General features: G+C 44.5%; 9 protein-coding genes, 1 long non-coding RNA gene and 1 pseudogene across 51 annotated transcripts in view; 6 read left to right on the top strand and 5 right to left on the bottom strand.

Annotated features, from left to right (window-relative positions):
* LOC116810916 (cytochrome P450 3A7) overlaps positions 1-16,993 on the top strand; it is a 104,694-nt gene extending 87,701 nt beyond the window's left edge. The window contains exons 7-13 of the mRNA XM_032756001.2: positions 6,225-6,373; positions 7,467-7,594; positions 8,613-8,679; positions 11,275-11,435; positions 12,911-13,137; positions 14,187-14,349; positions 16,584-16,993. Of these exons, the coding sequence (XP_032611892.2) occupies positions 6,225-6,373; positions 7,467-7,594; positions 8,613-8,679; positions 11,275-11,435; positions 12,911-13,137; positions 14,187-14,349; positions 16,584-16,679 (991 nt within the window). The 3' untranslated portion in view covers positions 16,680-16,993. The remainder of the gene's footprint in view (positions 1-6,224; positions 6,374-7,466; positions 7,595-8,612; positions 8,680-11,274; positions 11,436-12,910; positions 13,138-14,186; positions 14,350-16,583) is intronic.
* Positions 16,994-36,817: 19,824 nt separating this feature from the next.
* LOC116810915 (cytochrome P450 3A5) lies at positions 36,818-69,044 on the top strand. Its single transcript, XM_032755999.2, has 13 exons — positions 36,818-36,907; positions 40,563-40,656; positions 42,350-42,402; positions 44,227-44,326; positions 49,800-49,913; positions 50,176-50,264; positions 51,556-51,704; positions 52,768-52,895; positions 53,994-54,060; positions 56,203-56,363; positions 64,072-64,298; positions 66,723-66,882; positions 68,562-69,044. Exons 1-13 carry the CDS (start codon positions 36,837-36,839, stop codon positions 68,655-68,657), a joined length of 1,509 nt encoding a protein of 502 aa, XP_032611890.1. The 5' UTR covers positions 36,818-36,836; the 3' UTR covers positions 68,658-69,044.
* Positions 69,045-69,293: 249 nt separating this feature from the next.
* ZSCAN25 (zinc finger and SCAN domain containing 25) lies at positions 69,294-100,931 on the bottom strand. Of its 6 annotated transcripts, XM_032755990.2 has the most exons (8): positions 100,861-100,927; positions 99,227-99,353; positions 97,872-98,304; positions 96,302-96,503; positions 95,239-95,330; positions 93,633-93,756; positions 86,144-86,981; positions 80,963-84,726 (listed from the first exon to the last, which is right to left on the bottom strand). In XM_032755990.2, the coding sequence occupies exons 3-7, from the start codon at positions 98,256-98,258 to the stop codon at positions 86,149-86,151; spliced, it is 1,638 nt and encodes a 545-aa protein (XP_032611881.1). In that variant the 5' UTR covers positions 98,259-98,304; positions 99,227-99,353; positions 100,861-100,927; the 3' UTR covers positions 80,963-84,726; positions 86,144-86,148. The 6 variants fall into 6 exon arrangements, with proteins under 6 accessions (XP_058299163.1, XP_032611881.1, XP_058299145.1 ...); XM_058443180.1 differs by lacking the exons at positions 80,963-84,726; positions 86,144-86,981 and adding an exon at positions 69,294-69,491; XM_058443162.1 differs by having other exon boundaries at positions 80,963-86,981.
* Positions 77,827-79,052, top strand: LOC131384100 (ADP-ribosylation factor 6-like; annotated as a pseudogene).
* A 6,856-nt stretch (positions 100,932-107,787) lies between the features above and the next one.
* Positions 107,788-157,121, bottom strand: TMEM225B (transmembrane protein 225B). 4 transcript variants are annotated; one of them, XM_032755992.2, is made up of 7 exons: positions 156,993-157,121; positions 120,327-120,537; positions 118,193-118,273; positions 113,863-114,073; positions 111,581-111,727; positions 110,660-110,797; positions 107,788-108,160 (listed from the first exon to the last, which is right to left on the bottom strand). In XM_032755992.2, the coding sequence occupies exons 3-7, from the start codon at positions 118,202-118,204 to the stop codon at positions 107,988-107,990; spliced, it is 681 nt and encodes a 226-aa protein (XP_032611883.1). In that variant the 5' UTR covers positions 118,205-118,273; positions 120,327-120,537; positions 156,993-157,121; the 3' UTR covers positions 107,788-107,987. The 4 variants fall into 4 exon arrangements, with proteins under 4 accessions (XP_032611883.1, XP_058299119.1, XP_058299116.1 ...); XM_058443136.1 differs by lacking the exon at positions 156,993-157,121 and adding an exon at positions 146,089-146,133; XM_058443133.1 differs by lacking the exons at positions 120,327-120,537; positions 156,993-157,121 and adding an exon at positions 120,076-120,206.
* Positions 120,270-138,583, top strand: LOC131384099 (uncharacterized). Its single transcript, XR_009214618.1, has 4 exons — positions 120,270-120,413; positions 136,260-136,342; positions 137,122-137,323; positions 137,405-138,583. It is a non-coding gene; the product is annotated as an uncharacterized LOC131384099 (long non-coding RNA).
* On the bottom strand, positions 141,443-159,048 carry ZNF655 (zinc finger protein 655). Of its 10 annotated transcripts, none has more exons than XM_032755980.2 (5): positions 158,881-159,048; positions 156,993-157,155; positions 155,718-155,803; positions 155,146-155,272; positions 152,937-153,779 (listed from the first exon to the last, which is right to left on the bottom strand). In XM_032755980.2, exons 2-5 carry the CDS (start codon positions 157,126-157,128, stop codon positions 153,583-153,585), a joined length of 546 nt encoding a protein of 181 aa, XP_032611871.1. In that variant the 5' UTR covers positions 157,129-157,155; positions 158,881-159,048; the 3' UTR covers positions 152,937-153,582. The 10 variants fall into 10 exon arrangements, with proteins under 10 accessions (XP_032611866.1, XP_032611867.1, XP_032611868.1 ...); XM_032755981.2 differs by lacking the exon at positions 158,881-159,048 and adding an exon at positions 158,651-158,864; XM_032755975.2 differs by lacking the exons at positions 152,937-153,779; positions 155,146-155,272; positions 155,718-155,803 and adding exons at positions 141,443-145,632; positions 146,089-146,193.
* On the top strand, positions 159,000-193,592 carry FAM200A (family with sequence similarity 200 member A). Of its 8 annotated transcripts, none has more exons than XM_032755967.2 (3): positions 159,000-159,415; positions 160,194-160,268; positions 193,232-193,592. In XM_032755967.2, the coding sequence occupies exons 1-3, from the start codon at positions 159,230-159,232 to the stop codon at positions 193,295-193,297; spliced, it is 327 nt and encodes a 108-aa protein (XP_032611858.1). In that variant the 5' UTR covers positions 159,000-159,229; the 3' UTR covers positions 193,298-193,592. The 8 variants fall into 8 exon arrangements, with proteins under 8 accessions (XP_032611858.1, XP_032611861.1, XP_058299055.1 ...); XM_032755970.2 differs by lacking the exon at positions 193,232-193,592 and adding an exon at positions 177,199-177,824; XM_058443072.1 differs by lacking the exon at positions 193,232-193,592 and adding an exon at positions 170,404-173,886.
* Positions 181,281-216,885, bottom strand: ZKSCAN5 (zinc finger with KRAB and SCAN domains 5). Of its 8 annotated transcripts, none has more exons than XM_058443041.1 (8): positions 216,741-216,881; positions 215,020-216,228; positions 208,775-208,913; positions 200,101-200,183; positions 199,708-199,843; positions 193,264-193,869; positions 187,002-188,012; positions 181,281-181,530 (listed from the first exon to the last, which is right to left on the bottom strand). In XM_058443041.1, exons 2-8 carry the CDS (start codon positions 215,431-215,433, stop codon positions 181,421-181,423), a joined length of 2,499 nt encoding a protein of 832 aa, XP_058299024.1. In that variant the 5' UTR covers positions 215,434-216,228; positions 216,741-216,881; the 3' UTR covers positions 181,281-181,420. The 8 variants fall into 8 exon arrangements, 7 of the variants coding, with proteins under 7 accessions (XP_058299024.1, XP_032611851.1, XP_058299015.1 ...); XR_004370416.2 differs by having other exon boundaries at positions 181,447-181,530; positions 186,520-188,012; positions 216,741-216,885; XM_032755960.2 differs by lacking the exon at positions 181,281-181,530 and having other exon boundaries at positions 184,443-188,012; positions 216,741-216,885.
* A 4,648-nt stretch (positions 216,886-221,533) lies between these two features.
* ZNF394 (zinc finger protein 394) lies at positions 221,534-228,980 on the top strand. Its single transcript, XM_032755973.2, has 3 exons — positions 221,534-222,180; positions 222,991-223,117; positions 227,027-228,980. Exons 1-3 carry the CDS (start codon positions 221,725-221,727, stop codon positions 228,127-228,129), a joined length of 1,686 nt encoding a protein of 561 aa, XP_032611864.1. The 5' UTR covers positions 221,534-221,724; the 3' UTR covers positions 228,130-228,980.
* A 4,597-nt stretch (positions 228,981-233,577) lies between these two features.
* ZNF789 (zinc finger protein 789) lies at positions 233,578-249,119 on the bottom strand. Of its 11 annotated transcripts, none has more exons than XM_058442993.1 (6): positions 248,398-248,822; positions 245,918-246,058; positions 245,389-245,466; positions 242,103-242,229; positions 237,667-237,780; positions 233,578-235,338 (listed from the first exon to the last, which is right to left on the bottom strand). In XM_058442993.1, the coding sequence occupies exons 1-6, from the start codon at positions 248,455-248,457 to the stop codon at positions 234,326-234,328; spliced, it is 1,533 nt and encodes a 510-aa protein (XP_058298976.1). In that variant the 5' UTR covers positions 248,458-248,822; the 3' UTR covers positions 233,578-234,325. The 11 variants fall into 11 exon arrangements, 9 of the variants coding, with proteins under 9 accessions (XP_058298976.1, XP_032611846.1, XP_058298987.1 ...); XR_009214605.1 differs by lacking the exon at positions 237,667-237,780 and adding an exon at positions 237,957-238,071 and having other exon boundaries at positions 235,197-235,338; positions 248,398-248,824; XR_009214606.1 differs by lacking the exon at positions 233,578-235,338 and adding an exon at positions 237,957-238,071 and having other exon boundaries at positions 237,740-237,780; positions 248,398-248,824.
* Between the last annotated feature and the right edge of the window lie 863 nt (positions 249,120-249,982).

Raw genomic sequence — 249,982 nt, 5'->3', positions numbered from 1 at the left:
AAATATTTTTGTGTAAGGTTGGGTTGGGCTTTCTGCAAGCTTGTGGTTTCGCCAAGTATTTTGTGATAGTTTTGTTATCAGGCACACAAGCATGAGAATCCACTCATCATAGCCTTCTTTATTTATCAAAGTTTTTAACCACACACATAGGCACACAGACACACTGACACACACACACACACACACACACGTTTGCCATAATTTTGGTTCTCACAATGTTCACACTGGCTATTGTAGAATTTTTGAGACTTGTCCTACCAAGGATCCCATACGTCACCAGGTGTTGAGGTCTTCGGTCTAAACTAGGCTGGGAGCATTGTGGTTACCACTTTTCTCCAGGCTTTGGTGGCCCAGGGACTCCCAGCATCACTTTCTTTCCAGTGTCTGCCTATTCCCCTCTTCTTTTTTTCTTCCCTTGGTGCCCTTTTATCACATGCATTGTCTCAGACCCTTCGAATATGTGCTCATAAATGCATGGCATCATCTCCTTCCCACATCGATTCACTTTAAATTAAAAGCCAAAACTCTTTCATTTAAACTTTGGATTTAACATGCTTTTGAAAGAAGGGTTGAGAGATATAGAGAAACAGATTGGGAAACCATGCTCTGCTGTTTCTTTTTTTTTAACTTTCTGTGTAAGTGTGGAATTTTTCATTCTGTTTTATTATTAACTTTAAGCCAAGACTTTTTAATTGTTCAATTCCCACCTATAGAAGTATAATAAAAAATATATAAAGACTTTTTAATAGAAGGATATATGAGTATATCTTTGTCTATACCTTTCTGCTGAATTTGAAGAAATGCTGAATATTCTTAAATCATTGTGTTTCCTGGTGGGGTGATGGACTGTGATTTTATAAGGTGGCCTCAGCCAACTGCAGCAGCTGTTCCCTGTCAGAGGGGCTAGAGGTTTGGCGAGAGTGGTGGAAGAGGTGCAGTGGTGTGCTCATTCACTAGAAGCATCAGGGAGAAGGTTTTGCCTCTTTGTAGTTCATCTTGTCTCATCAAGTCCTCAGAAACCACAGTGCTGCCTGAGGGTGCTGTGGAGCTGGCATGACTCATACAGGCAACCCGACTGAGTAGAAAGAACACACAGCTCTGGATGTCCATGGGCCCCACAACAACTGCCCTTGACACATTTAGTCCTTGTGAGCATTCGACGACTTACTTGTCTTCAATTTTTCACGGACCTAATATTCTTTTTAAAAGTGAAATATTTTAAACATATGAAACATTGTGGAGAATGGCATGGGAAATACCCATGTATGCACCACCCAGCTTAACGAATGCTCTCCTGTCATTTCTAACCATGATCTCTTTGAAGAGCTCTTTTGTCTTTCAATGTCTCTTCCCTGTTTGGCCCACATTACCCTTCATCGTATGAAGACATGGGTGGCTCCTGTGTCAGACTCTTGCTGTGTCTTATACCTAATGAACTAGAACCTAAGATTACTGTGTATTGTACATCTAGGGGATTATGTAATGTCAGGATCAAAGTCTGGCTTCCTGGGTTTGGCTCCAGCTGTAGTATAAGGCTGTTGATGTTTGGTCAACTCTGTTTTTTCCACACAGTTTTTATGATGGTCTACAGCCTGTGCTGGCTATCACAGATCCCGACATGATCAAAACAGTGCTAGTGAAAGAATGTTATTCTGTCTTCACAAACCGGAGGGTAAGCATCCATTTTTTGAAATTAAAATATTGATTGATTGATTAAATTTTTATTTTACAATTCTTATATGATCATAGAAAGTTGTCTAAAAAATGTGCAGGAAGGTTCCATGTACACTTCATCCTGTCCCCCCTAGTGGTAACATCTTGCAATCTTGCATAACTATAAATACAGTATACTCATGTTACTATAGTACAAGAAATTGACATTGATACAGTTCACAGAGCTTATACAGATTTCACCAGTTTTATGTGCCCTCATTTGTGTGTGTAGTTTTTTTTGTTTTTTGTTTATTTTTTGAGATGGAGTCTCGCTCTGTCACCCAGACTGGAGTGCAGTGGCGCAGTCTTGGCTCACTGCAAAATCCGCCTCCAGGTTCAAGTGATTCTTCTGCCTCTACCTCCCGAGTAGCTGGGACTACAGGTGTGCACCAGCATGCCCTGCTAATTTTTGTATTTTTAGTAGAGATGAGGTTTCACCATATTGGCCAGGCTGGTCTTGAGTGTGTGGGTAGTTCTACGCAAATTTATCACATTTGTAGATTTGTGCAATGGCCAGCACGATCAAGATGCAGACCCATTCCATCTCCATATGGCTCCCTGCTGCTATCCTACAGTCACAAGTCTTTTTCTCTGAGAGGGTCTTTATCAGAGCTTTTCTTAATCAAACATTTTTTGAGGATGCTAATGTATTAATTTTTATCTATGGATTGCACTTTTGGTGTCAAGTCTGAAAGTTCTTTGCCTAGCCCTCCTTCCTATATTGCCAATTTTTCTAAAAGTCATAAAGTTTAATGCTCTACTAAATGTAACTCTATTATCTATTTTGTGTTATTTTTTGTATAAGGTATGAGATTTAGATCAACGTTCATTTTTTGTGGCTTATGGCTGTCCAATTTTTCCAAAGCCATTTTTGGAAAGGTGGGCATATTGTTAAAAAACAATTGGGCATATTTCTTTGCATATCTCATTTGCTATTCTGTCCCATTGATCACTGTGTTTATTCCTCCACCAATAACAAACTGGTGACTCTAATAGCTGTACAGTAACTCTTAACATCATGTAGAGTGATTCTTCCCACTTTTATGGACTTATTTTTTCAGATTTGTTTTAGCTCTTCCTGGTCCTCTGCTTTTCCATAAAAATTCAGAATGAGTTTCTCAGTGTCTACAAATAAACATGCTGCTACTTTGACAAGAATCAAATTAAATATATAGATCAATTTAGGGAAAGTCTTTATCTTTACTATGTTTGGTCTTTCAATTCATGAACATAGTATGCCTCTCCATTTCCTTAGATTTTCTCTGATTGCTTTTAACAATTTTTAGTTTTCAGCATAGAGATCCTGTATATGTTTTGTTGGATTTACAGCTAAAGTATTTCATTTTTGTTGGAGTGACTGTAAATGATATTATGTTTTTCTTGTATTTTCAGATATTGATTGTTGGTACATAGAAACGTGCTTGGTTTTTGTTTGTTGATCTTGTATCATAGAACCTTGCAGAACTGACTTAGTATTTCTAGAAGTCTTTTTGTATATTCCTTGAGATTTTATACCTTGACAATTATGTCACTTGAAAAATAGAGACAATTCTTTTATTTCCTTTCCAATCTGTATGCCTTTTTAATTCTTTTACCTTGTCTATTGCACTAGGACTTCCAATATAATGTCAAGTAAATGTGGTGAATTTTTGAATTGTTCCTAATATCAGGAGGGAGGCATTCAGTCTTTCATCAGTAAGGATGATTTAGATGAAGTGGGGTTTTTTTGTAGAGTCTCTTTATCAAATTGAGGAACTTTCTCTCCCTAGTTTGCTGAATTTTTTTTTTTTTTTTTGAGACGGAGTCTCGCTCTGTCACCCAGGCTGGAGTGCAGTGGCGCGATCTCGGCTCACTGCAACCTCCGCCTCCCAGGTTCACGCCATTCTCCTGCCTCAGCCTCTCCGAGTAGCTGGGACTACAGGCGCCCGCCACCACGCCCGGCTAATTTTTTGTATTTTTAGTAGAGACGGGGTTTCACCGTGGTCTCGATCTCCTGACCTCGTGATCCACCCGCCTCGGCCTCCCAAAGTGCTGGGATTACAAGCGTGAGCCACTGCGCCCGGCCAGTTTGCTGAATTTTTAACATAAAAGAGTGCTGTAAGTACTCATTATAAAACAAAATATGGTTATGGAAGATGAAAGAAAGGTGCAAGCATGCTGGCTTGATAGCCAAGTTGGCAAAAATAATTATCTCTTTCTTTTTCTTTCTATCTATGGAATAAAAAATTAAGAGAAAGAATGTTCATAGAATCATAGTATTTCTTCAAAATATGTTCCTAGTTTTAAAAGTATTACCTACCATTTTTTTAAAAACCACTACATTGAAGCACCTCTTTTTCACGTTGCCCATGCTGTAGGAGAACATAAAGACAGCTCGTTTGAGGCAACATACAGTCCACCAAAGTCACCTGCTTGTCTGTCTCCACTCCCTCTCTACACTGCAGAAGTACTAATCTTGATTCTGTCTACTCTACTGGAAGAACACGTTGCCTACCATGTGGATAATTTGCATGTAAAAGGAGACTGGGATATACAGGCTGGAGACCACATCAGGTGGCTGGGTCTCCTGAATACTGCCCCCACACACAAATACATCCCAGGACACTGGGTATCTGGGATAAATCTCTACTGAGCATCTAGCATAGGGCCCGTCACCTAGTAGACAGTCACTAAATAATTGTTGAATACGTGATGACTGTTTAACACATTTTCTACAACCATGGAGAGCTCCACAACTGACACAGGACAAAATGTTTCTGCTTTGAACTCTAGCCTTTAGGTCCAGTGGGATTTATGAAGAGTGCCATCTCTAGAGCTGAGGATGAAGAATGGAAGAGAATACGATCGTTGCTGTCTCCAACCTTCACCAGTGGAAAACTCAAGGAGGTATGAAAATAACATGAGTTTTAATTAGAAACTTAAAGAATAAATCTGGTGGGGACAGGCAGAAAGTAAGATCACTGTCCCTTTCCAAGGGGTAGTCTGCTGAATTTGAGCTTCCTAAAAATGGTCTTTTATCTTTATGTACCTAAAAGATATCACAAAATTCATTATAAAATGTCACTTACTGTTCCATGCCAGGGAAAGTCATGTCCTTCTGGGACTTGTGTCTGCACATTTAACAATGGGTGGTATTGTGTTTTGTGCTTAGATGGTCCCTATCATTGCCCAGTATGGAGATGTGTTGGTGAGAAATCTGAGGCGGGAAGCAGACACAGGCATGCCTGTCACCTTGAAAGAGTAAGTAGAAGCGCAGCCATGGGGTTCTGAGCTGTCATGAAACCCTCCAGCTGCCTGCCATGGAGCTGATATTCCCACTGCTGGGTTATTCCAGTGGCCAGACAAAAGGATGGCTGTGGTATTGCAACTTCAATGGATCTCCCAAGATGGGGCAGCTCCCAAGAGGAGGTGGGGCAGCTGGAGGAAAAAGGTCTTCTCCCGTATGCACATGGGCAAGGATTTACTTATCCATTAAATTGTCAGCCTGAATGTTCTGGAAGACTAAATGCATACTTTGGGGGGAAAATGTGTGATTGTACCAAAGTTTTAAGCATGGCGTGTATGGGATGGTAGAAGGGGAAGGCACTTGGTATCTGTTGGTCGGCAGTGAGTAGAGTGGGAAAGTTATAATGGAGAACTTTGAATAACTTTGACCCTTTCGTGGTTTTTCTGAGGATATCAGTAGAATACTAAATATTAAACATTCCCACCACTGCTTTTTCCTCTAGTCTTAAAGAGACAGGGTACTATAAATGCTATAGGTAGGGTAAACCTATTATTTGCTGTCTACACTGGTATGTGCTTCAATTATGCAGGAACAGCAGGTGTAATCTGAGCCTGTCCTAGGCAGACATGGTCACCATCTATAGGAATTTCCAAATCAATTTTTAGTGACTTTTTTTTTAACCAGGACATTGTTGGTCATTATATTTTACTAAAATGATTCTGCCGTCGGGGCAATCTCAGCTCACAAGAGCTGGGGATAGTGAAACTTTCCAAAGCTTGAGCAGGGAGTGTAGAGAATATGGATGATATTTCTAGGAGCTCAGAACAGGGTGTTGCTGTTCTGTAAAGTGCTGAAGAGGAATCAGCTCTGGGCATAGAGTCTGTAGTCAGTCAATGTCACCTGTCTTGAGCCCCTTAGGAAGAGTTAATTATTCTACTCTTGTTCTGCTGAAGCACAGTGCTTACCCATCTTGTATCATCCACAATCAACACATGCTACTGTAGTTGTATGATAGTGGGTCTCTGTCTTCCTGTGATGGGCTCCTTGATCTCAGAGGTAAGTCTAATTCAGTTCAGTGTCTCCATCACACCCAGCGTAGGGCCAGCTGCATCACTGGCACCCGATAACACCTTCTGATGGAGTGTGATGGGAGGTGATCCAGTAGATCTGAAAGTCTGTGGCTCTTTGTCTGTCTTGACTGGACATGTGGGTTTCCTGTTGCACATATAGTGGAAGGATGGTAAAGAGGTGCTGATTTAAATTTTCCACATCTTTCTCCACTTAGCATCTTTGGGGCCTACAGCATGGATGTGATCACTAGCACATCATTTGGAGTGAACATCGACTCTCTCAACAATCCACAAGACCCCTTTGTGGAAAACACCAAGAAGCTTTTAAGATTTAATTCATTAGATCCATTCACTCTCTCAATAAGTATGTGGACTACTATTTCCTTTTTTCTCTCTCTCTCTTAAAAATAACTCCCTTATTGAGATGTAAATCACCATGTAATTCATCCACTTAAAATGTACAGTTTAATGGTTTGTAGTACATTTGAAGATATGTATGACCATCACCATTGTAAATTTTAAAACATTTCTGTCATTCTAGAGACCTCATACAAGCTTAGCTATCAACCCCCTGCCACAAACCCTGTCGTCATATGCAACCACTAGTCAACTTTCTGCATCTATAGATTTGCCTATTCTGGTCACTTCATAGAAATGATATTAATTTGTCAGGGTTTTTTTTAATTCTCTAGTTCATGAATTTGTACTTTAGTCTGTATTATTTTCTTTCTTCTGCTGGCTTCAGGCTTAGTTTGCCCTTCTTCATTTACTGTGTTGTGGCATGAATGTAGATTATTGATTTGTGGTTTTTTGTTCCTCTAAATTTAGACATTACAACTATAAATTTCCCTCTGGGCACTTCTTTGCTAAATACCATGAGATTCTGGCCTATCACATCTTAATTTTTGTTCAGCTCAAAACAGTTTCTATTTGCCCTTTTAATTTCTATTTTGACTCATTGGTTACTTAAAAGTTCATTATTTAACTTCCACATATGTGTGAGTTTCCCAATTTTCGTTACCTTATTGATTTTAGCTTTATCCCATGATGGGTGACAGAGATACACTGTGTTATTTCTACCTTGACTACCTGCTATTTCTTGAACAGCATGATTAATTTAAGCAGCAAAATATGATTTGGGTTATCTTAAGAGACCCTAGTCCAATACATAAAGGCAAAGAGATTAGGGCATTGAATTTTGTTCCTTTCATCATTCGAAAGATGCACAAGGGGCTGCTGATCTCACTGCTGTAGTGGTGGTCCCTATGCACAGACCTGCCCTTGCTCAACCACTGGCCTGGAAGAGGGGCAAAAGTCACAGAAGGAATGGCTTCCAGTTGAGAACAGTGATGTATTTTACTCTTCTGATTGGTAGAGAAAAGTAGAATTGCTCCAGGTAAATTTTGCACATTCACAATGGTTTGATTTACTGTTGGTTTTTTTTTTTTTTCCTACAGAAATCTTTCCATTCCTTACCCCAATTCTTGAAGCATTAAATATCACTGTGTTTCCAAGAAAAGTTACAAGTTTTCTAACAAAATCTGTAAAACGGATAAAAGAAGTTCGCCTCAAAGAGACACAAAAGGTAAAATGTGGTTGTAGTTATAGGAGGATGTTTAGTTTTCATAATTGTTTAGATAATACACATATGATTAGTGCACTTCCCTGTATGTTTTTAGAGAAAGATTTTAACATAAAGAGTACTCTATGTTTAGAGCAAGATAATTTATTTGGTAGGAATGCAGAAATTGGAGTTTGGGGAAGGAGATATGAGAATGAGTCAGAGAGAGCACTTAAAATTTGATATGAGGCACAATTAGTATGCCATGGCATAAATATTATTCAGGTAAAACTTTATCACATCACTTCCCTTCAATAAATTGTCAAAGGATAAACATTACTGTTTGGAAATACATTTTATTGGTATTATGCTTTCTGTACATCATAGATTGGTAAAGAGTCATTTCAAGTACAAGCCTGTTATTTTACACATTCTCCAATGAAAGGCCCTATCAGGCCACCTGCTGAAGTGTAGTGTGTGTTACATCTGAGCCCTCTGACAGCCTTGAGTGATCAGAGGTCTTCTCTGGGAATTGAGGCTGCAAGGCTGGCTAACTCAGCTTTGCCTTCATGAGCCCTAGAGTCCAGCTGAAAGATATCTGCAGGTCAGAGAGGCAAGAAGGGGTAACCCAGGTGTCACTGAAGATTGTATAGATTTGCGGAATGTTGCAGTATTTGAAGGTGCCCCCACCAAAGCTGCTGATAAGTTCTAGAAATGTCAGGAGAATAATCTGTGTGGACATTGATGAAGAAGAAGACAGAAGAATAAAAGGTCCAGGACTTCTTCACGGGTATGCAGTTAGGACCAGGGAAAAGACCAAACAGCAATTGAACATTTTAGCCAGATTTGTTTCAGGAAAACATCCTGCTTTCCAAGGATTTAGATGGATATTCTTTCTCACTGGTGACTCAGGCAACACCCGTCAGATTTCTGGTCTCCAAGGGGCCATATTCTCAGAAGGGAGGTTGAGGACTGCACTTCTGATTAACTTCTGACTTCATGAGTCACTTTCTGTCAATAAAATTTCTCTTTTTGCTTCTAGCACCGAGTGGATTTCCTTCAGCTGTTGATTGACTCTCAGAATTTGAAAGACACTGAGTCCCACAAAGGTAACCAAAGAGTGCTTCTGAGGGCTACTGGTGGGGCACTCAGAGGGAGGGTTTTGTTTTGAAAATGTGCATGAAGTATTCCAGGAAGATGATAATTTCTGCCACATAGCAGAACGACACAGGTTTGGATGTTATAAATGGAAGCTGGAGGCACTTTCTAGAGGCATGCAGGCATAGATGGCCATGTTCTAAGCTTAAAGGGCAACCCTAAGGAAAACTGGAATGCCAGGAAGAGTCAGCGGTCTGTGGATCACCTAAATAAGATCAAATGCCAGTTCTCAGCCTCCTCCAGATCCACAGAATTAAAATTTCTTCCTGGAAATTTATTAGGTTTCTGCAAAAATAATTGCGATTTTTGTGATTACTTTCAATGGCAAAAACCGCAATTACTTTTGCAGCAACTTAATGCATCTAACATCTAATCAGGAGGCATGCTGTCCAAATAAGGGTGATTTTAACTGGCAATTTTTGGTGAAAGTGTGTTCACCAGGTTAATCAACTGTGAAGTTATTTTTTCCTTTGCAATGGATAGGTAACTTTCGGGAAAACTTCTGAGATTTGCAATATTGTAAATATCCTCTTTGTCTTCAATCTTTACCTACTAGTTTTACAACCCATGTACGATTTTTACGGAATTCATTGTTACTATGACAGTGGCAAAATGATGGCCATGTTCAATTTCAAGCCACCAAGATTTGGCAGTCATCTCACAAAATTCCTGAATATTTAATCATTGGTTCTAGAGAGCAGGAGTAGGCTGACTTTAGCATACAGCTTTAAATATGTTCATGTCTACATCTATTTCTGTCTGTCTATCTATCTATCTATCTATCTATCTATCTATCTATCTATCCATCTATCATCTATTTATCTACTTATTGATTATCTAGCTATCATCTCTCTGTCTATCCCAATACAACTTGCTGTGATAAAGGAAATAGCCTATTGTTTTAGTGTTTCATCTAGAAATCACTAGACACATATAGCTATTGAGCACTGCACATGTGGCTAGTGCCACTGATGAAAAATTTTAAATTGTATTTAAGTTTAACTGAATAAAATTTGATTTTAAATAGCCACTAGTGGATAGTGGCTACCATATTGGACAGCAGAGCTCTAAACTTTGAGATTATAGTTCAGTTTCACATCAGTATCATCAGGTTCATGGTAACAGAATACAATTATTAGATAGTTGAATTTACCCACAACTGCATCACAGAAATCTTCACTGGTAAATCACAGCTCTGTTGTCATTTCTCACACTCCCTTCATATTGGTTTTGGTGGTGAATTGCATGGTTGGAACAGGCACTATATTTATTTCTGTGTTCCAGGTCTCTAAATGTCCTAATCCAGTCCTGATCAAACAGACCAGTGATGGACGATCCTGAGCTGCTCTCAGGAGAAAAATCAAGAAGGGGCAAACTTGTAATCATAGAAGCTTTTACTATTTTAATGCTATTCATCAGACTACAGTCAATCACCACTCATTTAGCTTTTTGTCCATCTTCAGTTGCTGTACATCCTGAGATAGTCAATTCTGAGACCTATAGCCTAGGTCTATCACCTGGTGCATCTGAAAGATATAATCCATACTTCTCAACCTGGGCTATGCACACAAATTATCGCATCTTGTGAAATTCAGATTTTAAATCAGCAGTTCAATGGTGGGGTTTGAGATTTTGCATTTCTGTTTTTGTTGTTCTTGTTGTTTCATTTTGAGATGGCGTTTTTGCTCTTGTTGCCCAGGCTGGAGTGCAAGGGCATGATCTTGGCTCACCACAACCTCAGCCTCCCAGATTCAAGTGATTATTCTGCCTCAGCCTCCTGAGTAGCTGGGATTACAGGCATGCGCCACCATGCCTGGGTAATTTTGTATTTTTAGTAGAGAAGGGGTTTCTCCGTGTTGGTTAGGCTGGTCTTGAACTCCTGACCTCGGGTGATCCACCCGCCTTGGCCTCCCAAAGTGCTGGGATTACAGGTGTGTACCACCATGCCCAGCCTTTGCATTTCTAATAAGGTCACAGATGCTTATGACCCCACGGACCACACTTTGAGTAGCAAGAGGTGGTCTGTATTCCAATATTGGTCTCTTAACTTCCCTCAAACATATCTAAAGGAAAGGTCCTTTAATTTTCCCTACATCTAACCATTAATGTTGCAAATTCTCTCAAAGTTTGTCAAGGTATATTGTAGCTAAAATGAATTACATTTTTCTTGAGAGAGAAGACTACCCCATATTAATTTACAATAAAGTACTTTTAGGATCATTCAAGGAGCACACAATGATACTGAGTATGTTATGCAGAAATGCTCTCTCTGGAAATTACCCAGCTGTGAAGGTGGCAGGGATGGCACGAGGAGGAGTGGATGGCCTACATTCTTGAAGACCTTGGGGAAAACTGGATTAAAATGATTTGCCTTGTTCTGGCTCTGTAAGACACACATCAGAGTGAAACCACCCCCAGTGTGCCTCTGAATTGCTGTTCTATTTTTTCCCTGGGGATTTGAAAGTTTCACTTCGATTTCTCTTCATATAAACTGTGATGCCCTACATTGATCTGATTTACCTAAAATGTCTTTCTTCTCCTTTCAGCTCTGTCTGAACTGGAGCTCGTGGCCCAATCAATTATCTTTATTTTTGCTGGCTATGAAACCACGAGCAGTGTTCTCTCCTTCATTGTGTACGAACTGGCCACTCACCCTGATGTCCAGCAGCAGCTGCAGAAGGAAATTGATACAGTTTTACCCAATAAGGTGAGTGGACAGTACATGGACAAGGAGGGAGGAGGTGAAGGCTTAGCAAAGATGCCTCCTCACCACTTCCCAGGAGAATTTTTATAAAAAGCACAATCATGATTGTTTCACTCACAATATGTAGTAAGGCTCTAAAAATAAAAAGGAGGAAGCATAGGGAATGGTTGCTATTGACAGAAGTATAAGATCTTTGCAAAGCAGTCCTCTCCCTGGTTCATCTGCTTTCTGTTACCACAATAATGCTAAGTAAAAAAAAATCCAAAAACCTCCATGGCATTTAACAATATGCATATTGCTCACACATATTGATAGTGAGCTCTGCTGATATTGGCAGGACTTCCTCTGGTCTGGCTGTGGTCTGACGGAGCCTGGCCCTGGGTGCGCTGTGCAGGTTGACTCAGCTCTGCCCCACATGTGTCTCATGTTTCAGTCAGGTAACCACTGATGAAGAAGCCAAGCTAGGAACCAGGGTATCTGACTTCTGAGCTAAACTCTTAAACTCTATAATATTGCCTTCCAAATATAACACCAAGTACTAGGTGCATATCAACCACACTGTTTTCAGACCTCTGCCAAAACTCGGATTCTTTGTGGTATAAAGAGACACGGCTTTGGGGCTGGTCTTCGTGTGGCAGTGAGGTGAACACAAAGGGATGTTCTTCAGAGATTACAGTCCAGTCCTGAAGCAACAACTAGGAGACTGTTTCAGCAAGTGAGGACAGGGCTGTGTGGGGTTCTATCCTCTTCATAACTTTGCCTGGCACTGAAATTGCATGCTCTGGTAACATCCAACCAGAACCTTCTTTTGTCATATTTGGGATAGAAAGGGACTAGTTTTTCCTCAAATTATTGATAGAGATTTTATATAATATAGTGTTTCTCTCCACATTTTATGTATATAACAAAAGCCCTGCTTTTGTGTGTATATGTATATATATACACACACACACACACACAAACACACATATATAATACAAATCCTGCTTTGTAACTGTTTTTGTTTGTATATAAAATAAAAAAAGTTATGAACCAGAACTTTGGCCAATAATCCTTGTCGCACACAGAATTTGCTTTTTCTATCTGTTTTCACTTTCTTGGTTACAGACGTGTAACCTCTTTTTTGAATGGTGAAAATCACTTTGTCATATTTTATTTGGTGCTAGTGGTCATAGCCTATTAGTCATGTTTGCTTCCATGAGAGAGAAAAACCACTACATGGTTATGCTAAGGATTTCAGTCCTTGGGGTGAGAGCCATCCCAAATGTCTCCCGCTTTCATAACTCCTCCACACATCTTAGTGGGCCATTGAGCACATCAATGGGCATGACAGTTATTAAAACACTTTATGAATGCTACAATCCTTTGCCAGTATGAGTTGTTCTCTGGAGCTTCTAACAGTTCAACAGTACTACATGGACTGAGTTAAAAGTTAATTCAAAATCTCAATTTATCCAAATCTGTTTCTTTCTTTCCAGACACCACCCACCTATGATACTGTGCTACAGATGGAGTATCTTGACATGGTGGTGAATGAAACGCTCAGATTATTCCCAATTGCTATGAGACTTGAGAGGGTCTGCAAAAAAGATGTTGAAATCAATGGGATGTTCATTCCCAAAGGGGTGGTGGTGATGATTCCAAGCTATGTTCTCCATCATGACCCAAAGTACTGGACAGAGCCTGAGAAGTTCCTCCCTGAAAGGTACAAGGGCCCTGGGAAAGGAGCCCTCCCTGAACCAGCCTGGTTCAAGCATATTTTGCCTCTCTACAGGACAGTCATGTACTTGTACAATCATTTGCTTGTCTTTTTATGTTTAAGTTTTTTTTATCATGAAATTGATCATTGTCACACTTTACAAACCACAGACTAGATAAAACTATAGCCAGCCACAGTGCCAGCAACTTAAGATGAAGGTCCTCAATTATGTCCTTATGGGTCATAAGTGTCAAAAATATAAGGACTCTTTTAAAAACACATGATCACAATGCTATTATGTCCACAAATGAATATTTTTTCCTTAATATAATCAAATCTTCAGGAATCAAATTTGAATAAAAAACATGGGTCTAATCTTCAAAGAATTTATAGGTTAGTGGAACAGATAGACAAAGAAAGCAGTGATGATACTGCTTTGCATCAATACAGTAGCATCATATGCCTGTGTAAATTATCTGACTTAAACTATTCTATGGAGGTGTGGGGGAGAAAGAGGGAGAGATGGGAGATTAGAAGAAGGAGGAGAAGGAGGAGAGGAGGGGTAAGACAAGGTAGGGAGGAGAAGGAGGAGAATTAGAAAAATAAGAGAGGAGAGGAGAAGGAAAGTACAAAATAACAATTTTGAAGTAGTGCAAGACAATTTCTTCTTCTCCTTCCTCATGACCAACATAAGTGTGACTTGAAGCAGGAATCTACTTTTCTGTCAGTCAGTCTCATCACTTATGTGCCTTTTGTAGTGTGAACACATCGCCACCCTGAATATAATTTGAGTGTTTAGAAATAAATATTCTTTGCAACACTATTTATCTCATCTCAACAAGACTGAAAGCTCCTATAGTGTAAGCAGAGTAGAAAGGATCTGTACCTTACAATTCTTATAGTAAAATAGGCATAGCAGGATTTCAATGACTAGCCCACAAAAGCATCCTGTGTACTACTAGTAGAGGGGTGGGCCCTAAGTAAGAAACCCTAACATGTAACTCTTAGAGGTATTATGTCTTTAACTTTTAAAATATCTACCAATATGGAACCAGGTTCAGTAAGAAGAACAAGGACAACATAGATCCTTACATATACACACCCTTTGGAACTGGACCCAGAAACTGCATTGGCATGAGGTTTGCTCTCGTGAACATGAAACTTGCTCTAGTCAGAGTCCTTCAGAACTTCTCCTTCAAACCTTGTAAAGAAACACAGGTCAGTCAATTTTCTGCATTAATAATGTTTTATTAAGAATTATTTTAACTGAAGGGTATATATATTTAAAAAAGAATACACTTGCTCAATCTTTTAATAATTTGTTCTATGGGCCAAGGAATCTATTTGGACCCATCTATGATCTTTAAGGGTGCTTCAGTTCTGGAGTTCAGAAGCTGTAGCATTAAAAACATCATGCAATGTCAATGTAGATTAGCATGACATGATTATCTGCAGTCTCCTTGAACTTGAGCAAAGTTAAATTCAGTTTCAAGTCAATTGGAAAGATGGGGAAGTATTTCACAGAATCATGAGGTGCAATTATTATCTTGTTTTGACTTTTGAATGATGCTTTTCCTTCCCAGAACTTGTAGAAGCTTTCTCATGACAGTGGCTCCCAACCACTAGCTGTACATTGGAATCACCAGGGAGCTTTAAAAATTCATGATGCCTGGGACACCTCAGAAATTCTAAACTAATTTGCCCAGAGTGTGGCTTTAAAAGCTCCCCAATTGCTTCTCATGTGAAGCCAAGGTGGAAAATGACTAATTTAAGGTAGTTCTATTGGATATGAAGGACTACCACAGTCCAAGGCCATCCTTACTGGCCTCACCTTCCAGGTGCCTAGCTCCATCCAACTGGGCTCCTTTTCAACTCAATCATAACTCTACTAATTTTCTTTCCTTTCTTCTCCTCATTCTGTTCTTATCTTTCAAGTCCTAGTTCAATTCCCAAGCCCCTCCAAGGTGTCTTCTTGACCTAGTCCAGGGCTCATTTACTCCTCTGCTCTGTTATTAGTTACTGGAGGCTATTATCATATAATTTCATAATTTGCCATTAAATCATTGAGTTTTGTTTTCTATATTTTCTATTTATCAAGCATGTCTTCCCCCCTCCATTAACAATATCCTCTCATTTTATTCCATTTAAAATATCCCAGTGGTGCCTTGCAAGTGACCTCATCTAACTCAAGCGTTTGGTCATTTGGTAAATGTTTAAGGAGTGATATGCCATCGATTGGCTTGCATACAAATATTAAGTTTTTAAATGTGAACATTTAGCAAATGACATTCATGTATTTGCATGGGTGTGTGCTTGAACATGTGCACATGCATGTCTGTCTGTCTGCAGGGAAAATATATTCATGCCTTTTGAAAACTTTTAAATAATAAGGTGTTATATTTATAGAAAGATTTGGAAACTTTTCTCTGAAGAAGTTAAAGAACAGATGTCATTGATTCATATTAAGCAAGACCCTATAAATCTTATTTCTAGGTCTCATGTATTTATTAAGCAACTCCACACCTTAAGCAGGCTTTCTAGATAGAAGAGGAAGAAGATAGAGATGGTTTCCATATTATTTTCATATTCCACATTATTTGTGGCTTTAGGCCAGCTATGTAGCTATCCTGTATGTGTGCTCAGATAGGAGACTCAGCCCTGAGAGAAGGCGGTCCTCTGGCACAGCTAGGATGGGGAAGGTACTCCCTTGGAAGTCCCAAGCTGGCACTTCTGGATCTCCATGGCAATTTTCTTGCCCATCACTCCATGGAGATCAGAATATCACTCTGTTGTGTTCCCTCAACACTGAAGCAGTGTCTCAATAACAGTGGGTCTAAATGTTGAGTCAAAACACTGTAGGAATTGAGAGGTTCCCCACTTGCCCTACCCTTGGAAACCAAGAGAAGATGTTAAAAAATAAAACGATAATGCTTCCTGAAGATGTCTTCCCATCTTTACACTACAGGGGTTCAACTGTGAGGAATTACTGGTCTCTAGAAGTTGAAGACTGTCCATATAACTAAAATATATAATAGGTACTCAGGATTACATTGCAAGTTTCAACATACACAGAATTAACTTTATATAACTCTTCAAAAATAGTTTGCAATCATACCTAATAATCTGGTTTAAATTTTTAAAACTCATCCATTTTACTTAAAATTCAAATCAAAAAGGACACAGGTTCCCACGAATTTGTCTCAGGTCAGGCCTGGCACAGAATAGGGGCTCCATAAATATTTTGTTAAATGATAGATGATGAATGCTCTCACTATCCAATCTTCACACATCTTATAGAGTAAGCATAAAGAATCCAGGATTTATAATGCTGAAAGTAGTTTTTATATGTTTACAAAGCATTATTGTCATTAATGCATTTTTTTACTTTGATGCTATACTTTCTACTTTTGCTTTATTTAACGCTTCTCAATATGCTTGTTTAACTGTTGCAGATCCCCCTGAAATTACGCTTTGGAGGACTTCTTCAACCAGAAAAACCCATTGTTCTAACGGCTGAGTCAAGGGATGAGACCGTAAGTGGAGCCTGATTTCCCTAAGGACTTCTGCTTTGGTCTTCAAGAAAGCTGTGCCCCAGAACACCAGAGACTTCAAATTACTTTGTGAATAGAACCCTGAAATGAAGATGGTTGTACTGCATAAATAACTGGGGATTCTGTACATGTATTGAGCTCTCTCACAGTCTATATAGAGTGTTATACTCAGTAATATAAAGGAGATGAACAAATCAGTTCATCTGGGGAGGTAGATTTGGCTTTTCTGTGTCTCATAGGACTATCTGCACTACCCCCAGTTAGCACCATTAATGCCTCCTGAGCTCTGATAACAGAAAAAACATTTCTCAATAACTTCATCCACAATCATTAATGAAAATAAGAATTATTTTCATGACTCGAACAGTGACATTTATATCACGTTATAGCTGGAGTATTCTATAGTAAGTTTTATATTAAGCAAATCAATAAAAACCTCTTTATAAAAGTATTATTGGATACTTTCCCGCACATTAATGAGAAATCTATAGAACCGATGACTGAGAACCAACAACTAAATATTTTGATCATTGTAATCACTGTTGATGTGGGGCCTTTGTCAGAACTTCAATTTGATTATTAACATAGGTGAGAGTTCATCCACTATGACTTTGCCCATTGCTTAGAAAGAATATTCATAGTTTAACTATGACATTTTTGACCAGGCATAGTGGCTCATGTGTGTAATCCCTGCATTTTGGAAGGCCAATGCGGGCAGATCACCTGAGACCAGGAGCTTGAGACCAGCCTGATCAACATGGTGAAGCACAATTTCTACTAAAAATACAAAAATTAACTAGGTGTGGTGGCACGCACCTGTAATCTAAGCTACCCAGGAGGCTGAGGCAGGGGAATTGCTTGAACCTGCAGTGAGCCGAGATCACGCCACTGCTCTCCAGCCAGGGCGACAGAATGAGACTGCATCTCAAAAAATATATATATGCCTTTTTGTTGCACATATATTTAGTAACATACAACTGAAGCCATTATTATATTATTAGTTTTGATTTAATGTTGTCAGCCCATCTCCCCTGATATTTCTGGGAGACAGGAAATGTTTTCTTACATCTCTTGCATTCTATCCTCAACTCTCAACTGTCTGAATGCAATGAACACTTAATAAAAAACAGTTGATTGGTCAATTGATTGGGCAACAAGGCTAAAAGTACTCATTCCTTTTCTTTCCCTATTTCTTCCTTTATTTTCCCTTTCTGAATAATCTAGTCCTAGAGCCATTAGGTGGGTGGCAGCCAGATGGTGGCCACACATTAAGGTAGAGAAAAGAGTCATGGTGGTTCCAAGTCAGAGACCAAGTAGGATGAGGACCAAGTGGGTGTTCATATGGAAAAAGCCTGCCTGGGTGTGGCAGTCCAAGCAAGCAGAGAAGGGGTCCACAGAGAGGGGTGGCCTGCAAGAGCAGCCATAGCCTAAATATGGCATGGAGAACCCACACAAGGTCAGGAGGGCATCCAGGAGTGGGAAGGGATGGGCGAGATTTGGCTACATAAAAGGGATTGATCAAAGAGGTAAATATATTAAGGATGATAGAAGCCAGGCTTCTCACCTTTGCAGAAGGGAGTCATGGATTCAGACAGGGAGAAAACTAGCATGAATCCTATGAAATTAGATTGGAGTGGATGTATTGGTATATATTCATACCCTTCTAGATAGATACATGGGTAGATAGGTAATAGATAGATAACAGATCAATGACAGATAGGTAGATAGACGTAAATGTATATATGTGTTTGTGTGTACAAAAAAAAAAACATATATTTCCTAGTTCTCTCCGTTGATAGGGCTAGGTAACAATGACATTTCAATAGCAATGAGCACACTTAGTGCCAAGATCTTGGCTTATGAATACCATATTCCACGGAAAGGAACCAGAGCTATTTAGAGAAATGCCTGATTCCAGGACCAGGGTTAAGAATGTTCAAGGCAAGCCTAGGAAACATTTTGTGCCAGGAAGCAAGAAAATGTTCAAATGATTTCCAAGTAATGTTTGGAAATGGTATTTGAAAAAGACTTTCAAATGATAACTCCAAATTATTTCCAAATGATATTTGCAAAAACCTAAAGACTCCACCAAAGAACTATTAGAACAGATAAACATATTCAGTAAAGTTGCAGGATACAAAATCAACATACAAAAATCAGCAGCATTTCTATATGCCAATAGTGAACAATCTGGCAAAAATAAAAAAGTAATCCCATTTACAATAGCCACAAATAAAACTAAATACCTAGGAATTAACTTAATCAAAGAAGAGAGAGATCTCTATAATGAATACTGTAAAACACTGATGAAGGAAATTGAAGAAGACACAAAAACAGAAGGATATTCCATGTTCACATATTGTAAGAATCAATATTGTTAAAACTGTCCACATTACCCAAAGCAATGTACAGATTCAATGCAATCCCTCAAAATACCAATGACATTCTTCAAAGAAATAGAAGAAAAAATCCTAAAATTTCTATAGAACCACAAAAGACCCAGAATAGCCAAAGCTATCTTTAGCAAAAAGAAGAAAACTGGAGGAATCATATTACCTGACTTCAAATTATACTACAGAGGTATAATAACCAAAACAGTGTGGTACTTGTATAAAAACAGACACATTGACCAATGAAATAGAATACAGCACCCAGAAACAAATCCACACACCTACAGTGAACTCATTTTCGACAATGTTGTCAAGAACATACACTGGGGAAAAGATGGTATCCTCTGGTGCCAGGAAAGCTGGATATCAATATGCAGAAGAATGAAACTAGACCCCTATATCTCACCAGACACAAAAATCAAATCGAGGTGGATGAAAGACTGAAATCTGGCCAAGTGCAGTGGCTCATGTCTGTGATCCCAGCACTTTGAGAGGCCGAGGCAGACAGATCACTTGAGGTCAGGAGTTCAAGACCAGCCTGGCCAACAAGGTGAAACCCCACCTCTACCTAAAAATACAAAAGTTAGCCGGGCATGGTGGTGCATGCCTGTAGTCCCAGCTACTCAGGAGGCTGAGGTGGGAGAATCACTTGGACCCATGAGGCAGAGATGGCAGTGAGCCAACATCATGCCAATGCACCCCAGCCTGGGCAACAGAGTGAGACCCTGGCTTAAAAAAAAAAAAAAAAAAAAAGACTGAAATCTAAGACCTCAAACAATGAAACTGCTACAGGAAACATTGTGGAAACTCTTCAGGACATTGGTCTGAACAAAAAATGCTGAAGTAATACCCCACAAGCACAGGCAACCAATGCAAAAATGGACAAATGGAATCACATCAAGTTAAAAAGTTTCTGTGCTGCAAAGAAAGCAATCAACAAAGGGAAGACACAAACCACAGAATGGGAGAAAGTATTGTCAAACACTCCAACAACAGATTAACATTCAGAATATACACAGAGCACAAACAACTCTTTGGAAAAAACTTAATAATCCTAATAATCAAAAAATGGGCAAAAGATTTATACAGGCATTTCTCAAAAGAAGAAATACAAATGCCACATAGGCAAATGAAAATGTGCTCAACATCATTGATCATTAGAGAAATGCAATCAAAACTACAATATCATCTCTCCCCAGCTAAAATGGTTTTAATCCAAAAGACAGGCAATAACAAACGCCAGCGAGAATGTGGAGAAAAGGGAATTCTTGTACACTGTTGGTGTAAATTATTAAAACCACTACAGAGAACAGTTTGGAGATTCCTCAAAACATTAAAATGGAGCTTTCATAAGATCCAGAAATCCCTGTGCTCGGTATAAACCTGGAAGAAAGGAAATCCATATATTGAAGCGATATCTTCATTCCCATGTTCACAATAGCCCCTATTCACAAATGCCAAGATTTGGAAGCAACCTACGTGTCCATCAACAGATGAATGGATAAAGAGAGTACTCCACTTATACAAATGGAGTACAATTCAGCCATGAAAAAAGCATGAGATCCTGTTCTTTGTAATAACGTGGCTGGAACTGGAGGTCATTATGTTAGGTGAAATAAGCCAGGCACAGAAGGACAGACATTGCATGTTCTCACTTATCTGTGGGATCTACAAATCAAAACAATTGAGCTAATGTCTGGGTCTCAGTCAATTTTGTTCCCTAAGTACTGGGAGCACAGCTGTTAAAATACATGATGAATGCTTTAATACAGGAATGAATAGGTTAGAGGCACAGGGTGGTTGGGTGTTCTTCTGATACACAGTATCTTCCTTGACACATTCAGTACAACTCTCAACAGGTAAGTCTCTTCACGTATGTTACCTTCTGAGGAATTAAGTGGCAGAATATGTCTTCTATTATTTTCCTTTGCAGCACAAGACCAATTGCATTAGTTGGAAAACAGTGCTGGCTGCATTTGAGTCCCAAGCAACCATTAGTCTACTGCTATCACCACAGACTCAGAGGGGATGACACACAGGGGCCCAGCAATCTCATCTAAGTCAACTCCACCAACATTTCTGGTCACCCACCATGCGTACAGTACCCTGCTAGGGTCCAGGGTCATGAAAGTAAATAATACCAAACTGTGCCCTTGAGGAGCTCACCTATTCTACGGGAAACAGGCACAGAAACCCACAAGGGTGGTAGAGAGGAAATAGGACTGTGTGAGGGGGATAGGAGGCACCCAGAGGAGGAAATGGTTACATCTGTGTGAGGAGGTTGGTAAGGAAAGACTTTAACAGAAGAGGTCTGTCTGGCTGGGCTTGGAAGGTTGTGTAGGAGTCATCTAGGGGGCACAGGCACACTCCAGGGAGAGAGAATTGCATGGATAAAGATCTGTAGGTGTGGCTTGTGGGGATGGATTTCAAGTATTCTGGAATGAGGACAGCCATGGAAACAAGGGCAGGTGAGAGGAGATTTAATAGATTTCATGCCAACATGGCACATGTATACATATGTAACAAACCTGCACGTTGTGCACATGTACACTAAAACTTAAAGTATAATAATAATAAAATTAGAAAAAGGAAAAAAAAAGATTTCATGCCAATGGCTCCACTTCAGTTTCTGATAAGAACTCAGATTCCGTGGACTCCCTGATAACACTCATTAAGTTGTTTATGATTCCTCATAGAATATGAACTCAAAGGAGGTCAAGAAAGGGGTGTGTGCGATTCTTTGCTACTGGCTGCAACTGCAGCCCCGCCTCCTTCTCCAGCACATAACATTTCAGCAGCTTGGCCTAAGACTGCTGTGCAGGGCAGGGAAGCTCCAGGCAGACAGCCCAGCAAACAGCAGCACGCAGATGAAAGTGAGACTCAGAGGAGACAGTTGAGGAAGGAAAGTGGTGACGGACCTCATCCCAAATTTGGCGGTGGAAACCTGGCTTCTCCTGGCTGTCAGCCTGTGCTCCTCTGTCAGTAACTGTCCAGATTCCTCTCCTCTGTTAACTTGGACTTGGGGTGCTACTCAGGCCCCTGCTCCCTTATCTGTTTTGAAGATCAAAAGAGATGTTTAAGGAGGAGTAGATTAATTGTTGGATGCTACAAACACATAGAGGTTATTATTGATCTTATGCAGATTTATGAAGACATAAATAAGGATTTGTCCCAGCCACCTTCTAATTTGGTGACTAGGAGGGTTTAGGGACAGCATTTGGTAGTGGGAATGACCTAATTAGGTTAGATTTGACCTATACTAGTCAATGAAAACTCAGCAAAGGCAGATTACAAACTGCTGAACAAGATGGGGCGTGTGATCCTCATCCCCTTCCCAGGTTCTGGGGATTCTGGGTGCAGGAGGGAGCAGCTTGGGTTTTTGTCTCATTACCTTCGTTTTCTGGGTTCTCTGTCTGCTGGAAGGGATGTGTAGAAGTTTGTCCCCTGTGGACCTGGTGGTTCCTGCTCCCCTAACTTCTACCCCAGGATATCATTTACATAACGCACCAGGAACACCAAGACTTCAGGGGAAGCTGTCCCCTGGCTCTTCCCTCTTTCCTGTGCCATGCCCCTGAAAATCCCCTCCCTCCTATGACTCACTCCTCCACCCTGTCATACACAGAACTGTTTATCTTGCAATCTCTAGAGCAAAGGAGACCTGGAGGAAGTTCTGAAGATTTATTCTTTGCTTTAATCTTTTTCCTCCAGTCTCTGGGAGGCTAGGATTAATACAGAGCTTTGTTTCTCACCTAATGGGAATCTACTAGCAGCCTGAAAAGGCAGGAGCCATGAAAGCCAATTTGGATTTTACACATTTTTTTCCCCTTTATGTTATAGTACAGGAGGGCGAACCCTCTCACTGGTGGGATTCCTGGCATCCTAGAGCAGGTGGAGAGAAGAGTTACTTTCCACTGTGGGTAGTGGAGGCTCCACCTGTCACATTTGTCTTCTACCTCAATTTGACTTTTATTAAGAGTAGGGAACCACAATGACATGAAAATAGAAAATGTAAACCTCATGTTCTTTCATAGAAAGCTTAGGAATTAAGTGAGTTGTGGCAACATGATTTCCATTGTCTAACATTTTAAAATGAATTGATATGGTTTACATTCATTCATTTTTAAACCAGAATTTTTTGGAGATAGACTATTTCCAGCATGTTCCTTCCGGATGATAAAAGAGGGCTGTTAGTTCAGTATTTGTGACAATAAATGTGTGTAAAATAACGTCACCTTTCCAGAATAATGTCAGGAATATGAGTCTAATGCACGAATGTATATCTCTAAGACAAGACTGCATATGTCTTTTTAAATATACATGCCTGAAAGTTTATTTTAATAACTCCTTTTTGAATATACCTGCTTAGCAGGTTATCTTAAACTGTCAGGCAGGGGAGTAAGCAATACTGTGAGCCAGTGATAATAGCAAAGTCATCCAGGTAGGATCCGTATGAAGTGAGAAAATATTCCTCAGCTCTCAGGGTAGAACTCCAAAGAGATATTCATGGGTCCTGGCCCCCTAGTGGAGATCACTCAAAGGGTAAACAGGTTGGCATCTCATCTGCTTCAAGCCTGGACACAGGGACATCAAATGTGTCATTCTGTGTGGTCTGCCATGTTGTTGGGTGGTCACTACAGACTCAGGCAGCCAGGTAGACAATACCTTAAACTTAGACAATGCTGGTGCAGCCCAGGAGTCAAAAACTGTAGTGTAGACCATGCCCTCCTTAAGCCAACACAATTATATGCAATAGATGACTGGCTTTTCTGTTAGCCTCTTCACTGGAACCGAAAGCAGCATTATTCTACCAAGCAGAGGGGAGCTGGAAAGAAACTAAACAGTTTGCCCAGCACAGCCTCTGCCTTGACATGGAACCATGTGAGTCCAGACACTCACCCAGATCCTTCCTTGGGGGCCAATGCTGCTGACACATTAACTCATTAGTTTGTCCTGGCCTGAGAGATCATGTAACATATAGAAAGTTTAGAAGCAGAGATTAGTGTCATGGATTTGCCATGGCTGTGACAACAAAAGAAGGAACAGGAGTGGGAAAACCCAAGGCCACCGTAATTTCAGTAGACGGTGCACACACTTCCACTAACTGTTCTGGGGCAAAGATCCAAATTCACTACATGCTGCCTCTGCTGGGTCCTCCAAACACAACCCTCCAGGCCATTTCTCAGTTGTATTTTGCCACATATAATCAGAGTCACTGGATTTGTACAGAATGTTTGGAACCTATACTGCCTTAAGTGCTACCCATTATAGAAGAGAAAACAAGGTCTTAATTCAACTGTCTGGAACATTTTATGTTTACGTACGTGGAATACTGTACCTTTTGCTATCAACAGGAAGGTACCTGGACATTAGAAGGTGCCTGCCTTTCAGCTGAAAGCACATATGAGGCATATGGATCCATTTATACACACCATACTTTTCAGCTGCATTTTCCTAATTTGCCTCTGTGGGACCAACCTTGCGGGACTAGCAGATTCACGGTTGAATTGATGGCTGGCGACCTCTGCCATCAGCCTTTCTTCTTCCTCCAGTTACACCCCTCAGTAACATCAGACTGGGAAGGTCTTCAGAGATCCAGAACCCTCAGTTGGGGGAGTCCATACACGACCCATCAAAGATGAGTTGCAAGCAGGCCTGCCATAGGAGCAGCAGCCTTAATGGGTTTTCCTACAGAGATACTTGATGTGCAGAGGCAATAAACTGACTGTTTTGTGATTGATCACCTTGAAAAAAGTGAGCATGTCTGGGTGTATTAGTCCTTTCTTACATTGCTGTAAAGAAATACCTGAGGCTGGGTAATTTATGAAGAAAAGAGATTTAATTGGCTCATGGTTCTGTAGGCTGTACAGGAAGCATAGCGACTTCTGCCCCTAGGGAGCCCTCAAGAAATTTACAATCATGGCAGAGAGTGAAGGAGAAGCAGGCAGATATTACATGGCTGGAGCAGAAGCAAGAGAGGGTGGGGAGGAGGTGCCACACACTTTTAAGCCACCAGATCTCATAAAATCTCATTGTCACAAGGACAATACCCAAAGGGGATTGGTGTGAAACCATGAGAAACTGCCCCTAAGATACAATCACCTTCCATCAGGCCCCACCGCCAGCATTGGGGATTACATTTCAACATGAGATTTGGGTAGGGGCACAGATTCAGACCATATCACTGGCACTACGCTTATCAGGTCAATATCACCAGTTGGAAGGCTAGATTCCACAAGAGGAGGAATGTCCTGGAAATTGGTTCTTTAAGTTGTGGTTCTTCTGCACACTGTCATTCAGGGAAATATGAGTCAATCATCCTCCCCAATAGCGCAAATCAACCAGATCATCTGGCCACAGAGACTGAGGTGTAGCTGAAAGGTACTCGCATTTCTACGTGGCCAATGGAAGCCTCCAGCACAGTTGTCAGTCTGTAGAAATAAGGACTCTGTGACTCCTCCGACACCTCTCTATGAATGACGGTTTAAGGAGGGCCAGATCCTAAAATAGGGTCAGAGCTTAGAGGGAAAGGAAAGCATAAAAGACTCTTCGCAAATTCTAAAGACAGGGTCACCACAGGCTCTCAGTGACCCTCTGTGATGGAGTGGATGCAGTGATGCAAAATCTCATCATCACTGCAGAAGACAAAAAAAAAAAAAAAAAAAAGTCACCCTTTCTACCTAGGATGAGAATCCCCAAATCAGGGAAGGGTCCACTTACTAAATAGATGTAAGGAAATGAAGTGCCCTGGAAGAATTCCTGCCTGAACCTCTGAGGAGCACTCACGTTTGAGGACATTTATCAAGTATTCATTCCAGGATTGGGACCATAAAGACTTCTGCTGCTTTCAGCTAATCATTGTGACTTTTTGGGGTCTGATGGTGGAGGCAGGAAAGGACCTGATGAACAAATATAATCATTGCCATCGGAGTTACTGTTATTATTTATTGCCTTAATGTTACCTCCTTCTCTTGAGCATTCCAGTTCCTCAGTCAGTGACTCACCAGCCCCTATATCTATAAAGTCACAATCCCTGAGACCTGATTTCTGTTTCAGTTTGTAGATATGGAGGCCATTCACATGGACTTTTTAAGAAGCTTGGAATTCCAGGGCCCACACCTCTGCCTTTGTTGGGAACTACTTTGTCCTACCATCAGGTGAGTGTTTTTGATCTCACTCTTCTGCTTCTTATGATTGGAGAGAGCAGCTTAGTTCCATCAGTAAAAATGCTTCTCCTCAGGAGGAAGGTCTGAGGTTTTACACTTTCAGAAACAGTGTGTAGGCATCACCCAGAGCATGGCAAGGTTTACCCGGGACTCTCTTGCTAACTCTCAGGAACCTCAGGTTTGCCTCAGTTGAATAGCCCAAATCTCAGGTATGTCAGCAACCTGATGCTCACAACTTGATGTGCAAACTTTGTGAACACCATAAAGAACATTTTCCTTTTGCCCCATGTAGGTTTCCAGGAAGGTACAGTCATATTTAGTTAGTATTAAGAGTAGGAAAAGGCGCCCCCCGTTGTGGCTTGCTATCTGTGTACATGAGAGTCAAACTTTCCTCTCTATAGCAAGAGCTCAGGAGTAGCCTTTTTTCCCTCCTAGACAGCTTTGAAACTCACTTTATTAGGGAGATCAAGTATTTACCGTTGGGTCATTTGCACTTGCTTGAATCCTCTCCAAAAAATGCTAAATCCTCTGTAGGTGTTTCCATGGCTCTACCCCAGCTCTTACTCCCCATGACATCTTTTGCAGCTTTGGGAGTCAGAACAAAGGGGTTCTGCTTTACTTCTTTTATTTCAAAGGCTGCACCTTATGGGTGAGTCTGAGCAGGGAGTGGATATAACTGAGATGAGATAGTGGTTCTCTATCAAACTCAGATATTTAAGCATAAAATGAATTTGTGGGTTTTTTTTTTTTACACAAAGGCAGAATCACTAGAAAGGTGATAATTTGATGAAATTGTTAAATATTTAATTTTGCTGAATAAAATGTCATATGTGCCACATGGACTGTGAACTTTGGCCAAGCCTTTGTGCCTAACCTGGTCTGATGCTCTGTCTAGGGCCTGGTCCCTGGATGGAAAATTATGAGCTCATCTCCACAGGGCCAGCAGCAGCAGTCAGCTCTCTGGCTTAGATCATCTTTCCTGCACACCTGAGGCTTGTTCTCTGATTCCAATTCTTCCAAGTGAGGGCTTTGTTGTCTAATTACTGCCCAGGAATTTCATATTTTTTCCCTTTGCAAAAGCAATAATTTCCCCATCACTTTTTCTAGGTCAGTTCTTTAGTAGATGTACCCCCAAGATAAACATTCCTGGGACCTTTGTTTGCATACCTAAAACATCAACCCTGAAATGTAGAAACAAGAAAGTTGGTTTTTCAGTTTCAGTGAAAACGCTGAGCAAGTGTTGTAATTTGCCCTGTCCAATGTGTAGAGGGGACATTTTCTCAGAACTTCCATGTTAAGCTGGAAAACTGGAAAGCAAGTCCACTTTGTCATGCTGTCACTCACTCCTTTTCTCACTCAACAACATGCCTCAGACTTACCTAAATCTACTAGGCTAAAAGAGGTCCCTGATGTCTGTAACTTTCTAATTCTGCTAGAATTCTAGAGTGAGCTCATGAAATAAATGAAAAGGATGATGAACAGAGATAAAAGACTGTGCATTCCCTTCTGACACTCACTCTCTTTCCCTCAGCCTCAGTTTCCCCACGTGCCCCTGGAAGTGATCATTCAAGGACTTATGAGATTTTAGAGACAATACATGAAAAAGCAACAAGGCATCAGAAAGACAAGGAGGTACTTAGTTTACACACAACGATAAGTCATTCAGTATCTACAACACTTTGAGAAAATTCAAGAGTGATTTTAAATTTCCCATTTCAAATACCTCCTCTATTTTCTCTCCTTTCCCTTATGATGTCTCCAAATAAGCTTTCTCTAACTGCCAGCAAGTCTGATTTCATTGGATTCGACTGTTTTCAGCCCCAATTAGAGGCAGGGTTAAGTACATTTGAAATATTAATCAAGGGAAGCACTTCCAAGATGGCCGAATAGGAACAGCTCCAGTCTGCAGCTCCCAGCAAGATCGAGGCAGAAGATAGGTGATTTCTGCATTTCCAACTGAGTCTTAGCAACAGGCAGACCAGGAGATACCCTCCCGTGCCTGGCTCAGCAGGTGCCACACCCACGGAGCCTTGCTCACTGCTAGTGCAGCGGTCTGAGATCCACCTGCGATGCTGCAGCTTGATAGACGAGGGGTGTCAGCCATTGCTGAGGCTTGAGTAGCTTACTGTGTAAACAAAGAGGCCTGGAAGCACGAACTGGGTGGAGCCCACGGCAGCTCAGCAAGGCATACTGCCTCTGTAGATTCCACCTCTGGGGGCAGGGCACAGTAGAACAAAACACAGGAGACAGCCTCTGCAGACTTAAATGTCCCTGTCTGACAGCTCTGAAGAGAGCAGTGGTTCTCTCAGCACGGTATTTGAGTTCTGAGAACGGACAGACTGCCTCCTCAAATGTGTTCCTGACCCCCCTGTAGCCTGACTGGGAAACACTTTCCAGTAGAGCCCGACAGATGCTTCAAACATGCGGGTGCCCCTCTGGGACGAAGCTTCCAGAGGAAGGATGAGGCAGAAATATTTGCTGTTCTGCAGCCTCTGCAGGTAATACCTAGGCAAACAGCGTCTGGAGAGGACCTCCAGCAAACTCCAAAAGACCTGCAGCTGAGAGGTCTGACTGTTAGAAGAAAAACTAACAGACAGAAATAGCATCAACATCAACAAAAAGGACATCCACACCAAAACCCCATTTGTAGGTCACCAACATCAGAGACCAAAGAAAGATAAAACCATAAAGATGGGAAGAAACCAGAGCAAAAAAGCTGAAAATTCCAAAAAACAGAGCATCTCTTCTCCTCCAGCTCCTCGCCAGCAAGGGAACAAAACTGAACAGAGAATGAGTTTGACGAGTTGACAGAAGTAGGCTTCAGAAGGTCGGTATTAGCAAACTTCTCCGAGCTAAAGGATCATGTTCTAACCCATCACAAGGTAGCTAAAAACCTTGGGAAAAGGTTAGATGAATGGCTAACTAAAATAAACAGTGTCAAGACCTTAAACGACCTGATGGAGCTCAAAACCATGGTACGAGAACTTCATGATGCATGCACAAGCTTCAATAGCCGATTTGATCAAGTGTAAGAAAGGATATCAGTGATCGAAGATCAAACTAATGAAATAAAGTGAGAAGACAAGATTAGAGAAAAAAAGTGAAAAGAAACGAACAAAGCCTCCAAGAAATATGGGACTATATGAAAAGACCAAATCTACATTTGACTGGTGTATCAGAAAGTGACGGGGAGAATGGAACCAAGTCAGAAAACACTTCAGGATATTATCCAAGAGAACTTCCCCAAACTAGCAAAGCAGGCCAACATTCAAATTCAGGAAATACAGAGAACACCACAAAGATATTCCTCAAAAAGAGCAACCCCAAGACACATAATTGTCAATTCACCAAGGTTGAAATGAGGAAAAAATGTTAAGGGCAGCCAGAGAGAAAGGTCGGCTTCCCCACAAAGGGAAGTCCACCAGACTAACAGCAGATCTCTCGGCAGAAACCCTACAAGCCAGAAGAGATTGGGGGTCAATATTCAACATACTTAGAGAAAAGAATTTTCAACCCAGAATCTCATATCCAGCCAAACTAAGCTTCATAAGTGAAGGAGAAATAAAATCCTTTACAGACAAGCAAATGCTGAGAGATTTTGTCACCACCAGGCCTACCTTACAAGAGCTCCTGAAGGAAGCACTAAACATGGAAAGAAACAACTGCTACCAGCCACTGCAAAAACATGCCAAATGGTAAAGACCATCCATGCTATGAAGAAACTGCATCAATTAATGGGCAAAATAACCAGCTAACATCATAATTGCAGGATCAAATTCACACATAACAATATTAACCTTAAATGTAAATGGGCTAAATGCCCCAATTAAAAGACACAGACTGACAAACTGGATAAAGAGTGAAGACCCATTGGTGTGCTGTATTCAGGAGACCCACTTCACATGCAAAGACACACATAGGCTCAAAATAAGAGGATGGAGGAAGATCTACCAAGCAAATGGAAAGCAAAAAAAAAGTAGGGGTTGCAATCCTAGTCTCTGATAAAAGAGACTTTAAACCAACAAAGATCAAAAAAGACAAAGAAGGCCATTACATAATGATAAAGGGATCAATTCAACAAGAAGAGCTAACTATCCTAAATATATATGCACCCAATACAGGAGCACCCAGATTCATAAAGCAAGTCCTTAGAGACCTATAAAGAGACTTAGACTACTACACAATAATAATGGGAGGCTTTAACACCCCACTGTCAATATTAAATCAATGAGACAGAAGGTTAACAAGGATATCCAGGACTTGAACTCAGCTCTGGACCAAACAGACCTAATAGACATCTACAGAACTCTCCACCCCAAATCAACAGAATATACATTCTTCTCAGCACCACATCACACGTATTCTAAAATTTACCACATAATTGGTAGTAAAACACTCTTCAGCAAATGTAAAAGAACAGAAATCACAACAAACTCTCTCTCAGACCACAGTGCAATCAAATAAGAACTCAGGATTAAGAAACTCACTCACAACTACATGGAAATTGAACAACCTGCCCTGTATGACTACTGGGTAAATAACGAAATGAAGGCAGAAATAAAGATGTTCTTTGAAACCATGAGAACAAAGACACAATGTACCAGAGTCTCTGGGACACATTCAAAGCAGTGTGTAGAGGGAAATTTATAGCATTTATAAATGCCCACAAGAGAAAGCAGGAAAGATCTAAAACCAACACCCTAACATCACAATTAAAAGAACTAGAGAAGCAAGAGCAAACAAATTAAAAAGCTAGCAGAAGGCAAGAAATAACTAAGATCAGAGCAGAACTGAAGGAGATAGAGACATAAAAACTCTTTTAAAAAATCAATGAATCCATGAGCTGGTTTTTTGAAAAGATCAACAAAACAGACTGCTAGCAAGACTAATAAAGAAGAAAAGAGAGAAGAATCAAATAGATGCAATAAAAAACGATAAAGGGGATATTACCACCTATCCCACAGAAATACAAAATACCATCAGAGAATACTATAAACACGTCTATGCAAATAAATTAGAAAATCTAGAAGGAATGGATAAATTCCTGGATGCATACATTCTTCCAAGAATAAACCAGGAAGAAGCTGAATCTCTGAATAGACCAATAACAGGTTCTGATATTGAGGCAATAATTAATAGCTGGCCAACCAAAAAAAGTCAAGGACCAGATGGATTCACAGCCAAATTCTACCAGAGGTACAAAGAGGAGCTGGTACCATTCCTTCTGAAACTATTTCAATCAATAGAAAATGAGGGAATCCTCCCTAACTCATTTTATAAGGCCAGCATCATCCTGATACCACAGCCTGACAGAGACACAACAAAAGAAGAGAATTTTAGGCCAATATCCCTGATGAATGTCGATGCAAACATCCTCAATAAAATACTGACAAACCAAATCCAGCAGCACATCAAAAAGCTTATTCACCATGATCAAGTCGGCTTCATCCCTGGGATGCAAGGCTGGTTCAACATATGCAAATCAATAAACGTAATCCATCACATAAACAGAACCAATGACAAAAACCACATGATTATCTCAATAGATGTAGAAAAGGCCTTTGACAAAATTCAACAGCCTTCATGCTAAAAACTCTCAATAAACTAGGTATGAGAACACTTGGACACAGGGTGGGGAACATCACACCCTGGGGAATGTTGGGGGGTGTGGGGCTGGGGGAGGGATAACATTAGGAGAAATATCTAATGTAAATGGCGAGTTGATGGGTGCAGCAAACCAACATGGCACATGTATACCTATGTAACAAACCTGCACATTGTGCACATGTACCCTAGAACTTAAAGTATAATTAAAAAAAAATAAAGAAAAAGAAAAAAAACAACAATATAGGAAGGAGGGCAAGGTAAAGAACTTTCAGACTTGACACCAAAAGTAAAATCCAGAAATGGAAATATTAATTCATTGGCCTCCTTAAAATAAAAAAAAAAAAGTTTGCTCTGATATAGACCTTGTCAGAGAAAAAGACTTGTGACTGTAGACTAGCAGGAGAGAGTCACATGGTGATGGAATGGGTCTGCATCTTGATCATGCTGGTCATTGCACAAATCTATGAATGGGATAAATTTGTATAGAACTACACACACACATACACACAAAGGAGGGCACATAAAACTGGTGAAATCTGAATAAGTTTTGTGAACTGTATCAATATCAATTTCCTGTACTATCTTAACATGAATATACTATATTTATAGTTAAGCAAGATTGCAAGATGTTACCATTAGGTGGGACAGTATGAAGTGTACATGGAACCTTCCTGTCATTTTTTAGGTAACTGTCTATGGATACATAAGAATTTCTAGGTACAAATTTAATCAATCAATCAGTACTTAAATTTCAAAAAATGCATGCTTACCCTCTGGTTTGTGAAGACAGAATAACATTATTTCACTAGCACTGTTTTGGTCATGTTGGGATCTGTGATGGCCAGCACAGGCTGTTGACCTTCATAAAACCTTTGTGGAAAAAACAGAGTTGATTAAACATCAACAGCCTTATTCTACAGCTGGAGCCAAACCCAGGAAGCCAGACTTTGATCCTGATGTTACATAATCCCCCGGTTATACAATACATAGCAACCTTAGGTTCTAGTTCATCAGGGTGTGACACAGAGCAAGAGTCTGACATAAGAGTCATTCAAGTCTTCATACAATGAAGGGTAATGTGGGCCAAACAGGGAAGAGACATTGAAAGACCAAAGAGCTCCTCAAAGAGATCAATGTTAGAAATGAAGGGAGAGAGTTTGTTAAGCACGGTGGTGCATACGTGGGTATTTCCTATGCTATTCTCCATAATGTTTTGTATGTTTAAAATACTTCATTATCAAAAAGAATATTAGGTCCCTGAAAAATTGAAGGCAGGTAAATCATCAAATGCTCACAAGGACTAAATGTTGCAAGGGCAGTTGTTGTGGGGCCCATGGACATCCAGAACTGTGTGTTGTTTCTACTCAGTTGTGTTGCCTGTATAGGCTGTGCCAGCTCCACAGCACCCCGCAGCCAACACTGCAGTTGCTGAGGACTTGAGAGATGATGAAGAAGTACAAAGAGGCAAAACCTTCTCCCTCTTGCTTCTACTGAATGAACACACCACTGCACCTCCTCCACTGCTCTCACCAAACCTCTAGCCCCTCTGACAGGGAACAGCTGCTGCAGTTAGCTGAGGACACCTTACAAAATCACAGTCCATCAGCCCACCAGGGAACACAATGGTTTAAGAATATTCAGCATTTCTTCAAATACAGCAGAAAAGTATAGACAACGAAATACTTATATACCCTTGCATTAAAAAGTCTTAATTTAATAACAAAACAGAAAGAAAAATTCCACGCTTGCAGAGAAAGTTAAAAAAAAAAAAAAAAGAACAGCAGAGCATAAATAGCTTCCCATTCTGTTTCTCTATATTTCTCAACCCTTCTTTCAAAAGCACGTTAAATCCAAAGTCTATATGAAAGAGTTTTGGCTTTTAATTGAAAGTGTATTGATGTGGGAAGGAGATAATGCCATGCATTTATGAGCACATATTAGAGGGTCTGAGAAAATGCATGTGATAAAAGGTCACCTAAGGAAGAAAAAAAGAACAAGGGAAGACACTGGGAAGAACGTGATGCTGGGAGTCCCTGGGCCACCAAAGCCTGGAGCAAAGTGGTAACCACAATGGTCCCAGCCTAGTTTAGACTGAAGACCTTGACACCGAATGACATGTGGCATCCTTGGTAGGACAAGCCTTGAAAACTTTTACAATAGCGAATGTGGACGTTGTCAGAACCAAAATGATGTCACGTATGTGTTTCTGTGTGTGTGTGTGTGTGTGTGTGTGTGTGTGTGTGTGTGTGTGAGTGTGTGTGTTTAAAAATCCTGACAAATAAATCAAAGCAGGCTATGAAGAGGGGATTCCCATGCTTGTGTGCCTGATAACACAACTATCACAAACGCTTTGCGAAACCACAAGCTTGCACAAAGGCAGTCCCAACCTTACACAAAAATACTTCTGCAAGGGCACCTGCCCAGTAACTGCCTGTCCAAACTTGGTGTGGCATCACCCTTGTTATTGATCTTTGCAGCGAAGGAGAATTATTTCAAAACCGATATGAAGTCCTCCTCAGATTTTCCTTGGAATATCTTTGTCTTGCTTTACCTCCCTGAATTTCCACATAGTTTGTAACGGTCACAAACTATGTGCATAGTCAGCAATACATTTTTTGTTTACTTTGATGCTATACTTTCTACTTTTGCTTTATGTAATGCTTCTCAATATGCTTGTTTAACTGTTGCAAATCTCGCTGAAATTATGCTTAGGAGGATTTCTTCAACCAGAAAAACCCATTGTTCTAAAGGTTGAGTCAAGGGATGGCACCGTTTAAGTGGAGCCTGAATTTTCCTAAGGACTTCTGCTTTGCTCTTCAAGAAATCTGTGCCTGAGAACACAAGAGACCTCAAATTACTTTGTGAATAGAACTCTGAAATGAAGATGGGCTTCATCCAATGGACTGCATAAATAACGGGGGATTCTGTATATGCATTGAGCTCTCTCACTGTCTGTGTAGAGTGTTATACCTGGGAATATAAAGGAGGTGACCAAATCAGTGCGAGGAGGTAGATTTGGCTCCTCTGCTTCTCATGGGACTATTTCCACCACCCCCAGTTAGCACCGTTAACTCCTCCTGAGCTCTGATAAGAGAATCAACATTTCTCAATAATTTCATCCACAATTATTAATGAAAATAAGAATTATTTTAATGGCTCTAACAGTGACATTTATATCACCTGTTTTATCTGGAGTATTCTATAATAAGTTTTATATTAAGCAAATCAATAAAAACCTCTTACAAAAGTATCATCAGATACTTTCCTGAACATTAAGGAGAAATCTATAGAACTGAATGACTGAGAACCAACAAGTAAATATTTGTGATCATTGTAACCACTGTTGGTGTGGGGCATTGGTCAGAACTCCAATGTGATTATTAACATAGGTGAGAATTAATCCACTGTGACTTTGCCCATTGCTTAAAAAGAATATTCATAGTTTAATTATGCCTTTTTTGACCAAGCACAGTGGCTCATGCCTGTAATCCCAGCACTTTGGGACGCCGAGGCGGGCAGATCACCTGAGGTCAGTTCGAGACCAGTCTGACCAACATGGTGAAACCCCATCTCTACTAAAAATACAAAAATTAGCTAGGTGTGGTGGTATGCACCTGTAATCTCAGCTACCCAGGAGGCTGAGGCAGGAGAATCACTTGAACCTGGGAGGCAGAGGTTGCAGTGAGCCGAGATCACACCATTACACTCCAGCCTGGGTGACAGAGTGAGAGTCCATCTCAACAACAACAAAAAAAATTATGCCTTTTTGAAGCACATATATTTTGTAACATACAACTGAATCCCTTATTATATTATTAGTTTTGATTTAATGTTTTCAAACCATCTCCCCTGATATTTCTGGGAGACAGGAAACATGTTTTCTTACACCTCTTGCATTCCATCCTCAACTCCCAACTGTCTTAATGCAATGAACACTTAATAAAAAACAGTCGATTGGTCAATTGATTGGGCAACAGGCTAAACGCACTCATTCCTTTTCTGTTCCTACTTCTTTCTTTACTTTCCCTTCCTGAGTAATTTAATCCTAAAGTCATTAGGTGGGTGGCAGCCAGATGGTGGCCACACATTAAGGTAGAGAAGAGAGTGTCATGATGGTTTCAAGTCAGAGACCTAGTAGGGTGAGGACTAAGTAGGTGTTCACGTGGAGAAACAGCCTGGGGTCAGGAGTTCGAGAGCAGCCTGACCAACATGGTGAAACCCCACTTCTACTAAAAATACAAAAATTAGCTGTTTTGTATTTTTACAAATACAAAATTGTGGAAGTCCAAGCAAACAGAGAAAGTGTCAACACAGAGGGGTGGCCTGCAAAAGCAGCCAGAGCCTAAATAGGGCACGGAGAACCTATTTAGGGCATGAGGTGAGGAGGGCATCCATGATTGGGAAGGGATGGGGGAGGTTTCACTACATAAAGGGGATTGATCAAATAAGTAAATAAAGTATACTGGAAGCCAGGTGTGTCACTTTTGCAGAAAAGAGTCATGGATTCAGAAAGGGAGAAAACTAGCAGGAATCCTATGAAATTAGATTAAAATGGATGTATCCGTGTATATTCATACCCTTCTAGATAGATAAATGGTTAGATAGGTGATAAAAAGATAACAGATGACAAGATAATTAGACAGACATAAATCTATGTTATGTGTTTGTGTACAAAAAAATATACTCCCTACTTCTCTCCACTGATAGAGCTAGGTAACAACGGCATTTCAATAGCGATGAGCACACCTAGAAATTAAGTTGTTTATGATTCCTCATAGAACATGAACTCAAAAGAGGTCAGCAAAGGAGTGTGTGCAATTCTTTGCTATTGGCTGCAGCTACAGCCCGCCTCCTTCTCCAGCACATAAACATTTCAGCAGCTTGGCTGAAGACTGCTGTGCAGGGCAGGGAAGCTCCAGGCACACAGCCCAGCAAACAGCAGCACACAGCTGAAGGGAAGACTCACAGAAGACAGTTGAAGAAGGAAAGTGGCAATGGACCTCATCCCAAATTTGGCGGTAGAAACCTGGCTTCTCCTGGCTGTCAGCCTGGTGCTCCTCTATCTGTGAGTAACTGTCCAAGCTCCTCTCTTTGTTTCCTTGGACTTGGGGTGCTAATCGGGCCCCTTTTCCCTTATCTGTTTTGAAGATCAAAAGAGATGTTCAAAGAGAAGTAGCTGAAGTGTTGGACGCTACAAATGCATAGAGGTTATTATTGATCTTATGCAGATCTATGAATGAATAAATAAGCATTTCTCCCATCCACCTTCTAATTTTGGTGACTAGGAGGGTTTAGGGACAGCGTTTGGTAGTGGGAATGATCGGATTAGCTTAGATTTGATGAAGACTAATCAATGAAAACATGGCAGAGGCAGATTACAAACTACTGATCACAACGGACAGTGTGATCCTCATCCCCTTCCCAGGCTCTGGGGATTCTGGGGACAGGAAGGAGTGGCTTGCATTTTTGTCTCATTAATTCGTTTTCTGGGTTCTGTGTCTGCTGGAAGGGATATGTAGATGTATTGCCCCTGTAGACCTGGTTCCTGCTCCCCTGCCTTCCACCACAGGATATCATTTACATAACGCACCAGGAACACCAAGACTTCAGGGGAAGCTGTCCCCTGGCTCTTCCCTCTTTCCTGTGTCATGCCCCTGAAAATCCCCTCCCTCCTATGACTCACTCCTCCACCCTGTCATACACAGAACTGTTTATCTTGCAATCTCTAGAGCAAAGGAGACCTGGAGGAAGTTCTGAAGATTTATTCTTTGCTTTAATCTTTTTCCTCCAGTCTCTGGGAGGCTAGGATTAATACAGAGCTTTGTTTCTCACCTGATGGGAATCTACTAGCAGCCTGAAAAGGCAGGAGCCATGAAAGCCAATTTGGATTTTACACATTTTTTTCCCCTTTATGTTATAGTACAGGAGGGCGAACCCTCTCACTGGTGGGATTCCTGGCATCCTAGAGCAGGTGGAGAGAAGAGTTACTTTCCACTGTGGGTAGTGGAGGCTCCACCTGTCACATTAACTTCTACCTCAATTTGACTTTTATTAAGAGTAGGGAACCACAATGACATGAAAATAGAAAATGTAAACCTCATTTTCTTTCATAGAAAGCTTAGGAATTAAGTGAGTTGTGGCAACATGGTTTCCATTGTCTAACATTTTAAAATGAATTGATATGGTTTAAATTCATTCGTTTTTAAACCAGAATTTTTTGGAGATAGACTATTTCCAGCATGTTCCTTCTGGATGATAAAACAGGGCTGTTAGTTCAGTATTTGTGACAATAAATGTGTGTAAAATAATGTCACCTTTCCTGAATGTCAGGAATATGAGTCTAATGCAAAAATGTATACCTCTAAGACAAGACTGCACGTCTTTTTAAATATACCTGCCCGGCCATTTATTTTAATAACTCCTTTTTGAATATACCTGCTTAGCAGGTTATCTTAAACTGTCAGGCAGGGGAGTAAGCAAGACTGTGAGCCAGTGACGATAGCAAAGTCATCCAGGTAGGATCCGTATGAAGTGAGAAAATATTCCTCAGCTCTCAGGGTAGAACTCCAAAGAGATATACATGGGTCCTGGCCCCACAGTGGAGGTCACTCAAAGGGTAAACAAGTTGGCATCTCATCTGCTTCAGGCCTGGACACAGGGGCACCATCTGTGTCACTCTGTGTGTGGTCTGCCATGTTGTGGGGCTGTCACTACAGACTCGGGCAGCCGGGCAGACAATGCCTTAGCCTTAGACGATGCTGGTGCAGCCCAGGAGTCAGAAAATGCAGTGTAGACCAGGTCCTCCTTAGGCCAACACAATTATGTGCAATAGATGACTGGCTTTTCTGTTAGTCTCTTCATTGGAACCAAAGGCAGCATTATTCTACCAAACAGAAGGGAGCTGGAAAGAAACTAAAGAGTTCGCCCAGCACAGCATCTGCCTTGACATGGTACCATGTGAGTCTAGACACTCACCAGGATCTTTCCTTGGGGGCCAATGCTGCTGACACATTAACTCAATAGCTTGTCCTCACCTGAGAGGTCAGGTAATGTGTTTAAAGTTCAGGAGCAGAGATTAGTGTCATTGATTTGACATGGCTGTGACAACAAAGGAGGGAACTGAAGTGGGAATACCCAAGGCCACCCTGGCTTTGGCAGGTGGTGCACGCACTTCCACTAACTGTTCTGGGGCAGGGAACCAAATGTGTGACTGGGCCTGCTCGTGCTGCCCCTGCTGAGTCCTCCAAACCCTGCCCTTCATGTAATTTCTCAGTTTTATTTTATCACATTTTATAAGTCGCTGGATGTTTACAAAATGTTTGGAACCTATACTGCCTTGAAGGCTAACCTCTAAAGAGGAGTAAACAAGGTCTTAATACAACTCTCTGGGACGTTTTACACTTGATCTTAGCCAAAAGGCCGAGAAGCGATTCTGGGACGTTTTATCATTACTTATCTTATATGCCATACTGCATCTTTTGCTATCAACAGGAAAGTACCTGGACTTTGGAAGGTCCCTCCCTGTCTTTTAGCTGAAAGTACATATGAGGCATGTGGATTCTTTTATGCACATCATCTTTTTCAGCCACATTTTTGTAGTTTGCCTCTCTGGAGCCAACTGTTTGGGGCTAGCAGCTTCACAGCTGAATCAGTGTCTGGCAACCTCTTCCTTCAGCCTCTCTTCTTCCTCCAGTTTTCCATCCCTCAGTCACACCAGAGGGGGAAGGTCTGCAAGGATCCAGAACCATCAGTTGGAGGAGTCTGCGCATGACTCATGAAAGATGAGTTCCAGGCAGGCCTGCCATAGTGAACACCAGGCTTAATGGGTTTTTCCTCAGAGATACTTCATGTACAGAGGCAGTGAACTGACTGCTCTCTGGTTGACCACCTTGAAAAAGATGAGTGTGCCTGGCACTGTGCTTCTCAAGTGAGTATTACCTGAGAAGTATTAGTTGCTGGTTCTTCTGCACACCATCATTCAAGGACATATGGGTCAACCATCCTCCTCAATAGTTCAAATCAACCAGATCATCTGACCACAGAGACTGAGGTATACCTGAAAGCTGCCCACATTTCTGTAAGGCCAATAGAAGCCATGAACACAGTTGTCAATCTGTAGAAATAAGGACTCCATGACTCCTCCAAGGTCTCTCTGTGAATGAACGTTTAAGAAGGGCTAGATCCTAAAATAGGGTCAGAGCTTAGAGGGAAGAAAAAGCATAAACATTTCTGAGCAAATTGTAAGGGCAGTGTCACCATAGGTTCTCAGTGACCCTCTGTGATTGAGTGCATACAGTGATGCAAAATCTCATCATCAGTGCAGAAGACAAAAAAAATCTTACCCTTTCTACCTAGGATGAGAATCCCCAAATCAGAGAAGAGTCCACTTACTAAACAGACATAAGTGTCCTGGAAGAATTCCTGCCTGAACCTCTCAGGAGCATTTGAGGACATTTATCAAGTATTCACTCCAGGATTGGGACTGTGAAGACTTCAGCTGCTTTCAGCTAATCATTGAGACTTTTCAGGGGTCTCAGAGTAGAGTCAGGAAAGGACCTGATGAGTGAATGCAATTACTGACGTTGGAGTTGCTGTTATTATTTATCGTGTACATACTACCTCCCTCTCTTGACCATTCCAGTTCCTGAGTCGGTAACTCACCAGCCCTCTGATCTATAAAGTCACAATCCCTGTGACCTGATTTCTGTTTCACTTCGTAGATATGGGACCCGTACACATGGACTTTTTAAGAGACTGGGAATTCCAGGGCCCACACCTCTGCCTTTGTTGGGAAATGTTTTGTCCTATCGTCAGGTGAGTTGCTTGAGCTTCCTCTTTTGCTTCTTATGGTTGCAAACATCAGCTTAGTTCCATCAGTAAAAATGCCCCCTCCTTGGGAGGGAGTTCTGAGGTTTCACATTTTCAGAAATGGTGGGACTGGGCACAGTGGATCATGCCTGTAATCTCAGCCTCTGTGAGGCCAAGGCTGGCAAATTGCTTGAGCCCAGGAGTTTGAGACCAGCCTGGGCAACACAGTGAGACACCCGTCTCTAGAAAGAAAAAATTACCTGTGCATGATATGGTAGCCGATGCCTGTAGTCCCAGCTACTCTGAATGCTAAGGTGGGAGGATTGCATGAACCCAGGAAGTCAAGGCTGTATTGAGCTGTGATCGCACCACTGCACTCCAGCTTGGGCAACAGAGCAAGACAGAAAGGAAGAAAGAAAGAGAGAAAGAGAGAAAAAGAAAGAGAGAGGAAGGAGAGGAGAGGGGAGGGGAGGGGGGGGGGATGGGAGGGGAGGGGAGGTAAGCGAAGGGGAGGGGAGGGGAGCGGAGGGGAGGGGAGAGGGGAGCGGAGGGGAGGGGAGAGGGGAGGGGAGAGGGGAGGGGAGGGGAGGGGAGGGAAGGGGAGAGGAGAGAGGAGAGGAGAGGAGAGGAGAGGAGAGGAGAGGAGAGGAGAGGAGAGGAGAGGAGAGGAGAGGAGCGGAGCGAGAGGAGAGGAGAGGAGAAGATGTGTAGGCTCCATCCAGAGCATGGCCAGGTGTACCCCTGGAGGGAAAGTCACAAGTTCATGTCCAGAAGGCCAGCAGCAGCAAGCTGCTCTCTGGCCCAGATTTCCTATCCTGTGTACCTGAAGCTTGTTTCTCAGACTCTAACTCTCACAACTGAAGCCTCTGTTGTCTGATTACTATCTGAGAATTCTACACAATTTTACCCTCGATAAAAGCAGTAATTTCTTCTTCATCTTTCCCAGATCAACTCTTGTAGTAGATCAACATTCCTGGGACCTTCTTTTGCATGGTTAAAACATCACAGCTGAATCTTAGCAACAGGAAGGTTTGTTTTTACGTTTGAGAAGTGAAAGCTCAGAGCATGCATTGTAATTTGCTGGGTGTGATGTGTAGAGGTGGCATTTCTCCATCTTTTCTGTGTTAAGCTAGAAAACTGGAAAGGAAGTCTACTTTCTCATTCACTCACTTTCTCACTCAACAACATGCCTTAGACTTAGCTAAATCTGCAAGACTAAAAGAGGTCCCTGGTTTAACTTTCTAATTCTACTAGAATTCTAGAGAGAGCACATGAGATAAATAAAAAGGATACTGATGGAGGAGATTAAAAAATTATGCATTCCCTGCAGACACTCACTTTTCCTCACCTCAGTTTCACCCCTGCCCTTGCAGGTGATCATTCAGGGGGTTAGGAGACTTTAGAGAGAAGAAAAAGCAAAAATACATCAGAAAGACAAGGAATTACTTACTGGTCATAGACAAGGGTGAGGCCTTCAGTACTTAAGAGAAAATTCAAGAGTGACTTTAAATTCCCCACTTCAAATATATTCTCTATTTTCTTGCCTTTCCCTTAAGACATCTCTGAATAGCTTCCTTCAACTGCCAGTGAAAGATAGCAGGCCTGATTTCATTGGACGCAACTGTTTTCAGCCCCAATTAGAGGTAGGGTTCATTCTATTTAAAATAATGATCAAATTGTATTTTGTTTCTTCTCCCAGGGTCTCTGGAAATTTGACACAGAATGTTATAAAAAGTATGGAAAAATGTGGGGGTGAGTATTCTGGAAACCTCCATTGGACAGACCTGCTGCTGTGATGAGGTTACCCGATTGCAGGATAGTCTCTGCCCAGGGCTTCATGGGATGAAGCTCTTGTCAACTTAAACACAGAGAGAGGTTCTCTGAAAGAAGAGGATAATTACTTGGGAGTAGAATATTGCAATGGGAATCTGCTTGCCATTATAGACTATGTGCAAATTCAGGGAGGTAAACAAGACAAAGATGCTCCAAGGAAAATATGAGAAGAATCTCATAACTGTTTTGAGATAATGATGGTTAGCTACAAAGATCAATAACAAGCGTGACGGCACACCAAGGTTGGACAGACAGTTGCTGGGCAGGTGTCCTTGCAGAAATATTTTTGTGTAAAGTTGAAATGGCCTTTGTGCAGTTTTGTAATAGTTTTGTTTCCAGGAACACAAGCATGAGAATCCTCTCTTCATAGCCTTCTTGGGATTTATTTGTCAGGGTTAAAAACAATTAGTGATGTCACTTTGGTTCTGATAAAGTTCACACTCGCTATTGTAAAACTTTTCGAGGCTTGTCCTACCAAGGATCTCATATGTCACCAGGTGTTGAGGTCTTCAGTCTGAACTAGGCTGGGAGCATTGTGGTTATGTTTCTGCAGGCTTTGGTGGCCCAGGGACTCCCAGCATCGCCTTCTGTCCAATGTCTGCCTATTCCCCTCTTCTTTCTTTCTTCCTTAGGTGCCCTTTTATCATATGCATTGTCTCAGACCCTTCTAATATGTGCTCATAAATGCATGGCATCATCTCCTTCTCACATCGATTCACTTTCAATTAAAAGCCAAAACTCCTTCATTTAGACTGAATTTAACACGTGCTTTTGAAAGAAGGCTTGAGAGATAATAGAGAAACAGATTGGGAAACAACTTATGCTCCACTTTTTTAAACTTTCTCTGCAAGTATGGAATTTTTTGTTCTGCTTTGTTGTTTAAATTTAAGGCAACACTTTTTAATAGAAGGATATACAAGTATTTATTGGTTTATACCATTTCGCTTACTTTGAAGAAGAGATGCTGAATATTATTAAACCATTGTGTTCCCTGGTGGGCTGATGGACTGTGATTTTATAAGGTGGTCTCAGCCAATTGCAGCAGCTGTTCCCCGTCAGAGGGGCTAGAGGTTTGGTGAGAGCAGTGGAAGAGGTGCAGTGGTGTGTTTGTTCACTAGAAGCAAGTGAGAGAAAGCTTTGCCTCTTTGTACTTCTTCATCTTCTCTCCTCAAGTCCTCAGAATCCACAGTGCTGGCTGTGGAGTGCTGTGGAGCTGGCATGGCCCATACAGGCAACATGACTTACTAGACAGCTGACACAGCTCTGGATGTCCATGGGCCCCACACCAACTGCCCTTGCAACATTTAGTCCTTGTGAGCATTTGATGATTTACCTGCCTTCAATTTTTCACTGACCTAATATTCTTTTTGATAATGAAGTATTTTAAACATATAAAACATTATGGAGAGTGGCATAGGAGATACCCACGTATGCACCACCCAGCTTAACAAATGCTCTACTGTCATTTCTAACCACAATCTCTTTAAAGAGCTCTTTTGTCTTTCAATGTCCCTTCCCTGTTTGGACCACATTACCCTTCATCATATGAAGACTTGGGTGGCTCCTGTGTCAGACTCTTGCTGTGTGTCACACCCCAATGAACTAGAACCTAAGGTTGCTGTGTGTTGTACAACTAGGGGTATGGATTACATAACATCACGATCAAAGTCTGGCTTCCTGGGTGTGGCTCCAGCTGCAGAATCGGGCTAGTGAAGTTTAATCAGCTCCATTATCCCCACGCAGAACGTATGATGGTCAACTCCCTGTGCTGGCCATCACAGATCCCGACATGATCAAAACAGTGCTAGTGAAAGAATGTCACTCTGTCTTCACAAATCGAAGGGTAAGCATCCATTTTTTGAAATTTAAATAATGATCCATTGATTAAATTTTTATTTTGAAAAAAATATACTCACAGAAAGTTACCTAAAAAATGTACAGGAAGGTTCCATGTACTCTTCATCCTGTCTCCCCCAATGGTAACATCTTGCAATCTTGTATATTGCAATATATATATAGTATATTCATATTATTAGGTTGGCGCAAAAGTTAAAATGGCAAACTGCAGGCCGGGCGCAGTGGCTCATGCCTGTAATCACAGCACTTTGGGAGGCTGAGGCGGGTGGATCACGAGGTCAGGAGTTCGAGACCAGCCTGACCAACATGGTGAAACCCGATCTCTACTAAAAATACAAAAATTAGCTGGGCATGGTGGCATGTGCCTGTAGTCCCAGCTACTCAGTAGTCTGAGACAGGAGAATCGCTTGAACCTGGGAGGCGGAGGTTGCAGTCAGCCGAGATCACACCATTATGCTCCAGTCTGGGCAACAGAATGAGACTCCATCTCAAACAAAAAACAAAAAAAAAAACCGGCAAACTGCAATAACTTTTGCACCAACCTAATGCTATAGTACAGGAAATTGACTTTGATATAGTTTACAGAGATTTTCAGATTTCACCAGTTTTACATGCCCTTGTTTGTGTGTGTTTATGTGTGTGTGTAGTTCTAAGCAATTTTTCACATTTGTGCAATGACCAGCACAATCAAGATGCAGACCCATTCCGTCACCATGTGGCTCCCTCCAGCTATCCTACAGTCACAACATGGAGTTTGTCTTTTTCTCTGACAGGTTCTATATCAGAGCAAACTTTTATTTATTTGAGGAGGCCAAGGTATTAATATTTCCTTTTATGGATTGTTCTTTTGGTGTCAAGTCTGAAAATCCTTTGCCTAGCCCTCCTTCCTACATTGCTTTTTTTAAGAGTTATACAGTTTAACACTTTACAAAATGTAACTCTATTACCCATTTTGTGTTAATATTTGCGTAAGTTATGAGATTTAGCTCAAGGTTCATTTTCTGCAGACTATGGCTGTCCAAATGTTCCAACACCATTTTGGAAAGGTGGGCATATTGTCAAAACTCAGCTGAGTATATTTTGTGAATCTATTTCTTATTGTTTACTCCTCCACCAATACCACACTGTGGTGACTATAGTAGCTGTACAGTAACTCTTAACATCATATAGGGCAATTCTTTCCACTTTATTGATTTATATTTTCAGAATAGTTTTAGCTTTTCTTGTCCCTTGCCTTTCCATAAAAATTCAGAATAAGCTTGTAAGTGTCTACAAACAAACCTGCCATAATTTTGATAAGAATTAAATTAAAGCAGAGGTGTCCAATCTTTTGGCTTCCCTGGGCCACAGTGGAAGACGTGTCTTGGGCCACACATAAAATACACTAACACACACACACACACACACAAATGGTCTGTGTATAGTTTTCATTATATATCTACCACCACAGATAAGCAAAAATGTCCTTGCATAATAATCCTAATTATGCACTGCCCCATTCAGAGGGTCTTTCAAAATCGTTGAACAGGTCCCAAGTTTGCAATCACTGATACAGAAAATGTACATATCTAGCTAAACTTTACTACTTTTTTGATATTTTTTATTATAAAAGAGAACAACATAAAACTAGTGGGGTACTTGACATTGATTTTGAGAAACTAATGCATCAGTATCTGGCTTGATGGAAGTAGCTGCAATTCTCAGTGAGTTCTCAAGGTGCTCATCAGATATTTTGGTTCTAATTTTACTCTTCGTGTTCTTCATCCTTGAAAATAGTAGCTCACAAATGTAAGTGCTGCCAAAAAGCAATGACACGAACAAGGTGTGATTGTGAAGCAAGGGATATTTGTCATTGGGAAGATGGGTCTTACAAAAGTCCAGTAAAGAGGCATAATCAAATTTTTCTTTAAGTTGAACGTCAGATTGCAGCTCTAGGCATTCCATTTGAAAATTGCCAGGTAACATTATATGTCGACTGAAAATGGAGTCGCAAATATATCAAAATATTGATGATTTTTTCAGAAATCTTGAAATACCTGTTTACAAATTCCTGTATCAAATTGAAAAGCAAGGCTGCATATTTTTGGCTGTTCACAGGACCGTGTTTAGCCAACATGTCGAAATGCATAAAATTGTTTGCCTTAATTTGAGCTTGCCATAATTTCAGTTTCATATGGAATGCTGTTATGGTGTGAAACATTGTATTGTTAAGTTGGTTTTCACCTTGAAGACACAGGTTTAACTCACTTAAATGGGCCGTCAAACCCACTAAAAATGCTAAATCTGTAAGCCAGTTTTCATTGTCAAGTTCTGGCACAAATTTTGTGTTTGATACCATAAACGGCTTGCTTTCACATCACAAAGCATAAAATCTTTATATTTTGCCTTGACTTAACCATCTTACTTCTAAAAAGTGAATGACTTGCTAGAGTCAGCATCCATACTTTTAAGGAATTCCTGGAACTAGCGATGATTCAATTCCTGGGCCCTTGGGAAATTTACAGCCTTGATGACAATTTGCATGACATTATCTACTTTTAAAGCTTGTGCACATGGATTTTCTTGATGTATTATGCAATAATACTTCATCAAATGTGAGTTTTGTGCAGCATTTGCATCATCTATTAATTGTACAAGTCCCTTTTACCTACCATCGCCAGGGCACCATATGTAGCTATATCACATATGTTTACAATGGACAAAGAAAATCGCTTTAACATATTATTCACTGATTCAAATAAATCTCTTGATTTAGTTGTGTCTTTTAATGGCATGGTGACATTTCTATTTCTTCAGTGACATTATATTCATCATCAATACCTCTAATAAAAATAGCAAGTTGTGCCACATCTGTAGTGTCAGTGCCTTCATCCATCACCAAAGCATAAAATTTTAAATTAGCAATTTTATTCTCCAAACGTCTTTCAATAGATTTCCCAATTTCTCCAATTCTCCTGGCTATAGTCTGGTGAGACAAACTGATTTTAGAAATATCAGTTTCTCAAGGCAAATAATATCTACCACATCTTCCAGACATTGCTTAATAAACTCACCATCAGTAAATGGTTTTGATTTTTTTGCTATTAAATTTGCTACCACATAGCTAGCTTTTACCTTACGATAGAGTTCGTTTCAGTTGTAACTTTTTAAAAAATCTTTTTTGTTGAAAAGACAGACTTTTTTTCTGTTCTGCTATTTTGTCCTTACAACACATACACACCAAATTTGTCCGCATGTTTTTGCATATAATGCCTCTTCAAATTGTAGTCTTTGAAAACTGGCACAAATTCCGTAGAAATTAAGCAGAGTGCTTCGCTATTTGCCTCAACAAGAAAAAGTCATTTGTCCACTTTTCATTGAACAATCTTCCTTCATCCATAATTTTTCTTTTTTAGGGTTTTCTTTTTAAGACATCATGGAAGCCATTCTGGAGTTAAAAGCATTATAATAGATAAGCAACTATATTTACTTTTATTATGGAAATTAACAGGAAAATAGAAAGAATAGAAAGCAAGGTTTAATAATCAAATAAGAATACTTGCATGTCTTCTAAATAATATTAAACACCTATCATTTACAAAGGTAGGTTGAAATATCATTGATAATCGTTGTGTCTTACTTGCCAAGTCGCCACAAACACACCTAATATCTGATGGTGTCAATTCAACTGTCCGTGATTAGAAGATAACACACCGGAAGTCGCACACCACCATAAAACTGAAGCCACACATGTGTACAAATGGCGAGAGTGTCTGGTGTACAGCAGCACTCTGCCTTGTCCAGAATACACACTTGAATTCTTTGTCACAATTCACTTCACGTGGCATTGCAATAGCGTCCTCTCGCTCTTTATTTTGTTAGTTAATTTTAACGGCTTTTCATTTCTTCTGGTTGAACTGTTTGCAATTATAATGCAAATTATGGATACCAGTCCATTATTTGTGGATGTGACATACTCTGATTGTCCCTTTCCATTCCATTGTCGTCTACAGAGTTCACACTTGAGAATCGCATAGTCAAATTACAATATTACAAAAAAAATTGCAAAAAAACTCAAAATGTTTTAAGAAAGTTTCCAAATTTGTATTGGGCTACATTCAAAGCCATCCTGGACTGCATGAGGCCTGCAGGCCACAAGTTGGACAAGCTTGAATTAAACCAATAGAACAATTTGGGTATAATCTGTATCTTTACTATGTTCAGCCTTTCATTCCGTGAATATAGTATGCCTCTCCATTTCTTTAGCTTTTATTTCTTTCCTCAACATTTTATAGTTTTCAGCATAGAGGTCCTGTACATCTTTTGTTAGATTTACACCAGAAATATTTCATTTTCGTTGGAGTAACTGTAAATGATATTGCTTTTCTTGTATTTTCAGATATTGATTGTTGTTACATAGAAATGTGAATTATTTTGTGTATTGATCTTGTATCCTATAGCCTTGCAGAACTTACCTATTTATTCTAGAAATTTTTTTGTATATTCCTTGACATTTTATACATTGACAATTATGTCACCTGAAAGTAGAGACAATTCTATTATTTCCTTTCCAATCTGTATGCCTTTTATTTCTTTTTCTTGTCTAGTGTATTAAGACATCAGGTATGCTCTTTAGTAAGAATGTTGAGAGTGGGCATTTTTGAATTCTTCTTGATCTTGGAAAAACCATTCAGTCCTTCATCATTAAATGTGATTTAACTGAATGATTTTTTTATAGATTGTCTTTATCAAGTGAAGGAACTGTCTCTCTCTTCCTAGTTTATTGAGATTTTATCATGACAGCTGGAATTACACATTTTAAAACAAAACATAGTTGTGGAAGATAAGAGAAAGTTCCAAGCATGCTGGCTTGATAGTACAGCCCCAAGTTGGGAAAAATAATTATCCCTTTCTTTTTCCTTCTATTTATGGAATAAAAAATTAAGAGAAAAGAATTTTCAAGGAAATTGCATTATTCCTTCAAAACAGGTTTCCAGTCTTAAGTATTACCTACTTTTTAAAAAAAATCACCACATCATGGCATCCCTTTTTCAAGTTGCCCATGCTGTAGGTATATTAAAGACAGCTGGTCTGAGGCAACATACAGTCTGCCCATCTGTCACCAATCCTTTTCTACTCTGCACACTCCTGGGGAAGGGCTAGGTCTTGTTCCTGCCTATTCCACTGGAAGAACAGTTCCCTACCACGTGGAGCATTTGCAATTAAAAGGAGACTGAGATATAGAGGCAGGAGACCACACCAGATGGCTGGGTCTCCCCACTCCCACCCCTGCCCCACATACACTCAGAAGAGGCTAGGCATCTAAGGTCTCTATTGAGCATCTTGAATATGGCTTGCCATAATATCATATACAGTCAATAAATATTTGTTAAATAAGTGATGCCTCTTCAATATATTTTGTGCAACCATGAAGATCACCACAACTAATGTGAGACAAAATGTTTCTGCTTGAACTCTAGTCTTTAGGCCCAGTGGGATTTATGAAAAGTGCCATCTCTTTAGCTGAGGATGAAGAATGGAAGAGAATACGGTCATTGCTGTCTCCAACCTTCACCAGTGGAAAACTCAAGGAGGTATGAAAATAAGATGAGTTTTAATTAGAAATGTAAAGAATGAATCTGGGGACAGGTAGAAAGTAAGATCACAGTCCGTTTCCAAGGGGTAGTCCACTGAGTTTGAGCTTCCTAAAAATGGTCTTTTATCTTTACGTACAGAAAAGACATCACAAAATTCATTACAAAATGTCACTTACTGCTCCATGCTGGAGAAAGCCATGTCCTTCTGGGACTTGAGTCTGCACATTTAACTACAGGTAGTGATCTGTTTTGTGCTTAGATGTTCCCCATCATTGCCCAGTATGGAGATGTATTGGTGAGAAACTTGAGGCGGGAAGCGGAGAAAGGCAAGCCTGTCACCCTGAAAGAGTAAGTAGGAGCACAGCCATGGGGTTCTGAGCTGTCATGAGCCCTTCCAGCTGCCTGTCATGGAGTCGACAGTCGCACTGTTGGGTTAGTCCAGTGACCAGACAAAAGCAGGGCAGTGCTGCAACTCCAAAGAGCCACCTAAGAGGGAGTGGCTCCCATGAAGAGGCAAGTCAGCAAGGGAAAAGGGCCTTCTCTCCTGTACACAGGAGCCAGGATTTACTTATCTGTTAACTTGTCACCATAAATATTCTGGGAGATTAAATACATGCTTTAGAAATAAAAAAAAAAAACATGATCATATCAAAGTTTTGAGTGTAGTGGATATGGAACTGTGGGTAAGCAAGCATTTGGTACTTGTTGCCTTGCATTGGGTAAGATGGGAAAGTTACAATGGGGAACTTGGAACAATTTCAATCCCTTCATGGTTTTTCTGAGAATATCAGCAAACTATGGACTATTAAGCCTTCCCACTACTTCCTTTTCCTCTAATCTCAAAAAAGAAAGGGTGCTAGAAATGCTATGTGTAGAGCAAGCCTATTATTTGCTGTCTACACTGGTATGTGCTTCAATTATGCAGGAACGACAGGTGTAATCTGAGCCTGTCCTGTTCAGACTTGGGACATGTGGTCACTCAGCTATAGGATTCTCCAAATCAATGTTGGAGAGACCTATTTTTTTTAACCAGAACATTCTTGATTGTCACATCTTACAAAAATGACTCTGCTCTCAGGGCAACTTCAGGTCAGAGGAGCTGGGGATAGTGGGGTTTTCCAGAGCATTAGCAGGGAGTGTAGAGAATAAAGGATGATATTTCTAGGAACTCAGAACAGGGTGTTACTGTTTTGTAAAGTGCTGAATAGGAATCGGCTCTGGGCATAGAGTCTGTAGTCAGACAACGCCACCTTTCTTGAATCCACTAGGAAGAGTTAATTATTCTACTCTTGTTCTGCTGAAGCACAGAGCTTACACATCTTATATCATCCACACTCAACACATGCTACTGTAGTTGTCTGATAATGGGTCTCTGTCTTCCTATGACTGGGCTCCTTGACCTCAGAGGTGAGTCTAACTCAGCTTGGTGTCTCCATCACCCACAGCATAGGGCCAGCTGCATCACTGGCACAGGATAACCACCTTCTGAGGGAGTAGATGGGAGAAGATTCAGCAGATAGTTCTGAAAGTCTGTGGCTCTTTATCTGTCTTGACTGGACATGTGGGTTTCTTGCTGCATGTATAGTGGAAGGACGGTAAGAGGTGCTGATTTTAATTTTCCATATCTTTCTCCACTCAGCATCTTTGGGGCCTACAGCATGGATGTGATCACTGGCACATCATTTGGAGTGAACATCGACTCTCTCAACAATCCACAAGACCCCTTTGTGGAAAGCATTAAGAAGTTCCTAAAGTTTGATTTCTTAGATCCGTTATTTCTCTCAATAAGTATGTGGACTATTATTTCTTTCTCTCTTTTTAAAGATAACTGCTTTCTTGACATATAATTCACATATCATATAATTCATCCACTTAAAATGTACAATTTCATTGTTTGTAAGATAATCAAAAATATGTATGACCATTACTATTGTAAACTAAAATGTTTTTGTCAATCTAGAGCCCTCATACACTTTAGCTATCAACCCCCCACCACAAACCCCATTGGCCTAAGCACCCAATAATCAACTTTCTGCCTCTATAGATTTGCCTATTCTGGACACTTCATAGAAATAATATCATTGATTTTTCTGTTGTTTTTTATTCTCTATTTCATGAGTTTATTTTAGTCTTTGTTATTTTCTTTCTTTTGCTGGCTTTAGGTTTCATTTGCTCTTCTTCTTTTAGTGTTTTGTGGTGTAAATGGTTATTATCAATTTGAGATATTTTCTTCTTTTAAATTTAGACATTACAGCTATAAATTTCCCTCTGAGCACTGGTTTGGCTACATCCTGTGTTTTGGTATATCATGTCTTTTTTTTGTTCATCTCAAAACAATTTCTTGTTGCCCTTTTGATTTCTGCTTTGACTCGCTGGTCACTTAAAACTCTATTGTTTAACTTCCACAAATGTATGAGTTTCCCAAATTTATTTCCCTTATTGATTTCTAGTTTTATTCCATGGAAGTTGATGTATATATGCTGTGTTATTTCTATCTTGACTATCATTTCCTGAACAGCATGATTAAGTTAAGCAGCAGATTATGGTCTACATTAATCCAAAAACTCTAGTCCAGTAGATAAAGGCTAAGAGGTCAGGGAATTTAATTCTATTCCTTTGATCACTCCAAAGACGCAGAAGGTGCCATTGATCTCACTGCTGTAGTGGTGTTTCCTGTGTATAGACCTGCCCTTACTCAGTCGCCGGCCTGAAAGAGGGGCAAACATGATCAAAGGAATGGGTTCCAGTTGAGAATCATGATGTTCTTATTCTTATTACTGATAGAGAAAATTATAATTGCTCCAGGTATAGTTTGCATTTTCACTATGATTTCCTTTTGTTTTTCCCACAGTACTCTTTCCATTCCTTACCCCAGTTTTTGAAGCATTAAATGTCTCTCTGTTTCCAAAAGATGCTATAAATTTTTTAAATAAATCTGTAAACAGAATGAAGAAAAGTCGCCTCAACGACAAACAAAAGGTAAAATCTGATGATGGTTAAACGACGATGTTTAGTTTTTGATAAATTTAGATTTTATACACATGATAGAGCATGTATCTGTATTTTTAAAAATAAAGACAGAGAACTTATGTCTAGAACAAGAGAAGTCATTTGGTAGAAATAAAGAAGGAGATTGGGGAAGGAGATGAGAATGAGTCAGAGAGATAGCATTTAAAACTTGTTATCAGGCACAACAATTAGTATGTCATGATATAAACAGTATTGAGATAAAATTTTACCACTTCTCTTCCCTTCAATAAATTGTCAAAGGATAAAGTTTTCTGTTTGAAAATATATTTTACTGGTATTGTGCTTTCCTCATATCACAGATTGGTAAAGAATCATTTTAAGTCCAAGACTCTTATTTTACATATTCTGCAATGAAAGGTCCTATGAGGCTACCTGCCGACTGCTGACATGTAGTGTGTGGTAAATGTGAGTGCTTCACAGCCTGGAGTGAACAGGGGTCTTCTCTGAGAATTGAGGTTGCAAGGCTGGCTAACTCAGCTTTGCCTTCATGAGCCCTAGAGGCCAGCCGAAGGATGTCTGCAGGTCAGGGAGACAGGACCAGGTAACCCAGCTGTCACTGAAGATTATATAGAGTTTGAGAATGTTGGAGTATTTGAAAATGCTCCCCCAGAAAAGCTGCTGATGAGTTCTGGAAATGTCAGGAGATTAATCTATATGGACACTGCTGAAGAAAAACATAGAAGAATAAAAGATCCAGTACTTCTTCCTGGGTAAGCAGTTATGACCAGAGATGGAACAGGAAACTCTTTGGCCAGAAAGCTGTATCCAAAAGACAGAGAAGATGAGGAACAGGGAGGGCAAAGGCCAAAAAGCAATTGGACATGATAGCTAGATTCATTTCAGGAAAACATCCTGCTTTCCAAGGATTTAGATGAATGTTTTTTTCATTGGTGACTCAGGCAACACCCATCAGACTTCTGGTCTTCAAGAAGCCATAGGGAGGTTGAGGGAGGGAAGTCAAGAAGGGAGGTTGAGGACTGCACTTTTGATTTGCTTCTGACTTCACGAGTCACTTTCTGCCAAAGAAATCTCTCCTTTTCCCTCTAGCACCGACCGGATTTCCTTCAGCTGATGATTGACTCCCAGAATTTGAAAGAAACTGAGTCCCACAAAGGTAACCAAGGAGTGCTTCTGAGGGCTACTGGCAGGGACACTAAGAGGGAGGGCCTTGTTCTGAAAATGTGCAGGAAGTATTCCAGGAAGATGAGAATTTTTGCCACATAGCAGAACAACACACATTTAGATGTTATAAATGGTGGCTGAAGGCACCTTCCAGAAGCCCACAGGTACAGCCATGTTCCAGGCTGAAAGGGCAACCCTAAGCAAACACAGAATGCTTGGAGGACAGTCAGTGGTTTGTGGATCAGCTACATGAGATCAAATGCCAGTTCTCAGCCTCCTCCAGATCCACCAAGTGAGAACCTCTACTTGGAAATTTATATCAAACATACCGATCAGGAGGCGCACTATCCCAGTAAGGGTGATTTTAACTGGTGGTACATGATGAAAGTGTGTTCGCAAGGTTAATCTACTGCAAAGTCTTATTTTTCCCTTTGAAATGGATAAGTAATGGGGGTGTGACACCTCTGATACCATGTAAATCTACTTCAATCTTCAATCTTTTATCTACTAGTTTTATGACCCATGGATGGTTTTGACCAAAACCATTATTACTAAGACAGTGGCAAAATGATAACCATGGTCAATTTCAAGCTACCAAGATTTGGCAACCATCTCACAAAATTTTCGAATATTTAATAATTGGTTCTAGAGAGCAGGGCTCAGCAGACTCCAGTATACCACTTTAAACATGTCCATGTCTGCATCTACTTCTGTCTGTCTATCATCTGTCTATAATTTATCAATTAATCATCTATCTCAATAAAGCTTCCTGTGATAAAGAAAATAGTCTATCATTTCACTGTTTCATATAGAAATCACTAGACACATATGGCTACTGAGTACTGGACATGTGGCCAATGCCACTGAAGAACCATTTTTAAGAGTATTTAATTTTAATTGAATAAAATTTGAAGTTAAATAGCCACGTGTGGATAGTGGCTACCAGACTGGACAGCAGAGTTCCCAACTTTAAAATTACAGTTCAATTTCAACTCAGAATAATGGGGTTCAATGTAACCGAATAAAATAATTGGATGGTTGAATTTACCCACAGCAGCATACAGAAATATTCACTGGTAAATCCAAACTCTGTAGACCTTTCTCACACTCATTTTATATTGTGTTTGGTTGTGAGTTACATGATTGCAACAGGCACCATATTTATTTCTGTGCCCCAGGTCTCTAAATGTCCTAATCCAGCCCTGACCAAACAGACTAGTGATGGACCATCATGAGCTTCTCTCAGGAGAAATATCAAGAGGGAGGCCAACCTGTAATCATAAGAACTTCTGCTATTTTAATGCCATTCATCAGACTACACAGTCAATCACCAGGCTTCTGGCTTTTTGTCAATCTCTGCTGTCTTGTACAGCCTGAGATAGTCCATTCTGAGAACTGTACCCTAGATCTTGTATTGCCTGATGCCTGTCAAAGATGTAATCCATGCTGCTTAAGTGAGGTTGTGCAAACAAATCACCATATCTCCTGCAAGTTTGGATTTTGATTCAGTAGTTCGATGGTGCAGTTTGAGATTCTGCATTTCTAATAAGCTCCCAGATGCGGCTGGTGCTGCTGGTCCATGAAACACACCTTGAGTAGCAAGAGGTGATCTGTAGCTCAATATTGGTCCTTTAAGTTCCCTCAAACATATATAGAGAAAAGGTCCTAAATATTGCAAATTCTCTCAAAGTTTGTCAAGCTATATTGGAATTCTCTCAAAGTTTGTCAAGCTCTATTGTAGAAAATCACATTTTTCTTGGGGAAAAGCCTACCCCGTATTTACTTACAGATAAAGTACTTTTAGGATCATTCAACGCACACACCCATAACACTGAGTATGTAAGACAGAAATGCTCTCTCTGGAAATTACAGCAGTGCTGGTGCTGGGATGCCATGATGAGGAGTGTATGGCCCACAATCATGTAGACCTTGGGAAAACCTGGATTAAAATGATTTTGCGTCATTCTGGCCCTGTGTAAGATACATATCAGAATGAAAACCACCCCCAGTGTGACTCTGAATTGCTTTTCCATTTTTTTCTTCTTGGGATTGGAGAGCTTCACTTAGATTTCATCTAAGCTGTGATGTTGTACATTGACCTGATTTACCTAAAATGTCTTTCCTCTCCTTTCAGCTCTGTCTGATCTGGAGCTTGTGGCCCAGTCAATAATCTTCATTTTTGCTGGCTATGAAACCACCAGCAGTGTTCTTTCCTTCACTTTATATGAACTGGCCACTCACCCTGATGTCCAGCAGAAACTGCAGAAGGAGATTGATGCAGTTTTGCCCAATAAGGTGAGGAGATGACCCCTGGAGATGAAGGGAAGAGGTAAAGCCTTAGCAAAAATGCCTCCTCACCACTCCCCAGGAGAATTTTTATAAAAGGTATAATCACTGATTCTTTCACTGACACAATGTAGGAAGCCTCTGAGGAGAAAAACAAAGCGAGAAACATAGAGAATGGTTGCTACTGGCAGAAGCATAAGATGTTTGTAAAATATTGCTGGCCCTACTGGTTCATCTGCTTTCTGTTACCACAATAATGCTAAGTTAAAAAAAAAAAAAAAAAAAAAAAAGAGTGTGGAGCCAAGATGGCCAAATAGGAACAGCTCCAGTCTACAGCTCCCAGTGTGAGCGACACAGAAGACGAGTGATGTCTGCATTTCCAACTGAGGTACTGGGTGGATCTCACTGGGGATTGTGGGACAGTGGGTGCAGGACAGTGGGTGCAGTGCACCAAGCCTGAGCCAAAGCAGGGCGAGGCATCATCTCACCCGAGAAGCACAAGGGGTTGGGGAATTCCCTTTCCTAGGGGTGACAGACAGCACCTGGAAAATCGGGTCACTCCCACACCCTAATACTGTGCTTTTCAGATGGTCTTAGCAAACAGCACACCAGGAGATGATATCCCGCACCTGGCTCGGAGGGTCCTACGCCCATGGAGCCTCGCTCATTGCTAGCACAGCAGTCTGAGATCGAACTGCAAGGCGGCAGCGAGGCTAGGGGAGGGGTGCCCACCATTGCTAAGGCTTGAGTAGGTAAACAAAGCGGCCAGGAAGCTAAAACTGGGTGGAGCCCATTGCAGCTCAAGAAGGCCTGCCTGCCTCTGTAGACTCCACCTCTGGGGGCAGAGCATACCCAAACAAAAGGTAGCAGAAACTTCTGCAGACTTAAATATCCCTGTCTGACAGCTCTGAAGAGAGTAGTGGTTCTCCCAGCACACAGCTTGAGATCTGAGAACGGACAGACTGCCTCCTCAAGTGGGTCCCTGACCCCTGAGTAGCCTAACTGGGAGGCATCCCCCAGTAGGGGCAGACTCTCACCTCACACAGCTGGGTACTCCTCTGAGACAAAACTTTCAGAGGAATGATCAGGCAGCAACATTTGCTGTTCACCAATATCCACTGTTCTGCAGCCTCCGCTGCTGATATCCAGGCAAACAGGGTCTGGAGTGGACCTCTCACAAACTCCAACAGACCTGCAGTTGAGGGTCCTGACTGTTAGAAGGAAAACTAACAAACAGAAAGGACATCCACACCAAAACCCCATCTGTACATCACCATTATCAAAGACCAAAGGTAGATAAAACCACAAAGATGGGGAAAAAACAGAGCAGAAAAACTGAAAAATCTAAAAATCAGAGTGCCTCTCCTCCTCCAAAGGAACACAGCTTCTCACCAGCAATGGAACAAAGCTGGATGCAGAATGACTTTAACAAGTTGAGAGAAGAAGGCTTCAGATGATCAAACTACTCCGAGCTAAAGGAGGAAGTTCGAACCCATGGCAAAGAAGTTAAAAACCTTGAAAAAAGATTAGATGAATGGCTAACTAGAATAACCAATGCAGAGAAGTCCTTAAAGGACCTGATGGAGCTGAAGACCACAGCACGAGAACTACATGATGAATGCACAAGCCTCGGTAGCCGATTCAATCAACTGGAAGAAATGTATCAGTGATGGAAGATCAAATGAATGAAATGCAGCAAGAAGAGAATTTTAGAGGAAAAAGAATAAAAAGAAAGGAACAAAGCCTCCAAGAAATATGGGACTATGTGAAAAGACCAAATCTACGTCTGATTGGTGTACCTGAAAGTGACAGGGAGAATGGAACCAAGTTGGAAAACACTCTGCAGGATATTATCCAGGAGAACTTCCCCAATCTAGTACGGCAGGCTAACATTCAAATTCAGGAAATAGAGAGAACGCCACAAAGATACTCCTTGAGAAGAGCAACTCCAAGACACATAATTGTCAGATTCACCAAAGTTGAAATGAAGGAAAAAATGTTAATTGCAGCCAGAGAGAAAGGTCGGGTTACCCACACATGGAAACCCATCAGACTAAGAGCTGATCTCTCGGCAGAAACTCTACAAGCCAGAAGAGAGTAGGGGCCAATATTCAACATTCTTAAAGAAAAGAATTTTCAACCCAGAATTTCATATCCAGCCAAACTAAGCTTCATAAGTGAAGGAGAAATAAAATACTTTACAGACAAGCAAATGCTGAGAGATTTTGTCACCACCAGGCCTGCCCTAAAAGAGCTCCTGAAGGAAGCACTAAACATGGAAAGGAACAACTGGTATCAGTCACTGCAAAAACATGCCAAATTGTAAAGACCATTGAGGCTAGCAAGAAACCGCATCAACTAACAAGCAAAATAACCAGCTAACATCATAATGACAGGATCAAATTCACACATAAAAATATTAACCTTAAATGTAAATGGGCTAAATGCTCCAGTTAAAAGACACAGACTGGCAAATTGGACAAAGAGTCAAGACCCATTGGTGTGCTGTATTCAGGAAACCCATCTCATGTGCAAAGACACATATAGGCTCAAAATAAAGGGATGGAGGAAGATCTACCAAGCAAAAGGAAAACAAAAAAAGGCAGGGGTTGCAATCCTAGTCTCTGATATAACAGACTTTAAACCAACAAAGATCAAAAGAGACAAAGAAGGCCATTATATAAAGGTAAAGGGATCAATTCAAGAAGAAGAGCTAACTATCCTAAATATATATGCACCCAATACAGGAGCACCCAGATTCATAAAGCAAGTCCTTAGAGACATATAAAGAGACTTAGACTCCCACACAATAATAATGGGAGACTTTGACACCCCACTGTCAACATTAGACAGATCAACAGGACAGAAATTTAACAAGGATATCCAGGAACTGAACTCAGCTCTGCACCAAGCGGACCTAATAGACATCTACAGAACTCTCGACCCCAAATCAACAGCATATACATTCTTTTCAGCACCACACCACACCTATTCCAAAACATACTTGGAAGTAAAGCACACCTCAGCAAATATAAAAGAACAGAAATTATAACAAACTGTCTCTCAGACCACAGTGCAACCAAACTAGAACTCAGGATTAAGAAACTCACTCAAAACCGCTCAACTACATGGAAACTGAACAACCTGCTCCTGAATGACTACTGGGTACATAACAAAATGAAGGCAGAAATAAAGATGTTCTTTGAAACCAATGAGAACAAAGACACAACATACCAGAATCTCTGGGATACATTCAAAGCAGTGTGTAGAGGGAAATTTATAGCACTAAATGCCCATAAGAGAAAGCAGGAAAGATCTAAAATTGACGCCCTAACATCACAATTAAAAGAACTAGAGAAGCAAGAGCAAACACATTCAAAAGCTAGCAGAAGGCAAGAAATAACTAAGATCAGAACAGAACTGAAGGAAATAGAGACACAAAAAAACCCTTCAAAAAATCAACGAATCCAGGAGCTGGTTTATTGAAAAGACCAACAAAATTGATAGACCACTAGCAAGCCTAATAAAGAAGAAAAGAGAGAAGAATCAAATAGATGCAATAAGAAATGATAACGGGGATATCACCACCCATCCCACAGAAATACAAACTACCATCAGAGAATACTATAAACACCTTTACGCAAATAAACTAGAAAATCTGGAAGAAATGGATAAATTCCTCGACACATACACTCTCCCAAAACTAAACCAGGAAGAAGTTGAATCTCTGAATAGACCAATAACAGGCTCTGAAATTGAGGCAATAATTAATAGCTTACCAACCAAAAAAAAGTCCAGGACCAGACGGATTCACAGCCTAATTCTACCAGAGGTACAAGGAGGAGCTGGTACCATTCTTTCTGAAACTATTCCAATCAATAGAAAAAGAGGGAATCCTCCCTAATTCATTTTATGAGGCCAGCATCATCCTGATACCAAAGTCTGGCAGAGACACAACAAAAAAAGGGAATTTTAGACCAACGTCCCTAATGAACATCGATGCAAAAATCCTCAATAAAATACTGGCAAACTGAATCCAACAGCACATCAAAAAGCTTATCCACCATGATCAAGTGGGCTTCATCCCTGGGATGCAAGGCTGGTTCAACATATGCAAATCAATACACGTAATCCAGCATATAAACAGAACAAAAGACAAAAACCACATGATTATCTCAATAGATGCAGAAAAGGCCTTTGACAAAATTCAACAACCCTTCATGCTAAAAACTCTCAATAAATTAGGTATTGATGGGACACATCTCAAAATAATAAGAGCTATGTATGACAAACCCACAGCCAATATCATACTGAATGGACAAAAACTAGAAGCATTCCCTTTGAAAACTGGCACAAGACAGGGATGCCCTCTCTCACCACTCCTAGTCAACATAGTGTTGGAAGTTCTGGCCAGGACAATCAGGCAGGAGAAACAAATAAAGGATATTCAATTAGGAAAAGAGGAAATCAAATTGTCCCTGTTTGCAGATGACATGATTGTATATCTAGAAAACCCCACCGTCTCAGCCCAAAATCTCCTTAAGCTGATAAGCAACTTCAGCAAAGTCTCAGGATACAAAATCAATGTGCAAAAATCACAAGCATTCTTATACACCAATAACAGACAAACAGAGAGCCAAGTCATGAGTGAACACCCATTCACAATTGGTTCAAAGAGAATAAAATACCTAGGAATCCAACTTACAAGGGATGTGAAGGACCTCTTCAAGGAGAATTACAAACCACTGCTCAATGAAATAAAAGAGGATACAAACAAATGGAAGAACATTCCATGCTCATGGGTAGGAAGAATCAATATTGTGAAAATGGCCATACTGCCCAAGGTAATTTATAGATCCAGTGCCATCCCCATCAAGCTACCAATGACTTTCTTCACAGAATTGGAAAAAGCTACTTTAAAGTTCATATGGAGCCAAAAAAGAGCCTGCATTGCCAAGTCAATCCTAAGCCAAAAGAACAAAGCTGGAGGCATCACGCTACCTGACTTCAAACTATACTACAAGGCTACAGTAACCAAAACAGCATGGTACTGGTACCAAAACAGAGATATAGACCAATGGAATAGAACAGAGCCCTCGGAAATAATGCCACGTATCTACAACTATCTGATCTTTGACAAACTGGACAAAAACAAACAATGGGGAAAGGATTCCCTATTTAATAAATGGTGCTGGGAAAACTGGCTAGCCATATGTAGAAAGCTGAAACTGGATCCCTTACTTACACCTAAAATTAATTCAAGATAAATTAAACATTTAAATGTTAGACCTAAAACCATAAAAACCCTAGAAGAAAACCTAGGCAATACCATTCAGGACATAGGCATGGGCAAGGACTTCATGTCTAAAATACCAAAAGCAATGGCAACAAAAGCCAAAATTGACAAATAGGATCTAATTAAACTAAAGAGCTTCTGCACAGCAAAAGAAACTACCATCAGAGTGAACAGGCAACCTACAGAATGGGAGAAAATTTTTGCCACCTACTCATCTGACAAAGCGCTAATATCCAGAATCTACAATGAACTCAAACAAATTTACAAGAAAAAAAACAACCCTATCAACAAGTGGGCGAAGGATATGAATAGACACTTCTCAAAAGAAGACATTTATGCAGCCAACAGATATGTGAAAAAATGCTCATCATCACTGGCCATCAGAGAAATGCAAATCAAAACCACAATGAGATACCATCTCACATCAATTAGAATGGTGATCATTAAAAAGTCAGGAAACAACAGGTGCTGGAGAGGATGTGGAGAAACAGGAACACTTTTACACTGTTGGGACTGTAAACTAGTTCAACCGTTGTGGAAGTCGGTGTGGCGATTCCTCAGGGATCTAGACCAAGAAATACCATTTGACCCAGCCTTCCCATTACTGGTTATATACCCAAAGGATTATAAATCATGCTGCTGTAAAGACACATGCACACGTATGTTTATTGCAGCACTATTCACAATAGCAAAGACTTGGAACCAACCCAAATGTCCAACAACGATAGACTGGATTAAGAAAATGTGGCACATATACACCATGGAATACTATGCAGCCACAAAAAATGATGAGTTCATGTCCTTTGTAGGGACATGGACGAAGCTGGAAACCATCATTCTCAGCAAACCATTGCAAGGACAAAAAACCAAACACTGCATGTTCTCACTCATAGGTGGGAATTGAACAATGAGAACACATGGACACAGGAAGGGGAACATCAGACACTGGGGCCTGTTGTGGGGTAGGGGCAGGGGGGAGGGATAGCATTAGGAAATATACCTAATGTTAAATGACGAGTTAATGGGTGCAGCACACCAACACGGCACGTGTATATATATGTAACAAACTTGCATGTTGTGCACATGTACCCTAAAACTTAAAGTATATTAAAAAAAAAAATCCAAAAACCTCAGTGGCATCTAATGATAAGCATTTATTGCTCACAAGACCGGATAGTGAGCTCTGCTGATACTGACTGGACTCACTCTGGTCTGGCTGTGGTCTGATGGAGCCTCGCCCTGGGGGCGCGATGCAGGCTGACTCAGCTCTCCCCACACCTGTCTCATGTTCCAGTCAGGTAGCCACTGGCAAAGAAGCCAAGCTAGGAACCAGGGTATCTGACTCCTGAGCTAAACTCTAACCCTCTACAATATTGCCTCCGAAATATAACACCAAGTGCTAGGTACGTATCATCCACAGTTTTCAGACTTCTGCCCAAACTGGGATTCTTTTTGGTGTGAAGAGAACTGGCCTGTGGGGCTGACCCTGGTGTGGCAGTGAGGCAGACACAAAGGGATGTTTACATCCAGCCCTGAATGTTACAGTCCAGCCCTGAAGCAACAACTAGGAGACTGTTCCGAAAGGAGGGGATGGGGCTGAGTGTGGGGTTCTATTCTCTTCATAACTTTAACTAGAACTCAAATTGTGTACCTTGGTAGCATCCAATCGTAAATTTATTTTGTCGTATTTGTGATAGAAAGGAAAAAGTTTCTCCTCAAATTTATTTATTTATTTGTTTATTTATTTATTTGAGACAGGGTCTGACTCTACAACCCAAGCTGCAGGGCAGTGGTGCAATCTCAGCTCACTGCAAACTCTGCCTGCCAGGCTCAAGCCATCCTCCCGCCTCTGCCTCCTGAGTAGATGGAACTACAGGCGCATGCCACCACACCCAGTTAGTTTTTGTATTTTTTGTATAGATGGGTTTTCACCATGTTGCCCAAGCTGGTCTGAAACTCCTCAAAAGAGTTACCAAGCAGGACTCTGCAACCAATAATCCTTGTGTGAAGAGGATATTTGCTCTTTTCCCTGTTTTTCTTTCTTGGTACAGATGTGTGACCTCTTTTTGAAAGGTGATAGTGACTTTGGTGTATTTTATTTGGTGGTAATGGTCATAGCCCATTAATCACACTTCTTCCCATGAGAAAGAAAAACCACTACATGGTCATGCTAAGGATTTCAGTCCCTGGGGTGAGGATGGTCCTGAATATCTCCTACATTCATAACTCCTCCACACATCTCAGTAGGTCACTGAGCACATCAATGGACATGACAGTTATTAAAATACTTCATGAATACTATGATCATTTACCAGTATGGGTTATTCTCTGGAGCTTCTAATACTTCAGTAGTACTGCATGGACTCAGTTGAGAGTTAATTCAAAATCTCAAATTACCCAAATTTGTTTCTTTCTTTCCAGGCACCACCTACCTATGATGCCGTGGTACAGATGGAGTACCTTGACATGGTGGTGAATGAAACACTCAGATTATTCCCAATTGCTATTAGACTTGAGAGGACCTGCAAGAAAGATGTTGAAATCAATGGGGTATTAATTCCCAAAGGGGCAATGGTGGTGATTCCAACCTATGCTCTTCACCATGACCCAAAGTACTGGACAGAGCCTGAGGAGTTCCGCCCTGAAAGGTACAAGGCTCCAGGGAAATGGAGCTCACCCTGAACCAGGCTGGTTCAAGCATATTCTGCCTCTCTTAATCTACATGACAATCGTGTGGTTGTACAATCATTTGCTTGTAAGTCTTTTTATCACAAAAAAAGTGGTAATTATCAAACTTTACAAGCCACAGACTAGAAAAAATGAAACCACAGCCATCCACAGTCCCAGCACAAGATGAAGGTCATCAATTATGTCCCTGTGGGCATTTTTCTATGCCTGTATAGATTTTTTAAAACTAGAATGGTATCACTTTTTATTTGGTTTGAATTGCTGCTTACTTAACAGGAAACTATCCAATGACATATACTACTATAAATATATATATATGTATATATTGCATATGCCATAAACCATTTAACCATGATGTTATTTCAGGTGTATAGGCTTTTTATTCCTTTCTGTTTTTTCTATGCTGTGCCCTTTAGCTCTCTGAATTTAACAGCAACTTTAAAACATGCTTCCACATTCCATTTGCTTTCAATGTTACTTGCTATTTCCTCTATGGTAATTATAAGAGTGCAGGCTGAGGTCTTGAGAAGTCCTCATCCCTAACAGTTTAAGCCACTTCACTGAAGACACAAGACAGCACAGGTCCTGTCTGTGGCTGCAGTCCTGTGCAGTTCCCTTATACTCTCAGTAGACATCTCACACACTCCTCCTTGGAGGTGTCTTGAGCATGCTCTTCTGGGAATTCAGGGACAAGGTCAGGCCTTAGGCACAGCATATGGTTGGTGTTTTCCCATTATTGTATTATTAAGCAAAATTTAGAATGAAATTTTTAGGGTACTGGCTGGTGATTTAGGATGCTTGGGATCTAGACTTTCATTAGCCCCTACCTGCAAGTTTGCTGATGGGAGGAACCTTGTCTTGTTGGTCATGGTGTCCCTAGTGCTAGCATGGAGTCTGCACATAATACTTGTTCACAGAGTAAGTCAGAGCTGACCAAGTTCTCTGTTTTCTGGAGTAGAGGACTTCTATGTTTCCTGCAAGCTCAGCACTTCCTCCTGTGGCTACACTAATACGAAATCAGAGATCACTCGCTGTACTTCACTTTGAATCACTCGGTCACCAAAAAGATAGTACTTGCCATGTTTCAGGAACTTGGCCAGGCAGGGAGAAATAAATATGATTTATATAAATCTAAATCATATGATTTATATAAATCTAAATCATATGATTTATATAAATCTAAATCATATGATTTATATAAATCTAAATCATATGATTTATATAAATCTAAATCATGATTTATATAAATCTAAATTATAGGATTTATATAAATCCATAAATCCATGATTTATATAAATCCATAAATCCATGATTTATATAAATCCATAAATCCATGATATATATGTATATGTGTGTGTGTATATATATATTAGAGAATGTCTGACATATACACAAGTATATTGTATAGACACCAGCCTACAGAATAGTTTTTGTGCATCTCCATATATCTATCACTGGTTCCAACAGCCATCAATCCATGTTAGCTGCCCCATCCAAATGCCACCACCACCCTCCTCCTGACTATCATGTTATTTTGAAGCAATAGCCTGTAAATATTTCAGAATGCTCTCCAAAATATAAAGACTCTTGTAAAAACATATAACAATGCCATTATTACTTTCCTTGAATCAACGTTTTTTCCTTACTATAATCAAATATTTAGAAATCAAATTTGAATTAAACATGGGTCAATCTTCAAAGAATTTATAGCCTAATGGAACAGATCAAGGAAAGCAGTGATGACACTACAGTAGGGTAGCATCATATGCCCATGTAATTTATTCGACTTAAACTATCCTGTAAGGGTGTGGGGGAGAAAGAGAGGAAGAGATGGAGAGAAGAACAAGGAAGAGAAGGAGGAGAAGGAAGCAGAGGAGAAGGTAGACGGGGAAGGTGGAGAGGAGGAGGGGGGAATTAGAAAAAAAGAGATGACAGGAGAAGGAAAGGGAAAAATAACAACTTGAAATAGCACAAGACATTTTCTCCTTCTCCTTTCTCAATGAGCATGTGACCAACATAAGTGTGAGTTGAGGCAGGAATCTACTTTTCCATCCATCAGTCTTATCACTTATGTGCCTTTTATAGTGTGAACACATCACCACCCTGAATACAATTTTAGTGTTTAGAGATAAATATTATTTGCAACAATATTCATCTCATCTCAAGAAACACTCTTATAGGGTATGGAGAATGGAAAGGACCTGTAGGTTACGATTATTATAACGAAATAACCAAAGCAGGATTTCAATGACCAGCCCACAAAAGTATCCTGTGTACTACTGGTTGGGAGGTGGAGGGGGGTGGTTCTTAAGTAAGAACCCCTAACATGTAACTCTGTGGTTTTCATGTTTCATTAACTTTTTAATCTACCAATATGGAACTAGGTTCAGTAAGAAGAAGGACAGCATAGATCCTTACATATACACACCCTTTGGAACTGGACCCAGAAACTGCATTGGCATGAGGTTTGCTCTCATGAACATGAAACTTGCTCTAATCAGAGTCCTTCAGAACTTCTCCTTCAAACCTTGTAAAGAAACACAGGTCAGTACACTTTCTGACGTTTTATTAAGAATTTTTTTAACTGGAGGGTATATATTTTTTAAAAGAATATGCATGTTTATCTTTTAATAATTCATTCTATGGGCCAAAGAACCTATTTGGATCCATCTTTGATCATTAAGGATGCTTCAGTTCTGGACTTCGAAACCTGTAGCATTAAGAACATCACGTAAAGTCAATGCAGATTAGCATGACATGATTATGTGCAGTCTCTTTGAACCTGAGTAAGTTTAAATTCAGTTTCAAGTCAACTGGAAAGAAGAAGTGTTTTGCACAATCATTAAGTGCAATGATTACCTGGCTGTGACTTAAATGGTGTTCTCCATCACCAGAACCTGCAGAAGCTCTCTCATGACAGTGGTTCTCAACCACTAGCTGTATATTGGAATCACCAGGGAGCTTTAAAAATTCATGATGCCTGTGACATCTCAGAAATTCTTAACTAATTAACCCAAAGCGTGACTGGTTCTGTTACACTGTCAGGTGTACCCCGATCAGTTCTCACGTGAAGCAAAGGTGGAGAATGATTAATTTCAGGCATTTCTGGTGGATATGAAGGACTACCATAGAGCAGGGCTATCCTTACTGCTTGACCTTACATTCCAGGTGATACATTTATAGGAAGATTTAGAATCTTTTCTCTGAAGAAGTTGAAGAACAGATGTCATTGATTCATATTAAGCAACAGCCTATAAGTCTTATTTCCAGGACCGGTGCATTTAATATGCAACTCTACCCCTTAAGTACACTTTGTGCTTGGGAGAGGAGGAGGATGGAGATGGTTGCCATCTTATCTATGGCTTCAGGGCAGCTGTGTAGCTTTCCTATGTGTGTATTCAGGCAGGAGGCTCAGCCCTGAGAGAAAGTGGGCCTCTGGCACACCTGGGACAGGAAAGATATTCCCTGGCAAGCTCTCAGGCATCTCAGGCTGGTGCTTCTTTGTATCCATGGCAACTTGCTTTCCCCTCACTGAACTGAGATCAGAATGTTACTCTGTTGGTGGCTCCCTCAACAGCGAAGGGGCGACTCAGTGACAATAGTGCTAGAAGTATGAATCAAAACACTGTACAACTTGAGAACTTCCCCGTTTGCACTACGCTTGGAAGCCAGAGGAGATGTTAAAAAGCAAAGAATAATTCTTTCTGAAGACCTTTCCCATCATTGCACTTGATGGGTTCAACTGGGAGGGGTTACTAGACTCTGGAAGTTGAAAACTGCCCACATAATTAAACTGTACAACAACTACTCAGGATTACCTTGCAAGTTTTAACCTATAAAAATTTAACTTTATATGGCACTTCCAAAATAGTTTGCCATAATACCTACTAATCTAGATTTAATTTTTAAAACTCATCCTTTTTACTTAAGATTTAAATTAAAAAAAAAAAAAAAACAAGTCCACAAGAATTTGTCTCAGGCCTGGCACAGAGTCGGTGCTCCATAAATATTTTGTTAAATGATGGATGGTGAGTGCTTTTACTATCCAGTCTTTACCCAGCTTATAGATTAAGTATGAAGAATCCAAGATACATGGTGTTGAGAGTCGTTTTTATATGCTTGCAAAGCATTTTTGTCATTCATGTATTTTTTCTACTTTGCTTCCATCTTTTCTTCTCTCACTTCATTTATTAATTCTCCATATGCTTGTTTAACTATTGTAGATCCCCTTGAAATTAGGCATGCAAGGACTTCTTCAACCAGAAAAGCCCATTGTTCTAAAGGTTGATTCAAGAGATGGAACCCTAAGTGGAGAATGAGTTATTCTAAGGACTTCTACTCTGTTCTTCAAGAAAGCTGCACCCCAGAACACCAAAGATTTCAATTTACTTTGTCAATAAAACCTTGAAATAAAGATGGGCTTAATCTAGTGTACTGCATGAGTAGTTGGTGATTTTGTACATTCATTGAGCTCTCCCAGTGTCTGTGTAGAGTGTTGTGCATTATGTAATATAAAGGAGGTGACCAGATAAGTGACAGATAGGTAGACTCAGCTTCTCTGCTTCTCATAGGACTATCTCTACCCACCTCTAGTTAGCATTGTCAACTCCTCCTGAGCTCTCATCAGAGAATAAATATTTCTCAACAATTTGATCCATAATTTTTAAGAAAAATAAGAATTATCATGATGACTCTAATAGTGACATTTATATCACATGTTTTATTTGTAATATTCTATAATAAATTTTATATTAAGCGAAGTGATAAAATCCCCTTTACAAAAATATTACCTGATGCCGTCCTGCACACTAAGAGAAATCTATAGAACTGAATGACTGAATACCAGCAAATAAACATTATTTATCGTTGTAATCACTGTTGGTGTGGGGCCTTTGTCAGAATTCCAATTTGATTATTAACATAGGTGAGAGTTAATCTACTGTGACTTTGCCCATTGTTTGGAGAGAATATTCAGTTTCATTCTGCCTTCTTTGAAGAACATATTTTTTGTAACACTCAACGAAGCACTTATCATATTAGTTATGATTTATTTTTATCTCATCTCCCCTGACATTTCTGGAACACAGGAAACATGTTTTCTTATACGTCTTGCATTCCATCTTCACCTCCCAATTGTCTTAATGCAATGAACACTGAATAAAAAATGGTCAGTTGGTCAGTTGACTGGGCAGCATGTCTAAAAGCACTATTCATTTTCCTTTTTTATTCTTTCCTTTCCCCTCCTTTTCTGAATACTAAAGCCATTAGGTGGGTTGCAGCCATGTGGTAGCCACACATTAAGGTGGAGGAGAGAGTCATGGTGGCTCCAAGTCAAATTCCAAGTGTGCTGGGGAAGGCGTCCACATGGAGGGGCAGCCTGACCTGGAAGCGGGAGCCCAAGCAATCAGAGAAGGGGTCCACATAAAGGTGTGGCCTTCAAGAGCAGCCAGAGCCTAAATAGGGCCTGGAGAACCCATATGAGGTAAGGAGGGCATCCATGAGTGGGAAGGGATGGGTGAGAGTTGGCTACATAAAAGGGATTGATCACATAAGTAAATAAAGTATACTGGAAGCCAGGTGTGTCACTTTTGCAGAAAAGAGTCATAGATTCAGAAAGGGAGGAAGCTAGCATGAATCCTATGGCATTAGATTGGAATGGATGGATCAGTGTACATTCATACTTTTCTAGATAGATGGATAGATAGACAGATGATAGATAGGTAATAGTTGATAATTAGATGTAAATATAAGTGTATGTGTAAACATGCATGCGTGTGTGTGTGTGTGTGTGTGTGTATAAAACATATATTCCCTACTCCTCTCCACTAATAGGGCTAGATAACAATGGCATTTCAATAACAATGAATACACTTAGTGCCTAGATCTTGGCTTATGAATATCATTTTCCACTGAAGGGAACCAGAGCTTGTTAGAGAAATGGCTGATGCCAGGGCTAGGACTAAGAATGTTCAAGATGAGCCCAGGATACTTTTTGTGCCAGGAAGTAAGAAAACGCTCAAATGGTTTCTAAATAGTATTTGGAAATTATTTCTAAATGGTATTTCCATATGACTTCCAAACAATATTTTAAAAACCTGAAGACTCCACCAAAGAACTATTAGAACTGATAAACAAATTCAGTAAAGTTGCAGGATACAAAATCAACGTACAAAATTGGTGGCATTTCTATATGCCAGCAGGGAACAATCTGAAATAAAATCAATAGCCGCAAATAAAATTAAATACCTAGGAATTAAGTTAATCAAAGAAGTGAAAGATCTCTACAATGAAAACTATAAAACACTGATAAAAGAAATTGAAGAGGACACAAAAACACAGAAAGATATTCCATGTTTATATATTTCAAGAATCAATATTGTTAAAAATGTCCACACTACCCAAAGCAATATATGGATTCAATGCAATCCCTATCAAAATACCAATGACATTCTTCACAGAAATATTTTTTTTAATCCTAAAATTTGTGTGGATCCACGAAAGACCAAGAATAGCCAAAGCTATCATCAACAGAAAGAACAAAACTGGAGGAATCACATTTACCTGACTTCAAAGTATACTACAGAGCTACAGTAACCAAAACAGCATGGTACTGGTATAAAAACAGACACATAGACCAGTGGAACAGAATAGAGACCCCAGCAACAAAGCTACACATCTACAGTGAACTCATTTTTGACAAAGGTGCCAAGAACACAGACTGGGGAAAAGAAATGCAAACTATGCATCCAACAAAGGTCTAATAGCCAACATCTATAAAGAACTTAAATTTACAAGAAAAAAACATTTAAAAATGGGCAACAGACATGAACAGACATTTTTCAAAAGAAGACATACATATGGCTGACAATCATATAAAAAAAAAGCTTAACATCACTGATTACTAGAGAAGTGCAAATCAAAACCACAATAAGATACCATCTAACACCAGTCAGAATGGCTATTATTAAAAGTCAAAAAATAACAGGTGTTCGCAAGGTTGTGGAGTAAAATAAACACTTATACACTGTTGGTGGGAGTGTGAATTAGTTCAACCATTATGGAAAATAGTGTGGCAATTCCTCAAAGATCTAAGGACAGAAACACCATTTGGCCCAGCAATCCCATTACTGGGTATATATCCAAAGGAATATAAATCATAAAGACACATGCACACATATGTTCACTGCAGTACTACTCACAATAGCAAAGATATGAAATCAACTAAATACCCATCAATGATGGACTGAATAAAGAAAATGTGGTACATATACACCATGGAATACTATGCAAACTTAAAAAGGAATGAGATCAGCCAAGTGTAGTGGCTCTCGCCTGTAATCCCAGCACTTTCAGAAGCCAAGGTGGGCAGATCACGAGGTCAGGAGATTGAGACTATCCTGGCCAACATGGTGAAACCCTATCTCTACTAAAAATACAAAAATTAGCTGCATGTGGTGGCACGTGCCTGTAATCTCAGCTACTCGGGAGGCTGAGGCATGAGAATCACTTGAACCCAGGAGGCGGAGGTTGCAGTAAGCCAAGATCACGCCATTGCACTCCAGCCTGGCAACAGAGCAAGACCATCCTCACATTCTGAAGTGAACCTAGCTCTGGGGCCAGGCTTGATCGTCCTCCTCAAAGCCGGCCCGCTCCTGGCCTTGGCTCCTGCTGGGTGGGCTTCTGTGGCTCCAGGCACTTGCCTCAGGAATGTCTGCAGTGAAGGTCTCATGTCTGACCCTCCTGACCTCCTGAGCTGAACTCAACCTGTCCCACTATGTGTTCTCTTTTTTCAAATAAAGAAAGGTCTGTTACACACATGGAAAGGAAAGAAAGGAGACCAGACCTGGCATTGCTTCTCTGTGAGTGAAAAACATGCAGGAAATTGGCTATCATAATCCTTAGGAATGTGCTTCTCCACTCATTGACTTGGGAAAGGAGACAAATGAAGAAAGGCCTCATAAAAATGAGTTCATGGTGGGAGAAGTTATATGCAGTTTCCTATCAATTACAGTAATACTCAGGCTACAAAGGGTGTGGAGGAGGAAAAAGAATTACTCAGAGGGTCACAACAACTGCCTTCTAGGCCAAGTCCCTCTCATTTCTAGCCACTGACTCTGCTCCAGTCAGTCTGAAATTCCCCACTCTACCAAATACACCATGCTTTTAGTCCCCCTCATGCTGTTCAGGCAGCCCAACATGCCTATTTCTATCTATAAAATTCTACTTGTCCTTCAAGGCTGAGATCAAATATCATGCTCTTCATGAAGCCTCCAGTGTCCCAGGCCAGAAGAAGGTCTTCCTTCCCCTCCAGAGCTCCCCAGAATGCAAATTCTGTGAGAGCCCTTTTCATGCTCTGCTTGGCATCAGTCAAGTGCACCCCAAATGCTACCCCAAACAGGACTGTTTGTTCTTAAGTTGTATAAAAGATCCTGTTTATCTAAATAACCCCATCCACAGAAGAATCTATCACAGCACCTGGTGTAAAACAATGACTCAGTACAAGTGTGCTGCTATAGCTAATGATGGTGATGGTGACAATGATGACAAGGACAATGACAGCAAACACTGGAGAAAGAACACTGATGACCTTCTCCCAGAGATTTTGCCTTAACCCATTCCCTTTGTCTCCTTGATCCTGATCCCATCCAAAGAAAAAGAATTAAGTGTGTGCTTGGTCAGAGTCCCAGGATCTCACTGGCCCCTATTTTATGAAGGGTAGTGTGCCTCACAGGGTCAGCATCTGAGATGAAGCTTCCTTCCTTCTAGCCTGGCCCTGAACAGTCTTCTGCTCATGCATCCTCTTGGAGTCCGCATTTGGTATCTGGTCTCCAATCTCCCTCCTGCACAGTGTGCCTGAACCCACAGGTCTTCAACTCAGATGTGGGGCTGAGAGCGGGGAACAAGGCAAGCCTACACGATCTCGCAACTCCCTTCCCCAGTGACCTCTATGATGCAGGTTACTGGGTGCAGCTCAGAGACTACTACAGTGGGACTGAGAGCCCCATCTGCTGTTGCTCCTTGGGCCATCGGGGTTGGGATGATTGGCAGGGCAAGATTCAGCCTTTCCTGGGTCTCTGGCCATAAAACCACAAAAAACTCAACAGAATCTCACCTCAAGCCTGTGAAAATCGTATGAAGAGTTGATACCAACATGAAGAAATGTTCAATATGCATTTGCTGTAATGGTGAAGAATATAATGATTTGGTCCCATGGAAAAAAAATGAACAAGAAAAAAAACAAGAAGAAAAACAAAGAGGGGCAGCAATGGGTAAATATGAAAGACCTTCACCTAACCTTGCTCTATGCTGGTTTTTAAGGAGACTTTCTGGCTCACAGTCTTCTAAAGTCCAATGGAGTACATAGCGTAAGATGATCCTTCTCTTATGGCAAACGCCTTTCTAGATGGGCACCGGTCTTGGCCTGCAGGCTGCCTGCTCAGGGATATAGGGAGAGGAACATTCCCTTTCTCATCCTGCACATAATGCAACTATAAAAGGTTCAGAAGCTTAGTCACTCTTACAGACTTGGAAGCATAAACTCCATCCTATAAACACCAGAATTTTTATTTCTACTTCAAAAATAAATTGTTTTGAAAAAAACAAAAAATAACTTCATTACCTACATTAAAAAATCGTTATTAAGGACCACTAATGGGGAAGTAGAAGTATCCTCAAGAATAATGAGAATAATAATAATATCTCCTATGTGGTCCTTTCCAAGTTCCACAATACTTTCATGCCCATACTGTCTCTGTTCAACTTGGATGCCTTCTTCACACCACAGACCACAGGTACATCCATTTAACAAAACAGTCTGAGCTTGAATGACTAGTATGTACCAAGCACCATTCTAGGTAGTGTACCTAGCACCACTCTAGGTACCAAGCACCATTCTAGGTATGTACCAAGCACCATTCCAGCAAAAAAAGCAAAGTTTCTACTTCCACACAGCTGAAGTTCTAGGGCATGTGGTAGAACAGGAAACAAAAACAAATTTATAATATGTCAGATAATGGTAAGGGCTACAAAGAAAAATAAAACTGGGTAAGAAAATAGAGACTGATGGGGAGTGCTACTGTAGAAGGGTTATGTTCCAATTGTCTACTGCTATGTAATTAAACCACTCATACTTAGTGGCTAAAAACAACAGGATGCATTTATTTTCGTTCACATTTCTGGGGGTGACTAGGCTGAGCTTGACAGTTTCCCTGTAGGGTCTCTCACATGGTTCCAGTCAAACAGGGGCTGGAGCTGGAGTCATCTGGAGGGTTCCTTCTCACCTGACTGATGGTCGGTGCTAGGCGTCCACTATGACCACAGTGAGGACTGTTGCTGGAATACCTCTGTACAGCCTGTCAATGTGGTGGGGGCTTCCTCCCAGCATTGCAGCTCTGTTCCAAGGGCAAGCATCCCACCTATCACCTCTTATGACCAAGCATCACTGCCTTCACATTTAATTTATTAGAAGTGAGCCACTTTGGTCAGTTTCAAGAGGAGAGGAACTGGACTCTTAACTCTTGGTGAAAAGAGTGTCAAAGAATTTGCAGACATGTTTTAAAAACATGACAGATAGTTAGAGAAGGTCTCTCAAAATAGGAACTCGCATGAAGAGAAGGAGAAAGTTGTGTAAAGGGCTTGAGAAAGTAGCTTCTAGGCAAGGAGAACAACAGGAACTAAAAACAAAAGTGGGGCCGTGCCTGGCATGATCAGGAAGAACTGTCAGGTATGGAAGGACTTTGTTATTCTGAGAGGAGAAACCTTTGGAAAGCTCCAAACAACATGTAAAACCATCTTAGTTATATTTTTAAAAGATTATCCGGTTCTTGGATAGAGAAGAGAGTATGCAAAGGAAAGAGTAGAAGCAGGGGAACAGCTGACAAGGTCTAGGGAGAAGACAATGGATTGGACCTGAAGCCTTGGAGGGAGTGGGAGTTGTCCGTCTCTGTCTATATTTTGAAAGTAGGGCCAACAGGATTTGCTGATAGCTTAGATGTAGGGTATAAGAGAGTGACATCTAGGCTTTTTGGACTGAGCAGCTAGGGCATTAGAGGGTCCATTCATTAAGATGAGGAAGAATTAGGTTTGGATGGTGGGAGGAGAATGAAGAGTTTGGTTTTGTGGTGGTAAGTTTGAGATGCCTACTTGATCTTTAAGTAAGTAGTTGTGAATATGAGTTAGAACTCAGGGGAGAAATCTACAATCCCCTGGAATCAAATAGCTCCTGGAGGTAGGAGTCAAGGACGGGAGGTGATATGGTTTGGCTGTGTCTTCACCCAAATCTCATCTTGAATTATAGTTTCCATAATCCCCACATGTTGTAGAAAGGACCCGAAGGAAGGTAATTGAATCATGCGGGTGGTTACCCACATGCTGTTCTCATGATAGTGAGTTCTCACAAGGTCTGATTGTTTTGTAAGGGCTTATCCCCCTTTGCTCCGCACTTCTTCCTGCCGCCATATGAAGAAGGACATGTTTGCATCCCCTTCAACCATGATTGTAAGTTTCCTGAGGTCTCCCTATCCTTGAGGAACTGTGTATCAATTAAACCTCTCTCCTTTTTATAAATTACCCAGTCTTAGGCAGCTCTTTATAGCAGCATGAGAACAGACTAATACAGGAGGTAAACGAAGACTTCTACCACCTCTCTCCTCCCAATCTCTATGAAAAAGCTCTCCTACCACCTTCTGAAGAGACTGCACTTTTTGACTAGGAAGAGAAAACATGAAGCTCTTGAGTTTGCTACCATTTCCTGGTCTCTGGCCACTCAGATGATAGAACAGAGCTACGGCTAGTGCATGTGGCAGCAAAACTATTTGCTCTTCCTGAAAGCCAAATTGCTCCTCCCAAGTCGCTCTGCTACTCAGGGCACAACACATATACTACCCAAGCATTTCCATCCTCCCTCTCCCATTAGTTTAAATTCTCAGTGACAAAGAATACTGCCTGTCTTCCCAGCTTCATAGCCAATTTTTATGGAGATTTTTTATCAAAACATATTGATCCTGGGAATGCGCTGGACAAGATGGCTCTCTGGAAGTATATCTTTCCCTGAGGTCTTACACAAAATAGGCAGGACAGGAATTCAAAATTGTGAGAGGCCCAAGTGAATTTATCTGGCTTGGAGAATTTCTGGCAAGTGAATTCAGTATAATTGCAATTGGTGGCTCAACAAACAGCTAGAGATCATTGCCTATGATGAGAGAAACAAGATTTGTTGATGGTTTGGATGTGGGGTATGAGAGCAGGAATCATATCATTCACTAAAATAAGGGAGAGGCCAGGTGCGGTGGCTCACGCCTGTAATTCCAGCACTTTGGGAGGGCAAGGCGGGTGGATCACCTGAGCTCAGGAGTTCAAGACCAGCCTGATCAACATGGTGAAACCCCGTCACTACTAAAAATACCAAAAATTAGGCAGGCTACGGTGGGCGCCTGTAATCCCAGCTACTCTGGAGGCTAAGACAGAAGAATTGCTTGAACCTGGAAGGCAGAGGTTGCAGTAAGCCAAGATCGCACCATTGCACTCCAGCTTGGGCAACAAGAGCAAAACTCCATCTCAATCAATCAATCAATAAAGGAGAAAAAGATTCTGAGGGTGGGAAGAAAACAAAGAGTTTGGTTTAGTGTGTGATGTATGAGATGCCAATTTCACCTTTAAGTAGTTTTTGTTTGAGACAGTGTCTTGCTCTGTCACCCTGGCTGGAGTGTAGTGACACAATCTTGGCTCACTGCAGCCTTGACCTCCTGGGCTCAAGCAATTCTCCCACCTCAACCTCTTGAGTAGCTGGGACTACAGATGCATGCCACTATGCTCAGCTAGTTTTTTAACTTTTTGTAGAGATGGGGGGTCTCATTATGTTGCCCAGGCTGGTCTTGAGCTCCTGGGCTCAAGTGATCCTCCCACCTCAGCCTCCCAAAGGGCTGGTATTACAGGCAGGAGCTACTGCACCCAGCCTAAGTAAGTAGTTATACATGAGTTAGAATTCACAGGAGAAATCTACAACCGACTGGAATCTGGCTTTCCCCCACTATGCCACTGAAACTGCTCTCACCATAAGTGCCTTCTAATTGCTGAAACAAGTAGAAATGCAGGTCTTTCATTCAAATATTTACTGTCTCTTACTATGGAGTAAAGAGCCTGTAATTGGCTGCACTGCCCTTAAGTGGCCCTTGCTAAGGGAAGGTTAGTCTACACCCAAAGAGAGGCTCTTTGTGATGCAGAGGCATTGTGGCAGGGACCTGTCTGACAGGAACCCAAAGCAGCAGTGCTAGACCAGGCTGCCTCCACCGGAACCACCTAGCTTGCTTGCTACAGAATTGCAGGCCCCTGCCCTGAGATTAGACTTCAACAGCTCTTGACTCTGCTTGACAATACTACATTTACCCCCAAGTGATCTCTAGTAAAACTCCTTTGTTTTCTAGGAACTAGGTGGAGACTTTAAACTCTGCAGGAAACAGGTCCAGTCCATGGAGTTCCAGCCCTTCTCTCAATAGCTAAAATATCTAATTGACATACTATCCTGAATGCTAAAAACAATGATTCTCAGCTAAAGTCGATTCTGCCTCCCCCAGGGGACGTCCAACTATTTGCTCTTCCTGAAAGCCAAACTGTTCCTCCAGAAACATCTTTGTTACAGCCGGCAGGTGCTGCTGGCATCTGGTAGGTTGAGGCCAGGACTGCTGCTAAACATCCTGCAATGCATAAAACAACCAGGACAGCCGGGCCGCGCCTCAGCAGGGCGGTGGCTCCCGGCGCAGACTCTGGCCCCGGGTGGCAGCGGCGACTGGAGGAATCAAGTTGTGCGGTCGGTGATGCCCGAGGCAGCGACAGGCCTGGGCCTCTGCCCTTAGGAGGCAACTCCCAGGCAAGCCGAAAAGGCCGGGAGCCTTTGTTTCAGTTTCGCGGCGGCGGCGGCGTTGTTGGCTGAGGGGACCCAGGACACCAGAATGCCCCCGGCCCCGGCTCCTCTGACGCGATGGGGAAAGTGCCATCCAAAATCTTCGGGAACAAGGAAATGCGGATCCTCATGTTGCGCCTGGACGCGGCCGGCAAGACAACAATCCTGTAAAAGTTGAAGCTGGGCCAGTCGGTGACCACAATTCCCACTGTGGGTTTCAATGTGGAGACAGTGACTTACAAAAATGTCAAGTTCAACATATGGGATGTGGGCGGCCAGGACAAGATCCGCCGCTCTGGCAGCATAACTACACTGGGACCCAAGGTCTGATCTTCATAGTGTACTGTGCCAACTGCCACCGCATCGATGAGGCTCACCAGGAGCTGCACCTCATTATCAATGACCGGGAGATGAGGGACGCCATAATCCTCATCTTCGCCAACAAGCAGGACCTGCCCGATGCCATGAAACCCCATGAGATCCAGGAGAAACTGGGCCTGACCCAGATTCAGGACAGGAACTGGTATGGGCAGCCCTCCTGTGCCACCTCAGGGGACGGACTCTATGAGGGGCTCACATGGTTAACCTCTAACTACAAATCTTGATGAGCACTGTCCACCCATCCCCTGGAAGGAGAGAAATCAAAAACCCATTCACAGGATTATTGCCACCATCACCTCTTTCAATTGCCACTTTTCTTTTGAATTTGAACTCTGGAGTTACTGTTCTACAGTTTGGGGGGAGAGGGCTTGAGGGTTTTCTCTTTTGTTTGTTTCCCTTTTTCCATTTTTTTTTTTTTTTTTTTGGCTTTGCGTTAGGATGCTCTGATATTTGACATGAACACAAAGTTGCTAGATGCTCTTGTTGACTTCCAGTAGATGGGATGGGGGAAATACAGCAGTTCTTGGTAAAATCCTTTGTAATAATAGTTTGATTTTTTTTTTATTTCGAGAGAATCTTTCATTTTCCTATGCATGCTTTTTTCCTTTTTTGCCCAGTTTCCTTATCACTTGCTGTAGATGGCTTATTTTGCATTCATGCAGACTATGTTGCAAATCTGTTTCATCTAGTAAACTGAAAATTATTGCTTAATCAAACTGTCATTTGTCTTTTATATTTAAGGCCTTTCCCCCCTTCCTTATGAGTTCTAACTTAGTAATTTCAAATGTGACCTTTTATATCTAAGACCAGTATAGTAAACTTAGCCCACAGGGGCAAATGATGAGTAATATCATTGTAATGTGTTCCAGTTGCACCTCAGCATGTTAAACAGGTAATGTAAGAAGTTCTCTGAAATGTCAGCAAATAAGTTCTGAAACATACATCATGCATGAGTAGGAATAAAACCCAAGTTCCCCATAATGTAGCTAACTTAAAGCTGCATAAAAATATGAAAGTGTAACCCATGAAGGACACACTTCTTTTTTCCACTGCAAAGTTAGTCACTTCGCTGTTTTTCCTCTTTAAACTTTAAAAATAGACTCTTCCCAGAAATTGGAGCAATAATGGTGTATACCACACATAGATTAAATATTTGTAGATATTTTAAGTGACTTTTGGGCAAAACTGGAATGTATACTTTTACCTTGTTACAAACGCCTAAGACCAGTAATTTAAAAATTACTAACAGGTTTACCTTGTTCGTTAATAAAGCGTGTAACCATTCAAATTATATGCACATTTTACCTGGTTGAAAAAAATACACATTCCTGTTTTCACATTATAGCAACTGATTAAGCTGAAGCTATAAGTCATTTTTTATAGATGAGTGATCCACATCTCCATCAATTAGAACACTGGAAAACATGTTTTATAAAAGAGGTATTTAATTTTGTTTGCAGGATTAACTCATGCAAATAAAAAAGATATCCTGTTGGTTCAATAGTACACTGTCTCCTTTAAGGAAGGAAGCATGATGAATGATGTGTAGACTTGAGGGATGACTATTAAAGTGGATGGAGGATGAGGACAAAGAACCTACAGATTACAATGAACGTAAACTTAATTTTTCTTCATGTGTAAGCAGTGTGCTCGCTGGTGATATCTAGATCCTAACAAGATTACTTGGTTAGCTGGCTAGGACCAGTAACTGGATTGCGACCACTATGATAATATTTTGAACCAAATATTAATGCTTGATGCAGAATTGTAAAGCAGCATCTGGTTCCTATATAGCCTTAAGGAATAATTTTAGTGATCCTCAAGGAATTAAATAGGGAATTTCAGAAATGTAGACTGCAAAGGCAGTATACAGGAAAAGGTGCAGTGGGTTTTGTTTATGAGCGTGTCTGAAAACTAAAATTGAGTGGGACATCATGGTATAGTTGGACAGTATTGGTCCTTCATGCTTTGGCCATATTGTATAATGGAGCTTTTATCAAAGATGTATGAGAAGTGTAAGACTATAAAAAAATGAACGATTCAAAGTAAAACTCTTGGCCGGGCGCGGTGGCTCAAGCTTGTAATCCCAGCACTTTGGGAGGCCGAGGCGGGCGGATCACGAGGTCAGGAGATCGAGACCACGGTGAAACCCCGTCTCTACTAAAAATACAAAAAAAATTAGCCGGGCGTGGTGGCGGGCGCCTGTAGTCCCAGCTACTCGGAGAGGCTGAGGAAGGAGAATGGCGTGAACCCGGGAGGCGGAGCTTGCAGTGAGCCGAGATTGCGCCACTGCACTCCAGCCTGGGTGACAGAGCGAGACTCCGTCTCAAAAAAAAAAAACAAAGTAAAACTCTTGACAAACATTTTACTTAAAGCAGATGCAAAGGTTACTCTCATGTAAGCTCCTGATGGTGCAGAGGGATTTTTGATTTCAAGATGCAACTAAAGTACTACGTTCTCAGTTTCACTTTAGTAGAAATAGCTCTAGAAATGAGGCTAATAAACACATCTAAGAACACTGGTTGCTTTCTAAAATTCCCAAAGCTCCACCATAAATGTAATTCTTAGTGTTTTAAATGATTGCATTTTAAGGTATATAAATATGGATTATCCAATATCAATACTATAGTAACATCCTGAAACAAAACAAGCACAAAGGTATAAATGCCTAAACTGGAGGAAACTTGAAACCCTGTTAAATCTTTTTTTTTTTTTTGAGATGGAGTCTCGCTCTGTCACCCAGGCTGGAGTGCATTGGCGCGATATCCGCTCACTGCAAGCTCCGCCTCCCGGGTTCACGCCATTCTCCTGCCCCAGCCTCCCAAGTAGCTAGGACTACAGGTGCCCACCACCACACGTGGCTAATTTTTTTTTATATATATATTTTTAGTAGAGACGGGGTTTCACTGTGTTAACCAGGATGGTCTCAATCTCCTGACCTTGTGATCTACCTGCCTCGGACTCCCAAAGTGCTGGGATTACAGGCGTGAGCCACCGCGCCTGGCCAAATTTTTGCATTTTAATAAAGACAAGGTTTCACCATGTTGTCCAGGCTGGTCTCGAACTCCTGGCTTCAGGTGATTCGCCCGCCTCGGCCTCCCAAAGAGCTGGGATTACAGGTGTGAGCCACCGCACCTGGCTGAAACCAGCTTATTTTTTAAGAAACAAAGGTTCTCCTTGCCTCTCAGCTGGGATAAAAACAGGTACTGAAAGTATTTTAAGCATAATCAGCCTGCAGACAACACCCATAGCACACATTATGACATGGACCAAACTTTCTTGATGAAATATTTCCCCAGGACAGACCTTAGGCAGTTACCTGGTTCTACCACCACCCAGGGGAGAAAACAGAGTTTCTCTTGAAAGGACAACAGCCTCCCTCATTACCCAGCAGCACCGCACATGCAGCCAGACACTGAAGGTGTACAGTATCATCACCATGTGAGGCAACCGCAGATGCCTTGTCATACAAAAGGAGGCCCATCTATGAGTTGACCAAATACCCATTTGACCCGGAGAGTCCCGGTTTACACTACTGTCCCAGCATAATAAATAGCACCCACTTTCACTCTCAAAAGGGGCAGAAAATATGGAACATTCGCCTGGAACATCTTGTCATGCCAGAAAGCAAAGAAGCTGTCAATGAGAATTAGGGTTGTGTCAAAAGGATTCAGGAGCCAAGGTCCAGGGGCCTCCACTGGTCAAAGGTGAAATAATTTGAGCATCAAATTATAACTCCAGCAGACTGATCAATATCAAGTATGTTTAAATCCATGAGTGCAGGCCAGGTGCAGTGGCCCACACCTGTAATCTCAATACTTTGGAAGGCCAAGGAAGGGGGAGCGCCTTAGCCTGGGAGTTTGAGGCTGCAGTGAACTACAATTGCACCACTGCATTCCAGCCTGGGTGACAGGGCAAGACCCTGTCTCAAAAAAACCAATAAAAGCAAAAAGCTATGAATGCATTGATTTCTACAGACTTGACTGCCTTTACAGGAAGCAAAAAGTAACTAGCTCATTATTCTGAAAACAGGCAAATAAAGAGGAGGATCAAGCATTTTCTTGCCTCCCCTGTATGAACTATATCTAAGGGTAACCTAAGTTAATGAAGGGAAATTTCTTACGGAAGTGTTCCAACTACTAAATGATGAGGCATTTACAGAACTAATGAAACAAACAGATCTAGGCTTCTAAAATCATATGAAGAGAAACAGGGCATGTCACAATCTATAACGTGTTCTTGCCAAAATGTGAAATATGAATCTGATTACACCTCTAAACACTTCCATCTACATTTTTATATAATACAGAGGGCAGGGAAATATGTTAAATCATGCCATGGGTATGCAAACAGAAAATGCAGAATGATTAGCTGGGCATGGTGACACATGCCTGTAATCCCAGCTACTCGGGAGGCTGAGGCAGGAGAATCGCTTGAACTCGGGACAGGGAGGTTGCAGTGAGCTGAGACTGTGCCACTGCACTCCAGCCTGGGCAACAGAGTGAGACTCCAGCTCAAAAAAAAAAAAACAAACAAAAAACAAAACAAAACAAAAAAACAAAAAGCAAAAAACAAAAAAAAAAACAGAAAATGCAGAAGGTAAAAAACTCTCCAGGATAAATGATCCAGTTTTTTAAAATGAATACATCTCAAGAAGAAAGGGATAAGTACTATAGATTATAAGTCTTAAGAGACAAAGCAACAAATTATATTGTATTGAAAGATTAGATGGGTTCTTAAAATTCACTGGATATTTTGACATTAAGGAACTGTTGTGTTTTGAGACAGGGTTTTGCTCTGTCTACCAGGCTGGAGTGCAATGGCACAATCATGGCTCACTGCAACCTCAACCTCTTGGGGTCAAGTGATGCCCCGCCTCAGCCTCCTGAATAGCTGGGACCACAGGCGTGCACCACCATGCCCAGTTAATATTTGTTTGTAGATGAGGTCTCACTATGTTGCTCAGGCTGGTCTCGAACTCCTCTCAAGCAATCCCACCTTGGCCTCCCAAAGTGCTGGGATCACAGGTGTGAGCCACCACACCCAGCCGCCCTTACCTTTTACAGGTACACACTGAAATGGTTATAAACAACACTTGGGATATACTTCAAAACTTCAGTGGTGGAGGAAGCTGGGGAGGAAGGAGTGGACAGAGATGAAACAAGATTGATTATGAGTTTATAATAAAGTCAAATGATAAATACATAAGGAATCATTTATATAGGTTTGAAATTATCTATTATAAAAAAAATTCTAAAGAATAGAAAAATACAGAAAACAAAATATTTCTTAACATTTAAATAGATACCACAATCCCATGGGAAAAACTCCCTACTAAGAGGCTTTTCTGAGACACTGTCCTAAGCTCTTGGCCCCACAGGACATAGGGAAGAGGCCAGACAGGAAAGTCAGCAAGGCCCAGCTTCTACTGAAGCTTAAGATATCCCAACTTGCTGAAACCCAGAGGAGTGCTGGCTGTGTATGATAAAAGAGCATTTGCGATTCAGGTAAACAGACTGATGAGTGACAAGCAGCCCCCTGAGGCCTCCCCAGTCCCCACCTGCCTTTGGAAAACCACCCCCTGGGGAAGGCCACGCTCAGGCCAGAAGCCTCCCACTGAGTCTGCCTGGCTGTCAGCCCTGCCTAGCTGCTCTGATAATTGAGGGGGAAAAAAAGCTGATTTTGCACGTGGACCTCAGTATCACAGAGGAGCAGCAGCAGCCCTGTGTGGACATCTCAGATACATTTACAACCCGGTCAGTGCAGCTTCGTGGGCACAGCTAATGAGCCAGGAAGACCAAGGAGGGTCATCTGCTAAGTCAAAATTAAACATCATGCTGCCTGCCAAGAACAGGTGATAAAACCACGTTTCAAAGTGGACTGAGTAATACAACTTTGTATTAGTCATTACCATTTACCTTATTTACAATGGAAAATGAAAAAAAAATCTCAGTAAAAGAATCTGGTATTAAGAGGCATCAGAAGACAAACCACATTTTGCAATTACAGTACACTATCAACAAAAGACAAACTCACTCACTCAGCCAGGGTTCAAAGGCACAGCACAATGACACAGCAGTCAGTCCACGCTAGTTATGCAGCTTCCAGAACTTTAAACAGAAATGAAACCCTTTAGTGATGGCACAATAAGGAAGCTTCAACAGTTTACAAATATTGCATCTTCTCGTTTTTAAAGAAATGCATATTTTTTTAATGCCTACAAACATCTTTATTTTTCCTGACTTGGCACTCATGCAAAACAGGTCGCTACCAGCTCATCATCCCCAGTGGGGGTCCAGGATCCCTAGTGCTGTGGATGACAAGGGTCCAGAGGGCAGAGACCATTTAGTAACAAGAGGTAGGTGGCAAATGCATTTCAGGGCAAGATGCTGACAAAGCCATGAATACAGGCCCAGAGGATTTGCAGGAATATCCACGGGTTCTGGAGATCAGGTACATCCATGAGACGTAAGCTCTAAGAGGTCAACAGCTTCTCCCCCTATTTTATTCATGGATGTGTCTCAAGCACCCAGAAGAGTTCCTGACATGTTACAGGGCCTCAATAAATACTTGGGAAATGGGTCGAATGAGAATGGGGTGAAATTAATTTTATGAACTATAAAGTGCCATCAAATATAGGGCATTAATACTAGTTCATCTTTCAGACTCATTTTAACAGTTCTTTCTAGAGAACTGTTTTTTAAAATACTCTGATGTTTATTCAGTGATCAATAGCAAAATAGTAACTTCCTAATAGTTGGTGTGTTGACAGTTGTTATAGTGCAAGGAATGATGGACGGGGAAGTTTTACAGATGAGGATAGAATGTTATAGCCTGACATAAATGAGGCTCCGAATAATGTAAAATTCACACAGTTACCTGGGAGCAGATCCCAGCTGGGGCGGGAAGATCCAGCACAGGGCAGGAGGGCAGGAGTGGTCATGGGAAGATGTTCTCATGGGCACACAGCACAGATACCCTGAGAATGCCTCGGGTCATGGGCTGTCGCATGCATCCCCAATGCACGACCCCCAGGGGAAACAGGTCTAGTCTCTCATTCACCACTGCATTCCCATGGCCAGGTGGTCAGAGGATGTTCAATAAATGTTTGTTCAATGGAAAAGAGAGGGGGTGGGGGAAAAGTCTGAGCTAATGACCCTGCAGGCAAGACAGAGCCCTCAGGAAGATGAGGTCCCAGCTACCAACACGTCAAGGTTTTGCCTTTACTCCCAGCCTTGTTCGGCAAGGGGACAGAGACAGTCCACTGAAGGAGAAAATCTCAGCCTGAACTGAACCGCAGGAGACTGCTTCCCTCAAACATGGGAAGAAAAATTGTTTAGCACCACTTGGGTAAGAGATGGAAGCAGCTATGCTCTCTGGAAGCTCTAAGTAAGCCAGGCCTTGCCTTTCCCGCGTTTGCAAATGGGTGGGAGGGCGATGGGACCAGTGCTTTCCTGCAGCCATCACCTTGCACCCCACAAGGCCCTGCAGTGAGAAAGATGTATGATGGTGCTGCCTGCCACCTACTGTGCTCACTGCACCAGCGGCTCCTGGCGGTGCTGGGTCTTCTGGTGCCGGTTGAGGATGGACCTCTGGTTGAAGCTTCGCCCGCAGGCAGGACAGTGGTAGGGCTTCTCCCCTGTGTGGATCCTCTGGTGTCGGACCAGCCGCTCCCCTTTGCTGAACCGCTTCCCGCACACCTGGCACCCATATGGCTTCTCGCCAGTGTGGGCACGCCGGTGCACCGCCAGGTTGGCATTCCTGCTGAAGCTCTTGCCACACTCGCAGGTGTAGGGCTTCTCCCCGGTGTGCGTCCTCCGGTGCACCTGCAGGTGCTGCCTGCGGCTGAAGCTCTTCCAGCAGTCCCCGCACTTGTAGGGCTTCTCCCCGGTGTGGCTGCGCTGGTGCACCTCCAGGTGGTGTCTCTGGCTGAAGGTTTTCCAGCACTCGCTGCACACGTAGGGCCTCTTTCCCAGGTGGGTTCTCTGGTGCTTCATCAGGTACTCTCTCAGGGTAAAGCCCTTCCCACACTCCACACAGCCATAGGACTTCTCCTCTTCGTGGGTTCGCTGGTGCCTGACGAGATTGGAGCTCCGACTGAATCCCTTCCCACACTCAGGGCATTGGAAAGGCTTCCAGAAGGAGTTGTGGGTTTTGACTTCGTCAGGCAGGGGGATGGCACCGTGCTGGGGAGGAGGAAGCCCGGGCGCACCGCCCGCAGAGCCACCAGGCTCCTGCTCACAGGCCCTTCCGAGCCCAGGGCCCTGGAGAGAGGCTTCCCCAAACCTCTCTGACGTCAGTGCCACCAGCGCCCCTTTCAGGTCTTCCTGTGGGGGTTTTGCCTCCTTTTCCTTGCTCCCACCGCCTACAGGACAGGAGGAGATAAAGATTGATTCTGTGGTAGCCGCAGGACATTTACATGTTAGAACTCTGCTTCACAGGGGTCCCATTCATGGTTCCTTCTCTTTTTTCCTTTGACCAACAACCTCAACTCAGGCTTTCCTTACTTCTTTTTCCTTATTTCCACATCCATGTCTTTTTACAGAATAGTCTGCCAAATTCCAGTGCCCGCCCACTTATCTTGCTGCTAATCTAGACTTTTATTTCTTTCAAAATGTAGTTCAATAATTTCCTCTAAGACACTCACCATGATTATTCTCTTACTCTGGGCCTCTTCAGCACTGTGCACCTAACTAGCACTTTATGATTCTGTACCTATTTACATGTGACTTTGTTGGAAATGCTGTTTCCATTCATCCAGATGTCCTGCACCTTCCCTATACGATTCTACACCTGCTGTAGCACACGGCAGCACATAGCTCTCCAGACCTTCCAGGTGCCTGCTCAGTCCCCTGTCCTGCCCACATGCTCCCTCTGCCTAACCAGGTTCATTCATCTGGGTCTCCTAGTAGCCTGGCAGGGGAGTGACTCAGGGAAGATGCTTGCTAACTGCTGGCTGAATGAATGAAGCAGGCTTCACTGAGGCTCCTGCAGGAGAATGCCCCTAGGTAGCATATTTATCAGGACTGAGACCATGATGCTGCTGAAATGCTCAGCCTCACCCTTCCTTCATCCTCACTCCAATCCTTCTTATACTCTCTCTAAATTAACAGAACAGGTGTTTATGGAAGAGTAACAGGAAGGGGAAGAGAAAAAAAGAAAAGGTATTGGGGAACAAAGAGGCGAAGAGAAAAAAAGAAAGGGAGAAATAAGTGGTGCTTAAAGCGGAAGAGTCCTTTTAGGCAAGATGACTAGAAGACAAAAAAAACCTGACAGTATACGCCTCCTGGTTTGATAAAATATGAAATACATACTTATCAGCTTGGATTTTGTTAACTTTTCATGAAAGTAAAAGTGTACAAGCCATTTATGTTTTGTACAGGCAAAGATTTTATTTTTATTGTTTTGGATCCACCGCTGGCTAAAAAATGTCACGTTACCCTTTTTTTCCTTTTTGTGGAGATGGGGGCCTCACTATGTTGCCCAGGCTGGTCTCAAATTCCTGGGCTCAAGTGATCCTCCTGCCTCTGCCTCACTGAGTGCTGGGATTACAGGTGTGCATCACCACACACTATGCAAAGAATTTTCTTAACGAACCCAACCACGTAAACAGCATTCAATTCAACAAACAGAACATAACCAGTCCCTAGAAGCCCCTTTTACATCTCCTCCATTACTATACCCTGCCATATATATACTATACATATACACTATATACGATATATGTATACAGCACATACGAGACATACGTATACAGCACATACGAGACATACGTATACAGCACATACGAGACATACGTATACAGCACATGAGACATACGTATACAGCACATACGAGACATACGTATACAGCACATGAGACATACGTATACAGCACATACGAGATATACGTATACAGTATATACGAGATATATGTATACAGTATACATATATACTATACCAAGAGGAACACACTGTCCAGACTTTTTTGCCTGTTCTTGAACTTCAGGTAATTGTCTCACACATTGTTTCTGGCTTCTTCTGCTCAATATCATGTTTGTGACGTTCACCTATATCATGGTGTGAAGCTGTAGTTTATTCTTTATTATTGGTGTATAGTATTCCACTGTGAGTATATATATATATGTGTGTGTGTATATATATAGATAGATACATAGATAGAGATAGATTGCAACCTACTTATTAACTTGACTGATGTTCATTTGGGTACTTTTCAGTTTTGAGGTGTTATGAATAGTAAGATTAAAACTAAATGCAACGCACAAACCACAACTAGATCTTGGGGAAATCTGACTATGCACTGGATGTTACATATATTGAATTTATGTTTATTTTCTTAGATGAAATTATGCCCTTCCTTCCTTCCTTCCTTCCTCTCTCTCTCTCTCTCTCTCTTCTTTCTTCCCTCTGTGGCCCAGGCTGGAGTACACTCGGCTTGCTGCAGACTCCCTGCGTCCAGCTCCCGTGATTCTCCGGCCCCAGACTGCGGGCTGCCTGGGATTGCTGGCGCGCGCCACCACCCCTCCCTGGTTTTTCTCCTTTGGCTGGAGGCGCGGTTTCGCCATGTCGGCCAGGCTGGTCTCCAGCTCCTGACCTCGAGTGGTCTGCCCGCCTCAGCCTCCCGAGGTGCTGGGACTGCAGACGGAGTCTCGCTCACTCGGTGCTCGGTGTTGCCCGGGCTGGATTGCGGTGGTGTGGTCTTGGCTCGCTGCAGCCTCCGCCTCCCAGCCGCCTGCCTTGGCCTCCCAGGGTGCTGGGATTGCAGCCTCTGCCCGGCCGCCGCCCCGTCTGGGAGGTGGGGAGCTCCTCTGCCCGGCCGCCCCGTCTGGGAGGTGAGGAGCGCCTCTGCCCAGCTGCCACCCCGTCTAGGAAGTGAGGAACGTCTCTGCCTGGCCGCCCATCGTCTGGGATGTGAGGAGCGACTCTGCCCGGCCACCCATCGTCTGGGAAGTGAGGAGCGCCTCTGCCCGCCGCCCATCGTCTGGGATGTGGGGGCGCCTCTGCCTGCCGCCCATCGTCTGGGATGTGAGGAGCGCCTCTGCCCGGCCGCCCCGTCTGGGAAGTGAGGAGCGCCTCTGCCTGGCCACCCCGTCTGGGAAGAAGCGAGGAGCGCCTCTGCCCGGTTGCCCCGTCTGGGAAGTGAGGAGCGCCTCTGCCCGGCCGCCCCGTCTGGGAAGTGAGGAGCGCCTCTGCCCGGCCGCCCCGTCTGGGAAGCGCCCGTCCGAAGGGATGGGCCCCTGCCCGGCCACCCATCTGGAAGAAGGAGCCTCTGCCCCCGCCCCGTTCTGCCCGGCCGCCCAGTCTGGGAAGTGAGGAGCGCCTCTGCCCGGCCGCCCAGTCTGGGAAGTGAGGAGCGCCTCTGCCCGGCCACCACCCCATCTAGGAAGTGAGGAGCGTCTCTGCCTGGCCGCCCCGTCTGGGATGTGGGGAGTGCCTCTGCCCGGCCGCCCCGTCTGGGAGGTCTACCACAGAGGCCAGAAACAATGTGGGGGCTGGACGTGGTGGCTCACGCCTGTAGTCCCAGTACTCTGGGAGGCCGAGGCGGGTTGATCACTTGAGGCTAGGAGTTTGAGACCAGCCTGGCCAACATGGCGAAACATATGAAAAATACAACAGACAAACCAACCAATCAACCCAGCGACAACAAAACAGGTCTACCCTGGAGTCATACTCTAATTTTTTCTATTTTCCTCCCTTTCTGATCCTTTATCCCACTTTCTTTTTCTTCCTCTTCCTTCTCCTTCTTCTTTGTCAAATAGAGGATTGAGTTATTATCATTGATCCATACAAAGTCCCTCTCTCATTTATTTTCTTTAATTCCCACCCCCCATTTCTATTCCCCGTCTTCCCATGTGCAACCTTCCTAATATGTTTGATATACGTCTTTTTGTTTGTATGTACTTTTAGAAAATGTTTGTTTTGTGTGCAAAAAAAAAATTTAATTAAAAAAAGAAATTATGCTACTGGGCTATGTTGGGAATGTCATTGTTAGACAAATGCTGAAGTATTTACAAATGAAAGATTGAGATGCCTCCAACTTCCATATCATTCCAAAAAAAAAAAACACACATTATACAGCTAAATATGGCAAATGTTAACAATTGGTGAATCTAGATAAAGACCTAAGTGTGTTCCCTGTACTAGTCTTAGCTTTTCTGTATGTTTGAAAATTTGTATAATAAGAGTTCAAAATATAAAGCTGGGGGGAAAAATAAATACAATGAGATAAATAAGCATAAATAGAGACACTGGGAGAAAGACACAGTAGTGGAAGAGAAGGGACCTAGCAGTGAGAAACCTGTTTTGAGTGCTGCACTGGCTGCTCAATTGCTGTGTGATCATGGGAAAATCAATTAACTTCTCTGAGCCTTACATTCTTCACCTTCAAAATGGATTATACACTCATGAAGTTTACTGCACACATGGAGCAGGAATGCAATGGTTCGTGATATTATTTTAACCCCCAGACCATGTACCTGACTTGCAGCTACTTCCAGGGACCATCCACTTAGATCTCAAAGTCAACAAATGGAACTTTCCATTCTTCCTCCCTCTTAGGAAAACGCTTCCCTCCCTTTCTGACAGTAGTAACATAATTTTTCCAGTCCCTTACCAGGATCCTAAGACACAGACTCCTCTCTGACTTTTCTCTTTCCTCCCCTCTGGCCAATCTGTGGCCCATCCTTGGAAGCATATTTCAGTAAACCCCCTTCTACATGACCACTGGCCTGGTTCCTGCTCTTACCCCAGTGCCTACACTATTTCAACCCTCCAGACTGGCCATACCCTGCCATCAATCCAATTTTCCTCAAGTAAAACCTCCATCACATTACTCTGTGCAGAAAAAATTTTAAAACAAGGACCCGGAGTCCTCATGGACTCCTCAGCGGCCTCACTCTACTCACTCCTACCTCCTCCTTACTCCTCTGAGCACTCATCTTTCACTCCAGGACCCTCACCATCCTGGGAACCAGCCCGCAGAGTCCTGCATTCAGGTTTCTGCACCTGCTACTTTTTGCCTCTGTGATTCCAAATCATGTTGTCAGTTCTTGCTCCAGTCCTTGTGGCCATTACTGCAATTACAACCCAGACGACAAGGTCTGCACCTCACCGTCTGCCAATGAGAACAGATGAACAACTGAAAGTGATCTGGTCAGCCACCCAGCTCAACCCTGCCCTGTGCATCCAGTCTCTTTACAGGCGAAGCAGCTCAGGCCTAGCCCCAAGCAGCTGTCAGTACAAGGACCAGGACAACCCGAGTGTGAATCCCAGGAAGACCTGAAAGCTGGGACAGCAAGTGAATGGTACACTTGGGAAACAGACCTTGGTATCACCTGGCCTCGGCAGAAATGTTCAGGTGTGGGCTTGAGTTGCTCTGAGTTCTGAGACACTGAGCTGGTGAGGGGACAAGGACAGAACCAGTCTCCAGAACAGTCAGAAATGGCCAGGAGGGCATGAAAGCCTTCTGAGAATGGGAGCGAAGGGCTCCTCACCCCACACAGCAGAATCACTGGGAGGGGAACACCCCTGAGGGGGACCCTGGCACCAGGACACTGGCACCTTTGTCTGGGGCTTGTCACTCGAGCCCCTGCTTTGTTCTGTCATCCTCTGCCGTTACAGCAATCACACATCTCCACATAAAGTATGCTGACATCTTTCTGCCACTCGCATCACTGTCACGCTGTGTCAACCGTGCCCTGGACCCAGGTCTCCCAGGAGCCCAGTGCCCCTTACCCTATCCCACTATTACATGCACGTGGCCTCTTCCCCTGAACTCTAAGACCCCACAGGCAAGCGCCTTTATTTTTAACTCTTCATAGTGACCAGAACAGCACTGGCCACAGAGCCAAGTCCACCTCTGTGGTGAATAAATGAGTGAAGCCTGATGGCTCCTACAAGAATCCCTTAGTAATATTTACAGCACTAACTAAACAACCTAACAACACCATGGTCACCACACATTTAGATGTGTCACCTCACTTCATCCTCATGGCACCATGAGGACAGATTCCATGAACAGCCCCATTCCACAACAGAGGAAACTGAGATCTGGAAAGCTCAAGGGAGATGCTCAAGGTCAGGGTCAGCAAGTGGAGGGGCAGGATGGATGCTCTTACATCCTGAAGGAAGCACAGGGATAATCTTGCTCATCCTTCAAGGCATTTCAGGATAAGGAAAGGCTAGGTGGGGTCGGTACAGATGGGTGGTCAGTGCACAACTCACAAAGAAGTTATGAAACAAAAAAGAAGAAAATCAAAGAACAAGGAGAGGCTGCTCCAGCCACAATGTTTCCTCTCCCCGCCGGTGTCCTGATTCCACCCATGCAGACTCTCCATACTGCCCCTCACCCTGGCAGCCCCAAAGCCCTGCAGTGCGCTCTGCTGGCAGCCCCTGTGGGCTCTCTCTCGCTGCTCCTCCTCCCATGAGCTGCTGTCACACACAACGGCCGCATCCACCCAGGCTCTGAGCCCAGGTCAAACCCAGCCACCACCTGAGGCCCAGCGCAGCTCTGCTTCCTCTGTGACTCGGGCCACTCCAACCTCTCCCATCGCGAAGCCCCCTTGTGCCCTCCTACGTGCACACCGTGAGCTTCGATGCTTTTGTGCATGTTAGTCCTGCCCACTTCCTGCCGCAAGAGAAAACCACTAACACAGGGCCCACATGCAGGAAGCACTCAATAAACATCTGAACAAGCTCAGATGCCCCATCTTTTGCTGTTGGTATCTTGCTCTCAAGCCCTCAGTGTCTTTAATCACAGACACAGTGTAGGTGTTTGGGAGTCCTCATGACCGACCTATCTCCATACAGCCAAAATAATGGCCTCATGTTTTCCTGCTCCATCATTCGGCTCCTCTCTTGACACAGGAAAGCAGCTCCTCGTGCCCCATGGTCCATGCTGGACTCATTTACCCATGAAGTCCCCTTCCTTTGCCAGGAGCGCCAGAGCTACGGCAGGACCCCTGACCTGAGCTTTCAGAACTCCCCAGTTCCTCACCTGTGGGTGGAGACAGTCTTACCTGGAGAGACCCTGCAGTCCTGCGGTTCCACATACTCCCCAAAGCAGTCTATCTGGGCTGGGGTCACATGCCTCCACTCCTCCTCAGGGAAGGCCAGGGCCATATCTTTAAATGGCCCCAACCCCTGCAACAATACGAGATTGCTATGAATAAAGAAAGAATCCTAGGCCAGAGACAGTGGCTCATGTCTGTAATCCAACTTCCTCCCAACCAGCTTCCTCCCAACAGTTGAATGGGAGTAATCTACTTGTTTGAGCCACTGCAGTTTTGAGCCTCTGTGGCTGGGGCTCAGCTTGCCCCTAACAACCAAGTCACCTCATTCCCACTCTGCAGCAGCCTCCCACTCACACCTCATGCTTGACAGAGCCTGGCAGCAGCTATTTACCTTCTCATCAAGAATAAAGTTCACATTCGGCCAAGCCCTGTCTTAAGAACAAGGCTGTAATAAAATAAATGCATCCTCAATTTCTCACTCACTGCACCATGAAGAACTATTATGGTACAAGGGAGGTTCCAACCAAATTAAAAAGCACTGATGTCATTCCTCATCCCCTCCAAAGTACATCCTTGGAGAACAGGAAACGGAAATGATGCTGGCATCCAGCCTTGCCCAAATACGGCTTGAGCAGGGCCAGACTTGATCCCCTTCTTTTTTCTGCCAAAAAACACCTTTTCTTCTTCAAAGAACAATTTTAGACTCGCCTCCTTGAGGAATGTGCCCCACTGGAAAGCCCCCACCTCCCTGGTAGTGCTCAGCACCCTGTGGAAGAGAGAGCACCGCATCTATGCTTCAGTTACCCCATTTGTGGCAGATGAGTAATGTTAACGAGGTCCAACTCCTAGTGTGGCCTGTATGGCCACAGAGACCACCCTGCTCAATGCTCCTGGAAGCCCCAACCCTGAGTCAGCCACATTCCTGCTGAGGTTAGGGGACAGGAAAGTTTCCAAAACAGAAAAAGCAGCAGCAGAAGTACCCATAAAGGGCACCCACAAAGGGTTATCTCGGGGCCAACCAGCACGGCCTAGATAGCCCTAGGGGGTTTCTATCTGTAACAGTTATAACGGTCCATCTGTGGCTGGGCGCAGTGGCTCACGCCTGTAATCCCAGCACTTTGGGAGGCCGAAGTGGGTGGATCATGAGATCAGGAGATCGAGACCATCCTGGCTAACATGGTGAAACCCCGTCTCTACTAAAAATATAAAAAATTAGCCAGACGTGGTGGCAGGCGCCTGTAGTCTCAGCTGCTTGGGAGGCTGAGGCAGGAGAATGACGTGAACCCAGGAGGCAGAGCCTGCAGTGAGCCAAGACCGCGCCACTGCACTCCAGCCTGGGCAACAGAGAGAGACTCCATCTCAAAAACAACAACAACAACAACAAAAAACAGTCCATCTGTGCCTCAGGGTCCAGACATAAGGTTCGATGTAAATTAACAACTGCGGCTGATGGTTCAGTGGAGGAAACCACACCATCAGGTCCACCGGGACTAGGAAGGGAGAATGACTCAACTTGGGGGCGGGGAGGGCACATTGTGCAGAGAAACCTTGGGGAAGGTGAACTTCAGTCAAAGCAATGGTCATGATTTCTGGAAAGGGAGTCAGAGCTCACCTGCGATCCAGCAGTAAAGAACCCGGCTGCCATCTCTTGGTCTCTGGGATTCATTGCGGGGAGGCCAGGACCCGCCTGCAGAACAGGTAGTGCTGAGCAGGGACAAAAAGCATGAGAAAGATCAGAGGGATCAGTGATGTCATGCTGTCAGCTCGTTCAACTGTGTCCCCTACCAGATGCACACAACCTCAGGAACCAGAAGACTCCAGACAGAATCACTTTTCACTCTGGTACCACACTTTCCCACGCACAGGGGCCTGGGTGTTCCCTGCCCTATTCTCAGCTGGGGCCTTGGTGTCTCCTGCCCTGTTCTCAGCTGGCAAGATTGTCCCAGCCCTGTCCCTTCAGGGCTACCCATGCTCCCAAGTCACCTCTGGGAATAACCTCCTTTGAGATTCAGTAACAAAATAAAAGCTACGTGGGCTGGGCGCAGTGGCTCACGCCTGTAATCCCAGCACTTTGGGAGGCTGAGGTGGACAGATCACGAGGTCAGGAGATTGAGACCATCCTGGCTAACACAGTGAAACCCCGTCTCTACTAAAAATACAAAAAAATTAACAGGGCATGGTGGTACATGCCTGTAGTCCCAGCTACTTGGGAGGCTGAGGCAGGAGAATTGCTTCAATCCAGGAGGCAAAGGTTGCAGTGAGCCGAGATCGCACCACTGCACTCCAACCTGGGTGACAGAGTGAGACCCCGTCTCAAAAAATAAATAAATAAAGCTACATATTACTTTGGAGGATATGGTTTATCTGCCCACTGAAAAAGTATTCCTGCAAGTCAGCTGCACATTTCCTGGTAGTTTCTAGAAGGGATCTGAGGGAAAGAAAAGAGTAATAATAAGAAAACATGATCCCAGATATCCCCTCCAGACACCAGAGGGTAAAGGGAGAAGAAACAATTTCACTTCATCTATTTCCTAAGGTGGAGGAAGTAGCCAAGAAAATTCACAATTACACCTCGTGGGTAACTTAGTTGCTCCATTGCTGGGTTTCTGAAGAGAGTTGGCTGCACAGCACAGTTTCCTATGCCCTGACATCCCCACTATCTGCGTCTTACTCACCTTGCTCCTGGAAGGCCCGTGTCTCATCTCCAGGGTCCTGACTGAGCTGCTCCTCGGTACCTGGGTCTGGACCTTGAACTCCTTCCCCAGGGGGCATCCCCCATTCAGGCTTGACCTCCACTGGCCCCAGCTGGATGCCTGGCTCCCAAGCACCTCTGCAAAGTGCTGTTTCCTCCTGCTCTCCCTGCCCGTGGCATGGAACCTAAGAACAGTTCCCAACACCAATTAGAATGAGGCCAGGGCAAGGCTGTTATGAAGGGAGTTTAATTAAAATCTAAAAAGAGAACCAAGAAAAGAACCATTCCAGCTTCAGGGGAGAGGAAGAAAAAACCAGCTGAGCTCTTCCCCAGGACATTAGTGAGGAAGTGAAAAGGAAGCTAAACTCCCGCATCAGGCCCTGAGCAACTTTTATCTGTCCATGCCATTTGACAAGGGTCCCTTCTACCTGCCATCACCAAGCCCAAATATTATCCTGCTGAGGATTTTAACACAATATACTCACTACTAGAAAAAAAAAAATTCCTAATTGAAAAAGCTGAAAATAAAAAATGCAAAGCCTAGACCCTGCAGTGAACAGGCTAGTGAGAAATAGTTGCTTTAAAGAGAGCCAGGAAGCCTGGGCAACATGGCGAGACTCCATCTCTACAAAAAATTTAAAAATTAGCCAGGCATGGTGGTACATGCCTGTGTTCTCAGCTACTCAGGAGGCTGAGGTGGGAGGATCAACTAAGCCAGGAGCTCAAGGCTGCAGTAAGCTAAGATTGTGCCACTGCACTCCAGCCTAGCCTGTTGGCTGACCCCGTCTCAAAAACAATAAATTAAAAAGAGCAAGGAAAATCAGGAGGACTCTCGCACTGAGAAGTACTCACAAAAACAAGGCATTTCTGGTCCACTTTTAAGCTCCTGAGTTGAGTAGAAAAAATTCTCTTAGGATTCTGAAGACAGGAAGTCAGGGTGACGAGAGTGTGCATGGGAGGCTGAACTACAGAAGGACGGGGGCTTGTGAGCAAGACAGTGTCATCAGTCCTGCTCTCCTTTCCCAGTCATCACAGAGTGACCGAAATATGGCTGGAACATCAAGGAAGCACATGCGGTGCCAAGTCACTTGGTGTCATTAGAGCAGCACCAGTGAATTGTTACAGGAGCCCTATGAGCCACAGAGAAACAGTACTGCTATGGACAACCCTTTTCCGGAAAAATATTCCCCAGGCGGGATTCTCTACCTTCCCCGAGGCACCTCTGTCCAAAGCAGGGTCAGGTCTATGAGGGACCCCAAAAACAATCACAACTGCCTTCTTTTTGCCTGATGCCCACAAGGGAAATATGGTCGGGCCTCTGCCCTCAAGACCAAACAGAGGCTTCAGGCCCTTCTGCATGGCAGCATCTCCCCTGGGAATGGCCTTTCTTGCTGAAAACTCCACTGCTCTCCAAAAAGGACCTCAGGGAGTCTGAGGGCAGAGGAGGGAGGTTCCACACCTCGTCCACTCCTACTGCTTCCTCAAATCTTTGGATTCTTTAACACTCCCTGCCCACGCCAAGGGCACCAGACCTGGATCCCCTCCTCACCCACCGCCTTGGCCTCCAGGGCTCTTTCTGTCAGGTCCTCCACCATGGCAGCCAGGGCCTTGCCACTCTCTGGGCCATGCTCCCGGATCCAGGCATAGAACTCGCGGGGCAGGATAGTGAGGAACTGCTCCAGCACCAGCAGCTCCAGGATCTGCTCCTTGGTGTGCAACTCGGGCCTCAGCCACCGACGACAGAGTTCCTGGAGCTCCCTAAGAGCTTCCTGGGGTCCAGCTGCCTCCTGGTAGCGGAACTGCCGAAACCTCAGCCGAAAAGTCTCTGGACTAGGGTCTTCCCTTCCTCTGCCCCATGGCAACTCTTTCTCCAGTTTAACCACAGGAACACCCAACTGCTGCTGAGGAGCTTCCGCCATCTCTGGATGCTCTTTAAGCATCTTCACACTCCCTCCGAGGAGACTGAGAATGACTGCATCAATGACCCTTGTGAGAACAAGAGACACGTGAAAGGTCAGCCCATCCCAGTTCTGTCTCTACATCAAGGAATATTCCACTGGAGAACACAGTAATTACCTTTTACGAGGCATTTTCAAGGCATTTTCAAAAGACTGAACACAGATCCCAAAAGTCAGGTCGATTCAACATAGTAATCATTTGCTAAGCAACTATTAGGTACAGAGACTAAACAGAAAATGTCTAAGATTTTGCTTTTATACCCACAAATAACTTAGGATCTCACTGGAGAATAACACTACAATCAGAGAATAATATACAATGGGTTATAACTGGGTTAGTCACCAGGGCCTACTCTTCCAATACTAAAGGAAACATACATGCAACACACAAACACACACATATACACACACAACAGGCAGGCAGAAACAACAAATAAAATAGAGAACAAGACACACTGGGAGCCTGCCCTCTTGAAACTCATATGCTGGTATAGCAGACAGAAAAAGTCAAATGGAAGCAACTTTTTTAAAAACTGCAAGTGGAGACAAGTTCTAGAAAGAAAATAAGTAGGGTGCTCTGTTAACAGGGGGCAACTGACTTGAAGAAGGCTTTTCTAAAGACATGATACCGGGCTGACTCAAGGATGAGAATGAGTCAGTCATTCTAAGAGCATTCCAGGCAAAGGTCCTGAGGCTAAGAAATTACTCTGGGTGTCCAAGAACAAGCTATATTCCAGTGTGGCTTTAGCAGAGTGAGGAGCAGAGCTGCACCAGAAGAGGTGGCAGAGGCAGACAGAAACCAGATCACCCAGAGCCTGCGCCACAGAAAGAATTATGAACTTTATTCTTATTTCTTACTTTAGCGAGGAACTACATGTTTTATAAAAGTCATTCTGCCTGCGTGTTGACAAGGAATAGGCTAGAGGTGGCAAGAGGGAAATGGCACTTACAATGATTCAAGCAGATGATAGGGGCTTAGATCAGGGTGGTGGCAAAGAGTCAGACAAAATCAAGATGTATTTTGGAGATTAAAACCAACAAACCTGCTGATGGCTTAGAAGTGATGGTGCGCTCAACCTGAAAAAGACAATGGAGCAACATATATACCATTATGATAAACGACCAAAAGATTTCTAACTTGTACAGGCTTTACTCTTTAGAAAGCATGTGAACACATATTTAATACTTAAAACACTTCTGTAGGATGAGTGCTACTCCTCCTACTTTTCAGAAAGAAAAAAAAAGAGACTAGATGATAACTGCCTCCCAAAATACATGGTACAGATTGAAAAAAAAAAATGTGAAGTCAAAAAGAGAGAAAACTAATCTAAGTCCAAGTATTCAAGGAAAAGAAGAGGCTTGAAGTAGACTGGAGGATGAGTCCTATTTACCTCCAAGTGGATTATGCGGAAGACCTAGGCTGGGAAGACAGACTTGGAAGTCCAAAGAATCAGGGGAAGGGGATCCTGCTTGTCAGAAAACGGAAAGATCACCTGACTGGAGCAGAGAATGGGCAGCTGGCAGGAGGCACACCCCAAAGCTTCTGCTAAATATTCTATTGGGAGTTTGTGTATTTATCTACCCCCACTTAAACCAAGTTTATATTTTCAGTTTATTCATTGACTCTGCAACATTGAGATTTCTCTTTCATTCCTTTCCAGCTATTGCATCGGTTCACTCCACTAGTGCATTTAATGAACTACAGTGCAAATGTTTACCCATGTGTCTCCCTCTAACAGATTCCCTGGAGGCAAGAAAAATCCTCATTCATCTTTTATCTCTGCCATTTGACAAAGAGAAAGTGCCCCATTGCTATTCTTTATCTCCCCCTACCCATTGTTACTCTTTTGGTTTGTTTCTGAGACACGGTCTCAGGGTTTTGTCACCCCAGCTGGAGACCAGTGGTGCGATCACTGCAGCCTTTGCCTCCTAGAATCAAGCGATCCTCCCACCTCAGCCTCCCGAGTCGCTGGGACTACTGGCGGGTGCCACCATGACCAGCTAATTATTTATTTTTGTAGAGGCAGGGTCTCCCCATGTTGCCCAGGCTGGAGTGCAGTGGCATGAATGTAAGTCACTGCAGCCTTGAACTCCTGGGCTCAGGCGATCCTCCTGCCTCAGCCTCCCGAGTAGCTGGGACCACAGGCGCGTGCCACCACCCCAGGCTACTTTTTAATTTTTGTAGAGACAGGGTCTCGCTATGTTGACCAGGCTGGCTCATCACTATTCTTTAAATGAGTGTCCTAGGTGATTACTTTCACTTTGCACAGAGTTCTGCTTTGGTTCAAGATCTCTTCGGGTTCGTGGCCAGCCCTGCACTAAGCCAAGCCTGGCAGAGCGGGATCAGCCTCGCTCCTACCTGAGCCTACAGCGCGGCGGCCCCTCAGGGTCCAGACCCGCAGGACCTCGGGGCCGCGGAAGGCAGCTCCGGAGAGACTTGCCGCCCACAGCCGAAGCTGAGCGGAGGGAGACAGGCTCTAGTGCAACCCCGCTGCCGCCGAGCCCCGTAAGGGCACCAAAACCCGTCCCCGCGCCCGTTTACCACCTCGCCCGCCACCCGCTGCGGTCCTGAATAGGCTCTCACCCGCCGCGGCCCTGAAGCGGCTCTCACCCGCCACGGTCGCCAGTGCTCTCCGCGGAACGGAAGTGAGCTGCGGACGCTGTCAGACAGGTGCGTAAGGAAAGACCCGCTTCCGTCTCCTCTCTAGGATGCTCGGAGGTCTCGGCGGATGCGTCTCGATGGTCGCTGATCCCAGCCTGCTGTTCATAGCCCGGCGAGGCGAGACCACCAGGGCTTCCCCAGGACTGACTGCCCAGCTCAAGGCGCTCTGTCGCCAGGCCCCTTTCCACCTCCGTGTCATTGCACCTGCTTGCCCTCCGTGAAAGGACTCGGTGCATCGCCAGATACACTACTGGACACAGCAACTGCCCCAAGGGGCTTTAGAGTCCAGTCGGTCAATGCGTGACTATTCTGGCCGCCAGGGCCTTTCGCGAGGCGTAGGGGCAGAGGAGATAGAGGGCACACTGGGTCTTACCGGCTCACTTAAGAGGCGCCTGACTCCGGGTAGTGTGCGTGCGTGTGTGTATGTGTAGTCAGGGAAGGCTTCCTGGAGGAGCCAGCATCGGAGCTGTTTTTTGTGGGGGGGTTTTTGTTTGTTTATTTTTGTGTTTTTGTTTTTGTTTTTTGAGAAAGAGAGAGAGAAGTCTCGTCTGTCTCCCGGGATGGAGCGCAGTGGTGAGATCATAGCTAACTGCAACCTCGAAGCCCTGAGTTCAAGCAGTCCTCCCACCTCAGTCTCCTGGGTAGCTGGGACTTTTTTTCAATTTTTTGCAGAGAGGGAGGTCTCTCTATGTTGCCCAGTCTGGTCTCCAACTTCTGGTCTCAAGCGATCTTCCCCCCTTGGCCTCCCAAAGTGCTGGGATTGCAGGCGTAAGCCACCACCCCCAGCCTGAAGGCAGTCTGTCTCAACTGGGTGGCCCAGGGTTACTCCAGAATCCACTCAGGAAACAGGAAGCCCTCTTGTCTTACTCTTCTCCAGCACTTTGCAAAGTGTCTGGTACAGCATTTGCTAAAAATGTATACTTATAGAATAAATGAATTCCTAGAATATAACATAGGTGTTAGACCATCTCACTTTATCCTCCATGTCTCTGTCCCACTTTCATATTTTTCTTGTCTGCCCATATTTGACTTGGGTTTATTTCTTCACCTTTTTATTAATAACCCACTTTCCAGCTGTTTCTAATGTGCTACAAAATCCACAGTTGTTGTTTTTTGGTTTTGTTTTGTTTTGTTTTTTAAGAGACAAGGTCTTGCTCTGTCACCTAGGCTGGAGTACAGCGGTGCTATCATAGCTCACTACAGCTTCCAACTCCTGGGTTCAAGCAATCCTCCCACCTCAGCTTCCCAAATAGCTGGGACTACAGGCATGAGCCACCACACCCAGCTAATCTTTAAAAAATGTTTTGTAAGGACGGGGTCTCACTATGTTGCCCAGGCCAGTCTTAAACTCCTGGGCTCGAGCAATCCTCCCCACTTGGCTGCCCATATTTTTGTTTTAATTAATATATATTTTTCATTTCTAGAATTTCTATTTGATTTTTTCCAAATATTCTAGATTGATCTTTTAAAAGAATTTACCGATATGTTTAAGCTTTTCTTTATACATAGTAAATATAGTTGAGCCTGATAATTCTGAGATCTGAAGTCCCCTCAGGTATCTTTCTGTTATCTGCTATTTCCACTGTTTTTGATGGTGCCACTTCCACCAGCAGTACCCAACAGCATCCATTTCCCATATCTCATCATCTCTGCCATTATCCAGCTTTAATTTTTGCCAATTGACAGGTGAAGTAAATGTTAGCTCATTTTTTAATTTGCATGTTCTTCATTATAAGTGAGGTCAGTCATTATTCCCACTTTCATTAGCTTCTTGCCTTCCCTTTTCTGTGAACTGACTTTTCTTTGTGTTTCTATTAAGCTGTTTTTCTCTTTCTTATTGATTTATGAGTTCTGGGGACATTATATAATGTCCCTAGAGCATTAAATAATGTCCCCAGAACATTAAATAATGTCTCCAGGACATGAATTGGGGGCATTCCTCAAACATATCTTCCTCGAACATACCATGGTACCTTGTTTCCTTGTGTGACAGGCTGCTCATTTTCCTTGGAAACATTTTTGTGAAATTTCTTTGAGTTCCAGGATAAAGTGAATTTATCTAGAGAGGGTTGATATTTTCTTCTTCCATGTAAATTTTTTTCTCGTCACCATCTCCAGTCCAAGGTCATTGTAAACCCAATTTATAATTTGAGGATTTTTGAACCATGCTATAATAGTAATATGAATTTGGGCTGCAAATATTGAGGGGTGATTTGTGGTTGCAACTTCTCAACCACAAATCTTTGTGGTTTTGTGGTTGTCCAGCGTGGCACTAAGACAAATTGCCTTGCTGGTGCCTGGTGGTAGGGGTATGGGATAGGTGACTTATCTCTCACCCTTACATTGATAACCCAACCCTTGTCTACGGCCATACCACCCTGAATGTACCTGATCTCTTCTGATAATCCACACTTTTGCAGTCCTTGGTTTATGGGGGGAAAGCTCTCCTGTCAGATGCCCTTCCTTGAGTAAACTTTAAGCATAGTTTTAAAAAATCAAATCTCTACAAGACAATTTCTCTAGGTATTATTCTTTTTTTTTTTTTTTTGAGACAGAGTCTCTCTGTTGCCCAGGCTGGAGTGCAATGGCGCGATCTCGGCTCGCTGCAGGCTCCGCCCCCTGGGGTTCACGCCATTCTCCTGCCTCAGCCTCCTGAGTAGCTGGGACTACAGGCGCCCGCCACCTCTCCCGGCTAATTTTTTGTATGTTTAGTAGAGACAGGGTTTCACTGTGTTAGCCAGGATGGTCTCGATCTCCTGACCTCGTGATCCGCCCGCCTCGGCCTCCCAAAGTGCTGGGATTACAGGCGTGAGCCACCGCACCCGGCCTTCTCTAGGTATTATTCTTTACTTTGATGTTATCTTATAATTCATTACTATTTTGTTACCTCTCTGATATCTTTAGATTTTATTATTTATTTTATCATTTCTGTTGTTTTTGGCAGACGAATCAGCCCAACTATTTAGTCTGCCATGTTATCAGATGCAGGATGTCTCCAGGCTTCTTTATTTATATGTTTTTATTTCTTCCAAATAGGACATTTAAAATTACATTTTTACTGCCTGTATAATATTCTGTCCTCTGAATACACTATACTTTTAAAAATTATTTCAACATGGGAGAAATAATCTAGAATATACTCTTTATTTTTGCTATTATAAATAACCTGGAACAAGCATTCTTGTATATAAATACTTGACCTCACCCCTGGTTATTTCCTTAGAATAAATTCCTAAAATTCAACTCCTGGGCCACCAGGTATGAATATTTTTAAACCTATTAATGCATATGCTATTATAAAATGCTTTCCAGAAAGTTCATGCCAATTTACATTCCCATCAAATGTATATGAGAGTGCTCAACTCACCAAAATTGGCTAAGACTGGTTTCTAATCTTTGTGGATTTGATTTTCATTTAAATTTTTTTATTTGACCAGTTTTATAGGGCTTTAGTAAAAATTCTTCCAAAGTTCTGGCAATAAATCCATCATCAATCCTAGCTTTCACTGGTGGCATGAATTTCCATTCTTTGTTTGTTTGTTTGTTTGTTTGTTTGAGACAGAGTCTCGCTCTGTCACCAGGCTAGAGTGCAGTGGCGCGATCTCGGCTCACTGCAACCTCTGCCTCCTGGGTTCAAGCGATTCTCCTGCCTCAGCCTCCCAAGTAGCTGGGACTACAGGTGTGCACCACCATGCCCAGCTAATTTTTGTATTTTTAGTAGAGATGGCATTTCACCATGTTGGCCAGGATGGTCTCGATCTCTTGACCTTGTGATCTGCCTGCCTCAGCCTCCCAAAGTGCTGGGATTACAGGCATGAGCCACCACGCCTGGCCGAATTTCCATTCTTTCCTGGCTATTTATAGGAATTTGGGTGAGAAGATGGGAGAGGTGAGTCATGGACTACTGGCCTATTTTAATTCTAAGCTGAAATAACTAAAATAGTCAGGCTGATTCTTAAATCTTTCCCTCTATAGGCCCCAATGCACTTTCCATGTCTTCCACCCCTCCCCAACACACATCCCACAATGTTTGTTCTCTATTGCATTCATAGCCATTCCCTCTCAGGGTGGGTCCTTCTCAGGCATCTGAGGGTTGATATTTGCTAATGATTTCAAATTTGCTACCCCTGGAATCCCTATATGTTCTCTAATCTGCCCTACTGTGCCCACCAAGCCAGTCCCCCATCTGTGGCTTCCCAAACTGATTCTGCTGGATTGGGGTGGTTTGGGCCACAGATACATAAGTTGGAGTTTGTAGATGTTCTCTATTCCTAGTTTCACTGACAATTACAGTTCCTATGGTTTCTTTTTTAAGATGGAAAAGTGAGACAATTTGGAACTAGGCTGTAATCATATCCCTATAAGAAACTCCCAAGATACCTTTTGGGGAGAAATGTAATAAGAAATTCCAGGCTGGGCACGGTGGCTCATGCCTGTAATCCCAGCACTTTGGGAGGCCAAGGTGGGCGGATCACGAAGTCAAGAGATCAAGATCATCCTGGCCAACATAGTGAAACCCTGTCTCCACTAAAAATACAAAAATTAGCTGGGCATGGTGGCACACGCCTGTAGTCCCAGCTACTTGGGAAGCTGAAGCAGGAGAGTCGCTTGAACCAGGGAGCCGGAGGTTGCAGTGAGCCTAGATCGTGCCACTGCACTTTAGCCTGGTGACAGAGTGAGACTGTCTCCAAAAAAAAAAAAAGAAATTCAAAAAAAAAATTGGTTGTTCAAGTGTGTATGTCTTAGTTCCTCTGCTTGGATGTTTGCCTCTAGGAACAGGGACAAATTCTGAAATCTCTTTGTACCCCAAGGTGTACCTTGAGTTCACCTTCAATGAAGGCTATTTAATCACCATGGAGTCCACATGACTCTAGCCATGTCCGTTGTATCTCTTCTCCCAAAAGACATCCACAGCTCCCTGCACTTGCTTTAGAAATTGCACTGCTCGGCCGGGCGCGGTGGTTCAGGCCTGTAATCCCAGCACTTTGGGAGGCCGAGGCAGGTGGATCACGAGGTCAGGAGATCGAGACCACGGTGAAACCCCGTCTCTACTAAAAATACAAAAAATTAGCCAGGTGCAGTGGTGAGCACCTGTAGTCCCAGCTACTCCAGAGGCTGAGGCAGGAGAATGGCGTGAACCTGGGAGGTGGAGGTTGCAGTGAGCCAAGATCGCACCACTGCACTCCAGCCTGGGCGACAGAGTGAGACTCCGTCTCAAAAAAAATAAAAAATAAAAAATAAGAAGTTGCACTGCTTAAGTGCTAAGAGCTTTTTCTGCACATTTGTTCTTTGGAGAGAGAAGTGGGAAGCCATTGGTAGGTGGTATCTTTGAGATGAAGGATGGAGATTCATATGGTTTGGGTTTGTCCCCACCCAGATCTCATCTTGAATTTGTAGATCTCATAGTTCCCACGTGTTGTAGGAGGGTCCCAGTGGAAGATAATTGGATCATGGGGGCGGTTTCTCCCATATTGTTCTTGTGGTAGTGAATAAGTCTCACGAGATCTGATGGTTTTATAAGAGGTTTCCCTTTTTGCTTGGTTCTCATTATCTCTTGCCTGCCACCATGTAAGACATGCCTTTTGCCTTCCACCATGATTGTGAGCACCGCCCCCCCCACCCTGAGCCACATGGTACTGTGAATCCATTAAACCTCTTTTTCTTTATAAACTACCCAGTCTCAGATAGGTCTTCATCAGCAGCATGAAAACAGACTAATATACAGATGAAGCCAGTGGAGGGCTTGGATCACTGTTCTAGCTGCCCCACTGCCCCATGCATGTGTTCTTCCCAGCTACACCCATTCTTGCTGGGAGGCTGAGTGCTCCCCGTGGTGTAAGCACCATAGGGCTGTGAATGGAGCACACTGGAGGAGCACTCGGGAGGCCTCTGGCTATAGGGAAATGATGGAATGCCAAATATATTGATTGGCTAATGTGCAGTCCTAATTATGGAAAAGGAGTCAGGTTGGTGCAAGGAGGGGAAAGCAAAAAGAAGAAGCAGATAAGCTACAAGTCGGCCTTTCTTCATGGTCCTGGACACGTAGCCCTCCTGTGCAAATAACTCACAACCTTCCTGCGCCCAAGCTATCACCAGACACCTGCGAGTTAGCTCACTGCAATGTTGGCATTATCAGTACTGCACAAAGCCCTCTTCAGCATACAGCATAAACACTATGCCATCAAATCTCCAACAAGTCTTTGTTTCCTTTCAGTCTGCTCCTCTTCTGCTGGTTCTGCCTGTTGCTCCCTGGCAATGTACCTTTTTTTTTTTTTTTTTGAGACAGAGTTTCACTCTTGTTTCCCAGGTTGGAGCGCAATGGTGCGATCTCGGCTCACCAAAACCTCCACCTCCTGGGTTCAAGCGATTCTCCTGCCTCAGCCTCCCGAGTAGCTGGGATTGCAGGCATGCACCACCACACCCAGCTAATTTTGTATTTTTAGTAGAGACGGGGTTTCTCCATGTTGAGCAAGCTGGTCTCGAACTCCTGACGTCAGGTGATCCGCCCGCCTCAGCCTACCAAAGTGCTGGGATTATAGACATGAGCCACCACGCCCAGCCCGGCAATGTACTTTTATACTTCCTTTAATAAATCTGCCTTTCTTTATCTACAACCGTCTTGGTAAATTCTTTTACCCCTGGGCCACCAGCCCAAATAGTTGTCATTCCCCCGAGTATATTCTGTATTCTGTACGGTTTCTGTTTTGCAAAATCCCATTTCACTTGGTTATCTTGTAATATTCCTCCCTCCCCTCCTGCCCTGCAGGCTTGGTTTTTGAGGTATGGATGAACAAAGTAGCCCTTCTTTTTATTGAAAATACCTGCAAAAACGTCACTCAAGAAGCTCAGAAGAGTTGAAAGGACTTTTAGCAAATTTCACATAAAAGCAAGATAGAATCACTGTGAGTATGGGGAGGTGGAGAGTTGATCTGACATGCAAGTAGCTCCTCAAAGGCACAGATACTGGCAGAGAAGGTGGGGAGGACTACAAACAGCTACATGTGTACACTCACATGGCTTGAAGAAGGGTAGAGAAGCCATGTCCTGGGCTAGATGACTGTTTCTCCTGTCACCTGTGTCTCCTTTTGTACTGAGCTCAGTTCTCCTCCCAAACTCTCCAGATTGTCCAGGTACAGGCTCCCATGGTCCTCCTCCATCCTCTGGGAAGTGGACAACAAGTGCCAGAAAGGGCAGGCCATTTCTTGAAGGAGGCAGATGGTACCTAGGGAACAGCCAATGTTTGGGTCAGGTCAGAGAAAGTCCAGAGCTCCACGCCCTAGAGGTCAGGTCCCTCTAGCTCCAGAGCTGCCCTCCCTCATTCTGCCCCCCAATCTAGGGTATTACAGAGAGAGATTACAGACAGGATGCGTCAAAGGACAAGAAGTACAAACACATGTATAAAATCACAGACCCATGGTCAGCACCTAGAAGACATCTCAGCAATCATGTAGCCCATTAATGGGTGAAAAAAAAACTAGGGTTTAGAGAAAGGAAGTTCCAACACAAAACCCAGGCCCAACCCAAGACCTTCAGTGAAGTAAAAGATAGACAACTGACATGAATAAGAACGAATGAGGGATGGACGTGGTGGTTCACGCCTGTAATTCCAGTGCTTTGGGAAGCCGAGACAGGAGGGTCTTTTGAGCCCAGGAGTTCAAGACTCATCATGGGCGACATAGCAAGACCTTGTGTTTACAAAAAAAAATTAAAATTAGCCAGGCATGATGGCATGAGCCTGAAGCCCCACCTACTTGGGAGGCTGAGGCAGTAGGATCACTTGAGCCCAGGAGGTCAAGGGTGCAGTGAGCTATGATCACACCACTGCCCTCCAGCCTGGGCAACAGAGCAAGACCTTGTCCCTTTAAAAAAAGAACAAATGGCCGGGCGCAGTGGCTCACACCTGTAATCCCAGCACTTTGGGAGGCCGAGGTGGGCGGATCACAAGGTCGGGAGTTCGAGACCAGCCTGGCCAACATGGTGAAACCCCGTCTCTACTAAAAATATAAAAATTAGCTAGGCATGGTGGCACGCACCTGTAGTCCCAGCTACTTGAGAGGCTGAGGCAGAATTGCTTGAACCCGGGAGACGGAGGTTGCAGTGAGCCGAGATCACGCCACTGCACTCCAGCCTGGGTGACAGAGCAAGACTCCATCTCGGGAAAAAAAAGAGACAACAAATGGAGATATCTTGAGTGAATGATCAATGCTGTGTTAAGATGAAGCTAAGAAAAAAGACATCTTCTATTTTCAGCATTATAGCAGACTACTCTCCCACTAAAAGCCATAAAAATTTTAAATAAAATGTGAGAGAACTTCAAAGAATTCATGGAAATCACGGAAAATGGAATTAAAAGGTTAAAATATAAAATATTGTAACTCTATTTGGTGAAGGGGAAATTAAGAAATAAAAGCTTAAATATATGTTTTTTTGTTTGTTTGTTTGTTTTTTTGAGATGGAGTCCCACTGTTGCCCAGGCTGGAGTGCAGTGGTGAGATCTCAGCTCACTGCAACCTCCACCTCCTGGGTCCAAGTGATTCTCCTGCTTCAGCCTACTGAGTAGCTGGGATTACAGGCACGCGCCACCATACCCAGCTAATTTTTGTATTTTTAGTAGAGATGGGTTTTCCCCATGTTGGTCAGGCTGGTCTTGAACTCCTAACCTCAGGTGGTCCACCTGCCTCGGCCTCCCAAAGTGCTGGGATGACAGGGGTGAGCCAGTGCACCTGGCCATATATACACATATATACACACATACATACATACATATGTGTGTATATAAATATATGTATGTGTGTGTGTGTGTGTATATATATATATGGTTTTTTTTTTAACTAGCTGGCCATGGTCGCGCATGCCTGTAGTTCCAGTGATTCAAGAGGCTGAGGCAGGAGGATCGCTTGAGCCCCGGAGTTGGAGGCTGCAGTTGTACCACTGCACTTCAACCTGGGCAACAAAGCAAGACCCTGTCTCTTAAAAAAAAAAAAGGTAGAGACAGGAATAGATAGCCTAAGGAACCAGGATGGTGGAAGGGAGACTATAAAAATTTGAAAGAGTTTAGTTCTAAGTCAAGAAGGATAAGAACAGGAAGGCCAAGGATGGGGTTGAAGCTCCAGAGCAGTGCTGTCCAGTAGAACGTTCTGCAGAGAAGGAAATTTCTCTGTCTGCACTGTCCAATATGACAGCATCCAATAGCCACTGGACATATGTGGTTATTGAACACCAGTGATGTGGCTAGTATGGCTGAGGAACTGAATTCATAACTTTTTATTTTATTTTAGAGATGGAGTCTTGCTCTGTCACCCAGGCTGGAGTGCAGTGATGTGATCTCAGCTCACTGCAACCTCTGCCTCCTGGGTTCAAGCGATTCTCCTGCCTCAGCCTCCCGAGTAGCTGGGATTGCAGACATGTGCCACCATGCCCAGCTAATTTTTGTATTTTTAGTACAGATGGGGTTTCACCATGTTGGCCAGGCTGGTCTCAAACTCCTGGCCTCAAGTGATCCGCCCATCTCGGCCTCCCAAAGTGCTGGAATTACAGGTGTGAACCACCACATCTGGCCAATAACTATTTTAATTAACGAAAGTTAAATAGCCACGTCTAGCTGGCAGTTGCGGTTTGGAACAGTGCAATTCTAGAGAATCCAAAGGGAGGGCCTCCACAAGACAGGTTCCTAAATCCAGACCGAGGACAAGAAGCAGGGCACTGTTCCCTGGACACTCACCAGCCACCATGAACAGAAAGATGCCGAAGCCCAGCATATAGTAAGGCCACAGCACGGAGAACTGCAGGGGGCCGAGCTTCATCCTCACAGCCTGGATCTCCAGGGCATGCAGCACCAAAGCCAGGAAGGCACAGGCCCCTGGAGGGTCACAGGGAGGCACCCTCGCTCTCCTCCCATGATACCTGCCTTCCCTCCAAACTTCACCCCCTGTGGCTCCTGCCTGGAGGCTCCTTCATCCTCACCCCCTCTCTGAAAAAAAAACTCCCACCCAGATGCCTGTCCCTCCCCCCTTTCTGACTCATCTTCAAAGCCCATGTGCTTCACCTCCCAGGGAACCATCATCAGAACTCCCTTTCCTAGCACCCTCTGCATCTGCCCTTAGCTCACTTCAGGTCGCACCCTCTGGGTGCAACACTTTGGATTAAATGCAATCCCATTTTCCTACTGCTCTACCTCCACCATTTGCCTAGGAGCCTCTCACGGTGGAGCCTGGGTCACCCTTTATAAATGTCAAAAGAGGCCAGGTGCAGTGGCTCATGCCCGTAATCTCAGCAATTGGGAGGCTGAGGCAGGAGAACCGCTTGACACCAGGAGTTCAAGGCCCGCCTGGGCAACATAGCGAGATCCCCATCTCTACCAAAAAAAAAAAAAAAAGTTTAAATTAGCCAGGCGTGGTGACACATGCCTGGAGTCCCATCTACTTGGGAGGCTGAGGTGGGAAGATCACTTTAGCCCAGGAGGTTGAGGCTGCAGTGAGCTATGATCGCACCACTGCACTCCAGCCTAGGCAACAGAGTGAGACCCTGTCCCTAAAAAGAAAAATTATGCCTCTTTTGATATTACAGGGACTGATCACTCCTCTTTCTCTGGACTCCTCCCCAGGCCCTAGTGAAGGTCAGGGATCACCTAGCTGTTCCACACCTGTGAAGAAGCTGATGCAGGCTAACACAAAGTTTTGCTTCCAGGTCCTCAGGAAGAACTTGGATGCAAAGGGCACCATGATGAAGGTGGTGAGGAAAGCCAGGAAAACTGCAGAGAGCAGGAAAACCCGGCCGAGGATGATGTAAACTGCAGGGGAGGGAGAAGTGGGGCTGAAGCTGGGAACCCTGACCCAGAAAGGTCAGAGTCCTACAGAGCCTGGGCAGGGCTGGCCCCCGGAGCTTCCACCACCCTTGGATCCCAAAGCATGGCCTTGGGACCAAGGTTGTGACCATGCCACTTTGGCCACAATAATGCTCTGGCTCCACAATTTGATTCCCAATGGCATAGAAATATATGAAAAAAAATTAAATTGACAATGTTAGATACTGAAATCACCAGTTCTTAATAAATTTTTTTTTCTTTTTTTGAAACAGGGTCTCACTCTGTCGCCCCAGCTGGAGTGTGGCGGTGCAATCTCAGCTCACTGTAACCGACTTCACAGGCTCAAGCAATCCTCCTGCCTCAGCCTCCAGAGTAGCTGGGACCATAAGCATGCACCACCACACGTGGCTAATTTTTTTATTTTTATGTTTTGTAGAAACAGGATCTTGCTCTGTCGCCCAAGCTAGAGTGCAGTGGCACCATCATAGCTCATTGCAGCTTCAACCTCCTGGGCTCCAGCGATCCTCCCATCTTGGCCTCTCAAAGCGCTGGGATGACAGGCATGAGCCACTGTGCCTGGCCTTAACAAACGTTATTATGTGAATTTGGTTGTACCAAACCATGTATCATCCACTAGGGGAAAATGGTGGTTTTAAAAAGCAACACAAAATCAAACTCTTGTGATAAAATTTGTTGCACATTCAAATGTGAAGAATCACACCTGTATTGGTTACCCTGAAATAACTCGCTGTGGAAAATCAGAACTTTGTGAGGTCAAAATGTTCTGAACTCTGAGGGAATCCCCACACCTTTATTTAATTTTCCTAGTTAATAGGAGTGAGACTGGGTGCAATGGTTCATGCCTGTAATCTCAACACTTTGGGAGGCTGATGTGGGAGGATTGCCTGAGGCCAGGAGTTGGAGACCAGCCTGGGCCACATAGTAGGACCCCATCTCTAAAAGAAATTTTAAAAAGTTGGGCATGGTGGGGCACACCTGTAGTCCCAGCTACTTGGGAGGCTGAGGCAGGAGGATCACTTGAGCTGAGGAGGTGGAGGCTGCAGTGAGCTATGATCACACCAGCCTGGGCAACAGAGCGAGATCCTGTTTTTACAAAACCTAAAATTAAAAAGTTAGCTGGGAGCTGTGGTGTGCACCTGTAGTCCCAACTACTCAGGAGGCTAAGATGGGAGGATCGCTTGAACTCCAGAGTTGGAGGCTGCAGTGAGCTATGATCACACTAGCCTAGGTAACAAAGCGAGATCCTGTTTTTTACAACACAAAAAATTAAAAAATTAGCTGGGAACTATGGTGAGCACATGTAGTCCCAACTACTCAGGAGGTTGAGGCGGGAGGATCGCTTGAACTCAGCAGTTGGAGGCTGCAGGGAGCCATGATCATGCCACTGCACTTCAGCCTGGGCAACAGAGTGAGACTCCATCTCTAAAAGCAACAACAGCAACAGGAGTAGTGAAACAGACCAAAAGTAGCAGAGCCAGAGTCTGATAACAGGGTGATTTGTTCTCTGACTGCTGGCATGATGCAGACCCATGTGAAAATGAGTTTACATACCCTCCTGCGCTGGCAGAGGTGGGCAGATGGCAGTGGGATAAGGAGTCAAAGTTGCTGTTGAAGCCCCAGATATCCCAGAGTCTGCTCTTGGGTTAACCAAGCCTGGTTAATTTTTTGTCTTTTGTTGTTGTTGTTGTTGTTGTTGTTTTGAGACAGGGCCTCACTCTCACTCCCAGGCTGGAATGCAGTGGCACGATCACAGCTCACTGCAGCCTCGAACTCCTGGGCTCAAGCAGGAGCCCTCCAACCTCAGCCTTTTGAGTAGCTGGGACTACAGGCACATGCCACCATGCTCAGCCAATTTTCTCATTTTTGTAGCAACAGGGTTTGGCTATGTTGCCCAGGCTGGTCTTGAACTCCTGGCCTCAAGCAATCCTCTCGCTTCGGCCTCCCAAAGTGCTGGGATTACAAGTGCAAGCCACCGTGTCCAGCCCTGAGCTAATTAGATTTTGTCCTCTCTGCTCCCACCCTGTTCTTTCACCCCCCACCTCTGTCCCGACACTGGCCGCATCTCCCTCTCTCTCCTCCCCGCCTCCGTCCCTCCTTACTGGATAAGGGTCGAGGCTTCCAGCATTTGACATGGAAGCAGTTCTCAAATAGGCCACTGAAAAAGACTTCATGGGACTCCTCGTTCGTCAGTCGCACCCAGAAGGGAAAGATGGAGACCACCAGTATAAGCAGGTAGCCTAGGGAGGTTAAGGCTGGGACTATGGCCCAGGAGAATCCCTTCATGTCCTTGTCCTCTAACGTCAGCATCACCTGTGTAAGAGAAAAGTGATCGTGAAGGTGGGACACCGACCCAAATTCTCCTGCAGCACAGAGGGAAAGAGACAATGGCTGGGGAAATGTCAGTGCTGTGTATGGCGCATATGTGAAGCTCAGTAAATTATGATTTCTTTGCTTAACTTTACAGCCTACACACCTCTGCAGCAGACCAAAAAAAAAAAAAAAATGCATAAAATGTTTTCTGTCACTAAATCACTGGGTGATCTTGGGCATGTCAGGTTCCCTCTCTGAGCCCCAATTTCTTCCTCTGGTAAAGTGGGGAGGTTGAACTGGGCCATTCACAAGGCCTCTTCAGCTTTAAAGTTCTCGACTTTCAGCTGGGTGCGGTGGCTCACACACACCTGCAATCCCACCACTTTGGGAGGCTGAGACAGGCGGATCGCTTGAGTCCAGGAGTTCAAGACCAGCCTGGGCAACATGGCGAAACCCTGTCTCTACCAAAAATTAGCCAGGCATAGTGGTGCACACCTGTAGTCCTAGCTACTCAGGAGCCTGAGGTGAGAGGATCGCCTAAGCCCAGGAAGGTCAAGGCTGCAGTGAACCATGATCACACCACTGCCCTCCAGCCTGGGTGACAGAGCAAGACTTTGTCTCAAAAAAAAAAAAAAAATTAAATAATTTAAAAAATAAAAAAAAAAAAACTAAAGTTCTAAGCTTTCAATTCTTTTTTTTTTTTTTTTTTTTTAAGATGGAGTCTCATTGTTGTCGGCCCAGGCTGGAGTGCAATGGCACCATCTCGGCTCACTGCAACCTCCGCCTCCCAGGTTCCAGCAATTCTCCTGCCTCAGCCTCCTGAGTAGCTGAGATTACAGGCGCCCGCCACCACACCCAGATAATTTTTGTATTTTTAGTAGAGACGGGGTTTCACCATGTTGGCCAGGCTGGTCTCGAACTCCTGACCTCAGGTGATCCACCAGCCTCAGCCTCCCAAAGTGCTGGGATTGCAGGTGTGAGCCACCATGCCCAGCCCTAAGCTTTCAATTCTATCAACAGCCACCTCTACTGGCCATCAGAAGGACAACTCCAGCCATTTTGCAGTCAACTGTCTTCCTTTTGGGATTTCAGACTGAGAACCAAGGGGAGATATTCAGACCAGAGCCTTAGGTGCCCTTATTCAGTGACTGGCCTTCTGACCACAGGAACTGTGGGTTTAGGTGGGGAGGGGTCTATCTGTGCAGGAGGAGCCCCTGCTGAGAAATGAGCAGGTCATGTACATGCAGGAAGTTTTACAAAGAGTTCTGGTGTTTCATAGAGCCTCCTGCAGCTTGGGCCCTTACTGAAGGATCCCTATCACGTGGAGCTCCTCCCCCAAACCCATCTTCTCTTTCATCACCATCTGTCACTAAGATGTCTCCTTTTGTGGCCAGTCACTGGTGGCTCATGCCTATAATCCCAGCATTTTGGAAGGCTGTGGTGGGAGGATCTCATGAACTCAGGAGTTTTGAGACCAGCCTAGGCAACACAGTCAGACCAGTCTCCACAAGAAATTGTTAAAAATTAGCCAGGCATGGGGGCATGTGCCTGTCTGTAGTTCCCAGCTACTTGAGAGGACGAGGCAAGAGGATCTCTTGAGCCCAGGAGTTAGAGACTGCAGTGAGCTACGATCATGCTGCCGTACTCCAGCCTGGGCAACAAACCAAGACCTTGTCTCTAAAAGAAAAAAAAATTTCAAAAGATGTTGTCTTTTGAATGAGTAGTTACACCGTGGTGGGTAAGTGCTAGCTGGTGTCGTCTCAGCTTCATCACTTCCTAGCTGTGTGATCTTGGGGAACCTGCTCAGAGTCTCAGGACCTTGCTTTCCCCATCTGGAAAAGGAAGGATATAACACCTGCCTAATGATAAGGAAGGATATATTATAACACCTGCCCAGTGATAAGAATACAACACCTGCCCACTGAGAGGACCAAATGAAATAACGCATACCAAAGTGTCCAACACAGTGCTGAGCACTCAGGTTAAAGTTGGGAGGGCAGGGATGGAGGGCAGACTTCTAAAATTCAGATATCCTTGTGGGAGAAGGGGCTGGAGTCCACATCCAACTTCAGGACAAATTGTTTCAACGAATCTGCTTTCCCCTCTGTCTGTGCTGAGCCTGGCAGCTCTGAAGAATGAGAGTTATCCAGCAATGGGAAGGAAGGAAGGAGCAGGGACGGTGATTGGAGCTGCAGGGAGGGTGGGCGTGGCCAGAGGCCTCCAGGTGGCACTGTGATGACCCTGGCTACCTGGCAGTGCAGAAAGGGGACATCAGGAGGTGAAAGGAAGATGTGACAAGGGAGGTGCACCCCAAGATGGCAGTCTTTCTTTCCAAGTCCTACCCAAAGCCGGGCCTGGGGACTCTTGCCTGTGCAAGGCTGGGCTTGGCAGCATCACGGTTTTCAAGCTGTGCCTGGGGAGTAGACAGCACAAGGCCCTCAAAGTGAGTGTGCTTTCCTCCCCTGCTCCCACACCCTGTGCAAACCTTGCCCAGTGCAGGCACTGGTGCCTCTACCCAATCCCCATGCAGACCCTCACTGCAGCCAGGGAAGGGGGCATCTTTGCCCAGGCAGACACTTGCTGCAGCCAGGGAAGGGGGCATCTCTGAAAGCTACCAATGGCTATGGCTGAAAAAGCCTAATGGCAGAGGGCAGAGGTGTGGGTCCCTTCCTGTACCCCCCACACCCAAATACCCTGGTTATAAACAGGTAAACACATGTTCATCTTCGACGCTGTCAGAGTGACTTGAAAATGTTTGTACTTTCTCTTCCTTTCTGACATTCTCTAGTTTCTCTTCTTTCCACTTGAAAAATTGAATTATTCCCTTCTTTCCTTATTATTTTTTGTTTTCAGCTACAGGGTCTCACTCTGTCGCCCAGGCTAAACCTCCTGGGCACAAGTGATCCTCCCACCTCAGCCTCCTGAGTAGCTGGCACTACAGGTGCGTGCCACCACGTACAGCTAATTTTTTAATTTTTTGTAGAGACGGGGGTCTAACTATGTTGCCCAGTGTGTCTTAAACTCCTGAGCTTAAGTGATCTTCCTGACTTGGCCTCCCAAAGAGTTGGGATTACAGGTATGAACCACCACACCCGGACCTTCCCTCTCTTTAAATCTCCCCTTTCCATCTCCCATCCACTCTCCAGGTCATACAAGTCATCCCAACCTCAGGGCCTCCATTTCCTTCTCTCTAAAATGATGAAGTCTGTTGGAACAGAGGGCGTTGAGGCATCCTTCTAGTATTAGAACTCAATGGGAAGGAGTCATGGCTGCATCTTGACCCTGTCCTCTGTATAGATGGGAGTACACTGGGCATTCTAATTTGATAGGAGGCACCTCTTCCTGTCTACCCCATCTCCACCTGAATATGTCTAGAAGTGATTTCTGTCTCCTTTATTTCTACCTTTTTTTCTCTCGTTCACCCAAACCCTAGCCTTGAACTCATGCTGGTTCTTCCCTCTCCCCAACCCCACTTCCATCTCATCAGCCTTCCTCATCTTCTCAGTTTTCCCTTCATAAAGTTCCCCAACCTTCCATCCTTCCTGTCCCCATGCCTGCCACGTCTCCCTCCACACCTGGAACATCACCATCGTCCCCAGGCTCCTCTGGCCTCTGTACCTGGTGATTTGGTTTGGCTGTGTCCCCACCCAAATCCCACCTTGCATTGTAATAATCCCCATGTGTCAAGAGCAGGGCCAGGTGGAGATAATTGAATCATGGGGGCAGTTTCCCCCACACTGTTCTCATGGTAGTGAATAAGTCTCATGAGCTCTGGTGGTTTTATAAGTGGAAGTTCCCCTGCTCAAGCTCTCTCTTGCCAGCCACCATGAAAGATGTGACTTTGCTCTTCATTCACCTTCAGCCATGATTGTGAGGCCTCCGCAGCCATGTGGTGCGAGTCAACTAAACCTCTTTCCTTTATAAGGTACCCAGTCTTGGGTATGTCTTTATTAGCAGCATAAGAACAGACTAATACACCTGGGTTCCTTCCTGGGGGGGTGCCCGTTCTGCTCCCCTAAATTTTCCAAACCCCACTCCCCTGAAAAGTGCAGCTTGGTCCTGTCCACTCCACGCAGCCCTCCCAAACACTCCCTCAGCAAAAATTCACGGTGCACTTACAGGTCGCCCCATTCCCAATGTAGGCCAATGGTGGGGATTCAGAGACGAAAAAAGGCAGGAACTCAGAGGCTCTTGGAACTACTAGGGAGAGAGACACAGAAACACATCGTGTGATGCAGTGCTTTCGTCTTCACAGCCCGGGGTTACTTTGGGGCCAGGCATACCCCAGGGCACTACCCCTTATCTGTCCCGTTCCCACTGCCCCCTCCACTCTCCGGTGATGAGGACCTTGTTCTCCTTTCCCTGGGCACCAGGCCAAGGCCCTCCCTGAAGCAGCCCTTAGTGCCAGCACTGGACAAGGTTATATCTTCGCATACACAACTTAAGATCCGCACGGATATAGGCCAAGCTGAAAGATCACAGATATTTGAATATAAGAGGGGATTTGTAGATCCTTTTGTACAGAAGCAGAGATGGAGAGCTGGAGAGAGGGAATGACTGGTGGAGGATTCCACAGCCCATCGGTGCTGGCACAGGGACCAGAGTACTGCATCACTGCCAGGTCAGCCTCACCAGCCACCAATGGCCAGCAGTTCAATTCAGTGATTCCCAAATCTGGAATTCTGTAGATCCAGAGAATGCTTTCTTATAGGCATGTGCATGTGTGAGAAAGAGAGAGAGAATGGGGGAATATAGGACTGCCAACTTTTTATTTTGCCAAGAGCATTCAAAACAAAGCAACTTATCTACTGTCACTGGTTTGGTTTTTATTCAATTTTTTGTTGCTGTTGTTTTTTGAGATAGAGTCTTGTGTCACCCAGGCTGGAGTGCAGTGGTGCATTCATGCCTCCTGGGCACAAGGGATCCTCCTGCCTCAGCCTCCCGAGTAGCTGGGACTACAGGTGTATGCCATTACACCTGGCTAATTTTTTTTTTGAGATGGGGTCTTGCTATGTTGCCCAGGCAACCCCTGGGCTCAAGTGATCCTCCCACCTTTACCTCCCAAAGTGCTGAAATTACAGGCATGAGGCCCCACGTCTGACCAAATTATTATTTTTTAAAGGACCAATGGGCCGGGCGCGGTGGCTCACGCCTGTAATCCAAGCACTTTGGGAGGCCGAGGCAGGTGGATCACAAGGTCGGGATATTGAGACCATCCTGGCTAACACGGTGAAACCCCGTCTCTACTAAAAATACAAAAAAACATTAGCCAGGCGTGGTGGGGGCGCCTGTAGTCCCAGCTACTCAGGAGGCTGAGGCAGGAGAATGGCGTGAACCCAGGAGGCGGAGCTTGCAGTGAGGCGAGATCCTGCCACTGCACTCCAGCCTGGGTGACACAGCGAGACTCTGTCTCAAAAAAAAAAGAACCCATAACACCAGGAGGTAAGAAAAGCTGTGTACTCCATGGTGGTTCCTGGACCAGCATCTGAGGACCACTGGCTTGGCAGGAGATTCCTGGACCCCAGGCCCCCTTCAGCGCCTGAGCTGCAGCCCCAAACCTCCCAGGCCCTGGCACTTCCCGGGAAAGCCCGCAGCTACTCTGGGGATGAAGGAAGTGGGCGACCTGAAGGGCATCCTAGTTTGGAATGGGAAAGAGACCTTCCCTTCGCACTGTTTCCTCCGGTCATTTGTGGCAACTTGGACTGTACATTGACCCAGGGTAGGGTCAGAGGTTCCTTCCCGTTGACAACCCTCCTCGGCCCTTTCCCCTGAATGCCAGGACTCCGCCCTTCCGTGGCCCCAAAGCCATAGGGATATTTTCAAGACCCCAAGCTGGGCCCTAACTAGGCCATCCGCCCCGAGCCCCTGCCCCGGGCGTCCCACAGCCAGTTAGGCGATATTCGGCCTTGGGTGGGTAGGGGGATTTCCCCACATCCTCTCCCAACCTGTGGGGCCACCTTGCTCTCCCCGCCTACTGGCCTCCCCTCTACCCTTCCCTCCACCTGCGGCACCGTCGTAGAGGGTTTCGCGTCCCAGAGCTGGGCTGCCCTCCAGGCGGGTCACGGTGGGACCCTCGCCCGCCCCTCCAGGCTCCACTGCGCTCCTGGAGCTTCCGTTGGCCCCAGAGGCCCCAGAGGCCCCAGAGGCCCCAGCCGGGGGTTGCCCCGACCCGGGGAGGAGCCCACTGAGCCTGGGCCTCTGAGCGGAGCTCCAGCTCCAGCTCTGCGGAGGAGACGCGGGCTCACCTCCTTACCTGCCACCCCGGCCACCGCACACCTGGCGGGTGCAGTGTGGGGAAACCTGGCCCTGGCGTCTGCCCACAGTACTGGCCTCGCTCACGGTGGGTGGGGGCGGAGGAATAGAGACCGGGAGGGATCTGAATTCAAATCCTAGCTCTGCCATTACCAGCGTGGAGACTTTGAATAAATTTCCTGTGTCTCCTTCCTGGGTCCTGGGCTTCTAATCTGTAAAATGGAAATAATAATAGTATTAATAATATAGTGTTAATAGTATTAACACTATTATATTAATGATATACTATTAACACTATTATATTAGTAATATAGTGTTGAGTGTTAACACATATTAATAATATAGCGTTAATAGCATTAACACTATAGTATTAATAATACAGGGTTACTATTAACACTGCTATGTTAATAATACATGATTAACACTATAAATAATGTAATAGTGTTAACACTATAATACAGTGTTAACACTATTATATTAATAATAATTATGTTAATAATATAGTGTTAACAGTATTATAATTATATTACTAACACTAGTATATTAATATTATAATTAATAATAATGTGTTAATAGTATTAACACTATTATATTAATGATAATAGTGTTAACACTATTAATAATGTAATAGCATCTACACTATAATAATAATATAGTGTTTCATAATATAGTGTTAACACCATTTTATATTCATAATACAGTGTTAGGCCAGGGGAGGTGGCTCACGCCTGTAATCCCAGTCCTTTGGGAGGCCAAGGCAGGCGGATCACGAGGTCAGAAGATCGAGACCATCCTGGCTAACACGATGAAACCCTGTCTCTACTAAAAATTACAAAAAATTAGCCAGGCGTGGTGGCGGGCGCCTGTAGTCCCAGTTACTCGGGAGACTGAGGCAGGAGAATGGTGTGAACCTGGGAGGCAGAGCTTGCAGTGAGCAGAGATGGTGCCACTGCACTCCAGCCTGGGCGACAGAGCAAGACTCTGTCTCAATAATAACAATAATATAGTGTTAACACTATTATATTAATGACATAGTGTTAATAATATTAACATTATTATATTAATAATATAGTGTTAACACATATTAGTAATGTAGTGTTAACACTATCATATTAAAAATATAGTGTTAGTAGTATTAACATTCATATTAATAACATAGTGTTAACACTATTATATTAATAATATAGTGTCAATAGTATTAACACTATTATATTAATAGTAGCACACTGTGATAGTACTAATATCTGTAATGTTAATGATATTCAGTGTTAGCACACTGTGTTAACACACTGTGGTATTACTAACATCTATGATATTCATAGTATTCAGTGTTAGCACACTGTGATATTACTAATATTTGTGACATTAATAATATCCAGTGTTAGCACACTGTTAACACACTGTGATATCACTAATATCTATATTATCTATCATATTAGTGATATCCAGTGTTAGCACACTGTGTTAACACACTGTGACATTACTAATATCTGTGATATTAATAATATCCAGTGTTAGCACACTGTGCTATTACCAATATTTGTGACATTAATAATTTCCAATGTTGGCACACTGCAATGTTAATAATATCTATGATACTAAAAATATCCAGTTTTTGCACCCTGTGGTGTGTTAACAATGTCTATGATATTAATAATATCAAGTGTTAGCACCCTGTGATGTGTTAATAATAATATCTATGATATTAATAAAATCTATTATTAGCACTCTGTGACTTGCTAATAATAATATCCAGTGTTTACACCCTGTGTTGTGTTAATATCTATGATATTAATAATATCCAGTGTTAGCACACCATGATAATAATATCCAGTGTTAGCACAGTGTTAGCACATTGTGATATTAATAATTTATATGATATTCATAATATCCAGTGTTAGCACACTGTGTTAGCAAAATGTGATATTAATATCTATGATATTCACAGTGTCCAGTGTTAGCACACTGTGATATTAATATTATCTATGATATTCATAATATCCAGTGTTTGTTAGCACAGTGTTATCATACCATGATATTATTCATAATATCCATGATATTAATGCTATGTTAACACACTGTGATACTATTCATAATATCTGTGATATTACTACTAACACACATTAGATATTAATACTAATATCCAGTGTTAACACACTATGTTAACACACTGTGATATTATTCAGAATATTGATATTACTACTAATGTCCAGTGTTAACACACTGTGATGTTTTTCATGATATCACTAATATCCAGTGTTGACATACTGTGTTAACACACTGTGATATTATTCCTCATATCCACAATATTACTACTGATATCCACTGTTGTTAACACACTGTGATATTATTCATAATATCCAGTGTATTACTATTGATATCCAGGGTGTTAATACAATTAATATCCATGATATTATGAATAATATCACCCTGTGATATCCAGGATTATATCCTGATACTGATCCACTACTGATACCCAAGATGTTAACATATTGTGTTAACACCCTGTGATATTATTCATAATGTCTATGATGTTACTACTGGTATCCAGGATGTGAACACACTGTGTTAGCACCCTGTGATATCATTCATAATATCCATGATATTACTACTGACATCCAGGGCGATAACACAGTGTTAATACACTGTGTTATGTTTGTAACATCATCGATATCACTACTGATATCCAGTTTCACACTGTGATATTAATGAAATATCGCTGTTACATTTATAATATACAGTGTTTCCACACTGCTATGTATGAAATATACTATCGAGTGTTTCCACACTGTGCTATGAATGAAATATTATAATGTCCGATGTTTCCAAACTGTGCAATGAATGAAATATTATACTATGCAGTGTTTCCAAACTGTGCTATGAATGAAATAATATTCAGTGTTTCCACACTGTTCTACGAATCAAATATTATAATATCCAATGTTTCCACACTATGCTACGAATGAAATATTATAATATTCAGTGTTTCCACACAGGGATATGAATGAAATATTATACTATGCAGTGTTTCCACACTGTGCTATGCATGAAATATTAAAATATCCAGTGTTTCCAAACAGGGATATGAATGAAGTATTAAAATATCCAGTGTTTCCACATAGGGGTATGAGTGAAATACTAAAATATCCAGTGTTTCCACAAAGGGATATAAATGAAATATCGCTGTGATATTTTTAATATCTACTGTTCCCACACAGGAATAAAGTTGAAGTCTTTCTGTGATATTTATAATATCCAGTGTTTCCACACAGAGATATAAATGAGATATAGCTGTGATATATATAATATCCAGTGAAATATCAATGATATTTATAATATCCACTGTTTATACATGGAGATACAAATGAAATATCCCTGTGATATTTATAATATCCAGTGTTTCCGCACTGTGATATGAATAAAATATCACTGTAAGATGTATAATATCCAGTGTTTACACACTGTGATATTAATGAAATATCGGTTCTGATATTTCTCAGTTCACACACTGTGATATTAATGAAATATCCCTTCTGATATTTTTCATATCATGGTGTTTACACAGAGTATTTACACACTGTGATATTAATGAAATATCGCTTCTAATATTTTTCATATCACGGTGTTTACACAATGTTTACACACTCTTATTAAAGAAATATCGCTGCTATTTATCATGTCATAGTGTTTACACAGTGTTTACACACTTTGATATTAATGATATATCTCTTCTGATATCATATCACAGTGTTTACACAGAGCATTTACACACAGTGATATTCATGAAATATTGCTGCTGATATATCACAGTGTTTACACAGTGTGATATAAATGAAATATCACTTCTGATATTTTTTATATCATGGCGTTTACACAGAGTGTTCACACACTGTGATATTAATGGTATATCGCTTCTGATATTTATCATATTACAGAGTTTACACACCGTGATATTAATGAAATACCGCTTCTGAAATTTATCATATCGCAGTGTTTACACACTGTGATATTAATGAAATAACGCTTCTGATATTTATCATATCAAAGTGTTTACACAGTGTTTACACAGTGTGATATTAATGAAATATCACTTCTGATATTTATCAAATCACAATGTTTACACAGAGCGTTTACACACTGTGATATTAATGAAATAACACTTCTAATATCATATCACAATGTTCGCACACTGTGATATTAATGAAATATCACTTCTGATATTTATCATATCACAGTGTTTACACACAGTAATATTGATGAAATATCGCTTCTGATAATTATCATATCACAGTGTTTACACAAAGTGTTTACACACTGTGATATTGATGAAATATCATCTCTGATATATGTCATACCAAAGTGTTTACACAGGTTTACATACTGTCATATTGATGAAATGTCGCTTCTGATATTTATCATGTAACAGTGTTTACACAGAGTGTTTACAGTGGGTGTATATCCTGTGATGATATTATTCATAATATCTAAAAGACATTACTCCTAATATCACCATGGGTGTACACCCTGTGATAGTGTTGACAATATCCAAAAGATATTCCGTCTAATAAAACCGTGGATGTACACCCTGTGATATTATTCACAAAATCTAAAAGATATTACTCCTAATATCACCGTGGGTGTACACCCTGTGATATTATTCACAAAATCTAAAAGATATTACTCCTAATATCACAGTGGGTGTACACCCTGTGATGACATTATTCATAGTATCTGAAAGATATGACTCCTAATAACACTGTGGATGTACACCCTGTGTGTACACCCTGTGATATTATTCATAATACCTAAAATATATTACTCCTAATATCATCAAGGGTGTATACCCTGTAATCTAATTCACAGTATCTAAGAGATATTACTCATAATATCACCGTGGATGTGCACCATGTGGGTACACCCTGTGATATTATTCATTATATCTAAAAGACATTCCTGCTAATATTACCCTTGGTGTACAACCTGTGATATTATTCATAATACCTAAAAGATATTACTCCTAATATAAGCGCTGGTGTACACACTGTGATATTATTCATACTATCTGAAAGATATTACTACTAATATGACCATGGGTGTTCACTCAGTGGTGTTATTTATAATATCTAAAAGATATTACTCCTAAAATCATCGTGGGTGTCTACCCTGTGATGTTATTCATAATACATAAAAGATATTACTTATAATATCACCATAGGTGTAGGTGCTGTGTGTACACCCTGTGATATTATTCATAGTATCTAAAAGAAATTACTACTAATATCACCATGGGTATCTACCCTGTGATATTATTTATAATAGGGAAAAGATATTACTCATAATATCACAGTGGGTGAAGACACTGTGTGTACACCCTGTGATATTATTCATAAGATCTAAAAGATATTACTCCTAATATCACCGTGGGCATACACCCTGTGATGTTATTCATAATATATAAAAGATATTACTCCTAATATCACAGTGGGTCAACACCTGGTGATATTATTTGTAATATCTAAGGGAGACATTACTCCTAATATCACACTGGTTGTACAACCTGGGTGTACACCCGGTGATATTATTCATACTACCTAAGAAAGATATTATTCGTAATATCTAAAAAGATATTACTCCATATATCAAAGTGGGTGTACATCCTGTGATATTATTTATAATATCTAAAGAAGATAGTACACCTAATATCTCAGTGGGTATATATCCTGTATGTAAACCCAGTGATATTACTCGTAATATCTAAGGGAGATATTACTCTTAACATCACAGTGGATGTACACCCTTTGTGTACAACCTGTGATATTATTTGTCATATCTAACGGAGCTATTAATCATAATATCACAGTTATTATTTGTAATATCTAAGGAATATATTACCTCTAATATCACAGTGGCTGTACATCCTGTGTGTAAACCCAGTGATATTATTCATAATATCTAAGGGAGACCTTACTCGTAATATCACAGTGGGTGTATACCCTGTGTGTAAACCCTGTAATATTATTCATAAAATCTAAGGAAGATATTACTCCTAATATCACAGTGGGTGTACATCCTGTTATACTATTCATAATACCTAAGGGAGATATTGCCTTTAATATCACAGTGGGTGTACAGGCTGTGATATTACTCGTAATACCTAAGGGAGATATTTCTCCTAATATCACAGTGGATGTACACCCTGTGATATTATTTGTAATATGTAAGGGAGATATTACACCTCATATCACAGTGGGTGTACACCGTGTGATATTATTCATAATGTCTAAAAGATATATTACTTCTAATATCATGGTGGGTGTACACCTTGTGATATTATTTCTAATATCCTAGGGAACTAGTTCTATTAATATCACAGTGGGCGTACACTCTGTGATATTATTCAATTATTTGTAATATCTAAGGGAGATATTACTCTTAATATTGCAGTGGGGCCGGGCGCGGTGGCTCACGCCTGTAATCCCAGCATTTTGGGAGGCTGAGGCGGGTGGATCATGAGGTCAGGAGATCGAGACCATCCTGACTAACACGGTGAAACCCCGTCTCTACTAAAAAATACAAAAAATTAGCTGGGCGTGGTGGCGGGCCCCTGTATTCCCAGCTCCTCGGGAGGCTGAGGCAGGAGAATGGCGTGAACCCGGGAGGCGGAGCTTGCAGTGAGTCGAGATCCCGCCACCGCACTCTAGCCTGGCTGACTGAGCGAGGCTCCGTCTCAAAAAAAAAAAAAAAAAATTGCAGTGGGGATACACCCTCTGTGATATTATTTGTAATATCCAAGGGAGGAGATAATACTACTTTTAATAATGCAGTGGGTGTACACCCTCCGTGATATTATTCATATTATAAAAGAAAAAAGATGATATTACTACTAATATCACAGTGGGTGAACATCCTCTGTGATATTATTTGTAGTATCAGAGGGAGGAGATGATATTACTTCTAAAATCGCAGTGGATGTACATCTCTCTGATATTATTTGTAATATCCAAGGGAGGAGATATTACTCCTAATGTAACAGTGGGTGTACACCCTTTGTGATATTATTCATAATACTAAAGGGAGGAGATACTACCTGTAATATAGCAGTGGGTGTACACCTTCTGTGATATTATTCATAATATCCAAAAGAGGAGATGATATTACCTGTAATATCACAGTGGGTGTACACTCTCTATAATATTATTCATAATCTCCCAGGGAGGAGATGATATTACTCCTAGTATCACTGGAAGTGTAAACCCTCTGTGATATTATTAGTAATATTTAAGGGGAGAGATATTACTCCTAATATCATAAACATCTTGTGTGTACACCATCTGTGATATTATTCGTAATATCCAAGGGGAGAGATGACATTACTTGTAATATTGTAAATAGCCTGTGTGTACACCCTCTGTGATTATATTCGTAATATCCAGGGGGAAAGGTAATATTACTCCTCACATCACAGGGGCTGTACAGCCTCTGTGATCATATACATAATATCCAACCGGGGATTACTCCTCACATCAAAGGGACTGTACACCCTCTGTGATAATATTCATAATATACAAGGAGGGAGGTGACATTACTGCTCACATCGCAGGGGCTGTACACACTCTGTTATAATTCTAGTAATATCCAAAAGGGGAGGTGATATTACTCCTCACTATGCAGGACTGTACACCCTCTATAATAATATTTGTAATATCAAAGGGCAGAGGTCATATTACTGCTCACAATGCAGGCTCTGTACACCTTCTGTGATATTAGGAGTAATATCCAAGGAGAGGTGATATTACTCCTTACATCACAGGGGGTGTACACCCTGTGTGATAGTATTTATGATATCAAAAGGGGGAGGTGACATTACTCCTTACATTGCAGGGGGTGTACAACCTATATGATATTATTCGTAATATCCAAAGAAGGAGGTGATATTACTCCTCACAGAGCAGAAGCTGTTCACCCTCCGTGATATTATTCATAATATCCAAGGAGGGAGGTGATATTACTTTTCACATCGCAGGGGGTGTACATCCGCTGCTATATTACTCATAATATCCAAGGAAGGACGTGATATTACTCCTCACATCGCAGGGGCTGTACACCCTCTCTGATAGTATTCGTAATATCAAAAAGGGGAGGTAATATTCTTCCTAATATCCAGGGATGGAGAAGATGATATTACCCCCAATATTACAGGGTGTGTACAATCCCCCTGTGATATTGTTTTTAATATCAGGAGGGGATGGGATGATATTACTAACAATATCGCAGGGAGTATACAACCCCCATGGGATATTGTTCCTAATATCCACAGGAGGAGAGAATGACATTACTTCCAACAACTCACAGTGTGTACACCCCACTGTGATATTGTTCCTTATATTCAAATTCGGAGAGGATGATATTACTCCAAATATCACAGGGGGGTGTACACCCCTGCTGTGATTTTTTCCTAGTATCTAGGGGGGCAGAGGATGATATTACTCCCAATATTGCAGGAGATGTACACCCCCACTGTGACATTCTTCCTAATATCCAGAGGGGGAGAGGATGATATTGCTTCCAATATCACAGGGGTTGTACACCGCCCTGTGATATTGTTCCTAATATCCAGTGAAATAGAGGCTGATATTAGGGGGGAAGAGGATGATATTTCTTCCAATATCACAGGGGTTGTACACCACCCTGTGATATTGTTCCTAATATCCAGTGAAATAGAGGCTGATATTGGGGGGAAGAGTATGATATTACTGCCAATATTGCAGGGAATGTACACCCCACCTGCGATATTGTTCCTAATAGCCAGTGGAAGAGAGGATGATATTACTCTCAATATCGCACCCCACTGTCATATTGTTACTAATACCCAGCAGAAGAGAGGATGATATTTCTCTTAATATTGCAGGGGATGTACACCTCTCTGTGATATTGTTCCTAATATCCAGGGGGCAGAGGATAATATTATTCCAAATATCGTAGGTGTGTACACCCCCTCCCCATGATTTTGTTTCTAATATCGAGAGGGGCAGAAGATAATATTACTCCCAATATCGCAGGGGATGTACATCCCCCCTGTGACATTGTTCCTAATATCCAGGGGGGTGGAGGATATTATTACTCCCATTATTGCAGGGGGTGTATTCCCTCCTGGTGATATTGCTCCTAATATAATGGAGGGGCGACGACAATATTACTCCCAATGTCGCATGGGGTATACACCCCCCGCTGTGATATTGTTCCTAATATCCAAGGAAGGAGAAGATGATATTACTCCAAATATGTCAGGGGGTGTACACCCCCCTGTGATATTGTTCTTCATATCCAGGGGAGGAGAGAATAATATTATTCCTAATACCGTAGGAAGTGTACAACACACCCCCGTGATATTGCTCCTAATATCGAGGGTGGAGAGGAGGATATTACTCCCTATAAAGCAAGGGGTGTACATCCCCCTTGTGATATTGTTAACAGTATTCAGGGGGAGACGATATAATGTCAATATCTCAGGGGGTGTACACACTCCGTGTGATATTGTTCCTAATATCCAGCGGAACAGAGGATGATATTAATCCCAATATCGAAGGGGGTGTACATCCCCCCTGTGATATTGTTCCTTATATGTAGGTGGGAGAGGATGATATTAATCCCAATATCGCAGCGGGTGTACAACTCCCGTGTGATATTGCTCCTAATATCCAAGAAAGGCAGTATGACATTATCCTCAATATTGCAAGGGGTGTACACCCCCTTTGTGATATTGTTCCTAATACATGCACAGGGAGATAATAATATTACTCTGAGTATCGTAAGGGATGTACACACTCCCTGTGATATTATTCCTAATATTCATGAGGGGAGAGAATATTACTACCGATATCGCAGGTGGGGGGAATAACCCTTTGTGATATTGTTTCTAATATCCATGGAGGAAGAGGATGATATTAATCCCAATACCACAGGGAGTGTACACTCCCCTGTGATGTTGTTCTTAACATCCAGAAGTGGAGAGGATGATATTACTTTCAATGTCGCAGGGAGTGTACACGACCCTGTAATATAGTTCCTAATATCCGGGAGGGGAGAGGATAATATTACTCCCAATATCACAGTCGGTGTACAACCCCCTGTGATATTGTTTCTAATATCCAGGGTGGGGAGAGGATGATATTACACCCAATATCGAAAGGGGTGTAAACCTCCTCTGTGATATTGTTTCTAACATACAGGTGGAGAGAGAATAATATTACTCCAAATATCACAGGGGGTGTACGTCCTCCCTGTGATATTGATCATAATATCCAAGTGGGAAGAGGATGATAGTACCCCCAATATCGCAGGGGGTGTACACCCCCCGTGTGATATTGTTCCTAATATCCAAGGGGGTAGAAGATGATATTACTGTCAATATCGCAGGGGGTGTACACCCCGCTGTGACATTGTTCTTAATATCCAGAAGGGGAGAGAATATTACGCCCAATAGTGTAGGGGGTGTACACCCCCATGAGATATTGTTCCTAATATCAACGGGGGGGGAGAGGATGATATTACTCCCAATATCAGAGAAGGTGTACACCCACCCTGTAATATAGTTCCTAATATCCATGGGGAAAGTGGATGATATTACTTCCAATGTCGCAGAGGTTGTACACCACCCCTGTGATATTGTTTCTTATATCCAGAGGGAGAGAGGATGATATTATTTTCAATATCGCAGGAGATATATACCCTCCTTGTAATATTCTTCCTAATATCCAAAGTGGGTGACAACAATATTACTCCAAATAGGGCAGGGGGTGTACACCCCCCTGTGATATTTTTCCTAATATCCAGAAGAGGAAGATATTATTTCCAATATCACAGGGTGTGTACATCCCCCTGTGATATTGTTTCTAATATCCACAGGGGAGAGGATGATATCACTATATCGCAGGGGGTGTACCTTCCCCTTTTTATATTAATATATCCAAAAGGGGAGACGATTATATTACTGTCAATACCGTAGTAGGTGTACACCACCTGTGTGATATTTTTCCTAATATCCAGTGGAAGAGAGAATATTAATCCCGATATCGAAGGAGGTGTAAACCCCTTCTGTGATATTGTTTCTTTTTTTTTTTTTTTTTGAGACGGAGTCTTGCTCTGTCTCCCAGGCTGGAGTGCAGTGGCGCGATCTCGGCTCACTGCAACCTCCACCTCCCAGGTTCACGCCATTCTCCTGCCTCAGCCTCCCGCGTAGCTGGGACTACAGGCGCCCACCATCACGCCCGGCTAATTTTTTGTATTTTTAGTAGAGATGGGGTTTCACCATGTTAGCCAGGATGGTCTCGATCTCCTGACCTTGTGATCCGCCCGCCTCGGCCTCCCAAAGTGCTGGGATTACAGGCTTGAGCCACCGCGCCTGGCTGTGATATTGTTTCTAATACTCAAGGGAAGAGAGGATAATATTACTTTCAATATTTCAGGGGGTGTACCCCCTCTTTGTGATATTGTTCCTAATATCCAGTGGGGGAGAGGTTGATATTACTGGGGGAGTACACACACCCTGTGGTATTTTTCCTAATATCCAGGGGGAAGAGGATTATATTACTCCCAATATCGCAGGGGGTGTATACCCCCTTTGTGATATTGTTCCTAATATTTAGTGGGGATAGGATGATATTACTCCCAATATGGCAAAGTGTGTACCCACCCCCTGTGATATTGCTTCTAATATCAAAGGAGAAGAGAATGTATTATTCCCAATATCGCAGGAGGTGTACACACCCCTTGTGATACTGTTCCTAATATCCAGTGGGAAAGACAATAATATTACTGTCAATATCGCAGGTGGTGTACACCTTCCCTATGATATTTTTCCTAATGTCCAGAGGGAAAGAGAATGATATTACTTCCAATATCTCAAAGACGGTACACTCCCCCGTGATATTGTTCCTAATATCCAGTAGGGAAGAGGATGGTATTATTCCCAATATCGCAGGGGGTGTAAACCCTCCTTGTGATACTGTTCCTAATATCCAGGGCGGGAGAGGACAATATTAATCCCAACATAGCAAGGGTGTACACCCCAGTGTGATTTTTTTTCAATATCCGGGAGAAAAGAGGATGATATTACTCTTAATATCTCAGGGGTTGTACACCTCCCTGTGATACTGTTCTTAGCACCCAGTGGGAAAGAGGATGATATTATTCCCAATACCACAGGGAGTGTTTGCCCCCTTGTGATATTGTTCGTAATATCCAGGAGAGAGAGGATGATATTACTCCCCATATCACAGAAAGTGTACACCCCATTTGTGATATTGTTAATAATTTCCAGGTGGGGAGACAATTATATTACTGTCAATATCACAGCAGTGTACATTCCCCATGTGACATTCCTTCTAATATCCAGTGGAAGACAGAATGATATTAATCCCAATATCAAAGAAAGTGTACACACACCCTGTGATTTTGTTCATAATATCCAGGGAAGGAGAGGATGACATTACTCCCAATATCGCAGGGGGTGTCCACCCCCTTTGTAGGTGTTCTTCCTTCCTAATACCCAGGAGTAAAGAGTATAATATTACTCTCAATATCGCAAGGGGTGTACACCCCCAGTGTGATATTCTTCCTAATATACAGGGGTGGAGAGGATGATACTACTCCCAATATCGTAGAAGTTGTACACCCCCACTGTGATATTGTTTCTAATACTCAGGTTAGGAGAGGATATTACTCCCAATATCTCAGGGAATGTACACCTTGCCTGTGATATGGTTCTTAATATCCACTGGGAAAGATGATGCTATTACTCCCAATGTCGCAGAGGGTGTACAACACCCCTGCAATATTGTTTCTAATATGTAGGGGGGGAGGAAATGATATTACTCCCAATAGCGCAAGGAGTGTACACCCCCCATGTGATATTGTTCCTAATATCCAGAGGGGGAGAGGATGATATTACTCCCAATATCGCAGGGGGTGTACAACCCCCGGTGATATTGTTCCTAATATCCAGGAAGTAGAGGATATTACTACAAATATCGCAGTTGGTGTAGACCCCCTCTGTACTATTGTTTCTAATTTCCAGTGGGGGAGAAAATATTACTCTTAATATCAAGGGGGTGTACACCCTCCCCGTGATATTGTTCCTAATATCCCGAGAGGGAGAGGATGATATTACTCCCAATATCTCAGAGAGTGTACACCCCCCCACCGTGATATTGTTCCTAATATCCAGGAGGGGGGGAAAAGGTGATATACTCCCAATATTGCTGGGGTGTACATCACCCCTGTGATATTGTTTATAATATCCAGGGGGGAGAGGATGATATTGCTCCCAATATCGCAGAGGGTGTACACACACCCCTGTGATAGTCTTCCTAATATCCAGAAGAGGAGAGGATGATATTACTTTCAACATCGCAGGGCTTGTACACATCCCTGTGATATTGTTTTTAATATCAAGGGAAGGAGAGGATGATATTACTCCAATATTGAAGGGGGTGTACACCCTCCATTGATATTGTTCCTAATATCCAGGGGGAGAGGAAAATATTACTGCCCATATCACAGGGGGTGTATACCTCCCCTGTGATTAGGTTCCTAATATCCAGGTTGGGAGAGGATGATATTTCTTCCAATATCACCTCCCCTGTGATATTGTTTCTAATATCCAGGGAGGGAAAAGATGATATTACTCCCAATATCGCAGGGTGTGTACACCCCCCTTTGATGTTATTCCTAATATCCTGGGTAGGAGAGGATGTTATTATTCCCAGTATCCCAGAGGGTGTACACTCCCACTGTGATATTGTTTGTAATATCCACAGGCGGAGAGAATGACATTATTCCCAGTATCGCAGAGGGTGTACACCCTCACTATGATATTGCTTTTAATATCCAGAAGAGGAGAGGATATTACTCCCAATATTGGAGGGGGTGACCACCCACTCTCTGATATTATTTCTAATACCCACAAAGGGAGAGGATGATATTACTCCCAATATCGCAGGGGGTGTATCACACCCTGTGATATTGTTCCTAATATCCAAGGGGGAAGAGGATGATATTACTCCAAATATGGCAGAAGGTGTTCACCCCCCTGTTATATTTTTACTAAGAGGTGGAGAGGTTGATATTATTCAGAATTTTGCATGAGGGGTACACTTCGAGATATTGTTCCTAATATTTAGGGAGGAGAGGATATTACTGTCAATATCGCAAGGGGTGTACACTTCCCCTGTGATATTGCTCCTAATATTTAAGAGTGGAGACGATGATGTTACTGTCAATATAGCAGGGGGCGTATAGCCCCCTGTGACATTGTTACTAATATCTAGGGGGGAGAGGATGATATTACTCCCAATATCCCAGAGAGGTTATATTTCCCTTGTGATATTGTTTTTAATATCCAAGGGGGAGGCGATGATATTACTGTCAAAATCACAGGGCGTGTACCCCCCACCTCGTGATATTGTTCCTTATATGCAGGGGGAAAGAGGATGATATTACTTGCAATATTGCAGGAGGTGTACATCCCCGCCCGTGATATTGTTCCTAATATTTAGGTGGGGAGAGGATTATATTACTCTCAATATCGAAAGGGATATACACCCTCCCCCGTGATATTGTTCCAAATATCCAGGTGGGGAGAGGATAATATTATTCCCAATATCGCAGAAGGTGTACACCACCCCTGTAATATTGTCCCTAATAATTATGGTGGGAGAAGATGATGTTACTCCCAATATCGGAGAGGGTGTACAACCCCCATGTGATTTTGTTCCTAATATCCAGGAGAAGAGAGGACAATATTACTTCCATTATGGCAGGGGTTGTACGCCCCCACTGTGATATTGTTCTTAATATCCAGGAAAAAAGAGGATGATATTACTCCCAATATCGTAGGGGGTGTACACCCGCACTGTGATATTATAACTAATGTCCAGGGTAGGAGAGGATGATATTACTTCCAATATCACAGGGGGTGTTCACCCCCCCCGTGATACTGTTCCTAATATTAAGGATGGGAGAAGATGATATTACGCCCAATATCGCAGGGAATGTACACCTCGCCTCCCGTGATATTGTTTCTAATATCCAGGGGGAAGAGGACGATATTATTCCCAATATTGCAGGGGGTGTAAAACCCCCTTGAGACATTTCCTAATATCCAGGGGGAGAAAGGATGATATTACTCCCAATAGCGCAGGGGGTGTACACCCCTACTTTGACATTGTGGTTAATATCAGGGAAAGAGAGGATGATATTAACCCCAATATCACAGGGGGTGTACACCGACCCTGTGATATTATTTTTAATATTGAGGGGGGGAGACAATGTTATTCCCAATATTGCAAAAGGTGTACACACATCCAGGGGGGTAGAGGATGATATTACTTCCAATATTGCAGGGTGTGTATACCCTCCTTCTGATATTGTTCCTAATATCCAGAAAGGGAGACGACAATATTATTCACAGTATCGCAGGGGGAGTACACTCCCCTATCATATCCGTGTACTTTTTTTTTGTGGGGCGGGGGGGGGGGGGGGGTGGGCGGGAGATGGAGTCTAACTCTGTCGCCCAGGCTGGAATGCTGTGGCACAATTTCAACTCACTGCAACCTCCACCTCCCAGGTTCAAGCAACTGTCCCACCTCAGCTTCTCCGAGTACCCGGGACCACAGGCACACACCACCAGACCTGGCTAATTTTTTTTCATTTTTAGTAGAGACAGGGTTTCACCATATTGGCCAGGCTGGTCTCAAAATCCTGACCTCAATTGATCTGCATGCCTCAACCTCCCAAAGTGCTGGGATCACAGCCGTGAGCCACCGTGACTGGCCCCAACTTCATTTTCTTTAAATGGCCATACACCTGATGATGGTGGGACAGCAGATTGAAATCAAATTGTTATGAATCGTTTAACTTCCATTTCTCTTAACAGGTGGCTGACCTGTCCATTGTATCCACTCTCAGAGTTTACGCCTTGGGTAGAAAAATGCGCCTTTCCTAACGATGAAGGAGAATGTGAGTAGGACAAGAGTCCACTCTTCTTGTACTTGGCTCATGGGACATACTTGGCTGGGTTCATGCATTTATTCATTCACACATTTACCTAGCTTCTCCAAATGCCAAGCAAGTTAACAGGTGCTGGTATAACAGATCCTCACAATAGAGCTAGACAGCACTGCTGCAGATTTGCTCCACACAGTGAGAGAGGAAACATTAGCTGCAGGCTTTACTGACATGGGCTACAGCTTCAGGTTACAAAGAAGAAAAACACAAAAAAAGTCATGGCCGGGCACAGTGGCTCACATCTGTAATCCTAGCATCTTGGTAGGCCAAGGAGAGAGGATAGCTTCATATCAGGAGTTCGAGACCAGCCTGGGCAACATAGTGAGACCCTGTCTCTTAAAAAAAAAAAAAAAAAAAAAATTAAATTAGCCGGGCGTGGTTGTGTGGGCCTGTAGTCCCAGCTACTTAGGAGGCTGAGGTGAGAGGATCACCTGAGCCCACGAGGTCGAGGCTGCAGTGAGTTATGATCATGCCATTGCACTCCAGCCTGAGCAACAGAGTGAGACCCTGTCTCAAAAAAAAAAAAAAAAAAAGAGAATGGGGTGGAGAAAGGGAAGGAAGAGAGGGAAGGAGGGAGGGAGGGAGGACAGAAGGAAAGGGAAGGAAGGAAGGAAGGAAGGAAAAAAAGTCACTAGTCTTGCAGCACAACGCTTCTAAGTGTAAGGCTAGTCTTGTCCATCTGATTTGAGAGCATGGTCAGAGGGACAAATAAACTCTAAATTTTATCTAAGCCACAAAGATCAGCCGGCTAGATCAGCTCCTCCCCCTTGCTCTTCCGAGGCCCACTGCCCTGGGGACGGACAAATGGAGTCTGGGGACCTCTCCGTGGGCTGGATCCAATCTCCGATGCTGCTGCAGCGCCAAGATCTCGGCACATTCACAACATGATGCAAGAGACGGGCAGTCACTTCAGGAAAGAGAGAGAGAGGGCAGGTACAAGGGCAATGGTAGGCGGAGCTTTCCCAAGAAGGGTGCCCAACCGAGAAGGCGTTAGAAGCTGCGTTCTTTCTTCAGGAGGGGATGGACGAAAGCAAAGACCCCTGACCGTGACTGCAGGAACTCAGCCAGGCCCTTAGAAACCGGCGGCGGGCCCCGCCCCTGCGACCAGGAGCCCCGCAAGCTTTGCCCCGCCACCAACCACGTTTCCAGCCGCTACGGCGCGGACCCCTCCTCCGTTCTCCCCACGGGGGCGCACAGCTAGCCCACCCACCCTAGGGGGCGCATGGAAACCGTGGGGTCCGCTGCGCGCACTTCGGAGTCTATTCTGGGCGGCTCGGAGGCCTCATCTTGATCGCGGGCCCTCCAGGAGCCGCCCCGGTCCAGAGCAGGATAGGATGGGGGCTCCCCAAGGGAGGACTGCAGGAAGATGGAACGGGATTTCTTCACCTTCCCTTCATCGCCTAAGTGGGCCTAGACTCTAACTGGCTGTCCCTTCCGTGTCATCGCCACGGTCCCCATGTGCACCCCGTTTGTCCTCCCCTCTTCCTGCCCTATGTCGCCTCCCCCAACTCCATCTCCTTTCGTGACCGCTGGCCAGGTTGACCCTGCGGGGCCCGCGCACTTAACCCTCAGGCCAGCCTGTCCTCCTCTCCCTGTGTGCACCCCAACACCTCCCAGCTTGGTCTGGAGCATGTATTAGGTTGGTGCAAAAGTAATTGCTGTTTTGCAATTTTTTAAATGGCAAAAGCCGTAATTACTTTTGCACCACTTATAAATAGGCAAGGGAAACGTGCAAGAAAAGCCTTAGAGAAGGGGCCAAGAGCCAACCACCTAGCCGGCCAGGAGTATGGGTTTGCCAGCGGCATGAGATATACTGAAGCAGAAAAGGAAGAAAAAAGATTAAGGAGACAAATTGTTCGTGATAAGGGGTTTCCTGATAAATTCAGAAACAGCAACTACCAGTTATGGGGCACTTAAACTGACACTATCTAATTAATCCTCACAACGGTCCTGTGCAGGTGGTGGTTTTGTTTTTTACCATCTTACATGCCAGAGCTGCAGTTGGTATATAACAAAGGCAGCATTTGAACCCCGGCCTGCTCATACCAGAGCGAGGGCATTTAACTGCACCCACAAAGGACAATGGAGGAAGACTGTGTCATTGTAATATGAGCAAATGGGGAAAAGACAAAACAAATGCTTTTATCATGCCCAGGTTGCAAATTTATAAAGATGAATGAAATACACATACAAGAGGCTAACCGTTTTTGTTTGTTGTATTTTTTTTTTTTAAGACACAGTCTCACTCTGTCGCCCAGGCTGGAGTGCAGTGGCGCAATCTCGACTCACTGCAACCTCTGCTTCCCAGGTTCTAAGCGATTCTCCTGCTTCAGCCTCCAGAGTAGCTGGGATTACAGGTGCGCACCACCACACCTGGTTAATTTTGTATTTTTAGTAGAGACGGGGGTTTCACCACGTTGGCCAGGCTGGTCTTGAACTCCTGACCGCGTGATCCACCCGCTTCGGCCTCCCAAAGTGCTAGGATTACAGGTGTGGGCCACCACACCCAGCCATAGCTAACAGTTTTCTAAAAACAAAGAGAGTAAATAGGAAGTGTCCACAAAATAAAGTTTTAAATGTATGTAGTTTATTTGTAAAGGGTGCCGTTTGTTTGAAATCATTCTTACACTCTTGGATTAAAACACTGGTTCCTTCACACACTTATATTTTGAAGGGAATATAAAATGTGATTCCCTCACACCTGTAATCCCAGCACTTTGGGAGGCCGACGCAGGTGGATCACCTGAGGTCAGAAGTTTGAGACAAGCCTGGCCAACATGGTGAAACTCCGTCTCTACAAAAAATACAAAAATTAGCCAGGTGTGATGGCAGGTGCCTGTAATCCCAGCTACTCAGGAGACTGAGGCAGGAAATCACTTAAACCTGGGAGGCAGAGCTTGCACTGAGCCAAGATCGCATCACTGCACTCCACCCTGGGCGAGAGAGCAAAATTCTGTTTCAAAAAAAAAAAGTGGTTCCATATGATACAAATGTTAGAAAAAGGACAGATGTCAGTTTGCTGACTCCAGCAGGGAGTTACCTTTTGGGTGGTAGTTCCCACCACAGCCCAGGATGCCAATATTTTCTCTAGTTACATGTTAAGATCTCCAAATCCAGGGCATCCCTCCTCAAACAATGCCAGTTCTACACTGCTAAATGTTTACTGAATGAATGGATGAATGAAGGCAACATTTTTAGATGTGGGAATCCCATAGTGCTTGGTTCTCTAATCCCTAGGGGCCTCCTTTGAACTTGGTTCTTCAACCTCCTCAGTTGCCCACATACTACATCCTACAGTGAGGCATTTCTCCAGACCTCACTTATTACCTTGAAAGTGCCATACTCCCACATGTAGGCCTTGACATGCTAGCTCTTTTGCTAAAACTCTCCGTGCTCCTCTCCCCGTGTTTCCCACCTGTCATCTACTTCTATCCACCCTTTTGCTCAGGCCAAAAACATAGGAATTTTCCCATTACCACTTTGCTGCACTGCTATAACCAGAGGTGATAGTGACTCGTAGCAGGGATACATGCCCACCAGCAAGTTCTGGTTATCAGAAAAATATTAAGAGTAAATTTGGTCACTGTGTAATGGAAATGCAAATCTAGTGATGGCAGCAGCGGTATCTTGACAGGAGATATGAAATTTGAGAGCTTTGACCTGTGACCTGCCATTGTCAAAACTGTCCAACCCTGTTTCAGAGCAGGGGTTTGACTAGCTCCCTAAAAAAATCTCAGGATATTCTCTCCTAGTATCCCAGAGAACTCTGGGAGCACTTGAGATTAGTTGCAAACTAATGACAATGAGTCATCAGCGATGGACTAGGGAATGAAGAGCTATCAAACTTCTCTGGGTTTTGAGATCTGTGTAATACCAACATCACTTTGGGGTATATTTTTGTGTGTGTGTGTGTGTTTTCTTCAGACAGAGTCTCACTCTGTCATCCAGGCTGGAGTGCAGCGGAGCAATCTCGGCTCATTGCAACCTCTGCCTCCCAGGCTCAAGATATTGCTGTGCCTCAGCCTCCCAGGTAGCTGGAATTACAGGTGTGCAACACCATGCCTGGCTAATTTTTCTATTTTAAGTAGAGACCGGGTTTTGCCATGTTGGCCAGGCTGGTCTCAAACTCCTGAACTCAAGTGATCTGCCCGCCTCAGCCTCCCAAAGTGTTGGGATTACAGGCGTGAGCCACTGCACCCGGCCTGGGGTATGTTTACTAAAATATTCCTTTGTAAAATGAAGCTAGCTGCTTTGCAGAATTGAGAATAAAGTTTAGATATGTACAAACATACGTGCGTGTAGGCAGGTGGAAAGACAGAAGATAAAGGTGCCCTCTACTATTGTATTTCTCCTCTCCCCTTTCAAGACCAAAATGACTCATAACACAAACTCATGTATCAGGCTAATTAAATATCTGCTTAAAGGATTGCCCTGAAGGACTATTTTGAGTCCACCTTTTTTAAAGTGTGTTACTTATTTTAAAAATATGGCTGGGCACAGCGGGTCACGCCTGTAATCCCGGCACTTTGGGAGGCCGAGGCAGGCAGGTCACCTGAGGTCAGGAGTTTGAGGCCAGCCTGGCCAACATAGTGAAACCCTGTCTCTACTAAAAATACAAAAATCAGCCAGGCAAGGTGGCAGGTGCCTGTAATCTCAGCTACTTGGGAGGCTGACACAAGACAATCATTTGAACCCAGGAGGCGGAGGTTGCAGTGAGCCGAGATCGCACTACTGCACTCCAGCCTGGGTGACAAAACGAGACTGTCAAAAAACAAACAAACAGAAAGTTATTCCTAGTTCTACTGAAACCTCGAACTATTTAGTCTTATTTTATATACCAACAATTTCCCAATCAAATCCCCTTTAAGTCCCAAACATTCAGCTTTTGTTTCAGAGGTCTGTGGAAAAGCAAGCTTTGTATCAATGCAAAGGAAAGTGATCCATTCTTGCTGTGAAGCAAGTTTCAGGGAGGAAAAGAGTTGCAGCCAGAGATGTGATTCCAACATTCCCAAATGCTTCTGGCTGAGACCTTCAGATTTTGTTTGAAACAAATTCTCAGAATACCAAACACACCTTTATTCAAGTGGAAGTACAAAAGCACATTCCTAAACCAAACGCATACATGTGATTTTTACATATTCTGCTTTTTAGGGATTACATAATCCTGTTTCAGTCACCACACATGACTACTGGTCTCTATACATAAGGGTATATATGTTTGATAGGAAAAAACACATGCATTTTTCATTTGCTTTTACATTTAGATCAATTCATTTATATATCAATTTCATTTAGATTCCTACCTTGCCTTGATGAGATCCTATTCTTGATGATGGCAAAGAAGTAAAATATAGTGGCAGAACTATCCTAGAGGTTAGCCATAGGAGGATTATAGAGTGAGCAATATATTTTTATATATTTGTTGAGGGTCCCTACTGAATATTATAACACTGAACTATGAAAGCCTCAATTGCTGGACTGACAACAAGAATTTTAAATAACATTTGTCTTACTCACAAAATGTTATAAAGCTTAAGATGGAAAAATACAAAATGTTTTGACATTACCTAAAGAATCATGAACTCTTGTTAGGTATATGATGGTGGCCCTGAACTTGAGCCAACATCTGTAATCACTTTTATCAGTCAAAAAGCCATGTTCTTTTATATAGCCTGTAGACTATTAAAATACAAAAATGTGGTAATGGATAAACAACTATACACAAAGCCCTCACACTTCAAATACTGTCCTGGATTGATGAGGGAGGAGCAGAATTCAAACATTTATCTGCAATCCTAATGGTTAAAATTTTACCAGGAACAGACCTGCCACTCTCTTGAAATACTGTCTCTGAGATTAACATAAGAACAGCATCACCTCTGTTGGAAGGCTACATTTCCTTATGATGCTGATTTGTGGGTGTGTGTGGTTTTTTTTTTTTTTTTTGAGAGAGAGAGAGTCCCGCTCTGTCGCCCAGGCTGGAGTGCAGTGGTGCGATCTCGGCTCACTGCAACCTCCACCTCCCAGGTTCAAGCAGTTCTCCTGTCTCAGCCTCCTGAGTAGCTGGGATTACAGGCGCGTGCCACCACGCCCGGCTAATTTTTGTATTTTTAGTAGAGACGGGGTTTCACCATGTTGGCCAGGATGGTCTTGACTGCCTGACCTCGTGATCCACCCACCTTGGCCTCCCAAAATGCTGGGATTACAGGTGTGAGCCACCGCGCCCGGCCTGTGTATCTTCTTTATGTTTACCCTACCAAAAGCAGACCTGAGCATTTTGCTGGCCTTAGAGGTATATAAAAGAACTCTAAGCTTAGGCATGCAGAATAGGCACTGGATGAATGTAGTGAGGCTACCAGGAGTCTTGTTGGCTCCCTGATGTCCTTATCATCTGTCTTCTTCACAGGCTGTGGATGCACACAAGACAGCTAAAACCTTGGGCATCATTTGAAAATGTTTGGCTGCCTGCTACAATCTCAGGAGAGAGAATCCTTCTTAGTTATATTGGACTGGATATATTTTCAATCAAATTCTTTTTTAAAAAAAGATGCTTCACTTTAGGAAATAAGACACCAGACCAGCAACATCAAGTAGGTATGGAATATTTGCTGGCGAAACGCTTAAAACTAGGAAACTTCTAAATCTTCGAAAGAGGCTTAAGAGAATGGAGAAGTTAATCAACAGGAATCCAAGTGTTGTGGCTGTAAAGCAATACGACATAGGATCCCCAGTAAAAAACAGGCCTAAGAGTTGGTTTTGGAAAGAACTTGAGCCAAGAACAGCAGAAAAAGCTAAATGAGCTACTTATGTCGATGTGTTTTAATACTGGTGCATTAGCAGTATCTTATGGAAGTTGTGAACAATAAGAACCAATTTCAAAAAATATAAAAATGTTTATAGGGCATTTTAAAATAAAAACAGCTTAAATGAGTTATATAAATAAAACAGGCCCAGCACAGTGGCTCACGCCTGTAACCCCAGCACTTTGGGAGGACAGGTGGGAGGATCGCTTGAGGCCAGGAGTTCAAGACCAGCCTGGGCAACAAAGCAAGACCCCATCTCTGTTCTTTGTAATATCAAAATTATAATAAAAAAGTAAAAATAAACGTACCTACTTGGAATACATATTAAATAAAGGAACTCCATGAGAAAACGTCACTGCATTTACCAAGTCAACCGTAGATTTTTGTGCAATGAAAAAGATTGGGACTATGTATTAACAATTTCATAAACAAATAATCAACAATTTTCTCTCCATTATTTCAATGTTGGATAAAGCCTGAAATGTGGTGTCGAGTTTTTCCATTTGCATTACAGCAAATTCTTGTCTACTATGGATATTCTGGTATGACAAAGACTAGTTAAACTCCTATTGAAAGATTTGCCATTTACTACACCCAAATAAGTTCTCTTAGGTATAAACTCTTTGATGTTGAATGAGCATTGGGTTATGACTGAATCTCCTCACACACATACATGTTTATTACATTTATAATCTTTTTGCATGGCGTGAATTTGATACTAAACAAGGTAGTTTCTTTGACTGATGGCTTTTTCACATTCATTGCAGCAATGGAATTTTATTCCCATGTGAATTCTCCAAATGTGTCTAAGGTATGAAAATACTAATAGCATGAAAAATTTGCCACATTCAATACATTTATAAGATTTCTCACTGGTATAGATTTGCAGGAATCGGTTAAGAGTTTAACACTAATACCTCTTCTTCATTCATCACATTCAGAGGGTTTCTCTCTGGTGTGAATTATCTGATGCTGAGCAATGGCTGAGCTGACTGAAGGCTTTACCACATGCAGTACATACATGATTTCTCCCTGGTGTGAACTCTCAGATGCTGAATGAAGCCTGAATTTGATAAATATCTTCCCATCTTCATTACATTCATGAGTTTTCTTTGGTATGAATGCTCTGATGTTGAACCAGATGTGCTCTCTGACTGGAGTTCTTTTCCCATACATCACAATCAAAGGCTTTCTGTCTGGTGAGGACTTCTTGTTGCAGGATAAGATCTGAGCTATGACTGAAACTGCCCTCATACTCATTACATTCATATGATTTCTCTTTTCTATGCATTCTGTGATGCTGAACAAGGCATGAGGTTTGACTGAAAGCTTTTCCACATTCATTACATTCATGTGCTTTCTCTCCTGTGTGAATTCTTTGATGCTGAATAAGATGTGAATTCAATCTGAAGTCTTTTCCACATTCATTACACGTATAGGGCTTTTCTCTGAAATGAATTCCTTGTTGTTTAATATAGGCCAACCCATATTCATCATACTCATAGGCTTTCTCTTCATGATGGACCCTCTGATGTTCAAGTAGGTATGAAGTATGGCAGAAGTCACTGCCACATATAGTACACTTACAGGGCATCTCTTTGTGAATTTTCTGATGTTGAGTAAGGTGGACACTACGACTGAAGACTCTTTCACAACTGCTACATTTGTAAGATTTGGCTCTGGTGTGAATTTTCTTGTGCTGAATTATGCCTGAGCTTGGACTACAGGATTTATCAGATGCTTCACAGGATTTATCAGATGCTTCACATTTGTAAGGTTTTTCTCTAGTGTGTATTCTTTTATGTCGACTAAGACTTGAGCTCTGACTGAAAGACTTTTCACATTCTTTACATTTGTAGGGCTTCTCTCTAGTATGGATTCTTTGATGTCTAGTAAGGGCTGAGCTCTGATGGAAAATTTTCCCACATACATCACATTTATAGGATTTCTCAGTGTTAGGGATGCTCTCCCATTTATTAAGGTGGGAGAGATCCATTAAGCTTTCCTTACATTCACTACTCTGAAAATCCTCTGTTAGATTTAAGTGTTCATGTTTACCAGAGGCTGAATTCTGGTTGAAGCTCATGTCATACTTATCATTGTCATCAGTATTCTGTATTCTAAGAACTCTCTGATCTGCATCAATAGTAGAGTCCAGACTGAAGCTTTTTTCGGGTTCATTACATTCATTGTTCTTCTCACTGGTGAAGGTTTCCTTGCTGATTGTTATTTGCCTAAACTCTCTCTCCAGGTACAGAAATTTCCTTAGAATTTCCTGAAGCCTTTCTAATCTGTCCTCAGACTTATACACTTCTCTAGTCTCAGGAACTTGGGTAATATCGTGTTTGAGTCTTCCTACTCTCACTTTGTATGAATGTACTTCTTCCGAAATTTTCTGCTTAGGAATCAACAGCTTGTTCTCTTCTCTGGTCTCTCCATCTGATACAATATATAAATAGAAAATGCAAATGTAATCTGTACCCTGTGCTTAGGAAAAGAAAACTCAGATGAGAAAACTAAACAATGCAGTATCTACAAGGACAAGAAAAGTTTATTTACTCTGAAAAACAGGCACAAAATCTCAACAGCAGATGTTAAGGGCATAAACAGGAGCAGTGAGGTAAAACAGCGGACATGTTCAGCAGAGTAAGGAAATAATAGGGAAACAGTTGAAAGAATTTTAGATAAACAACTTGATTGGGGTCTAGTATGACATGTGCACGGATGCTAAACAAACGGAAAGGGTCAACCTAACTGAAGGGAAAAGGAAGGAACTCTCCATGCTAGGGCACACACAGAGCTCTTCATTCTGAGTGCCAAAGCAGCTACAACTTGGCTCAACAATTGAACTTTACTTCCCTACTAATTCTATCTGATTGAGTCTGCCTTACTCACCTGAGCAGTCATCTCTTAAGACTTCTCTAGTCTTAGTTTCCAGATCAAAGACCTGTAGATCCTGTTCCAGCTGGGAGATCCCATCAGGCTTGGAAATTGGAAATCCTGCTCATAGAGAAGGAAATGGGATGTGGCAATGTATCCCCAGGTCCTACAACAGCCACTTTTTCTTTCAACTAATGATTAAGAGAGACAGAAGGTCAATTCTGAGAAAACATTAATTAGGAAGGCCTGGAGAGTGAAGAGGGCAAAGATCTACAAGGAGCTCAGATTTGTGCTCTAGAGGGATGTGTGTTAAGGGGCAAGTTGATGACTTGGGAGCAGAAGGATTCATTTAAATATTATTCAGACAACAGAATGTGTGCATGGGTTTGTCTTCACAGAAGTTATCATTATCACGCTCCATCTGTTACCTAAAGATTAATCTTCGGATTAGATCTGGTCTACAAGTATCAAAATGGAGGTCATCAAAATATAATTCTGCTGGACTGGAGAAAGGTGAAACTCAAGCACCTACTGCATGGTTAGCTAACCCGTAGCAAGAGAATCAGTGAAAACTGAATAAATATTCTAAGGCCCAATCTCAAGAAACAATTTGTTTCAGTACATATAAGAAAACAAAGAGTAATATGACACATTCTTACCCATTAGGAGTGTAGCGTTTATTCAATAAACATTTATGAAGTGCCTCCTCTATGCAAAGTATGCAGGGGATAAAGAGGCCAAGAAGGTCCCTTCCCTCGAGGACCTCACACTCTACACAGAGACAGCTCTAAACAACTAACTACAATAAAATACAGAGAGGGAAGTGCAATCAGTGCATCTTCACATAAAACAGTCTTTCTATGGCTTGCATAATGCAACGCTTGGATATAAATCTCTTTTAAAGCTAAAGCAACAGGCAGTCTGCTTCCAAGGAGACAGAATTTTAATACTATTAGTATCAAAGGGCAGTTTTTAAATGTGTCCAGCCCAGAAAGCTTCTAATAGCACACACACAAGGTCTGGCTCAAGCCCCTCCTCTCCAAAAACCTTTCTCTCCATTTACTGAATGTGTACAAAATTTATTAGTTGTTCCTCTTATCCTGACATGTCACATATAATGGTGTTTACATAGATTTTTTTTACGTGGTTTCAGGTATTGTCATTCATACTTGATTTATAAACTCTTTGATAGAAGAGACCAGGTATCTTGTATCTTGCAATTCTTTTGATTAATTTACTTAACAGCTACTTATTGAGTGCCAACTCTGTGCACCCAAGTATCAATGTATTAACAGCTACCCAATTTTATAAAAAGGGCATTGGGGCTGGAAAATATGAAGAACTGACAGCTGCCCCAAAGATTCCATGTGACAGCCTATGAGCAAGGAGATCAAAATAGACAGAAGAAAGGTATTTACTGTGTTTCTGAAATCCTGCTGGACATTTAGAGTCAATTCTCCTTGTGGACATATATTTAATTAAGGTCCGCCCTGTCAAATGAAATCGTTTCAGAAGTTTAAAAAGTAAAGTTAGTGTAACATGAAGCAGCAATCAATATTGTTCTCAGAATTCCAATAACATAATTTGCAACTTTTAACTCTGAGATATTTAAAGTGTCTGTCGATATTTGGTAACTGAAAGAAATTCTGGCTGCTTACTCCATATCTACACTTAAAACACATATGCACAACAAAAAAGGAGGCCTTCATGTGGGATGAGGGGTTTGATTTTAGACGTGTGTTTAACGTAATGTAGGAAGGCATAAGAGAAAATGCCCAGCAGGTGAGTATGCAAAGGCATACAGAGTGATAAAATGGACTTCAGAGACTAAGAAGGGAAAGGGTGGGAGAAGGGACAAGGGATAAAAAACTACATATTAGGTACAATGTACACTATTCCAGTGACAGGTGCACTAAAATCTCAGAATTCACCACTATGTATTATAATTCATCCATGTAACAAAAAACCACTTGTACCCCCAAAACTACTTTTTTTTTTTTAAAGAGAAAATACCTAGCAGGTAAAGATACAATATCACAGTTTAGAAGAGAGAACAGGGTATCATCAGTACCATCAAAATATTATTTTTACTAAGTACTTGGTAGGTGCAAAGTACCATGCCAAGAGCTCTCTAGGTTTTCACTCATTTAATACCATAAATTTAAAGCATAGAAACTATTATTATAGCCATTTTACAGATGGGAATACTAAGATTCAGAGTGGTTAAGCAGCTTGCCCAAGGTTACAATAACTGGTAATGCTTAGTTTTCAAACCTGCACAGTCTTATTTCAGAACCTAGCCTTTAAACAATCTGCTAGTAAAAAAAAAAAAAAAAAAAAAATATATATATATATATATATATATATATGATTTTGCCTCCTAACAAGCCCTGAAAAAAAATAAATCACGACTATGAACAAAATCCATCCATCCCTTCCTCCAAATTACACACAGAAAGAACGTGTAAGTTTTCTTGCCACTAGCCTAAATGCCTATTGCCTAAATTTAACTCAAAACTTTGCTCTCAAAATATGCACTTGCTTTATTTACATTTTTCCTGTTTAAAATTAATGTATTAAAACCTTTTGATTTTATTTAAATCTTGAGTTTTCTAATATGATTTATAAAATATTGGCAGTGAAGTAAAAGGTAAATACAAACAACAGAGAAAAAGGGATTAGAATAACATACGGTGAGCCAGGATCCTAAATAATTGGAGTCGCAAAAGTGTTAATTAAAAGGGATCTATGGCTGGGCGCAGAAGCACAAGGCACGTACTTAATTTTTTTTTTTGGCCGGGGGGTATGGAGTCTCACTCTGTTGCCCAGGCTGGAGTGCAATGGCATGATCTTGGCTCACTGCAACCTCTGCCTCCCGGGTTCAAGCAATTCTCTAGCCTCAGCCTCCTGGGTAGCTGCAATCACAGGCACGTACCACCATGCCCGGCTAATTTCTTTTGTATTTTTAGTAGAGATGAGGTTTCATCATGTTGGTCAGGCTGGTCTCGAACTCCTGACCTTCTGATCCGCACACCTCACCCTCCCAAAGTGCTGGATTACAGGCGTGAGCCACCGCACCTGACACAAGACAGGTACTTATATGCATAATCTAATTCAATCCCGTAGAACCCAGAAGGTAGACATTATTTTTCATGTTTTATAAATGAAGAAAATGAGTGTCAGATTAAATAATTTGCTCAACATACTACAGCTGGTAAGTGGAACCCAAGTTTGATCCCACAGTTTATATTCTTTCCAACCTATCATACTGCCTATCAAAGAAAGCATTAGTAGCAGGTTCTCTTGACACTGACGTGAATGCTTTTTTTTTTTTTTTTTTGAGACAGAGTTGCACTGTCGCCCAGGCTGGAGTGCAATGGCATGATCTCGGCTCACCTCAACTCCACCTCCTGGGTTCAAGTGATTCTCCTGCCTCAGCCTCCAGAGTAACTGAGATTACTGGCATGCACCACCATGCCCGGCTAATTTTGTATTTTTAGTAGAGACGGAGTTTCTCCATGTTGGTCAGGCTGGTCTTGAACTCCCAACCTCAGGTGATCCGCCCGCCTTGGCCTCCCAGAGTGCTGGGATTACAGGCGTGAGCCACCGCACCCGGCCGACTCTATGCTTTCAAAATATGCACTTGCTTTACATTTTTCCCGTTTAAAATTAACTTATTAAAACCTTTTGATTTTAAGGCTGGATGTGTATCACGTGAGGCCAAGAGTTCAAGACCAGCCTGGCCAACATGGCAAAACTCCATCTCTACTAAAAATACAAAAATTAGCTGGGTATGGTGGTGCATGCCTGTAGTCCCAGCTACTCTGGAGGCTGAGGCACAAGAATGGCTTGGGCCGGGGAGGCAGAGGTTGCAGTGAGCTGACATTGTGCCACCACACTCCAGCCTGAGCGACAGAGCAAGACTCTGTCTCCAAAAAAAAAATTATTTTATTTAAATCTTGAGAGTTTTCTAATAAAATTTATCTTAATCTCATCTTCAAAAATAACAGTTAAAGCCAAGCATGGTGTTGGCTCACATGTGTACTCCCAGGACTTTGGGGAGCTGAGGCAGGCAGATCACTTGAGCCCAGGAGTTCAACAGCCTGGGTAACATAGCAAAACACCTTCTTTACTAAAAATAGAAAAAAATTAGCGTGGTGGTACAGGCCTATAGTCCCAGCTACCCAGAAGACTGAGGTAGGAGGATCACCTGAGCCTGGATTTCCCTCCAGGCTCCAGTGAGCTGTTATCATGCCACTGTATTCCAGCCTGGGCAACAAGAGGAGAACCTGTCTCAAAAATAATAATAATAATATTTAAAATTTGCCTTATTATATGGTTTGCTGCTTTTACTACAGCTATGCTTTTAGCCATCTGAAAGCTTCACGCTTTTCTTCCTGGTCCTTAATACACAAATAATATCTCTCCTTAGCAATATCATTCTTTTGTAGATACCTGTTGGACTGGAATGTGTCCCTAGAGAGTTTTACTTTTTGAATGCATGTCCTTTCTGGTCCCAAACTATAAACTGGCCTGTCTGTCCAATTTGTCATGGCATTTTGAATTTTTCTTGTCATCAGAGTACACATAACTCACTAAAAATATTAAAAACTCCATGTAGAGCTGAACTTATTGTCCTAAGGGGACAAAGTAGTGAAAAAGTACAGGGGCTTCAGAGGCAGATCTGGGTCCCAAGCCTCTCACTGATCCTGCAAAGATCACTTAACTTCTCTGAGCCTCAGTTTCCTCAGATACAAAATAGGAGCAGTATCATCTGCTCACAGGGTTATGGTAAGGATTAAATGAGATTATATATATATCATTTATATATATATATATACATATATATATATATACACACACACACATATAAATGTCCTATGTCTGTGTGTGTGTGTATACGTGTGTGTGTGTGTGTGTATACACATATACATCGTACCCAATAACATATTGGCTGCTCAATAAATACTAAATAGCTGTGACAATGGAAAACATTCTGTGCAAAATCACCGTAGTCCTTCATGACATCAAGTTAAAAAAGCAGAGAGTATGTGCCAAACATTCCCAATCTATTGACCCAGTTAATATCAACTAGAATTTTAACAAGCGTGTTTCTGAGGCCATCATCTAATAGGGCACCTGCCACACTGACCCATGTGAAAAGCAACCCGGTCCCCTTTCTGGGTCTTTATCTACCACACTAAGTAACAGGTAACTTCCCTATGGATAGTGACCCAGAAGCAAATTGTTCATTCATCATCAATGGAGTATGTTCCTTTTTCAATTATGTGGTAACAAAAATTACTTATTACCGACTTCTTTACTCAGCTACTTGTACTCTGTATATTTACCGCTACATAGTGGAAGCACTTAAGCAAAGGACCAACATTTTGATGTCTGTGACAAATGCAATCTGGAGGCCGGGCGCAGTGGCTCACACCTGTAATCCCAGCACTTTGGGAGGCCGAGACAGGCGGATCATGAGGTCAGGAGATCGAGACCATCCTGGCTAAGATGGTGAAACCCCGTCTCTACTAAAAATACAAAAAAAAATTAGCCGGGCATGGCGGTGAGCGCCTGTAGTCCCAGCCACCCGGGAGGCTGAGGCAGAAGAATGCCGTGAAACCAGGAGGTGGAGCTTGCAGTGAGCCGAGATCGCGCCACTGCACTCCAGCCTGGGTGACAGAGCGAGACTCCGTCTCAAAAACAAAACAAAACAAAACAAAATACAATCTGGAGCTCCTGCCATGGGAAAATGATGTGAACTGGAAAGTAGGACTGAATTATAAAGTCTTGGCCAGGCACAGTGGCTCACACCTGTAATCCCAGCACTTTGGGAGGCTGACTAGGGCAGATCACGAGGTCAGGAGATCGAGACCATCCTGGGTAACACAGTGAAACCCCATCTCTACTAAAAATACAAAAAGATTAGCCAGGCATGGTGGCAAGCATCTGTAGTCCCAGCTACTTGGGAGGCTGAGGCAGGAGAATGGCATGAATCCGGGAGGCAGAGCGTGCAGTGAGCAGAGATGGTGCCACTGCACTCCAGCCTGGACAACAGAGCAAGACTCCGTCTCATAAAAAAAAAAAAAAAAAAAAGTCTTACAACCCCAAAAAGTTAAATTAATAATGTATAAACTTAACCCAGTTATGCCAGAGGTTGCAATTTTTTTTTGTTAAAAATCAGACCTTGGTGATGACCTTGAGCAGCAGGACATAAATAATTCCCGCAAGCTTAGTGTTCCAATAATGGAACACTAGGCATAAATGGTTTAAATTTCAGATGAAGTTTGCTGAACCCAAAAATATGAAAATGATTTCCCAAGGATTGTAAAAATAACTGCTAAGGAGATGCTGCCAACTTGATCACAAAAGCAAGATGAGGAGAAGGGTTTCTTTTTTTTTTGAGACAGAGTCTCGCTCTGTCGCCCAGGCTGGAGTGCAGTGGCGCAATCTCGGCTCACTGCAAGCTCCGCCTCCCGGGTTCACGCCATTCTCCTGCCTCAGCCTCTGAATAGCTGGGACTACAGGCGCCCGCCACCGCGCCAGGCTAATTTTTTGTATTTTTTAGTAGAGACGGGGTTTCACCGTGGTCTCGATCTCCTGACCTTGTGATCTGCCCGCCTCGGCCTCCCAAAGTGCTGGGACTACAAGCGTGAGCCACCGCGCCCGGCGAGGAGAAGGGTTTCTTGCACCGTGCGTGTGTCTCTTGTATGTGTAAGTGTGCATGCATGTCAACAGCATGTTGAGTGTGCAGTGCAGAGATAAGAGAGGAAATGGGATAAAGTTCAGTCTATAGCATACTATGCTATGAGACTGCATTAAACTGCTACAAAGTTTCTTTACTCCAAAAAGTAGACAGGTTAACTGTTGGAAACTCTGTAATTATTAGATAAAATTAACAGTACTTTACAATTATATGTACGTCACTTTACAGTTTACAAAGTTATTAAGTAGATATTCAATTTGATGCCCTGAAATAAATTTAACTTCTTTGCCCTCCCTTCTCCCCTCCATCAAGGACAGAGTAAGGAGCACTTAATCAGGAAAGGCAATATAAATGTATCAATCTGTACAGAACCACAAAGAATAAAGGGGAGGAAGGCAGGACCTTGAAGAGGGCCACAGGGACTTCAAGGAAGGAGGAAACTAGAATGTTAAACATGAGGAAAGCCCAGGGTTCACAGGAGAGTTAGGCACCATACGGGGCAGGTTGTGTTCACCACATAAAAGGAGGGGCACACAGCATAAGTTTCACATTCTAAAATAATACGAAAAGACCACAACTGAAGAGCTGAAGTTGGAATTTCTGGTTTTTCACAATACAAGTAGATGATGACCACCAACCATGGTTTCTGAATGAACTGGGTTCAAAACGCATTTGGTTGCAACAGAGGGCTTCCTTGGACCCTAACATTTGAAATTAAACAGAGGTAATTTGAGGAGCTGCGATTTTACACAGTGGTGGCATCCTGGGGAGCTTCTATTCCATCAGTCAAGTTTAATATCTCACAATCGTGGAAAATGAGTTTCCGAGCAGGGACGAGCAATATCGATGGGAAGCCGATACTTGGGCCATCTCTTGGAGATTCCTGCTGTAAGGACGGCAAGTGTTTCTCCAGAGAAAGCACTTGCCTGGGTATGACTCAGGGCCGGGCAGGAATTCACACTATGAATCCGGGTGGTGGGAAGGCGGAGAAGTATGCCTACAAAGATTAAAGAGCCAGGAATGGAAAACACACTAAAAACCGTCCCAGTGGGCAGGCTGCCTCCCCACAGATAAGAAGACCTTGAATCCTGAGCATAATCAGGGAGACAAAGCAATGCCCTGGATGCCACCAGCATAGACAAAGCCAACGGAAAAAAAAAAAAAAAAAAAGAAAAGAAAACGCGTGATTCAGTATTTACACACACAAAAAGAAGAGTGCAGAAGCAAGCAAGAAACTAAAGAAAAAGGAGGCTGGGTGTGGTGGCTCATGCCTGTAATTCCAGCACTTTGGGAGGCCAAGGAGGGTGGATCACTTGAGGTCAAGAGTTCGAGATCAGCCTGACCAGCATGGTGAAACCCCGTCTCTACTAAAAATACAAAATTAGCCGGGCGTGGTGGCCCATGCCTGTAATCCCAGCTACTCGGGAGGTTGAGGCAGGAGAATCGCTTGAACCCAGGAGGCAGAGGTTGTAGTGAGCTGAGATTGCACCATTGCACTCTAGCCTGGGCAACAAGAGTGAAACTCCACCTAAAAATAAAATAAAAAATATAATATAATATAAAAAATAAACTAAAGAGAAAGGAACAACGCTCACACCAAGGGAGCTGCCGACAAACCCCACTGATGTTTCCCGGCAGCACTACAGCTTGCCTAATCCCAGCTTCCTACTGTACCTTTCAAAATGACAAGGGAGAGACATGAGTTAAGCATTGACCCCACCTCAGCATGGGGTAAACGTCTCAGATTTCTGCTGCCCTGGGTGCGGTTACGTGGGATTACCATTCTGGGTGACTCACTGAAATGTACTCACAGTGAGTCATGCCTTCAAATGACATCTCAAGTTCTGCCTGCTTGGAGATACATCTGGGGATCTTAAGGGGTGAGAGACTATTCAACAAGAAGGAATTTAGCCTGTCTTTTTAAATGGCATTTCTTTTTCCTAGAAAAATGGGAAATTCTTCAATTCTCCAATACACGGACACTGAGATACCAAAGAGGAAAGTGTCTGGTTGAAGGTTGGGAGGCCACCCTGGGGTCTCTGCTACAAAAATGGAAAAGATAAGAAGGGTGAGAAATCAAGCAAAGCACAAGAAAGTTTCCCTTTGCTAAAAGGGAACAGATGCCCCACAATGGCCATAAACATGAACTGGGGATAAGGAGGAGAATGTCTCCTCTTGGCACCCCCAAACGAACCTTAATTAGCCCTCCCGGAGAAGATGATGTGAAAGATAAGGATTCAGAGTTTCTAAGACCTGGAATCTATGCCACACTCTACAGACCTTCTCAGAAACCTTATACTTAGGAAGAAACAAGAAAGTAAAGAAATTCAAATAGATAAACCGAATAATAAGGAAGTCCTTACCCAGTGAGACCACGTTCCCATAATTCTCTAACATCACTTCTCTGTAGAGGTCCCTCTGAACAGGGTCCAGGTATCCCCATTCCTCTCGAGTAAGGTGCACAGCCACATCCTCGAATGTCACAAACTCCTGAAATAACACATCCTGGCTGCTCTGAGGAATGAGAACACTGTAGCACCATGGCCAGAGAATGAAGATCACAGAGAGGGAATGAGAACACTGTAGCACCATGGCCACAGAATGAAGATCATAGAGAGGGTATCCAGTGTGTACTTACATTGAGGAGGAGGGAGAACAGATTAGAACCTATGGAATAAAGCCCATAACCCTTAAACATCTAATAAGTACCCATCACACAACCACGGACAAAGAGAAAACAGAGTTTGCTCATGGCACTGGGGAGATGGGAAGTTGGTTTATGTGAAGTCCAGGTCTCCAAAGAGGATCAATTCCCAAACTGGAGTCTGCTATTGAAAAAAATTCCAGGAAAGGTCTACAGATGGGATAAGAGAGAGGCCACACTCCCATCAGTAGCAATAGTCCCTGAGGAAAAGCAGAGGGTTCCTCAGCTCACCTGGTACCTGGCTGTCAAGAGCGCAGCTGCCTGGTCTCCTGGGCTTCCCTCACGGGGAAGAGCAGGCACCTGGGGAACAGGTGGAGCTGAGGGAGGAGAAAGGAGTGAAGAGTGAGAGCAGCCCTTTCCCAGGGCTCCCTTTCAGAGGAGGCCTCTCCAGCCCAAGGGGTGTCAGCAGGACCCTCCTCAATACTCTAGTAAAACCAATGAACATTTTTTAGGTATTGGGTGTGTCTACTCTGTTTCGTCTCAGTACTTGCATGCCTTATGCATGTTTAGACCTGTGATACAGGATTTTCTAAGGAAAGCTTGTATTTCACTTTATCTTCATCACATGACAGTCCTCTTACAGAAGAGTAAGACTATACCTGTTTTGCAGATGGGCAAAGCAAAGCATAAAGACTTGTGGGAACTTGTCCTGGGCTAGGGTTATTTAGCAGACTTCTGACCCTTTCCAGGCACTGTTCTAGACACTTGATCAGCCTTTCTCTTGTGAATGGGCACTGTCTCAACCAGTGTGTAAGGCCCCCAAGAACAAGAAAGGGTCATCTGTTTCCTCGAAATCTTTTCCAGTCCCACAATCCCCCACAGCACTCTACACATTGTGGCACTTGATCTGTGTGGGTGACACACAAGTTATTTCAGGCACTAGAGTTAACCACAGGCAATCTAAGACACAGCTCTTACAAAACAAAGGAAGAAAAAGACCAACCTACCTATACAATACAGCAAATGTAACTGCATAGTTAAATTACAGTATATATACATTCATACAGGCATTGTGTTCAACCAAGGAATTAAATGGTTGCTTCCTTGACCAAATTTAGTCTAGTCACAAAACACTGCAGTTACAACAGAATGGATGGCAGGGGACAAAGCAAAGAAAAACTAAGTGAAGGGAACAGGGGAAAGAAAGGTCCTGAACCTAAGAGGAAGTGAGAGCCAGGAAAGGACTGTGAGATGTGGCAAAAGCAGCATATCCTAGAAATTATTCTAGATATGAGAACTGGGATGAAGTGAAGGTTGCCTGAAGGAAAAACCACCACAGCGAGTAAGTAGCCATCACTCTGCTTATTTGAGAAAGATGAGCTGTCCTTAATAAAAGGGCTCAGACTAGGACTGAACTGAGTCACATCTGCCCCCTCTTTCATTCCTCCCTCTAGGGACCATGTTCTTATTCCAGTTCTTGGCCTCTCTCAAACCAGGCCCAGGAGCCCCCTCGGGAGCCCCTCCACACTCCCACTCTCCCAGACAGAAGTGCTGTCTCTGCCTTACCCCCAGCGAGTCCCTGTTCCATGTCGGTGTCCTGCACAAACTGAGGCTCTGGGGACAGACACTCAGACTGGGTCTCCAAAGACTGAAACTGGACCGTTGGTGACCCTGCTGCTTCCTGGGCTGGTATTTCCTCCATCACTACTCTGGAGGACAATGACCATCACTGCAAGGTGAGATTAAGAGAAATTACTGTAATAAGTTAAAACATTTCATCATTTTATATCATCAGGACTTTGCAAAGGATCTTACACACTGTGGATATTCAATAAAAATTAGTTGATAATGATTAACCACCCTAAATAAGTAACAGAAAAATGGGGCCAGGCGCAGTGGCCTGTAATCCCAGCACTTTGGGAGGCTGAGGCGGGAAGATCACTTGAGGTCAGGAGTTTGAGACCAGCCTGACCAACATGGTGCAACTTCATCTCTACTAAAAATACAAAAATTAGCCAGGGTGGTGGTGCGGGTCTGTAATCCCAGCTATTCGGGAGGCTGAGGCAGGAGAATTGCTTGAATCCAGAAGGCATATGTGGCAGTGAGCCAAGATCGCACCACTGCACTCCAACCTGGGCAACACAGTGAGACTCCGTCTCAAAAAAAAAAAAAAAAGAAAAAAGAAAAAGAAATATGGATATGCTTCAGCTTTAAATACTTAAGAACCAAATCATAGAAGAGTCTCTAATTTGGAATTTGTGGCATTAAAAAAATCAACACAGCACAATTTAATAGTGTAAAGCTTTCTGTGGAAAGTTTAAAATATTTAAAATTGGCCACGTCCTGTAATCCCAACAGTTTGGGAGGCCCAGACGGGTGGATCCCTTAAGCTCTGGAGTTCCAGACCGTCCTGGACAACATGGCGAAACCCCGTCTCTACCAAAAAAAAAAAAAAAAAAAAAAATTAGCCAACCTTGGTGGCCCAGGCCTGTAGTTCCAGCTACTCCAAAGGCCAAGGCAGGAGAATCGCTTGAGCTTGGGAGGTAGAGGCTGCAGTGAGCTATGACTGCGCCACTGCACGCCAGACTGTATGACAGCGTGACAGCCCACCTCAAATAAACAAAAATTTTAAATTTACAATCGTCTTTGGAGGCTCAAGTTGGTGCCCAGAGAAAAATGCTAGTTATGATTACTCATTTTATTTTAATTTTGTTTTAGTAGAGATGGGGGTATCGCTATGTTGCCCAGGCTGGACTTGAACTCCTGGCCTCAAGCGATCCTCCGACTTCGGCCTCCCAAAGTGCGGGGATTACAGGCGTGAACCACCGTGACAGGCCCGCGTTTACGTAAATAAGATCATTTGAATAAATAAAACTAGGAATGTCTTGGTAACACCGTCAGCCCACTCTGACTTACTAAACGAGCTTGGCGAATAAAACTCCACTTTTGGGGTCAGGCCCTTCGCTAACTCAGACCAGCTAGGCCGGCTTTTTCCCGCAATCCTGAGAGCAACGCAGGGAAGAGCTGCGGTTCGAACAGGTTTGAGCGGCGTCCTTCAGGCCCAAGGACGCATGACAGTGCCGTCCCCCTCCCACCACCCTCGCCCTGGGCCCTCGCCCGGCTCCCAGCTCCGTCCTCAGAAGGCCTTGCCCGGCGCTGCCCTCCTCCCACTTCCCTTTTAGGCCAAGGCAAAGTCCCAAAAGGACCAGTGGGGACATACAGACCAGCTCGCACCAGGGCACGGTCGCCGGCTCCTGACGGCGGGGCCCTCGGCCCGCGAGGTGAATGAACCAGGGCTGAAGAGAAACAGGCCCTCCTCGCACCCGGACCTCCGCGCACTCTCGGGGAAGCAAACCACCGTAGGCCGCGGCCGGACGCCGCCTCCTTCTACTCCCGTGAAGGCGAAACAAGCTTCCACCCCGCTGCGACCCCAGAACGGCTTCCGGGTACTCACCGAGGGGAGGGGCGGGCCTGGCCGCTGTCCTGTCACCTACACACTCGCGCTCGGGGCCACCACAGGCTCTCCCGGGCCGCTCTAGACAGACCCGAGGCCGGCGCTTCTCGGTGGCACTTCCGGCGACGGAGTGCAGGACCCCGAATGAGGGCCCCCCCTCCACCCCGGCATGAGGGTCCCGGATGTGGGTGAGAGCCCCGGATGAGGGTCCCGGATGTAAGTGAGGGCCCCGGATGTGAGTGACGGTCCCGGATGAGGAACATGGAGGAGGAGCTGGGCCCCCGCGTCCAGTATTCGAAGGCTCGTTTTCGCAGCTTTTCCACGTCTTTTTCCGGTCCCACCGCCCTCCATGCTAACTCACTGGGCGTCTCTAGCCGTTATACCAGCAATGACTGCGACCAATGTTGGGAAAGCGCCCCCGGGGCCCCTCCCTGACACCAGCCCATCCTTTAGACTCCCTGCAAGGAGGCGGCCCGACCCAGTGGGTGCCTGTCGTTGGGTGAAGAGGAATGGCCGACCTACTGGTCCCGCTTCCGTGAGTAGCACAGGGGTGCCTGCTCAGAGTGTAGTTCAACGCTGACTCGTAGAAGGCGAGGATTGCGGGGCCTGGGTGAGATGGGACCCACAAAGTTGTGGGATCGAAATCTCGGTAGGTCCTTGGGGAAAGCGGGGACGGAAGGGGAGATGAGCAGATTGGAATGGAGCCGAGAGAGACGGAGGAAACTGACAGTTGCGTCCCTGGTGGGAAGACTAAAATCTATGCAGAAACAGGGATAGGCAAAAGCATGGTGCACGGGCGGGACAGGCAGAGCGCCGGGACAGAAACCCTTAGGACATTGTGACCCCTTGCTGATCCTGGATCCTTACAGAATATGTCTTGTGGGTGGAGCTAGATCTGCAAGGCATAGGCAAGCCTCTTAGAGAATCAAAAAGTGATTTGGAAGGAACTTCAGCTATTACTAGTTTGTTGAAGCAAATCAAATGCTATTCTTTAATGTTACTTGACGTTTCAAGTTAAATACAAGAAAACCTGAAGTGTGGCATTTTATATATTTTTTCAAAATGTATCAGTTTCTTGGAGATTCTGATATTCCTTTCCTCTCTTTCCCCCTAAGTATCATTGATCCAACCTAAATTCATACTAGGACACAATCTCTCTAGTCTGCAGTACCCGTCACAGTGGAGTCAGGATCGGAGAAAGAAAATACACTGCTTAGTCCATTTCATGCTGGACAGCTCCAATTAGAAACTTTTCCTTGTGTTGAACAGAAATACACCCTCTGGTGATGTCTGTCTATTGTTCCTATTCACAGGTCCCCAGGACAATAGATGACACAGTACTTCCTCCTCTTCATAACGGCTATTTTAACATCCTAGGAGAGCTAAAGGTTTGGAGTTCTTTCCTGAGTTGCCATTTCCCCACCTTAGAACCCTTCACAGGTTGTACCTATTAGCAAAGTGATGGGAAACCATTTCAGCAGCAGAGGTGAGTGAGCTATGGCAGTGAGGCACATTGCATCCAAGTTTTAGCTGACTCAGGCAATTGGCTCCAGTGAGAGGACCACAAAAGGCACCCACTTAAAGAGGCCACTTCCCACCAATACTCATCGAAACATAACAAGGAGTGTTAAGAAACAGCAGCTGCTATTTTGCTTTTGAGCAAAATTTTCTTTTAACAGTTTGCCAGATGACAGAGGTGGAAACAACTCAAAAAGTTGTTACCTTTTTTCTTTTTTGTCTTTTTGTTGTTGTTGAGACAGAGTCTTGCTCTGTCGCCCAGGCTGGAGTGCAGTGGTGATTTCAGCTCACTGCAACCTCCCGCTCCCAGGTTCAAGCGATTTCCTTGCCTCAGCCTCCAGAGTAGCTGGGATTACAGGTGGGCACCACCACACCTAGCTAATTTTTGTATTTTTAGTAGAGATGGGGTTTCACCATGTTGGCCAGGCTGGTCTCAAACTCTTGACCTCAGGTGATCCGCCCGTCTTGGCTTCCCAAAGTGCTGGGATTACAGGCGTGAGCCACCACACCTAGCCTATTTTGCTTTTTTAGTGCAAATTAACAAACTGATTCCAAAGTTTATATAGAAATGCTAAGGATTTAGAATTGCCAAAACAATTTCGAAAAAGAATAAAATTGGAATACTTGTACACTTTTAAGATTTTTTTCCTAAAGCTATAGTAATCAAGACGATATGGTATCAGCATAAAGATAGACAAATAGCTCAGTACAGCAGAACAGAAAGTCCAGAAATATGAGGGTGAATTTCTTAAAGAAAAAAAAAATTCCAGAAATAGATCTAGATACATACAATAGCTGATTTTTAATAAATTACTAAGGTAATTCTGCATCTAGCTAAGCTGAAAATTAGGCAGAGGATCTGTTTATAACAGTGACAGTAATGCAAAGGAGACCAATTGTGCAGACTCAGCAGGTCCCCTGAGTCAAAGTTGTGGCTCATACAGGAAGAGGGTGGGATCCAGGGACCTGTTCTCTGTCACGGCGTAGTCCGCAGGAACTTTACCCAGCCATCATGACGGTCCACATATTGATGACAAATGCTAATAGTACCCAGTGGTGTGACAAGTATTAAGGACCAGCCCCACAGGGTCGGTGGGTCTCTCCCTGTGTGTGGCGACGAGAGAGTGTAGAAATAAAGACACAAGACAAAGAGATAAAAGAAAAGGCAGCTGGGCCCAGGGGACCACTACCACCAATGTGCGGAGACCAGTAGTGGCCTCGAATGTCTGGTTTTGCTGTTATTTATTGTATACAAAGCAAAAGGGGCAGGGTAAAGAATGTGAGTCTTCTCCAATGATAGGTAAGGTCACGTGGGTCACGTGTCCACTGGACAGGGGGCCCTTCCCTGCCTGGCAGCCGAGGCAGAGAGAGAGAGAAGACAAAGAGAAAGACCGCTTACGCCATTATTTCTACATATCAGAGACTTTTAGTACTTTCACTAATTTACTACTGCTATGTAGAAGGCAGAGCCAGGTGTACAGGATGGAACATGAAGGCAGACTAGGAGCGTGACCACTGAAGGACAGCATCACAGGGAGACGGTTAGGCCTCCGGATAACTGCGGGCAAGCCTGACTGATGTCAGGCCCTCCACAAGAGGTGGAGGAGCAGAGTCTTCTCTAAACTCCCCCGGGGAAAAGGAGACTCCCTTTCCCGGTTGGCTAAGTAGCGGGTGTTGTTCCTTGACACTTTTCACTACCGCTAGACCATGGTCCGCCTGACAACGGGCGTCTTCCCAGACGCTGGCGTCATTGCTAGACCAAGGAGCCCTTCTGGTGGCCCTGTCTGGGCATAACAGAAGGCTCGCACTCTTGTCTTCTGGTCACTCCTCACTATGTCCCCTCAGCTCCTATCTCTGTATGGCCTGGTTTTTCTTAGGTTATGATTATAGAGCGAGGATGATTATAATATTGGAATAAAGAGTAATTACTACCAACTAATGATTATTGATATTGATATATAATCATATCTAAGATCTATATCTGGTATAACTATTCTTGTTTTATATTTTATTATACTGAAACAGCTCATGTCCTCGGTCTCTTGCCTCGGCGCCTGGGTGGCTTGCCGCCCACAACAAGGGTCGTAGATATCCTAGTAAGACTTCTTACTAAGGCAGTACAGAAACCTGAAGATATGGGCACTTATCAAATGGATGAAGTTTTGGTGGGGTCCAGTGGTTTGGGGACATCACCCAAAGGTAAAAGAAAGTTGTTCCACCTTGCACCCTCTAATCCCAAAACAATTGGTACAGGTCCTGGTGGGCCCCTTTGGATTTGGGAGGTAGTGTATTCTACACGTGAGAAAACTGTTCCAACACATGTGTTAGGTGACCTAAAAGGCTTCCACGTTTTATTTATTTATTTATTTATTTTGACACGGAGTCTTACTCTGTAGCCCAGCCTAGAGTACAGTGCCATGATCTCAGCTTACTGCAACCTCTGCTTTCTGGATTCAACAATTCTCCTGCCTCAGCCTCCCTAGTAGCTGGGATTACAGGAGCCCGCCACCACGCCCAGCATTTTTGTATTTTAGTAGAGGAGGGGTTTCACCATGTTAGCCAGGCTGATCTTGAACCCCTGACCTCAAGCAATCCACCCACCTCGGCCTCCCAAAGTGCTGGGATTACAGGCGTGAGCCACCATGCCCGGCCAGCTTCTACTTTTTATTGGGGCGAGAGAGCTCTATAGTAAATCCAAGCAACAGTGCAAGCTTACTTGCAAATTCAGTGGTTCCAGAAATATCCTTGATGGATACAGGTGCTGCATGGAGTCGCTGGCAAACCCCAATAAGAGTGTGAATTCGTGTGCTAGGGCTCCCATAACAAAGTACCACAAACTGGGTGGCTTAAACAACAGAAATCTGTTGGTTCACAGTCTGGAAGCTAGAAGTCAGAAATTAAGGTGTGGTTCCTATTGAGGCTGTAAGAAGGAATCTGTCCATGCCTCTCTCCTAGTTTCTGGGGATTTGCTGGATATATTTTGCATTCCTTGGCGTCATAAGAAGCATTTTCCCAGTCTTTACCCTCATCTTCATTTGGCATTCTCCCTGTGTGCTATGTCCAAACTTCCCTTTTTTATAAGGATACCAGTCATTAGATGAGGGACCCACCCTAATCCACTATGACCTCATCTTAAGTAATTACATCTGCAACGCTCCTATTGCCAAATAACATCACATTCTGAGGTATTAGGGGCTAGAACTTCAACGTATTAATTGGGCGTGAGGTGGAGGTACATACAATTCAACCCATAATAAAGAGTCACAGCACAAATACCTAAGATTCTGGAGCAAGGTCATGCCTTCTAAGGCAAAAAACAAAATAAAACCCACGTTTCCAAACTCCCAGGTCACTTACCTCTACTCTACTGCCACCTCTCCCATAAACTTACACCTATGGCCTTATAGAAGTTCCCTACAACTAACTGATGGAGACAGAAGAGCCTTGGCCTCTGCACAGATTGGGGATTGGGTCAGTTCAGCATGTCGGCATCTTCCAGAAACAGACTGTTCATTACAGCCCCATTCGCGTTGCCCTGAAGCATACTGGTGAAGAAAAATTATCTCGGTGAGCAATGGTACATTTGGTCACCCATGCCATATTTTGGAGGAGGTAGCCTAAGGTACGGATATGCATTGACTCCTGGGCAGTGATGAATGGCTTGGCTTGTTGGTTAGGGACCATCTTATTGTTTATGCAATAGGCTTATGAACAAAGACCATGGTAGCAGGGATAGAGGCTGTGCCTGGTCCCAACAATATGGGCTACCTCTTATTTTTCTTTTTTTTGAGATGGAGTCTTGCCCTGTTGCCCAGTCTGGAGTGCAGTGGTGTGATCTTGGCTCACTGCAGCCTCCACCTCCTAGGTTCAAGCAATTCTCCTGCCTCAGCCTCCCGAGTAGCTGGGACTACAAGTGCACACCACCGAGCCTGGGTAATTTTTGTATTTTTAGTTGAGACGGGGTTTCACCATGTTGCTCAGGCTGGTCTCGAACTCCTGAACTTGTGATCCACCCACCTCGGCCTCCCAAAGTGCTGGGATTACAGGTGTGAGCCACCGCACCCGGCCAATATGGGCTACCTCTTACCAAGGCTGATGTAACTCTCACCATGGTGGAGTGTCCAGCCTGCCAGCGTTAGAGACCAACACTGAGTCTTGGAGATATCAGCTACCACCAGGTTGAGTGCATCAGATCCCTTTTACCTTGGAATGGGCATCAGCTTCTTCTTACCAGAATTGATATATGCTCTAAATGAGCTTGTCTTCCCCAACTACTTTGTCTCCAGCAGCACCACCATCTGAGAGCTTACAGGGTGCCTTATCCATTGACATACCTGAAACTAAGGAACCCATTGATAGCCAAGGAGGTGTGACAGTGAACTTGAAGGTACAAAATTCATGGTGCATACTCATCATCCAGAAGCAGCTAGCCAGATAGGATTTTGGAATGGCCTGTTGAAGACTGAGCTAAATTGCCGACTAAGATGTAATGCCTTGTAAAGTTGGGAGCAGTTCTTCAGGATATGGTATATGCACTGAAATGCATTGGGCCAAAATGGATGTATAGTATTGTGTCTCCAGTAGGACTACGTGCATACAGGAGTAGCCTCTATTACTATCACACCCAGCCACTCATCTGTAGAATTTGTGCCTCCTCGCTCCGAAATCTGGAGCCAGCTGGGTTATGATCCTCATTTCCAGGAAGAACATTTCCTCTAGTAGACATTAAATTGTTCCACTGAACTGAAAACAGAATACCACCAGGCCACTTTGAGTTTCTTGTGCCAGTAGGTCTGTAGGCAAAGAAAGGAGTCGTTATAGAGATGCCCACAATTCCTGCCACACACAACATAAATACAAAATCATATACCCAGTCAAGCTGCATCCAGTAATCTGCCTCCCTGGACCCTTTAGGCACTTCAGTGTAGGAATGGGGACAGGGGTGGGGAGGAGAGACTGTTTTAGACAAAGAAGAAAAATACAGTACGTAGCAACGTAATGGCTCTTAGCGATGACTTGGAACACTGGAAGGAAATATGAGGATGTATCTGGAGGAATAAGTTCTGAGACTATGATGTCATCAAGGAGGACTGTACGTTAGAGAGCCAGCCAGTGATAAAGGAGCAAATATTGGACTTGATGGTGCCGTAGGAGAAAAAAAAATAGAGAGAGCAAAGATGCACTCAAGTGGATTATTGAGAAGACTCATGGGGAAGTAGAAAATGGCAACCACAAGCAAGATCAAACCCCATAAGGAATGGAGCATTAGTCAGGGCCTAGAAGGTAATTTGGGATACCACGTAATCATAGGCTCTGTAGCAGGTAGCAGTTCCTTTTGTAAGCTTTTCTCTTGTTGGGCTGTATCACAGAACTTTAGAGTCATGCCACAGCCATTCAAGGTCTCAGTTACTATTTTATAAAAGGTGAAGTTATTCTTGATCTAATCATAGAAGCCCTAATTATTACAATAACACTTGGACAGCAAAAACGCCTCAAATTCAACTTATTTCACCGTTGTTAATCCGAAAACTCCCTGGAAACATAAGGCAAACTCAGAATTTTGTAACTATCTAGTGTTGCAAAGAACGTCTGTTGCCTATAGATCAAGTATTTGAAAATACTGCCCATTCAACTGGCAATACATACATAATCAGTGTCTCAACAGACAATCTCTTCGTTTTGTGAAACCATTTATTCTTGATCTTCCTGTCTCCACCTTCATTTCTTTCAGCTCCTCTGCCACAGACACACAATCACTATTTTTATTGTAACTATTAAAATTATTGTCATCAAGAAAAATAGAAGGAACATATAAGTATCTGAGCAGGGCGGTATAAAGGGAAATTCATCCCTTTTCCCCCGCCCTGTGCACCTCCTTGGAGCGGACAAGCTGAGGAACAAGATCCCCAAACCCGAGATCAGAGCCCTATACAGAGATGCATCCTCCCGCGATCCTAGAGAGGACCCCGAGGCGGAGCGCAGCTCCGGAGACGGGTGTGACGCACTTCCGGTTTTGTGACGCTTTCCTTGGGCTCTGACGGCCAGGGGACCTGGATGTGAGTCCAGTGCTCCTGGTCCCGAAAGTCACAACCCCTTCTATCCCAGCACCTCAGACTTCTCCGGGCGGGGACAGAGTTGGACGTGCACGGCTGTGTCCTGCAATCCCCTCGCCACGACCGCCCCGGACGGAGTGGAAGCGGGTCCGTGTCCCCCAACAGAGGTGTCCCTGGATACAGGTGGGAAGGGAACGAAGTTTTGGTTTCCGGATTGGAGACACTCCTGGGACTGGAGAGAGGCGGTCTGCGTGTCCCTTCTGGACCTCCAGTCCTGGTGTTTTACCCCGAAGACGAGCGGACAAAATGACCCCAGTCAGATATCTGTGCTCCCCAGTTGTCCCCACTGGTTTTTCTTGTGGTGGGGGCTTTTCTGGTTTCCTGGGTACCCCGAGTTGTAAAATTCTGGCGATCTTACACAATACCAAGTGCCGTTGGCCTTATAATTTGTTTTATTCGGATGGGCTTGTTAAGCCAGTGTCCGCGGATAATATGTTCACCCTCAAACCCATCACCGTTATGGTGGTGATTAGAGTGAAGGCCGAGCGCAGTGGCTCACGCCTGTAATCCCAGCACTTTGGGAAACCAAGGCAGGCGAATCGCTTGAGGCCAGGAGTTCTGACATCAGCCTTGCCAACCTAGAGAAATTCTGGCTCTACTAGAAATACAGAAAATTAGACGTGGCGGCACACGCCTGTAATCCCAGCTACTTGGGATGCTGAGGCAGGGGAATCGCTTGAACCCGGGAGGCGGAGGTTGCAGTGAGCCGAGATCGCGTCACTGCACTCCAGCCTGGGAGACAAAGTAAGAGAGTGAGACTGTGTCTCAAAAACAAAAAAAAAAGAGAATGTTTGAAGCCTACTGAATAAAGAAGTGATTTGGATGTAATAGGAAAAGCTCATTTACACTTCACCCTTTCAAGACTTTAGGAAGGGATTTTTTTGTTTGGTTGGTTGTTTTTTTTGTTTTTGAGACAGTCTTGCTCTGTCGCCCAGGCTGGAGTGCAGTGGCGTGATCTCGGCTCACTGCAACCGCCAGCGCCCGGGTTCAAGCAATTCTCCTGCCTCAGCTTCCTGAGTAGCTGGAATTACAGGCACCTGCCACCATGCCCGGCTAATTTTTGTACTGTTAGGAGAGACAGGGTTTCGCCATGTTGGCTAGGCTGGGAAAATGAACTCCTGACCTCAGGTGATCTGCCCGCCTCAGCCTCCCAAAGTGCTGGGATTACAGGGGTGAGCCACCACGCCCTGCCAGGAAGGGTTTTAAATGAGCAATTTCGGACATGGGGGGGTTTTCAGTTGTGGGAGGTATCTATGCTTGACATCGAGGGATAAAGGAGAGAAGGGAATTTGTGGACGGTGCAGCGGACCACTGGGGACTGGCACCAGTTCTGCCATTGATGTTCTTGGATGAAACACATAGACCCACAAAGTCTCAAATGTGTCCTAAGTAAAGTAAAATAGATTATCTCAAAGTCTCTTCCAATTTTGGAATCTGCCGATAGACTGAATTTAACATTCAGCTAAGCAAAACCTACTGCCCCACATTCATTTCCAGTTGTGCCACCAACATACAGAAAGTTACTTGCATTATTGAGAGAGGCTAAGTGACACAGTACCAAAGAAAAGGTGGGGTTCGTTGGCCAGGCGCAGTGGCTCACGCTTGTAATACCAGCACTTTGGGAGGCCAAGGTGGGTGGATCACGAGGTCAGGAGTGTGAGACCAGCCTGGCCAACACAGTGAAACCCCGTCTCTATTAAAAATACAAAAATTAGCTGGGCATGGTGTTGGGCGCCTGTAATCCCAGCTACTCAGGAGGCCGAGGCAGAAGAATCACTTGAACCCTGGAGGCAGAGGTTGCAGTGAGCCGAGATCGGGCCACTGCAGTCCAGCCTGGGCCACAGAGCTAGACTCCATCTCAAAAAAAAAAAAAGATGGGGTTCATTTAGTAAAGTCAGGTAATAACTTTTTTTAAGTTGTTTTTATTTTTTTATTTATTTTTATTTTTTTATTATACTTTAAGTTCTAGGGTACATGTGCACAATGTGCAGGTTAGTTACATACGTATACATGTGCCATATTGGTGTGCTGCACCCATTAACTCGTCATTTACATTAGATATATCTCCTAATGCTATCCCTCCCCGCTTCCCCCACCCCACGACAGGCCCCAGTGTGTGATGTTCCCCACCTTGTATCCAAGTGTTCTCATTGTTCAATTCCCACCTGTGAGTGAGAACATGCAGTGTTTGGTTTTCTGTCCTTGCGATAGTTTGCTCAGAATGATGGTTTCCAACTTCATCCATGTCCCTACAAAGGACATGAACTCATCCTTTTTTATGGCTGCATAGTATTCCATGGTGTATATGTGCCACATTTTCTTAATCCAGTCTATCATTGATGGACATTTGGGTTGGTTCCAAGTCTTTGCTATTGTGAATAGTGCCGCAATAAACATACGTGTGCATGTGTCTTTATAGCAGCATGATTTATAATCCTTTGGGTATATACCCAGTAATAGGATGGCTAGGTCAAATGGTATTTCTAGTTCTAGATCTTTGAGGAATCGCCACACTGTCTTCCACAATGGTTGAACTAGTTTACAGTCCCACCAACAATGTAAAAGTGTTCCTATTTCTCCACATCCTCTCCAGCACCTGTTGTTTCCTAAGTCAGGTAATATCTTTAAATCCACTAAGTTCACATGAATGGTGAAATATTGCAGTGTACTAAAAGCACACAAATGAGGGTGTTTTGTCAATCCTGTGTGTTGTAGAAATCTCATTCTCCCTCCAGAATAATTCATGGATCTATGTAACATGAACATGTTTCAGTATTCATAATACTGAATAATTATACAGCTTAATTTCTTATTTTTAAGAAATACAAGTTCTAATTTTTTTTCCCTGTGCCCCAGTGCCCCAGTGGATCATCTTGTGTACCCTACTTGATGTTCTTTTTTTTTTTTTTTTTTGAGACAGAGTCTTGCTCAGTCACCCAGGCTGGAGTGCAGTGGCCCAATCTCGGCTCACTGCAAAGTCTGCCTCCCAGGTTCACGCCATTCTCCTGCTTCAGCCTCCCGAGTAGCTGGGACTACAGGCGTCCGCCACCACGCCCAGCTAATTTTTTTGTATTTTTAGTAGAGACAGGGTTTCACTATGTTAGCCAGGATGGTCTTGATCTCCTGACCTTGTGATCCGCCTGCCTCGGCCTCCCAAAGTGCTGGGATTACAGGCGTGAGCCACCGTGCCCGGCCTTGATGATCATTTTTAAGAGTGACTAGATTGGCCAGGCACAGTGGCTCATGCCTGTAATCCCAGTACTTTGGGAGGCTGAGGTGGGCGGATCATTGAGGTCGGGAGTTTGAGACCAACCGTGACCAACATGGAGAAACCCCATTTCTACTAAAAATACAAAATTAGCCAGGCGTGGTGGCACATGGCCTGTAATTCCAGCTACTTGGGAGGCAGAGGCAGGAGAATCACTTGAACCTGGGAAGTGGAGGTTGCAGTAAGCCAAGATCATGCCCTTGCACTCCAGCCTGGGCAACAAGAGCGAAATTCCATCTCCAAAGAAAAAAAAAGAATGACGAGATCACTTTTTAGAGTTGGCAGTGTAGCAGCATATTAAGGACACTCGCTTCAGACATGCATTTGAGTGCTGGTTCTATACTTACTGTGGGTTGTTAGACACATTTAATCTTTCTGAATTTTTATTTTTCATCTGTAATATAAGAATAGTAATTATGTGAACCTCATTAGGTTTCCCTGGGTATTAAATGAGTGGTGTATATAGTACACCAAATCTTCCTGACACACAGCCAACATGAATGATAGTTATTCATTATTTACCATGTCACACCACTAGATTTAGTGAATTGTTTTGTATGAGTTGTTAGCCCAGCAATACCGTGTTGCTTTTTAATACTGCTGTTACATTTTTCTACCCTGCAGGATAGCAAAACCTGATCTCATAAAACCTAGGTCACAAGGGACAGCCCTGCAAAACAGACCCTATTTGGATCAAGTGAGCCAGTTCCTGGAACCTGAATAATGACTCCTGAATCAAGAGATACTACAGATTTGTCTCCAGGGAGTACCCAGGAGATGGAAGGCATCGTGATAGTGAAGGTGGAGGAGGAAGATGAAGAAGACCATTTTCAAAAGCAAAGAAACAAAGTAGAGTCATCGCCACAAGTTCTCAGTCGTTCTACAACTATGAATGAGAGAGCCTTATTATCATCGTATTTAGTTGCATATAGAGTGGCAAAAGAGAAAATGGCTCACACAGCAGCTGAAAAAATTATCCTTCCAGCATGTATGGACATGGTACGGACAATTTTTGATGACAAATCAGCTGATAAACTAAGAACTATACCTCTTAGTGATAATACAATATCTCGTCGAATCTGTACGATTGCAAAACATTTGGAAGCAATGCTTATTACACGGCTGCAGTCCGGTATAGACTTTGCAATCCAACTTGATGAGAGCACTGATATTGCAAGTTGTCCCACACTCTTGGTTTATGTCAGATATGTGTGGCAAGATGATTTTGTAGAGGATCTCTTATGTTGTTTAAATTTAAATTCACATATAACTGGATTAGATTTATTTACTGAATTAGAAAACTGCCTTGTTGGTCAGTATAAATTAAACTGGAAACATTGTAAAGGAATTTCAAGTGATGGAACAGCAAATATGACCGGAAAACACAGCAGACTTACTGAAAAATTGTTAGAAGCAACCCACAACAATGCTCTTTGGAATCACTGTTTTATTCATCGAGAAGCTTTGGTATCCAAAGAAATTTCACCAAGTCTAATGGATGTATTGAAAAATGCAGTGAAAATTGTTAATTTTATTAAAGGAAGCTCACTAAATAGCCGACTTCTCGAAATATTTTGTTCAGAGATTGGAGTGAACCACACCCACTTATTGTTTCATACAGAAGTTCGTTGGCTTTCTCAAGGAAAAGTATTGAGCAGAGTATATGAACTTAGGAATGAGATTTACATTTTTCTCATTGAAAAGCAATCTCATTTGGCAAATATTTTTGAAGACGACATTTGGGTAACAAAATTGGCATATTTAAGTGATATTTTTGGCATTCTTAATGAATTAAGCCTGAAAATGCAGTGGAGAAACAATGATATATTTCAGTATCTTGAACATATTCTAGGATTCCAAAAGACATTATTATTGTGGGAAGCAAGACTTAAAAGTAACCGCCCTAGCTACTATATGTTTCCAACGTTATTGCAACACATCGAAGAGAACATTATTAACGAAGACTGCTTAAAAGAAATAAAATTAGAGATACTGTTGCATCTCACTTCTTTGTCTCAAACTTTTAATTATTACTTTCCAGAAGAGAAATTTGAATCATTAAAGGAAAATATTTGGATGAAAGATCCATTTGCTTTTCAAAACCCAGAATCAATAATTGAGTTAAACTTGGAGCCTGAAGAAGAGAATGAATTATTGCAGCTCAGTTCATCATTCACACTAAAGAATTATTATAAGACATTAAGTTTATCAGCATTTTGGATTAAGATTAAAGATGACTTTCCACTGCTAAGTAGGAAGAGTATATTACTGTTACTACCATTCACAACTACGTATTTGTGTGAACTAGGATTTTCAATCTTGACACGATTAAAAACAAAGAAGAGAAATAGGCTCAATAGTGCACCAGATATGCGGGTAGCATTATCTTCATGTGTTCCTGACTGGAAGGAACTTATGAACAGACAAGCACACCCATCACATTAAATAAAATCTTTACAAAATTCTGTGTTTAGCCAGGTGTGGTGGCTCACGCCTGTAATCCCAGCACTGGGAGAGCGAGGTGGGCAGATCACTTGAGATCAGGAGTTCGAGACCAGCCTGGCCAACATGGTGAAACCTCATCTCTACTAAAAATAGAAAACTTAGCCAGGTGTGGTGGCACATGCCTGCAGTCCCAGTTACTTGGGTGTCTGAGGCAGGAGAATCTCTTAAACCAGAAAGGCAGAGATTGCAGTGAGCTGGGATAATCCTGCTGCATTCCAGCCTGGGCAGCAGAGTGAGACTTCATCTCAAAAAAACAAAAAAAAAATTGTATCTGTACTTTTAAAGGGATTTTGCAGTACGATGTATTTAAATGTTAATAAAATTATATTTGCAATTAACTAGGATTTTATTTCTCTACATAGTATGTTTCATGAAACTCAGTTACATGAATGTGTGTATGTATACAAGGTGATTATATGAAATATATGTCCTTCTGTGAATTACAGTCAAGAATTTTGAAAACTAAGAGGCCAGCACAGTGGCTCACACCTATAATCCCAGCACTTTGGGAGGCCAAGGTGGGTGGATTGCTTGTGCCCAGGAGTTTTGAGACCAGCCTGGGCAACACATTAAAATCTCGTCTCTACAAAAAATACAAAAATTTAGCCAGGCTTGGTGGTGTGCACCTGTAATACCAGCTACTCGGGAGGCTGAGGTGGGAGGATCATTTGAGCCCAGTAGGTCGAGGCTACAGTGAGCTGTGATCGTGCCACTGCACTGTAGCCTGAGCAACAGAGCGAGACCCTGTCTTGAAAAAAAAATTTTTTTTTAATACTGCTTTTTTTTTTTTTTTTCTGAGACAGAGTTTTGCTCTTATTGCCCAAGCTGGAGTGCAACAGCGCAATCTCGGCTTGCTGCAACCTCCACCTCCCAGGTTCAAGCAATTCTTCTGCCTCAGCCTCCCAAGTAGCTGAGATTACAGGCACATGCCACCATGCCCAGCTAATTTTTTTTGTATTTTTAGTAGAAACGGGGTTTCACCATGTTAGCTAGGCTAGTCTCGAACTCCTGACCTCAGATGATCCACCCACCTCAGCCTCCCAAAGTGCTGGGATTACAGGCATGAGCCACTGGGCCCAGCCTAAATAGTGCTTTTAACACTTATTTTTATACTCAAATCTGTTCCCCTGTCCACCGCCATCACCATGCTTCCTCTTTTCCATCAGAGCCTTGTTGACGTTCTGCTACTCCCTGTCTATGTGCTTTTCCTTTTTTGTTCTAATTCCAGGAAATGAGTCTTTTTGTTTTGTTTTGTTTTGTTTTGTTTTTTGAGACAGAGTTTCGCTCTTGTTGCCCAGGCTGGAGTGCAATGGTGCAACCTCGGCTCACTACAACATCTGCCTCCCAGATTCAAGGGATTCTCCTGTCTCAGCCTCCCGAGTAGCTGGGATTACAGGCACCCACCACCACACCTGGCTAATTTTTTGTATTTTTAGTAGAGACAGGGTTTCACCATTTTGGTCCGGCTGGTCTCAAACTCCTGACCTTAGGTGATCCACCCACCTTGGCCTCCCAAAGTGCTGAGATTACAGGCATGAGCCACCATGCACCACCGGAAGTGAGTCTTAATGCCAGTCTTGGTTTAACAGCATGCTGGGTTTTTTTAGATGGGCATGTGTTATAATTTAGCTAATGAGATGTTTAGGCCATCTATCGGGATATTTCTGTGACTTCCCCTGTTCTCAAAAAGGATACAAGAGGCCAGGTGCGGTGGCTCCCACCTGTAATCCCAGCACTTTGGGAGGCCGAGGCAGGTGGATCACTTGAGGTCAGCAGTTTGAGACCAGCCTGGCCGACATGGTGAAACCCCATCTCTACTAAAAAAAAAAGTACAAAAATTAGCTGGGTGTGGTGCTGGGTGCCTGCAATCTCAGCTACTTGGGAGGCTGAGGCAGGAGAATCGCTTGAACCTGAGAGGGAGAGGTTGCAGTGAGCAGAGATTGTGCCACTGCACTCCAGCCTGGGCAACAGAATGAGACTCCATCTCAAAAAAAAAAAAGGCCAGGCACGGTAGCTCATGCCCATAATCCCAGCGCTTTGGGAGGCCAAGGCGGGCAGATCATGAGGCCAAGAGATCGAGACCATCCTGGCTAACATGGTGAAACCCTGTCTCTACTAAAAATACAAAAAAGTTAGCCGGGTGTGGTAGCGCATGCCTATAATCTCAGCTGCTTGGGAGGCTGAGGCAGGAGAATCGCTTGAACCTGGGAGGCGGAGGTTGCAGTGAGTGGAGATCGCACCACTGCACTCCAGCCTGGCAACACCGCAAGACTCCTCAAAAAAAAAAAAAAAAAAAAAAAATCGGGACACAAGAAAGAAGATAGTGATGATGGTGATTTTTTTTTTTTTTTTTTTTTTTTTTTTTAGATAGGGTCTAATTCCATCACCCAGCTGGAATGCACTTTGCAATCATGGCTCACTACAGCCTCTTCCAGGCTCAAGCGATCTTCCTGCCTCATCGTTGTTATTTTTTGTAGAGACAGGGGTCTCACTGTGTTGCCCAGGCTGTCCTTGAACTCCTGGCCTCAGGTGGTCCTCCTGCCTCCGCCTCCCTAAGTGCTGGAATTACAGACGTGAGCCACTGAGCCTGGCCTGAAATCCAATTTTTAATGTTGCCTCAAAGATACCAAAAACATGGTGAGGGACAAATGGCACGTCTGTTGGACACATCAGACAGTGGCCATCGATTTGCTAGTTTAGCCTTTCACTGGGGTACAAGGTGAAGCCTAAAGTTTTCTAAACTTCAAACTTGAAGTTAAAGTGCTTCTCTCCACTTCCAGGGGTTGGTGCCCCTGTGCCAGACAGAGCAAACGGGAGGTAGCTGTTCTTCGACCCCTTTCTCCTTTTCCTAGGCCCTCTGCAGCCCCACCACACTTGGTCCCCACGCTGACTGGCTAAGGGTGTGTTGGGCCCGCCTGAGGCCCAAGCCTTCCCTCTGCCCAGAGCTGGGGACCCCTGTCCAATGGGCACTGAGCTCACAGACCCTCAGTATTAGGTGGCTCCTTTGTAGACCACAGACAGAGCCTGGGCCGCAGAACAGAACCCACACTCGGGTGCAAACCACTACTCAGGGCTGCTTCCTGGGATGGAGAAGAAAGGCTTTGGGAGTGGGCGCACCAAGGGCACAGGAGTCCTCGGCTCGGCCACCCCAGTCCGGCAAGTGGCAGGACAGACCCCGCCTGCCCTTCGCTGAGCGCCATTGGGAGCTGGTGCCCCTGCCCCGGCCACAGTCGCGATCGCAGAAAATCCAGAGCCAGAACTGTAGTTATGCAAAAGACTCCGGTGCTCCATACCCACCCTGGGTGGCGAGGCCTGCAGGCGAGCATTGTGAGCATGCAGTTGGTGCCTGCAGCGAACACGTCCGTCCCCCACCCTGGGTGCCCCGTGCGCCCGCCCTACCCAACAGCCTTGCCCAGGCAAGCGTGGGGTCTGGAGCATGGGGCACAAGCAAAAGGGACGGTGAGGCACCTGGACCCCGACCAGGAGACGCTGAAGTTAGGGTTTTTGATGTGGGACAGGTGGAACTGGAGTTAGAAGGTGAGTGTTAGCAGAAAGTCCCATAGACAGGAGTCAGGAGACCCAAGTTAGTCGTGGGACTGTCACTCCCTAACCGAAGTGGCCCAAGATTTCTGTGAGGCTGTACTTTTTCTTTTGGCGGGGCCTGGGGTGGGAGGGTGGCAGACAGACCCTTTCTTTGGTGCCCAGGTTGGCATGATCACAACTCACTGCAGTCTCAACCTCTAAGGCTCAAGTGATCCTCCCACCACAGCCTCCTGGGACTATAGGCATGTGCCACCACACCCCACAAATTTTGGTATTTTTTGTAGCCGTGGGGTCTTGCCGTGTTGCCCAGGCTGTTCTTAAACTCCTGGGCTCAAGCAATCCTCCCACCTCGGCCTCCTAAAGTGCTAGGAGGCCTCGCCACTAGGCCCAGCCTGAGCCACTGTGCCCAGCCCCCAGTCTTTTTCTAACCACTCTTTTTTACATGGATGAAAAATACCTATTGATAAATAAACACATATATAATAGTACCTACCTAATGCAGTTACTGTATGAAATAACTGAATTAATACATGTAATGCACTTAGGAGACTGCCTGATGTTTAGTAAGTGCTACACAAGTAATAAATAAATAAATGTTAAACAAAAGAGGATTATAAATGAGTAATTTCAATTAAATGAGGGACTGTAGAGAAGACTGAGGAAGAATTAAGCACAAAGGTCTTTGTAGAGGAAGTAAATACATGGCAGGCTGTAAAATGATCATTCAGAAGCAGTCCAGGCCGGGTGTGGTGGCTCAAGCCTGTGATTCCAGCACTTGGGGAGGCCAAAGTGGGAGGATCAATTGAGATCAAGAGTTCAAGACCAGCCTGGCCAACATGGTGAAATCCCATCTCTACTAAAAATAAAAAATTAGCTGGTCATGGTGGCAGGCACCTGTAGTCCCAGCTATTTGGGAGGCTGAGGCAGGAGAATCACTTGAACCCAGGAGGCAGAGGTTTCAGTGAGCCAAGATCGAGCCCCTGCACTCTCTGCACTCTAGCCTGGGCAACAGAGCAAGACTCCATCTCAAAAAAAAAAAAAAGTTAGCCGAGGGCTGTGGCAGTCACCTGTAATCCCAGCTACTTGGGAGGCCTAAGTGGGAGAACTGCTTGAACCTGGGAGGCGGAGGTTGCAGTGAGCTGAGATCACGCCTCTACACTCCAGCCTGGGCAACAGAGACTCCATCTCAAAAAAAAGAAAAGAAGCAGTCCATATGAGCCTATGAAAAAGACCTTGCTCAGGGGTTGTTTCGACAGAGTCACCCAAAGCTACCTTCCTTCTAGCTTTGCCTTTGAGCTCTGTAAATTACTTCAAAGAAACTTACACTTAAACTGAATCTAATGCAATTGTTCCTGTTATTTTTTTTCCCAGTTCCACACCCTATTTCAAGTCTAACACCTTCACTTTGTACTTTTGCCTTTGGATTCTAACGTGAAGAAGGAAAAGGCCTTCAAGGCAGAAAGCGGTGAAAAAAATACCTACCAGGACATTATGAGGAGAAACCAAACAATAAACCGGCCATGGTTTTGCAAGGTGGGCAAGGCCAGGAAGAGGAGATCGGGAGAGAGAGGTCCGATGTGAAGATGTGCACAGAGATGTCTGGAAAATAAGCCTAGAAAAAATAGTCTTCATAACCCATATAGGGGAGAATGGAAAAAAACTTGGGCAGAGTTCTGATGTGGTGTGCCATCACAAGACACATGCCAGAGAGAAGCCCTACCAGTGTAAAGAATGTAGGCCAGGCTCGGTGGCTCACACCTGTAATCCCAGCACTTTGGGAGGCTGAGGCCGGCGGATCACGAGGTCAGGAGATCGAAACCATCCTGGCTGACATGGTGAAACCCCATCTCTACTAAAAATACAAAAAAATTATCCAGGCATGGTGGCGGGTGCCTGTAGTCCTAGTTACTCGAGAGGCTGAGGCAGGAGAATGGCATGAACCCAGGAGGCGGAGCTTGCAGTGAGTCAAGATTGCGCCACTGCACTCCAGCCCGGGCAACAGAAAAGCTCCAGCCAGGGCAGAGCTGAGAGTGCATACCCAGGAGAGGCCCCAAACATGTGGCAAGTGCAAGAAGAGCTTTAGTTCTGGCTCAGGCCTCACCATGAATCGCACCAGGGAGAGGTGATATCATTGCCTTGACTGTGAGAACACTTTACATGCACCACTGGGATGGTGCATGGAAGAATCCACACTGAAACAAAAAAAGGGTGGAAACAATTCCACCCTTATGGCGAGTGTGGGAAAAGCTTCAGGTCAAGCTCTTGCTTCACTGTGCACCAAGAATCCACCTGGGGAGTGACCCTACAGTGCAATGGGTATGAAAAGGCTTCCAGCCTCAGCATGACATTTGTGGTAGACAGAAGAGAAGCCCTGTAAATCCTGGAGGTGGGAAAGTTTGGGCCACAGCATTAGCTTAATTTTACATTATAGCATCTACCTGAGAGATAAACCTTACGAGTGTCATGCATGGGAGAAGAGATTTGGTGGAGCCCTCATCTTTTAAGATGCCAGAAAACCCCCATCTCAGGAATGACGTAACAGAGGAAAGCTCTAAAAGACTAGGTTTCTGGCCAGGCTCGGTGGCTCACGCCTGTAATCCCAGCACTTTGGGAGGCCGAGGCAGGCAGATCACGAGGTCAGGAGATCCAGACCATCCTGGCTAACACAGTGAAACCCCAACTCTACTAAAAGTACAAAAAATTAGCCGGGCGTGGTGGCAGTCGCCTATAGTCCCAGCTACTCAGGAGGCTGAGGCAGGAGAATGGCGTGAACCCAGGAGTTGGATCTTGCAGTGAGCCGAGATTGCGCCACTGCACTCCAGCCTGGGCAACAGTGCAACACTCCATCTCAAAAAAAAAAAAAAGTCTAGGTTTCTGCTGGGGTCAGTGGCTGTCACATGTAATTCCAGCACTTTCAGAGGTAAAAATGGGAGGATCACTTGAGGCCAGGAGTTCAAGACCAGTCTGAGCAACATAGCAAGACCTTAACTCTACAAAAAATTTTAAAAATTAGGAAGGCTGGGTGGTGCACCCATAGTCCCAGCTATTCAGGAGGCTGAGGCAGCAGGATCACTTGAGCCCAGGAGTTCAAGGCTGCAGTGAGCTGTGATTGTGCCACTGCACTCCAGCCTGGGCAACAGGGAAAGACCCTGTCTCAGGGGAAAAAAAAAAAAAGACTAGATTTCCTTGGTCATAAGCAACAATACCCAGCAAGGGAGAGAAACCACTACTCCAAAGGCGTGTGTCTTGTGAATAAAATACCACATGAGCAAAGCCATCTGGTGTTTTCCTTCACCCCAGGATTAATTACATGGTGTTGAATAGATAGTACAGGCACGGGAAAGAGTGTGTGTTTTCACTTCCCGTGTCCTATCTTCACATGTCAGCCAGTGGACAAAATACTGAGCAAGGGTCAGGGATGTCGAGACCAAGGGCAGATTCCCTGATAGGAAGGGACATAACCCTTGAAATATAACAGGGTTATCTAGGCCACAAATGCTGATTTTAGGGTGACCTCTGAGAGTTTTCTCTTGACCCCCACTCATCACTCTGGCTTTATTTGCTGGCCCTGGCTAAGCACGTGGGCTCCCTCAGGGAAATATCATCAAGGTTAACAATCATGCTTAGGTTTTTAAGAAATACAAGTGTTGGCCAGGCGCGGTGGCTCACGCCTGTAATCCCAGCACTTTGGGAGGCCGAGGCGGGCAGATCACGAGGTCAGGAGATCGAGACCATCCTGGCTAACATGGTGAAACACCGTCTCTACTAAAAATACAAAAAATTAGCTGGGCGTGGTGGCAGGCACCTGTAGCCCCAGCTACTTGGGAGGCTAAGGCAGGAGAATGGCATGAACCCAGGAGGCAGAGCTTGCAGTGAGCCGAGATCGCGCCACTGCACTGCACTCCAGCCTGGGCGACAGAGCGAGACTCCGTCTCAAAAAAAAAAAAAAGCAAGTGTTTTCTGTACTAGTACCGAATGATTGTTATGTAGAGAATGTATATCATCAAAGCAAAAAGGAAAAAAAAGGAAGCTGGGTGCAGTGGCTCATGCCTATAATCCCAACACTTTGGGCAGCTGAGGTGGGTGGATCGCCTGAGGTCAGGAGTTCAAGACCAGCCTGGCAAACATGGTGAAACCCCATCTCTACCAAAAAGTACAAAAATTAGCTGGGCGTGGTGATGGGTGCCTATAGTCCCAGCTACTCGGGACGCTGAGGCAGGAGAATCACTTGAAACCAGGAAGTGGAGATTGCAGTGAACTGAGATCATGCCACTGCACTCCAGCCTGGGGGACAGAATGAGACCCTGTCTCGAAAAAAAAAAAAAAAAAAGGAAAAAAGGTAATTTTCTCCCCTCTTTTTTATTATTACTTTGAGCTGCCAAAGTACTTTTCTTTTTGCCTACTTTCTCATTTGTAGTGCAGATTCTGTAAACCTTTTCCCCACTCTCTAACATGACATCCGTGCCTGGTAATGCTTTGGTGTTCTCTTACTTTAGGTAGGATTTTGTCACTCCCCCCAGTGCTCCTAATGCAATTCCCCTCAGCCAGTATTTCCTCTATGTCCCTTCTTTTGGAATTTTCAGATAGCCCTAGTGGGTCCACAGACATTCTGACATTGTGCATCAGACTCTATAAATATGGACTTTTCTGGGGGAAAGTCCGGTGGATTTCAACAGATTCTAAGAAGGCTACCTTATCCCCAAAATGTTAAGACCAATTGCTTTAGGAAGTCTTTAATGTTCTTATGGGTTCTTCTTCCTAAAGAGACAGCAGGGCCAGGTGTAGCGGCTCATGCCTGTAGTCCCAACACTTTGGGAGGCTGAAGTGGGCTGAAGTCAGAGGATCGCTTGATCCGTTGCCCAGGAGTTTGAGATGAGCCTAGGCAACATGGCAAAACCCCATCTCTACGAAAATGCAAAAATTAGCCAGGCACGATGGTGTGTGCCTATGGACCCAGCTACTCAGGAGGCTGAGGTGAAAGGATTGCTTGAGGTCAGGAGTTATGAGACCAGCCAGGGCAATGTGTGACAGCCCGTCTCCTCACACAAAAAAATTAAAAATTAGCCAAGAATGATGGTGAGCACCTGTAGTCCCTGCTGCTCAGGAGGTCGAAGTGGGAGGATCACTTGAGCCCAGGAAGTCGAGGGTACAGTGAACCATAGTCACACCATTGTACTCCAGCCTGGGTGACAGAGTGAGACTCTGTCTCAACAACAACAAAAAAGCAGATTTTAATCATTTCCCCCTTTTTCACTTTTAACAAGTGGAAATAACTCAATGTAAAAATTAACTGCTTCATATTCCAATTGATCGCCTTAGAGCTATACTGTTCCATCGGTGTCAGGTTCACTACTACGCCAACTGTCATGCCCAGGGTCAGGTTCCAACTCATGCTGAGGTCCAAAGGGAGTGGGTGGATGAGCAGATAGCTGAAAACACTCGGGGGGCCGTAGGCAGGTGAAATGTAGTTTTATTTAGCAGCTTTCTTATCAGATGCTCACTTACACTAGTTCTTTTATACTGTCCACCTTGTCTCGGCTGCTTAGTCCGGTGGCTCCCACACGCAGCTGTGAGGCTGGCTCTTCAACACCAGCTACTTAGGAGGCTGAGGCAGGAGAATCGCTTGAACTCGGGAGGCAGAGGTTGCTGTGAGCCGAGATCGCGCCACCGCACTCCAGCCTGGGCGAGGGAGTAAGACTCCATCTCAAAAAAAAAAAAAAAAAATCCTTAATATGCTAATATTCACAAAGGAGAATACACTTGTGCATTCATTTCCCAGGTCTGCTGTAACAAAGTACCATAAGCTGGGTGGTTTAAAACAATAAAAATGTATTGTCTGTCAGTACTGGAGTTTAGAAGTCAGAAACTAAGGTGTCAGCAGGTCTATGCTCCCCCTGAAACTTGCAAGGGAAACCTTGGCTCTTCATAGCTTCTGGTGGTTTGCTGGCAACCTTTGGCATTCCTTGGCTTGCAGCTGCATAACCCCAGTCTCTGCCCTTGCGATCACGTGACCTTCTTTCTTGTGTGCCTGTGTCCACACAGTCAGCTTCTCATAAGGACATCAGTCACTTTGGATTAGGGGCTCATCTCATCCCAGTAAGATCTTGTCTTTTTTTTTTTTTTTTTTTTTTGAGACAGAATCTCACTCTGTTGCCCAGGCTGGAGTGCAGTGGTGCGATCTCAGCTCACTGCAACCTCCACCTCCCGGGTTCAAGCGATTCTCCCTGCCTCAGCCTCCTGAGTAGCTGGGATTACAGGCACCTGCCACACCCAGCTAAGTTTTGTATTTTTAGTAGAGTCACGGTTTCGCCATATTGGCCAGGCTGGTCTCGAACTCCTGAACTCAAGTGATCTGCCTGCTTCGGCCTCCCAAAGTGCTGGGATTACAGGTATGCGCCACCATGCCTGGCCGAGACCTCGTATTAACTAATTATATCTGCTATGGTTCTATCTCCAATAAGGTCACATTCTGAGGTACTAGGGGCTGGGAGTTCAACAATTCCTTCTGTAGGGGGAGAAGTGGAGAACACAGTTTATGACAACTTGTAATTTGCACCTATCTAATCACACCAAACAGATCTGAAAGAGTTGTCAAAAAGAGGCTAGTATCCTGATAAGGGATGGCCAATATGAATTTATACGAAACATGGTAAGAAGGAGCATAGTTTGGCTTCAAGCCAAACTTGAAGTAAAGTAGGACCTTCATTTTTAAGGAGGCAAAAATCCCTGCTGAAAGTCTTTGCTTTCACTTTCACCCCAATGGTTTTTTTTTTTTTTCTTATTTTTCTTTTTTTTTCCTTTTTTCTTTTTTTTTTTTGACGGAGTCTTACTCTGTTGCCCAGGCTGGAGTGCGGTGGCACGATCTCGATTCACTGCAACCTCCGCCTGCCAGGTTCAAGCGATTCTCCCACCTCACCCTCCTGATTAGCTGGGAATACAGGCGCCTGCCACTACATCCAGCTAATTTTTTGTATTTTTAGTAGGGATGGAGTTTCACCATGTTGGCCACACGGTCAGCTTCTCATAAGGACATCAGTCACTTTGGATTAGGGGCTCATCCCATCCCAGTAGGACCTCATCTTCTTCTTTTTTTTTTTCGTCAGTTCAAGACTGATGGTCCTCACTCTCAACCTCAAGTGATCCACATGCCTCGGCCTCCCAAAGTGCTGCGATTTCAGGCATGAGCCACTGTGCCCGGCCCACCCCAATGTTTTAGAGAGACTGGCACAATGCTGCAGAAGACTTCTGAAACACTATTCCATTATTTCATTTATTTAATGAAATAATGAAAATTTAAAAAAATTATTTATTTGCAATAGGGTCTTGCTCTGTTGCCCAGGCTAGAGTGCAGTGGTGCGATCATAGCTCACTGCAGCCTTTAATTCCTGGGCTCAAGTGATCCTCCCACCTCAGCTTCCCAAGTAACTGGGACTAGATGTGTGCACCATCACACCCAACTAATTTATTTTTTGTAGACAGTGGGGCACTGGCAGAGTAGGGAGGATCTCACTATGTTGCCCAGGCTGATCTTGAACTCCTGGGCTCAAACGATCCTCCTGCCTTGGCCTCTCAAGATGCTGGGATTACAGGCATGAGCCACAGTGCCCGGCCTTATTCTGCCTGTTAAAGACAGCACCTTTTAATGGCTGTTGGTTTAAAGAGTGTATGAACCAATCATGTTGGCGCATGCCTATAATCCCAGCATTTTTGGGAGGCAGAGACAGGAGTTATTCCTTGATCCCAGGAGTTCAAGACCAGCCTGGGCAACATAGTGAGACCCCCATCTCTATCAAAAATAGAAAATAAAATAGCCTGGTGTGGTGGCCCATGTCTGTACTCCCAGCACTTTGGGAGGCTGAGACAGGTGGACTGCTTGAGCTCAGGAGTTTGAGACCAGTCCCGACAACATGGCAAAACCCTGTCTCTACCAAAAATGCAAAAATGAACCAGGCATGGTGGCACATGCCTCTGGTCCCAGCTACTTGGGAGGCTGAGGTGGGAGGATCGCTGGCACCCGGGAAGTTGAGGCTGCAGTGAGCTGTAATCATGTCACTCCACTCCAGCCTGGGTGACAAAGCGAGACCCTGTCTCAAAAAACAAACAAACAATGGTCCCCATGGCCACATGCCCACTGCTGCACCTCTGGCTGTAATGTGAATGGTCTGGGGTGATGTTATGTAACAACCAGCCCCTGCAAATGAGGATAGCCACTACCAAGCTTCTCAGTGATGCTGATGGCCCCCCAGCCAGGGCATTCCTTGGAACCTTGGTAAACAGAATGCTCTCCAGACCCTCCTAAGGAACATAACTGAAGGTGGGTTGTTTGGTCTTACCTTCTAGTTCCATCCTAGTTTGTGTATGTATGAATCTTTGGATCCCTTTGTTAAGTCCGCCATGGTTTTGTCATCTCTACTTCATTTAATGTGGGCCACTGACTTTTCTAAGCTTTCAAGAATCACTCCAAGGCCAGGTGCAGTGGCTCATGCCTGTAATCCCAACATTTGGGAGGCCAAGGCTGGAGGATCACTTGAGCCCAGGAGTTCAAGACCACTCTGGGCAGCATAGGGAGATACCATCTGTCCAAAAAAATGGTTTTTGTTTGTTTTTTTTTTTTGAGACGGTGTCGCTCTGTCAACCGGGCTAGAGTGCAGTGGCGTGATCTCAGCTTACTGCAACCGCTGTCTCCCAGGTTCAAGCAATTCTCCTGCCTCAGCCTCTGGAGTAGCTGGGACTACAGGCATGCGCCACTATGCCCAGCTAATTTTTGTATTTTTAGTAGAGACCGGGTTTCACCATGTTGGTTGGCCAGGATGGTCTCGATCTCTTGACCTCATGATCTGCCTGCCTCAGCCTCCCAAAGTGCTGGGATTACAGGTGTGAGCCACCGCGCCCAGCTAAAATATGTTTTTTAAAAATTAGCCACTCGTGGTGGCATGTGCCTGTAGTCCCAGCTACTCAGGAGGCTGAGGTGGCTAGATCACTTGAGCCCAGGAGGTCAAGGCTGCAGTGAGCTGTGATTGTACCACTGCACTCTAGCCTGGACAGTAGAGCAAGACCCTGTCTATAAAAAAATTTAAAAGCTACCAAGAAGGTCCTCTGACACACACTTGGCATTAAATTGGTGGTTACTTGCCCTGTCATTTTTTTCTCTTCAAGGAGTCAGTGACTTTCAGCAAGAGCCACCCAGTTCCATAGTCCTTATTTTCCTGTTTGTCCCAAACCTCTACAAGTCAATAGATCCCTTTTCACCTGTATCCCATCCCAGTTCCCCACAAGTGAATGACTTAGTGACTGGACAGGTACCACATGCCAGGACTATTAACAGTGATGGGGGTCTTCACTCCCTCCTGGCGAGTGACCAACTCCACAATCCACTCCCACAGCAGCTTCCTAGGACCACTCGTGGCAACAAATGTCTAGATCAGGTTATCTAAAGCAGAGCCTAAGACAGGGATTCAGAACCATGTGACTGACAGTGTGATTTATTTGGGAAATGCCTTTGAGGGAGGGAATGAAACAGGATAGAGAAGGGAGAGAGCCAAGCATGGATGAAGGCTCAGAAAAAGTCTAGCTTGGCCTGATCCAAGGGTGCCAGAGCAGTCATAGCACCCTGGAGTCTTCTCCACTTTAATCAAGTGAACCAGGTGTTGGGGTGTAGAGAGGAAGTGACTCCTGGGTGAGGTGAGATGGCTCTCATCTCCTGAGGGCAATTCTCCAGTTTTAGAGAACAAGAGCTGTGAGCACTTGTGGTCCAAACTCAGAGCAGCTGGGGATGGGGGTCTCAGCTTGGTAGAGGGGACTGGACAGGGCACCACAGTGTACGACACATACGGTCAACAAATATTTATTGGGCATTTATTGTAAGCCAGGCAAGTCAGCAGAAACAGGGCCTGAGCAGTGCCCAAGAGCACTCACTCACTCTCCCTAGCAAATAGGCTCAGGGGAACTCTCTCGTGCATGTCATCCTCTTTCCCACTCAAAACTCCCACCCCGACCTTCCTGGAAGGCAGGGCTAACAGGACCTCCTGCCTGCCTGCTCATGACTGATTACTTTCAATCCCAGCTGCAATGCAAACTGAAACTCATTCTGTATATCACCACTCTATGGGAGAGGTCTATTTCTGGGGCACCCAGGAGTCAGCACACATACTGCTGGGACCAGGACTCGTAATTCACCTTGGTCCAATTCCTTCTATGGGTTTAGCTGCCTTCATTCCTGTGAGTAATACAAGATCAAACAGTCCACAGCTTTGCCTGTCTTCTCTGTTCCCCTAAGGTTCCTCTCCCTTTGCCGTAAGATGTGACTGACCAGCACAGTTTCTCCTGAATTGACAAACTGAACTCCTCCTTCTACTGGCTAAACCTTGACGTCAGTAGAATCAAACCAAAAACAAGGTAGAGTGTTTCACAGAGAAGTGGTGGATAGAGTAAGGCAGCAGAAACACATACCATCCATCCCCTTAGCCTGAATTTTGCCAAAATAGAGATACTTTAAGTCCATTTCTTTTCAAAGGGGTTAATGCTCAAAGGGGGAATAGTGACTAGGGTATTCTAGTGGTTGGAATAATAATTTCTAGAAAAGGTTCATTGCTGAGGTGCCAAAACCGACATCATGCTGAAGAATTCTTTTACTGTGCACTTCCCTGAATAGATAGACCGTCAAACAAGGCAGAAGCTACAAATAAAGCTTACTTCTACTGAACTCATGAGGCTGTTCCTAGTGTCAGTTTTGAGTTTCAAGTGAAGATCGAATGTCATCTGCAGGCTTTCCGAATTCCTCAACCATGTCCATCCATGGATTCTCTTCTTGTCTAGATTCCCAAGCATGAAGATGCTAACTAAAGCATTTCTCAATGGGGAATACAAACAGATATCTATTATTGTGGGTTCTCCAGTGTTCCTAAAGGCTGAGTTCTAACTAAAGGATTTCAACCTATTTGTGGGTTTGATGGTTACGCTGGAAAAATGCTTGAAGTTGTTACTTTGCTCATTATAGGAGTATGGTTTCCCTCCAGGAAGGCTTCTCTAAAATTAAGAGCTATTCTACAACAGAGACCCCTCTACACTTAAGGTATTTATGGGATCTGTCCTCTCATGGCTTCTCAGGTGTTTAAAGAGGCTACAACTCCAGCTGAAATTCATTCCACATTCTTTACATTGAAAAGGTTTCTCACCAGTATGGATTCTCTGATGTTGATTAAGATGTGACTTTAGAGTGAAGCCTCTGCCACATTCATGACATTGATGGGATTTTGTGCTGGAGTAGATTTTTTTATGTTGTTTGGTGTGGGAACACTGGCCAACATTTTCTCTACATATATCACATTGATAGGGCTTCTCTGCTGTATGAGTTCTGTAATGCTGAATGAGGTCTGAACTGTAACCAAAGGCTTTTCCACAGATATCACACTGATAAGGCTGCTCTTGTAACTCAATCTTCTTGTCTTCAATCACTGTCAAGTTCCAACTATATGCTTCCTCACAGATGCCATTTTTTTCATTTTTCTGACCCATGTGGAGCACCTGATGTTCGATTAGGCTAACGTACTGAAAAAAGATTTCCCCACATTCACGACACTGATGGGATTTCTCTCGGGAGTGGAGTCGCAGATGTCCAGCCAGGTGGGAACGCCTCCCAAAGCCTTTCCCACATTCGTTACACTTGAAGGGTCTCTCCCCACTGTGCACGCTCTGATGCTGAACAAGGTGGGACCTCACTCTGAAGGCTTTCCCACATAAAGGACAAGTGTAGGGCTTCTCACCTGTGTGGACGCGCTGATGCTGAGTTAGGTGCACGCGCTGGTTGTAGCTTTTCCCACATTCCTCACACCTGAATGGTTTCTCCCCAGTGTGTATTCTTTGATGTTGAATAAGATGTGCACTCTGAATGAAGCTTTTCCCACACTCATTACATTTATGTGGTCTCTCTCCAGTGGAAGATTTTTTGTGGACATATGGGACTTCACTGTAGTTCATCCTCTTTGAAGAGGGTTGTCCTAGTATCTCTTTCATGGGAATTCCCTGCTTTCTATCCAGCTTGCCTTGAAACTCACAGCCTTCCCCAAAATCTTGAACTTGAGAAACATTTCTTTGGGTTTTTCCAGATAGTTCCATGTCTGCTTCTGAATATTCTGAAATTTTCTTCTTAACACTTAATTTTGTGTTCTTACTTCTTTTGTCACTGCCTAAAAAAAAATAAAGAGCAAGTGCACATGTCATCAGTTCTTTTTTTTTTTTTTTGAGATGGGGTCTTGCTCTGTCACCTAGGCTAGAGTGCAATGATGTGATCTTGGCTCACTGCAACTTCTGCCTCCTGGGTGCAAGCGATTCTCCTGCCTCAGCCTTCCAAGTAGCTGAGACTACAGGTGTGCATGACCACACCCAGCTAATTTTTGTATGTTTAGTAGAGATGGGGTTTTGCCATGTTGGCCAGGCTGGTCTCAAACTCCTGACCTGGGTGATCCACCCGCCTCAGCCTCCCAAAGTGCTGGGATTAAAGGTTTAAGCCACCATGCCTGGCCCATCAGTTCTTTTATAAAGGAAAAATAAACTGTCATAAAAAATGTTCATCAGATGAAACTATGATGTAACAGGAGTAACAGAGGTGGATGTGTGTGTGTGCACTTGATGCCAAGAGGAATGTAAACAACGAACTTTTGGAATTTTCCAATGAAAAGAGTAAGACACATCCATGGGATGGCAGAAAATATTTGCAAACTATGCATCGGACAAAGGACTAATATCCAGAATCTACAAGCAACTCAAACAAGTCAACAAGAAAAAAAAATCCCATCAAAAAGTAGGCAAATGACATGGAGACATTTCTCAAAATAATATATACAAATGACCAACAAACATGAAAAAAATGCTCAACATCACTAATCATCAGGAAGTGCAAATTAAAGCCACAATAAGATACTGCCTTACTCCTGCAAGAATGGCCATTATTAAGAAGTCAAAAGACCAGATGTGGTGGCTCACACCTGTAATCCCAGCACTCTGGGAGGCCGAGGCGGGCAGATCACCTGAGGTCAGGAGTTCAAGACCAGCCTGGCCAACATGGTGAAACCTCCATCTCTACTAAAAATACAAAAATTAGCTGGGCATGGTGGCAGGCACCTGTAATCCCAGCTACTCGGGAGGCTGAGGCAGGAGAATCGCTGGAACCCAGGAGGCAGAGGTTGCAGTAAGCCGAGACCACGCCATTGCACTCCAGCATGGGCAACAGAGCAAGACTCCATCTCAAAAAAAAAAGGATGGGTGCAGGTGGCTCATGCCTGTAATCCCAAAACTTTGGGAAGCTGAGGTGGGTGGATCACGAGGTCAGGAGTTCAAGACCAGCCTGGCCAAGATGGTGAAACCCCGTCTCTACTAAAAATATAAAAATTAGCTGGGCGTGGTGGTGGGTGCCCTGTAATCACAGCTACTCTGGAGGCTGAGGCAGAGAATTGCTTGAACGCATGAGGCAGAGGTTGCAGTGAGCCAAGATTGCGCCACTGCACTCCAGCCTGGGCAACAGAGAGAGACTCTGTCTCAAAAAAAACAAAGAAGTCAAAAAACAATAGATGTTGGCATGGATATGGTGAAAAGGGAACACTTATACATTGCTGGTAAGAGGTAAATTAATACAACTTCTATGGATAACAGTATAGAGACTTCTTAAAGAACCAGAAGTAGATCTGCCATTTGATCCAGCAATTCCACTACTGGTATATCTACACAAAGGAAAAGACAATATACCAAAAAGACTGTAAGCGTATGTCTTCTGCAGCACAATTCACAACTGCAAAGATATGGAACCAATCTAAGTGCCCGTTGAACAATGAGTTGATAAAGAAAATGTAGCAGGCTGGGTGTGGTGACTCATGCCTATAATCCCAGCACTTTGGGAGGCTGAGGCAGGTGGATCACCTGAGGTCAGGAGTTCAAGACCAGCCTGACCAGCATGGTAAAACCTCATCTCTACTAAACATACAAAAATTAGCAAGGGATGGTGGTAGATGCCTGTAGTCTCAGCTACTCGGGAGGCAGAGGCAGAGGCAGAAGAATCGCCTGAACCCAGGAGGCAGAAGCTGCTGTGAGTCGAGATTGCATCACTGCACTCCAGCCTGGGTGATAGAGTGAGACTCCATCTCAAAAAAGAAAAACAAAAAACAAATACACAACTGGGTGGTGAGAACTGACAAAAACTGGAAGAATGAGAGCAAAGGATGATGAAGAGGGTATGCAGTCAGGGAACATCTGACTAGGAGTCAGGAAATAAGGCAAAATAAGCCAACAAGAAGCACTGTCAAGAGGGTGGGTGATACAGCAATCCCTGTCCCCTTCACCCTTAGCCAATATTCTAGCTTCAGTTTTCCTCCCCTGGCACATCATCCTCCTCCTTTGGGAATGCTCATCACCTTTACTATCTGCTACCCCCACCAGACCATCAGCTGCATGAGGGCATGGACTGTATCTCTGTTCTGGTCACTGCAGATCCTGTGCAACTAGCAACACAGACTCTCAATAATATGGCTGGATGTGCCAAACATGTGTTCCCCCTTTGATCCAGAAAAATTAGGGAGGACCAGGCATGGTGGCTCACACCTGTAAATCCTAGCACTTGGGGAGGCCAAGACTGGAGGATCGCTTAAGCCTAGAAGTTCGAGACTAGCCTGGGCAACAGAGCCAGATCCCTTCTCTACAAAAAATACATAAATTAGCTGGGTGTGGTGGTAAACACTTGTAGTCCCAGCTACGCAGGAAGCTGAGGTGGGAGGATTAGTTCAGCCCAGGAAGTGGAGGCTGCAGTGAGCTGAGATCCCACTACTTTACCCCAGCCTGTGTGACAGAGCAAGACCCTATCTCAAAAAAAAGAAAAAAACCCAAAAAAAAACAAAAAATGGGGGAGGCAAGTGAGCATTCACTGGGAAACTAGCCATAGAAACAATTGCAGGGAAGGAATAAAACAAAAGATAACTATTTTAAAGCGATTGCTTTTCAAGTCCAAAGTGCTATTGGTGGATTTCCCAAATGAGGGAGTCATCGAGTAGAATGGGAAAACGCTAGCTGAGAGGATAGCTCAGCGCAACCCAGAACTTTAAAGACACTTTACTGACTTCTATGCCACGGTGGAAGGTGCAGTGTGGCTCTAAACATCAAAGGCAGAATTTAAAAAAAAAAAGAAAAACATTTTGGCCAGTCTTAGAATCGTCTGAAGAATATTAGTAAGGGCCTTTAAGTTCACAGCACAGTTTCTGACTATCTCATTTACAGATAAATTTACTGTCACTTGAACAGATGTTTAAAAATACCGGCCAGATGTGGTGGCTCACACCTGTAATCCCAGCACTTTGGGAGGCCAAGGCGGGTGGATCACTTGAGGTCAGGAGTTTGAGACCAGCCTGGCCAATATAGTGAAACCCCGTCTCTGCTAAAAATACAAAAAAAAAATTAGCTAGGTATGGTGGCACACGCCTGTAATCCCAGCTACTCGGGAGGCTGAGGCACAAGAATTGCTTGAACCTGAGAGGCGGAGGTTGCAGTGAGCTGAGATCGTGCCATTGCACTCCAGCCTGGGCAACAAGAGTGAAACTCCATCTCAAAAAATAGAAAAGAAAAGAAAAAAAGAATGGCCGGGCACAGTGGCTCACGCCTGTAATCCCAGCACTTTGGGAGGCCGAGGTGGGTGGATCACGAGGTCAGGAGATCAAGACCATCCTGGCTAACACGGTGAAACCCTGTCTCCACTAAAAATACAAAAAATTGCCGGGCGCGGTGGCTCACGCTTGTAATCCCAGCACTTTGGGAGGCCGAGGCGGGCGGATCACGAGGTCAGGAGATCGAGACCATGGTGAAACCCCGTCTCTACTAAAAATACAAAAAATTAGCCGGGCGCGGTGGCGGGCGCCTGTAGTCCCAGCTACTCGGAGAGGCTGAGGCAGGAGAATGGCGTGAACCCGGGAGGCGGAGCTTGCAGTGAGCCGAGCCTGGGGACAGGAGAGTCCATCTCAAAAAAAAAAAAAAAAAAAGGGTGTGGTGGCGGGCGCCTGTAGTCCCAGCTAGTCCGGAGGCTGAGGCAGGAGAATGGCGTGAGCCTGGGAGGCAGAGCTTGCAGCGAGCCAAGATCGCGCCACTGCACTCCAGCCTGGAGGACAGAGCGAGACTCCATCTCAAAAAAAGAAAAGAAAAAAAGAAAAAGTCACAGGCATAAACAGTTATCAGGACAAAAGAGAAAAAAATTGAAGTTCAGCAACTGGAAACAGTTGAGTAAATTACAATGCCACCACGCAATGGCAGAATGTCAGAAATAAACAGGAGGGCTGAACAGCACTGGAAAATGTGTATGCTTAATATTTAATTCTGAGTACGACTACGTGAAACAGACTTATGAAAAAAAGGAAACATACTAAGTAATAACAGTTCTATTAGTTAGGATGATGTGATTTTGGGTGATTTATTTTTTCTTTTTATTTTCTCCAAGCTTCCTGTACTACTGTTATTTTATTGGGTTTGTGCTTGTTTGTTGTTTGAGAAGAAGTCTCGCTCTGTTGGCCAGGCTAGAGTGCAGTGGCTATTCACAGGCACAATTAAACTCACTGCAGTCTTGAACTCCTGGGCTAAGAGATCCTCCCGCCTCAGCCTTCCGAGGAGCTGGAACTACAGGCACATGCCACCATGCCCAGGCAATTTTTAAATTTTTTTGTAGACACAAGGTCTTGCTATGTTGCCCAGGGTGGTCTTGAACGCCTGGCCTCAAGTAATCCTCCTAGCTCAGCCGCCTCCCGAAGCACTGAGATTACAGGTGTGAGCCACTGTACCCAGGCTATTGTTTTCAAATAAGTAAAATAACTAAATTGGGAAAAGGGGAAAGACAGGAAAGCATATAAGGGAGCCAAATCCTCATTTACTACCATAGAAAGTCAATAGATAACATTTAAAATTGATGAGCCAACTAATAATAGCAGTATTATTTTAAAATACGGAATTACCAGAAGGAACCACTAACAGCTGAGAGCACAGCCTGCACAGTGGCTCATGCCTATAATCCCAGCACTTTGGGAGGCCAAGGCAGGCGGATCACCTGAGGTCAGGAGTTCAAAACCAGCCTGGCCAACATGGGGAAACCCTGTCTCTACTAGAAACACAAAAATTACCCGGGCGTGCTGGTGCGCACCTGTCGTCTCAGCTACGTGGGAGGCTGAGGCAGGAGAATTGCTTGAACTGGGGAGGCGGAAGTTGCAGTGAGCTGAGATCTCGCCACTGCACTCCAGCCTGGGCGACAGAGTGAGACTGTCTCAAAAAATAAATACATAAGAACCAAATAAACAATAGCCTTTGCCTCTTCCTACCCCTCCAGTATCACCACCCATCTGTCCTGTTGTACCGTACTAATAAAACACCTTTTGCTTTTTGCCTCCAGTTATCCCCCGGATATAAACTCCTCACACGTACATCTCTGGGATTTCTCCCTGAAGTGGCGTTTTAGGTGTTCGATCAGATGCGAATGGCGACCGAAGTTCTTCCCGCACTCATTGCAGCCATAGGGCCTCTCTCCGCTGTGGACGCTGTGGTGCTGAACCAGGTGGGAGCTCACCCGGAAAGCCTTTCCGCACACCTGACATTTGTAGGGTTTCTCCCCTGTGTGGACGCGCTGGTGCTGGGTGAGGTGCACCCGCTGATTGTAGCTCTTCCCACATTCTCCGCACTTAAACGGTTTTTCTCCAGTGTGGATGCGCCGATGCTGAATAAAGTTTGAGGCTTGGAGGAAGAATTTGCCACAATCGCTGCATCTGTGCCCTCTCTCGCCATGTGTGCTTTGCTTAGGGCTAATGTCTGTGATTGCGTCCAGATCCCTTTTCTGGGAAGGAGTCTGCCTTGATTTCCCCACAGTGGGGTTGACCTGCCACCTTTGTACCATGCCTTTAAGGTCACTGACTTCTGCAAAGTCTGGATCCTGGGGAACGCTCCTTTCGGTGTGTTCTGGCACCACCCAGTGTGATTCAGAGTCATCAGAAATCTGCTTCACTATGAGCTCCATATTGTCCCTGGACTCATAACCTGAAATAACAGAGAGAGAATTAAAAAATGAGCTTTTCCTTGAATTTGAAGAAATAAAATGAGGGGATAATGAAGTCAAACTGACATGTGCTAGGGATCCATGATTCTGTAAAGGGACTTTTACAGTACAGGGATGGGATGAAAAATATTCAAGCAGAAAAGTGAGGGAGGTTAAGGAAGGAAGAGCTGGCAAAAAATGTTCAAAGGAAGGAGACTGAAAATCAGTCATTCCACTGAACGAAGAGGGTCTCCTCTCAGTGTGGCACCTACAACTACCTGTATCATGTTAAATGTTCTCTTGTGTGTGTGTGTGCACGCGCGTGTATGTGTGCGCGCGTGTATGTGTGTGTTTTGAGACAGGGTCTCACTCTGTCACCCAGGCTGGAGTGCCGTGGGGCCATCATGGCTCACTGCATCCTCAACCTCCTGGGCTCAAGCGATCCTCCCACCTCAGCCTCCCAAGTAGCTAGGACTACAGGTGCACACCACCATGCTCAACTAATTTTTATATTTTTGTAGAGATGAAGGTCTCATTATGTTGCCCATGATGGTTTCAAACTCCTGAGCTCAAGTGATCCTCCCACCTCAGCTTCCCAAAGTGCTGGGATTACAGACGTGAGCCAACGCGACTGAGCAATATTCTTTTTTTTTTTTTCTGTTGAGACGGAGTCTCGCTTTGCCACCCAGGCTGAAGTGCAGTGGTGTGATCTCAGCTGAATGCAACCTCTGCCTCCCGGGTTCAAGTGATTCTTCTGCCTCAGCCTCCCGAGTCACTGGAACTACAGGCGCGCACCACCATTCCCAGTTAATTTTTGTAATTTTAGCAGAGATGGGGTGTCACCATATTGGCCAGGCTGGTCTCGAACTCCTGACCTAGTGATCCACCCACCTTGGCCTCCCAAACTGCTGGGATTATAGACGTGAGCCACCGCGCCCAGTCACGACTGGGCAATATTCTTAATAAAACTGGATAGCAGGTTATGCAGCTAACCCCATCTTCACCTTCCTCTTCTTCTGAATTCATAGCCTAGAAAAGAAAGGTGATCTTTCTAGGTTTCTCAGTGCCCAGAGAATTTCGTTTGGTATGAATTAATCTAAAGGAAAAAAGACATTCTTTCTATATCCAGAGAAGAACCTACTGCTTCCAAGAACTAGGTTAATGTTCAGCAGTCACTGATAAAACGGTGGATGTTTCAGTGGCTATAATTAGTCCCTTTGTGCAACTGTATCAGCAAGATACTTTACTCAAAACACTGATGTTTTAATATGGTTTGCAGAGACAAATCTTCAGTAGTTAACAAAAAACAGAGTATTGGCCAGGCACAGTGGCTCATGCCTGTAATCCCAGCACTTTGGGAAGCCAAGGCGGGCGGTTCACTTGAGGCCAGGAGTTTGAGATCAGCCTGACCTACACGGCAAAACCCTGTCTCTACAAAAAATACAAAAATTATCAGCCAGGTGTGGTGGCTCACGCCTGTAATCCCAGCACTGTGGGAGGCCAAGGTGGGCGGATCATTTGAGGTCAGGAGTTTGATACCAGCCTGGCCAACATGATGAAAACCTGTCTCTACTAAAAATACGAAAAAAAGTAGCCAGGCTTCGTGGCACACGCCTGTAATCCCAGCTACTCAGGAGGCTGAGGCACAAGAATCGCTTGAACCCAGGAGGCAGAGGTTGCAGTGAGTTGAGATCACACCACTGCACTCCAGTCTGGGTGACAGAGCGAGACTCTGTCCCCCCAAAAAAAAACAAAAACAAAAACAAAAAACAACCCAGGGAGTATCATGGCCTATTGAGAATGTCCCAAGATATTTTCGTGAGGAGAGTGTTCAGTATTATATTAGTAATAAGAGCTAAACATTTGCTGAGTGCTATGAGTCTAGCACTACACTAAGTACTTTACAATTTTATGGTATATTTAATCCTTACAATGACCCTTTAAGGGAGCTACCATAATCCTTTTTTGATATAGTCAGAAGTTATAATTCCTAAACTATGAAGACAATTTTAATTTTAATTTACCATATAGCTACTTTTACTTACCTTCCTAAAAAGACACTGAAACAGTAAAAACAGGGATATAAACAAAAAACCCTATCACAAAACCAGACTTTTTATGTTTTTTCCTCCCTCATTTAACTATGCAGCTAATCCCAGCTACCACAGTATTTTTTTCTTATTTATTTATTTATTTATTTATTTATTTATTTATTTATTTATTTATTTCAGACTGGGTCTTGCTCTGTCACCCAGGCTGGAACATAGCAGCACAATCACAGCTTACTGTTACTTCTAACTCCCTGGTTGAAGCAATCCTCCCACCTCAGCCTCTATAGGCATGCACCACCATGCCTGGCTAATCTTTGTATATTTTGCAAGGGTTTGTCTCACTATGTTGCCCAGGCTGGTCTCAAACTCCTGGCCTCAAGTGATACTCCTTCCTTGGCCTCCCAAAATGCTGAGATTACAGGCATGAGTTCCTGCGCTCTGAGCAGGCAGCCTACTCACTTCCTCCTTCCCTTGTCTCTCAATGGAGACATGTCTCTTGAGCTGAGGTCAGTCCTTCCTCCTTCCTGTGCCCCAGATCTCACCATACCTTCCTGCTTTCCAGGGATCTCCCAACATCAGCTAACTGGCCCTCCATTTTTTTCTCTTTTTTTTTTTTATTTTGAGATAGGGTCTCACATTGTCACCTAGGCTGGAGTGCAATGGCATGATCTCAGCTCACTGCAACCTCCACCTCCCGGATTCAAGCAATTCTCCTGCCTCAGCTCCTAAGTAGTTGAGAGTACAGGTGCGTGCCACCATGCCCGGATAATTTTTGTATTTTTAGTAGAGAGAAGTTTTTGCCACGTTGGCCAGGCTGATCTCAAACTCCTGGCCTCAAGTGATCTGCCCACCTCAGCCTCCCAAAGTGCTGGGATTACAGGCATGAGACATCACGCCCAGCCTGTCTGCTCCTCCTTGCCTCTATATTCTACTCTACTAGTTCTTCTCCAGTAGCATTTAAATATGCTGAAAATTTCTCCCATTAAAAAAACATACGGGCCAGGCGTGGTGGCTCACGCCTGTAATCCCAGCGCTTTGGAAGGTCGAGGCGGTTGGATCACCTGAGGTCAGGAGCTTGAGACCAGCTTGGCCAACATGGTGAAACCTCATCTCTACTAAAAACACAAAAATTAGGCGGGTGTGGTGGAGGGTGCCTGTAATCCCAGCTACTCGGGAGGCAGAAGCAAGAGAATAGCTTGAACCCAGGAGGCAGAGGTTGCAGTGAGCCAAGATCGTACCACTGCACTCCTGCCTGGGCAACAGAGCGAGACCCTGTCTCAAAAAAAAAAAAAAAAAAAAGGGAAACAAAAAACAATTCCCCCATCCAACCCATTACTCTTTCAGTGACCAGGCCTCTCTTCCCCTTTAGAGACAAAGTCCTTACGTTCATCTACGATAGCTTTTTCAAATTCCACTCCTTTGCAATCCTCAAAGAAACTGTCCCTTGTTCCCCAACACCCCTGCCACACCACGGAAACTGCTGCCTCCAAGGCTCATTTACTTATGTTGTAAAAATCTCACTTCCAAATCTGATGGGTACTTTCTTTAATTTTGACCTTCGGTGATGCTGTTATTAATGGAAATCCACAGATGTGAAAATAATCTAACATGGCCTTCCAAGAGAAGTAAAGGAGGCAGAAACCACTGGCCATATAATCAATATAGAATAGTGTATTGAAGTGATAAATACAGATTGTTATAATGAAGAGATAGAGAATGAGAAAAACATCAGAAACTACACATTTAAAACTGCTCAGAGAATACCATAGAAAAGAACTATGCCAAGAACCTCAAACTCTGAAATCCATTAGGTACCTGTAAAGTAACTGAAAAAGATAAAGCAAGAGTAACAGGCTCAAATAAACAAGGAAGCTATTGGAAATTAATTTTAAAAGATGAGAATTTTTAAAATTTGCATTAAATATAACACACTATATGAGTAATTCACTGAGATAAAGGGATCCGTGAAAAATCAATAGTCATAAAATTATTGACTTAATAATTTTAAAGCATAAATTTGATTTTTAACCACAAAAATTAAAACATCAAAATAAAAAAAGACTACCAAGATCCCAATAGATTAATGAACAGAGGCATGCACAAATAAATCAAAAAAAGGAAATAAATACAAATAAATATTAATAGTAATTAAAAATTGAAAATTTAAAAGAGGCCGGGCGCGGTGGCTCACGCCTGTAATCCCAGCACTTTGGGAGGCCGAGGCGGGCGGATCATGAGGTCAGGAGATCGAGACCATCCTGGCTAACACAGTGAAACCCCGTCTCTACTAAAAATACAAAAAATTAGCCGGGCGAGGTGGCGGGCGCCTGTAGTCCCAGCTACTCGGGAGGCTGAGGCAGGAGAATGGCGTGAACCCTGGGCGGCAGAGCCTGCAGTGAGCCGAGATCGCGCCACTGCACTCCAGCCTGGGCGACAGCGAGACTCTGTCTCAAAAAAAAAAAAAAAAAAGAAAGAAAGAAAATTTAAAAGAACAGGAGTCGGCTCTATACCTGTTAAATAAAAGCCTGTGAACGAACTAAAACGGTTAAACAATGTAAACTGACATAGTGCTTTTCAAAAGAAATTTTGCATTGTGGGCCAGGCGCGGTGGCTCACGCCTGTTAATCCCAGCACTTTGGGAGGCCAACTGGGCAGATCATGAGGTCAGGAGTTTGAGACCAGCCTGGCCAATATGGTGAAACCCTGTCTCTATTAAAAGTACAAAAATTAGCTGGCCGTGGTGGCACACACCTGTAACCCCAGCTATTCAGGAGGCTGAGGCAGGAGAATTGCTTGAAACCAGGAGGCGGAGGTTGCAGGGAGCCAAGATCGCGCCATTGCACTCCAGCCTGGGAGACAGAGTGAGACTCCATCTCAAAAAAATAAAATAATAAAATAAATATATTTTGCAGTGTGTATGTTTGCATCTGAAGTCTTCCAGTATGCCTGATAGAGTGGTTCTTCTAAAATAATTTACTAAAAAAAGGGTAAAAGCTATAATCTCCAAAATGTCTGCAGGAGTGCTGAGATTTTTATAACTGCTCCAGACAGTACAATTAAATATTAGCTTCCAGGATTATAACTTAGTTAGAAATAGGGCCACAAACTTCAAGAAGCGATATGACAGGTAAAATGTAGGTGCCAAGGCGAACATCATAAAATAGGTATCAGTGACTTAAGAATGGTAATGAAGTCCTCCCGAGTAGCTGGGATTACAGGTGCCCGCCACCGCGCCTGGCTGATTTTTGTATTTGTAGTAGTGATGGGGTTTCACCATGTTGGCCAGGCTGGTCTTGAACTCCTGACCTCAGGTGATCCACCCGCCTCGGCCTCTGGAAGTGCTGGGATTACAGGTGTGAGCTACCACACCTGGCAAAATTATTCAATTTATTAAACAGTACAGTAACTACCAAAAATCTGTTGAAGTCCAAAGGACTCAAGTGATTCTCCCACCTTGGCCTCCCAAAATGCTAGGATTACAGGCGTGAGCCACCACAGCCGGCCCACTCTTATTTTAAAGCAGTAAAAAGTTAGCATCTGCTGGATTGCAAAAACAGTCCCCACAAGTACTATCAGTGTTTAATCATACTCTTATTAAGATGGAAACAATCAGAATACGCTGAATAAGAAAAAAAAAGTGAAGGTTGATTTATTCTTTTACAAAAAAAAAAAAAAAAGCAAAGTCACAGCACATAAAACATAAATGCCATTATAAGATGTGCCAGAAATACTCTTTACAAGATAACAAAATAAAGATGTCCTAATCCATGCAGATGAAATAATCCTTACCCATGGAAGTAATACTCCCATAGTTCTCCTTCCTGTCATCCCTATAAAGGGACTTCTGGGACTGGTCCAAATGCCCCCATTCCTCCAGGATGAAGGATACAGCCACATCAGCCACCTCTTCAATTTTCACCAACTTCTGAAACAGGAGATCTCCACTAAATTCTCATTCCCTATGTCCAAATTTGGAGTGAGGGGAAGAACTGGGCTCATTAAGTAAAGAAACGGGGAGGAACTGTGCCTCAAAGAGGATGGGAAAGGACTAGGCAGAAATGAAAAAGGCCAAAGGAATGAAGGTACCAACTCAAGACGGGCCTGGTCACTGGCTAAAGAAACAGAACTCCTAGTGAAGGTTCAGGATGGGTCCTCTCTGAGGGCAAAGGGGCACCAGCTCACCTGGGACCCAGTTGAGAGAAGTGAAGCTGTCAGCTCCTGGCTGTCCTTCAGGGGAAGGGAAGGAACTTGGAGAACAGGAAGGGCTAAGGGAGGAGAAAAAGAGGTTTAAGTGAGAACATCTTTGCCTGGTTCTCATTGCCATCACGTTCCTCTTATGCTCAGGAATCCATAATGGCCCCTACTGCACCGAGGCCAAATTCTTCTGCCTGGCTGTCAAGACTCTCTAATTTCTGGATCCTCTCACACTCTGTTATTTCTCCTTTCCCCTAGACTTCCTACTTTGGTCAGGCTAATCCCTGCTTGCCTTTCCGCTATAAAGGATGCATTCTGTGACCAGGCACAGTGGCTCACGCCTGTAATACCAGCACTTTGGGAGGTCAAGGGGGGGCAGATCACGTGAGGCCAGGATTCAAGGCCATCCTGGCCAACAAGGCAAAATTCCATCTCTACTAAAAATACAAAAATTAGCCAGATGTGGTGATCCTGTAACAGGATTACGCCTGTAATCCTGGCTGCTTTAGAGGATAAGGCATGATAATCGCCTGAACCTAGGAGGCAGAGGTTGCAATCAGCCAAGATTGCACCACTACACTCCAGCCTGGGCAAGAGTCAGCCACTGTCTCAGGAAAAAAAAAAACAAAACACTGGGCGTGGTGGCTCACGCCTGTAATCCCAGCACTTTGGGAGGCCAACGCAGGCGGATCACAAGGTCAGCAGTTCGAGACCAGCCCGGCCTATATGGTGAAACCCCGCCTCTACTAAAAATACAAAAATTAGCCGGGTGTGGTGGCGGGCGCCTGTAGTCCCAGCTACTCAAGAGGCTGAGGCAGGAGAATTGCTTGAACCTGGGAGGTGGAGGTTACAGTGAGCCAAGATCGTGCCACTGCACTCCAGCCTGGGCGACAGAGCAAGACTCCGTCTCAAAGTGGGGGCCAGGCACAGTGGCTCACGCCTGTAATCCTAGCACTTTGGGAGGCCAAGGCAGGCAGATCACAAGGTCAGGAGTTAGAGACCAGCCTGGCCAATATGGTGAAACCTCATCTCTACTAAAAATGCAAAAATTAGCCGGGCATGGTGGCGGGTGCCTGTAGTCCCAGCTGCTCAGGAGGCTGAGGCAGGAGAATCACTTGAACCCAGGAGGCGGAGGTTGCAATGAGCCGAGATCACACCACTGCACTCCAGCCTGGGTGACAGAGCAAGACTCCCTCTCAAAAAAAAAAAAGGATGCATTCTGCTTTGCCAAGATCAAATTTTATTATCTCAAAGAACCACCAAAGTCCCACATCTTCCATGAAACTGAAGCATTCCTAACAGTCCAGGGCTGCTCAAGCTTTAATGTACAAATAAATCACCTACATCCCCTAGGAGATCTTGGTACTTGCAGATTCTGACTCAAAAGGCCTGGGGTGAGGCCTGAGAGTTTGCATTTATTTTTTATTTTTTAATTTAATTTAATTTTTTTTTTTTTTTGAGACAGAGTCTCACTCTGTGGCCCAGGCTAGAGTACAGTGGCGTGATCTCAGCTCACTGCAACCTCTGCCTCCTGGGTTCCAGCAATCCTCCTGCCTCAGCCTCCCGAGTAGCTGGGATTACAGGTGTGCACCACCAAGCCTGGCTAATTTTTGTAGTTTTAGTAGAGACAGGGTGTCACCACGTTGTCCAGGTTGGTCTCAAACTCTGGTGATCCGCCTGGAATAGCCTCTCAAAGTGCTGGGATTACAGGTGTGAGCCACCATGCCCAGCACCTAGTTTGCACTTCTAATAAGCTCCCAGGTGATGCCAGTGCCACTGCTTCCTGGACCACTCTTGGATTACCACGGCCTCAGAAATCCCTTCCAGAATTTCCATGGTTAGTTTCTATTCAGTCAAGAAGTATGTATTAAATCTACTCTCTCTCTCTGTCTGCCTATCTCAGGAATAGACAGAACAGTTCTTACCTTGGAAAACTGTCTAATGCAAGCTTGTCCAACCCACGGCCCGTGGCCCAGGATGGCTTTGAATGTGCCCCAACACAAATTTGTAAACTTTCTTTTTTTTTTTTTTTGAGACAAGGTCTCACTCTGTCACCCAGGCCGGAGTGCAGTGGTGCAATCTCAGCTCACTGCAACCTCCGCCTCCTGGGTTCAAGTGATTCTCCTGCCTCAGCCTCCCAAGTAGCTGGGATTACAGGCGCCCACCACCACACCTGGCTAATTTTGTTTTGTTTTTTTTGAGATGGAGTCTCGCTCTGTTGCCCAGGCTGAAGTGTAGTGGTACAATCTTGACCAACTGCAACCTCCGCCTCCCAGGTTCAAGAGCGTCTCCTGCCTCAGCTTCCCGAGTAGCTGGGATTACAGGGATGTGCCACCATGCCTGGCTAATTTTTGTATTTTTAGTAGAGACGGGGTTTCGCCATGTTGGCCAGGATGGTCTTGAAGTCCTGGTCTCAAGTGATCCGCCTGGTTCGGCCTCCTAAAGTGCTGCGATTACAGGTGTGAGCCACCATGCCTGGCCCACAAATCTGTAAACTTTCTTAAAACATTATGAAGGGCCAGGCACGATGGTTCATGCCTGTAATCCTAGCACTTTGGGAGGCTGATGCGGGCGGATCACCTGAGGCCAGGAGTACCAGACCAGCCTGACCAACATGGAGAAACCCTGTCTCTACTAAAAATACAAAATTAGCTGGGTGTGTGGTGCATGCCTGTAATCCCAGCTACTCGGGAGACTGAGGTAGGAGAATCGCTTGAACCTGAGAGGCAGAGATTGCGGTGAACTGAGATCACGCCATTGCACTCCAGCCTGAGCAACAAGAGCGAAACTCCATCTCAAAAAAATAAACATGAGGTTTTTTTTGCAATTTTTATTTTGTTTAAGCTCAGTGTATTTTATGTGTGGCCCAAGACAATTCTTCTTCCAATGTGTCCCAAGAAAGCCAAAACACTGGATACCCCTTGCCTAATGGGAAGGACACACAGGTAAGCCTTACAGCACAGCATGAAGAGTGCCATGATGAAAGTTGACCCAAGTTCCTGTGGGACCATAGAGGCAGGAGCACTTACAGAGCGGAGCAGGGGAGGCAGGGGCAGCAGCAAAGCCTTTCCCCAGAAAGTGACTCTGGGCAGTAGGAATGGAGATCGGGGAGACGGGGTGCTTTCCCCACAGCAGGAACAGCATGTGCAACACTCGGACGTCTCACCTCTGGAAGCTAGGGACCACCTGACCCCCTGAGGTCACCTCTGCTTGCTCTTTGTCTAAGGTCCACGGCATGTCTGGATCTCACCATCCACGTGTGCCTTGACTTGCACAGACCTGCCTGGGATTAAGCTGTAACCGGACAGTTTAGACCCTGTTAGTATTTAGATCTGGAGTCCTGGAGCTCTCGGGGCATCCGTGGCTTGCTGATTTCCAATCACTACGAAATAAGGAGCAATGATACAAAAAGGACGGGACAATGGTTACAGATGAAAGCCAAAAGCAGAGAAGGGATCTGAAACCAGGAGTGGCTAAAGACTGAAAACAGAAGTTGATGAAAATGGTGAATAAGGTCTATGTCCGAATGAAAAGTAATTTTGCTAAAATAAACCGGCTAGGATCTGGTTAACAGGGCAGAGAGGATGAGAAGCAGCTAGAAACAGAGGACAAGAGCCAGATGGAGAGAAACCCTGAAAGTGGACAGAACCCAAGTGACTCGAGGAGGGAGCAGTCTGTGCCTAGGAGAAGCTGGTGCTGAAGCAAAGACCAGATATGGCCAGGCATGGTGGCACATGCCTCCCAGCTACTCAGGAGGCTGAGGCAGGAGAGTCGCTTGAACCTGGGAGGCAGAGGTTGCAGTCACGCCACTGCACTCCAGCCTGGGCAACAGAGTGAGACCCTGTCTCAAAAAAAAAAAGCAAAGATGAGATGGCTCAGAAGAGGGGAGGAGGATGTATTCAGTCAGGGTGCTTGGGTTCAAATCCCAGCTCTGTTATTCCATAGCTTTGTGACCTTGGACAAATCAACTTAACCTCTCGAGGACTCAGCTTAATTTCTTTTCTTTTCTTTTCTTTTCTTTTTTTTTTTTTTTTTTGAGACGGAGTCTTGCTTTGTCACCCAGGCTGGAGTGCAGTGGCACGATCTCTGCTCACTGCAACCTCCATCTCCTGGACTCAAGTGATTCTCCTGCCTCAGACTCCCAACAAGCTGGACTACAGGTGCCTGCCACCATGCCCAGCTAATTTTTTTGTATTTTTAGTAGAGACGGGGTTTCACCATGTTGGCCAGGCTGGTCTCAAACTCCTGACCTCAGGTGATCCACCCGCCCTGGCTTCCCAAAGTGCTGGGATTACAGGCGTGAGCCACCAGCCCCAGCCCTGAGCTTAATTTCTAACAGAAGGATAACAGTAACAGCTATTCCACTGAGCTACTGTAAGGATTACCTGTTGGCATACCCAGGTGTCCTGCACACAATCCTAGTGGTTTCCATTTCTTTTCTGAGCAGTCTTTTTTTTTTTTTTTGAGACAGAGTATCACTCTGTCGCCCAGGCTGGAGTGCAGTGGCACAATCTCGGTTCACAGCAACCTCCACCTCCCATGTTCAAGCGATTCTCCTGTCTCAGCCTCCCAAGTAGCTGGGATTACAGGCATGTACCACCACGCCTGGATAATTGTTGTATATTTTTAGTAGAGACGGGGTTTCACCACGTTGACCAGGCTGGTCTCAAACTCCTGACCTCAGGTGATCCACCCACCTCAGCCTAGCAAAGTGCTGGGATTACAAGCATGAGCCACCACCCCCGGCTTTTCTGAGCAGTTTTAAATTTTATTTTTAATTTTTTTTTATGGAGACAGAGTCTCACTCTGGCTCCCAGGCTGGACTGCAGTGGCACAATCACAGCTCACTGCAGCCTCGAACTCCTGGGCTCGAGCAATCTCCCACCTCAACCTCTGGTATAGCCAGGACCACAGGCGTGTGCCACCATGCCTAGCTAATACATATTTTTTTTTTTTTGAGACAGAGTTTTGCTCGTCACCCAGGCTGGAGTGCAGTGGTGCAATCTCAGCTCACTGCAACCTCCACCTCCCGGGTTCAAGCAATTCTCCTGACTCAGCCTCCTGAGTAGCTACTAGGATTACAGGCGTCCGCCACCACGCCCGGCTAATTTTTTGTATTTTTAGTAGAGATGGGGTTTCGCCATGTTGGTCAGGCTAGTCTCAAGTTCCTGACCTCAGGTGATCTGCCCGCCTTGGCCTCCCAAAGTGCTGGGATTACGGGCATGAGCCACCACACATGGCCAATTTTTGTATTTTTGGTAGAGGCGAGTTTTCGCCACGTTGCCCAGGCTGGTATCAAACTCCTGCGCTCAAGAGATCCAACTGCTTTGGCCTCCAAAAATGCTGGGATTACAGGCATGAAGCTACTTTCTTTTATACCAAAAAAATCGCTAACACCTTTGTTTAGCTTTCATTGAACACGGTTGAGAATTCCGAATTTTTCATTTGCTGCCTACATTGGCAAAGAGAGGAAAATTAGCAGAGGACGACTATTATCAGGCAATTCAGTAGATGACACAGAAAGACAGCTGTACTCGCTAATGAGAATGATGAAACTGAAAGTGTAACAGAGATTCTAGAATGAGTTTCAAATGATAACATCCTAGATAAATTTTCTTAAACTCAAGAATCAATGATGAACAATGTATTTCTAATTTCAAAAAGGAAAATGGCATTCTTATCCTGTGAGGCATTCAACAGTGAGGACTTCATCACACAGTATTTTGCAATAATAAGATAATAAGAGATTCTGGACCATCACATTTTGCTAGAAGGACTAAATTTGCTAAAAGCATTGTGTGACAGTATTCTTTTCTTTTCTGAGACGGGGTTTTGCTCTTGTTGCCCAGGCTGGAGTCCAGTGCCACGGTCTCAGCTCACTGCAACCTTTGCCTCCCCAGTTCAAACGATTCTCATGCCTCAGCCTCCTGAGTAGCTGGGATTACAGGCGCGCACCACCACACCCAGCTAATTTTTTGTATTTTTAGTAGAGACAGGGTTTCATCATGACGGGGTTTCATCATGTTGGCCAGGCTGGTCTTGAACTCCTGACCTCAGGTGATCCACCCACCTTGGCCTCCCAAAGTGCAGGGATTACAGGTGTGAGCCACCACGTCTAGCCGATAGTATTCTTTTTCTTTTTTTTTTCTGAGATGGAGTCTCACTCTGTTGCCAGTCTGGAATACAGTGGCGTGATCTTGGCTCACTGCAACCTCCACCTCCCTGGTTCAAGCGATTCTCCTGCCTCAGCCTCCTGGGTAGCTGGGATTACAGGCACGTGCCACCACACCTGGCCAATTTTTGTATTTTTAATAGAGACGGGGTTTCACCATGTTGGCCAGGATGGTCTCGATCTCCTGACCTTGTGATCCACCTGCCTCGGCCTCCCAAAGTTTGGGATTACAGGCATGAGCTACCACGCCTGGCCTTTTTTTTTTTTTTTTTTTTTTTTTGAGATGGAGTTTCACTCTGTCACCCATGTTGGAGTGCAGTGGCACACTCTCAGCTCATTGCAACCTCTACATCCTGGGTTCAAGCGATTCTTATGCCTCTGCTCCTGAGTAAGTGGGATTACAGGCGCATGCCACCACACTCAGCTAATTTTTGTATTTTTAGTAGAGACAGCATTTCACCCTGTTGGCCAGGCTGGTCTCAAACTCCTGACCTCAAGTGATCCGCCCGCTTCGGCCTCCCAAATTGCTGAGATTACAGGCGTGAGCCACTGTGCCCGGCCTCTTTCATCTTTTATGATGTTCATACATAAAAATGTACTTTATATATTAAAGTTTCTAAAAAGTTGTTTTTCACTATCCTTTGATTCTTCTGTCAACTATTCATAAAATGACTCTTAAAATAGAAAAAAATTAGAAGGATCCACTGGCCCCACAGGGTCAATAGTGAGATCTATTTTTCCTGGTACACTGAGGGTTAAATGAGTTCATTTAGGGAAAATGCTTAGAACAGTTCCTGTACAGAGCACGTGCTATGGAAGCCATATTGCTGCTGCTGCTGTTCTTTCTATCACAGTGAAAGGAAAGCTGGAAATGATTAGGGCAGGGGCACATGTCAAGGGAAAGACCTGACCAACAAATGGAGCCTAGAAGTCTGGAATTAAACCGAGAAAATACAGTCCTTTATCCACAGTCTCTTATCCACAATGCTGAAATCTGAAAGCTTAAATACCAAACGTGTTTTTTTTCCCTTCATTAAACTTAGGCATTAAACTAATTTGACAGCAAAATTTGACCTGATGTGAAGGTATTTGTCTTTATTTAATCAACTTACTGTAAAAATGCACACAATTCACTGCAGAAATATTAATGTGTGTGATTATGGGTACTAACTCAAACCCTGTTGCTAGTTTGATGTGTGGTATATAAATCATATCATCCAAAAATAAATAAATAAATAAATCATATTACCTTACTAAATCTGCAAAATGGTGAATTCTAAAATATATCTGACACCAAGAGTTTCCTGATTAGGGACTGAACACATGTCATAATATAATACTTAGCTGTTCCTTTTTTTCTAATTTGATGTGTATCTAAGGCTGGTTAATAAAACTGAGGAGGGGAGGAAGAAGGAGAGAATAGATGTTTTAAAAGTCATTGTGAAAAGCTACTTCACATTAGATTTCAACGTGCGTGAATGAGCAGCGAGAAATGAATGCAGTTAGGAACTGGGGAGCTTTTTTTTTTTTTTTGAGACGGAGTCTCACCTGTTGCCCAGGCTGGAGTGCAGTGACATGATCTCAGCTCACTGCAAGCTCTGCCTCCCGGATTCACGCCATTCTCCTGCCTCACCCTTTTGAGTAGCTAGGACTACAGTTGCCCACTGCCACGCCTGGCTGATTTTTTGTATTTTTAGTAGAGACGGGGTTTCGCTGTGTTAGCCAGGATGGTCTCGATCTCCTGACCTCATGATACACCCGCCTCGGCCTCTCAAAGTGCTGGGATTACAGATGTGAGCCACTGCGCCCGGCCTTGTTTTTTTTTTTTTTTTTTTTAACATAAGCATTAAGACAAGAAAATCTATGAGGGAGGCTGAGTGCAATGGCTCACACCTCTAATGCCAGCACTTTGGCAGGACAAGGTAGGTGGATCACTTGAGGCCAGGAGTTCAAGACTAGCTTGGCTAACATGGTGAAACCCATCTCTACTAAAAATCCAAAAATTAGCCAGGCATGGTGGCAGGCACCTGTAGTCCCAGCTACTCGGGAGGCTGAGGTGTAGGTATCACTTGAACCTGGGAGGCAGAGGCTGCAGTGAGCCAAGATCGCACCACTGCCCTCCATCCCAGGCAACAGGGCGAGACTCTGTCTCAAAAATAAAAGAAAGACAACCTATGACGGAAAAGCAAAAATCTGTGATACTTTTGTAAAAGACTTGTAGATCTTTTAACAGTCCCTGTACCCAGAGCTGTCATCATTTGCATTGTAGCTTTTTAATGAAACTGGTGTAATTCCTAGCCATCCTAGGAATGGCTTTCATTGAACACCAGGGACTCAACTCCAGGTCCCTGGCCTTTCCCTGCTTCTAGACCCTGCAGGCTGTAGAGAGGCTGCTCAGCCTAGAGTCTCTCTCCTGCAGATGATGCCTGCCACATGGCCAAGGCACCCACTCTCGAGCTGTATCTGTTCCACTGAATCACTGAGCCTCACCATTTTCCTCCAGGGGATGAGGCTTCTGTGGCGCTTGCTCAGGCTGGGTGTCCACGGTCAGGGGCTGGGGGCTGCAGGATTCCTGCACTGCTCCAGGTGGTGCCATCTTCTGAGGAAGCACGTCAGGGCAGGCAACAATCTAACAACCACAACCAAAACCGATCAGTACAGTTACAGAGAAGGCCATGAAAGAAATCAGTGGAATCATGGTGGACCTTCATTCATTCCTTTGCCAAATATTTAATGTGCATCTACAATGAGCCAGGCACTGATTATGCAGTTATTTAATAAACATGGTTTACTTCTAGTTAGAGAAGACGTTCATCAAACACATCAAAACACAAATAAATACATAATTACAAACTGGGCTGTATGTTGGAAAGGAGAAGAAACTAATTCCATGAGACAGAACACAGGAGACCTATTTTAGACTGGGAGGCCAGGGAAGGCTTTCCGGAGGAAGTGTCCCGTAAGTAAACACTTAAAGGTTGAGAAGGGCTGGGCGCATGGGGTGGCTCACACCTGTAATCCCAGCACTTTGGGAGGCTGAGGCAGGTGGATCATGAGGTCAGGAGATCGAGACCATCCTGGCTAACACGGTGAAACCCCGTCTCTATTAAAAAAATACAAAAAAATTAGCCAGGTGTGGTGGTGGGCGCCTGTAGTCCCAGCTACTCAGGAGGCTGAGGCAGGAGAATGGCGTGAACCCAGGAGGCGGAGCATGCAGTGAGCCAAGATGGCGCCACTGCACTCTAGCCTGGGTGACAGAGCAAGACTCCGTCTCAAAAAAAAAAAAAAAAAATGGATGAGAAGAAGCCAGCCAGGAAAAATGTAGAAGTGACCCAGGCAGAGAGAACACTCAAAAACTCTCTCAGGGCCAGGCAGGGGTAGCTCATGCCTGTAATCTCAACACTTTGGGAGGCTGAAGCAGGAGGATCGCTTGAGCCCAGGAGTTCAAGACAAGCCTGGGCAACACAGTGAGACCCTGTCTCTCCAAAAAATTAAAAAATTAGCTAGGCATGGTGGCATGTCCCTGTGGTCCCAGCTACTTAGCAGGCTGAGGTGCGAGGATCGCTTGAGCCCAGGAGGTCAAGGCTGCAGTGAGCTATGATCACAGCACTACACTGTAGCCTTGGTGACAGAGCAAGACCCTGTCAGAAAGAAAGAGATAGACAGACAGACAGAAAGAAAGAAGGAAAGAAAGAAGGAAAGAAGGAAAGAAAGAAAGAAAAAGAAAGGAAAAGAAAAGGAAAGAAAGAAAACAAAGAAAGAAGGAAAGAAAGAAAGAAAACAAAATTCTTAGGCAGAAAGAGGATGTCCGGTACAGTCAGGAATCATGAGAAGGCCAGTGCGTGAAGAGGAAAGAGAGGTGAGAAGGGAGATTGGAATGGTCATCAGAGCACTCAGGAAGTCACACTGGACAGACCAACACCGAGACTGAGGGTACCTCACACCCTTTCTGTTTTTGGTTCTTGCTCAGCCCTAGGTATACACAATTACTCTGCCACAACCACTCTCTAGAATCTGCCAATTCTGGAAGGTACTAGCTCACTACTAACATATTGGAATGTAGTAAGTTCCTTTCCCCTTTTCTCCCTCCCTTACGTTTCAAAGCACTTTTTTTTTTTTAAACCCTCCTGCTACTGGCAAAATGTGGTGCAGGAGTTCCATTAAGAGACAGCTGCAGGCCGGGCACAATGGCTCATGCCTGTAATCCCAACACACCGGGAGGCAGAAGCGGGTGGATGACTTGAGCTCAGGAGTTCGAGACCAGCTTGGGCAACATGGCGAGACCACACCTCTACTAAAAATACAAAAATTAGCCAGGCCTGGTGGCATATATCTATATAGTCCCAGCTACTCGGGAGGCTGAGGTGGGAGGATCGCTTGAGCCTGGGAGGCGGAGATTGCAGTGAGCTGAGATTGCACCAATGCTCCAGCTTGGGTGACAGAGCAAGATTCTGTCTCAAAAAAATAAATAGACCAGGTGCAGTGGCTCATGCCTGTAATCTCAGCACTTTGGGAGGCCAAGGCGGGCAGATAACCTGAGGTCAGGAGTTCGAGACTAGCCTGACCAACATGGATAAACCCCATCTCTACCAAAAATACAAAGTTAGCCTGGTGTGGTGGTGCATGCCAGTAATCCCAGCTACTCAGGAGGCTGAAGCAGGAGAATCGCTTGAACCCGGGAGGTGGAGGTTGCAGTGAGCCAAGATTGTGCCATTGCACTCCAGCCTAGGCAACAAGAGTGAAACTCTGTCTCAAAAAAAAAAAAAAAATTAAATAAATAAAAATAAAAAAATAAACAAAATCCATTAACCATAAAATGAAATACTTAACTAACTGTACAAAAATTTTAAAACCTTCAGGAGACTGAGGCAGGAGAATCAACGCGGAGGTGGAGGTTGCAGTGAGCCAAGATCAGGCCACTGCACTCCAGCCTGGGTGGCAGAGCCAGACCCCGTTTCAAAAAAAAAAAAAAATTTAAAACCTGGCTGGGCACAGTGGCTCACACCTGTAACCCCAGCACCTTGGGAGGCCAACGCAGGAGGATCCCTTGAGCCCAGGAGTTCCAGACCAGGCTAGGCAACTAGGCAAGACCTTATCTACAAAAAAAAAATTTTTAATTAGCTGTATGTGGTGGCAAGTGCCTGTAGTCCCAGCTACTCAAGAGGATCACTTGAGGCCAGGAGTTCGAGGCTGCAGTGAGCTATGATCGTGCCACTGCACTCCAGCCTGGACAATGGAGTGAGGCCCTATCTCTAAAAAAAGAAAACATGAAAAACAAAAACCTCCACAAGCGAACACAAACAACAAACTGGATAAATAACGCTTACAACTCCTATGACAGACACAATGCTTATTGTTTTTAAAAGGTAAAAAATATATAGATAAGGAATATAAACAGACAATTCACCACCAAAAAAGGGTATACAAATAATCTTTAAAAATATATGCTGTGGCCGGGCGCAGTGGCTCACACCTGTAATCCCAGCACTTTGGGAGGCCGAGGCGGGCAGATCACGAGGTCAGGGTATCGAGACCATCCTGGCTAACACAGTGAAACCCCAACTCTACTAGAAATACAGGAAATTAGCTGGGCGTGGTGGCAGGTGCCTGTAGTCCCAGCTACTTGGGAGGCTGAGGCAGGAGAATGGCGTGAACCTGGGAGGCGGAGCTTGCAGTGAGCAGAGATCATGCCACTGCACTCCAGCCTAGGCAACACAGTGAGACTCTGTCTCAAAAAAAAAAAAAAATGCTGTGGTCAAACAAAAGAAATTCAATTGAAATTTCACAGAAATGGTCAGGCATGGTGGCTCACACCTGTAATCTCAGCACTTTGGGAGGCCAAGGCAGGTGGATCACCCGACGTCGGGAGTTTGAGAACATCCTGGCCAACATGGTGAAACACCATCTCTGCTAAAAATACAAAAATTAAGCCGGGCATATGGCTCACGCCTGTAATCCCACCACTTTGGGAGGCAGAGGCAGGAATATCACCTGAGGTCAGGAGTTCAAGACCAGCCTGGCCAACATGGCGAAACCCTGTCTCTATTAAAAATACAAAAATTAGCTGGGCATGGTGGTGCATGTCTGTAATCCCAGCTACTCGGGAGGCTGAGGCAGGAGAATCACTTGAACCTGGGAGGCTGAGGTTGCAGTGAGACGAGATTGCACCACTGCACTCCAGCCTGGGTGACAGAGTGAGACTCCATCTCAAAAAAATAAAAATAAAAAAACTAAAAAAATTAGCCAGGCAGTAGTGGCACATGCCTGTAACCCCAGCCATTTGGGAGGCTGAGGCAGGAGAATCGCTTGCGCCTGGGAAGTGGAGGGTCAGCCAAAATGGCACCATTGCACTACAGTCTGGGTGACAGAGTAAGACCTTGTCTCCAAAAAAAAAATCACATAAAAAAAAAAAAAAATTGTACTTTTTTTGAGACGGATCTTCTGTCACCCAGGCTGGATCATGGCACAATTGAGACAGAGTCTCGCTCTGTCGCCCAGGCTGGAGTGCAGTGGCGCAATCTCGGCTCACTGCAACTTCCGCCTCCCGGGTTCACGCCATTCTCCTGCCTCAGCCTCTCCGAGTAGCTGGGACTACAGGCGCCCGCCACCACGCCCGGCTAATTTTTTGTATTTTTAGTAGAGACGGGGTTTCACCGTGGTCTCCATCTCCTGACCTCGTGATCCGCCCGCCTCGGCCTCCCAAAGTGCTGGGATTACAAGCGTGAGCCACCGCGCCTGGCAATTTTTGTATTTTTAGTAGAGACGGGGTTTCACCATGTTGGCCAGGATGGTCTCGATATGACCCCGTGATCCACCCGCCTCAGCCTCCCAAAGTGCTGGGATTACAGGCGTAAGCCACCGTGCCCGGCCAATATTGCATCTTTTGTACTGGCAATCATCACAAATTTTGACAACATTGTTCTACCAGGCTATGGCCACAAAATTTCTCTCATACGTTGTTGGTGGTACTCTAAATTGTTATATCCTCTATGAGGGAACCAACCTGTCAACAGCTATCAAAATTACAAATGTACTTTTTTTTTTTTGAGATGGAGTCTCGCTCTGTTGCCAGGCTGGAGTGCAGTGGCACAATTTTGGCTCACTGCAACCTCCGACTCCCAGGTTCAAGCGATTCTCCTGCCTCAGCCTCCCGAGTGGCTGGGATTACAGCTGCGTGCCACCACGCCCGGCTAATTTTTGTATTTTTAGTAGAGACGGGGTTTCACCATGTTGGCCAGGATGGTCTCGATCTCCTGACCTCATGAACTGCCTAGCTCGGCCTCCCCAAGTGCTGGGATTACAGGCATGAGCCACCATGCCCGGCCTACACATGTATTTCTAAGCCAACAATTTTGAGTTTCAAGCATTCATTCTACAGTTAATTTTATATACATATATTTTTTCAATTTAAATTTTTTTTAACTTTTTACTTTTTTTTTGAAATAGGGTATGCCTCTGTCACATAGGCTGGAATACAGTGGCAAAATCACAGCTCACTACAGCCTCAAACTCCCAGGCTCAAGGGATCCTGCTGCCTCAGCCTCCTGAGTAGCTGGAAGTATAAGTGCATGCCACCACACCCAGCTAATTTTTGTTTGGTTTTTCTAGTAGAGATGGGGTCTTGTGATGTTATGCAGGCTGATGGAACTCCTGGTCTTAAGTGATCCTCCCACCTCAGGTTCCCAAAATGCTGGGATTACAGGTGGGAGCCACCACGCCCAGCCCATATATATATATATACACACACATACCCATGTATATTACATACATATGTACATATACATACACATATGTGAGATAGTCATTGCAGCAGTTTGTTATAATACAAATTTAGAAACAATCTCAAGGAACAATTTAAATGGAACAACTCAAACTCCTTCCATAAAAGTTAATACAATGCAATTTCAAAGAGTGAGATAGCTGTAATGGCAGTGGCATGGAAGAAACCAAGATATAAGAAAAAAGAGGCAGAAGTACACAGTGACTTAAAAGACATTTGCATTTTTCCAAAATATGAGACATATATATTCTTATACATACAGAATATGGTACAGCTCTGTAAGAATACACAGGTGAGAACTAGGCAGTTGAGAGAAATTGGGGATGGGAGGAAAACTTACTTTTCATTACAACCTTATGTACCTCTTTGAATTTTGTATCATGTCACTCAAAAAATAAATACAGTGGCCGGGCATGGTGGCTCACGCCTGTAATCCCAGCACTTTGGGAGGCCGAGGCGGGAGGATCACGAGGTCAGGAGATCAAGACCATCCTGGCTAACACGGTGAAATCTCGTCTCTACTAAAAATACAAAAAAAAAAAAAAAAATTAGCCGGGTGTGGTGGCGGGCGCCTGTAGTCCCAGCTACTCCGAAGGCTGAGGCGGGAAAATGGCGTGAACCCGGGAGGCGGAGCTTGCAGAGAGCCGAGATCGCGCCACTGCACTCCAGCCTGGGCGACAGAGCGAGACTCCATCTCAAAAATAAATAAATAAATACATACATACATACATACATACAGTAATTTAAAAAATAAATAAAATTGCAGACTGTCTTCTACACGTTAACACACTGGATATTGCTTCTCTTTGCTGGAGTGGCAGGAAGTCACAGGGTACCTAATCCCAGGAGAACAAAAGAATATGAATGAAGCACCAGAGGACTAAGAATCTCACCCTTGCTCAGCAGATCGTTCACTCCTCTCCTTCATTGCTCATATAGCTTCTCTTTGACTCACCTGCTGTCTGCGTTCCGCAAGTTCTCGCTGTATATTTTCTATCACGGCCACCGCCTCTTCTCCACTTTCAGGGTGATGTTCCCTCACCCAGGGCTGGAACTCTTCAGGCAGGATGGTCAGGAACTGCTCCAGCACCAGCAGCTCCAGGATCTGCTCCTTCGTGTGCAGCTCGGGCCTCAGCCACTCACAGCAGAGCACCCGGAGTTGGCTGAGAGCCTCCCGGGGTCCTGAAGCCTCATTGTACTGGAAGTGCCTGAAGCGCTGGTAAAAAGTCTCAAACGTTGGCGGGTTGTACTCCTGCATCCAGGTGCAGTCTTCTTCTTCCACCTTCACTATGAAAAGGTCTTCTTGCTCCTGGGAAGTCTCAGCTGGGGGGTCTAAGTCTATAACTTCTCGGGATTCGGTCATTATCATTCCAACTCAAAGGGAAGTCCTGGAGGCTGGCTGTTTTACACTGAACCAATTGGTTTTCTGCTCTTTAAGATCTTCTGAACGACACTTTCAGTAGCATGCAACCTACTGATGTATTGCGAATCATTATCAGCAAAGACAGATGGCAAAGAGGTCATCTATACTAAAGATGACCACTCGACAAAGTAATTTACTTAAAAATAGGTACTACAAGGTAGCCATCACTTCACCCACAAAATCATAAGGAATATCCCCAACATTTTAAAAGTGTAAAAGAGAGCCATACAAATCTGACATCAGGCCCAACCTAAAACACAGTTTTAGCGTGAAGAACTTTACATTCCATATAAATAACGGGACGAGACTAACTAGTCCAGACGCAGCCGCTCTTTCTGTCTACCATAAGACAAACTTAAGTCGGAATAAGGGTGAAAATCATTGTAATGGTCAAAACTGAGCCTGTCCTCTAAGCTACAAGATCTTGACAGGCCAAGGGGAGACTCCATCGGTCCCAAAGAGAAGCAGCGTTTATAAGGTACAGATCTGGACCTGGATTCCTCAGAATGGCCCCTGACCCCGAGATACAGACTGTGGCCCGGTCAAGGTTAGGGACAGGACCCCCGTCCAGTCACGAAGCCCCTGCCCCCTCTCCTCAAGGTCCCACTCTAGGGGAGCTCTCCTGGAACATCAAGCTCCCCGCAGCCGAGGCTGGGAAGATGCAGTTCTTCCCACGGAGAGAAACCGAAGCCGACACTTCCCAACACTTCCTCGCCGGAAGTAACCAAGTCCAATCTTGCCCTGTCCAACGGGGTTAAACCGTTAGATCCCACCCCCCCCGAAAGCACTTCCGCGTCCTCTCTAGGAATCCCGGAGGACCTCGCCTCGCGGGGGGGGGGCGTACCAATCGGCGGGGAGATGGGACGCGGGCCCCGAGTCCCAGCCCACCCTCAGTGACTCGGACGTCCCCAGGGCCCCCGAAGCCGCTCGCACAGCATCACCAAAGCGGGGAGGCAAACGGAGCCACTCTCTCCCATGCTCCATCCCAAAGCCATTCAAACAGCCCAAGCTCCTCCCCTTTCCGTGGGACGGGGATGGGAGCGGGGCCTCCAGAGTTCGGCTGACGTTGCTCGGGTCTGATTGGCCGGGGAGCTTTCGCCTTCCCCCACCCCCAACGCCCTGCGCCCCGATTCGAGGTAGGTCTGTACCTTGCTGATAGCCCGCAAACCTCGCTTATGTTGAATTTGGGACCCTTAGGTTTTCTTCACCCGCATCCTCGCTACTCTCACTACCCACTTTCCAAACACACCCACCTCTTGACCACCGCAGTCGGCTCAGAGGGCCGACGTCTTCAACGTCACACCCGCGAGTCGCAGGGGCCAGCGGCTCCCGGGACTACATCTCCCAGGAGGTGGCGCGCGGGACTCGCCGGTTGGCCAATGGGGAGCGGCTCTCTTTGCAGCCTCGGTCTCGCGAGCCTATCAGAAGGTGGCAGGACCGGGAGTCGTGTCCTCGGGAGCCAGGGCTGGAGGGCTGAGAGTGGGCGGAGGAAGCGGGGCAACCCTTTGAAGAGATGGGCGTTGCTTACGCACGCCTTCCCTGGCCAAGGGGGTCTCGTCCTTAATGATACCTCTTTTCAGCCGGGCGCGGGGTCCCACGCTTGTAAGCCTAGCGAGTGGACAGACTGAGGAAGCAGGATAGCTTGAGCCCAAGAGTTCGAGACCAGTTTGGGCAACATAGCGAGACCCCCGTCTATTAGTAATACCCTTCCTTGGCCGGGCTCGGTGATTCACACCTGTAATGCCAGCACTTTGGGAGGCCGAGGTGGGTGGATCACCTGAGGCCAGGAGTTCGAGACCAGCCTGGCCAACATGGTGAAACCCCGTTTCTACAAAAAATACAAAAACTTAGCTGGGCGTGGTGGCGCGAGCCTGTAATCCCAGCTACTTGGGAGGCTGAGGGAGGAGAATCACTTGAACCCGGGAGGCTGAGGTTGCAATGAGCTGGGATCGCACCATTGCACTCCAGCCTGGGCAACATAGTGAGACCCCATCACTGTAACCTCTGCTTCCAGGTTCGAGCAATTCTCCTGCCTCAGCCTCTCGAGTAGCTGGGATTACAGGCACGCTCACCACGCCCGGCTTATTTTGTATTTTTAGTAGAGACGGGGTTTCCCCATGTTGGCCAGACTGGTCTCGAACTCCTGACCTCAAGTGATGCGCCCGCATCGGCCTCCCAGTGCTCTCCTTTTCATATGGTGCTTTATAGTTTCCAAGCCCCAGCCCTCCCCTCCACCCCCGCCCCGCGCCCGGCGCAGTTTACAAAGTTGATGGGCAGGCAGGAGAAGAGTTACTGTTGCCACTGTTTTACAGGCGCGAAGGAAGGAACTGCTGTGAAATTGCAGCATTTGCAAAAAGATGAGAAGGTATTTAGAAGTTAAAGGTCTCTTTTCAGGGAGCCCAAAATCTTGCATTGTAGGTAGCTCCTATCTAGGACTGAACCCCTGGTGAATGTTTGCAATGCCTGTATTTTGTGTGTTAGTGAATTGGTAAAGAATTTTGCACCTATGGCTTAATTTTGTTGCTCGTATAAAGTTGTTTAATGTCTATGAAAGTTGTTCCAGATGGGCATGGTGGCTCACGCCTGTAATCCCAACATTTTGGGAGGCCCAGGCGAGAGGATCACTAGAATCCAGGAGTTGAAGACCAGCCTAGCCTTTTTACCCCGTCTCTACAAAAAATAAAATAAAATTAGCTAGGCATGGTGGTGCATGCCTGTAGTCTCAGCTACTCAGCAGGCTGCGACTGGAGGATCACTTGAATTCAAGAGGTTGAGGCTGCAGTGAGTTATGATTGTGCCGTTGTACTTCAGCACCTCAGTGACAGAGACACCCCGTCTCAAAAAAAAAAAAAAAATGTTTGGTGGATACCCATTCTTTTCTAATATATTTACCTCCATTTAAATTATTTATTTTATTTATTTGTTTATTTTTTTGAGACCAAATCTCACTCTGTCGCCCAGGCTGGAGTGCAGTGGCATGATCTCGGCTCACTGCAACCTCCGCCTCCCGGGTTCAAGCAATTCTCCTGCCTCAGCCTCCTGAGTAGCTGGGATTACAGGCGTGTGCCATCACATCTGGCTAACTTTTTGTATTTTTAGTAGAGATGGGGTTTCACCGTGTTACCCAGGATGGTCTCGATCTCCTGACCTCATGATCTGCCTGCTTCAGCCTCCCAAAGTGCTGGGATTACAGGCGTGAGCCACCGCAACCGGCTTGAATTATTTATAAACACCTTTTGCGTTTCAATAATTTATTAAATAGATAACACATTTGCATGAGTCAAAATTCAATAGGGCACTTAAAGTCTTCCTCTCATTCTCTTTCTACATTCATTTTTCTCTCTAGAGATAGCCAAGATGACTAGTTTCTTTTTTTTTTTTTTTTTTTTTTTGAGATGGAGTTTTGCTGGTTGCCTAGGCTGGAGTGAATGGCGCGATCTTGGCTTACTTCAACTTCTGCCTCCTGGGTTCAAGTGATTCTCCTGCCTCAGCCTCCCGAGTAGCTGCGATTACAGGCATGCACCACCATGCCCGGCTAATTTTGTATTTTTTAGTAGAGACGGGGTTTCTCCATGTTGGTCAGGCTGGTCTTAAACTCCCGACCTCAGGTGATCCGCCCACCTCGGCCTCCCAAAGTGTTGGGATTACAGGCGTTAGCCACCACACCTGGCTCCATAGGAGATATTTTTATGTCTAGTTATTAAACACGCCTGGATTGATAAATAGTGTTTGGTTTGTTCGGGCGTGGGGTGGGGAGGGGGATTGCTTGAACCCAGGAGGCAGAGGTTGCAGTGAGCCGAGGTCAGGAGATCAAGGCCATCTTGGCTAACATGGTGAAAGCCCGTCTCTACTAAAAATGCAAAAAATTAGCCGGGTGTGGTGGCATGCGCCTGTAATCCCAGCTACTTGGGAGGCTGAGGCAGGAGAATCGCTTGAACCCGAGCGATACTCCTCTCAAAAAAAAAAATTTAAATTTTATGTGGAGACACATCTTCACTATGTTGCTCAGGCTGGCCTGGAACTCCTGGTCTCAAGCGATCGTCACATTTTATGCACGTTGCAAGTCACCAGCAGCTTGACATCAACCAAGACACTTTGTTTTAGAGACAGAGTCTTGCTCTGTCACCCAGGCTGGAGTGCACTGGTGCGATCATATCTCACTGCAGTCTTGACCTCTTGGGCTCAAAGGATCCTCCCACCTCAGCCTCCCAAGTAAGTGGTGTGTCCTGAGTTGGTTCCTTCAGGTGGATTCATCCTCTCGCTGACTTCAAGAATGCAGCCTCGGCCGGGCATGGTGGCTCACGCTTGTAATCCCAGCACTTTGGGAGGCCGAGGCGGGCAGATCACGAGGTCAGGAGATCGAGACCACGGTGAAACCCCGTCTCCACTAAAAAATAAAAAAAAATAGCCGGGCGTGGTGGCAGGCGCCTGTAGTCCCAGCTATTCGGAGAGGCTGAGGCAGGAGAATGGCGTGAACCCGGGAGGCGGAGCTTGCAGTGAGCCGAGATTGCGCCACTGCACTCCAGCCTGGGCGACAGAGCATGGTGGCTCAAGCCTGTAATCCCAGCACTTTGGGAGGCCGAGGTGGGTGGATCACGAGGTCAGGAGATCGAGACCATCCTGGCTAAGACGGTGAAACCCCGTCTCTACTAAAAAATACAAAAAAATTAGCCAGGCGTATTGGCGGGCGCCTGTGGTCCCATCTACTCCGGAGGCTGAGGCAGGAGAATGGTGTGAACCCAGGAGGTGGAGGTTGCGGTGAGCCGAGATCGCGCCACCGCACTCCAGCCTGGGGGACAGAGAAAGACTCCGTCTCAAAAAAAAAAAAAAAAAAAAGAATGCAGCCTCGGACCTTTGCTGTGAGTATTACAGCTCTTAAAGATGGCACCGACCCAGAGTGAGTAGCAGCAAGATTTATTGTGAAGAGCGAAAGAACAAACCTTCCACAGCATGGAAGGGCACTCCAGCAGGTTGCCTCCACTGACTGGGGTGGGAGCTTTTAGTCTCTTATTTGTCCCCTCCCATGTCCTGTTTCTGTCCTATCAGAATGCTCTTTTTTCCATCCTCCCTGCGATTGGCTGCTTTTAGAATCCTGCTGATTGGTCCATTTTACAGAGCGCTGATTGGTGCATTTTACAAACCTCTTGCTAGCTACAGAGCACTGATTGGTGCATTTTTTACAAACCTCTTGTAAGACAGAAAAGTTGTCCAAGTCCGCACTGGACCCAGGAAGTCCAACTAGCTTCATCTCTCACTGGGACTACAGTTGCACACCACCACACCCAGCTAATTTTTTATTTTTTGTAGAGATTGGGGTCTCCAATTCCTGGCTTCAAGCGATCTTCCCCCCTCAGCCTCCCAAAATGCTGGGATTACAGGCATACGCCACTGAGCCAGGCCAGGACACATCTTTGAGCCTCAATTTCCTCATCTTTGTTAGGATCAAAGTCATTAACATCTGATGTACATGGAAGCACTTAGTTTTTTTTAAAAAACAAAACTTTTTCCAACCGGGCACAGTGGCTCACGCCTGTAATCCCAGCACTTTGGGAGTCCGGGACAGGCGGATCACGAGGTCTGGAAGACAGAGCGAGAGTCCGCCTCAAAAAATAAAAAAAAAAAACAACTTTGTCCAACCTGGGCAATATAGTGAAACCCCGTCCCCACAGAAAAATTAATAAAGCCGGGCGTGGTCACGCGCACCTGGAGTCCTAGATACTTGGGAGGCTGAAGCTGGAGAATTGCTTGAACGCGGGAGACAGAAGTTGCAGTGAGCCGAAATCGCGCCTCTGCAGTCCAGCCTGGGCGACAGAGCCAGACCCTGTCTATTTAATCCTGAAGGTTCCCGCCCTTGCCGGAGATCGGCCACCGGCTCGGACGCCAGTATTTCCCCGGGATGCGGGAATCCGTCGAGACCCGCTGCGTCGGGCGGGGCTAGGACGATAAACCAGCGAGATGCACCTCACTCCATCAGGCGCCTAGAGAGGCTCCGGAAATGCAGGGAAGGGTGCCGCAAGGCGTCGATGACGCACTTCCGGCACGGGATGTTTTCGGTTGCTTGACGGAGGGAGTGGTAGGCGCAAAGCTGAGGAAAGGAGAAAGTGTGGGAGACGGGCCTGGTGTAGTGGGGCCCGGTGTTTGGGACCGGAGGGTGTTGAGGGCGGATGAGTTCCTTGGGTTTGCTCTTTCTTCACCTGAAAAGAAGACTCCAGGAAGGCCAGCACATGCCAGAGAAAGATGAATTCCAGCTTGACCGCCCAGAGGCGCGGCAGTGACGCCGAGTTGGGACCCTGGGTGATGGCTGCGAGGTCCAGGGACGCAGCGCCGTCCCAACACGACGGACTTTTGCCCGTGAAAGTGGAGGAAGACTCACCCGGAAGTTGGGAGCCCAGCTATCCCGCGGCTTGGCCGGACCCCGAAACTTCTCGACTGCACTTTAGGCAGCTGCGTTACCAGGAGGTGGCTGGACCGGAAGAGGCGCTGAGCCGGCTCCGAGAACTCTGTCGTCGGTGGCTGAGGCCCGAGCTGCTCTCCAAGGAGCAGATCCTGGAACTGCTGGTGCTGGAGCAGTTCCTCACCATCCTGCCCGAGGAGCTCCAAGCCTGGGTGCGAGAGCACTGCCCAGAGAGCGGGGAGGAGGCGGTGGCCGTGGTGCGGGCTCTGCAGCGAGCGCTCAGTGGAACCTCACCCCCGGTGAGAAGCGAAAGGCCCGTTCTGGAGGTGGGAGTGTGGAAAATAGGCGTGTATGGGGTGCTCTGCGTTTCGGAACTTTTTTCCTTATTACATTTCGTGTGAACATTGGGGTGTGTATGGACTTCCTTTCTGTAGGCCACAGTGACAGATCCATCCAGGAGATGACTTGAGTTATAGACCTCAGCATAAAGCGAACACGGATTACTGGTTTCCTTTCTTTTTCTTTCTTTTTTTTTTTTTTCTTGTTGTTGTTCTTGTTGTTCTTGTTGTTGTTTGAGATGGAGTTTCACTCTTGTCGCCCAGGCTGGAGTGCAGTGGCGCGATCTCGGCTCACTGCAACCTCTAACTCCCGGGTTCAAGCGATTCTCCTGCCTCAGTCTCCCGAGTAGCCGGGATTACAGGTGCCCGCCACCACGCCCGGCTAATTTTTGTATTTTTAGTAGAGACGGGGGTTTCACCGTGTTGGCCAGGCTGGTCTCGAACCCCTGACCTCAGGTGATCCGCCCGCCTCGGCCTCCCAAAATGCTGGGATTACAGGCGTGAGCCACCGCGCCCGGCCTTGTTTACTTTTAATCTATATCGTATTTCCATTCCCATACATCACAGTGGTATAAGTTAAAGAAATATTTTGCTCTTACCTACCCCCAAAATTAGTGTAAATAGTCCACAGAAAGGCTTTTCAGGATTACAAGAGAAAGTCAGCCTCGATCTCTGATCTCTCCAGACTCCCTGGTCAATACAAGACTCAAGAAGAGTGGTAGTGCTGTACAGGGACAGCAGGTACTGAATGGGGCTCTTGTGTTGTTCCAGGGGATGGTGACTTTCGAGGACATGGCTGTGTCTCTAACCTGGGAGGAGTGGGAGCGCCTGGACCCAGCACGGAGGGACTTCTGCAGAGAGAGTACGCAGAAGGATTCCGGGAGCACGGTTGCGCCGAGTGAGTGCTATTGCTCTGCTGGTTTATTGCGGTGTGTGGTTTGTGAAGGGCTGGTTCACTACCATCCCTGAGCCATTATGCCATTCCCAGACTTGGGCTGAGAGCCTTTAGGTGCCTTCTGTAACGCAAGCAGGGGCCTCTGTACTGCTAGGTGCTAGATTCAGCTTTTTACTTTGGTTCATTTTTAATGTTTTATACATACAGAAAACTATTAAAAAAAGATAATGACCATCCCCTGTGTTCACCACCCAAGTTTATCAGATCTTAATACTTGGCCATATTGCCAAGGAAATAGTATGTTACAGCTGTAGGTGAGGCCCCCACATAGCCTCCCTGAAACCCTTCCCCTCTATCCTTTTCCAGAGGTAGCCAGTAAGCTGAGTGTTGTGTTTATGACTTCCATGCATGTCTTATATTGTCTCTACATAGACACGTAGCTCCACGCTGTATATCATTACTGTATGGCTTTTCTTACTCAACATTACATTTTTGAGATTTACTCATGTTGATGCATGGAGCTCTACCTATTTCACTGTCCAGATACACCAGAATTCTATCCATTTCTGTTGATGGACATTTAGGTGTCTTAAGTTTTTAACCATTACAGCATTGCACCGAACATTCTTGTATATTCTTGCATATTTTTGTATATTTGTTCCTATGTTGGAGTTTTTGAAGAGAATATGCCTAGAGACAGGCAGTAGTCCCCCCCTTCCTAGTTTTGCTTTCTGTGGTTTCACTTACCCACAGTACGCAGTACAATCAAATATTTTAAGACGGAGAGACCACATTCACATGACTTTTATTACAGTATAGCATTTGTTTTTCGTTTTTTGTCTTTGGTTTTGAGGGTTTTTTTGAGATGGAGTTTTACTCTTGTTGCCCAGGGGGAGTGCAGTGGTGTGGTCTCAGCTCACTGCAACCTCTGCCTCCCAAGCCAAGCAATTCTCCTGCCTCTCTCTCCCGCGGAGCTGGAATTACAGTTATGCCCCACCATGCTCAGCTAATTTTGTATTTTTAGTAGAGACGGGGTTTTACCATGTTGGCCAGACTGGTCTTGAACTCCTTTCCTCAGGTGATCCTCCTGCCTCAGCCTCCCAAAGTGCTGGGATTACAGGTGTGAGCCATCAAACCTAGCTAAGTATATTGTTATAATTAATAGTTACTGTTAATCTCTTAATGTCCCTAATTTATTAATTAAACTTGATTAAAGGGATGTACATATAAGAAAAAACATTATAGGCTGGGCACGGTGGCTCACCCCTGTAATCCCAGCACTTTGGGAGGCTGAGGCGGGTGGATCACGAGATCAGGAGATTGAGACCATCCTGGCTAACACGGTGAAACCCTGTCTCTATTAAAAAATACAAAAAAAATTAGCCGGGCGTGGTGGCGGGTGCCTGTAGTCCCAGCTACTCAGGAGGCTGAAGCGGGAGAATGGCGTGAACCCGGGAGGCGGAGGTTGCAGTGAGCCGAGATCGTGCCACTGCACTCCAGCACTCCAGCCTGGGTGACAGAGCGAGACTCCATCTCAAAAAAAAAAAAAAAAGAAAAAAAGAAAAAACATTATATATATATACACACACACACATATATATACATATATATACACATATATATATAGGCTTTGGTACTATACACAATTTCAGGCATCATTGGGGGTCTTGGAATGTGTCCCCACAGAGAAGAGGGAACAACTGTATGTTCATCTTGCTCTCCAAAGAGCCCATAACTAATGTATACGCCACCAGCAATACTGATAATTTTTCTTTCTCCATATTCTTGTCAACATTTGCTGTTGGCTGGGTATGGTGGCTCACACCTGTAATCCTAGCACTTTGGGAGGCCCAGATGGGAGGATTGTTTGAGGCCAGGAGCTCAAGACCAGCCTGGGCAACATAGCAAGACCCCATCTCTTTAAAAAAATTTTAATTAAAAAAACAGTAATACATTTTGGCCAGGCGTGATAGCTCACGCTTGTAAATCTCAGCACTTTCGGAGGCTGAGGTGGGCAGATCACGAGGTCAGGAGTTCAAGACCAGCTTGGCCAACATAGTGAAACACCGTCTCTACTGGAAATACCAAAAATTAGCCAGGCCTCTGATGCCTGATGTGCAGGGGCCCTGGCACCCTGCTCACCCACCCATCCCTTCTGCTGCCCTTTGCCTACTCTGGCCACACTGCCTTGCTGCTCCAAAATATGCCAAGCCCCACTGCCTCCTGGTCTTTGTGCTATGTGACCACTCTGCCTGGAATATTCTACTCTAGCTCTGTAGGAAGCAAAGCTTCAGGGCTTTGCTCAAATTGCTCCCTTGTGCCGGGTGTGGTGGCTCACACCCGTAACCCTAGCACTTTGGGAGGCCGAGGCAGGCGAATCACTTGAGGTCAGGAGTTCAAGACCAGCCTGGCCAACATGGTGAAACCAGGTCTCTACTAAAAATACAAAAATTAGCCATGCCAGTTAATGGGCACCTGTAATTACAGCTACTCAGAAGGCTGAGGCAGGAGAATCTCTTGAACCTGGGAGGTGGAGGTTGCAGTGAGCCGAGATCACGCCACTGCACTCCAACCTGGGTGACAGAGTGAGACTCTGTCTCAAAAAGATAAAATAAGAAATAGGCTGGGTGCAGTGGCTCACGCCAGTAATCCCAACACTTTGGGAGGCCAAGGCAGGTGGATCAGCTGAGGTCAGGAGATTGAGACCAGCCTGACCAACATGGTGAAACCCCATCTCTACTAAAAATACAAAAATTAGCCAGGTGTGGTGGCACGTTGCCTGTAATCCCAGCTACTCTCGAGGCTGAGGCAGGGGAATTGCTTGAACCTGGGGGGCAGAGGTTGCAGTGAGCCAAGATCACTCCACTGCACTCCAGCCTTGGCAACAAGAGCGAAACTCCATCTCAAAAAAATAAAATAGCTGGGTGTGGTGGCTCACGCCTGTAATCGCAACACTTTGCAAGGCTGAGGGGTGGATCACAAGGTCAGAGGAGTTCGAGACCATCCTGGCCAAGATGGTGAAACCTCGTCTCCACTAAAAATACAAAAAATTAGCCGGGCATGGTGGTGGGCGCCTGTAATCCCAGCTACCCGGGAGGCTGAGGCAGGAGAATCACTTGAACCTGGGAGGCAGAGGTTTCAGTGAGCTGAGATCATGCCATTGCACTCCAGCCTAGGCAACAGAGCAAGACTCCATCTCAAAAATAAAATAAGATACAATAAGATAAAATAAAATATAGGCTGGGTGCTCATGCCTGCAATCCCAGAAGTCTAGGAGGCCGAGGCAGGCAGATCACGAGGTCAGGAGTTCAAGACCAGCCTGGCCAATATGGTGAAACACCGTCTCTACTAAAACTAGCAAAATTAGCACCTGTAATCCGCGCTATTCAGGAGGCTGAGGCAGGAGAATCACTTGAACCCGGGTGGCAGAGGTTGCAGTGAGCTGAGATCGCGCCACTGCACTCCAGCCTGAGCAACAGAGTGAGACTCCGTCTTAAAATAAGTAAATAGCGACAGAGTAAGACTCCATCTCAAAATAAATAAATAGGGAGGCTGAGGCGAGCAGATCATGAGGTCAAGAGATAGAGACCATCCTGGCCAACATGGTGAAACCTCATCTCTAATAAAAATACAAAAATTAGTTGGGTGTGGTGGTGTGCGCTTGTAATCTCAGCTACTTGGGAGGCTGAGGTAGAAGAATCACTTGAACTCAGGAGGCAGAGGTTGCAGTGAACTGAGATCAGACCACTGCACTCCAGCCTGGTGACAAAGCGAGACACCGTCTCAAAAAATAAATTAATTAATTAAAATAAAAAGTAAAAGGGGTTTGAGGGTTTAACATTCTGCCAGCACTTGCTTATTTCTTTGTTGCACAAGGATGCAATGGCAGGAATTTGTATTTTCATGTTTCAGGTTTGGAAAGCAGAGTGGAGAACAAAGAGTTGATTCCAATGCAACAAATTTTAGAAGAAGTGGAGCCACAGGGGCGACTACAAGAAGCGTTCCAGGGGAAGCGTCCCCTGTTTTCTAAGTGCGGCAGTACCCATGAGTACAGGGTGGAAAAGCAGTCTGGAAACCCCTTGCCCCTGAAACTTGAAAATTCTCCTGAAGCAGAAGGACTCAACAGCATCTCAGATGTCAATAAGAATGGTTCCATAGAAGGGGAAGACTCTAAAAATAATGAATTGCAGAACAGTGCCAGACGTTCCAACCTTGTTCTGTGTCAGCACATCCCGAAAGCAGAGAGGCCCACGGATGGTGAGGAACACGGGAAAAAGTGCAAGCAGAGTTTCCACAAGGTGACATGGCATGTGCTGAAACCTCACAGGTCTGACAGTGGAGACGGTTTCCATCATTCCAGCCTTTTTGAGACCCAGAGGCAGCTCCGTGAAGAAAGACCTTATAAATGTGGTAACTGTGGGAAGAGTTTCAAACAACGCTCTGACCTCTTTAGACACCAGAGAATCCACACAGGTGAGAAACCCTATGGCTGCCAAGAATGTGGGAAAAGCTTCAGCCAGAGCGCTGCCCTGACCAAGCACCAGAGGACACACACAGGCGAGAAGCCATACACCTGTCTGAAGTGTGGGGAGCGCTTCAGGCAGAATTCACACCTAAATCGTCATCAAAGTACCCACAGTAGAGACAAACATTTTAAATGTGAGGAATGTGGGGAAACCTGTCATATTTCCAACCTTTTTAGACATCAGAGACTACATAAAGGGGAGAGACCCTATAAGTGTGAAGAATGCGAGAAGAGCTTCAAACAACGCTCTGATCTCTTTAAACACCACAGAATCCACACTGGGGAAAAGCCCTATGGATGTTCTGTCTGTGGGAAACGCTTCAATCAGAGTGCAACCCTCATTAAACACCAGCGAATTCACACTGGGGAAAAGCCTTACAAATGTCTTGAATGTGGGGAAAGATTTAGACAAAGTACACACCTTATCCGACACCAAAGAATTCATCAAAATAAAGTGCTGTCGGCCGGGCGTAGTAGCTCACGCCTGTAATCCCAGCACTTTGGGAGGCCAAGGCAGGCAGATCATTTGAGATCAGGAGTTTGAAACCAGCCTGGCCAACATGGTAAAACCCTGTCTCTACTAAAAATAGAAAAATGAGCCGGGCTTGGTGGTGCACACCTGTAAGCCCAGCTATTCGGGAGGCCGAGGCAGGAGAATCACTTGAACCCAGGAGGCGGAAGTTGCAGTGAGCCGAGATCACGCCACTGCACTCCAGCCTAGGCAACAGAGCGAGACTCCATCTCAAAAAAGAAATAAATAAAGTGCTATCATTTTGATATGTTTGCCTGTTTCTTTTCTTGTCCAGAACCACATTCCTTGCCATTTGGAGTATATCAGTCAATTATGGATCTTCCTTGAGTATCTCCTACAAGATAGGTTCAACTGTCCGGAGCCTCATTACAGACTGATAGTTTCAGTGAGTGAGGAATGAGGAAGTAGGGGGTCTTCTGAAATGTGAGCTGGTGCCAGGTAAGAGACTTCTGATAAGAGCCAGGCTGACATGTAACAGGGTTCTGTCCTTGTTATCTGCGCTCTACCTTTATGTATTATTTTTGAGACTGGGTCTCGTTGTAGCCCTCCAGCGGGAGCCCAGTGGTATGATCATGGCTCACTGTGGCCTCAGCCTCCTGGGCTCAAGTGATCCTCTTGCCTTAACCTCCTGAGTAGCAGGGACCACAGGCACACACCACCACACCCAGCTTTTTTTTTTTTTTTTTTTAAGAGATAGGGTCTTGCTATGTTGCCCAGGCTGGTCTCAACCTCCTGGGCTCAAGGAATCCTCCTGCCTCAGCCTCCCAAAGTGCTGGAATTACAGACATGAGCCACCACACCCAGCCTACCTTTATTTACTTTTTTTTTTTTTTTTTTTGGGGGGGGATGGAGTCTTGCTCTGTCACCCAGGCTGGAGTGTAGTGGCATGATCTTGGCTCACTGCAACCTCCACCTCCTGGGTTCAAGCAATTCTCCTGCCTCAGCCTTCCAAGTACTTGGGACTACAGGTGCACCATGCCTTGCCCAGCTAATTTTTTGTATTTTAGTAGAGATGGGGTTTCACTGTGTTGCCTAGGCTGGTGGTGAACTCCTAAGCTCAGGCAATCCGCCCACCTCAGCCTCCCAAAGTGCTGGGATTACACACATGAGCCACCATGCCCGGCCTCTTTATTCACTTTTGAACCAAATCTTGCTCACTACAATTATTAATACTTCCCTAAGAATGTATTTTAGTCATTTAAAATTTGCCTTTGGCCTTAGATTGTAGAGAGGGTTTCAACTACTTCATAATCCCCAAAAGATCTGGTAAAGCTCAGTACTCAAAAGAAGCACTCTATTTTTCACTTTCCAGAAAACCTAATTTTGCATAGTCCCTCTTTCTTTCCCGTTCTAGGATCCTAGGAGTTCAGTTTTACGACTTGCTGATTTTTTTTTTTTTTCTGAGACGGGGTCTCACTCTGTCGCCTAGGCTGGAGTGCAGTGGCGCAATCTCAGCTCACTACAAGCTCCACCTCCCGGGTTCATGGTGAGTAGTGGAATACATGACCCTACCACCTGGTAATTTTTTTTTTTTTTTTTTTTTTGAGTGAGTTTGTCTGTCCCCAAGGTGAATAGATTCTTGCTCTGTCGCCCAGGCTGGCGTGCAGTGGCACGATATCGGCTCGCTGCAACCTCCGCCTCCCGGGTTCAAGTGATTCCCCTGCTTCAGCCTCCCGAGTAGCTGGGACTACAGGCACTCACCACCACACCCGGCTGATTTTTTGTAGTGTAGAGAAAGGGTTTCACCTTGTTGGCCAGGATGGTCTCTATCTCCTGACCTCGTGGTCCGCCCACCTCGGCTTCCAAGTTTCTAATCATGCCTTGATCTTTCCAGTGACCAGCCCCCAAGCTGAACCCATCGGAAATCCAAGAGTTGCCTTATTAGAACAAAGACATGCATCACTAAGGAAATTCCAATGGGTTTAGTAGCTGCGTGTCAGGAACAAGTGTCAAAGACCAAATATTATAAGAAAAGATGCTCTTAGCACCCTTATCCCTCAGGAATTCTCCAAGGTTTGGGGAGCTCTCTGCTAGTCACTGAGAATGAAGACCAGATACATATTTATCATATCACAAGGCTTATTACACAAAATTTGAGTATTTCATGCAGAAGTGAATAAAATAGAACATAAGAATCATCTCCAGTAAAGCAAGTGTGCTTGTCCTTTCCAGGTCCTGTGAAAATGAAGGGAAGAGGGTGTCTGTTCAGCTCCACTAGGGGTTCCCACCATCACGGTCAGGAGACCCCTCTCTCCCTGATGCAGGTGAGCTGGGGCACGTGTAATAGAGGCCTCTGCTTGAAGGAGTATCATCAGGAAACAGCAGTCAGCGCACTAGTGGCCCCTGAAAAACACAGGGCAGAGCCCCGGGTCTTGTCTGGGTGTAGGTGATAGTGGCTTCTCTTCCTCTAGGAACTGTCTGGAAACTGCAGGGTGTCTGGCCTGGACAGCACCTACACCTCCCTCTAAGTTTGAAGCCATCTCAGGATGGCTGTGCTTTGGATGTGACTCTTCATTTTCTGTGGCTGAGTCTCTCTAGATTTGGCAGTTCCCTGTGGCTCAGTGAATTAGAAACAGTTCTCTCCTGTTTGTACCTTCTTTAAACATGAGGATTAATCTGAGTGACAAGTGCCTGAATGTCTGAACTGGTCATCAGAGAGAATCGTAAATACAAACTATGTTTTGTTTTGTTTTGTTTTTAAAAAAAAGGTCTCATGAGCCGGGCGCGGTGGCTCACGCTTGTAATCCCAGCACTTTGGGAGGCCGAGGCGGGCGGATCACGAGGTCAGGAGATCGAGACCACGGTGAAACCCCGTCTCTACTAAAAATACAAAAAATTAGCCGGGCGTGGTGGCAGGCACCTGTAGTCCCAGCTACTCGGAGAGGCTGAGGCAGGAGAATGGCGTGAACCCGGGAGGCGGAGCTTGCAGTGAGCCGAGGTTGCGCCACTGCACTCCAGGCTGGGAGACAGAGCGAGACTCCGTCTCAAAAAAAAAAAAAAAAAAAAAGGTCTCACTTTGTCACCCAGTCTGGAGTGCAGTGGCGTGATCTCAGCTCACTTGCAGCCTCAAATTCCTGGGCTTAAGCAATCCTTCCACCTCAGCCTTCCAAGCAGCTGAGACTACAGGCACACAACCACCACACCCAGCCAATTTTTGTACTTTAAAAATGTGAGAGAGGCCAGGCGCAGTGGCTCATGCCTGTAAGCCCAGCACTGGGAGGCCGAGGCTGGCAAATCATGAGGTCAGGCATTCAAGACCAGCCTGGCCAACAAAACCCCATCTACTGAAAATACAAAAATTAGCTAGACATGGTGATGGGCACCTGCAGTCCCAGCTACTCAGGAGGCTGAAGCAGGAGAATCGCTTGAACCCAGGAGGCGGAGGTTGCAGTGAGCCGAGATCTCACCGCTGCACTCCAGCCTGGGCAACAGAGCGAGACTCCATCTCAAAAAAAAAAAAAAAAAATGAGGTTTCACCATGTTGGCCATGCTGGTCTCAAACTCCTGGGTTGAAGTGATCTACCTGCCTCAGCATCCCAAAGTGTTGGGGATTACACATGTGACCCACTGCACCTAGCCTGAGAGCAACGTTTGTTTGTTTTTTGACATGGGGTCTGTCGCCCAGGCTGGAGTGCAGTGGTGCAATCTTGGCTCACTGTAACCTCCACCTCCCGGGTTCAAGCAATTCTCCTGTCTCAGCCTCCTGAGTAGCTAGAATTACAGGCGCCCACCACCACGCCCGGCAAATTAGAGCAATTTTTAATACAGACATAGGATGATGTTTAGGATATCAAAATAATTTAAATGGATCTCTTACTTTGCTGAGCTCTAGGGAGAATACACTCAGCTCAACCTATTTAAACTGAATGTCAGAACGTGCTTAGAATAACTGTGGAAACAGAAGGGATATGGCTCCTCAGAGAACATAATTGACACTTTTTGAATACAAGTAGTTTATTTGTTGGGGAGAGGTTGCAACACTATAGGGAAGGTGGAAGAGACAACCTTGGGTGAGTGCCTGTGTGCAATTCATGGGGAACCTCTGGAAACTAAAACACATGCTTCAGAGTTTTCCACACATGGAGAGATGGAGAATTTGGTGTTTATCAAATTCCCATCAATGATTGGCTGACGGCTGCTCCCGGGATGTCTTATTACCCCACAGGCCACAAGGTGCAGACACAGTCAGATGAAGCCCATAGAAGGTGTAAGGCCAGAGGGACTTCGGCAGGGCCCACGGCACCTATTACAAATACTGACTTACAACTCTTTTTTTTTTTTTTTTTTCTTTTTTGAGACGGAGTCTTGCTCTGTCGCCCAGGCTGGAGTGCAGTGGCACGATCTCAGCTCACTGCAACCTCCACCTCCCAGGTTCAAGCGATCCTCCTGCCTCAGCCTCCTGAGTAGCTGGGACTACAGGTGTGCACCACCACACTCGGCTAATTTTTGTATTTTTTAGTAGAGATGGGGTTTCACCGTATTGGCCAGGCTGGTCTCAAACTCCTGACCTCATGATCCACTCGCCTCGGCCTCCCAAAGTGCTGGGATTACAGGCATGAGCCACTGCGCCGGGCTGACTTACAACTCTTACCAGAATCTAACACATTCATTTTAGATTATGGGCAACTTTTTTTTTTTGAGATGGAGTCTTGGTCTGTCACCCAGGCTAGAGTGCAGTGGCGCAATCTCAGCTCACTGCAACCTCTGCCTCCCGGGTTCAAGTGATTCTCTTGCCTCAGCCTCCCAAGTAGCTAGGATTATAGGCGCCTGCCACTGTGCCTGGCTAATTTTTGTATTTTTAGTAGAGACGGGGTTTCACCATCTTGGCTAGGCTTGTCTTGAACTCCTGACCTTGTGATCCACCCGCCTTGGCCTCCCAAAGTGCTGGGATTACAGGTGTGAGCCACCACACGCAGCCTGATTATGGGCAACTTTTAGTTCTTCATACCTCACTAGTTACTAGTGAGTAGCCCTTAGTTTAGTTTAGTTTTGTTTTTTAAGTCTATACATTAGCAGGTAATAGTTGTATGTAATACAGGAAAGGCATTCTTCTTCAATCATTTTTTTTTTTTTTTTTTGAGATGGAGTCTCACTCTGTTGCCGAGGCTGGAGTGCAGTGGTGTGTTCTTGGCTCACTGCAACCTCCACCTCCCAGGTCCAAGCGATTCTCCTGCCTCAGCCTCCCAAATGGCTAATTTTTGTATTTTCAGTAGAGACGGGGTTTCACCATGTTGGCCAGGCTGGTTTTGAACTGACCTCAAGTGATTCTCCAGCCTCAGCCTCCCAGAGTGCTGGGATTACAGACATGCGACACCACACCTGGCCATCTTCAAACCTTCAATCATTCACAACCCATGCAATGGTCCCCAGCCTGGCGACCACAGGGCAAAGCTTCTGTGGCTCCCTTCTGCCTTAACTAGACTGGAGGGAATGAGGGCACAGAGGGTGCAAGAGAGTGGACACAACAGCCTAATAACCTTTTCCCTTTTTTTTTTTTTTTTTTTTGAGATGGAGTCTCGCTCTGTGGCCCAGGCTGGAGTGCAGTGGCACAATCTCAGCTCACTGCAAGCTCCGCCTCCTGGGTTCATGCCATTCTCCTGCCTCGGCCTCCCGCATAGCTGGGACTACAGGTGCCCGCCACCACGCCTGGCTAATTTTTTTATTTTTTTAGTGGATACGGGGTTTCACTGTGTTAGCCAGGATGGTCTCGATCTCCTGACCTTGTGATCCACCTGCCTCGGCCTCCCAAAGTGCTGGGATTACAGGCGTGAGCCACAGCACCCGGCCCTCTTTTTTGAGACAGCCTCACTCTGTCACCCAGGCTGGAGTGCAGTGACATGTCATGGCTCGCTGCAGCCTCGAACTCCTGGGCTTAAGCAATCCTCCCACCTCAGCCTTCTTAGTAGCTGGGACTGGAGGTGTGAGCCACCACACCTGGCTTTGTTATTTTTTGTAGAGACAGGATCTCACTGTGTTGCCCAGGCTAACATTTCCTTTTAAGCGTTTCTTCACTACAGATTGGCTACACAAAGAGGGCTCCCATAGAAAAACCCTTTGTTACATTTATTGCTTTTCATAGAAACAATCACGTGATACACACTTGAAGTAGAGGTTTATAAGTTCTAGTCCTCCAATGACTGCTTTCCAGTTAATATCACGTAGATATCTGTCCTTTGTGAGTGCCCTGGTGCTTAATAAAGCTTGTGTGCCACTTGAAAGATTTTCCACATATGATGCATTGGTAGGGTTGGCTTCCAGTGTGAATGACCTGATGTCGAAAAAGATTCCTCTTAAAACTAAACGTTTTCCCACAATCTCCACATTGAAAGAATTCCTCCTTTGTATGGATTCTTTGATGCTGAATGAGATCCACATTCCGACCAAAGGACTGTCCACATTCACTGCATTTGTGGGTGTTCGGTTTACTGTGAATCTGTTGATGACATAGAAGGGTTGAATGCCGGCCAAAGGCTTTTCCACACTCAAGGCATTTATGGCGTTTTTCTCCACTGTGGATCACCTGATGTCGAATAAGGGTTGAATTCTGACTAAACGTTTTTTCACATTTGCTACATTTATAGGGTTTTTCTTTGGTGTGAATCCTCTTATGTTCAACAAGATACGCGAGCTGCCGAAAACACTTTCCACAGTCATGACATCTGTATGGCTTGTTTTGCAGGTGACACTGTTTATGGACCGTAAGAGCTGACCGCTGTCTGAAGGCTTGCCCACAGACCTTACACTCAAAAGGATTCTCTAAAAAGTGAATTCTTTGATGTTGATCAAACCATGCCTTACGCCTAATGACTTTTCCACATTCACTGCATTCATAAGACTTTGCTCTTGTGAGAATTTGCTCGTGCCCCAAAAGCAAAGATCTTTGATTGAAGGGTTTGCCATCCTCATCATATCTGCCCTGCTTCCACCTTGTTTGTGCGTTCTGATCTTGAATAAGGTTAAGGTTTTGAAGGAAGCCCCTGCTGTATTCATCACCACTAGTAGGGAAAGTAAGCCTGCAACTGTCCACAAATTCTTTACACTTATGTAACTTTTCTGAAAGTTTCTCAGCTGATTCCTGCATTACCACTGATATCTTATATGACTCTAAATCTTCAGAAAATTTCTGTTTTGGAGTTAGCTTTTTCATCTTGTGTCTGGCTTCAGAACCTAGCCAAATAACAAGAAAAGATGTAAATGACCTATTCACTGCAGAAGAAAAAAAGGAAGAGAAGCCAACTGTTAGGGGTCTAGGATAATCAAATGAAGCTAAGAGGTGATCTCTTGTTTACATCATCAGACTCAAGAGGCCAAAACTCTGAAATTTTTTTTTGAGATGGAGTCTCTATCGCCCAGGCTGGAGTGCAGTGGCATGATCTCAGCTCACTGCAACCTCTGCCTCCTGGGTTCAAGTGATTCCCCTGCCTCAGCCTCTGGGGTAGCTAGGATTACAGATGCCAGCCATCATGCTCAGCTAATTTTTGTTATTTTTAGTAGAGACGGGGCTTCACCATGTTGGTCAGGCTGGTCTCGAACTCCTGACCTCAGGTGATCCACCCACCTCAGCCTCCCAAAGTGCTGGGATTACAGGTGTGAGCCACCGCACCCAGCCCAAAATTCTGAATTTCACTGGACTCTTCACTCTCATAACAAAAAGAGCTCTCGGCACCAACAAACTCACTAAAAATGTACGAGTGTGTATGCCAGAGAATGTGAGAGCAGAGCCCATCACCATTATTAGAAAAACTTACTCTAGGTACTCAGTGGTGCCAAATAAATATCAAAGAGGTAGCATGTTATGCTTCAAGATACATGCTTTTTGTTTGAGACATGCCCAGGCTGGAGTGCAGTGGCATGATCTCAACTCATTGCAACCTCCAATTTCTGGGTTCAAGAGATTCTCATTCCTTAGCCTCCTGAGTAGCTGGGATTACAGGCATACACCACCACGCCCAGCTAGTTTTTGTATTTTTAGTAGAGATGATATTTCGCCATGTTGGCCAGGCTGGTCTCAAACTCCTGGCCTCAAGCGATCTGCCCGTCTCAGCCTCCAAAAGTGCTGGGATTACAGGTGTGAGCCACGGTACCCAGCCTAGATACATGTTTTTAATAATTCTAGGTGAAACATCTGCTTAAAAATGGACAAAGTATAGGATAGAATAGAAAAGGAACCAGAGGGAAGTAGGGACAAAAGCCAACTGAATAGAGCAATGGGTCTCAACTAGGGGTGAACAGGGTTTGGACAATGTCTGGAGACATTTCTGGTTGTCACACCTGGGGAGGTTCAACTGGTATCTAGTGGATGCAGGCCAGGGCTGCTACTCAACATCCTAAAATGCACAGGACATGCCCCCATCCTGCCCCCAAAGAATTCATCAGCCCAAAACGTCAGTAGTGCCATGGAGGAGAAACCTTGGATGTGAAAAACAGGAGCAGCTGCATCAGGACATAGTAAGTAGAAAAATGCAGATGTCAGGAAATACAGGAGTAATATGAAAACAAAACAAAGCAAGGGAACAAGAGGCAGCACAGAGAGAGGACAAGTAATGAGGGTGGAATCAAGGGGCATCTAGAGTGCTCTAAGAGCTGTCACTTAGAAAACACTAGAGCATCTGCATCGGATCAGCACTTTTTCCTGCAGGAGAGAGAGGATAAGCGTTCTAGACTTGAAGTCAAACCCCAGTGTCCACCTCCCAACTGTGAGAGTTCTTTTTTGAGACAGTCTTGCTCTGTCACCCATACTGGAGTACAGTCATGTAATCTCAGCTCACTGCAACCTCTGCCTCCCAGGCTCAAGCAGTCCTCGCACCTCAGCCTCCTGAGTAGCTAGGACTACAGGCATGCGCCACCACACCCAGTTTAAATTTGTATTTTTTGTAGAGATGGGGTTTCACCATGTCACCCAGGGTGATCGTGAATGCCTGGGCTCAAGTGATCCTCCTGCCTCTGCCTCCCAAAGTGCTGGGATTACCGGTGTGAGCCCCCATACCAGGCCTGTGATATATATATATATTTTTAAATTGAGACAGAGTCTTGCCCTGTCACCCAGGCTGGAGGGCAGTGGCGTGATCTCAGCTCACTGCAGCCTCTGCCTCCCAGGTTCCGGCGATTCTCCTGCCTCAGCCTCCCAGGTAGCTGGGATTACAGGCACACGCCACTACGCATGGCTAATTTTTGTATTTTCAGTAGAGACAGGGTTTCACCATGTTGGCCAGGCTGGTCAACTCCTGGCCTCAGGTGATCCGCCCGACTTGGCCTCCTAAAGTAGGATTACAGGAATGCACCACGGCGCCCAGCCAAGATTTCTTAATCTTAGTTTCTTCATCTGGGAAATGGGGATGCCGATCTTCCCCCCACTTCACAGGGCAGTAGGGATGAAGAAGTGGGATAATATATGCCCAGCACCTGGCTCAGCGTCTGGCACACAGAAGGGGCTTCACTAACGTGCCTTCCCTTCCTCTTCCTGATTCCACTCGCCTGGGTCTCTTCCTCACCCACCTGGGCAAGCACTACCGGAAGCCTTCCTATTCCCAGCTCTCGGTAGATCCAGGATCCACTGCTCGTCCCAGTTCTCCAGCTGACAGATCACCTCAGGTTTGGGAAACTGAAATCCTACTCATGGGGAAGTAAATGGGATGTGGCCGTTAGTGAGTTACAGAGACATGGCCCGGGGCTTAGTGGCAAGCAGAGATAAGGACAATAATCAAAAGTGGTGGTGAGAATAGAGATTGGCACAATCTTTGTAAATATCTGGCAGTCTTTATTGAAAGCCTGAACAATGTTCATACCTTTGGCTGTGGTCATTTCACTCTTAGAAATATAGCCTAAAGTACAATTGCAACCAAGATGAATGTGCCAGAGACGTTCAGCACAGTGGTACTGCAGCATCAAACTGGAAATAAACTGAATATCAAAAGGGAACAATTAAATCAAGCGTAGCACATTAATGCGATGAAGGCATAAGTATTAGGCAGATATTAAAAATCCTTGTATTCAATTGTTTTTTTTTTTATTTTTGAGACAGAATCTTACTCTGTCACCCAGGCTGGAGTGACAATCTCGGCTCACTGCAACCTCAGCCTCCCAGGATCAAGTAATTCTTCTGCCTCAGCCTCCCAAGTAGCTGGAACTACAGGCACAGTGCCCCCACGCTTTGCTAAGTTTTGTATTTTTATTAGAGATAGGGTTTCACCATGTTGGCCAGGCTGGTCTCGAACTCCTGACCTCAGGTGATCCACCCGCCTCAGCCTCCCAAAGTGCTGGGATTACAGACTTGAGCCACTGTACTTAGCCAACTATTTATTTATTTATAAATTTATTTATTTATTTATTTTGAGATGGAGTGTCTGCTCTGTCGCCCCCACCCGGCTAATTTTTGTATTTGTATTTTTATTTATTTATTTATTTTTGAGACGGAGTTTCACTCCTGTCATCCAGGCTGCAGTGCACTGGCACCATCTCTGCTCACTGCAACCTCCGCCTCCCGGGTTCAAGTGATTCTCCTGCCTTGGCCTCCCAAGTAGCTGGAATTACAGGCATGTGGCCACCATGCCCAGCTAATTTTTGCATTTTTTTTTTTTTTTTTTTTTGAGACGGAGTCTCGCTCTGTCGCCCAGGCTGGAGTGCAGTGGCGCAATCTCGGCTCACTGCAGGCTCCGCCTCCCGGGTTCACGCCATTCTCCTGCCTCAGCCTCTCCGAGTAGCTGGGACTACAGGCGCCCGCCACCACGCCCGGCTAATTTTTTGTATTTTTAGTAGAGACGGGGTTTCACCGTGGTCTCGATCTCCTGACCTCGTGATCCGCCCGCCTCGGCCTCCCAAAGTGCTGGGATTACAAGCGTGAGCCACCGCGCCCGGCCAATTTTTGCATTTTTAGTAGAGATGAGGTTTCACCATGTTGGCCAAGCTGGTCTCGGACTCCTGACCTCAGGTGATCCACCTGTCTCGGCCTCCCAAAGTGCTGGGATTACAGGCGTGAGCCACCGTGCCCGGCCCAACTATTTATTAAAATAGAAAAACACTGCCTATATATTTTAAAGCAGAATACAAAACTCATGTATAGCATGATCCAAATTTTTTTTTTTTGAGACGGAGTTTTGCTCTTGTTGCCCAGGCTGGAGTGCAATGGCAGAATCTCGGCTCACCACAACCTCCGCCTCCCGGGTTCAAGTGTTCTCTCCTGCCTCAGTCTCTGGAATAGCTGAGATTACAGGCATGTGCCACCACGCCCGACTAATTTTGTATTTTTAGCAGACACAGGGTTTCTCCATGTTGCTCAGGCTGGTCTCGAACTCCCGACCTCAGGTGATCTGCCCCCCTCCGCCTCCCTCCCAAAGTGCTGGGATTACAGGTGTAAGCCACCATGCCTGGCCCCAAATTTTGTTTTAAAAAACTATGTAGTGTGTATGTTATGTGTGTGTAAATAATTAATACAGTTTGAACATCCCTAATCCAAAATGCTCCCAAATCCAAAACTTTCTCAGCGCTAACCTGACAAAAGTGGAGAGTTCCACACCTGACCTCATGTGACCAGTGGCAGTCAAAACGCAGGTGCACAACACAGTTAATTCAGCCTTCCCCAGGGTAAAATAAAGGGACCTTCAAGCTACATGTCTAAGGTGTATATGAAACAAAAGTGAATTTCTTGTCAGATCCTCAAATTATCTTATTATATATTTATGAGTATTCCAAAATCCAAAAAAAAAATCGGAAGTCCAAAACACTTTTGGTCCCCAGCATTTTGGATAAGGGATCCTTTCCCTGTAATAGACACATAGACGGACTGGGAAAAAGTAAACCAAAATGTTAATAACAAGAGTTATTTCTGGAAAGTAGGCCTGCAGGTGATTTTTATTATCTACTCTATTTACTGATGTAGTTTCCAAAATTTCTATAATGAAAATTATTTTTAGAACTAGTAAAATCCATAAAAGAAGGCAGTGATATAGTAAAGAAGCACTCTCAGCTGGGCACGGTGGCTCACACCTGTAATCCCAGCACTTTGGGAGGCCAAGGTGGGCAGGTCACGTGAGATTGGGAGTTTGAGACCAGCCTGACCAACATGGCGAAACCCCGTCTCTACTAAAAATACAAAATTAGCTAGGTGTGGTGGCGCATGCCTGTAATCCCAGCTACTCAGGAGGCCGAGGCAGGAGAATCACTTGAACCGGGGAGGCAGAGGTTGTGGTGAGCTGAGATCACGCCATTGTACTCCAGCCTGGGCAACAAGCGCGAAACTCTGTCTCAAAAAAAAAAAAAAAGCACTCTCAAGTGTTACTATTGGATATGCAAAACAGTACAAAGTTTGTTGAAGAATCATTCAGTAATCAATAAAGATTAAAGTGCCATCTCATTTAACTTCAAAATTCTGATTTTGGAAAAGTATCTTGGAAAATGATAAAAAATTCATACAAAGATTTATACTCAGAAACATCTATTCAAACATTATAAATACACAAGTAAACCAACGAACAAAAACAAAGCCAAGCTCAATGTTCCCACATGGGAAAACAATGAAATATTATTATGGACCACACAATGGAATTATATTATGCTCGTTTACTGATTCTGTGGGGAAATGCTGATACAATAATGTTAAATTTAAAACAGTTTACAGGATTACACATAGAATATGCTCAGCTACTTTTGTAAAGGCATAGGAAAAAAAGACTGGCAGGAAACCTTCCAAAATATTAACAGTGTTACCCATGAACACTTTCCTCTTCTCCTCCTCCTTTTCTATGCCTTCCATGTACTTATGTATGCTCTTGTAATGCTTTTAAAGGGAAAATTAAAATTATAAAAATCCAGAGGTGGGTGGACGATCCCACAAGAGGTGGTCAAGACTCTGTGCTAAGAGTGTCAGTGCAAGGGTTAAACATGTGGCCCCAGAAAGAAAACTATTTAGCAAGGCAACTCCCACAGTGGGAGACTACAGTGGAATAGGACAGGGTAGGCTCCTGAAAAGATGGAAGCAGTGAAGGTTCAGAAATGAGGTTGGTTGAAAATCATTTCCTGAGCACCCACTAATGTTACACACCAAGAAGTTACCCATTTCCAAGAAAGAAAAAGACTTTCAAGAGCATAAGAAGTGAACTTTTGGAATGTAAATCTACCATAATTCTCAACTCCTGGAGGTCTTACAGATGAGGAACACAGAGTGAGAGTGAAGAACGCATGAAGTGTCTAGGTCTGAGCCCTAACACAACACGACTATTCACTGTCCCCAGTCCCTTATGTGAAACCCTTAGGACCAGATGTGTTTCAGGAGTCAGAATTTTTCCAATTTCAGAAAGGTGACCTGGTGTAAATATTTTACATAACGTATCATCCCCAGTAGGGTTTGGAGTGGTGCCCTTAAATACACTGTTATTTTTGTTGTTGTTTTGTTTTCTTTTGAGAGGGAGTATCGCTCTGTCACCCAGGCTGGAATGCAGTGGCATGATCTCGGCTCAGTGCAACCTCTGCCTCCCAGGTTCAAGCGATTCTCCTGCCTCAGCCTCCCAAGTAACTGGGACTACAAGCGTGCACCACCACACCAGGCTAATTTTTTCATCTTAAGTAGAGATGGGTTTCACCATATTGGCCAGGCTGGTCTCGAACTACTGACCTCATGTGATCCACCCGCCTCGGAATCCCAAAGTGCTGGGATTACAGGTGTGAGCCACCGCACCTGGCCTACACTGTTATTTCTGAAGTTGGATATACAGATATGCACACCAAGTTGGAAAAATAAAGACAATAAACAGTTTCCTGTAGGATGAGGTCAGGTTTCACTGTGGTGATGTCTGGTCAGGGCTTATAGCCACACAAGTTATGAAAAAAACTTTCGGTTTTCACCGCTTTTTCTGATTCTGGAATTGCAGATAAGGGACTAAGGGCTTGCACAGACACTCAGAACACAGACAAAGCCCAATCTTCAAGCCGTGTCCTACCCAGCAAGACCATGTTCCTGTAGTTCTCCAACATCACATCTCGGTAGAGGTCCTTCTGACCCAAGTTGAGGTGGCCCCACTCCTCTCTGGTGAAGTACATCGCCACATCCTCAAACGAGAGCAGCTCCTGGAAAAGTAGCTGATAAAGGTAACTGCCATTCTTAAAATAACTTATGCACAATGATTATTCCACAGGTGAGGAAACCGAGGTTTGGGAGGTAAAGAGTGTGGGCCAAGGGCACCTAATTCATAAGGAATATATTCGGGGCTCCTTTCAGGCCTGATGGCCCTCAGGCCAGACATGTGCTGGCTTCCATACCACGGGGTCAACACAATTAATCTCTAAAGGGCCAGATGGCAAATATTTTAGGCTTTTCAGGCCCTCTGGTCTCTGTTCCAGTTCCTCAAATCTGCTGTTGATTTGAGGAACAGCAAATCAACAATCTGAGGAACAGCCTTCGTGTTGGAGCACAAAAGCAGCTGTGGACAACAAGTAAGCGAATGGGCACAGCTGTGTTTCGGGAAACTTTACCAAGCAGTCCAGGGCAGTTTGCTGACCCCTGCTCTATAAAAATAACCTATTGCTTCTGCCCCAGGTTCCTTAGGAAAGAGATGAGGTCACTGGGGGGTTGGTTAATGTGCAGACTATTTACAAAGGGATGAATAGTCTCAATGAACATGAACAAGAAATGTGGAAGCTCGCAGGTCCTGGCCACCCTGGGGAACCAGGGCCTGCTAGGTCTGAAGGGGTAAGGTGGGGAGGGCTGCTGGAGCCCAGAAGGCTGCTGGAAGGGGAGCAAGACTGCAGCTGCGGCCGAACAGGATGCAGCCACACCCATGGCACAGCTCAGTGGGGAGGGAGCCATGGGAAGAGAAACCCAGCCTCAGTTTTCCCCAGGCCTCCGGAGCCCTGTCCCCCGTCCTCCAACCCACTTCATCCCATTGCCACAAGCCAAGCAGATGCTGGAGACCAGGGGAGCCCGTTGCTGGAGAATATAAAAGGTACAGACCAAGGCGCAGATGCCTGGGGAGCATATCCAGAGTGGGCAACGGTGGACACAGCACAGTGAGCACAGGGGACATTACATCTGCAAGTGACTGCCCCCTCCAGTGGGCTGAGCACTGAAGCTGCCACACTCTCCCTCCCACACCACTGCAGCCCTCAGGGCAAAGGGGCCCAGTGGCTGTCTACACACTCTCTGCTCTCACAAGACACTGCATGGGTTCAGAGGGGATGTGTGCAGGGAAAGGGCAAACGTTTGCTGTCCTGTAAGTGGTCAGTAACAGGAAATGCCCACTCCCATCCTGAGAAGCTTCACGTAGCTCCCCTCTGCAGGCAGACACCAGAACCTCCCAAGTTATACGGACTTTCTTTCCTGCCTATCAAACCTGAGTTCTACTGCTACGGTTGCAGGCCCTTTCTCACCATTATCCAGAATGTCACTCTTTTACCAGAGCTGCACTGCAATGTCCTCAATCTGACCTACTCAGCCATCTGCATTCCCGCACCTGCACAAGGTTAACAAGCATGGGAATAAAATGGCTTCATCTCCCAGAGTCATCGTGGCATGGTAACTCCTGTCCTAACATCCACAATAGGTTCTCAGAAACTGATTTTTAGCAAAAGTATGTACAGCAGCAGGTCCTTGAATAACTTTGTTTCACTGTAACACTGATGGAAAAAAAATGGTTTTGATATACATAGTTTCCCTTAAAGTTGCAGTTTCCAAGAACCCATCAACAGCTAGGACTTGTACATTGATAGCTGGGCACCAAATGTTGCTTAAAAGTTTCATTTTTTGTTTGTTTGGTTTGTTTTTTTTTTTTTTTTTTAAAGACAGTTTCGCTCTTGTTGCCCAGGCTAGAGTGTAATGGTGCGATCTCGGCTCACTGCAACCTCCACCTCCTGGGTTCAAGCGATTCTCCTGCCTCAGCTTCCCAAGTAGATGGGATTATAGGCATGCGCCACTACACCCAGCTAATTTTTGTATTTTTAGTAGAGATGGAGTTTCACTATATGTTGGTCAAACTCCTGACCTCAGGCAGTCCACCCACCTCGGCCTCCCAAAGTGCTGGGATTCCAGGCATGAGCCACTGGGCCTCTCCTTTCTTTCAAACTCAGTCTCTTCTAGGCTGGGCGTGGTGGCTCACACCTGGATTCCCAGCACTTTGGGAGGCCAAGGCTGATGGATGGCTGGAGCCAAGAGTTTAAGAACAACCTGGGCAACATGGTGAAACCCTGTCTCTACAAACAATACAAAAATTAACCAGGCATGGTGGCATGTACCTGTGGTCCCAGCTACTTGGGAGGCTGAAGTGGGAGGATCACCTGAGTCTGGGAAGGTCAAGGCTGCCATGAGCCATGATCATGCCACTGCATTCCAGCCTGGGAGACAGAGTGAAACTCTGTCTCAAAAAAAGACAAAACACAGGCTGGGCACGGTGGCTCAGGCCTATAATCCAAGCACTTTGGGAGGCTGAGGTGGGCGGATCACGAGGTCAAGAGATTGAGACCATTCTGGCCAACATGGTGAAACCCCATCTCTACTAAAAGTACAAAAATTAGCTGGGCGTGGTGGCACTCGCCTGTAGTCCCAGCTACTCGGGAGGCTGAGGCAGGATAATCACTTGAACCCGGGAGGCGGAGGATGCAGTGAGCTGAGATCGCGCCACTGCACTGCAGCCTGGCAACAGAGTGAGACTCCGTCAAAAAAAAAGACAAAACAACTCAGTCCCTTCTAATCACCCTCCATAATGCTACAAATTCAATAACTGACTTTCCATTATACCCTTTCATAGGAACAGTTCAGAATTTATTATGAGAAGTTCCTTACACATCTATCTCTCTAATCAGGTTGTAATCTCCTACAGGTAAGAGTTGATCTCTCAGCACAGAAGATGGCACCTGGAGCGTACAGCAGTAGGTGCACAATAATGCTCACAGACAGAAACGATGGGCAACTACTGCAGTAATAAGAGCAATAACGTAACACAGTGCTAAACTGTAACCAGATACTGCACAAAGGACTTCACAGGGTGTTTTTCACTGAATCTTCACAACTTGCTATGATAGGCACTCTCACTGACCCATTTTACAGAAAAGAAAACTGGAGCCGGAGTATTTCTGTAACTTGCTGAAGGGAGCCCATGTGACTCCAGAGGCTAAGCTCTCTACATCACACTAAGAAGGAAAACTCCCCGCATTGATCAAGAGGGCTCAATCTGAGGAAGGAGCTGCTGGTGGCAGTGACTATGCTGACGAAGCAGAGGGGGAGGCACAGCTCACCTTCCCCCTGGCTGGTGGGAACATGGCTTCCATGGCCTGGTCTTTTGCAAGGGGTGGGATCCTGGGCGTCAGGCTGAGCTGGAGAAGAAAAAAAGATAGTCAGTAAGGCCAGCCCTAATTTGAAGCTCTCTTGGTTGGCAGATCTGGGACCAGGAATTCCAACGGGGCCCACAGACAAAGCTTAATACAAAGTCCCTGTGTTTGGTGTTGGAACATGTGATGAAATGCATGAGCCGCTACAATAAGTCTAGGAATTTCTGAGGCTAGATCAATTTCCCAAGCTCTATCTAAGAGAAACTGCAGCCCTGCCCTCACCTTCTCCCTAGAACATGTCATCCTCAGCACCTCATATACAAAGGGACAGCAGATAGACCACATATAAACATAGCACTCTGGCCAGGCACAGTGGCTCAAGCCTGTAATCCCAGCACTTTGGGAGGCTGAGGCGGGTGGATCACGAGGTCAGAAGATGGAGACCATCCTGGCCAACATGGTGAAAGCTTGTCTCTACTAAAATACAAAAAATTACCTGGGCGAGGTGGCATGCGCCTGTAGTCCCAGCTACTTGGGAGGCTGAGGCAGGAGAATCGCTTGAAGCTGGGAGGCGGAGGTTGCAGTGAACTGAGATTGTACCACTGTACTCCAGCCTGGTGACAGAGCGAGACTCCATCTAAAAAAAAAAAAAAAAAAAAAAAAAAAAAATAGCACTCTGATCCACACCCTGCAGCAACCAGCTCTGGAAGCCAAACCATAGCCTCTGAGGCACCGGCCCCAAATCAGGACTTGATCAATAATAGCTTTATCCAAAATTTTGCTCCCCACTCCCTTTATAGGACCAACAGGAGAAGGCTAAATGCTCCCCTCCCCTATCACACAGGATGTCTGAGTCTAGTTATCCTACGGATTCTAGTTCACCAGCTTTTCTTTTTCTAAATCTACTTACGTATTTCCAACCCTGCTCCTATAGCCAGCTCCACCTGCTGACAAGCCCCCTCTGAAGGTGTTCTGAAGGGGTCACTCAACTCTCACCTCTAGCCTGGTGATTTGCTAGCAGGATTCAGCAACAGTAACAATTACAGACTTGCTATTTTTTTTTTTTTTTTTAAACAGAGTTTCACTCTTGTTGTGCAGGCTGGAGTGCAATGGTGTGATCTCTGCTCACTGCAACCTCCGCCTCCTGGGTTCAAGCGATTCTCCTGCCTCAGCCTCCAGAAGTAGCTGGGATTACAGGCGCCCGCTGCCATGCCCAGCTACTTTTTTTGTATTTTTAGTTGAGATGGGGTTTCACCATGTTGGTCAGGCTGGTCTTGAACTCCTGATCTCAGGTGATCCAACCACCTTAGCCTCCCAAAGTGCTGTGATTACAGGTGTGAGCCACTGTGCCCAGCCTACAGACTTGCTTTCTAACTCAGGGTGAATTTTAATGAAATTCACTTTCATTTTAATGGATGCCCCTCAAACACAGTTCACCTTCCCTGAAAACAGTTTAGAAGACCCTTTGCCTTTTTTTTTTTTTTTTTTTTTTTTTTTAGGAGTCTCCCTCTATCACCCAGGCTGGAGTGCAGTGGTGTAATCATGGCTCACTGTAGCTTCCAACTCTTGGGCTTACGCAATGCTCCTGCCTCAGTCTCCTAAGTAGATGGGACTGCAAGAGCGCACCACCACGCCCAGCTGTTTGTAGTTTTTTTGTAGATGGGGCCTTGCTATGTTGCCCAGGGTGGACCCTCTGCCTTTTAAGCAAAGAGGTACACTCTAAAAACTATCCTGATCAATGGCTCCAAGGCTGGAGCAGAGGCCTCATCCCTTTCATTCTCTACACCAAACTTGTCCAACCCTCAGCCTGTGGGCCGCATATGGCCCAGGACGAGTTTGAATCCAACCCAACACAAATTTGTAAACTTTCTTAAAACCTTATGAGATAGGCCGGGCGCGGTGGCTCAAGCCTGTAATCCCAGCACTTTGGGAGGCCGAGGCGGGCGGATCACGAGGTCAGGAGATCGAGACCATCCTGGCTAACACGGTGAAACCCCGTCTCTACTAAAAATACAAAAAATTAGCCGGGCGTGTTGGCGGGCGCCTGTAGTCCCAGCTACTCGGGAGGCTGAGGCAGGAGAATGGCGTGAACCCGGGAGGCGGAGCTTGCAGTGAGCCGAGATCGCGCCACTGCACTCCAGCCTGGGGGACAGAGAAAGACTCCGTCTCAAAAAAAAAAAAAAAAAACCTTATGAGATTGTTTTGCGATTTTTTTTTTTTTTAGCTCATCAGCTATTTTTAGTGTTTGTGTATTTTATGTGTAGTCCAAGACAATTCTTCTTCCAATGTGGCCCAGGGAAGCCAAGAGATTGGACACTCCTGCACTGTATTTACTGAGTATGTCTGTGAAGGCTGTACATCTGAATGTCAGACTTGCTAATGAAAAATTAAATGGAGGCCATGTTTTGGGTACGGCCCTAGGCCAACCACCCACAGCCACGTAAGGCATTTAAAATACATTGATTTCTCCGTTGAGTTCAGGAGTTGGAGACTGCAGTGAACTATGATGGCACCACTACACTCCACCCTGGGTGACAGAGCGAGACCCTGTCTCTCTTAAAAACAACAGGCCGGGCGCGGTGGCTCACGCCTGTAAATCCCAGCACTTTGGGAGGCCGAGGCGGGCGGATCGCGAGGTCAGGAGTTCAAGAACAGCCTGGCCAACATAGTGAAACCCCGTCTCTACTAAAAATACAAAAATTAGCCGGGCATGGTGGCGCGTGCCTGTAGTCCCAGATACTCAGGAGGCTGAGGCAGGAGAATCGCTTAAACCCGGGAGTTGGAGGTTGCAGTGAGTCGAGATTGGGCCACTGTACTCCAGATTGGGCAACAGTAACACTTCGTCTCAAACACAACAGCAACAACAATTCCTTATTTCCCTGAAAAGTGTGCGCTGACCAGGAAAGCTTTTTTCTCGTTCGCATGATAAACTGAACCAATCAGCTACAGATGCAAGGCTGATCCAGCTCAACTTACCCTAGAAGGAATGCACGTTAATAATGGCCAATTACAATCAAGATCACTGCACTTCCTCATTTAGCTTTCCAAGCTGCCACTGGAACAATTTGCCAGCTGTTCCTCTGCATGCACAATAAACTCTTAAAACTTTAGCTGGAAGGGACTGTTAACTTTTGACAAAATCCAAAATGCCGCTTCACAATCACGTGAACACCTTCCACTGACAACCACAGCTCATCTCCCACTCTAACAAAACCAAGTCCCGGCGTTCACCAGCCATTCATTCTTCGGACTTTGCTCCTCTCACTGCTGAAGACTTGACACCGCCGAAAATACTCAAAAGCCGGTGCCACGGGCCCCGAGAGCCGCCGCACAGGCCCGGAGCGTCCCCTGAGAGCCGGGGGTCTCCGCAGTGGCCTCCCCCCTGCACCCACGCCCCCCACAACACTCGTTTCCTTCTCCCCAAACCTGCTGACGCCTCCGAATCTCCGCCGCGCCGCCTCCACCAGGGGCTGGGCTCTCCTCTCGGGGTTCCTGGGCCCGACCTGGGTCTGTCGGGTCCGCGCCCCTCAGCGAATCACCCCTTACCCGAGCAACGGACACAACCACTCTGGCAGCCTCAGAGCCTCTCACTGGCTCCACCTGCGCGCGCCGAGCGAAGCGTCCCTGCCAGCGGCCCCTCTAGGACCGCGGAGGCTTCGAGACTCTCTTGTCAGACAAAGAGAGTGGCGCCCGCGCGAGTGGGTCCGAACCAATCAACGGCCTCCCTCCCCGCCCAGACCAATCAACGGCCGCAGACAGCACCGGGAGCGTCACGTGATGGACAGGGCCCCGCCCCTCCTATTTAATCATAACAATTTAGAATTATTCTATGATTCAAGAGCGACGCAATTCGTTTCTTTGGCTGTGTGTTTGTGGAGGGGAGTAAGGTTATCAGATAAAAGAAGAAAAATGGGCGAGGCGCGGTGGCTTACGCCTGTAATCCCAGCACTTTGGAAGGCAGAGGCGGGCGGATCACGAGGTTAAGAGATTTAGATCGGCCGGGCGCGGTGGCTCACGCTTGTAATCCCAGCACTTTGGGAGGCCGAGGCGGGTGGATCACGAGGTCAGGAGATCAAGACCACGGTGAAACCCTGTCTCTACTAGGCGTGGTGGGGGGCCTGTATTCCAGTATTCGAAGGCTGAGGCAGGAATGAGTGAAACGCAGGGGGACTTGCAGTGAGCAGAGTGAAACCCCTTCTCTACTAAAAATACAAAAAAATTGCCGGGCGCGGTGGCTCACGCCTGTAATCCCAGCACTCTGGGAGGCCAAGGCGGGTGGGTCACCTGAGGTCGGGAGTTCGAGACCAGCCTGACCAACATGGAGAAACCCCGTCTCTACTAAAAATACAAATAAAATTAGCCGGGCATGGTGATGCATGCCTGTAATCCCGGCTACTCAGGAGGCTGAGGCAGGAGAAGCGCTTGAACCCGGGAGGCGGAGGTTGCAGTGAGCCTAGATTGCGCCACCGCACTCCAGCCTGGGTGACAGAGCCAGACTCCGCCACCGCACTCCAGCCTGGGTGACAGAGCCAGACTCCGTCTCAAAAAAAAAAAAAAAAAA

Source organism: Hylobates moloch, unplaced genomic scaffold (assembly GCF_009828535.3).
Source record: "Hylobates moloch isolate HMO894 unplaced genomic scaffold, HMol_V3 SCAFFOLD_1, whole genome shotgun sequence".
Taxonomy (NCBI): Eukaryota; Metazoa; Chordata; class Mammalia; order Primates; family Hylobatidae; genus Hylobates; species Hylobates moloch.
This window is presented reverse-complemented; position numbering and strand designations above follow the sequence as displayed.

Bases quoted from the DNA above. Each gene is read 5' to 3' on its own strand.
- LOC116810915 (XM_032755999.2), top strand. From the start codon at position 36,837: ATGGACCTCATCCCAAATTTGGCGGTAGAAACCTGGCTTCTCCTGGCT. The intron at 54,061-56,202 runs GTAACCAAGGAG...CTCTCCTTTCAG, and splicing joins AGAAACTGAGTCCCACAAAG to CTCTGTCTGATCTGGAGCTT. The intron at 56,364-64,071 runs GTGAGGAGATGA...CTTTCTTTCCAG, and splicing joins ATGCAGTTTTGCCCAATAAG to GCACCACCTACCTATGATGC.
- ZSCAN25 (XM_032755986.2), bottom strand. From the start codon at position 98,258: ATGCTTAAAGAGCATCCAGAGATGGCGGAAGCTCCTCAGCAGCAGTTG. The intron at 96,504-97,871 runs GTGGGTGAGGAG...AACTGTTCTTAG, and splicing joins GAGCCCTGGAGGCCAAGGCG to GTTCCATGCCACGGGCAGGG. The intron at 86,982-93,632 runs GTAAGACTGTCT...CCTGTCCTGTAG, and splicing joins GGACTGCAGGGTCTCTCCAG to GCGGTGGGAGCAAGGAAAAG.
- TMEM225B (XM_032755992.2), bottom strand. The intron at 111,728-113,862 runs GTAAGGAGGGAC...CCTCCCCTGCAG, and splicing joins GAAGCCTCGACCCTTATCCA to TTTACATCATCCTCGGCCGG. The intron at 110,798-111,580 runs GTGTGGAACAGC...GTGACCCTCCAG, and splicing joins CTGCATCAGCTTCTTCACAG to GGGCCTGTGCCTTCCTGGCT.
- ZNF655 (XM_032755975.2), bottom strand. From the start codon at position 157,128: ATGGAGGAAATACCAGCCCAGGAAGCAGCAGGGTCACCAACGGTCCAG. The intron at 146,194-156,992 runs GTAAGGCAGAGA...CTCTATGAGCAG, and splicing joins GGAACAGGGACTCGCTGGGG to GATTTCCAATTTCCAAGCCT. The intron at 145,633-146,088 runs GTGAGTAAGGCA...ATATTGTATCAG, and splicing joins CTTAAGAGATGACTGCTCAG to ATGGAGAGACCAGAGAAGAG.
- FAM200A (XM_058443084.1), top strand. From the start codon at position 170,503: ATGACTCCTGAATCAAGAGATACTACAGATTTGTCTCCAGGGAGTACC.
- ZKSCAN5 (XM_032755960.2), bottom strand. From the start codon at position 215,433: ATGATAATGACCGAATCCCGAGAAGTTATAGACTTAGACCCCCCAGCT. The intron at 200,184-208,774 runs GTGAGGCTCAGT...CTCCTCCCTTAG, and splicing joins TCATCCCCTGGAGGAAAATG to CCCTTCCTGTTCTCCAAGTT. The intron at 188,013-193,263 runs GTACGTGTGAGG...ATTTTTTTTTAG, and splicing joins CAGGGAGAAATCCCAGAGAT to GCAGTGACAAAAGAAGTAAG.
- ZNF394 (XM_032755973.2), top strand. From the start codon at position 221,725: ATGAATTCCAGCTTGACCGCCCAGAGGCGCGGCAGTGACGCCGAGTTG. The intron at 222,181-222,990 runs GTGAGAAGCGAA...GTGTTGTTCCAG, and splicing joins TCAGTGGAACCTCACCCCCG to GGGATGGTGACTTTCGAGGA. The intron at 223,118-227,026 runs GTGAGTGCTATT...TTCATGTTTCAG, and splicing joins CGGGAGCACGGTTGCGCCGA to GTTTGGAAAGCAGAGTGGAG.
- ZNF789 (XM_058442993.1), bottom strand. From the start codon at position 248,457: ATGAGGAAGTGCAGTGATCTTGATTGTAATTGGCCATTATTAACGTGC. The intron at 242,230-245,388 runs GTGAGCTGTGCC...CTACTTTTCCAG, and splicing joins TCCCACCAGCCAGGGGGAAG to GAGCTGCTCTCGTTTGAGGA. The intron at 235,339-237,666 runs GTGGGTGAGGAA...TTATTTGGCTAG, and splicing joins TTCCGGTAGTGCTTGCCCAG to GTTCTGAAGCCAGACACAAG.